The 243704-nt window shown below is 46.6% G+C and overlaps 5 protein-coding genes and 1 long non-coding RNA gene across 13 annotated transcripts; 5 read left to right on the plus strand and 1 right to left on the minus strand.

Annotated features, from left to right (window-relative positions):
* The first annotated feature begins 13568 nt into the window (after window positions 1-13568).
* LOC144734690 (uncharacterized) lies at window positions 13569-59146 on the plus strand. Of its 3 annotated transcripts, none has more exons than XM_078616995.1 (6): window positions 13569-14566; window positions 24391-24936; window positions 42149-42268; window positions 48530-48565; window positions 50852-50919; window positions 54473-59146. In XM_078616995.1, exons 1-6 carry the CDS (start codon window positions 13745-13747, stop codon window positions 54558-54560), a joined length of 1680 nt encoding a protein of 559 aa, XP_078473121.1. In that variant the 5' UTR covers window positions 13569-13744; the 3' UTR covers window positions 54561-59146. The 3 variants fall into 3 exon arrangements, with proteins under 3 accessions (XP_078473121.1, XP_078473120.1, XP_078473119.1); XM_078616994.1 differs by having other exon boundaries at window positions 13574-14557; window positions 48429-48565; XM_078616993.1 differs by having other exon boundaries at window positions 13575-14566; window positions 48429-48565.
* On the minus strand, window positions 20000-32888 carry LOC144734691 (uncharacterized). The gene is made up of 2 exons (XR_013588536.1): window positions 32483-32888; window positions 20000-24858 (listed from the first exon to the last, which is right to left on the minus strand). It is a non-coding gene; the product is annotated as an uncharacterized LOC144734691 (long non-coding RNA).
* A 1925-nt stretch (window positions 59147-61071) lies between the features above and the next one.
* Window positions 61072-75904, plus strand: LOC144734614 (uncharacterized). Of its 2 annotated transcripts, none has more exons than XM_078616882.1 (11): window positions 61072-61238; window positions 64929-65159; window positions 66701-66772; window positions 67509-67544; window positions 68042-68074; window positions 69022-69075; window positions 70284-70313; window positions 71288-71356; window positions 72194-72289; window positions 74191-74355; window positions 74705-75904. In XM_078616882.1, exons 2-11 carry the CDS (start codon window positions 64934-64936, stop codon window positions 74815-74817), a joined length of 894 nt encoding a protein of 297 aa, XP_078473008.1. In that variant the 5' UTR covers window positions 61072-61238; window positions 64929-64933; the 3' UTR covers window positions 74818-75904. The 2 variants fall into 2 exon arrangements, with proteins under 2 accessions (XP_078473008.1, XP_078473009.1); XM_078616883.1 differs by lacking the exon at window positions 61072-61238 and adding an exon at window positions 62147-62339.
* A 3377-nt stretch (window positions 75905-79281) lies between these two features.
* On the plus strand, window positions 79282-96663 carry LOC144734593 (protein phosphatase 1 regulatory subunit 14C-like). Its single transcript, XM_078616849.1, has 4 exons — window positions 79282-80295; window positions 87677-87760; window positions 92844-92876; window positions 94843-96663. The coding sequence occupies exons 1-4, from the start codon at window positions 80098-80100 to the stop codon at window positions 94909-94911; spliced, it is 384 nt and encodes a 127-aa protein (XP_078472975.1). The 5' UTR covers window positions 79282-80097; the 3' UTR covers window positions 94912-96663.
* An 18082-nt stretch (window positions 96664-114745) lies between these two features.
* Window positions 114746-177627, plus strand: ERO1B (endoplasmic reticulum oxidoreductase 1 beta). Of its 5 annotated transcripts, none has more exons than XM_078616952.1 (16): window positions 114746-115553; window positions 132912-133031; window positions 134147-134230; window positions 135035-135076; window positions 148724-148809; window positions 150177-150250; window positions 151582-151702; window positions 152707-152756; window positions 154230-154262; window positions 160409-160435; window positions 163371-163463; window positions 164904-165150; window positions 165834-165903; window positions 167489-167575; window positions 168018-168151; window positions 170281-177627. In XM_078616952.1, the coding sequence occupies exons 1-16, from the start codon at window positions 115377-115379 to the stop codon at window positions 170339-170341; spliced, it is 1506 nt and encodes a 501-aa protein (XP_078473078.1). In that variant the 5' UTR covers window positions 114746-115376; the 3' UTR covers window positions 170342-177627. The 5 variants fall into 5 exon arrangements, with proteins under 5 accessions (XP_078473078.1, XP_078473079.1, XP_078473080.1 ...); XM_078616953.1 differs by having other exon boundaries at window positions 154230-154241; XM_078616956.1 differs by lacking the exon at window positions 114746-115553 and adding an exon at window positions 125391-125792.
* A 2464-nt stretch (window positions 177628-180091) lies between these two features.
* LOC144734687 (uncharacterized) lies at window positions 180092-239753 on the plus strand. The gene is made up of 26 exons (XM_078616990.1): window positions 180092-180608; window positions 184543-184643; window positions 190482-190596; window positions 209156-209225; window positions 212958-213016; window positions 214009-214092; window positions 214360-214497; window positions 214991-215190; window positions 217420-217501; window positions 218977-219135; window positions 220037-220183; window positions 221081-221222; window positions 223632-223744; window positions 224655-224912; window positions 226290-226481; window positions 227693-227809; window positions 229130-229311; window positions 230089-230206; window positions 231257-231403; window positions 232186-232484; window positions 233433-233561; window positions 234970-235038; window positions 236600-236793; window positions 237802-237879; window positions 238839-239024; window positions 239267-239753. The coding sequence occupies exons 1-26, from the start codon at window positions 180543-180545 to the stop codon at window positions 239671-239673; spliced, it is 3852 nt and encodes a 1283-aa protein (XP_078473116.1). The 5' UTR covers window positions 180092-180542; the 3' UTR covers window positions 239674-239753.
* Window positions 239754-243704: the final 3951 nt, after the last annotated feature.

A 243704-nucleotide genomic window follows, 5' to 3' on the forward strand; every position in this document is an offset into this window, starting at 1 on the left:
CATGAACATCTCGGAATTAAGTGACCACAGCACAACGTCGCATATCCGACCCGATGGGGATTGAGGTATGCGCTGGTATTTTATTAAAAGGTCGCAAATGTGAGCATGTATTTAAAGCGACCGCTTACACCACATACAATAACTAGGTGACTAGATAGAGCGTACACGTCTTTAAACGACGTGGGGACATATTGCACTGTGCTTTAGATGTCGGTGAATGTACGTGATACTACGAGGACAATGCTGCGTGTGAAAATTTAAAGCTTTCGTGACTGCAGGAATTCATCTTCTTGGTTCTTTCGGTAAAGTCACGTAGAAGGGAAATAATATTATTTTATTTTATTATGTTTTATTTTTATTACTTTATTATTTCCCTTCTACGTGACTTTACCGAAAGAACCAAGAAGAAGGTCATATTTGTGAACGTATTTCGAATGACGGGTCTGTGAACGTCTCAACACAGCGGCAGGTACCTCATGCACAGATTCTGTTTTGGGTGTTGGTCGCTAATTGGTCAAGGCGCGTATATGATGGTCAGATATGTGACGTACTGCCTAAGGATTTGGGTGATAATACACCCATTACTATTCAGTTCCACTGCTAAGGAGAATCTGGGTTTGAGTCCTGATCAGCCACTTAATGGTAAATACAACCGCACCTCAATGCACTGGACACAAACAGTGGGTAAGATTTATTTTATGGAGAGAGAGGGGCAAATCGCCTGATGAAGCTGGTTATAATCACTAGCGAAACGGCGTACTCAAAGTGTAAATGATGTGGGTTAACTATCCAACACTACGGTGCTATACTCGTAACTAATTGACAAGTTTTGTTCACGTGACAAACCTTACTTATTGGCTGGGTCAGGTAATGGCGGGTTAACGACACATTTATATTTACCAGATCTAACCCAAAAAAACCCATTTATTATGGAGAGAGGGACAGTCAGTCATGGGCAGAGGAGAAGGGAAAGTTATTGGGACCAAACTTGAATCCTAACGACCTCGCCTTCTAGAAAGGAGGTTGTGGGCTCGATCCCGACCCTGACACCTGTATATTTGGAGTTTGCATGTCTTCTCCGTGGTCTATTGGATTTTTCTCCGGGTCCTCCGGTTTTTCCATCCACATTGAGAGACATGCATTTAGAGTATTTGGCTGTTATACATATCCACGTAATAAGCTAATTCGTTGACCTATCATTTGTGGCCATGTCGCTTCTGAAAAAGAGCTATATAGCTCAGTGGGCCTTACCTGGTAAAATAAAATAGAATACGGGGATTTGAAAGCACAGATTACTGGGGAAGGAGAGAATGTACCTGGTAGTACCTGTGGCTTTCTAGGGATTGAACAGCACAGATGACTGGGGAAGGAGAGAATTCACCTGGTAGCACCTATGGCTTTCTAGGGAATGAACAGCACAGATTACTGGGAAAGGAGAGAATGTACCTGGTAGTACCTATGGCTTTCTAGGGAATGAACAGCACAGATTACTGGGGAAGGAGAGAATGTACCTGGTAGCACCTATGGCTTTCTCGGGATTGGACAGCACAGATTACTGGGAAAGGAGAGAATGTACCTGGTAGTACCTATGACTTTCTAGGGAATGGACAGCACAGATTACTGGGGAAGGAGAGAATGAACCTGGTAGTACCTATGGCTTTCTAGGGATTGAACAGCACAGATTACTGGGGAAGGAGAGAATGCACCTGGTAGCACCTATGGCTTTCTAGGGATTGAACAGCACAGATTACTGGGGAAGGAGAGAATGTGCCTGGTAGTACCTATGGCTTTCTAGGGATTGAACAGCACAGAATACTGGGGAAGGAGATAATGTACCTGGTAGCACCTATGGCTTTCTAGGGATTGAACAGCACAGATTACTGGGGAAGGAGAGAATGTGCCTGGTAGTACCTATGGCTTTTTAGTGATTGGACAGCACAGATTACTGGGGAAGGAGAGAATGTACCTGGTAGTACCTATGCCTTTCTAGAGATTGGACAGCACAGATTACTGGGGAAGAAGAGAATGTGCCTGGTAGCACCTATGGCTTTCTAGGGATTGGACAGTACATATTGCTGGGGAAGGAGAGATTGTGCCTGGTAGTACCTATGGCTTTCTATGGAATGGAAAGCACAGACTACTGGTGAAGGAGAGAATGTACCTGGTAGTACCTATGACTTTCTAGGGAATGGACAGCACAGATTACTGGTGAAGGAGAGAATGTACCTGGTAGTACCTATGGCTTTCTACCTACGATGGCACATCGGCTTCGTCGCTTCAGCCCGAAAGACGCGACTTGCCACGTGGCACGATGAGCAAACAGCACCGAGGGCCTTCGTGCTGTGACACCATCGTGGAGTGTCGGGCCCACCTCAAAGGAGCGGCCACCGTGGAGGCCAGAGGGTGGAGGGAGGGGAGGGAGGTGATGACGGCAGCCGAGCGCTTGACAAGCGCCAAAGAGCAGAAGCGATAGCGGGGCAGAGAGCGAGCGTGACTCGTTTCGTGAGATTTTCCAAAAGGGACACTAATTGCCATCGCTTTGCTGACGCCGCCCTCCGCTAAAAAAAACCCTGCACTTTGGAGATAAGTTGGAGATAAGAATCCTGGCTTCGTGGGTGCATCGGAAGCTTCAAAGGCAAAAACAACAAAATCTCTTTCTGCGAATCTCCTTGCTTCCCTCTGCCAAAGCGCGCTCGTCTGCCGTAAAGATGGCCTTTGCGTGTGAACTGAGTGGCTGAGAGGGATGGCGTTCGCGTGGTTGCTTTTATTTTGTGTGTTTTTCGACGGCGAAATTTCGCGGCCTCGTTATATTTTGGGCATAAAACGGCGAGTTTAAAAAAAGCGTCCATGGCTTACATCGGACGCTTCGATTGCCAGCTTTTTGGACGAGCCCGATCAGCTTATCGAAGCGAGGCGAGTAGGTAACTGTTGAAAACACAGCAATGTATTTTACACAGTCTCATAATAACGATGAATGGAGAAATATTCACGACTTACTCTTTGGTTCTTTCGGTAAAGTCACTATTATTTTATTTATTTTATTTATTTTATTTCTACGTGACTTTACCGAAAGAACCAAAGAGTAATTCCTGCAGTCACGAAAGCTTCAAATTAAGTTTATTCACGACTTATTTTACCGCAAATCCGATGTGTATTTTTTTTCTCTTTTCATTTCATGCGACAGTTCGACATATACAACCGCACATTAAAACAAAAAAAGTTGTCCCCTCCTCCCTTTATTTTTCTTTTACAAGGGTATCAGAGCTTAGAAATACACCGTGGTTATAGAGTTTATTGAAACATGCGGTTTAGACAGGGTCTCCATTGCACCGTTTATCCTCTGTGCTGTGTCGCTGAATCGTCTTGTTCATAAAATACTTTCGAAAAATGAGTTTTGTTCGTGAGTTACCCTGCAGAGATTGTGATCACCCACGCAACATTTTGATCGCCCACTTTAGCCGGCTTTTGTTGACGGCATGAAGGCAAAGTGGACCAAACGAGTGAGTGATCGAGTTTCATGGTGCGCCCATCTGTGGAGAGATGATGTGAGTGTAAAGAGAAATCAAATGAAACTTGCGCGGGGTTTATCTTAAAACCAAAAAATTAAGTTCCGCATATGCGTGTCGCTAAGCAATTAGCACGGTTGGCTACGTACGGTGCGAAAGAAGGCGGCCTGATTTGATGGTTTGGATCTGAGCCAATAAACGATGTCGTGCTGCTGCGTTGGCAGTGGTACAAAGGTAACAAGTAAACCCGTAAAAACTAAGTTTTTCACTATAAATCCTTTATATGCGTGGCGGCTAGAGTCCTCTCGTCCTCTGGCTTGAGATGGCTGCCACCTATGGGTCAGATGATTGCATGGCACCATTAAGCAACTGGTAATTAAATATAATATTTTTGTCCTAAACAGTGTAACATTTTGGGGAAAAATTTCACGAACATTAATTGTCACGCACAACGAGTCTGTGTGCAAAATGTCAGCTCGATTGGATCACGGGAAGTGGGTTAAAAAACGACCAAAAGATTTGCACGGTCGTAAGCAAGCAAGCAAGCAAGTGAACTTAATATAAAGGATTAAAAAATAACAACAACAAAACACCAACTCAACACACTATGTGGCCTTAAAAAGAAAAAGTATATCAATTATTTGACGTGTTGGAGCAATGGCCCTTCTTCTAACCACGATATGTTACAGACGAATGCCTGAAGGGAATATATTTTGTCTTGATTTTGCTGAATATTTATTGTGTTACTTATATAAATTGTGTTACTTATATTTTCCACAGTGTTCACTTAATGATTGCAGTATCATGTTGTCACGTGCTCACGGCAATCACCTTGGATTAGCTGTACAACGCGCGCTTTACAACGAACCCAAGGTGATCACGCACATCATTGCCTCGGGTAAAACTTTTATGAATGTGCCATCACCACATAAGCTGGCATTTGATTTTTCGCTAACCAGAGAGAGAGAGAGCGCGTCTAGCAATCGAAAGGTTGCGAGTTCAACTCCTGGTTGGGAGTTGACTCAGCCCATCATTCCTCTGGGGTAGATTAAAACAAAAATGGGAATCACTTTTTGGCGGAAGTCGAAAGTGCCTCTCATATGAATTGACACGTCATCTGAATGTAGAATTTCCACAACTGGCTCTGGGCTGTAAATGGGAGGTGCAGTTCGCCTAAACTTCTGATGAACTGTTTTATTTCCAACACGCATTAAGCTTCCCCTCGAGTGCTGATGGTTAGAGAACAGCCCGCTGAAGGAGATATTACTGAACTTATTTCTGAAATCCCTTCAAGTTGACTCTCGTCTATCCACACACGACGGACAGTATTCTCACACACGCCCGACTCCGCAGAAAATGTCCATCACGTGGCGATCGGACTGATGTGTCTTTTTTTTTCATTGTCAGGGCTGGAATTTCGACAAATAAAGTGAAAAACAAACAGCATATGTTGTATGTGTGTGTAGCCATTGGTGACCGGGCTGAGATAATCAACTGTCTATACCTGAGAACCCACTTTAACCATTCGGTAGCGGGAACCTGGATTCGAACCCAGGTCCTCAGCACCCGAGTCATCTGACCGCTGTATAGCTGCCTTCCTTTATGTAAAAAATTCCATAATTGTAAAAAAAAAACACTTTCATGTTTTATGTAAATAGAGATGTACGAACGGCACTTCTAAAAATGTTTGATGTTCAACAAATACGAATTGGCGAAAACATTTGATGATATATTAATATTTATTTACACGAACTTATCAGAGTTTTCAGAACTTACTCGATATATTCAGCAGAAGCACCGTGATGTGTGGGTGATGTGGCACTTCACTGTGAGAGTACAAAGCGAGCTCAAAGGTGACACGATGCTTATTGTATGTTCATGAAAGGCATTCAGATAGCATCATATCAGAAATGTCTCCACCACGACTTGATAACAACATCAACAAAAACAGAAATACGCATTGAGGAAATTACCACAAGAGATATTTGAAACCAAGAGAAGCAGGTATTTTTTAGGTGAGTATTTTTTTTTACAAGGAGTTATTGACAGATTGGACAGGGCACAGAGAAAACCCATGACAAAGGCTTAAGGGAGATAAACGCATCTAACACTTATTCATGTCACGATTTTTCATATTTTACTTTAATTCTGTTTCATTTACTTCACTCCAGATCCACAGTGAATTCAACTCTAACAATTCCCACGCACGATGAGGCGGCTGAGTGACGCGGAGATCAGAGAATTGGGCCCAACAATGCAGAGAACCTGAGATCGAATACAGATTTCAACCACCCATGGGTTAATTTGATTATCAAGTGTAGTGGATTGTAACTAAACTAAACAATTTTTTTTAATTTTATTTGACCAGGTAAGGCCCACTGAGCTATATCGCTATTTTTTTCAGAAGCGACCTGGCCACAAATGATAATACGACCAAGTGTCTAATCACATGTAAATTTAAAGCAGCCAAATACTCTAAACGCGTGTTTATAAATGTGGAGGGAAAAATCGCATCATCCAGAGAAAAATCCACGCGACCACGGGGAGAACATGCAAACTCCAAATACGCAGGCGTCAGGGTCGGGATGGAACCCACAGCCTCCTCCACACCAGGCACGTGGAGAGCGAGTGGGACAGTGCTGCCCTCTGCCGTGTGTGGAGGGCAATAACAACCTCCCCCGCGGCCCTTCCTGGCTCCTCCCCCCTTAACCAGTATATAAGGTCCCGTACCTCTTGGGACTTCTCTTCACTTGATACAGATATTTTGCTGTGACAGTTTCACCTGAAGACGGAAGCTTGTGTTGCTTCCGAAACGTGGTGATTTTTTTTTATTAATTTTAATTGCATTTTTTACCTACGTGACTTTACCGAAAGAACTAAGAGTATGAACCTCTGGAGCGGTTAGTGTTGCTTGCCTTGAGACAATGCTGCTGCTGAAATGATGCAACTCGTCCTGAAGGCCTTGCGGCTGATACGGGTTTACGTGAACAACGTGTCTATTCAATTGGAACCTCATTTTCCAGTAAAAAATATGATAATTGTTTTTTTACCCTTCTATCTGGCAACAAAACTGACACCTTTTGGCGTCATCTGGTCCAACTCATGTGAAACTAGGCTCTAAGGAAAGCTGTCTCGGGTGTGGACCAATCAACTTCAAGGACAGTGCATATATTATCAGAGTTATGTTTTTTGTTTGCATTATGACTGCAAGTATTGTGGTCTATGCAAACATGACACCTTGTAACAAAGGTGTCAGTTTTGTTGCCAGATAGAAGGGTAAAAAAAACAATTATCAACGCGTCTATTGTTGGTTCTTTCGGTAAAGTCACGTAGAAGGTAAATAATAAATAAATAATAAACCAATAAAATTATCACGACGTTTCGATTGCAACACAAGCAATCATCATCAGGTGTGAAAACCACAGCAAAAAAAGTGTCCACTTTGCTTCTGTCGAAACGTCATGAGAATTTTACTATGTTTTATTTGTATTATTTTATTGTTTCCCTTCTACGCGACTTTACCGAACGAACCAAGAAAATTAATCCCTGCAATCACGAAAGCTTTAAATCGAAATTTAACCGCTACTATGGACTCGTTTTTAAAGATTCTGGGGAACTTTTGATTTAAATCTTTCGTGACTGCAGGGATTCATATGCCTGGTTGGTTCCCTTATACGCGACTTTACCGAAAGAACCAAGAAAATGAATCCCTGCAGTCACGAAAGCTTTAAATCGAAAGATAATTATTTTATTATGTTTTATTTTTATTATTTATTATTTCCCTTCTACGTGACTTAACCGAAAGAACCAAGAAGATGAATCACTGCAGTCACGAAAGAAGCTTTAAATCGAAAGAGAATTATTTTATTATGTTTTATTTTTATTATTTTATTATTTCCCTTCTACGTGACTTAACCGAAAGAAGCTTTAAATCGAAACGCGTCGATTGTTTACGCGGAGGGACGGGTATGCGAGGGATGCATTAGCACGGTTGGCTACGTACGGCGCGAAGGAAGTTCAACATATGGTGCATACATCGCAGTCTGCTTCCTGTTTTGTTACTGACCTTCTCCACAAACGACGCCAGTGACTATTCTCAGTTGTCTGCTCGTCCGAGGTTGCCAGCCATGGAGTAAATGTTGTTCACAGTTGTTCACAGATGTCCCGCACACACTTTCGCTGAGCACACGCTTTCGCTCAGTTGTCCCCACCTGAAGAAGGACGCTTGTGTTGCGCCCGAAACGTCGTGGTTTTAATTTATTTTAATTTTTAATTTTTTGCCTACGTGACTTTACCGAAAAAAACAAAGAATATGAATCCTTGCAGTCATGAAAATTTCACATCTAAATGCCTAAATTTCGATTTAAAGCTTTCGTGACTGCAGGGATTCATCTTCTTGGTTCTTTCGGTAAAGTCACGTAGAATGGAAATAATAAAAGAATAAAATAAAACAATAAAGTAATTCTCACGACGTTTCGGCCACAACGCAAGCAGCCGTCCTCAGGTGAAGACCAGGTCTGTCGGGGAGACAGCGTCTGAAATAGCCAGTGCCTCCCCAGCCATTGAACTCACCGCACCTCACTGATACACATAGAGATACGTACAGCGGTATATTGTGTGTGTACTGCATAGAGCGAGGGAAACCTGTACACCATACCACACATACAGTGATCCAGAGGTGTGGACTCGAGTCATGTGACTTGGACTCGAGTCAGACTCGAGTCATGAATTTGATGACTTGCGACTCGACTTGGACTTGCATAACAATGACTTTGTCCCACCTCTGAGATGTGGACTCGAGTCATGTGACTTGGACTCGAGTCAGACTCGAGTCATGAATTTGATGACTTGCGACTCGACTTGGACTTGCATAACAATGACTTTGTCCCACCTCTGCAGTGATCACATTGGACTACACGGCTTGATTTAAGTCATGCAAATACTCCTACAGGGGGCGGAATTGCATTACTGTGGTGAAATCCTTGCAGATTTCATAAAGAAAATACAGATTTGATTCTGAAAGCAACGTTAACTACACACCTCTCTATATGATGTCTACGTTGATGGATGTGCATTACACTTTTAATTATGTTATCTGGCCATTTTGCCAATCTACTGCTGGATGAAGGCCTGGCAAATTATTCAGAAGTACTAGTTTGGCATGCATGCAATAATACAGTACTTTATCTGTGATCTTATACCGTTACATGTATCGATTAATTACATTGTAAGCTATTAATTGGATGCCAAACACATTCCTGCGGAGGGAGCTGGTAGGAACGTTGGGTTGCTCGGTCAATGGCCAGGGTCAACGGCGGCGTGGTGTATTCCGCAAATATGCCCCACTGTGAGGGTGGGCACAAGCCGGCGTGAGTAGGTTACACGTTGAGTTTTATAAGGGCACCACGGGGTGACCAGCCCCACCCCTCCCACCCCCCACCCAGCCCCACTATCTCCACCCAGCCCCTCCCCACCCAGCCCCTCCCCACCCAGCCCCACCCCTCCCACCCCCCACCCAGCCCCACTCTCCCCACCCAGCCCCTCCCCACCCTCCACACCCAGCCCCTCCCCACCCTCCCCTCTCCACCCAGCCCCACCCCTCCCATTTTTTGATGCACGACGGACGGACACAATAATCCCTTGTGGGATGGTGGATCCAGGTGGTTCCTACCAGTATCATTGCTTTGTAATGTCTGCAAAATTAAGTACGCGAATGGGCATCTTGGAGTTAGATGGGGCCACGGTGGTGAGATGTTAACTACCTCGCCTGGTATACAGGAGGTCGTGGGTTCGATCAACGACCCTTACGCCTGTTGTATATTTGGAGTTTGCGTGTCTCTCTCCCCGTGGTCGCGTGGATTTTTATCCGAGTCCTCCGGTTTTTCCTTCCACATTTCGAATGAACATCACGCGTTTAGAGTGTTTGTCTGCTTTAAATGTTTCACGCGATGATGAGCCACTTCGTTGCGCTGACGTTTGTGGCGAGGTCGCTTCTGAAAAAATTAACCCGTAAAAACAAAGTTTTTCACTATATTATATGCGTGGCATCGGTTTTATTTTATTATTCATTTCTGTTTTTCTTGAGTAAGAGTTTCATTTTTATCACATTGGTATTGTAAATGAAATATAAGGAAAGTCGTATATAAGGATTATAAGGTTTTCAGTTTTTTGTATGATTGTTTATATTGTACATTTTTGTTGTTTTCTTGAATAATTTTCTGTGTTTAGGAAAAACATATTTTCCTAAAAAGTGGAAAATTTAGGAACACACAACGAGTCTGTGTGCAAAATGTCAGCTCGATTGGATCACGGGAAGTGGGTTAAAAAACGACCGAAAGATTTGCACGGTGGTAAGCGTGCAAGCGCGCAAGCAAGTGAACTTAATATAAAGGATTTAAAAAGAGCCGTATTGCTCAGTGGGACTTCACCTGGTAATTTTTAAAAATTGGTTTAGTTTTAGATGGATTATGAAATCACATGACCGTGAGTCATAGACGACTTGGTAGAGAGTTCCATCTAGCAGTGGAGAGGTCATGGCTGTTGCTGCTGCTGATGATGATAGAATAGAATCAATGGCTCCCATCACGTTTATTTATTCCTGTTTTTTTTAAGGGTTTGACTGCTACCCCACATCTACCACCCGAAACTGTACTTGGCAAGTGTTGCTTGTTTACTTGCTAGAACAATAGTCACCCCATATCTGTTTAATGTTTCTGTCACTTAACTTTGGAATTGTATTACGATCGGTCTAAAAAAAAAAGTATCTGCCCGAGCCAACTTAACGCGACAGGGAGTTCGCTACTTAACGTTGATTCGTGTTTGTGCAATATTTTCGGTGATTTTTGTTTAGATTTTTCCTTGCTGCAGTGCTGTATTATATCTTAATTGCCTTTTGCTTCTGTCAATTTTGGTCTTCTTGTACTTTTTCTCGCCGAGTTCATGAATGGACCTAGAAACTCAATTTCTCTGGACAAGAATACGGGGGGGAAACCGTATGGGTTGACAGGGATGGTATAGTAGTGCAGTGTATAGTGTAGTGTATAGTGTAGTGTATAGTAGTGTAGTGTATAGTAGTGTATAGTAGTGGAGTGTATAGTAGTGTATAGTAGTGTAGTGTATAATAGTGTATGGTATAGTAGTGCAGTGTATAGTGTAGTGTATAGTGTAGTGTATAGTAGTGTAGTGTATAGTAGTGTATAGTGTATAGTAGTGTATAGTAGTGTAGTGTATAATAGTGTATGGTATAGTAGTGCAGTGTATAGTGTAGTGTATAGTAGTGTAGTGTATAGTGTAGTGTATAGTGTAGTGTATAGTAGTGTATAGTAGTGTGGTGTATAGCATACCTGTCAACCCTTTATCAGTGCAAACCTTAGGGGCCGTCCATAAATGACGTCACGCACCTAGGAGGGGAGGGATCAGACATTTGTGACGATGTGTGACGAGGGGAGGGGGGGGTTCGAGAAATGTGACGTCACTTCAAAATGCGCAACTTTAAATAAATATAGACAACACGTTCTATTTCATTAAATAGACTTTTTAATAAATGTTTCTCCTACAACATCAGAGTGCAGCGCCACATTAAATACGCACTACAATGACAATAGTTTAAAGCGATTTTAAGCATGTTTTATTTTTTGGGGGGCGGGGCAGAGCTTTGTGACGTCATATTTGAGGGGGGTCTGACTTTTTGTGACGCCATGTGACTAGGGGGGGGAGAGTAAAAATCGTCCAAAATCGCGTGACGTCATTTATGGACGGCCCCAAAGTCCCATCCCAAGCGAGAAACACAATTTTTTTTGCCCAACTTGAAACGGCCGTACGCCGTATGGACATGAAAACTACATTTCCCCGTACATGACCACGAGGTAAACCGTCTGGGTTGACAGCTATTGTTTGTATCAAGGCCGTAATTATAATATATATTGGGGGTGATCCCCCCCAATATTCAAATATGTTCAAAATGTTCCCCCCAATATATTGCTATAAACAATATTTTTAAAAAAAATTATATGCTATGTAAATAAAAACAAAAATTTGCTAAACCTTGGCCACAATATCTGGACTTGTCTTCATATAACAATGCATATATTTCTGTTCATATGATTGTGGTTATGGTTGTACTTTATAAATCCCTAATCTCTGTCCTTACATACAATGAAACAAGAAAAGGTAAAAAAAAAGAAAAAAACAGAGCAATGTAATACAATACACTATTAGACATTATTGTAAAAAAATTGCAGGACTTTTTTTTCAAATTTCAATTTTTCTTTCTGGGGGGGGGGGTGGGGGCCCTAGACCCCCTTGAAGATTTGGTCCCCCCCCCCCAATGTTGACTCCATGGCTACGGCTTTGGTTTGTAAAACAGTGCCTTGTTGCAACCCCCACCGCTAACTCTAATAAAATAAAAGACTCAAAGGACGTCTCGACTACAACGACGTTTTGTCAAACGTCGTGGGAATCGATCGCTGTGACCGATTACTCGAAATCGTTAAAATCGGCGGAATCGATTTTCGCGCCGCCATCGCGCGCCTTGTTTATGTCACGTGCGCGCGCGCGCGCCCCGCCCCGCCCCCCACTCTCTCTTGCCCCCCTACGGGAGCTCGCGCGGGACTAAATCCGTCCTCTGCGGGGGCCAAAGTGAAAGGGCGGCGGTTGGCGGTGCGGGGAAAACGCGATTTAAAAATAGTTGCCCGCACGCTCGAACCCCCCCAACCCACTAACAACCCCTGTTGTGTTTACGTTGTACCAAAGCAGCGGATGCAAGAGACATGAACTCGTGCAAAGGTAATTTGGACGCCGGCCGCCCGAGTAAGGTTCAAATGGGCGCTTATTTATTCGTAAAGTAAAAACTTTAGTTTTTAACCACGAACAATGCGGCGTTGAATCGGCGAGTTCGCGAAACGACCGCCTGGGTTTGCTCACCGAGGCTCCCCCATGTGTTTTGGTGGGAGTGGGAGAGAGGGTTGTCTCCATGAATCGATTGATCGATTCCCGTGCCATGGAGTCGAATCGTTGAATCAATATTTATTTACATTGAAGATGTTAACTACCTCGTCTGGTGTACAGGAGGTCGTGGGTTCGATCCTGACTTTGTCGCCTGCTGCTGTATATTCAGAGTTAGTGATGTCTCTTTTCTCGGGATCATCCGGGTTTTCTTCCCTCCACATTTAGAATGAACGTTTGCGTACATAATTTGGCTGCTGTTATACATTTCCGCCTGATTATGATAAGCCACACTCTTTGGTTCTTTCGGTAAAGTCACGTAGGTATAACATAAAATAAAACACCTACGTGACTTTACCGAAAGAACCAAAAAGTATGGATTCCTGCAGTCACGAAAGCTTCAAATCAAAATATGAGAAGCCACTTCGTCGGGTTATCGTTTGTGATTGACAGGTCGCTTCTAAAAAAAAAAAGCTATACAGCAGCTCGGTGGGAATTCACCTGCTAAAATAAAAAAAATTAAAACAAATTCCTGCGGAGGGAGCTGGTAGGAACGTTGGGTTGCTCGGTCAATGGCCAGGGTCAACGGCGGCGTGGTGTATTCCGCAAATATGCCCGACTGTGAGGGCGGGCACAAGCCGGCGTGAGTAGGTTAAACGTTGAGTTTTATAAGGGCACCACGGGGTGACCAGCCCCTCCCCACCCAGCCCCACCCCTCCCCACCCTCCCCACCCAGCCCCACGCTCCCCACCCAGCCCCACCCCTCCCCACCCTCCCCACCCAGCCCCACCCTCCCCACCCAGCCCCACCCCTCCCCACCCAGCCCCACCCTCCCCACCCAGCCCCTCCCCACCCAGCCCCACCCCTCCCACCCCTCACCCAGCCCCTCCTCTCCCACCCCCACCTCCCCACCCAGCCCCTCCCCACCCAGCCCCTCCATCCCCACCCAGCCCGTCCCTGCACGGCGGACGGACACAATAATCCCCTGTGGGCTGGTGGAACCAGAGGGTTTCTACCAGTATTAAATACATCAACCAATGCGTGCGAATCGCGTCAATCAGAATCGACGCGCGATCTCCGTCGTCAGAATCGATTCCCTCCGAGGCGCGGCTTTTTAACGAATCTGCGCCGCGCGCGATGTGGATCCGCGTCCTCCTTGGAGAGGAGGAGGTTGGTAGTGGTGGTGGTCGCGGTGGTGGAACAACAGCAGCAGCGTGCACGCTCTTCGCCTTCTTTACAACAACAATAACAACAAGAACAGCAACAACAACAACACGAACTCGACGACGACGCGGATGGAGAGTAACTGGGATCTCGGGCAGCAGCAGTCGAGCTGCGAACTGTGCGGCGCCATGGAGAACCTGCTGCGTTGCGGGAGGTGCAAGAGCTCCTTCTACTGCTCCCGTGAGCACCAAGTCTCGCATTGGAAGTCTCACCGACGCCGATGCCGACTGCCGCCCGACCCGACGCCCACCTCGGCGGGCAGACTGCCCGGGCCCGTAGCGGCAGCGGCGGCAGCGGCGGCATCGGCGGCATCACCGTCAGACTCTGCAGTATCGTCGGTATCGGCCATAGCCGCCTCGGCTGTGTCAACCACAGCCACTGCTGCTGTTGTTGTTGCTGCTGCTGCTGTTGTTGATGTGTTACCATCGGCTACAGCTACTGCTGCTGCTGTATCAGCTGCAGCTGCTGCTGTGTCAGCCCCGGTTGTGTCTGCCACACCGCGGCTGAATGGCAGGCTCAAGCAAGACGACGACGATGAAGACGACGACGATGATGTTGGTGATGATGATGACGACGTTGTGGTGGTGGTGGTGGACAAAGTTAGCAGGACTGACGAGGTGGAGGCCAGGGGACGCGGCAGGGGCAAGACGAAGAGGAAAGGAGGTGGAGGAAGAGGTGCTGCTGGTGGTGGTATTGCTGGTGGTGCTGCTACTGGTGATGGTGGAGGTGCTGGTGGTGCTGTTGGTGGTGGAGGTGGTGGTGGTGGTGCTGTTGGTGGTGGAGGTGGTGCTGGTGGTGGAGGAGGAGGAGCGAAAGGAGACGATCTGACGCAGACTGGACGGCATCAGTCGCAGTCGCACGGCGGCCACCACGCAGAGACGCAGGTGGTGGTGGTGAGGATTTTTATCTCTTGATGTGTAAACGATTCATTATGTTTGTGTGTGTACGTGTGTATGTGTGTGTGGACGTTGCCTCAACCGGTGGGAGGTTCTCACACCTTGGCGATCGGTGGGGCCTTTCGGGTGATGTCGGTCGGCTCTGTAAGCGCGATGTTGATCGGTAAAAATAAATAATAATAAAAATAGAAATAATAATAGAAATAAAATCTATTTTTTTATAAATAATATATAATTGTATTTCTATTCTATTATTATTTCTATTATTTTTATTATTTATTTTTTCCTACGTGACTTTACCGAAAAAAAAGTGTGAATCCTTGCAGTCACGAAAGCTTCAAATCTAGAATTGATCGTTTCTCTCTCTGCCTCTTCATTGCTCGGCGGGCATGGGGTCACAATCACCGTGTCTGTGTGCGCTGCCGTGTCTGTGTGCGTTGCCGTGTCTGTGTGCGCTGCCGTGTCTGTGTGCGCTGCCGTGTCTGTGTGCGCTGCCGTGTCTGTGTGCGCTGCCGTGTCTGTGTGCGTTGCCGTGTCTGTGTGTGTGTTGCCGTGTCTGTGTGTGTGTTGCCGTGTCTGTGTGTGCTGCCGTGTCTGTGTGTGTGTTGCCGTGTCTGTGTCTGTGTGTGCTGCCGTGTCTGTGTGCGCTGCCGTGTCTGTGTGCGTTGCCGTGTCTGTGTGCGTTGCCGTGTCTGTGTGCGTTGCCGTGGCTGTGTGCGTTGCCGTGTCTGTGTGCGTTGCCGTGTCTGTGTGTGCTGCCGTGTCTGTGTGTGTTTCCGTGTCTGTGTGTGCTGCCTTGTCTGTGTGCTGCCGTGTCTGTGTGTGCTGTCGTGTCTCGGCGTTTTATCTCAGAGTTGTCCTTATTCCCAGATCGCTCCGATCGGTGTACAGAGATGACACCTATGCATCTTGCTATTGAAATTGACCCTCGGCTGCTTTTGAAGATAAGATTCGTGTTAGTCTTCGCGTGGCTACTGAGCGCAAGGGTGTGAAGTGGTGAACTGTTTTGCCCAGAATGTCGCCTTTTTAGAGATAGTGGAGGTTTGCTGAAGACGATCACAGCTTCAAGATTACTTCTTATTGGTTCTTTCGGTAAAGTCACGTAGAAGGGAAATAATAAAAATAAAACATAATAAAATACAATGATCTGTTGATATGCAAATTTCTTTGTCAAGGCGCCCTTCCTCTAACCCGGCTTAAATATACGCTGCCAAGCTTGGTGGTGTTCATTCAGACGCTGTCTTTCTGACAGACCTGTTCTTCACCTGAGGACGGCTGCTTACGTTGTGGCCGAAACATCGTGAGAATAGTATTTTATTTTTATTATTTTATTATTTCCCTTCTACGTGACTTTACCAAAAGAACCAAGAAGATGAATCCCTGCAGTCACGAAAGCTTTAAATCGAAATTCAAGATTACTTGTATCTGTCCGGTCCCATGGCTCTTTTGTCGCTTGCCAATAGATGTTTTGTTCAACCTCTTTAACCCCGTCTGAATACATCCATCGTATAACCATTCTGAATACATATTTTACATTATATAGCTTCTAAATACCATTCAACCTCCTGAGAATTCATCCTGTCACGTCCTTCAATATCTCATATGAGTTACACACCTCTGTTATCTCTTCACTCTGTCGTCACTTTTGAATTAATCTCTTGCCTGTTATTGTCTTTCAATATATAGCACGTCTGTGCCCTAGTCGTGTGTCTGTGTGTCCTGTCACTTTTAAACACAGGACATGTATATATTTATGTCTATCCCTTACGTATAAACAACGTCTCTGGTCATCATCTGGATGCATCTACTATCTATCATCTGTCCTTTGAATACCCGTATCTCTTGTGCATCTCCTATCACGTCTATTTATCTCTTATTAATACAATACATCTCTTCTGTCTCATCTGTTATGACTACATATATCTGTTATCGCAAATTTATGAATTTCCTGCATGTCTTTTATGAATAGAGTTAATCTCTATCAACTTCTTCCTTTATATTCCGTACATAAACCCTAATTTCCTGTCGCATCCGAATACACCTCAAAATATTAAATGTCGCTTAAAATCAGTTGTTGTAACTCTATCTTGTACCTTTTCATATCTACCTTTGTCCGATGTTTAACTATTGTCAAATATTCCAGGAACATGTGTGTTCACTATGTAATAAATATTACAATTGTGTGTCTGGTCGGCTTTAGGGTGCAGGTCAGTCTGTGTCCCTGAACTTTTATTTTAACTTGCCTGACTGCTGATAAGACCCTAAAGGTCTTAACCGGTCCAGAGTTCGACCTGCTTAATTAAATGCTGCGTGATATTATTGGTGTGGAATAGCCAACGCACTGACAAAATACAGAAACATTATTACGTGTGGAGTCTCAAAACAGAGCTCTGCTTATTTGTCTTGAGCAGTAACCTTGTCAACATGCAACGTTAAGGCCTATGTTGATGTGTGGTTGGAATTGTTGGACCCAACATTGGTGGTCCAACGTTCAATGGTTCCTGGGAATGTCCCACAGCATTGCATGATGAGTTGGGTATTTCTTTTTGCATTGCATGGGGCCCCATATATTTATACGGAGTGCTCTTGCCAAAAGTGTCTGGTAATCCAACAGCATTTGTGTAATGGGTCTGCATCTGCTGATGTACCCTGAAGGTCACAACCGATCCAGAATTTTGCATGCTTTTTAACAAATACTGCTTTATGATACTGGCGTGGAAAGCCAATATTTGCTGTATGGACTAAGACATATTTTACACGTGGAGACACACCATCGAGTTTTGCTGATGTTTTTACTTTGTCTCTCAATTCAGTCGACTTAGACTTGCCCATTGGCAGTATCTCTGGTGTCTTTAGTTTCTTGCGTTGTCTTCAGTTTCTGCGGTGTCTGCAGTTAACAAATTTGGTTGTCTTGCCACGTGGCAGTTCAGCCTATCGCATCCATCGCACCACACCGTAGGGGACTCTGCAAGGTTACTTACACAATGTTCTGCTGCCAAATTCGCTTTTGGCAGCACTCGCCAGGCTGACATCTATCCAAGTCGTGGCAGCTTTTGCTGGATGGAGACTTGCTGGTAAATAGATGCACGGTACTGCATTGTAGGGTTTTTTTTACTTATATAAACACAAAAGAAAATCACTTTTGCATCTATGCAGAATGTTCCAGTCGTATGTGATTAGCTCAGGCACTCCTCTACTTACGGACGAGTTAGGTTTCCGTGGTCTATTCGTAAGTCGATTTGTTCGTAAGTCCAACTTTTCTCCTGTCAATTCCAAACATGTTGTACGGCATGTACACTAAAGACAGGGAATGGCTTGAAAATGTGTATGATATTCTTCAGATATAGATGCCACCGGTTCTTAATGTTCTACAGATGTAGATGCCACTGGTTTTCCATGTTCTGCAAATGTGGATGCCACTGATTTTTCGTGTTCTGCAGATGTAGATGCCACCGCCGCCATCTATTACGCGGCGGTTGAACTTACGACTCTCGGTCCGAACAGGAAAATGGACATAACGGACCGGTTTGTTTGTATCTCTGAAAGTTCGTGGGTCGAAATATTCATAAGTAGAGGAGTCCCTGTATTGAATTGTGATTATATTCATTATTGAGCATTTTTTTTATATGCGTTGCACCCATCCATTCTACCTTGTTTCTTCCAGATTGATAATCCCCTTATCTGAAGCATTTTGAGATGCCATTGCATTTAGCTGCTTACATCATTACTGTCATAAGCCATGGTCAATCCACTGCTGGATGAAGGCTTCCCAATGCTGTTGATGCAACGATCCACCCAGTACTTGTTCTGCACACGAACTAACCTCATCGCTCCTTCTTGCCCGGGGGACATCCTCTCGGATGAGTTCCATTCCTCGGCTGCCACTCGGCAAGATGTTAACTACCTCGCTTGGTATACGGATCGTGGGTTCCATCCCACGCCTGACGCCTGTATATTTGGAGTTTGCATGTTCTCCCCGTGATCACGTGGATTTTTTGCCCGGGTTTTTCTCTCCACATTTATAAACAACATGCGTTTGGCTGCTGTAAAATTACACATTTGAAGCCACTTCGTTGAGCTGTCATTTGTGATAGCCAGGTCGCTTCTGAAAAAGAGCTACATAGTTAGTTGCTGCAGCTCCATACTATTACTATTCCTTCCCTTTATTAATGCTAACCCTACTCCCTCCCTTTGATGCTGCTAATCCTGCATAATGCACGGGCATAATATGACTTTGAAACCCCCCGCCCACCTCCTACGCATTCCACAAGTAGTGACTAATCCCATATCTGCATTTCCCATAAATATGTTAAATTCCTCTTGATATGCAAATTATTTTGTCAAGGCGCTCTTCCCCCTCCAACCCAGCTTAAATATACGCTGCCAAGCCTGGTGGTGTTCATTCAGACGCTGTCTTTCCGACAGACCTGTTTTTCACCTGAGGACGGCTGCTTGCGTTGTGGCCGAAACGTCGTGAAAATTATTTTATTATGTTTTATTTTTATTATTTTATTATTTCCCTTCTACGTGACTTTACCGAAAGAACCAAGAAGAAGAGCTACATAGCTCAGTGGGCCTTACCTGGTAAAATTAAACATTGTTTGATCCTTTTTGTTTATTATTCATGACCATCGGTCCATGATCCTTTCTCGCGATACGTCCTGCCCCAAGCCTGTTTGCACTTGAAGTTAAGTTGTTGTTGCTGGACTTCTTCACACCAAAGCCTGAAGAGTTTTAAGTCAAGTTCAAACGGAGAAATGTAAAACCGTGACGGTGGTCGATGGAGTCGAATTATTTATTTGTGGTTCATTCACTTTTGGCCCTTTAAATATGCGATGCCTTACCCCCCAAACTGTGCCTCCTTGTCTAACTCCTCTCCTTATGTGTGTTTTGCTACTGTTAATGAAATCTCCGTGTAGCTGTTCTATTTTTGTGGGTCTGTCAACCTAGCAGTATTTGTTTCATATGCCTGACTGCCATCAAAGCCATAAGTACAAAACCAATCCACAAGAGTTTGCTCATTTAAACAAATACTGCAAGGTAATCATCATCATCTTCCATGATCAATCCGCTGCTAGGTGAAGACCTCCCAAATCGGTCACAATATCATGATCCTGCAATGCAAAAATGCACCGGCACACGAGCTGATTTCATCTCTCCATCTTCGCGGGAGACGTGCTCTCTTGAGGTTCATCCCCTCATTTGTTGAGGAATGATAATCGGCCATCGTTTCTTCGAGCAATGTGCCTGCCCAAGGCCACATAACTCTTCTTAGCCGTTTAAATAATGTCATTAATCTGTATTGTTGTGATCCATATGCAACTCTTTCGCCGGTGGTTATCAAAGTGCTATCCTCAGACCACCAGGTGGTTCGTGACGCTCCTCCAGGTGGTCCGCGGGGTTGTGATGCAAATGCAGGTTGATCCGGACAATAATGATGACGTTTATTCCTCTTCTTTCAGACGAAAAAATATATACATTTTACTTCTAATATTTAATTACAGCAGAACCCCTCTTAACGACCACCCCTGTTAACGACGAAACACTTAACGACAGGCCTCTACAGAGCCCACTGTGTAGTGTATAGTGTAATGTATAGTAGTGTAGAGTGACAAGTAGTGTAGTGTCTAGTGGTGTAGAGTAAAACCCCTCTTAACGACCACCCCTGTTAACGACTAATCGCTTAACGACAGGCCTCTATAAAGCCCAATGTGTAGTGTAGTGCCTCCATAGAGCCCAATGTGTTCGCTTACCGACCATTCTGTTAACGATGGGCTGTTGGAGGTACTGTAAATATGAATTGATACATTTGTAGTGACTGGGAATGTCACTGTGTGGTGCCGGGCCTGCGAAACCACGGCGGATAATATGTTGTCAATATGTGCAGCCCGGTTACTTGGCGTAGTACCAGCCCTAGCGGGGCTTGGGTGAGCGCCGGTTAGCGCGGGGACACCATGTACAGTGTGCGGTGCGGGCTCCCTGTGAGGCAGCGTGAAAGGGTGTCAGCCAGCCAGGGTTACGTTGAGGCATGAACGCTGGTTGACCTGCCGACACGTAACCGGATGATATTGGAGGGGGGCCACCGGTGGAAGGGGGCCGTGGGGTGGTCACGTGGTATAGAAGAGCTCTCGGGAGCCTTCGGGGAAGAGCCAGAGAGATCTAGAAGGTGGGCGGGGCGAGAGGCGGAGCCAGACGCAGCCCGGGCCGATATAACGGTGGGAGGCCCCGTGTGGGGCTCGGAGTTCTTGTCTGTTGGTGAGAGAAGATCCACGTCAGGTTGAAGAAGTCTTTAGCCACGCGGTCCGGGACTCGGCTCGTGGTCCGGACCGGGATAGCGGGACCGTGTCTAGTTCTGCCGTAGCGTGGTGTGATGGGCGTTCAACATCCGAGTGTAGGTCACGTGATGTTGTGTTGCTGTGAATAAAAGTGTTGCTCCCAAGGCAACGTCTGTGACTCGGTTGGACTCGCTACACATTTGTTAACCATGTTTCTTTTAATATTGTTTATAATGTTAGTAAGTGAATGTATTCATATACATTAATATACATTGTTTAAATATTAATATCTATTTCCTATACTCGCTTAACGACCAAATCACTTAACGACCGGTTTCCTGGAACCAATTGCCGTCGTTAAGAGGGGTTCTTCCATATTTTACTTATGATATTAAGTTGGGTAAACTACCCGACTGAAACTACCCTAATCGTCATATATAAATGCCCCCACTCCCCCCCCCCCCTCCTTGAAAAAAACAGAAAGCTGAAGAAATTATGTTCTGGTAATATAAATCATTTTCTATCAGGGGTATTTAGAGAGAGAATGTTCTAGATTTGAAGTTTTAGTGACTGCAAGGATCCATACTCTTTGGTTCTTTCGGTAAAGTCACGTAGGAGGAAAATAAATAAATACATATATATATAAGAATTCCCATCACGGCATTGCGCCCATAACGTCGTTATTAAAAACAAATGTATTTTATTTTTTACCTACGTGACTTTACCGAAAGAACCAAAGAGTAGAGAGAATGTTTGTATCTCCTTGAGTGGTCAAAAGTTTAAGGAACAATGTCTCGGACTCTCTTCGCGTATCCCCGTCGAGCACCTGTGCACAAACTCATTTGATCACTCCATCTCCTCGGTGGACGCTCCCTTGGATGCATTCAGTTCCAAAAAGATGATGACACCGCTCGTAATATGTTATACGACTGTTAGCTCAAGTGTCTTTAGTTGCCTCTGCATTTTGGCGAGACTGAATATGTAGAACTAGTATATAACAATACTGTAATAATGATATTTAAATGCCTGTTAGTTAACCGAGGGAAATGCCAGTGATTGTAAAAACAATTCATCAGGACGGTCCTGCATTGAGATGTTTGGCCAATTGCATCAAGGAGTGTTTGGCATGTAAAACCTTGCCTCTTACTGCATTTAGCCTTAATTACAACCCTTTCTGATAATTTGCCTGTACAGTCCAAACGTAATTAAGATAATGGCATGCGTGCAAAGCTTTGGTGACACTAGCTATTGTTGATGTTATTATGCACTAGTATTGTAACTGTCGTTGCAATGGTTAGATTGCTGGGCAATAAACCTTGAAACCTGAGTTCAATTCCAGGCCATGGCTAACACGGGAGGCGAGTGATATCTGAACCGGCCCTGGGGTCGTCTCTCTCCTTCACTAACTCGTACGGGACGAGCGTGGGTGAAGTCGGGTCAAACAACCCCCACGACCAACGCGCCGTGGGGTGGCCTTCATCCAGCAGTGGAATGACAAAGGTCTGCAAAAGTGTTAACGTTGCGCGACAATTGAAACTGTGAAGAAAAAAAGTTAGTGAGCTCGGGCAGGGGTGTGTCCTGAGAAGAGGGCATGGCCGATGGGTCAGGGAATATTTGGCAGCCAAGCAATGGAACACGACAGAGGGCGTCCACCGAAGGAGATGGAGCGATTAAACTGGGTCCGTGTGAGGAATGCTCGGTGGATTATTTAATCGCAGGACCGTGAGAAACGGTGGCAGCTTTGGGCGGCCTTTCTCGAGCAGTGGATTGATCATGGCCGATGATGCAATGGTGTCTATTCTTGCCGCTAGAACCTTAATACGGGGTGATTCGTGCACAGCAGGCCATGACTTTGAGCGCTGTGCTAATTCTAACCTTTGGACGGGTGGCCTCGGCGGGGGTGCATGTGAACGAAACCAGATGTGGGTAAAATGAAAGCCCACCGATGCCAGATAACCCACGTCTGCCTTGTCCAGCAGCGCTGATTGAGTTACAGACGGCTTGCGAAAAAAACGCCTTCCACGCTCACCTGATGTGACCTCGCTCGGAGCCAGAGAGAGGAGAATTTCACTTCGCTGTGTTTTGGCGAATTATTTGTCAAAAAAATTTATAAGGTGATATTTTTGCTGAAATGAGCGTTGAAGTGGTGCTCATCTATTGTTTATAGCCGAGCCAGTGATGGAAATTCTACATTTCGATGGTTTGTGGCGAGTCGATCCATAGGACAACCTTTGTTGATTTTCCTACAAAGTGCAACTCATTTTTTTTATCAACTACTCAGGGATGATGCGCTGAGTCATCCCCCAGCCAGGGCTTGAACTGTTGACCTTCAATTTGCAAGCCACTCGCACTACTGCTGAGCCATCTGGCCGGATATTATGAAATAATTATTAAAAACAATAGTTTGTGATAATTATTTATCGCTCACATTGTGTTTAAATTGCATATACTGTGTAATATTATATTATACTGTGTAAAAGTCGAGCCTCATTTCTTTACTTTAACCGGTTGGTTTATTGCGGTGCCAACGTTCTTGAAAGAACAGAACTCATAGTGGGAAAGTAGATACATTTAAATTTTAAATGCCACGTTGAGCTAAATAAACACGTGGGCCCCAGTGGCCATTGCAAACCATCTGACATGTAACAATAATAGTCCACCCCTCCCCCGTGCCACCGCACACACCAGTGGGCTGATGAATTGTTACGCTTTGGCGATTGTGGTTTCATTTAATAATGCATTATTTTTTTGGTTTATTTATATTGCTTGTTTTTGTTCTGTGTCCCGTGTGTTCAGTTTTTTTCACTCCATTGAGCCTCCTAATTTATAAAAATGGTGTAATACAATGCCATATGATCCAGATATAACGAGCATAGAGGTTTAGCTATTTTTGCGTGTGTTCGGGTTTGTGCAATTTGGCGTAGTTGCGGCGAACATTTCTACCCAAAATTCGCTCCGCGTGGTTTGAATTCACTCATACGCGGCTGTGCAGTCAAACATGCAACAACATTGTGTGTATACTGTGTGCACTACTCGGCAGGCATCTGTCTCGTGCGATTTTACTTTGTGCATCTTTTATTTTTTGGAGCGCATCTACCCCATTCAGCGAGGGAAATGCTACGTACTTTGTACAGGGAGGCGGTCAGTCGTAGGAAAATTAAGGTCTTGAACCCGGATATGAGCATGGTTGGGGAGTTGACACCACGGATAGCTGGGTGGGAATTCAAGTTGTTAATCATTTGCATACAAATTTACAATAATTATAGGAAATAATAATTTTGCCCATTTTTAATTAGGGTTGGTAGTGGTGTTTTTTTTTTTACCATACTTCACCGCTCTGGTTGGTACGGGTTGGTAATGGGGACGGGGGAAGGAGAGGTCCGGTTCTGATATCACTTGCCACTCATGTTAGCCGTGGACAGCAACATAACTCGGGTCTCTGGGTTTAGTCATCAACTTTACAATCGATATTCATGAGTGATTCGATACGTTGCCGCATGCCTCATTAACTCGCCGCTCTTGCCACCGTCTGTGTCACCTACCCAGGCAACGGCGCCACTGACGCTGGCGTCAGCGACAGATAAGGGGGCGACACCAGAACCTCTGAGCAACAGCAACGGACGTGGCCCCAACGGGCAACCGGCACGGCCCAGCATGGCTCAGCGCGCCACCTCCTACGTGGTGCCGTGCATGGAGAAACTCGGCATCTGCATGGTGGAGGACTTCCTGGGCGAGGAGACCGGCAGCGCCATCCTCGCCGAGGTCAAGCGGCTCCACGGCAGCGGCAAGTTCTGCGACGGGCAGCTCGTGGGTCAGCTGCGAGCCAAGGGCGGCTCGGAAACGTCGCCCGCTTCTGCTGCCTCCTCGACCTCCTCGTCCTCCAGCTCATCGTCGTCCTCCTCCTCCTCGTCGTCGGTCATCGCCGGGGCGGCGCTTTCGCCGCCGTCTGCGATCCGCGGCGATAAGATCGCGTGGATCAGCGGGAGCGAGCCGGGCTGCGAGAAGATCGCCTACCTGATGTCGCAGATGGACGAGCTGATCAGACATTGCGCCGGACGCCTGGGGATCTACAACATCAACGGACGCACCAAGGTGAGACGGCGGTTGTTGATAGGAAAGTTTCCTGCATACTGCATAATGCACGGGCATAATATGACTTTGAAAACCCCCCGCCCACCTCTTACGCATTTCACAAGTAGTGCTAATCCCATATCTGCATTTCCCATAAATATGCTAAATTCCTCTTGATATGCAAATTATTTTGTCAAGGCGCTCTTCCCCGTCCAACCCAGCTTAAATAGTCGCTCCAAGCCTGGTGGTGTTTCATTCAGACGCTGTCTTCCCGACAGACCTGTTCTTCACCTGAGGGACGGCTGCTTGCGTTGTGGCCGAAACGTCGTGAGAATCATTTTATTTTGTTTTATTTTTATAAATGTATTATTTCCCTTCTACGTGACTTTACCGAAAGAACTAAGAAGATGTCAACTGAGAGTCGCTCGCGGCTCTGAGAGAGAGTGCTGAGCAGACATCGCTGAGAATCCTGTGTTTTGAAATACAATCTACAGCCGCCTGTGATCAAACTGGGTTGTTGAGCTTAGGAAATTGGTGTTCCGGCATCCGGTGACTGGGCAAAGAAACACGTCACTTTAGAAATTTGGTTTTGCGCTGAAATTGCATAAATTGCAGCTCCGAGGATCAACATTTTCTTCCTCCAGATACATTTCGGCAAGAAAGTAATACTCGTTGGCAAAAAAGTCCCGTGATTTTCGAGGCATCTAACTTTTACTGTGACGTCTCAGGGTTTCTCTTTGTCACATCAAATCTACCTTGGTATGGGACATTAAAAAAATACACTTAAGTGTAAAACATAATCATTTGGATTACTATCACGTTTATGCTGCATCACTGTTGGGGAAAATTGGATTGGAAACTTGGACGTTGACGAAAAAGATATAAGGAAGTCTTTTAAGTGTGCAAAGAAGCTTCAGAATTACCATAAGAGGAGGTACACGTGCATTAGAGAATATTTATTTAAAGGTTAGAGACATTCTGAATATGTAGCCTTGGGCACACGTTGCAAGAAGAAGTGATAGTTTGTAGCCGAGACTAACGTCTTGTGTGGCAGCCAAAGGAGGGAATGCTGCCGGGAGGATATTCGTTGCTGATGTGGAGCAATGAGATGAACTCCTGTGCAGGCACCAGATGGATTGCTATGCATCGCAGCTCCACGGGACTTAGGGATGATCATCCAGCAGTCGATTTGATCGTGGCTGACGACGACGATGATGGTGAACACTTAAATGTTAGGATACACACGCATTGCATCTGGCTGCGCTTAGCCAGTCAGACGGCATTATTTATAATTGTGCTTAATCTACATCGAGGGTAAACACGGGCGAGGTGACGCACTGGCCGTGCAATGCTGGGGCACAGTGGCTCACACTTGGGAGAAGAACCTTAGGCCGCATTGATCGGTGCTTAACAAAGCCACCACATAGTAAACGCATAACTTAATGGGGCACTTAGTGACCACGGCGAATGTGCTGGTGTTGGAAGGGAGAGCTATTGCCACTCGTCTTTGTCTTAGGGGAGATGCAAGACAAGCAAGTGGCACCCACGTATAATTTAGAGGGTGTCACCTGCTTTAAGTAATTGTTGTTTCCTGAATATCGCTGTGCATCGATGGTATGTTGAGGAGTGCATTTGGCCATTGACCCTAAAATCTCATTTTTTGTATGTAACATTTAACTGCAGTGTGAATCGTCCAATTAAGGCAATTTATTTTTTGGTGTGGCCACAAATGAGCGTATTATTCACTTATTTTAACAGTCATCAAAACATGTCGGAAATTCTTTGGCTTGCCTGGATAAAAGGGAAAGAACTGTGAATTCCTGTCCCTTTGTCATGGTCACGGATGGTTACGACAGGCCAAAGGCCCCAATACACCAAGTAGCCAGCAACAAACATCACGAGCGAAGGTGTAGTAGATAGGAGTTGAGATCACCATTGGAACCTCCTTTGCCAGTAGCAAAATATGATAATTGTTTTTTTACCCTTTTATCTGGCAACAAAACTGACACCTTTTTTACAAGGAGTCATGTTTGCATTGACCACACAATACCTGCGGTCGGAATGCAATCAAAAAACACAACTCTGATAATGTATGTACTGTCCTTGAAATTGAGTTAAATTGATTGGTCCACACCCGAGACAGCTTTTGACGTCATCTGGTCCAACACCATGTGAGACTAGGCTCTAAGAAAAGCTGTCTCGGGTGTGGACCAATCAATTTCAAGGACAGTGCATACATTATCAGAGTTGTGTTTTTTGTTTGCATTCCGACCGCAGGTATTGTGGTCAATGCAAACATGACTCCTTGTAAAAAAAGGTGTCAGTTTTGTTGCCAGATTAAAGGGTAAAGAACCAATTATCAATTATCAGGAGTTAAGATGTTTCTAGAATTGAATAAAGATATAAGAACTTGGGGGTAGAGACTGATGGGAGGGAATTTGAAAAATCGAGCAGTACCAAAAAAAGAAGTGAAATGGGACGTGGTTAATTAGATTTTTCTGAGCCAAGGATAATGGAAAAGATGAGTACAGCTTATTGTCACGCAATTTAGCGTCCGATTTAGCTCTACTTATGAAATACATAGCTGGTGTATGTTTAAATGCTTTGGCAATTAATGGATTAAGAGCAAAGATATGTTTACATCGCCTCCATTCATGGTGATGGTGGCTGCTAGAATATTAGGAATTTATAATGAATTGTAGGGTTTTTGGAAGGATCTTAAGTTCTATATTTTGATATCCCCTTTCATGTGAAAGAATATTAGCTTGTTCAACGCTACAATTTCCCTGCCATCTTCTACATTGCAATTATAAGTAAGTCTATAAACTATTTTAATTTCACCAACTAAAGCCCACTGAGCTATACAGCTTTTTTCCAGAAGCAATCTGGCCACAAATGATAGCTCAACGAAGTGGCTTATCACGTGGTGGAAATTTCACGCAGCCAAAAACTGGGAACGTGTTTCCAAATGCGGAGGGGAAAAACCGGAGGATACAGAGAAAAATCCACGCGACCACGGGGGGGGGGAGAACATGCAAACTCCAAACATACAGGCTTCAGGGTCGAGATTGACCCCACAACCTCCTGTATACCAGGCAAGGGAGTTAACAGCTTGCCACCGTGGCACCCCAAAAAGTCAGTCGCACGAGTCGCAGCACTCGAGTAAATTTCATCGTCCAGAGTCCAGTAATGGCTCATTCTCACAGGACGGAACCATAGCCCTGTTGTGTTAATGATGGGTTACGTTGAACCTTTGACCTTGGTAAAAAAAACAAGGCTATAGTTCACGCTAATTGTACTAGGCTGCAAGAATTGTGAAACTCTCTTCTCAACCCTTGTATCTTTTTAGTTATCTAAAAATAAATAGATTAATCTGTGTAGCGTGCGGGGGACAAATGGACTTGTTGGGGAAGAGAAGCTGGAAAGGACACTTGAGAGGAATTATGGAGTTAATTTATAAAGTGAATCGTGTGCACTGTGGTGGACTGCTGTAAAATTGTATGAAACGTTTTCAACACGTATGAAGGTTCTTTTGAATACTAAAATAGCATTACACCAGTTATATATATATAATGTATGCATGAGAGGACGTCACTCGAAGGGACGATAGCCAGTGGTCAAGAATAACAATGAGGTAGCAGCTGAGAGAGGACGTCCAGCGAGGGAGATGGAGTGATCAAATAAATTTTTGCACGGGCGCTCGGTGGATTATTACATCGCAGGAACTTTAGAGGTGTAGTGGTGGTTTTTTGGAGGCCTTTGATCAGCATTGGATTGACCGTGGCTTATGATGATGATGATGATACATGAGACGGTTAAACTTTGACGTTAGGTTAAATAGGCCGCCAATTCTGGGCTCCAACATTTTAGGTGAATGGAATTTGTTCTCGCATATGTGGCACCTTTAAACGACGAGAACACATTCCATCTCTCTGTGGCCCCCGTCCCTGATTCACTTCAGCTCTGCTCAACTGTGTGGATCACTCCGCCTCTTGTGATTACGGGCGCATGGTGTAACGTATTTATCTTTAATCGTCCATCGACGCGTTCCTCGACTTTTGGAACATGTGCCCGGCCTCCACTCAACACCAGAGATCTCCGCCAAACACAAAACACTCGCGCCTCCCTGGGGGTATCGGGCACCTTCACAACAGCGCGCCCCTTTACATCGCGTCTGCACACGCTGATGTCGGATAAAGGTGCAGCCCCTGCGATTTCTTGTTCATGCCGCTGCCGGCAGAAGGGCTTCCACGAGAGGGAGCTCTAGAGAGCCCCTCCAGGGGATCAATTGGCCTTCTCTTCCATGCTTTTCAGGCGTCTTGGAGGAGGTCAGAGTAACCGCACTTTACTCAGCTGCACGCGACTTGCCGATTGACCGACCGTAGTCTACTGGTACTGATGGTGGGTTTGACAGAGGTGGGGAGATTTAAGAAACCAATCCGGGAGATGGAATCAAACTGGCGCCCTCTGGATTGGAATCCCAGTGCGGCGGCGCTAACCATTACATCATGGCAGCATTCCTGACGGTGGGGGGGGGTGTTCAAAACAACGAAAGTTCGGTGTGTGATTGACTGAGCCACATTTCGTTTTCTGCTGTGGCCTGGTATATTGCATAGAGCTGGTAAAGTGTGCTGTTTGCTGTGAAGCGGGTGGTAAAGAACGCCTGATATTAATCATGTTTCTCAAAGAGCAGGGAGTCAGGGGCTCTGTATGTATTGGCACAGTTGCGTCATGCACTGCGCTATGAACCCAGCGACCTGAGATATATTCTAGTCACGGGTCACATCAGTGGCGAATGATATCTGAACTGGCCCTGGATGCCTTTCCACCCCCCGAAACCCTGACTATAACCCACCTTTACCAACCATCATGACCAGCATAGTGAAATATTCATCCAGCAATGTATTGACAAAGTTCTGTCATTTATTTTTGTTACTATGTATTTTTCAAAGCAGGTAAATGGGTGGGTCAACATTTTTTTATTCTACTCACTTACTGATGTTTTGCTTGTGTAAAATTAGTTTCTTGTATCGAATTGTGAAGAACGCTCGCAACAAAGACTTGAATTTTGTAAAACACCTCTCTATTACATTCATTTATATATTTAAAAAGATAAGGACACATCGGGAAAAACCATGCAGACTGAAGGATTCTGTCACGCTTCCCAGCTTGTGTGTGACTTCGGAGGTATTGGATTCCAAGCGTGGAAGCCTGCGGATTATCAGGGCCAGCGGAAAGCCGTTGAGGCAAAATGCATCTCCATATTTTCCAAATCTTGCCCTTTTGTGCTCGTTTGTGTCTACAAGTTGTGGGCACCGCTTTGGTTTGTTGTTGATAGGGTGGCTCCCGAATAGCAATGCGATGCCGTACGACTCATATTGGACCATCTTCTTCTTCATTCGTACGGCATTTTTGTGGATTGCAACAGATTACAAATTGATGTCGAGATTTGATATCCCATTCGACTGCTTCAGGAATAGCCGTGTGTATTTGTTTCCGATTGGCGTTTGCCCAGGCTTTCTCTCCGTCGTGCTTTGGTGGTCTTGTCACACCAACCCATCTGTACGTGTGGGGTATTGTGCGCGCCGTCACAGTTTGATGGCGGGCGGATGAAGTTAACGCATAAACGCTTTCATCCTTGATGAAAAAATAAGAATAGGTTTTACCCTTTCTGGCAATACAAAAAACCACATAGGTGACACAAAGTCTTGAAGAATTCTCTCTGGTGTAGGCCAATCAGTTTCACACGCAATGCATATATTATTGGAACACGTTTGTTTACATGTTTTGCCACAAGTACGTGCGATTAATGCAGTCTCCATGCCTTGCAATGGTTATCTGTTTGGTGTTTGAACATCTTCACACCTGTTTTATTGCCAGAAAGGGTAAAGCCTGTTTTTTTTGTCCATCATTTTGATACTGGCAAAAAGGTTCCATGAATATATCTCTCATCCTTCGGTGGAAATAGTAAAAAAAATGTATGTTATGAATAAACACAGCGCGATATGTGTGTGCGCGCACATGCATATTTCGCTAATTTGAACCCAAGCGAGGATATTACAACGGCCACTGCACCACCCACACAGCCCGCGCCAACCCCATAATGACACCAAACGTAAATCACATCTGTATTTTCCACTAAGTCACGCGGTCAATTTTTATTAATGCATTTAGGGCCGTCTGTGTAGATGGTTAACTGCCCCGGCTGCATGAGTGCAATGAAAGTGAACGCCACGCAATGGAACTGCCCAGATCGACATTGGTTTGTGCTGCAGTGCGGTGTGAAGTATGGGCTAACAAGCATGTGACCATGTCGCCCTGGTTGCACCCGATCACGTCGCAGCTTTTGATAGCCAAGCAGCGTCGAGTCTGGTTAGTACGTGGATGGGGGACTACCTGGGAATGTTAGGTGTATTCTAGTTTTTGGGAAGTGAAGGGTCCAGGAGATGGTAGAACAGCCATGGCTTCTTGAATGCATGTGTGTGGAGTTTTGAGCGCTTTATTCCTTCGTACCTGTGGGTATTAGCCGGGTACTCCTCCAGTTTCCTGTTACGTAAGGCCAGGCACTTGTGAATATGGAATTGGCCAATTATCCCAATGCTGAACCTGCCTGGAATATAGGCCGAATTACTCGCACATTGATGGATAATAAAAAATAAAAATACATTGTCTGTATTCGAGGTTTTTGGTTTAGTTCACGTAAATATAAATGTGTTGTGATTTTAAAGCTTTCGTGGCTGCAGGGATTCATATTCTTGGTTCTTTCGGTAAAGTCACGTAGAAGGGAAACAATAAAATAATAAAAATATAAAACAATAAAATTCGCACGACGTTTCGACTGGAACACAAGCAATCGTCGTCAGGTGTGAAAAACACAGCAAGAAACCCACAATTTTTTTCCCATTCGCGTACCGTGATGTTTCGCCGGTAATTACAACCAGCCTCATCAGGCGACAGCCAGAGTTGTGGAGGCCTCACTTTGCCGTGCCAGTCATGGAGGTTGTGTGACCATAGTTGACCACACTGAGCAGTGTGGGTTGATGAAGAAGGCTACCCCAGGACCGGTTCAGCTACCAACTCTCTCTGGCCATTGGCAGAAGTCAAACTCAGCTTTGCAGGGTTTGTGACGCAGTGCGCTAACCACATAAAGCACTAAGTGCTCGCTTTTTTTGCAATCATCTTTGCGCTCCTCGTATGTGCAGTAACATTGTCATCAACACCGTCAGAAACAATGGCGTCACGAGCGGAGCGAATGAAAGCTGCTGGTGGAATGGCCACCAGCAGCAGCAGCACACGCGCTCCTTACGGCTCGTGTCGGATACTGTCGCAGATTTGGGTGACAAGCGAACAATGGCCGGGAGAGCGTGGCGCGCGCGTGTATGTGTGCGCGCGTGTGTGCATGCGCGTGTGCGTGCTACGATTTTGTCGTTTCGCGTTTGGCTAAAAATGGGTGGAAGGAAAAAAAAACAACCCGAAAGCTCGAGTCCACACCACCACCTGGAGGTGGCGGCCGTTTATCACGGCGATGGCAGCCACGCTCGTGACGCCCGCCTTTTGTGTTTCTGACCTTGGTGCGCCGGGGGAATGGGGTCGCGGGGGGGAAACTGGGTCCGCGTTGTAAACTCGCGGGAGTTTCCTGCGGAAAGCGGCGCGTTTCATCCCAGCGCGCGCGCACGCACGAAGAGCAGGAGGAGAGACGACGTGGCTGGTATACGAGGGGGCCCACTGCCGCTCTTTCTTTTGGCTCGAGAGAAAATGCCGAGCGGCGGGGGGGGGGCGCTGCGTGACGGTTATTTGCAGCGTTGTGAAATTCTTCTGTGTGAAGTCGGCTCCACGCTAGATTGTCCAGGGTATTGTCGGGGAGGAACGGCGGCCCCGGATAAAATGCGAACGCGCACGACGCGGAACGTTCCACCACGAAGGTTCTCGCGGTTGTGGCCTGCACGGCCCTCCGGTACGTTGTCTGGCAACGAGCGCGTGTTTGTTCGGCCCTACGTCCGACGTTTTTATCTCCCGTGTTGCTGGGAGCTCATTGAGCGCGTGGAGCGGGAACGTCGGGACGTCATGCCGAACAGCGCACGGGCACAACCCGAGAACACATCGGAGAGCTACAATCCAACACATTTGTAAATTTGGCTATACAAATGTACTGTTTATAGTTTACCTTCATAGAAAGCAGAATGGAGACTTGTGATGTCGTTTGATTTTTATTACTTAAATTATTTCATTCGCGGTCATGTGGGCCACTGAGCCGGTGACCCACGATGAGTGAGGAGCTCTGCTAATTATAGAACTGGAACAAGTCCTACAAGATATTTACTTTCCAAGCACACTGTTAATCCCACTGTTAGACCTGGCACATGTAATGCATCCTAGTTGTGCTCTACTGCACTGATCCATGTTGTTTCGGGGGGTCTTCATGTCCTCAACTGCTGCGTATTAGAAATGTGACTGTGTACATCCTTTTGGTTATATCGATAATAAGCTTACAGTACAAGCATAATGGAAGTTTAGTTGGGTTAGATCGCACAAATATAAATGTGTTGTTAAACCCACCACCACCCGACACAGCCAATTAGTAAATCCACGCGACCACAGGGGGAGAGAGACATGGCAAACTCCCAAGTATACAGCAGGTGTCAGGGTTGAGATTGAACCCACAACCTCCTGTATATCAGGAGAGGTGGTTAACATCTCGCCACCGCGACGCCCACATACGAGCCAGGGGAGGAGAACGCAGCCTATAATAATTGCACAGTTTAACGTGTAGTAGGCTTTCGCGACCAATATTATCCATCATAGGTTTTTGGGTTAGATCGCGTAAATATAAATGTGTCATTAAACCCGCGACCACCCGACAATTAGCAAGGTTTGTCACGTAAACAACACGTGCCAATTTGTTACAAGTTCAGCACACCGGTTGTGTGTTGGAGAGTAAATACACAACATTTACTATTTGAGTACGACGTTTCGCCAGTAATTACAACCAGCATCACTAGGCGACAACCATAGTTGTTGAGAAATCCACGAAAAAAAACTCTTATGGATAATCTTGGTCGCGAAAACCTACGCGTTCTTCTTGGTTCTTTCGGTAAAGTTACGTAGAAGGGAAATAATAAAATAATAACACTAAAACATAATAAAACAATTATCACAATGTTTCGGCCACAACGCAAGCAGCTGTCCTCAGGTGAAGAACAGGTCTGTCGGAAAGACATTCAGACGCTGTCTTTCCAACAGACCGGTTCTTCACCTGAGGACGGCTGCTTGCGTTGTGGCCGAAACGTCGTGAGAATTATTTTATTATGTTTTATTTTTTTTATTTTATTATTTCTCTTCTACGTGACTTTACCGAAAGAACCAAGAAGATGAATCCCTGCAGTCACGAAAGCTTTAAATCGAAACCTACGTGTTAAACTACAATACATGCGTTGAACGTGTAGTTTGAGGATTGATGTTTTCAATCCATATTTTTAGTGGTGTAGGGGGAGCAGCAATGGCGGCAGTGGTAAGCGCACTGCGCTACGAATCTGACAACCCGAGTTTGATTCCCAGCCATGGCTAACATCGGTGGTGACCGATATCCGAACCGGTCCTGGCCATTCACCATCCCCAACTCACCAGCGTGGTAAAGTACCGAGCAGTTGTGTGTGAGACGAGGTTCGTAAAACGAATTTGGGTGCGTCTTACTTTCCGCAGCATCTTAATCGTCCGGATAATATTGCAGTGATCCTGGTAATGTAGTTACGATTCACTTGCAATTGCTCTTGATTTATTTCCTGTCTGTTTACATATTAATACAAGAGTCACCCTATATCTGTTTATTATTTCTTTCACCTATTTTGCAATTGTTTTATGATCAGTCTAAAATGAATATGCCTGGGCCGACTTGCATCGTTTCTGCGATATTTGCAATTTCTCACATGACGCAATTCGTTTTTGTCCTGATTTAAATTTGCTTCATTGTTGTAGTTTATTTACTTTGCTTGTTGTCATTTTGTTCACCCAGGCTACTCCTGCAAAGGAGACATTGTCCTCCTATTTTGAGCTATCGGCCAAGTTAAATAAAATAACTTGATTATGATGCTGGTAATTGTGACATGAGAAAAGCAATATGATCTTCTAGTTAGCCGATGATATCCGCAGAGGGAAATACGTAGCTTCCACTGAGTGTCCTACGAGCCACCAACCAGCAAACCACGACACTAACTCTGTTGATGAAGATTTTGTTTTTATCTTGCTAGCACAGACAGCACCAGTATCAACAAGTTCTTGTGCAGACCACTCAAGTAAATACGGCTTGTGGTGGCTTTAAAGCAATGGGCTAATGGACCCAATCTCCCCAGCTACGGATTCAGGGGTTGAGCAATGGTAAGATTGCCCATCTCAAGGAAAATCAAGAGAAGGAGATATGAAAGGAAGTTACTAAATTAAACAGTGAGGGCCAAACAAAGATAGGGCACTGAAATTCCGGGCTTCAGGGAAACATGACGAAACTTTTTTTTTGGATGTGCTCTATGATAGACGTTTGCACCGTTTGGTGGCGTGGGGGCGAAAGGTTGGGCAAGCACCGAGCACACAGCGAAGATCCTCATTGGCTGTAAAGATTTGAGGTTTCATGCCAGTGGATGAGAACATGATTTTGCTCGTGAGGATCGCGGTTCAGATATTGTGATGTGACAATTAATTATTGAAACCCTACGCGGCACAGGAGGAATGCTGTTCACCAGCAGTTTGAATAAGAATTAAGTGGCAGCCAATGGGGACGCATTCGAGAGGACGTCCAGCGAAGAGATGGAGTGAGGAAATATATTTTTGCTCGGTGGATTCTTAACATCGCAGGAAATTGAGAAGTGTAGCGGTGGTTTTTGGAGGCCTTCAATCAGCATTGGATTCACTGTGGCTGATGATGATGATGCATGAGAGGTTTAAACTAGCTCTCGATTTTAGGTCAAATAAGCCGCCCATTCTGGGACCAACATTTTAGGCGAGTGGAATTTCTGCTCGCATGTATGGCAGTTTTAAACGATGGCACATTCCTCCACGCTTTTCAAGAGCAGTTTGGCATTTTATCCCACTGTGGCCAGGATACACCGTGTGTTTATTTGTACAACCGCTTTTGTAATCGCGCTGCTAGGTGAGGGCCTCCTGACGTCGTACAAATCGTGGGGGTTATTTGACCGTAATTCCCCACGTTGGTCAGTGCGGTTTGGTGAATGGTAGGAGGAAAGGTTAGTCGTGGCACCACAGGAGTACAGTACAACAGCGGATTTTGCTGCACCTCACTCTGCTGCCCACCACGTTGCACGGCAGCAGCTTCTAGCGCCCTGACTTGTGGGGTGGTTAATCTTGGAAGCAGTATCCAGGCTCCGCCCTGCTCGGCTTCGTAGGTCCGACAAGATCAGGTGCATCCTGGGTGATTGGTCAGAGTCATCCTCTCCGTTTTCCCTTTACTCTGCGGAGTTTTTTCGAGCAATGCGCGATGTCGAGACGTTTTGCAGTCGTGACGTTAACTGGCCCCGCTGGTGTGATGACACGCACGGTGCCAGAGTATCAAGTCAAGTTTATCTTATAAGAATAGGGGTTTTTCCCCCTTTTTTCTGGCAACAAAACTTAAACCTTTTTACAAGAAATCATGTCTGCAGTAACCACAATACTTGTGGTCAGAATGCAAATAAATAACATACTCTGATAATATATGCATTGTCCTTGAAACTGATTGGTCCACACCAGAGACGGCTTTCTTTTGAGCCTCGTCTCAAACGGTGGAAGACCAGAGGACGCCAAAAAGCGTTCAGCTGAATGCCTTTTGCAGGCATGATTCCTTGTAAAAAGGTTTCAGTTTTGTTGCCAGAAAAAATGGTAAAAAACCTATTCTTATATTTTAGTACTGGCAAAGGAGGTCCCATGATGTACAAGTTCATCTTGTTTAACCAGGTGAGATCACGCAAAACTTCCGTCATTCTCGCAGCAGCAGCTTTTGGCTAACCATCAAACAGACGGTCACTGCATCGCGCGCTTTCAGAGGCGCTTCTGCGGCCGTCTGGAATGCTCTTTCCGCTATTAGGAAGCCACTGGAGCTATGCACTTTTTAAATTTAGATAGAAAACTAATTTATTTAGAACTGCTTTTTGTGTTCAGTTTGTCCTTCCCCTGCACGGTTGGCTACGTACGGTGCGAAAGAAGTTCAACATACATACAGATCAGGAATGTACTCTTTGGTTCTTTCGGTAAAGTCACGTAGATGAAAAATAAAAGTAATACAAATTATAAAATGAAAATAACTTAATTAAATCACGACGTTTCGTGATTTAATTTAGTTCATTAATAATAAAAATAATAAAATGGAAATAACTAAATTAAATCACGACGTTTGGTGATTTAATTTAGTTATTTTCATTTTAGAATTTGTATTATTATTAATTTGAATTTTTCACCTACGTGGCTTTACTGAAAGAACCAAAGAGTATGGATCCTTGCAGTCACGAAAACTTCAAATCTAGATCAGGAATGGTCTCATTTGCAAGAGTGACCTGGGTCATGGGAATGACGAAAGCAAAACAAAGAAAATAAAGGGCAGCAATGAAGAAAATAGCAATAGGAGCAAAAGCAGCAGTCACTTTGAGAAATCAAAAATATTATCATTTGCATTGGTACCTGGATGCCAGTAATACGTTGATGGAATCTTAAGGAGATATTTGTAGTTATTATATCTATTGAAAATAGTTTTACCAGATAAGGCCCACTAAGCTGCCTAGCTCTTTTTCACAAGCGACCTGGCCACAAATGAAAGCTCAACAAAGCGACTTTATGTGGAAATTTAAACAAGTTACCTGCTGTAAAGGGATGCCTCAAAATATAGAGGGAAAAAACGGGAGGACTCGGAGAAAAATCCAAGCAACCACGGGGAGAACATGTAAACTCCAAATATACAGGTATCATCAGTCGGGATTGAACCCACGACTTCCTGTATACCAGGCAAAGGAGTTAACGTCTCGCCATAAGACATCATCATTGGCAAACTACGGAGACATTCCACTTCAGCTGCGATATTTTTTTATGCAACCGGCCATCAGACTTATCAGCGTTCGCCGATGAGATCTCAGCGCCGAGGAATTTCTTGCCACTGGGAGGAGAGAGATAAGCGGGTACCCTTAGCCCGAGAAGAGGTGCTCGCGTTCACGTAGGCACTTTGAGGCCATGCGATTCGCCACGACTATTTTCGGGTGACGGAATTTGGCATGACGATTGCACGCCTGCGAATACTCGTATGATGGGGGAGGGGGAGGGCAGGTTGGGAGTGTGGTGAAGTTATTTCATTGCCTTATAAAGGTCTAGCGGCCTGGGTTTGATTCCTCTTCCGAGACGTCTGCCCAGCATGGAAGAGTAGGCCATGTACCCGCATGAGTGGCCCTCTCGTGCTCGCTCTCGTCGGCGGGTGCCCTTCCGCCAGCAGTGGTGTGGAGCAAGCAATTGCAGGGCTGCACCTTTACCGTCACCAACTCTGCTACCACGATGGGGGGGGGTCCCACAAACGTAAAGCAGAGCCTTTCCTTGGCTTCCACTTTGAGACGACTCCTGTTGCGCTTTCGGCCTGTCCTGGGGAGACGAGGAATTTGGAATTGCTTATATGTACAGCAATCGCGCGCTTTCAGATGCGCTTCTGTGGCCATCTGGAACGCTCTTCCTTCCGATATTGCTTAGCGACTGGAGCTGTGCACTTCTAAATGATCTAGATTGAAAACTAATTTCTTTAAAACTGATTTTCATGGTGTAGTTGTCCTTCCACCCTTACCTCCGATTAGCACGGTTGGCTACGTGCACTGCGGGAAAAAAGCTTCTCCATACTCCATACGTGGAGCAAAAACATCAGGGGGGAAATTAAGCTCTCTGAGCACGTGGAGCAAAACAGAATCGGAATATTTATTTATACCGGAAAAATCCAATGAACTATGAAGCTCTTTTTCACAGATTTGAACAACATTACAACAACAAACAATACAAAAAACATGGCAGGAGTGCAAAGGACAAGAAAGGTAAACAAATCACATGCGCACATACAAATAAAACTAAGCCATCCCCATCCTATCAGACGTCGTGCCGAGCATACATCGAAAAGCTTCTTGGCACGACCACGAAACCCTACACAGCAAAGAGGGACTCAATTGAGAGTCACCCATTTTTGCAGTTAATTGGAGGTTATTAAGGACATCAAGATATGAAATATCTTGGGGAAGGGCAGGGCGGGCAGGGCTAGAGGTGGAGTCGGAGATGAGGGGGCAGGGCGGATGCCACAGTGAGCTCGTCGGAGTCTTCTGGATGTGTGGTACCTTAAAAACAACATCAGCTTCACCAAAAAAAATAGCAGTTTCCGCTCAAAACAAGCACGAGGCAGTGCTCATCTCCTGTTTACAACCCAGAACCAGTGGTGTAAAAACTCCACATTCCTATGCCAAGGGTGAGAATATCCATAGGAAAGCCACTGATGACGTTCCCCAAATTGGCATTTATTTTATCGTGATCAAGTGTGGTTGGCCGACTGCACAGTTGAAAATGATTAGTTTGTCATAAAGAGATTTTTTAATGTGACATAATTGCAACAGTGCTGTAATCTATTATCTGGGGATGAATCCATGGCAAGTGCGTGGTACGTTCGATCGCCAACAGGATTTTTACATATTGCGTAATAGAATAAACCACCTACGTACTGATGGAAGGACATGTATTCTGCCCCGTTCATAACATTCACATTCCTTACCAAATCACCCCGAATATACCTGATCTCATCACAGCTATGAAGCTAAGCAGAGTTGATCCTGGATAGTGGTTCGATCGGTGACCACCTTGCATGCCAGGTTGTCATTGGCTGCCGGGCGAACTTAGCGGGCAGCAAAGGGCAGTTCAGCAGAGTCCATCATTGTGCTGTGTTTTCTGTGCTCCCCACCTGCACCTGTTTGTATTGACCAGCATAGTCAAGTACAGGGACTCGTCTACTTACGAACTTTCAGAGGTAAGGACAAACCTGTCCGTATGTCCAGTTGATTGTTTGGACCGAGAGTCGTAAGTTCAACCACCGTGCAATAGATGGCGGTGGTGGCATCTATATCTGCAGAACGTGAAGAATCAGTGGCATCTACATCTACAGAACGTGAAGAGTCAGTGGCATCTACAGGATATTACATAACTTTTAGAGCCATTCCCTGTGTTTAGTGTACATGCCGTACAACATGTTTGGAATCGACAGGGGTAAAGTTGTACTAGGAACAAATCGACTTACGAACAGACCTCTGGAACCTAACTCGTTTGTAAGCAGAGGAGTTCCTGTACGGTCTAACAACCCCCACGACCCTCACAGTGTGGAGAGGTCAATTTCCAGCAGTGGACTGACGGGACGGGCCTTGTACGTAAAAAAACTAAAGTTAACGTCGGAGCGATCGCACGCTAAATTGAGCGTTGACACGGTGCTCGTATGTTTACAGCCCTTAGCCATTGGTGGTAATTCCACATTTCTAGGACGGGGCAGAGTCTACCTAAAGGCACACCACTGTTGACTTATTTTTATAGACCCCAACTGAGAATTGAACTTACGGACCTTCCGATTGCAAAAGCGGCTAACCTTAACGGCTGAGCCACTTGGCCAGATCAAAAACAATAACATGTAAATATTTATGTGCCTTGAAAAAAAAGTCTATTTTTAAAGGGCCTTACATTCACCATGTGTTCATAAGCAATGCTATGGTCGCTTAACTAACCTCTGGCACTCACTCTGCAGCCTTGGGGAGAAAGAAAGAGTACATTCTAACCTCCAGTTCTCTGCATGGCCAACTTGTAAAACTTGTAAAACGTTCTTTTTCAAGCGAGGGCTGGACATTTGTAAACAAAAACGCACGCGGCTCGGTAACAATGTCAATAAACAATTGATTCGTAATCTTTTATTTCACTCACTGTAGACACATGCACCGCTGTCGTGTGCATTCAAACAATTTATGGTCAACTTGTGTAGGTTATAGGATCGTAATATGTAACCGTTACGTGGTGCCAATTGAGTGGATGAGATTGGTAAAAAGCTGTTGAAAAAGTCATCGCATTTCATTAGGTTTTTTTACTCAATGAAGTTGTGAAAATTAAAAAATTTTGCCCTGATGGTCACATAATGGCACATCTTCTGCAGGTGTGGGTGGGGAAAATGCGCCAACTCACTGGGTCATTGGAGGTTCAGAAGTAGTTCTGGGATGTTCCCTTCCACGGGGCTGTTCTCCGGTCCACAGGCTGATGATGCACTGCTCTGGGAGAGTTCCGAATAGACACGTCACCTCATGACACCGAATTACGACAAGTGGAATAAAACGGGGGGAAAACATGTTTGAACCGAACAAGAGACTGAAATATTATTGTCCTCTATGCATTTCACTCATGCCCAGCAGGATGTCGCATGAGGCATTAGGCTTTGACGCAGACCACGATGATACTGGCACACCGTTGTTGATTTTTTATTTTTCTGCTCGTTGTTTTCTATTTCGTAGCGCTGAGGGTGCACGCCTCATTTAGCCGGCTGAATATCACCCGCACGCTTGCCCGATAGGCAGAGCGGGTGGGAGCTTCACGACACACTGACTCTTTGGCATTTTCACCTGATATGGCCTCCTGCACAAACACCAGAGTGGCCCTGATGTAGGTCGCAGCGTAGTAGTAGCTCTTTTACTAGGCCAGCTGCCGCCTCTTTTTCCACTGCAACTGAACCACGCCGAGGCCATTAGCCAGCCTAGGGCCCAGCTTGGTTTTTTGTTCAACTGCAGAAGCCAGGCTGTGCTGCCTACGTCACACGCAATGAATGACGCGTGTACGCGACGCAGTGATGATTGTGTACGCCACACGCTGTGAAGGAGTAGAAACGTGTGTAGTCACATGCTGACGGACGTAACTCCCAATGAACTAGCCGAGATCCTGTAGACATGATGCGTTGACCGCACCTCCAATGAGTACGGTTGGCTACGTACAGTGCGAAATAAGTTCAACATACATGCGTACGCACATACGTTGACACCGTGACCTCTCGGCGTTCCAAGATTAAACGTAGGACGGTTAAAGACGGCGTATTTGAATGCCGTCTTCCGTAACAATCGTAACACTTGCACGTAAGTCGCGCGGTTGTTTCCGTGACCGTGAACATTGGCGGTCGGTGATGGAATGCTGCAGTTGCCGTGTGTGTGTGTGTGTGTCCCCTTGTCGCCAGGCCATGGTGGCCTGTTACCCAGGGAAAGGTGCCGGCTACGTTCGCCACGTGGACAACCCCAACGGGGACGGCCGCTGCGTCACGTGCATCTACTACCTCAACAAGAACTGGGACAGCAAGGTGGGTCGCCCCCCCACCGCACCTGTTGTTATCTCCACTCTCCCAGTGAGGGCGGGTCGCATGCGTAATAACAACAACATCAACAACAATGACAAATAACAACAATAACAACGGGCCGTGTCCTTGCTTCGTCCAGGAAAGCCTCGCTGAGAGCCCGAGACTCCTTTCTAGCAGACCTGGCCATAGGGATGCATGGCCAATTGCATTAACTCGTGTTTGGCACGTGTTCATAAACTTGAGCACATGTGCATACGTAGCCCCCTTTGTCTATCCGCTGCTGGATGATGACCTCCCAACGCTATGCGGCTCATGGGGGTTATTTTACCGTACTTTACCACTCTGATCAGTGGAGCTTAGCATAGTGAAGAAATTAATTTCGTGGCACTGTCCTCGGCTGCACACGATTAGCCCCACCGCCTATAGCACCTGTAATGCGTGGTATTCCCCTAAGCGCTGGCCAAACCCCTAACCCTGCTTGACTGCTGAGATGTCATGATGTCATATGCGTTTTGGGTGGATATGAATTGACCCCAACACGAGCCCAATACTTGGTGTGGCAGACCTGGTGTATGCAGACCCCCTATCAAAATCACTGATCCTCAACCCACTCCCCTTACCCTACCCGACCCCCGTTGACGTTCTTTGCGCACATTCTAAATGTATCCTGCACGGTATTCGTGTCGCTCAGGCATGGGTGGTGGGCATGCACCTACCCACGGTTTAAGAGCCTCTGTGTTAGGATGTGGCGGAGGAGGCTGACTCGCACAGTTGTGCGTGCAAGTCTCCACAATGCATATAGTGGGTGGGAGTTAGGGGGGAGGGGCGAGTGGGGAAAATCTTATACCCGGATTTTTTTTCCTTGATTTCTTTAAACATTTATTTATTTTCAAATGGGGGGTGGGGGTGGTCTGGCATATTCTGCCAAAGGAAAACAACAATTTGGTGAGAATGTAAATATACATTGGCAAGCCGTAACCACCACAAATGTCAAAGGGATTCGGTGCAATTTTCAGTTTGGTGCATTAATCTGTTACAAAAAAAACACCACGTGGTAATCCATTTATAAATAGCCCACTCGAAGAACAACAACAACAAGAATAATTTTAACAACAACTCAATAGATTTGTCTATAATGCTGCGGCCTTCAATGCAAAAATACATCATAGGTGACTTTTCAGGAAATGGCCCTTGTGCTATGAAGAAGGTCCATTGCCTGAAACGTCGCCTGCTACACATTTATTTCCATTGAAGGCCGCAGCGTTATTGATAAATGTGAGTGAATTATTGTTGCTGTTGTTTGTTGTTGTTTGTATATTTGTACACCACTACCCAAAGCAGCAGCAGAAAAAACAAATAATTTGTTGACAAAAAAAATCGCCTCCATCAATCTCATACCTGTCAACTCATACGCTTTACCCATATTCTTGTACAGGGAAATTGAATTTTAAGGTCCATACGGCATACAGCCGTTTCAATACGGGCACAAAAAAAGTCAATTTGTTTATGTTTCTCCCTTGTGATGGGACTTTGTAGGATGAACGTTGAGATTTTATAAGGGCCACGGGGTGACCAATAAGGTCTGAATTGGTCTGTAAATAGGTAGGGCACTGGTAAGGGGGTTGACAGGTATGCAATCTCAATACACGTGTTAAATATTTTAGCACCATCCTCTGTAAATAAATATTTAGCCGTCGATCACAGCATATTCAATCAGCTGTGGAGAAATAAAGTAAGGGAGTCATTAAATATCAGTGGGCAGTGGGGTATCTGTGAATGGATCAGCCTCGATGTACATGTAAATTGTGTTATTGTTTTCAATGCCAGCCCTATATTTGACATCTTTATAAATTCACTTTGGGAGAGGCCTTCCTTCAGAAGTGGATTCAACAAAGGGCCGTAAATTATTATAATTTTTGTTTTTGCACCAACGTCAGACGACAATGTGCAACTGGTTGGCATTGTTCGGAACGATAATAGCTCCGCCTTTCTATAATGCCTCTGCGAGCACACACCACCGCCTTCACTCACCCACACTGACAAGCATGGTGAAGCATGGTCAAACAACCCCCATGACCCATCACGGCGTGGGGAGGCCCTCATCCAACGGTGGCTTGACAAAAGGGTTCGACACGTGCATTTGGTAACGTGTGTAGCATTTTCACGCCGCCACCACCACCACCATAACGTTGTTTGATGCTCAATAGCACAAAAAAATCCCTTCATTTCTGGAAAAACTCCTGCTGACGGGGTCCCAGTGTTGAGCGCCAAATCTCTCACATTTGTCAAAAGCACAACCATCTAAAGGTTCCAGTTAACACAAATGTGCATTATCAGGTCCGAGGGGTTATTTGTCCACTGCTGAATGAAGGACTCTCAAACTCTGTGCGGCTCGTGGGGGTTATGATACCGTACTGTTACCACGCTGGTCCATGCAGGGTTTGGTTGAGGTGGGGAATATAGACATTCGAGCATAGTACAGCACACCCTTTATTTCCCCGCACCTCCAAATAGCACGGTTGGCTACATCATACAACAACGTAGTCCCGCAGCAGCCTACAGCACCCATCCAAGCGCGGTCCAGGCTCAAACCGGATTGGCTTTCCGAGATGTGACGTAATCGGACGGATGCATTCCGGGTGATTTGGTCATAGAGCCCGGGGAAATATCGTACGCAAATTTTTCGCAAATTCATCGCCGCAAGTATGGATTTCGCGAGTTGTTTTGCCCCCGGTGAAAAGCCAATCTGTGCCACCCCTTATCTGCGAGCGATTGAAGGAAAAACAATGAATTTAGCTCCTTATCCATTAAGAAACAGGAAGGCCGTGCGCTGTTTACGCTATCTGTTCCGCCATCAGCTGCGATGTTGATCGCATCTCGCGTAGTGTATGAAAAACGCTGGGAATTTGCATGCACGGTGCAGAAACCGCCGACTGTAAACCGTCGCATCGGTTGTAAGAATTGTGCAAAACATTTTATTTTTCAATGCCAGCCAAGAATTTATGAGCAAGGGCTCACCTTGAAGTCACTCTGGTTTAAAAATGCGTACGATCCTCCCAAGTATGTTTGTGTTGTTCCGCATGATGTGTCATTTCTCTCCATGTGCTGGGAGCGTCTTGAGGCATATGAATTTAATGATAATTACTATTTGATACATTCTTGCCATTCTTGTAGTGCAAAGCTCTCGCGAAGGTGCTATGTTTGACAGATGGGTATGGTCTGCCCGTAGGTGCCATTGATGCTATCTGGCCTTATTCTAACCACTAACCTCCGCTGTTTTGGTCGCATCTCAGCCCTGCACGGCAGCAACCTTGAGTAGCCGTGCGTGGAATTTTGGGACGTACGTGCGCGAAGGTTTTCTCTCAAGTTTGGGGCCGTCCAATAAGCCGTCACGGCAGTGGGAGATGATTGATGGCACATTTCCTCCCGTGCCTCTGGCAGCCGTGGGTGGGGTGCCCCCGTTGGGAAGGTGGAAGTTACGATGTTAGCTGCACTTGCCCAGCCTCTCCTCCGCACCCCCCTTCCACCCCCCTCCACCCCCCTCGAGTGCGCAAAGTAAAAGGCTTTCTAACGAGTCACCCTCTAACGTCACAACCCCAACCGGCGATTGGGGTTGTGACGATTTGAAGCGTTGGGATCGTGAGCGCAAGAAGCAATTTTAACAGGTGAATCGATGCATTTTTTTTATGGCTTGATAATATGAGTAGTAGGTTTTTACCCTTATAAACTGGTACAAAACTGACACCTTTATTCAGGGCATCATGTTTGCAATAACCACAATACAAGTAGTCAAAAAAGCAAACAAAAAGAAGCAACTCTGATAATGATAATAATATGCACTGTCCTTGAAGTTGATTGGTCCACACCCGAGACGGCTTTCTTTAGAGCCTAGTCCCCATTGGTGTTGGACCAGATGACACCAGAAGGCGTACAACTCAAACACAGTGCAATATCAGAGTCTTGAGAGCTCGGGGTGTCAGTTTTGTACCAGTTTAAAAGGGTAAAAACCTACTACTATATTTTGCCACTGGTAAAAGAGATCTCATAGTGTTGATAATATGAATCGACCCAAACTACGGTGATACCGTAATGCATGCTTGTAGGATTCACCGCAAAAAAAAAAAATTTGCATTTGACTGCAAGTATTGTGGTTAATGTAATCATGATTCCTTGCAAAAGGTGTCAGTTTTGTTGCCAGAAAAAAGGGGGAAAACCCTATTAGTATAAGAAGAATTGCATCGTGTAACGCGCCAGACAGCATTTGCCCGGAGGCGTGAGGAGGGATCGCAGCCTAGTGGGAAGGCAGTCACACGAAGAGCCGGTGCCAACAATTGCCCAAGCTCTGCGGTTCTCTACATATGTAGATTTTTTTAAAGTCAGTTATTGAGCACATGCCAGTGGAAACACGCACCTTCGATTAGTATGGTTGGCTATGTACTGTGCGAAAGAAGTTCAGCATAACAGCAACTGCCATTCGCCACTAAGTGGCGGTGATGTCACCACGGGGCTTGTGCCAGGCTATGTAAGACCACTTTAAGACCACGTGAAGTGTCGAACGCCCACTGGCAGGAGGGCATGGGACAGAACCAGGTACCATCGGTTGATCGATCTGAGATGACTGACTTAAATGCGTACAAAGCGTCGGTCCCCGTGCTGAAGAACGCGCTGCGCGACCCGAAAACACATCGGAGAACTGCGTGGCACTTAAAACTCCCCAGGGTACACGCGCACACACAAGCACGAGGCATAGGTTGAACCACTCGTGCGCCGCCACGACGTCCGGCCTCGCACAAAAAGAGGAAGAGAGAGAGGGGGGTGGGGGGAACTGCTAATGTGAAAAAGAATGTCCAAGCAAAACAAATAATTGGGTGCGAGGAGGCTCTGAGCGGGAGCTGCGTGTGCCCGGCTTACGTGCGGGACCGGCTCGTACCCACGTCACCGATGGAAAGATTGCGCGACCGAGAGATGGGATCCTAAGGTCAGCGAGGACATGGATCCCCGCTCCCACGCCCCCCCCACCTCCCAGGGCCCCGTGCCGCTGCCCACTCCGCATTGTCTTCCTGTCCCGGCGATAGGAGCTATTACACCAATTGGCGACTCTAATTGGTGTAATAGCGAAGAATCCGAGTGGCCCTGGCGATAATAATTCTTTCGAACTGCTTTTTGTGTAAAATTTGTTGTCCTTCCCCCGCACCTCCGATTAGCGCGGTTGGCGATGTATGGTGCGAGCGAAGTTTAGCGTACGTACATACGTCTGAGCGACTGGAGCGAGCGATATCGTTAGCACTGTGTGGATATTCGTAGCTTCTGCTGGATAGCCTTGCAGTGTGTGTGTGTGTGTGGTCCACACTTCACTCCGCGTTCCAGGAGGGAATGGATGAATGAGTGAAGAAGCTCCCGGAACGCAGAGCGAAACGTCGGGCATCGTGATGAACGCGCGGTACAACAAGAAAACACGCCGGGGAGCTGTGGTTGTGCCCGTGTGGTCACGCGAGACGAACATTCATCCAGCTGTGGTTTAAAATAAAATAGGCAATGACAAGTGGTGACAATTTTGTTTAGGTGTGTGTGTTTTTGTCTTTGTTAACTCAAATGAGTACCTGGTGCGGTGTGTCAACATCAACACGAGGGAGACAAAGGCGGCCGGGAGTGGTGCTGGCCACTCACACCCTCGTGTGCCGTGCTGACCTTCATAGGCGCTTGATAACAGCACTTGCCCCAACAGTCTGTGAAGCACTATGAGACATCTCCTTTACCAGTGGCAAAATATAGTAGTAGGTTTTTACCCTTTCAACTGGTACAAAAACTGACACCTTTATACAATGCCAGTGCATATCATTATCATCATCAGAGTTGTTTCTTTTTGTTTGCATTTTGACTGCTTGTGTTGTGGTTATTGCAAACATGATGCCTTGTATGAAGGTGTCAGTTTTTGTACCAGTTGAAAGGGTAAAAACCTACTACTATAGTCTGTGAAGCCTTTACAGGATATCTCTGCCTTTGTTTGTGTGTATATATAAGGTGGCCAGGTGCGGTGCTGGCCACCCACCCCTCGTGTGCCATGCCGGCCTTCATAGGTGCTCACTAACAGCACTTGCTCCTACAGTCTCTTGAGGCTATATGTGGTATCCTTGTCTTTGTGTGTGTTTGGAAACGGTGGCAGGTCCACGGTGGTGTGCTGCGGATTTTCCCCGAGGGAAAGCCACAGTTTGCGGACATCGAGCCCATATTTGACCGTCTACTCCTGTTCTGGTCGGACCGTAGGAACCCGCACGAGGTGCAGGCTTCGTACTCGACGCGGTGAGTGTTGAGTGTGCGTGTGCAACATGCAAAGGCGCGGTGCTGGAGCATTGCATCTGGGAGAAAGAAACAAGTATAACCCATAAAAACAAAGTTTTTCACTATAAATCCTTTATATACGTGGCGGCTAGAGTCCTCTCGTCCTCTGGCTTGAGATGGCTGCCACCTATGGGTCAGATGATTGCTTTGCACCATTAAGCAATTGGTAATTAAATATAATATTTTTGTCCTAAAAAGTGTACAATTTTGGAAAAAAAAATTCACGAACATTAATTGTCACGCACACCGAGTCTGTGTGGAAAATGTCAGCTCGATTGGATCACGGGAAGTGGGTTAAAAAACGACCGAAAGATTTGCATGGTCCTAAGCAAGCAAGCAAACTTAATATAAAGGATTTAAAAAAACCCAACATCTCAGAATCTCGCCCTGCTGGCAGACTAATGCCCACTCGTGGGCCGGCTCTGAGTGACCTTGTGCCAGAACAGGGACGGCTACTGTTGGGGGGGGGGTCCCCTGGCTCCAAAAACAAACAAAATCTGTTTTGGCAAATTAGGGTGCGATGTCAGTATTATTATAATGACTGCTGCCCTCAAGGACTCCACTGGAGGGAGCTCACGAGAGCGCCCTCTAGAGGGTATATTGATTGGCCCACTCTTCCACACTGATCCGATGTCTTGGAAGAGCATGAAAAAAAAGTAATATTTGAAAAAACTTTTTAAAAAACACACTTTTATTAAATGTACTAGTAATGTAAAAACTCCACGACTCCAGGAAGTGGCCCCGAAGCTTGCCATAACGTAAGGGACCGTGACCAATTACAGCCAATGTCAGTTGACCGTGGCCAATTAGACTCAAGCCGAAACATAACATGTAAAAAAGAATGTTTAAATGTTTTTTTTATATTTTATGATAGAATATAGTATTGTCATCAGTATGACATAAGTATACCAAGTTTGCAGTCGATACCACATTGGGAAGTGGGTTAAAATTGAGTTACAAGATTTGAGGATACGACAACAACGACAACAACAGACAGAGTGAGTTAAATGAAAGCGTGTAATAAGAATAGGTTTTACCCTTTAAAACTGATTGGCCTACACCAGAGATAGCCCTCTGTGTGGCCTCGTCTCACCAGTGTAAGATAGGAGAACACCAAAAGGCGAACAGCACAAAGATGATGCAACTATCAGAGCATTTATATCTCGGGGTGAGAAGCAATATCACAGGAGCCTTTTGCCAGTATGAAAGACAATGCATATATTATCCGAGCATGTTTGCATGGTCACCAAAAGTGATTTAATGCAGACTTGATTTCTTGCAAAAGGTATTCCTTGGGCGTTTGAACATCTTAATCCCTGCTGTATTGCCAGAAAGGGTAAATCGTATTCTTGTATTGGAAGAGAAACTAAACTGTAAACTATTTTTATTCTACCAGGTAAGACCGTGATTGAACTATATCGCTTTTTTTTCAGAAGTGACCTGGCGAACAAATGAAAGCTCAACAAAGTTTAGATTCAAAGCTTTCGTGACTGCAGGGATTCATATTCTTGGTTCATTCACGTAGAAGGGAAATAATAAAATAATAAAAATAAAACATTATAAATGTTCTAACGACGTTTCAACGAAGTTGCTTTATCAATGTGGAAATTGATAGCAGCCAAATACTCTATAGGCATGTTTCTAAATCTGAAGGGAAAACCCACAGGACCCGGATACATTTCCATGCAACCACGGAGAGAACATGCAAACTCCAAATATACAGGTGTCAGGGTCGGGATCGAACCCACAACTACCTCCTGTATACTAGGCGAGGTAGTTAACATCTCACCACCGTGGTGCCCCACCATGCAAGATAGGAGTACCCACACTATATCCAACCACACATGCGACCTGCCGATTGACCGTAGTAGTTTCCTATTTATACTGCTGGGTGGACAGGGGTGGGGTGGGGGGGACATTAATAAAATTGCCCAATGCCTAAACTCCCGCAGCAGGAGTTCAAACCGTTGAACTCTGGATCGCACGTCCAGTGTGCTGACCATCACACTACGGACCCAGATTACACCTCGCGCGGTTACCGGCTATTCCCTAAGATCCGTACAACGGACAGTCGGGCTTGGCAGTCGGGCGCCATCCCCACGAGGCTCGATCCGTACGCAGTTGACGGCTCGATTCTTGCAGCCTCCTGGTGTTTTCAGAACAGAGTCACGTGACCCACGGGGGGGGGGGATGCTCATGATTATGCCAACACTCGTTTTGTTAACAAAATGAACACTCTTTTCGCAGGTATGCGATTACGGTGTGGTACTTCGACAAAGAGGAACGTGCTCAAGCCATCAAGAGACACTCATTGGGTGAGTGTGTGAACCCCCCCACTCCTGGGCCAATGTTGAACGCTGTGGCTGCTGCTGCTGCTGCTGCTGCTGCAACAAATGCATGATTCCTGTTGTGCAGAATCGATGCAGTTGCTGCTATGAGTATGATTAACTATTCTCGACTTGAAGTTTTCGTGACTGCAAGGATCCATACTCTTGGTTCTTTCGGTAAAGTCTACGTGACTTTACCGAAAGAACCAAGAGTATGATGAACTAATTATGAGTAGGTGGCACGATGGTACCGCTCGTGCCTCGCAGGAAGAAGGGTCTGCATTCGATTCTCAACTCCCCCTGTTCTGCGTGGGTTTCCTCCAGGTTTTCCGGTTTCCTCCCATAGATTAAAAAAAACACACACAATCTAACAGCAGTAACATCTACCCCCTCTTGTGAAAACCTGGCAGGACCCTCCTGCAAAAGAACTATTTTTTTTTTATTTTACCAGGTAATGCCCACTGAGCTTTTTAGCTCTTTTTTAGAATCTGAATATGTATTTATACTGGAGGATAGCTCATAGAAGTGACTTATCACGTGGACATTTATTGCAGCCAAATAGCCTAAAATCACGTGTCTAAATGTGGAGGGAAAAACCGGAGGAGCTGGAGGAAAATCCACGTGACCACAGGGAGAGAGACATCGCAAACTCCAAATAAACAGCAGGCGACAGGTCAGGATGAAAGCCACGACCTCCTGCATACCAGGCGGGGTAGTTTACATCTCGCCCCCGCGGGCACCCTGCTCACTGAGCCTTGAGACTCGGTGAGGCTTTCCTGGGTAAATATGCAAAATAATAATATGAATGAGGTTACCGTTTCACAATTAACAGTTCAGTTAGGCCATGCAATTATCTGGCCAAGTTTGTGTTTAATGACCCTCCACCACCCCACGTAGCCAAACAAATAAAAATGGTTGGTGCTGTCCCAGGCGTTGGAACGCCACAACAATTATTTTTTTCAGCCCACCGCTAAGTTGAAGGACAACTCTCGCAACCAATTTTTGTTTGCCTATGCCAGGCGTTGAAGGGTATTTCGACACATTACGAGGCCTACCCAAAAAAATTCTAGTCATGAATCATGTTAACTGAGATTTAAAGCTCCGTGCTAAGTTGATTAGGTTTGTTGCGGCTTGTTACTGTTGCTGAGCTTGATGACGTTGATGGCAATGGCGTTGATGGGACTTAGCAGCCGTACAGCTGTTTACAGTCCGCAATAGATTAGAGCCTCGTCCACAGTTATAATCACCGGCGGGTAATTTTTTAATCATTCCCCCTTAATTGACTTAACCAGCACTGACCGTCGTAGTGAAGTATGGTCAAACAACCCACACGACCTTCACGGCGTGGAGAGGCCTTCATCAAGTCGTGGATTATCGAATGGTGATTAAAGTAAAATAAAAAATAGTGATGGTGGCGGTGTTGCTACTGCTGCGGTTTAAGGAGTGTGGGATTTTCCATGATGCATTTCACAGCTGGGTAACTGCCGTAAGTTGGCTGCAATCCATCCTGCGTTCGCCAACATTCTACGTTTGCTCACAAACACAATAACCCGTTCATGCGTTGAAGTGCGTTTGTAATTATGCTTATCTGGAGAACCAGAACTATTACTGCAATCATGAGCAACAGAAAATTTGTAAAAAAATGCTTTTAAAAATTTCCGTTTTCAAAATGTTAATTTGTGTTTTGAGAGAGGTTATTTTTTAATTACGGGCACTGAGCACAGGCCCAAAGGCCCAAAACATCAAGCAATAGGCAACAAAAAACACGATTGAAGTCGTAGTAGTTACGAGTTTTCATGTTTATCGACACACATCTACTCGAGTAGGGGTCGGCAAACCAAAACAACAACAAGAGCCGTTTTTTTTCGAATTCGGTAAAAAACAAAAGACCTCAATATTTCAAGAGTTGCAATGGATGTGAATACGAGACGGTGTGGTCCTTTAATCAACGTCACGAAACCGTCCTTGATGAGCCGCGTGTGGATCCGGAGCCACAGGTTGCTGACCCCTGTCCATGGTGAACTGGACTTCCATTTTCTTGGTTCTTTCGGCAAAGTCACGTAGAATGGAAATAATAAAATAATAAAAATAAAACATAATAAAATAATTCTCACAACGTTTCGGCCACAACGCAAGCAGCCGTCCTCAGGTGAAGACCAGGTCTGTCGGGGAGACAGCGTCTGAATGACGCTGTCTCCCCGACAGACCTGGTCTTTTATTTTTATTATTTTATTATTTCCATTCTACGTGACTTTACCGAAAGAACCAAGAAGATGAATCCCTGCAGTCACGAAAGCTTTAAATCGAAATTTGGACTTCCATTGTAAGTAAAAAAGAGAAAAATTACAAAATTACTGAGGCGTGTGAGATTTTGCTGGAGCAGTCAACACCTGATAACGGTTGCTTGTGTTGCTTCCGAAACGTCGTGATTTAATTTATTTTCTTTTTTTCACCTACGTGACTTTACCGAAAAAAACAAAGAGTATGGACCCTTGCAGTCACGAAAACTTCAAATCTAGAATTCCATTGTAAGCTCGACTCCCATGGTGAACTGGACTTCCATGGTCAGAGACATTTTTTATTTTATTTCAAGAGCCACCACTGCAGTCCTTAAAGAGCTGCATGCGCCTCCAGAGCCGTGGGTTGCCGCCCCCTGAACTAGAGGGTGTGATTTTTACCTGCAGAGGGGAATTTTTAACAATTAAATTGGCAAAGAGGAATTGTCAGTGGCTTAGATTTATCCATTGGTCTCCGCTTAGGTTCACTCGGGTCCCGCGAGTGGTTCGGTTTACGTGAGAAGAGCCAAAGGTATAGAACAAGGACGGTATTTGAGGCAAAGAGTGAGCTTCAGAAGCTCCCAGCACGTGGGGGAGAAACGTCGGACATCGCGTGGTACGACCCCAAGACTGCGTCGAAGAGCTACACAGCACAACCGCATAGTTTCCTCCGTTAATCGCCATCAATCGATAGCTTGGTAACGATGAAAAAATATTTGGCGTGCGTGGAGAGATGGGCTGCATTGGGTCAGCAGCAGAGGTCGCAAACAGGTTTTGATTCCTTACCCGTACCCGTACCCGGCCGCACCAGGGTCGCAAACGGGTACCCGTACCCGGCCGTACCTGTACCCTACCCGTACCCGGCCGGGTACGGGTAGGGTACGGGTATCGAGTACCTGATTGCGACCTCTGCGATGAAGCCATGTTGCAGGCGTGGGTGGGTTGATTCTAGGAACTTGAATTGTGAGAAGAGACAAGACGTTGGGAAATGAGTGACAAACAGTTACTCACCAGTGACTCACGGCCTACCCGTACCCGGCCGCACCAGGGTCGCAAACGTGTACCCGTACCCGTACCTGGCCGGGTACGGGTAGCCGGGTATCGGGTAGGGTACGGGTATCGGGTACCTGGTTGCGACCTCTGGTCAGCAGGGCCGGCGTTACTTGTGTGGCTACGTACGGTGCGAAAGAAGTTCAGCAAACATGTACGTTCAATAGCGTGCTTTGCGTATGTCTCTTAAGGGCCTGTTTTCTTTCTGTCGGCAGCTGCAGGAGAGAAGGACATGAAGGTGTCACTGAGCCAGGCGGAGGCGGGGAACCAGCACACCACGCGGCCACCACAGAACGGCGCTAGTGACACTCGTGCGAGACACTGACCCAACGTCCCCAGCACTGTGTGATTAGCGACGTGACCATTTTTCCTTTCTGGTTTCTTCGTGTTCTTAGAAAAGGTGCAATTTTTATTTTCTGTCCGTGTGTCTAATTGTACAATTTTTTCATCCAGATTTTTACGTAATTATTATACATCCCAGTTTTAAAGTCAGATTATTATTGCTGCCATATTTTATGTTAAATGGCCAACATTGCAGGTAAAAAAAATGAATATTTGTAAATAGACTATAGCATAATAATAATACTTTGTATGCTGCTCATTTAATTTTAACTGATTCCAAACGATTCTTATTGGTTCCAATAGCTGTATTTGATAACGTTTTAAGAAGGAAATTGGTATACATTCCAGATAATTCTAATGTATGGCATTTCCGCATGAATTCTGAATAATTATATGTTATTCAAGCGACAGTTTTGAGCGACTGTCGCCGTGTCTAGAGATAGCGTTTTTATTTTGGACTTGAAAAAATCTATTAGACTTAGTGTTACGTGCGTACAATGCCTCTTTTCCACCATACTAAACCCGCGCCGTGCCTATGCCGAGCCTAGCCCGGCGCGGCTGAAGAGGAGGCGCCGCATTTTTCCCACGGCAGAAGTTGAGCCGTGCCGCTGACGTCTCGCGCAATGAATGTGTCCTGTGAGGGGCCCTGCACTGGCTCAGCTCGTATGTGCCAATGGAAAAGGGGTAGTGTATATATTTTCAAACGTTGGCCTTACAATGCCATTGAATTTATATGGAAATCCTCGAAATGAATAATACATCATCACATAGGTCAGCTGCAAAAGAACTGCCTTAAAAAACACAACAGTTCGCTTTGGGATAAATGCAGTGTGTGAACAACACAATTTATGTCCGTGAAAGATGACGCACACGTTAAGCCAGGACTGATAGCAGCTGTGGGATGCTGCCGATATGTAATGGTTAGCACATTGAACTTGCTACCTAGTGAACGTTGGGTCGATCTCCTAGCGCGGCAGTTGAAACAACGCTGCAGATTTCTTAAATCCCCCGGCCTCTGTCCACCCAGCAGTGTTAAATGGGTTTACCACAATCGATTTTCCAGTACGTCTGGTCACTATGTACGTATGTTGAACTTCTTCCACGCAGTACGTAGCCAACGGTGCTAATCTGAGGTGCGGCGGAAGGACAACAAACTAAACAAAAAAAGTAGTTCTCAAGAAACAAGTTTTCAATCTAGATTTAAAAGTGCATAGCGGCAGTGACTTCATGATATCGTAAGGAAGAGCTTTCCAGACGGCCGCATAAGCTCATCTAAAAGCACGTGATGCAGTAACCGTCTTTGTTCGATGGCTAGACAAAAGTTACTGCGAGGATGTGTGGAAGAGTAGGCCAAATACCTTCTAGTAGATGAGCTCTCTAGAGCTCCCTCAATTCGAGGCCTTTTCACCAGCAGTGTCTTGGGCAAGAAATTTCAGGGCTGCACCAAACGGTGACTGTCACATTATCTTATCTTGAGATTTGAAGAAAGATTTTGAGGAAATTTTTTTACGGAAACATTTTTTGGAGCTAACTTTTTTTTTTTTACAATATGTAAATTTATATAAGAGATGATACATCTTTAAAGTTCGCATTTGAGGGAAATCGTCCGCATTGCAACCCCATGTTTGTTGTGGAATGTCCATATTCATCAGATGGGGGGAGGTTTGTGCATAGAACATCTGCTGGCAGACTAATGCCCATTTGCAGACCAGTGCTGCATTTGTCTTTTTCGCACACAGAGACAGCTGCCACTGGGGGGGGATCCCCTTGGCTAGACTGAAGCAGGTCATCGAAATAGTTGCTACGTGGTGCTTTGAGTGACGGAGGCAATTAAGCGGCATGGAAATGCGCAAATCCCTATCCTTAAAAAATGTACAATAATGTAAATACGTTGTATAAGAATGCAATGGATTCTTTAAAAAAAAAACCATGCAAAACAATAACGCAGGAAATAAAAACAAAAAAATGATGTACATTTTTTTAATTGTGAAAATCTGTTTACAATAACAATGCTGTCGATATTTTAAACGTAATTGATGTGGCCGCATGAGTAGTATAATGAAACTGCAGCTGCATGTCCACACTACCGTATAGCATTATGACTGGGCACCCAGTCTGCTGTGCAAGATATATTCAACCATTCCGAGATTTACGCACGGTACAACGTTGCACATCTGACGCAGAAATGCTAAATAGGCAGAGATATATCGCAAACTGCTTTAAACAAGGGTCAAAAGCTTCACTGTGCTCTAGAAGTGAGCGAATGTACGCAAGATTAAGAATACATTTCTGTTTGTCAAAAGATTGTGTAATTGAACATCTGTAAAAACCACAGTTGCATCATGCTTCAAGTGCTGCATTGGGTGTGGGTGGTTAGGCGGCCAGGGCAAGATATACGATGTGACTACGTTCGGGATTTGTGACGTATCACCTGGAATCATTTTTAAATGCTGGTATTGATTTAGGGACCCAATCTTTGGGTACCGCCTGCAAATCCGGTCATTCTGGCGCCCTACGCTTAAACACCGGGAAGAGCGAGCGGAGTTTCGGTCGATATATCGGGAGCAGAAATAAGGCAAGGGCTAACGTGGTTTTGTTAGAATGCATTAGGTTGCAGCATCATTTGGATTGAAGCACACCCCTTGGGAGCAAGGCCATGTGAGCTTATATCAGAAGTCGTGTGCTTGTATCCAAAAAATGCCCATTGCCTTCCCCCCACCACCGGTGTAAAATGTAAGGACGTGTTGCTTATAATACAACTGTGCTTGTATTACGTGTGCTTTAAAAAAACGACTTCTCATTGTAAAATATCTACGGTCGTGAGATGCGTTACCGAGTAGCGTGTCATCCAATCTTAATATTATGACTTTTGTACTCTGATGGGGGCTCGTGGATGAAGTGCACGTGACGAGAGCAGGAGTAAGTTAACTCGGTTAACTGCGATCGAGGAACGGCAGTCGGCCCGATTAAGATGTTTACATCAAAGAAAGTGCCATTATTGTGAAGTTGGCAGTGACCTTTGCTTCCAGGAATGAGAATACCCAACTACTTTGGTCCACTGCCTGCTGTGTGTGAGATATCGTCGCGGTCGTGTTGTTTTTGGCTTTGTGGCAGATGTTTTTTTTTAAAATCTTCATGATATATGAAACAAGAAAAAACACGTGTTGTGCGCGTTAACGCAAGCATAAATATGCGTAAATAAATTGTGAGTCTGGTTTAGCGGAGACACGTTCATGGCTCCTCACGATTGGCTGGGGAAATAACTTTGCCTAACCTAAGCGTTGTATATTTGTTTTGTTTAAAATCCAGTGGTGGTTGGTCGGTGTGAGCTTACTGGAGCAGCATCCCACTTTAAATGTTACTTTAAAGAGAAAGCGTTTGAAATATATCTTAATTTTTAAGTAAAAAAAAGTTAAAACCCCCATTTTAAAAGTAAAAAAGGGCGAATTTAAAGAATTTATTTTGTTTCGGAGTTGAAACCATCCGGACAAGAATTGAAGAATGGGGTGCCAGATTCCACAACCCCAGTAAGGTCCACATTGTGGCTTCTCAATGGCTGATTAACCATAAATACCATATCAGCCCAAGCTAATATCGTGGGTGTATTAACCATAAATACTATACATCGTCTGCTTCGCCGTGGACATTAGAAGTTCTTCGAAAAGAGTAGGGCATGGATTCCAGCGTCGCGGTCCACATTTGACAAATTTGCTGCAGACTAACTCAATTTGCAGATTAGAAGAGCAATCGACGCCACTTACTACAAAACTACTGCATACTTTGTGAGAACCTTGGTGATAGCCCTTTCGCTCCAAGAATGCCAAGAATGTATTAAGTGTACCAACGATTTCGTTTGAACGGCACCACCCCACCAAATGTGATCCAACAGCCGCCAATCTTACAAATATCAGTGATGAAGTCATCTTCTTAAGTGATGAAGCTTTCGGTATAGGGTGTTTTGTCAATTCTGTGTGTGCTTTGAGACGGCTTTCCAGCTGGCGAGTTAAAACTACTAAGCAACATCGCTGTCGCCTTAGTGTCTTTGTATTGCTGATTAACTTGACATCTGTTTCACTTAGCGTAACGTTGGAATCTTGCCTGTTTGACGACCGTGTTTATGAATTGATCGAACTCAAGTTTTCATGCGGAGAAGGGAAAAAAAACAAGTATTTTGTAAAAAAAAAAAAGATGTACAGTTTTGGCACTCGTAATTTCACGTACATTAATGTCAGTATTGATCTATATTTTTGTTGCAGTAACCAATAAATTAGTCACTTTAGCGCCTTACAGGTGATCAAAAGAGAAACTCAACACGGAGTGATGAAGTGTTAGTGTGATTTCCGTCGTTGAAAGGCTCAATGCTATTTCTGTCGGCAGTTCCATGTAGATTGAATAGACGTGTAGCGAAATTAATCCAAGGTCGGTTCAGAAAATATACTACGTAACTATTTGATTATGAATATTTTATGAGAAAACGAAGTGATTTGATCCATGTACCTTTCTACCTGTAAATTATATATTGTACATTAAATACAATTTCAAGTCAACTTTCATGTTTTATCTGTTTGTGTAAATATATTTGTATTTTTTTCCCTTTCGATTGCATCCTTAAAGCCCATGTTTACCTTGCCCTTATCAACCATGGTCGTTTTATACAGCTGGGCGATCCGATTATTCCGGTAATCGGTTATTCTGCCGGTTATCGGGTCGAACAAACGACTAATCGGATAACACGGACACACTTGGGGGGGGGGGGAGGAAAATAAAAACACATTCCTGCGGAGGGAGCTGGTAGGAACGTTGGGTTGCTCGGTCAATGGCCAGGGTCAACGGCGGCGTGGTGTATTCCGCAAATATGGCCGACTGTGAGGGCGGGCACAAGCCGGCGTGAGTAGGTGAAACGTTGAGTTTTATAAGGGCACCACGGGGTGATCAGCCCCTCCCCACCCAGCCCCACCCCTCCCCACCCTCCCCACACAGCCCCTCCCCACCCATCCCCACCCAGCCCCTCCCCACCCTCCCCTCTCCACCCAGCCCCACCCCTCCCATTTTTGGATTCACGACGGACGGACGGACACAATAATCCCCTGTGGGCTGGTGGAACCAGGTGGTTCCTACCAGTAAGATTTTTTACTATCACCGTGACGCTGGATGAGAGATGATGGGCAGGACTTGATAAGCCACGTCACGTGGTTTTTATGGGGTTTCATGCCTTCAGGAGGCCCTATGTTTGGGATTTTTTTCCAAGAATAATTTGAAAATCGGGAGCACGTCCCTACTCGACAGCAAGAACGTCTCTTGTGCCATGCTTACTCCGAGCTGTGCCGTGCACGCACGCAGAGTGATTGATCATCGCTTTACAATGCCCCAACAGTCTGTTCAGGCTAAAGAGGGGATCTTTGTGCGTTGAACTTCGTTCCTTCTGTACGTTGCCGAGCGTGCGAATCGGAGGTGCCGGTACCCAACATCGATTAAAAGCCGGCAAGGTGTTGGCTTGCTCGGCACCACGCCCGGCCGCCTTTGTCTGTGTGTCCACCACTAACCCGTACATGATACAGACGCTGCGTCTGTGTCTACCACTAACCCGTACATTATACTGGTAGCAACCACCTGGTTCCATCAGTCCACAGGGGATGATTGTGTCCGTCGTGCATCAAAAAATAGGAGGGGTGGGGCTGGGTGGAGAGGGGCTGGGTGGAGAGGGGTTGGGTGGGGAGGGTCTGTGTGGGGAGGGGAGGGTGGGGCTGGGTGGAGAGGGGCTGGGTGGAGAGGGGTTGGGTGGGGAGGGTCTGTGTGGGGAGGGGAGGGTGGGGCTGGGTGGAGATGGGCTGGGTGGAGAGGGGTTGGTTGGGGAGGGTCTGTGTGGGGAGGGGAGGGTGGGGCTGGGTGGAGAGGGACTGGGTGGAGAGGGGTTGGGTGGGGAGGGTCTGTGTGGGGAGGGGAGGGTGGGGCTGGGTGGAGAGGGGCTGGGTGGAGAGGGGTTGGGTGGGGAGGGTCTGTGTGGGGGAGGGGAGGGTGGGGCTGGGTGGAGATGGGCTGGGTGGAGAGGGGTTGGGTGGGGAGGGTCTGTGTGGGGAGGGGAGGGTGGGGCTGGGTGGAGAGGGGCTGGGTGGAGAGGGGTTGGGTGGGGAGGGTCTGTGTGGGGAGGGGAGGGTGGGGCTGGGTGGGGAGGGGCTGGTCACTCCGTGGTACCCTTATAAAACTCAACGTTTAACCTACTCACGCCGGCTTGTGCCCGCCCTCAGTCGGCCATATTTGCGGAATACACCACGCCGCCGTTGACCCTGGCCATTGACCGAGCAACCCAACGTTCCTACCAGCTCCCTCCGCAGGACAATGTGTTATAGACACTCTGTGTCTATGTGTGCACTCACTGCACTGTGTGATGCAGCAACACGCATAGCCACAGTGTGGAGTCACGTGACACGTGTGGTCACAGTGGTGACGTCACCGCCTACGTAATCACCGGAAGTGGTACCATCGGCCCACAATGCAGTGGTGTTTGGCACGCGTCGGTAGCGCTCCTCGACCACGAGTTCGTTAAACTTCTACTGACATCGTTGACAACAAGTCGTCAACATCGTTAGCGATTCGTTGTGAACATCTACAACTTGGGTTGTCTTTCTGAACCGTCAAAACGTGAGTACAGCTGACATCCCCCCACCTGCTTTGGTGCGACACCACGTGGTAGACACAAGGTGTCTGTGTGCTGCACATACACACAGTGTCAACCACTAACCTGCACATGGCAGACACGTGGTGTCTGTGTGCTGCACATACACATGCAGTGTCTACCACTAACCTGTACATGGTAGACACGTGGTGTCTGTGCTGCACATACACACACAGTGTCTACCACTAACCTGTACATGTCAGTCACGTAGTGTCTGCGTGCTGCACATACACACGCAGTGTCAACCACTAACCTGCACATGGTAGACACGTGGTGTCTGTGCTGCACATACACACACAGTGTCAACCACTAACCTGCACATGGTAGACACGTGGTGTCTGTGTGCTGCACATACACACGCAGTGTCAACCACTAACCTGCACATGGTAGACACGTGGTGTCTGTGCTGCACATACACACACAGTGTCAACCACTAACCTGCACATGGTAGACACGTGGTGTCTGTGTGCTGCACATACACACGCAGTGTCAACCACTAACCTGCACATGGTAGACACGTGGTGTCTGTGCTGCACATACACACACACTGTCAACCACTAACCTGCACATGGTAGACACGTGGTGTCTGTGTGCTGCACATACACACAGTATCTACCACTAACCTCTTAGGTGGTCCCCACCTGATGAAGGACGCTTGTGTTGCGCTCGAAACGTCGTGATTTAATGTAGTTGTTTTTCACTTTTTTATTTTAATATTATTTTCACCTACGTGGCTTTACCGAAATAACCAAAGAGTATGGATCCTTGCAGTCACGAAAACTTAAAATCTAGAATTTACCACTAACCTGTACATGATAGGAGTCACGTGACGTGTAGAAAGGATAGTTACGTCACTGTAACGTCATCTCAGGAAGTGGTGACGTCAGCCCACAATGCAGTGGCGTTTAGCACGCGTCAGGTTGCGCTCCAATCTTCGCATCTTCGACCACATTTGCTTAAACTTCTAATAATATAGTCGACTAACATAGACGAAGTTAACACCAGTCGTAAACATCGACAATAATTTGTCGTTAAAATTTACAACTTTTTTTTTCAAACGTCAAAACGTGAGTACCCCGCCTCCCCGCAGACCTCCGTGTCAGCTTGAAAACAAAGACACACAGAGACAAATTTCCCACCTAAATGGCCCTAAGGGCTGTTAGTGAGCGCCTATTTTTGCCTACACGGTTAGGGGCCGTCCATAAATGACGTCACGCGATTGTGGACGATTTTTGACCCCCCCTCGTCACACGGCGTCACAAAGTCAGACCACCCCCCTAAAATATGACGCCACAAAGCTCTGCCCCCCCCCCCCCCAAAAAAATAAAACATGCTTAAAATCGCTTTAAACTATTGTCATTGTAGTGCGTATTTAATGTGGCGCTGCACTCTGATGTTGCAGGAGAAAACATTTATTAAAAAGTCTATCTAGTTAAGTAGAACGTGTTGTCTATATTTATTTCAAGTTGCGCATTTTTATGTGACGTCACATTTCTCACCCCCCCCCCCTCGTCACACATCGTCACAAATGTCTGACCCCCACTAGGTGCGTGACGTCATTTATGGACGGCCCCTTAGCACCACCTTTGTATTACCCAGTAATGTTTATTTCCCCCATTTGCGGTTCGGTATAAAACACTTTTTAAAAATGCAACAGCCACACCGTTCTGTGAGATTGATAAAAAAAAATAATGGAAATTGGCTTCAGAAGATATGTTCAATAGTGCCACTTATATTTTGATTTAAAGCTTTCGTGACTGCAGGGATTCATATTCTTGGTTCTTTCGGTAAAGTCACGTAGAAGGGAAATAACAAAATAATATAATATAAAACAATGTTTGTATTATTTTATTATTTCCCTTCTACGTGACTTTACTGAAAGAACCAAGAATATAGTGCCACTTGTATTTGGTTCTAGAGATGTTTTCTAATGTTGGTTGTGTACGTATGCAATACACACACAGTGTCTACCACTAGCGCGTGCACACATAGTGTCTATGCAGTATACACACACGCAGTGACCCGTATACACACACACGCTCTGTATATCTATATTCTTAGGTTTTTTCGGTAAAGTCAAACCTAAAAAAAAAACCTAATAATATGAATCCTTGCAGTCACGAAAGCTTCAAATCTAGAAAGACTATATCTGCTGCGAGATGTGAGTGGTAGAGTCACGTGACAACACGCCCGGTAATGATAGTGACGTCACCGTCACGTCACCTCAGGACGTGGTGACGTCGGCCCACAATGCAGTGGTGTAGCAGGGGCCGGATTAAGATTTTGTATGCCCCTGGACTACAGGTACTGTGAAGCCCCCCAATAATTATTAAAAAGGAAAACAAATTTAGATTTACAGCTTTCGTGACTGCAGGGATTCATATTCTTGGTCTTTTCGGTAAAGTCACGTAGAAGGGAAATAATAAAATAAATATAAAACAATTAAAAGTATCACGACGTTTCGACTGCAACACAAGCAATCATCATCAGGTGTGAAATCCACAGCAAGAAAATTTGAAAAAAAAAATATTGCTGTGGATTTCACACCTGATGATGATTGCTTGTGTTGCAGTCGAAACGTCGTGAGAATTTTTTTGTTTTATATTTATTTTATTATTTTTATTATTTCCCTTCTATGTGACTTTACCGAAAGAACCAAGAAGAATGTTGCAGGCGCGGGTGGGTTGATTCTAGGAACTTGAATTGTGAGAAGAGACAAGACGTTGGGAAATGAGTGACAAACGGTTACTCACCAGTGACTCACGGTCTACCCGTACCCGGCCGCACCAGGGTCGCAAACGGGTACCCGTACCCGGCCGGGTACGGGTAGCTGGGTATCGGGTAGGGTACGGGTATCGGGTACCCGGTTGTGACCTCTGGCTCTAAGCATCAGATCCTCAATAACACTTGGTTAAACTTCTACAAATATCGTCGAATAACATCGACAAAGTGAGCAATAGTTAAGGTATTTAGCAAAACGTCATTAACATCTACAACTCATTTTGTTTAAAATGTCAAAACGTGAGTACAGTACCTCGCCTGCCTGCTTTGGTCGCGACTCGGTCCACACGAAACACAGACCCCCCGTGTAAGCTTCACAACAAAGACACAGACAGATGTCCCCCTGAAGGACGGCTGGGCCAAGGGTTGTTTGTGAGCGTCGATGTTGGCCCACACGATCAGCACCACACCCGTCCGATTTGATATATATAAAATTTACGCAGGAAAATGCAACAGCCACACTGTTCTGTGCAATTGATACAACATTGTTGATGGCAATTGGCTTTACCAGTTAGGTTCAATAGTGCTGTTTATATTGAGTATTTTGTAATGTTGGTTGTGTATGTATGCAGTATGCACACACTGTCTACCACCAACTCTTACATGATAGACACCGTGTGTGTATGCAATACACACATACAGTGTCTGTGCAGTACCTGATGCGGTATGGATATATTCCCACTAGGGAGACAAAGGCGGCTGGACGTGGTGCTGGCCACCCACCCCCTCGTATGCCTTCATAGGTCCTTGCTAACAGCACTTGCTTCTACAGTCTGTTTAGGCTATGCGGGGGATCTTTGTATTGGTCTTGTATGTATATTGAACTTCTTTGGCACCGTACGTAGCCAACCGTGCTAATTGGAGGTCTTGTTTAGGAGCGATGGATGCTTCTCGCGCCACGATGTCTCTCCGGGCCCTGCTACTGGTGCTTCTACTGCTGCTACTGGGTCCCATGAGCCCTGCGCTCTGCTGCCTGCGTTGCTCTCCGATCTTCAATGACGTGCGGAATCAGCTTAAGGAGTCCATACCAGGGGTGAGCGTGGACCACAAGAAGGAGATGTACAAGATCATCACAGAGATTGGCAATAAAGAGGCCCCCATTCTATGTAAGTGGCGCTATCAAATTCCTGTCCTCTATTCACATATTTCAATCCCAGCTCTCAATCCCCACTCTCAATCCCAGTTCTCAAACCTCTCTTTTCCCAGCTCTTTTTCTACACTCCCTTTGATGTTATTCTGCTCCTGTTTTAGGGCGGTGGTATGGCATTGCTGGTAGTATGTTTGCAGTTTGTTGCAGAGGGTTTCACGGTTCGAATCCAGCGGCTACCCTGGCGATTGCTGCGCTGTGCAATAACCGTAATAAACTACGCACTGTCCGCTTCGCTTAGAGTGGACATTAAAGATCCCCCGATGTCATTCTAAGAGTAGGCCATTGTGTGCTTACGTCAGGGTCCAAATGTGTCAAATTCGAAAGTGATCCACAAATGACTACATTTGGATTATACACATCATTGTCCCTTTGCTGGCAGATTAATGCCACCCTAAGTCACTCTTGGTCTCTTAATATCTCACCGGGTTAAACAAAACAATCATCAAAACTTGAAGTATCATTGAAAATTTTATTTTTTCTGTTTTTTCTTGTAAATGTCAGGAGGGTCTTGCCAAATGTTGCATTCATGGACTATGCGGCTGTGTGTAATTCCAAATGAGTTATTTGCGGGTACATTTTCAGCGTTGGGATGTTTTTGCCCAATTCCACAACAAATTGTATAGTTTAGTTTGACTTTGGGAGGAAACTGGACAACCTGGAGGAATCCCATGCAGAACAGCGACAAAACATACAAACTCCACGCAGAAAGGCACTCAAGTCGAGAATCAAACCCAATAACTTATTTTTGTGAGGCACGAGTGTTTCCACTGTGTCGCCCTGTCACTTATAAAAATTTAATAACCCTTATTGCCATTGATGTTAATCGTTAGCTATTATTAATATTGGTAGGAACCTCCTGATTATACCAGCCCACAGGTGATTATTGTGTTCGTTCGTCGTGCAGAGAGGGGCTGGGTGGGGAGGGGAGGGTGGGGAGGGGCTGGGCGGGGAGGGGAGGGTGGGGAGGGGCTGGGTGGGGAGGGTGGGGCTGGGTGGGGAGGAGAGGGTGGGGAGGGGCTGGGTCGGGAGGGTGGGGAGGGGCTGGGTGGGGGGTGGGAGGGGTGGGGCTGGGTGGGGAGGGGCTGGTCACCCCGTGGTGCCCTTATAAAACTCAACGTTTAACCTACTCACGCCGGCTTGTGCCCGCCCTCACAGTCGAGCATTTTTGCGGAATACACCACGCCGCCGTTGACCCTGGCCATTGACCGAGCAACCCAACGTTCCTACCAGCTCCCTCCGCAGGAATCTGTTATAATCCTACATACCCTAGGTCCTAAACTTAACCCTAACAACACCTATTGTAACGCATAAAACACGTTGAATTGAATGAACCCAAGCCAAAACAATTAACTGAAATCAATAACACGTAGAATTAATTCTAAGCGAATATTGCTCAGAAGTTAAAGGTCGTGTTGCTGATGCTTCAATGGTACTGTCAGGGAAGGTTGACAGTGGTGATAGTTGATGGTACTATCGATGATGTTCATGTCTTCGCAGTTGATTTTGTGGACGTGGCTCCCGTGTTCCTGAAGAGGATTCTCGACATTATTGACTCCATGAGGCCAATGGGTGAGCATTACGCTCTTCACACACTCGCCACCACACTCAACACCACCAACATACCATCCACAGCGCACTCAACACCACATCAACAAATCATCACACATAACCACCCTCATCAAACTCACAATCGCACCAACACACGTAACCCCGCACTCGCCAACACCCCAACAAACCATCACACTTGCCACCGCACAACTACGCTCACCACCACACACCGTGCTCACCGCCGCAATGAGCAAACATGAGTTAAATTAAACAATGGGCGTCGCAGTCTTTCCTCATTGACGCAAATTATTTTCTGATGTTGCTGTATTGGCAGTTGTGCACGAGTACTCAATCATAAACTCAACACATTTGTCAATAAGACTGTGGCCTTAACAAGAAAATGAAATAAATAGGTGTTGTTTCGTGCAATGGCAGAATGTACGACGAACGATCGCAGATCGAGTCATACACATTGTGTTTATTGTTTCACGTAAATTTAAAGTTTGTGAAGTGGTAACTGTGTCGTGACCCACCCCCCCGCCCCCACTCTTAAATAAGGTAACGCTGCAGGGTGGCCGCTCCACTCTTTCACATCCCTCCCCGCCTGCCTCACGCCACTGCTAGTCAATCTCACGCCACGCCACTGGGCGAACTCGCGCAGTGCACGGTCTAAGGGTCGCGCTGCGAATGGAATTAGAATTGGAGTCGGTGTACATTGCCTAATCCGTCGTTGTGGTGTCTGTCTCTATCTCTACAGTACTATTAGGTGGCATCCGGATGGCCAATAATCCAGGTAACACTTTTATTTTTTATTAGTAGTATTATTGACAATGTGGTGGGTTTAGTCCCTTTGCCAATATGAAGGCGGAGTGGCAACCAGGTTAGTTCTCTCTGCAGAAGGGGACGGCATGTGTATCGCTGGAAACACCTAAGCAGTCGAATCGAGGAATCTGGCGTGTGGGCTCACACGGCTGGAGAAACATTTTCTTGATGCCCAAATGTGTTTTGATATTGTGCTTACCTGTTGAATTATTCGTTTAAAGTTTGCTCAGCGTCGAGTTTGGTGTGTGCCACCTTGAAATAAGGTCACGCTACAGGGTTGCCCCTCCACCAGTTAACCCTTTCACCTCTCTCCCCTCCTGTTTTCACGCGACTGCTAGTCTATCTCACGCCACATCACTGGGAGAACTCGCGCATTGCGTGCTCTGAGATTTGCGCTCCAAGTTGAAGTAGCATTTGAGCTGGTGTACATTGACTCATCAGTTGTTGTTGTTGTCTCTCTCTGTGCAGAAAAATCAGGTCCGAAGAGCGTCGATGTTCCAGGTAACACTTGAACTTGTTTAAGTAGCGTTGACAGGAATACTGTTACATATTTGTCCATGCAGTCAGATTCTGGAAGTAACGGATGAATTCCAATCACCATTGCGCCCCCGCCGCTGTAGATGATGAAAATGAATTTGTCTGATGGGTGGAAACTGATGCAGACATATGAGCTGTCACAAACCGAGGCCTAAATAAAACATAATTTAGAAATAGTAAAAACTATTTTACAAACACATCAACCACACTCGGGTTGTGTGAAGAAAATTCCAAAGTGCCAACGAAAAGGGGGAGTCAGACAAGGTGGCACGCTTTTACCAACATTATTCACAGCGACATCAGGGGGGTTTGGCCAGTTTCATGTAAAGGCGCGTTTCACCGGGAGCGGGAAGGAATCCGTACCCAGAGAAAACGCTATACGTCTGAGGGCATAGCACCCAAAGGCCAACACAGACAGATTCAAGAATCCACTTGATGTACTGCCAGACAGTTTGGGTGAAAAGTCTACGTGATCCATCAACCCTTGCCTCCAAATTCTGGTTTGTAGACATGCGGCACCGAATGTGGTTGATAACTAGAGAAATTGTATAAATTGTAAAATGAGAAACTATTCAGGAAGTGCTCCATAATAACTCATCATTACATAATTTTTCATGGTAATACTGGTGAATGTCTTCTTGGTTCTTTCGGTAAAGTCACGTAGAATGGAAATAATAAAATAATAAATTAAATAAAAATAAAAAACGTAATAAAAATATATTATTTTATTACTTTTTTATTTTTTTATTATTTCCATTCTAGGTGACTTTACCGAAAGAACCAAGAAGATGAATCCCCGCAGTCACGAAAGCTTTAAATCGAAACTGGTGAATGTGTTGATGTTTTTAGCGATCGCGATTGTGGTGATGGTGTAGATGGTACAGATATTGACGGTGTTCTTGTTTCTACAGATGTTCTATCAAGATTAATCGCTGTCGGAACAGAATACGAAGAAAAGATGGAAGGTGTGAGAATGAAACTGGAATGGAGAGGCTGAGACAAAACGCGTGTTTCCCATGTCCAGTGTTTAGCCGCAGGGCTGGCCCTGGATCGGCATCGTAGAAGCGCTTTATTTTTTTTCCTTTTGTCATGTTGGTGACCCAGGTCACTCGTGCAAATAAGACTCCTAGATTTGAAGCTTTCGTGACTGCAAGGATTCATACTCTTTGTTTTTTTCGGTAAAGTCACGTAGGTAAAAAATAAAATAAGTGAAAGCAACTAAATTAAATCACGACGTTTCGGGCGAAAACACAAGCGTCCTTCTTCAGGTGGGGACAACGTAGCGAAAGCACAGCCGCTTAAGTGTGAGTTGCGCCCAAAACGTCGTGATTTAATGTAGTTTTCATTTATTTTGTTGAATTTTTTACCTACGTGACTTTACCGAAAAAACCAAAGAGTACAAATAAGACTCATTTCGGTCTCTGGAGTTCCCACCCGGTGACACAAAATCAACTTGAAACTGGAGGCTTGGTCAGCGTGACCCAACAATATTCTACCCAATCCTTCCCCCACCTGTGTTTTCTGAAACAAGTTAACTGGGACTGCGATTGATCAAGACGGGAAATCAGGGGAATGAGACGCTATAGAAGTTACAACGTTAAAACCTTAAGTTAAAAAGCATTTTCAAACTTGGATAATTCAGGTGTCTAATACCACAGCAGAGGTGTGAGTGAGCACGGTCGAGACCTGCGTTTGATTCCCGCCAGAGAATTAAATGATGATCCTGCTGAGGTGCTCCACGAATGGATATTAAGCAGCCAAAGATTTAATAACGAAAAATAACACGTTCCTTCGGAGTGGGCAGGTAGGAACTTGGTTGGACAGCGCATTCGTGCACGACAGAAAGCTCGCGGTCACGTGACGCACTTCAACCAATCCGGGAGCGTACTACATGTTTGGGAGGGGCTATGCACGACAGACAAATAATCCCTGGTGGGCAGTGTGGAACTGTTGTTCCTACCTGTATCAGGTTAGACATTCATCATTAGCAGCAGCATTAGCCATGTTCAATCCACTGCTGAAGGCTTCCCCAAGCAGTTACCGTCTGCCACGGTCCTGCCATGTAACATTCAAACCTAGCGCCTGCACACGAGCTCAATTAATCAGGTGCCATGACCATTGCATGCTTGTTCATTTGTGATTGTGATCATCGCTCTTGTTCTTTTCTCTACAGAGATTACACAGGCGCCGTGCGAAACCTGTGGTAAGTGATCGCACATCCCAATCGACACCCAGGGGCTATGCACACACACACGGCGCATTCATTCATTCCACACCCGATTTGTTGTGAACAAACCCTTAACAGAGCTGGTGATGCCACATTGTCACGTGCTGGGTAATAATTAGTTACAAACTGTTACTCATCCTGCCCATCACCAGAGACTCTTCTGCGAGAGTCAACACCTTCCCACATTGCATGTTATCGTCATATTTGTCACAGACAGCCAGTCCCATGACTGCTAGGTAATGGCCTTGCCTTCTTGGTGCCAATTGAAAGTCTCATCCTTCTGTAATCATCTCCCTTCCACGAGTGGATTCCTTCTCTCTCTCACTCCCAGTTACCATTTCTGGTGCAACATTAACTTTATTTTCGAACACAAGAAGGAAAAATTTTCTTAATAAAAACTCACAATGCCGCACATGTAACCACAATGGCGACATATCAAAGAATCGGAATATCTATTCATACTGGAGGAATCCCGTTAGCTATAAAGCTATTTTATGCAGACCTCCAGTAGGGGCGGATCAGAACATTACAACAACAAACAATACAAAAACACGAAAGTATAGGAAAGGTAAACAAATCACCACACCACCCACAAGGACCCCCGTATAGCCTTTAACAGACTGTTGTAGCAAGTTCTGTTAGCGAGCACCTATGAAGGCCGGCACAGCACACTAGAGGGTGGCTGGCCAACACCACACCCGGCCTTTGTCTCCCCGATGCTTATGTTTACATCCTGCACCAGGTACTCATTTAATGCCAAGCCGACCTAGGGAAGGAACAGGACCAGTTAATATATTTATTACCGATGTTAGCTGCGAGCAGGAATCCAACTCGGGTCACCGGGTTTGTATAGCAGTGCGATAACATTTCACTACCACTCATATAGGTACGCACACATACATGTTCCTCTGCTAATGATGCTCATTGTGATGTTGTTTTTGTTGATGCAGCTCGGAAATCAGTGCCGGCAATGAAATGTGGCACATGTGAACGGGTGGTCATCACTTGCTCCTCATGTGGTAAGAATACATCGCACTACCAAACTACACTGCGCTGACACACCTCATATATGCCCCCACCACACTCATACACTACCACCATGCACACCACATCCCATCATGCGTTTGCGCACCAACTGCTCACACTGCATTGTACATACCAACCTTTTCCACGTGTAATACCACAGGCAGCCACACCACACACACGCATTCTATGTAACACACAAACCACATATTACACGCAAACAACGTCACACACCTAATCACAAACACTGAATCGCCACATTAACTCCCTTCACATATTTGCACACAAACACTGGCGGCCATGTTGTTTTTCACACACACACACACACTGGAGGCCATCATGTTTTTCAATGGCGATTTTAGTTTTTCTATTTAATAACAGTCGAACAATGGTCAAATACATTTAACGGACTCTATACACATTATAGATGTGAAAGACCAGTGCATATACAGTTCCATGGCACAAATTTGCCCAATAAAAACCAATTACCCTGCAAGTGATTCAATTGTAATTAGACGTAGCAACCATCACCCACTCCTGCGAAAACTTGGCAGGACCTTCCTGAAAATTATTCACGAGACTCAGCGAGGTTAATTTTGGTAAAAAAGTGTCATAAATAATCATCTGAACATTTCTTTACAGAAAACGTACGTTAAAATGTCGTGATTCAGTCGAGCACAGAATAGCCTGCTTTCACAAACTACAGGATATAAATTTTAATTCACTCTACAAGCGTAATATGCATAGTGTGGCATGCTACGACATGTTGCGGTATGTTGTCATACTATGATGCAGTGTGGTATAGCATGAAATGACGTGCGGTGTGTTTTTAGTTTCAATCAAGAAGATGCTTGCCAACCCCGACATCATGCGGATAGGAGGAGGAATTATGCTGTCATGCATCCTCCTTTTCATCATCGGCATTCTAGGTAAGAGGGAGGGCTGTAGGTTTACACGTTTGTATGAATGTTTAACTTCTTTCCCACCGTACGTAGCCAACCGTACTAATCGGAGGTGTGGGTCACTGGGCCATGGAACCCAGACCTGCACCCTGCCTAATGCCTCGGAACCTTGATGTTTCAATGCTTTGTTGAATTTGTTTTATATCGCTGGCCGGTACTGAGACATTTGATCAGTTTGTGGTGTCCCAAACAAGACACTTGTAGAACATCCAACATAGGAACTTCCAGAATTCTTATCCTGAAATTACACACGGGACTGCATGGGTCTCTATGCAAGTCTATACTTCTGAATCTTGATTTGAAGCTTTCGTGACTGCAGGAATCCATACTCTTTGGTTTTTTCGGTAAAGTAACGTAGGTATAAAATAAAATAAATCACGACGTTTCGGGCGCAACACAAGCATCTGTCATCAGGTAGGAAAGCATGGTCTGCTGCTGAGGCAGGCTGTTTTAAAAGGTTTGAAATAGGTGTAGCCCAAGGGTCATTTTACGTGAGTCTATGCTTCTCTGTGTGAGTCTATGGGTCTCTATGTGAGTCTATAATTCTCTGTGCGAGTCTGTGGGTCTCTATGCAAGTCTGTGGGTGTCTGAGTCTATGCCTCTCCATGTGAGCCCATGGGTCTCTATGTGAGTCTATAATTCTCTGTGCGAGTCTGTGGGTCTCTATGCAAGTCTGTGGGTGTCTGAGTCTATGCCTCTCCATGTGAGCCCATGGGTCTCTATGTGAGTCTATGCTTCTCTGTGTGAGTCCATGGGTCTCTATGTGAGTCTATAATTCTCTGTGCGAGTCTGTGGGTCTCTATGCAAGTCTGTGGGTGTCTGAGTCTATGCCTCTCCATGTGAGCCCATGGGTCTCTATGTGAGTCTATAATTCTCTGTGTGAGTCTGTGGGTCTCTATGTGAGTCTATAATTCTCTGTGTGAGTCTGTGGGTCTCTATGAGTCTATAATTCTCTGTGCGAGTCTGTGGGTCTCTATGTGAGTCTATAATTCTCTGTGTGAGTCTGTGGGTCTCTATGTGAGTCTATAATTCTCTGTGTGAGTCTGTGGGTCTCTATGTGAGTCTATAATTCTCTGTGTGAGTCTGTGGGTCTCTATGAGTCTATAATTCTCTGTGCGAGTCTGTGGGTCTCTATGTGAGTCTATAATTCTCTGTGTGAGTCTGTGGGTCTCTATGTGAGTCTATAATTCTCTGTGTGAGTCTGTGGGTCTCTATGTGAGTCTATAATTCTCTGTGTGAGTCTGTGGGTCTTTGTGGGAGTCAGTTGGTCTCAATGTTAGTAATTTACATCTCCAAACGAATAATCTCCCGGAGCTGACCCGCGTTACAATTAAGTTATTATTTATCATTGCTTTATATTTGTGCAATATTTTCGATTTCCTGTGTTACACATTTTTTAATTCCGATTTTTATTCACTCCCATTACCGTACTTTTTAAAATGTATTTTGCTTTTATCATGTTGGTGATCCAGGTCACTTGCATATGAGAGTCATGCTGTTCTCTTGAATTCTCACCTGGTTAAGCAAAATCAACTTGACTTTACTATGGCCTCTATATGGATCCATGCGAGTCTGATTTTCGATTGTGGTGAAGTGTAGTCCATCGCATCGCCGCTCATTGTCACATGCACGCTTCCTTCAGGAGGTACAAATGTAATCCATTGGCTACTTCAGGTGCCATTAAATGACATTACTAACCCAACAAGCGCAGTTATGAACTCGCTTTCTATACTCGTACAATGCCGTAGGAAAGACGATGCATGTGGTGCTTTAGTGACACGATGTGTGTAATGATGCCTCGTGCTGTGAAGAGGTACAAGTTGTGACATGGAGTGCATGACGATGTGGTGTGTGTTTGTGTGTTACAGTAACATCATACAAGAAGGACGATGGGAAAGATCATCAGGGTGGTATGCTGACGGAGGTTGTGCCTCACAAGGAGGAGCTGAAACCGGCTGTTCATTCTGAGAAGACAAAGAAGAGTGAAAAATCTGGCTCCATTCACCACTCTCAACACAAAACTCCCAAAGCTGGTAATTCCACAGTCAGTCTGTCCCCAATGTTAGAATATGCATCTCTAAGCAAATAATCTGCCCGAGATCACTTATGCTGCAGGGAATTATTTTAACATTGTTTTATCGTTGTACAATATATTCGAAGTCTCACGTGATAGTTGTTTTTATTCCGATTTTTACGTGCTCCATTACTGTACTGTTTTACATTGTTTTTTTAACACGTAGGCTTTCGCGACCAATATCACTTTTTTACTGATTAGCCGTGTCGGGAGGTGGAGGGTTACGACACATTTATAAATAACGCGATCTAAACCCAAAAACGTTGATTATGAATTTTGTCTTTTGTTTGTCATGTTGGTGAAATCAGTTACGCCTCATTCCAAGAAGAAAAACAGCAGTGGACATACAGATTCTGCCTCCAAGCACCACTCTAAAAGTAAAACTGACAAAGCTGGCAATGCCAAACACACTCAGAAGTGAAGGAAACTCCACAACAGCACGGATGGGTGACATGGAGCAGCGCGGACTGCCAGAGTGAAGCAGCACGGACGGACAGAGCGGAGCAGCACGAACATTCAGGATGAACGCCTTGTTCGGGGACCGGGCGTCGCGCCTTCGGACTTTGGCATTCCTCGGCCAACTGGCGTGCCGTCTGCCACATCAGGTCATCGCATCGCGGTGGTCTGCGCTTCTTCGCCGAAGGAGTGGCTGGGCTGCACGGACTCTCTCTTGGCGCCCTCTCCTGGGGCAGGAAGACATCGCTGTTGGCATTGCAATGCCCAAGGCTGCTCGGCTGTCGAATTGGAAAACGCATCCCATGCGCTAAACACACACAGGCACTAGCCTTGGCAAATACCTAGGAAACTTAAGAGTGTTAGCCCCGGTATCAGATCCCCTCCGTTGAGTTTTTCACCCCTAGCCTGCCTAGCGAGCAAAAATGGTCTGGGTTTTCTTGGGAGGAGGGAAATTGACAAAGATTTGATATGCAGGAAATGGAATGGACTGGCGATTGTGGGAGATTAAAGGACGATGTTACTAAAGAACTTTAATTCTCTTGCAGAAGTGCTGCTACTGTTCAAACCATTGTCGGGGTTTTCTCTTTTGCATTCGGTTTATTCAATAAGATGAAATAAAAAGTGATCAGCATCATATTGATATTGGCTGTTAAGATTAATTATGCTCTGATAACATATGCATTGTCTTTGAAACTGATTTGTCCACATCAGACTAATCCAGACAGGACTCCTTGATTGGTGTTTTAACATCTTAACGCCTGTTTTATTGCCAGAAAGGGTAAAACCTTGATTTGAAGCTTTCGTGACTGCAGGAATGCATACTCTTTGGTTCTTTCGGTAAAGTCACGTAGGTAGAAAATAAAATAAATCACGACGTTTCGGGCGCAACACAAGCGTCCATTATCAACCAATAATCTGAGAATCGGAGGGTGGCAGAAAAAAAACGCTTTGTGGGACTGCTATGGAGAGGCGAGAGACTGTTTTTTGCTTATATTTACATATGTTTAAATATTGTTTCAGAAAAAGTTTGTACTAAACTCAAGCGACTCCTGTCTTTCTGGTCATGGATGTTATTACACCACTCACGCTACCAGCTGGATCTTAGAAGTTTGTTTTTCACGAACACGCAGTTGCGCAGTACAGTACTCAAGCTCTTATAATTATCATTCTGTCGGGGGTGGGGGGGGGATGTTTGGTCCTTGTAACTTCTAAACATCCGTAATTCACGGGGTTAAAATCCTGTGTTGCTGTGTTCAAGAGCCATCATGGGTGCAGGGGCTTCAGGTGTTGGAGAGTTTAATGTTTGGATCAAGTACGGTAGAGGGTTTAATGGTTTAAATATGTGTAGGGTGTCAATTCAGAGACACTAATAGTAGGAGGCATACACGTTTATTCTACACTTTCCACAGTATAGGGTCAGGACAGCCGACACGCTGCCTGACCCAATACCGACGAGAAGGTGAAGACGGGGACGAAGACTTGTGAAGACGATGGGTTCCATTCCCAAACCACAGCAGCCCCGACCCAGCGTCGGGGCCTCCCTTTTATCCTCCCCAGCATGGCCTGGCTCCGCCCTCGGCCACGCCCCCTTCTGGAACCCACCAGAAGGCTCTGGCTCAGCCCCACGTGTTCCTTCTGACGCCTTTACCCTACATCAGAGGTCGCAAACGGGTTTTGATTCCTTACCCATACCCGGCCGCAACAGGGTCGCAAACGGGTACCCTACCTGTACCCGGCCAGGTACAGGTAGGGTACGGGTATCGGATACCTGATAGCGACCTCTGGGATGAAGCCATGTTGCAGGTGCGGGTGGGTTGATTCTAGGAACTTGAATTGTGAGAAGAGACAAGACGTTGGGAAATGAGTGACAGTTACTCACCAGTGACTCATGGCCTACCCGTACCCGGCCACACCAGGGTCACAAACTGGTACCCATACCCAGCTGGGTATGGGTAGCCGGGTATCGGGTAGGGTACGGGTATCGGGTACCCGGTTGCGACCTTTGCCCTACATCCCTGCCTATCACCTGCCCTGCTGGTAGACCGGGATATTACACCCACTATCCCTCTCTACCAGTAACCAGCGCTCCGCGCCGTAGTGACCCATTCTATGTCACTACATATGTACTGAACATACAAGCCATGATCTTGTGTTTCTCCATAATGCCAGAAGGGTTGTCCATCGGGGCAAATCCCATTGTGTGGGCACCCCTGACACCTTCAAACTCAACCGGAAGTATTACATTTGGCACGGTGACGTGAAAGCGCCGGTAGCCCCAAAGTGTGGGGCCCGGGGCATTCGCCCCGAATCGCCGTACCCGGGGGACGGCTCTGACAGCCAGGTGCTGTATTGTTAGGGGTTAAACGGGACAGTAACATGTAGAAGTACAGTACAGCAGGTTTCTTGCATCGTAATTCACCTCGCAGGAACAGTCTCTAAGGGTACAATTCCCCACCAGAAATGCAACTATTGGTGTCTCGCGTTGGTTATATCCCAGCACCACCAGGAGCAGGGCCCGTTTCTATCAGACCCACAGCACCAAGTCCCCCACCTCTGCGCAGGAACCTCTAGAGCCCCTGTAAGCACATTCCCCTTCGGTCCCACTCTCCTAGTAGAGTTCCTTCACCCGAGGCCAGTAAGTTCGACCAATCTGAAGGGGTGGTCCAGATGTCTCATAATTGAGTCGGCAACTGCTGCGCATTGCTTTTTTTTTCCATCCAAAATTGCTCCTGTGGAAAATAGCTTGCTGTTTCCATCTCAGTATTGCCCATTTTGGTGGAGCTTCTTTGTTAAATCTTTCACATGAATCATCTCGTATGCCTTTCATGGTTTTTCTGGTTTGTGATCTTTCCTGATCTCATACTCTTCACTACAAGCCGTTCTTCAATATTGTAAGAACTCGTATGACGTATCTGAAACAAATAAGGTTAATTTTTAAACAGATGAACATGCAAAGGAAAACAACGTTAGGGGTCAATTGGGGGTCACGTGACATCTTTACAACCCAGGTGTGTCGGTGCGCACACGATGAAAAGCAATCACCCATCCAATCAACGAGCTTATTCATCAATGTATTGTTTCATGCAGCTTTTCGTTCATCAAGTCATTGAGTCAAGACGAGATCTCTGAACTCGCCCCTAACTCTAAACGGCCATTGCCCCCTCCTTGATGGATATACGACTCCAATCGCTTCATTGAGCAACTGGCATCAGCATAATAAAAAAAATACACGCGACAACTCGAGTGTTTTGGTCGATTTATAAAGTAACTTTCAAATCGGTAGTTTATTTTCACAATCAGAACTAAACGCACGTGGACAGTCGCCACGCACTGTGTTTTCTCATTACACGGGACACCGTAAGTCGTTTCCTATGGCATCATCCTGCACCGTTATGTGGAATCGATAAAGTTACAATTCTTAAAGGTAGAGATATCCTCCCATCACAAGATTCTAGAATCCTTGCCAATAGGAAATACCACTGGGAAATTGTTATATAACTAATTTATTCATAAACACATTGTCCTGCGGAAGGAGCTGGTAAGAACGTTGGGTTGCTCGGTCAATGGCCAGGGTCAACGGCAGCGTGGTGTATTCCGCAAATATGCCCAACTGTGAGGGCGGGCACAAGCCGGCGTGAGTAGGTGAAACGCTGAGTTTTATAAGGGCACCACGGGGTGACCAGCCCCTCCCCACCCAGCCCCACCTCCCACCCAGCCCCTCCCCCACCTTCCCCTACCCACCCAGCCCATCCCCACCCAGCCCCACCCCTCCCATTTTTGGATGCACGACGGACGGACGGACACAATAATCCCCTGTGGGCTGGTGTAACCAGGAGGTTCCTACCAGTATAACTATTTTATTCTCAGAACCGACTATAATTTAAGTTTGCACTTGACACACATTTAAATCTATTTGCCCACATTATTTCTGACACGTAATATTATTCATTCGACGTGAGTGAAAAAAGATCCTCATAGCTCATTGGATTTCTCCCACAGTCTACATAATTAAAGCCGATTCTGATTTTGTCTTTTACGTTGTTTTTTTGGGAGCGAAAAAGAATATGGGTGGATGTGTGTGTGAGTCGATTTGGTCCTGAATGGGTCGAGTATGGGTTTCATCACACGATGAAGTCCTTTGTCCAGCCTGAACATCAGAGCTGTTGTGTAGGGAAGACTGTACCATGTGAAACCAACCATAAGGGGGGTGCAATAAGATTTAACTCCACACCTCCAAAGCACTTCTAATGCAGCTAAATGTGGATTGCCTCTGCCTAAAGGGTATTTTACAATAAGTAATTTATAATAGCTGACATGTAATGTCCTCGGGAGAGTGGTTTAGCGATTAAATAATAGCTTTAACATCATCACCAACACACCCTCCCCCTCCCCGTGGGAACTGGCGTGGATGGTTGTGCCCACGCTTCGTGGAGTCGTGGCAGGAGCAGTAACACGTGGGCGAACAGCTGTTCACAGGGCAGGCTGTGTCTCCGTGTCTGCCTGTCTCTCTGTGTCTCTCTGTGCCTCTGTTTGTCCATCTCTTCGTGTGTGTGTGTGTGTCTGTCTGTCGGTGTGGATTGATGTCTGTGCGCTGATCTCTTTGTCTCAGTTTGTTTTTTGTGTCTCTCTCGGTCTATGTCTGCCTGTCCATCTGTCATTGACGGTCTCTCTGCCTCTCTATTTGTTGGGCTGTCTGCCCGTCCGACCCTACATCCGTCCGTCCGTCTGCCTGTCTTCCTGCCTTCCTAATAGCCCAGTATCTGTCCGTCTGCCTGCCTTCCTGCCTGCCTATCTGTCCACGCGTCTGTCTGTACTTCCCATTCATCCATCCGCCCATCCCTCTGCCAACCCATCCATCTGCCTCTCTATCTGCATATCTGACCGCCTATCCCGAAAACCCACCCACCCAACCCAACCAACCCCCATTCATCCCATCTCACTGCGTCTGCCGTTCTCTCCAGATATCTTGCCAGACAGACAACTCATCCGGACATCATCCTCCCGTCTGCCTATCCGTTCACCCATTCTGTTGTCCATCTCGTGTCCTCTCGCCTCCCATTCACCTAAAGTTCACCCAATCTCCACGTGCGTCCACCCGCCCGCCCGCCTCTCGCCACGTGAATCTCGCGGTGTAACGGTGACCACCCCACCACCACACCACGCAGCTCCGAGCGGCCGCAGTCAAAGCCTCTGAAACGTCGGCAGAGACGGACGGGGAAGGAGACGAGAGGCAGGAGGAAGGGAAATGGCTTCGGGCGGGACGGACACGGACACGGGGCCGGGCCGTGTTCTGTTCGAGGCGGCCGGGTCCCACCAGGAGGCCCACCCCGAGCAGCGAAGACCGTGGAAGGTGACAGTCAAGTACGACCGCAAGGAGCTGCAGAAGCGCCTCGAACTCGAGGAGTGGATGGAGACGCAGCTCGGGCAACTCTTCCCCGGCGGCGTGAGTGGTGGTGGAGTGTGATGGTGGTGGTGGGGTGGTGGTGGTGGGGTGGGGTGTGTGGTGGTGGTGTGTGATGGTGGGGTGGGGTGGTGGGTGGTGAGTGGTGGTGGGGTGTGATGGTGGTGGTCGGGTGGTGGTGGTGGGGTGTGGTGGTGGGGTGGTGAGTGGTGGTGGGGTGTGGTGGTGGGTGGTGAGTGGTGGTGGGGTGGGGTGTGGTGGTGGGTGGTGAGTGGTGGTGGGTGGTGGTGGTGGGAGCGCTTGGTGGTGGTGGTGGTGTGTGATGGAGTGTGATGGTGGGTGATGGTGGTGGTGGGGTGTGAGGGAGTGGTGATTGGAGCGGTTGGTGGTGATGGGTGGTGGTGTGTGATGGTGGTGATGGTGGTGGTGGTGTGTGATGGGTGGTGTGTGATGGGTGGTGTGTGATGGGTGGTGTGTGATGGGTGGTGTGTGATGGGTGGTGTGTGATGGGTGGTGTGTGATGGGTGGTGTGTGATGGTGGTGGTGGGGTGTGAGGGAGTGGTGATGGGAGCGGTTGGTGGTGATGGGTGGTGGTGGTGTGTGATGGTGGTGATGGTGGTGGTGGGTGGTGGGGGGTGGTGGGTGGTGGGGGGTGATGGTGGTGGGGGGTGATGGTGGTGTGTGGTGGGGGGTGATGGTGGTGGTGGGTGGTGGTGGTGTGTGATGGTGGAGCGAGGGAGTGGTGATGAGAGCGGTTGGTGGTGGTGTGTGATGGTTGGGTGAGGGTGATGGTGGTGGAGTGTGATGGTGGTGGTGGTGGTGAGGGAGTGGTGATGGTGGTGGTGAGGGAGTGGTGGTGGTGGTGTGTGGTGGTGGTGGTGTGTGATGGTGGGGCGAGGGTGTGGTGATGGGAGCGGTTGGTGGTGGTGGGTAGTGGAGTGTGATGGTGGGTGGTGATGGTGTGTGATGATGATGGTGATGGTGGGTGGTGATGGAGGTGTGTGATGGTGGTGGTGATGGAGTGTGATGGGGGTGGTGACGGTGGGGTCGAGGGGTGGTGATGGTGGGGCGAGGGGGTGGTGATGATGGTGGTGGTGGTGGGTGGTGATGGTGGGGCGAGGGGGTGGTGGGTGGTGGTGTGTGATGGTGGTGGTGAGGGGGTGATGATGGTGGTGCGGCGTTTGTGTGATGGGGCGAGCGGATGGTGATGTGAGGTTAGTGATTGGCCGAGGGGGTGATGTGGGTGATGGAGCGAGTCCATAGTGATGATGATCTTGTATAGAGTGAAGTCATTATGATGGGGAGTTGTGTGGTGATGGGGCTAGAGGTGGTGATGTTGGTGATTGTGGTGGTGATTGTCACGGATGTGGGAGAGTTTGTGGCCGATGGTATTGTGATGATGTCTGTAGTGATGGTGTCGTAATGGCGTTGCGATGGTCAATTGTGCTGGCGGTGATGGTGCGAGCTTGTGTTCATGGCACATTCGTTGATGGCGATGGGTGGTGGTTATCGTTCTACCGATGACGGAGTTGGTAATTGTGACAGCGATTGTGCCATCTGTTGGCGATTTTTTTTCTTCTTGTTGAATTTTATCCGCCCTTCGCTCTGCTCGTTGTTGTGAGCTTCGCCTCCTCCCCGGTCTCTCACCCCAATGTTGAGGACGAGCGGTCAGCTGCCAATCCCACTCGTTACAATGAATAATACTGGTCAACAAAAAAATCATTTTTTTCTGGCCTGGACTTTTGCAGCTGTTTTAGACTAATTTCAGGGTGCTGATTCCAAATCTGATCTCAGATTTGCTCTATCACATCTCATTCTTATGCTACCGGCATACCCCATTTTCATTGATTTTTCCCGAAATTAATATCTATCACTTATTATTGCAAGTTGTTGCGAGTCAGTGACTGCTTTAGTGTTAAAATACGGTGCTGTATTTTTAGGATAGTGTGTTTATAATATAATTTTATGTAGATATCCACATTTATTTAATATTTTTCTTCTGCAAGTTTTTCTTGAAAATGCAATATTTGATATCTCAAAAACCTGATGCCAGATTTGGAATCGGCACCCCAAAATTACCTTAAACCCGTTGGAATACCTTATGCAAGAAAAAGTGTGTTGACCAGTGTAATCTTTAAAGCCTCACCCAGTGAGCAATACAAACGTGTAGGGCTCTACGTTGCAACCACATGCCACAAAGGACAACGTTTGCTGGTCGACCGGAACAATTCCCCTGATGGCTTTTTAAACTCCGAAATTTTACGAGACGCACCCCACCCCCATGCCCCGGCCACTCTATCCCCAGTATCACATTGGAGATGTCACTGTGATGTTGGTGGTGGTGGTTGTTGCAGTGTGTGCTACGAAAACGATGTGAAAACTTAATTCTGTATAAAAAAACTGCCTTTCGTGTTTCACTTTGTTGTGACCTCCCCGTGAAAGAAGTTGAGCGCATACATACGTAACAATGGCCATTGCCCGAAACGTCGTCCTGTTATGTATTTGCATGTTTAAGGCCCGCGGTGTTATTGACCGAAGTGTTTTGAGTTTTCAGCGATGGGAGAGGACACGGCGCTCGATCGCTTCGTCGGCAAATGTTCCAGCCTTGGTTCGATCCACTGCTGGATGAGAACCTGCTCCACACCACGTGGTTGCACTGTCGCGGCAGAGTGGTTCATCACCTGGGGGTGCGAGACGTGGCCAGATATGTTCTTCTTGTAAGGGGCCGTCCATATATGACGTCACGCACCTTGGGGGGTGGGGGGGGTCAGACATTTGTGACGATGTGTGACGAGGGGAGGGGCGGTTGAGAAATGTGACTTCACATCAAAATGCGCAACTTTTAATAAATATAGACAACACGTTCTACTTAATTAAATAGACTTTTTACTAAATGTTTTCTCCTACAACATCAGAGTGCAGCGGCACATTAAATACGCACTACAATGACAATAGTTTAAAGCGATTTGAAGCATGTTTTATTTTAGGGGGGGCATAGCTTTGTGACGTCATATTTGAGGGCGGGGGGGGGGGGTCTGACTTTTTGTGACGCCGTGTGACGAAGGGGGGGGGCGGTCAAAAATCGTCCAAAATCGCGTGACGTCATTTTAATGGACGGCCCCTAAATAATCGAAAACACAAATTGAGCACGTGCAAGGGGGAGTACAGTACAACTTTAATTTTGTGGGCCAACGCTGTCACGCGTCGCATATTTTGAGTAAAGGTTCAGGAACCGCTTCGTGTAGCCTGTACCGCCTGTCTGCACACAAGTGGCCGCTTGCACTCGGGCTGAACGATTAATCGAATTCAAATCGATTAATCGCAATTTGAAACAATGCGATTAGCAAATTGCAAAGGCTGCGATTTTTAGCGATTTTAAAAAGTCCTATGACTTTCTTATTGGAATTGTTTTATTTTTGTTATTATAATAACTCTATTTATTTAACTTAACAATTGTTCTATGTTTGCTTGTTCTAGTTAAATTAAAACATTTTAATAAATACACGTTGGAAGATATTAATATATTTTAGGTTCTCATCGTTGCATTAGAATATATAAGGCAGTTCATATTTTGACGGTATCATGTGGCAATGCTCCATCACATGTTTTAAATCTATTACACAGTGAATATTGAACTGAAGCTTGACTTTTAAAAAAATATCGCAAATCAAACCTCAATCGCAATATCTGTCAGAAAAATCGCAATTAGACATTTTCCCCAAATCGTTCAGCCCTGACTTGCACTAATCGAGGCTCCCACCTTGCGAAACTTCCGAGAGCTGACGACATCGCTTGCGTTCAAGTCGATTTCTTTTTCAAAGGCCATTGTGTTTTGTGTGCGCGTTAATTCGATCATTGGTGTTGTCTCGCAGTTTATTTAACATCCCGTCAAAATACCTTCACGTTAAAAGAAAGAATGCGTTTACATCCAAACATGAACCCCTGGGATGTAATCACCAGCGAAACGTCGTACTCAAATTGTAAATGTTGGGGATTTACTCTCCAACGTTTTGTTCACGTGACAAATCCCTTACTAATTGGCTGTGTCGGGTGGTGGAGGGTTACGACACACTCATACTTACGCGATCTAACCCAAAAACCTTTATTATGAATAATATTGGTCGCGAAAGCCTGCTACGTGTTAAATTATCCAATAGCCACGTCACACAAGCTCAAAAAGGGTATCTGCATCTAAGGCATATCATAAACAAGAGGAAGTATCAATACTGTACAGTACCAGGATATGCTCAGTTTCATTTATTTGGTATAGCCTTGTGAGCCATTCGTCCCTTGAATCGGGTGCAACCGCAACAAATAAAAAACTAAAACATGAACAAGAAAACATCTTAAAGTGACTATACGCAAACAGAAAAATCCAGGAAAAAAGTGCAAAGTCTTCCAGAAAAAAAAGTGCTGATAAATACGAAGTACTATCATCTTCAGTCGTCATCCACTGCCGGTTCAAGGGCTCCCCAAGCCTCCACCATCTCGCGATGTTAAAATCCACCCAGCACCTGCACACGAGATGACTTCATCGCTTCCATCTCCTCCGTTCCACGTCAGTCTCGGACGCGTTCCAAACCTTGGCTGCCACTCCGTTGTTACTCTTGACCATCGGCCACTGTGCGCAATCACGCCATCACGCGTCCTGCCCAAGCCCATTTAGTTTCATTAAAAGAGGAACGGGTAAAAAAATATATATATTCCAGCTAATGTCATGACTCGCAACGTTTCGGTTAGCATCCTTTCAGATGTGTTCCATCCCTTCACCTGCCACTCCATTATGCTTGACCTTCAGTTATCAACCTTCCATCCACCCCACGTGTTCCTGGCCAAGCCTGGTTACTTTAACTACCATATTAAGGGGGAAATTATAATCGCGATCAATAATGCAAGTCAATACTGCGTACCACGCCGTGCAAGCAATTTCATTACGGAGTTTAAGTCGGGAGAAATCCCAGCTGACGATGGCAAATTGGATAATCCCGACGCGCGCACGCACGCATGCCGAGCCGTGCTATCGCGAAGAGTGGGAGGCCGGAGGTCAGTATCAAGTTCTCGTGCGTACGACTTGAGAGTGCCTCTCGGGGTGATGCTTTCGATCACCGTAGCTGTTGAGAAATGTGCTCGCCAATCGATTGTCACGCTTTGTGAAAATAAAAAAAACGGAATAAAAACTCAAGCGCGCCGAAATAATTCACGGAGAGATGTTACTGTATTGAGGTTCCACTGAGAAACGGAAAGTGGAACACATGGAATTGTATGTTGAACTTCTTTTGCACCGTACCTATCCAACCGTGCTAATCGGAGGTACAAGCTAGAGACGTCTTATGGACTGTTATGAAAAAGTAAGGGGCCTTGGTCAGGACACACCACGGCTCGGAGGGAGGATGATGGCCAAAGTTCAAAAATAACAATGGGAGTGGCAGCCGAGTAATGAAAGGCGTCCAAGAATAATACGTCCGCCCAGGAGATGAAGCAATGAAATCTGTTATTGTGCACGGTGGATTATGACATCGCAGGATCGCGTGAAGTGGCGGTTAGCGCCGGCTTGTGCGGAGGCCTTGATCATCCAGCAGCGGATCGACCATGGCTGCCGTCGATGACGATGTTGATGATGGCGATGACTGACTTTCAGCGGTGCTAAATTTGACGATTCGAACCGGACCACCAGATGTGTGCCACTTGCAATAAGCGTTGTGTGTGTGAAAATAGAACGCGCTCAAGCAGGAAGGGCATGCGGTTTGACTCGTAGATTTTGCTGCTTTGCCTTGCAGCTGATAACAACGCCGTGCCCAGCTGTGGTTTGGCGTATATGTTCTGCTTTCCTTTTTAATAAGCTAATGGCAGGAGTTCACCCTCAATTGCATTATTGGTCCTCGTTAGCATTGCAAAGAAGGTCAATTTGACTTATTCTAATGTGTTCAAGATTGCTTTAGGAGAGGCCGCTAATTATATTATCACATGAAGAGCGAATTAAATTCATAGACATACACAGAAAGCCGCGTATGTTTTTTGTGTTGCCTTTGCATCAGGGTCGATGATCCGTAAAACGTAAATCACGTGGAAATCTGCGCCGTGTCTGGAAAAAATGGAAGCAACTGGAAATGTACGCCAAGTGTGTTGTTCGGAAAAATGTAACGAATAGTAACAGAGAGGAAGACCTAACATAGGATTACAGGTAGTCCCCGACTTACGATGGTCCGACTTACGATATTTCGATCTTACGATGGCGATAGTGATACGACAAAATTGTAAAATATTTAACATTTCGCGCGGCAGGCAAACGCAGCAGCGTGCGAGATACGATACTGTACGTTGGGACGCTGCCGGGATGTACTGTACGCATATAGTTTATACAGTACGGTACTGTAAATTGCTCTGTTTTGCTAAATTATCACCATTCTTTAAGACTCCTGGGTAGGCTAGGCCATTTTCGACTTACGATATTTTCGACTTACGATGGGGTCGTCGTAACGCATCTCCATCGTAAGTCGGTGACTACCTGCACTTGACGACATCATAAGAGATTGGTGCCAGAAAGATGTGTCCACGACTTGATCATAGTGGCACAAGACAGAGAAGAAAGTGGAAACAACAAATGACAAAATGCGCAGTAGACATCTATGGGCTATCTGCCCACGGATTGTGATGATAATGATGATAATATGGCTCTATAATGGACCGTTAATCGCAGATGAGTGCAAAATCTTAACCTTAATAATAATAATTTCAAGTTGTAACAGTCGAGCTGGAAGGCAGCCAGGCCAGGTGAGCTGGCATCACGAAAAATTGTCTAAGCTCTGCGATTCTCTCTATGTATTTAAGATGCAGTAAGTTCAATAATGAGCACTTAATTTAAACAAGTCGGAGGAAACCAGAGCAGCAGAGGAAAACCCAAGCGTGTGAGAGGACAACACACGATCCCATACAGATGGAACAGATGCAGATCAGTTCCCACTTGAGCTGTGCCCCATTCACCTGGCGATCCAGGGTGTGGCACCCCCTTAACGCCCAACAGGATGGGAGTTTCTCAACATTTGTGCGGTGGAACCGTCACAGCACGATAGCTGTATCTTACTTGATACAGCTATCGTGCTGTGACGGTTCCACCTGAAGACGGAAGCTTGTGTTGCCTCCGAAACGTCGTGAGAATTATTTTATTGTTTTATTTTTATTATTTTATTATTTCCCTTCTACGTGACTTTACCGAAAGAACCAAGAAGATGAATCCCTGCAGTCACGAAAGCTTTAAATCGAAATTTGTGCGGCGATTCACCAAACCCTCCCTGCTGCTGCTGCCCCCACGGTGCCGGATAACAGGCAGCAACGTGCATCAGCATAGCCACCACCACCGCCACCACCGACACCGCCTGGCTGCTAATGGGAGATCTGTGTGGTGTGTGTGTGTGTGGTGTCCTAGGAGGCGGACGTCCCTGATCTGGAGATCGATGTGGAGGAGCTACTGGAACTGGACGAGGATGAGGACAAGGCGAAAAAATTGCGGGTATGATACCGCCACCACCGGTCGTGTAAATTACCGACGTGTCTCCTGCGTGCGTGTGCGTGTGCGTGCGCGTGCGTGCGTGTGCGCGTGTGTGCACGCGTGCGTGTGCGCGTGCGTGTGCGCCACTGATGTTAGCCGTGCTCGGAAATAAAGCCCAGGTCGCCGAGTTCGCGGTGTGCTAATCACTACGCCAGCGACCCCCACATAGTTGCTTGCTATTAGTACTTGCCCCAATATCCCGTGTGGAATATGCAGGAGACCCGTGTGTTTTGTGGCGATGCCGTGGTGGAGTGGTTAGAGCACTGCGCTATGAACACCGCGACCTAAGTTCGATTGCCGGCCATGGATAACATAACACTATGTAACACGATTTTTGTTCGTCGGTAGTAAGTGTTATGTTCTAATTGCTTATGCCTCAAAAGTATATAAAATGGCTATTATTCCCCACAAACTTTGCTTTTGTGACCAGGACTTTTTGTGAAGGAATTACACAAATGCACACCACGTTTTCTCATTGAAAATAGGTACATTTCAAATATCACGATGGTTAGACAATTTGCTTACATATCGAAAATGTAATAATAGGGTTTTTCCCCTTTTTTCTGGCAACAAAACTGAAACCTTTTTACAAGGATTCATGTCTGCATTAACCACAATACTTACAGTGAAATGCAAACAAAAACACACACTATGATAATATATGATGCATTGTCCTTGAAACTCATTGGTCCACACCAAGGGACGGCTTTCTTTTGAGCCTCGACCCAATTGGTGCTCGACCAGAGGACGCCAAAAGGCGTACACAGCTCAAAGACAGCGGCACTATCAAAGTAATGAGGGCTCGGGGTGAGCATCTACATCATTAGACATCCTTTGCCAGTACCAAAATATAATAATAGGGGGTTTACCCTTTTTATTTTTGTTAAAAGGGTTCAGTTTTTTTGCCATAAAAAAGGGGGAAAACCCTATTATTATATTTTGGTACTGGCAAAGGAGGTCTAATGATGATATCCAAGATGATTACCCGCAATCATCGCCCGCTCCTGCGAACACACGGCAGGCACCGTCCTGAAAATAGAATGGGTGAAACTCGGTGAGGCTTTCCAGGGTAAATAGGCAGAGTAATAATAACGGCCCTTTGCGATGGTGTAGGGAGACCCCAGGGAATCGTAGCATTAGCAAGGGCGCAGCAGATGCCATTAGAGAAGCAACCATTAAATGTCGTCTAGTTAATAACGCCGGCCAGAGCCCATTTGAGGGCTCAAACCACACCCATCTCTTTTCCGAGTGGGATTCAAAGGGGGACCTGGGTGACCCAAGCGATACAGCGCACACGCGATGCACGGGCAAAACTACGATGCTCGGCGACAGGAAGACAACGATAGTGATTTAAAGCTTTCGTGACTGCAGAGATTCATCCTCTTGGTTCTTTCGGTAAAGTCACGTAGAAGGGAAATAATAAAATAATAAAAATAAAACATCATAAAATAATTCTCACGACGCAAGCAGCCGTCCTCAGGTGAAGACCAGGTCTGTCGGGGAGACAGGTCTTCACCTGAGGATGGCTGCTTGCGTTGTGGCCGAAATGTCGTGAGAATTATTTTATTATGTTTTATTTTTATTATTGTATTATTTCCCTTCTACGTGACTTTACCGAAAGAACCAAGAAGATGAATCTCTGCAGTCACGAAAGCTTTAAATCGAAATTTAACGACAGTGATGTCAAAGCAATTTGTAACGGGCACAATAATTCGCGGACATAAATGACCGTGACTGGGGTGCGGAGGCAAAGTTCAGCGTCGCTTGAAAGCCAGGCGGGAGAGGTGAGGCCTTTATTCAAGAGGTGGCTCTTGAAAGTCGACGCAGACTGAACTCTGCTGTGAAGTTGCATGGGGGGTGATGGGACGCCTTCCAGACGGTGTTGGTCGCCACGGAGAAACCACGGCAGTGACAACGAGCCCCGGTCCTCGGTGTTGAGAGGAGGTCGTGAGTCGTGCCGCTTCTGCTGTGGAGCGTTTCACCGTGAGCTGTCGTGCAGGAGGGGTGACGGGAGTGGAGAAATGACGCCTGGCAGCGATCACAGTCCTAGTTCTTGGTGTAGGGAGGAGGTTGTAAGTCACGCTGCTGTAGAGCATTCCACCGCTAGATATACAAGGTGGTCCAGTAGGTCTTGTGACCCCCCCCCCCCTCGGCGTCAATTCATTGGGAGGAAGGGGGGGGTGTCACAAGACACCCGGACCATCCTGTAGTGCAGGGTGTTGGGAACTGGAGTCCCATCGGCCCTTCTAGCGACGCGTCATGCCCAAGCTCCGCTCGCTCTTCACTTCACCTCCAAATCCGCTCTTCGTGTTGTCGTACGAAAGACAAAGTGCGAGGTTCCACTCTAGCTTGCGGAATCCCGGTTGGATTACGGGTGAATTAAAACGGGGAAGCGGCTTAGCCGGCCTGAAATAACGCACCGACCCAACACGTGTAGTGTGCGTAACCCTCGCCCCAAACAGAGAAAAACGCACGCACGAGTCTCCACGAATGCCCGTGATTTACGACCACGTACCTCATTGCCCATTCTAAACATTGCGGTCAGCGAGGGAGGGGGGGGGCGGGGGGTGATGTCGCAGTTAGAGCCGGCTGCCCGACGTTGCGTCGGCCAGAGAGTTTGTGGCCTTGCCCTAAGAAGGCAAGTGCTCGTGCTGTTTTCACTTAATGGGTTACAGACTGCAAGGGCAAGTGCTGTCAATGGCATCTTTGTCTTGGGTTTTCTGATGCTTTCCGAACGGAGGTCGAAAGCGTTGATGCAGCGGTTCTCAACCGGCGGGTCGCGCGGTTTCCGTCTTAACAGGAGGGGCTGTCTGGGGGCGGGGTCGGAGGGAAGTTGGGGGTAGGCTACGGCATGGATACCGTGCAGGGTTAGGATCATAATACCGTTAGGTATCCATTTGTCTAGCCGTCTGTAGCTAGGGTTCACGGTAACTCAAGCAATGATATTGAGCGAAGTTTTTTTACGTTCCGTTACTGTTCGGGACTTGCCCTTTAGAAAGAACAGATATTGAGTCAAGGTTTGCCCTAAACTTGGTTTTAAGAAACCAGCGATAACGGGTAGTCTCTTGCAGCCAAGGGGATGACATCACTCGCCATGTGATTGCCTGGCTCGCGACTGAAAGGTCACATGATGCAATCGCGGTCAGGGGGTCGACTGTCAAGCCCGTCTTCCCTCTGGCATTGATAAACAACAACAACAATAACAAAAAATGAGCACCGGTTTTGTGGGGGAAGTTAACCGTCGTTGTCCTATGGGACGACTCTGTCCTGAAGGGCTCTTGTTGCTCGCAGACCTGGCCACGTTACCATAGGGCCGAATAGAATAATGATGATTGATAGTTAGCAGCTGAGGAAGTCTCAACAATGCGGTCCGTTGTTATGAATCTCGAGCCTTGGGAGCTCAGTCTCGAGCCCATGGTGGGAGATGTGTGGCTCCCAGCCGTCGCCAAACAAGAGGCGGCTTATACACAACGCACGTGTTAACGCGTGACGCCGCGCGCTACGGTCCACCGATTGACGAACGCCTCTTAGTTGCGTTGTCATCTTGTTGGCAGAAAGCGAGACGTTTTAACGCGCAAGCTCTCACAGCTGCTCGTAACCTGGAGTAGTGCGCCTCACCTCCCCGGCCTCACCCGGGTAGCATCGCCTTCGGCACGCACTACTGCGGGCATGTTCAGGAAAAATGAGACATCTCTCTGCATGCCTTACAACTACTTGCATCATCATCATCATCAGCAGCAGAAGCCGTGATGTATCTACTTGCCAGAATAGACCCACAATAATTTGCTGATCTCGTCAAGGGACATAAACTATCACATGAACTCCGGTCACAGCAGCAGCAGATTTTGGCTGCTGGCCATCGAACAAACACGGTCACCGCATCGCGCGCTTTCAGGTGCGCTTCTGCGACCGTCTGGAACGCTCTTCCCTCCAATATTAGGAGGCCATTGGACCTATGCACTTTTAAAACTAGATTGAAAACTAATTTCTTTGGAACTGCTTTTTGCTTTTAGTTTGGTGTCCTTCGCCCGCACCTCCGATTAGCATGGTTGACTACGTACTGTGCGAAAGAAGTTCAACGTACTTACATATATACATACATAGCGCACGTATTTTGTTTTAAGGGTAAATCTTGTAGAATTCACTTTCCACACGAAGCTGAAGGGTATCATCAAGAGTTATTTGTCATTACACTCGGGGATGAAGGCCTCCCCATGCCGTGCCGGTTAAGGGCATTGACCATCCTGGACAGTGCAGGTCGTTGAAGGGGAAACCCAAAATTTTGATTCATCCATAAGAGGGTTTTTTTTTTTTTTGGGGTTAGATCGCGTAAATATATAAATGTGTTGTTAAACCCGCCACCACCCGACACAGCCAATTAGTAAGGGTTGTCACTTAAACAGGACGTGCCAATTTGTTACTAGTACAGCAACACCGGTGTGTTGTACTAGTGACGATTTTACTGGTAGGAACCACCTGGTTCCACTAGCCCACAGGGGATTATTGTGTCCGTCCGTCCGTCGTGCATCCAAAAATGGGAGGGGTGGGGCTGGGTGGGGTGGGGAGGGGAGGGTGGGGAGGGGCTGGGTTGGGAGGGTGGGGAGGGGCTGGGTGGGGAGGGGCTGGGTGGGGAGGGTGGGGAGTGGGAGGGGTGGGGCTGGGTGGGGAGGGGCTGGTCACCCCGTGGTGCCCTTATAAAACTCAACGTTTCACCTACTCACGCCGGCTTGTGCCCGCCCTCACAGTCGGGCATATTTGCGGAATACACCACGCCGCCGTTGACCCTGGCCATTGACCGAGCAACCCAACGTTCCTACCAGCTCCCTCCGCAGCAGGAATGTGTTATGCGATCTAACCCAAAAAAAACCTCTCATGGATGACATTACTCGCGAAAGCCCACGTGTTAAATTTGGATATCACTCGACCGAGTTGATAGCACAGTGTGCTAACCACTGCCCCACCACTCTCCCATAATAATCTAGCGCTTAACGTGGGCTACTTTCTAACAGTGATTGATGTCCATCTCTCTTTTTCTCACTTTCAGGCGATCCTGCAGGGCTGCAGTAAAAACCCGGAGGTGAATGTTTACCTTTACTCTTGGGATTGCTCGTTGTACTTATGGTGTAGTGAATGCCCGCGTAGTGAATGTATATTGAATTGCTGCGCAGTGAGTGTATATTTAATGCCTGCGTAGTAGTCAATGTATAGTGAAAGTCTGTGTATTGATTGTCTGTGTAGTGACTGTATGGTGAATGTCTGTGTATTGATTTCCTGCGTAGTGAATATATCGTGAATGTCTGTGTATTGATGATATATTGAATTCTAGATTTGAAGCTTTCGTGACTGCAAGGATTCATACTCTTCAGTTTTTTCGGTAAAGTCACGTAGGTAAAAATAAATAATAAAAATTTACAATAGTATTATTTCTATCTTTTTATTATTTATTTTTACCTAAGTGACTTTACCGAAAAAACCTAAGTGTATGTATATTGAATGTCTGTAGTGAATGTCTGTGTAGTATATGCATCGTGATTGTGTCCGTATATTGATGGGACGTGTAAAAACTACGCCTCTTCTTTTTTTTTCACGCGGAGAGACGGACGCGTGAGGGAGGCGTTGTCCGCTTTAGTTTCCACAACGAGCCTCGCGAAAACCACGTGCAAGGCTCGGGATCCGAAGGATTTTTGCGAACGACTCGGGTGACATGACCCGAATCAGCCCCACCTCTAAGCCAGTTAAAATTCCTCCGGCTCACCGATTATTGACACCTGCTTGCCGCCTATCATTCACAGCTGCTGAAGTTGTTTTTTTTGGGGGGGTCAGCGTAGGTCATGGGGCAGCAACGAGCGTGGAAACTACCCTCCTAGGTTGACGTTCAGCCCACGCTTTGCAGACCGCTGTCGCTTGCCCGCTCGTGTCGGCTGCGACAGCCGCGTGAACGGCACGGGCGGTTGAAACAGCACAGCGAGTTTTTAAATCCTTTATATTAAGTTCACTTGCTTGCTTGCTTGCGCGCTTACAACCGTGCAAATCTTTCGGTCGTTTTTTAACCCACTTCCCGTGATCCAATCGAGCTGACATTTTGCACACAGACTCGTTGTGCGTGACAATTTATTTTCGTGAAAAAAATGTTCCAAAATTTTCCACTTTTTAGGAATTTTTTTTTTCATATTTAATTTAAATTACCAATGTGATAAAAATGAAACTCTTACTCAAGATAAACAGAAATGAATAATAAAATAAAACCGATGCCACGTTATAGTGAAAAACTTTGTTTTTACGGGTTAATTTTTATTGAATCCCCCTTTAGCCGAGCAGAATGAATGTGTGCACCGAAGCCGATCGATCGTTAGGCCGCGTGCGGTGGGGCAAAGCGTGGGCTACTCCAAGCCCTTCCGAGACATCTGGCGAGCACGGAAGAGCGGGTCAAAAAAAAAATATTCATAATAGAATAAAATAAATCGGTAAAAAAAAATTCCCGTTTAAAATCGCGGAGCGAAAAGCTAGAACCCAAATACCATTAAATTTCGATTTAAAGCTTCCGTGACTGCAGGGATTCATCTTCTTGGTTCTTTCGGTAAAGTCACGTAGAAGGGAAATAATAAAATAATAAAAACATCGCTGTTCTTCACCTGAGGACGGCTGCTCGCGTTGTGGCCGAAACGTCGTGAGAATTGTATTTTATTATGTTTTAGTTTTATCATTTTATTATTTCCCTTCTACGTGACTTTACCGAATACCATTGTAGAGGAGGAGTTCTGTAGTGGAGGCCCCGTCTGCTAGCGGTTGCGTGAGCGGGCAGTTGCAGGGCCGCGCCTTTGCCGTTTAACATCGTGCCCTTCAAGTGTAAAAGCGTAAGGGGCGGCCTTTTGCGCGAATGCCGCTCCAGGTCTCGGTGTTCGTCGTGTCCCCCCGACCTTTCGCGTCGCCCCTTTGCGGTGGCTGGGGGCGGCGGGTGGGGGGAGCGTTATCGGCGTTGTCCAGGGAGGCCGCGCCAGTGACCGCCGGCGTTGTGCGCTGCGTTTCTTCTCCGTTGCGTCCAGGGCTTCATCCGTGAGTTGCTGCAGAGGCTGAAGAGTGTTCGCAAGCTGAGCACGCCGCAGAAGAAGTGAATCTTCGTGTGGGGCGCGCGGTGATTAACGACGCGCTGAGCGGCTTCTTCCGTGTCCCCTTGCCGTAGCCGCATAGGCAGCGTCTTTAAAAGGAAGAGATCAAACGCAACGGACAAAAAGTCAATCAAAGTTACTTTAATCAAACGTATTGCTCTGGCCATAATTCTCACTCTGCATTGAAGTTTTTTTATTAAGCAACTTCTACAGGAGCTCTCTCTCCAGAGCTCTTGGTCATGGAGAGGCCATTCCGTCAACAGTGGCGAGAGCAAGAAATTGCAGGGCTGCACCTTTACCTTTTTAAAAAAAGATCGAGGCACCAGGCCCCGGTGCGTTGTGAATTTACGACTGACGGTAGCAGTCACGGCAATCGCCAAGTCTTTCCAAAATTCTTCCGTCACCTTCCACACTTGCGCGCACTTTTAAGTCATCTAGATTTAAAACGAATATTTTTAGAACTGATTTTTGTTTTTAGTTTGTTGTCCTTCCCCCCCCTCCCGCACCTCCCAATGAGCATGTTCGGCTACGTACGGTGCGAAAGAAGTTCAACATACACACACACACGCTCGCATTCCGCTCTGTTGAGACGGTCCTACAGGCGTTCAACGCGGCCACAGAGGGAAGAAGAAACGTGAATCAACGTTTATTCTGGCAGATCTCTTCGTGTGTATGTACGTGCTCCTTGATGACGATCGCGCTCGACATCGCAGCCTCGACGTCATCCACGTTTTCCAACCAAGGTCGACAGCTTGTAACACGTAGCCTTCCGCGAGCGATATTATCCACGATTTGTTTTGGGGTTGGATCGCGTCGTCAGGCGCGAGCTCTGTCCATCTGTCTCCAGCATGGCGACACGCCGACTCCCGTAAACATGATCCAATATGAACGAAACCTGTACTGCGATAGTCCTCGGTCTTGTTGTTGGCGTGAAGATCCCCTCCCGCAGGTTACCAAGGCCACAATGCACAGAGGGATCACATGTCCCTACACCACGAGTCGATGTGGTTGTTAGTGTAAGGCTATTTGTTTCACGATGTGTCCAAGTGAGTCATGCTTGCTGTGTGTGGAATATCTGTTGGAACTTCTTTCGCACCGTACGTAGCCAACCGTGCTAATTGAAGGTTGCGTATCGGTGACAACGTTAGGTCGGTACCACTTCATAAAAATTTTAATACCGGGACTGGATTCAGTTTTGATTGGGGGGGGGGGGGGGGTGCCTGTCCATGGCTGTTATAGTTTGTTTTCGTAGTGGGAGGGAGGGAGGCATTGTCTGTTGGTAAATGTGAATTTTCAAGCCAAATCTAAAGTTTTAACGAACAAAAAACAAGGTTGAGTTTGGGACACAGGTGGCAGTGTGATACGCAGAGTGACGCTGTGGCATTACTTACCAGACTACACTGTATGGGGGATGCATTATCGTGCTGGAGTATTGCGTTTCAACCATTATCAAGCAGTCTTTTAACATGTCTAAAATTATATTTATATTTGGGGTTCCTCAACATGCCATGTCGCGGGTTCTCGTTAATCCGGCCCTGGTTGATACAAAAACTAATAATTGTATTTAATACGGCGCCGATCATGCAAATCGGATCTCAGAATCATAATATTTCTACTGGAGGAGGAATCCGATGAGCTATGAAGCTCTTTGTTACAGGCGTCCAGTTGGGGTGGGGGGAGAACATGACGACGACAAGCAACACAGAAGCACGATAGGAGTGCAAAGTGTAGGAAGGATAAATAAATCACTTAATAAAACATCAAAATAAAACGAAACTTTTTTAAAATTTATTTTAACCAGGTAGAGCCCACTGAGCCATTAGCTTCTTTTTCAGAAGCGACCTGGCCACAAATGATTATAAGCTCAGCGACGTAGCTTACATTTCGATGTAAAGCTTTCGTGACTGCAGGGATTCATCTTCTTGGTTCTTTCCTGTTCTTCACCTGAGGACGGCTGCTTGCGTTGTGGCCGAAACGTCGTGAGAATTATTTTATTATGTTTTATTTTTATTATTTTATTACTTCCCTTCTACGTGACTTTACCTAAAGAACCAAGAAGACGTAGCTTACCTCATGTCGCTGAACATTGCGAACCACATTTTAACAGTTTAACACGTAGTATTATTCATAATAGAGGTTTTGGGTTCGATCGCGTTATTATAAACGTGTCGCATTTACAACAACAACAGAGATACTACTTTGACGTGAACGGCGCAGAGACTCGACACAAGAAGACAACTGGTTCGTGTGGGGCGTTATGGGGGGGGGGGGGGGGGCAGCTGGGGGGTGGGACAAGTGTAACGCAACTTGTGTGCCAGGTTTCGCCTTGTCCAGGGCAAATGCCGACTTGCAGCTGTGGTTTTCCCCGAACTCGTCGCTCAAAGGTGCCGCTCATGTGCCTAAATGCGTCTCGCTCACCCTGTTCGCAGAGTAATCGTAATGACAGAATAGCAGGAGTAATAATAGCACCGACATCACTGGCGCGAGATAAATAAGGGGGCTTCCTGCTGTTAAAATCTCAGTGCTGGTTTTTAATCAAAGCCTTGGGGGGGGGGGGGGGTGGGGGGGCTTTTCCGTCTGCATATCTTTGGTACGATCCCACCGGCGCGGGCAGTTTGAAACAACGGTGGAGAGATTTCGATTTAAAGCTTTCGTGACTGCAGGGATTCATATTCTTGATTCTTTCGGTAAAGTCACGTAGAAGGGAAATAATAAAATAATAATACATTTACTTTACAATTAAAAAAAAAACTATAAAATAGTTTTTCTTTTTATTATTTCCCTTATACGTGACTTTAACAAAAGAACCAAGGATATAACGGTGGAGAGGTTTCTTAAATTCCACGAGATGCCTCGTACCCGTGGATTAACACCATGCCGGTGGCACAATTATCCATAAAAAAAAAAGTGGGAAAAGACAAAAAAAACCTCGCATTTTTATTATTGACCGTGTGGTTGTGGAAATATAATCCAATTTGTGGTTGGGCCCACTGTGGTGTTAAGTTGTATGACCTTTAGCTGTTCCGACTCCGTCTTTTTGGTGCTACGTCAACCGGATAACTAATCGTGTTCTCCGTGGTAAACCTGCACGTTGGTGAATTCCTTGTTGAATACAAGTTGAGCGATGAGGTTTACGACAAACCACTCGGGACGCCGCGATATGGTGACGCTGCGTTATGCAGCGCGATTTAATTTTCACTCGAATTGTATCATCCCTGTATTGCCAATATACAGGACGTTTAAAAAAAGATGGACCCGTTTTGAAATCGCTATATCTCTGCAACCACGAACCGCCCATGAATGAAACTCTTACCACTTGAAAGGGCGGGGCATAGAGAGAGGGCGGGGCATAGAGAGAGGGCGGGGCATAGAGAGAGGGCGGGGCATAGAGAGAGGGCGGGGCATAGAGAGAGGGCGGGGCATAGAGAGGGCGGGGCATAGAGAGAGGGCGGGGCATAGAGAGAGGGCGGGGCATAGAGAGAGGGCGGGGCATAGAGAGAGGGCGGGGCATAGAGAGAGGGCGGGGCATAGAGAGAGGGCGGGGCATAGAGAGGGCGGGGCATAGAGTTTCAAATGAGTACCATTGGATGCCTCTCCCAGCGCACAAACAGCCCCCAGCCTCAGTCATTCGCAAGACGGTGACCCCGCAACACACAAGGGGCGTTTTGCGTTCTGCAGTTCAGCAAGATCCACCAATGTGAAAGAGCATTCATCGTTGGTACCGACAATTAGAGGAAACAGGCTGCTGTTTATGTAAGGGGAAGAGCACAGGGCAACCACGCACCTCAGAGGACAGCGTGAGAAGAGAGGCGTTTGGGACGAATTCAACTATCGTCTCGACGTTGTCTGTACAGCAGGTGGAGGGCACATAGAGCATTTATAAAATGGTTAGTAAAACTTGATAACTCATTAAACCGTTTGTAACTTTTCGTGTAATTGTAGCATGTTGCCATCGTGAAATATACTGCTTTGAAATTGGGTCCATCATCTTCAAACACCCTGGATATTTTATTGTGTGATTGGCGTTGCTCGGTTCACTTTTCTAAACACATTTTTAAACGATATCATGTCATTTGTTTTTACTAATAACTCTCCACATCACACAACAGAGCCAATCAAATCAAGCTGCCACGTGGGCAAATATCCCAAGAGATTTGGTTTTTCATCAATGGCCCGGGTGAGGCTGGATGTAACGTCCAGTGACAAACGCTCTCTGTTCCGTTCGCGTATGCACGCGCGCTCAAAACACCACGGGGTCGTGAACTTTTGAAGCAAAGTCCGAACAAAACGTAGTCCCTTTTTGCGGCGGGAAACTTTTCAAACTGTTTTCTATTTATGTATTGCTTTATTTATGAGTGACACTGTTTTATAAATAACTGCACTCCTGTTTATATTTGAGCCTGCTTTAAGTTACAAAGCGTGGCTATTGTGAACACTGTTTTTTTTAATATAGTAACCTAGCTGCCTTTTAGTGTACGTTATGGTTTGATGTTTCACAATGAAGGGGGTTCAGTTTTCCAGGAAAGCCATAACAAACGTTGCTGTGACGGTGGTGACAGTGAGCAGCTTTGAGGTCGCGTTATCGACCGGGCAAGTCGCGGTTCCTCACCACCCCTCAGCTGATCTCTTGTCACGATTACGGCTCACGATTTTGGTTGGATAATTTCTTTTTTAACTTGTCTCGTTCATGCTATCCCCCCCCACTCCCCCGTCTCGTTTGTATCGTTTGTATTCCATGCCACGTTTGTATTTTGACTTGCTCATTTCACCCGTCTTGCTTTGTACCATCTGTTTACGTAACGTGCATCTCATTTGTGGCGTCACTTAACAACAACAATAATAAGATACATTTATAGCTCGCCAGATTTTGCACGCAAGTCAACAACTCGGAGGCACGGAGCCAAGCTCAGGGCTAATCGGAAGCCCTGGGACCCAACACAGATTGATGCCTTTTGATGGTTCTTGAAAGTCTGAGTGCGTTTGATGTTGCGGATGCCCCAAAGGGATTAAGAGAGCTCCACACCGAGGCGGCGATTGCTGAGAATGCGACGTGAGACTGTAACGTTTCGAGACCTTCGGTGGCTGTCGCAGATATTTTTTTTGAGTGAACGCTTCGTAGTGTTCTACCGTGAGCCTTTGGCGCAAGGCGAAAATATTGAGGCGAGGTGGTTGGTGTTTGGTGGGAAACCGGTGGCGAAGACGCGATAAGAGAGGCAGGCGCGATTTTATCATTTGTCCTGCCGGGGAAAGTAAGCCGATGAAGGGTTACGCGTTTGTGTACCCGTCCGTCTTGTCGGCAGTGTCTCCACGATGTTTGGGATCGTTTGCATCATCAGCATTGTCTCCTCTGTTGTCGTGGGTCTCGCTCATCCCGTCTGGTTCGTATCTCTCTCTCTCTTGGGGGCCGTCCATAAATGACGTCACGCGATTTTTTACCCACCCCCCCCCCCCTCGTCACACGGCGTCACAAAAAGTCAGACCCTAACTCAAATATGACGTCACAAAGCTCTGCCCCCCCCCCCCCAAAAAAAAAATAAAACATGCTTCAAATCTCTTTAAACTATTGTCAATGTAGTGCGTATTTAATGTGCCGCTGCACTCTGATGTAAGAGAAAACATTTATCAAAAAGTATCTAATTAAGTAGAACGTGTTTATTTCAAGTTGCGCATTTTGATGTGACGTCACATTTCTCAACACCCCCCCCCCCTCGTCACACATCGTCACAAATGTCTGACCCCCCCCACCCTCCAGATGCGTGACGTCATTTATGGACGGCCCCTTGTGCAGAATGCGACGCACATCTCGTCTCGTTTCACTTGTTTCTGTCGTCTTCCTCGGAAGGTCTCGGCGACGTTGTCCATCTGGTTTGTGTTGTGCTCTCTTGTGTTTGCGTGTCACCTTTGAGTTGTTGTTCTTTGTTTGTTCTTGTCGTCCCCGTTTGTAGCCATGCCTGTCAACCCCTTACCCCAGTGCCCTAGCTTACTACAGACAAATTCAGACCTCTTTGGTCACCACGTTGCCCTTATAAATCTCAACGTTCATCCTACAAAGTTCCATCAAAAGGGGAGAAACACAGGCAAATAGACACTTATAATAATAGGGGGGTTTTCCCCCTTTATTCTGGCAACAAAACTGAAACCTTTTTACGAGGAATCATGTCTGCATTAACCACAATACTTGTGGTCAAAATGCAAACAAAAAACATACTCTGATAATATATGCATTGTCTTTGAAACTGATTGGTCCACACCAGAGACGGATTTCTTTTGAGCCTCGTCTCAATTGTTGCCAGAAAAAAGGGGGAAAACCCCTATTATTATATTTTGGTACTGCCAAAGGAGGTCTAATGATGAAATAGACACTTGTTTTTGCTGGTATTGAAACGGCTGTACGACCGCATGCATGGTCCTGAGAACTCATTTTCCCTGCTGTACAAGAATATACGTGGTAAACCGTGTGGGTTGACAGGCATGTGCACAGCGCGACTCGTTTGTACGTTGTTATTGTTTCGTTAATTTTGCTTGTTGCCTCAATTGGTGCCATTTCCCAAAACGAACAGCCGCGTATAATTCTACGACAATTAGCACCTGCAATTAATCGATCCTCGCGCGCGTGATTCCGATGCAGTGTTCTCGCGAGCGCAACAATCCGTGTTTGGTTCTCTAAATCGATGCGTCGTCTACGTGCCTCCCGTAATCGGTAGAATTCCTCGTATCCGTCACGATTAAACATTCAATGTATTTTTCCGCTGGCAAATGGCAATAAAATATAAAAAGTACCAAATTTCAGGGTCTCGAAGATCCTCCACTGCCAGTCGAGGCTCTCTTGGTGGTGTTTGTGAGTTGTGATGTCCTTTAGACCGGTGTGTGTGTGTGTGTGCGCGCGTACTGAAGAAGGGTCAGTGCCCGAAACGTCGCCTATTATATGACTGACAAAAGTGTTTTGTGAACTGTGCTTGTCCACGACTGCAGTGGCAGCATCACCAAATAGTTACAGGGACTCATCTTCTTACAAACGAGTTAGGTTCCAGAGGTTTGTTCTTAAGTCCAACTTTACTCCTGTCGATTCCAGACAAGTTGTACGGCATGGACACTCAACATGGGAAATGTCTTTAAAAGTTGTATCATCTCTTGTAGATGCCACTGGTTCTTCATGTTCGGCAGGTGTAGATGCCATTGGTTCTTCACGTTCTGCAGATGGAGATGCCACTGGTTCTTCACGTTCTGCAGATGTAGATGCCACTAGTTCTTCACGTTCTGCAGATGTAGATGCCACTGGTATTTCACGTTCTGTAGATGTAGATGCCACTGGTTCTTCATGTTCTGCAGATGTAGATGCCACTGGTTCTTCATGTTCTATAGATGTAGATGTCACCACCACCATCTATTGCGCGGCGATTGAACTTACGACTCTCGGTCCGAATGTTCGTAAGTAGAGGAGTCCCTGTTATACAGGACTGTACTCTTTTCAAACACGTCGCTCATAACTTCTACAATCCTCAAGCCTGACCCGCGGGGTCACGGAGATGTGATTTTATCAATGTTCCCATTGATAGTCGTAGGGGTTGCTGCAGTATGTACCTGTGTATGTATGTTGAACTTATTTTGCACCGTACGTAGCCAACCGTGCTAATCGGAGGTGCGGAGAAAGAACCAACAAATTAAACACAAAAAAATATGTTTCAAAGAAGTGAGTTTTCAATCTAGATGATTTAAAAGTGCATAGCTCCTAGTGGCTTCCTGATATCGGAAGGAAGAGCGTTCCAGACGGCCGCAGAAGCGCATCCGAAAGCGCGCGATGCGAGTGATGGATGGCTACAGAGGGATTTTCTGCGTCCTGAGCGACAACCCACGACCACCACTTGTACACGCAATCGACTGCTGCTACCAGTGATCAACACGCACATACAAGATCCCCCGTAATGTATTGCCTTTAGCAATTGTTGGTTCGGGTGCTGTTAGCGAGCACCTATAAAGGCTGGTACGGCACACGAGGGAGTGGGTGGACTACACCCCGCCCGGTCGCCTTTATCTCCCCAGTACTCGTGTTTACACATCTCACCAGGTATTAATTCGAGGCTGAGTCGACCTAGGCCAGGCCCGTGACCGGTTCAAATATTCTCCACAAAGACATTAACAAAGACGAAGATCCCCCCCCCCCTTCGGCTTAACAGACTGTAGGGGCAAGTGCTGTGAGCAAGTAGCACCTATGAAGGCCGGCACGGCACACGAGGGGGGGGGGGCGGGGGTAGCCAACACCACGCCCGACCGCCTTTGTCTCCCTAGTCGCCCTAAGGGAAGAGGCCCCAGGACCCGTTCAGATAATCGTCACTTGGGTTTGCCATGAGCAGGAATCAAACTCGGGTTGCCAGGTTCGTAGCGCAGCGCGCTAACCGCTGCACTACCACTCACCACTATTGACAAACACAAAATAAAGACAAAGATCCCCCGTATAGCCTTAGCAGCTTGAAATCGTTTAGCGTGGGGCCCGTAGCATATGTAACTACTTTTATACACACACACACACAAAGTTTCAAAGTTTTCAAAGTTTATTTATTAGGTATAGCCCTGTGAGCCATTCGCCTCTTGAATCGGGTGCAACCGCAACAAACAAAAAACAAAAACATGAACAAAAAAACATCTTAAAGTGACTATGTGCAAACAGAAAATCCAAGAAAAGACAGCAAAATATTGCAGAAAAAATCACCGTACAACAACCCTGTGCAAAAATCCCAGTGGGATGCAAGTCAAACAACAACAACAACCACAAGACAACTTAGATTAAGGCCATCAGTCTAACTCTGTACTACAACGAACAAACATGGCCAAACCAAAAAACTTTTCGAAAATCACCAAAATAAAGCCATAAAAGCAATGAAACGGTGGTCACACGACTCTCCACATCGTTAATCAGTCAATAATTTTCCGTTTGTGGTGGCGGACACCCACATTTCTCCTGCAATAGAAGCCGCGTGTGTGGGTGAGTGAGTGAGAGAGCGAGAGAGAAATCGACTAAATCTCTTTTCCGTGCCACCAATTCCGTTCCTCCGGACAGCGATGCAGAAGCCCTCGCTCGCGCAACATTCAATCGCCCATTGACGACGGAAGTAATGGGTCATGAGCAATCACTCGGTGGTTATTAATAAACGGGTGGCCCCGTCGCGAGGGAGGGGTGATAATGACTGTGATTTGTCGCGTGGCCCGTGTTTAGTCGCGGTGTTTATAAACGCGGTGATGCCTGCGTGTCACGCCTCGTGTCCTTGACGCGGTGATTAGAGGGCCACTCGAGGCGAACTTGACACGGATATTTGTGCGATCGTTTTTAGACCAATATCATCTCGAGGGTACTCTCCGCCCTCTTCCCCTACCCACGTAAACTGAACACGAAACTACATTTTATTTTTTTAACCAGGTAAGGTCCACTGAGCTATGTAGCTCTTTCAGAAGCGACCTGGCCACAAATGATAATATAATCAAGGGACGTATCATGTGGAAATTTAAAGCAATTTCCACAAATTTAAAGCAACGGGGAGAGAGAGACGCAAACTCCAAATGTACAACAGACTTGAGGGTCGGGATCGAATCCGCGATCTCCTGCATACCAGGCGAGGTAGTTAACATCTCACCTCCGTGGCACCCATGTCCTCGTGAATCAGAGGAGTTACATTATGTAAGCGCTCATCTGGCTGATAACATGGGGAGGGGCTGGGTGGGGAGGGTGGGGCTGGGTGGGGAGGGGAGGGTGGGGAGGGGCTGGGTGGGGAGAGTGGGGAGGGGCTGGGTGGGGAGGGTGAGGCTGGGTGAGGGGCTGGTCACCCCGTGGTGCCCTTATAAAACTCAACGTTTAACCTACTCACGCCGGCTTGTGCCCGCCCTCACAGTCGGGCATATTTGCGGAATACACCACGCCGCCGTTGACCCTGGCCATTGACCGAGCAACTCAACGTTCCTACCAGCTCCCTCCGCAGGAATGTGTTTTCAGACGCGATCTGGCCACAAATGATATCTCAATGAAGTGGCTTGTCACAGGGACATTACCAGCAACCAAATACTCAAAACGCACGTCGTGTTGGTAATTCAAACCAGCCCATGCAGTGAAATCAGCCCTGGAAATGCGGGCCTCAGCCCGAATTGGCAGCCCCACTTGAGTTGACTAAACACAGGGGCACGTAGGGGCAGTGCATTCTCGAATTCCATGGTTCGTGGCACGTGGTATTTGTCACCTCCATTGATAAGTGTGTCAGCTACTGTAAACGTACCGCTTATACAGGGTGCTTAAAATTATTTTTTTACACTTATATGGGATTATCGTTTTTAATGGAATAACAACGGATAGGCACTGTATCATGATAACACGTGTATGTTAATAGCTTCAAAAAGTCAAAGAGTCTTCACTTGTTCACCATCATAGTCAACGCGTGCCTGGAATCTTCTCCAGGTGGTCTCCAGAGCACGGAGGCGGCACATTTCACGTGGTATCGTTGCAAATTCTCAGAAGTGTCAACATTTTTTTAAGCATCCTGTATATCCCAGACTAAAGACTTTGTAATCGTCCCCTGATGTATTACTGCGCAGCGGTTTTGTGGTTGTGGGGCTGCGTAAGCTCTCCGATGTGTGTTCCGTTTGCACCGCGCGTTGTTTGGCACGATGTCCGACGTTTCGCTGCACGTGCCGGGAGCTTCTTCAGGAACTACTGAAGAAGCTCCCGAGCAAGTGAAACATCCGACATTGTGTCGAAGAACATGGCAGGAAGGACAGGAGAGCCTGCTATTGTGTTGACGTGTTTGTATACATAAAGCATATCCAGATATATATTACACGACTGTCATCAAACACTGTGGAGGCAAGTGGATCGTATAAATGTCGTGAAACTCCCTTCCTCCCATGGGGGTTGAGGAGGAACCATACACCCTGGCAGCACAGCCAGTGGGCACCATGTGTGTGCATGGGATAGACCGTTGCCTCCTCGAAATGCCGTGGGTTTTCTCCAGGCACCCCGGTTTTCTCCCACATGTTAAGGGGTCGTTAATTCGCCGATGGCACCTTTGATATATAGAGGATAGCAGAACTTGGGGTGGAATTTGGCGCAGGTTCACCGCCTGGCTCCTTACTGCCTGCCCAGCGTCTCTGGGGTTCCTCCTCGCGCCTCTGAGTCGTGTTTCCTCTCTCTCCGCGAGCGAGCGAATGCTGTGCGTGACTGCGTTACAAGTTTAATTTATGATTGTCACGATGATGATGATGATTATAATAATACGGGTGGTGGAGCACGTTTTGACCGGAGTACACCAGGTTGGGCACAGCTTTCAGCAAAAAGAATAATTGCTGGTGGTGTTACAGGCTGTGTTATTTAATAAAATAAAACGATGTGGGCGAAGAAACCGGGGCCGGCCCAGGACATGCTCGTGGGACGATGTCGCTCGGCTGGCCTGGGAACGCCTGGGAATTCCCCAGAAAGAGCTCGGGTCTGTGTATAGTGTAGTGTATAGTGTAGTGTATAGTGTGGCATTACATAGTGTAGTAGTGTATAGTGTAGTGTATAGTGTGGCATTACATAGTGTAGTAGTGTATAGTGTAGTGTATAGTGTGGCATTGCATAGTGTAGTAGTGTATAGTGTAGTGTATAGTGTGGTATTACATAGTGTAGTAGTGTATAGTGTGGCATTACATAGTTTAGTAGTGTATAGTGTAGTGTATAGTGTGGCATTACATAGTGTAGTAGTGTATAGTGTGGTATTACATAGTGTAGTAGTGTATAGTGTAGTGTATAGTGTGGCATTACATAGTGTAGTAGTGTATAGTGTGGTATTACATAGTGTAGTAGTGTATAGTGTAGTGTATAGTGTAGTGTATAGTGTGGCATTACATAGTATAGTAGTGTATAGTGTAGTGTATAGTGTAGCATATAGTGTAGTGTGTAGTGTATAGTGTAGTGTATAGTGTGGTATTACATAGTGTAGTAGTGTATAGTGTAGTGTATAGTGTGGCATTACATAGTGTAGTAGTGTATAGTGTGGTATTACATAGTGTAGTAGTGTATAGTGTGGCATTACATAGTGTAGTAGTGTATAGTGTGGTATTACATAGTGTAGTAGTGTATAGTGTGGTATTACATAGGGTAGTAGTGTATAATAGTGTGTAGTGTAGTGTATAGTGTGGTATTACATAGGGTAGTAGTGTATAGTGTAGTATTACATAGTGTAGTAGTGTATAGTGTAGTGTATAGTGTAGTGTATAGTGTGGCATTACATAGTGTAGTAGTGTATAGTGTGGTATTACATAGTGTAGTAGTGTATAGTGTAGCGTATAGTTTGGTATTACATAGTGTAGTAGTGTATAGTGCAGTGTATAGTGTAGTGTATAGTGTGGTATTGCATAGGGTAGTAGTGTATAGTGTAGTATTGCATAGTGTAGTAGTGTATAATAGTATATAGTGTGGCATTACATAGTCTAGTAGTGTATAGTGTGGTATTACATAGTGTAGTAGTGTATAATAGTGTATAGTGTGGTATTACATAGTGTAGTAGTGTATAGTGTAGTGTATAGTGTAGTGTATATAGTAGTGTATAGTGTAGTGTATAGTGTAGTGTATAGTAGTATATAGTGTAGTATAGTGTCGTAGTGTATAGTAGTATATAGTGTAGTGTATAGTGTAGTGTATAGTGTATTAGTGCTAGAGTCTGTCGCCAGGGAACAGGAGGTGTGGACCGCCACTACTCACCACGCTGCTGTCACGACCCTCACCAGGACAAGCGGACTGAGAAACGAACGAAAAATGTGTGCACAGGTGCATTGTGGGATGTTGCGGTTCGGTTGGCAGTGTGTAACTTGATGCCTTTTCTTACATTCTGCTTTTGTGTTGTTTAAAAATTGGCTTTTCTAGACTGCACCATTGGAACCTCATTTGCCAGTAAAAATATGATAATGGTTTTTTTACCCTTTTATCTGGCAACAAAACTGACACTTTTTTTTACGAGGAATCATGTTTGTATAGACCACAATACATGCAGTCATAATGCAAACAAAAAACATAACTCTGATAATGTATGTATAATGTATTACCAATCACCAACTTCAAGGACAGTGCATACATTATCAGAGATATGTTTTTTGTTTGCATTATGACTGCAGGTATTGTGGTCAATGCAAACATGACTCCTCGTAAAAAAGGTGTCAGTTTTGTTGCCAGATAAAAGGGTAAAAAACAAATTATCATATTTTCTAGACTGCTCAAGGAAAATAGATCGATCTCACTTTTAGCGAAAGCATTTTTAATAAAATGGCGTTTCGTAAGAGGGTTTTCCTCTCGAAAATGTGTTTATCCAAACTCTGTCCAATGTTAGCAATAAATGGATGATGTCTCTGGAAAACAAAAATATCTCACGCGAGTACAACGTGAAATAAAAATGGCCATGTTTATTTCGGGTGCCGTGTTATGTAACTTCACTAAAATATCACTTCACTAAAACTTGAATCGTTTATACAGCGTCAATCTCACGAGGAAATCGCAGCACATTACAGACATAACCCAACCCTTAACAAACACAGCAACCAAATACTCTAAACGCGTGATGTTGATTCGAAATGTGGAGGGAGAAACCGGAGGACCCGGAGAAAAATCCACACGACCACGGGTAGAGAGAGACGCGCAAACTCCAAATATACAGCAGCAGGCGTCAGGGTCGGGATCGAACCCACGACCTCCTGCTTACCAGGCGAGGTAGTTAACATCTCACCATCTCACCCTTGCTGTTTGCTGAGGGCTCTATCACCCATTTATCACAGATTCAGTCCGAGGCACAGTCATGTACCGCGTGGTCCAGATATATTATGACCCCCAATTTACAATTAATTGACCCCCTAACACTTTCCCCTTTGCATATTCATTTCTGTTTTAAATAACCCTTATTAAACAAAAACATTAAGTTTTAGAGAATTAAATGGGGCGGAGGGGGGGGGTCACGGGACATTTTGACCACCATGTACACTTTTATAATGGCTACTAGGATAATCCGCCACTGCACGGACGCAGGGTTAATCGTTGCTGTATTAGATTTCGGAGGAATTGTCGCCTATTTGACGATATCCATCGCGCGCGTGCTGCTCCCAGTGACGAGGTCCTAGAGCGCTCTCTGGTGGAGGCTGCCGAGCGAGGTTGAGCCCAGAGGTCGCAACCGGGTACCCGATACCCGTACACTACCCGATACCCGGCTACCCGTACCCGGCCAGGTACGGGTACGGTTACCCGTTTGCGACCCTGGTGCGGCCGGGTACGGGTAGGCCGTGAGTCACTGGTGAGTCACCGTTTGTCACTCATTTCGGGTAGGGTACGGGTAGGGAACGGGTACCCATTTGCGACCCTGGTGCGGCCGGGTACGGGTAAGGAATCAAAACCCGTTTGCGACCTCTGGTTGAGTCGCTCGACCACCAGGGTGCGCGTGTTGAGCGGTAGTGTAGCGGTCAGCGCGCTGCGCTACGAACCTGGCCCACCCGGGTTCGATTCCCGCTCCCGGCGAACACCGGTGACGATTATCTGAACCGGTTCTGGGCCCGCCCCTAGGTCGACTCGGCCTCAAATGAGTAGTTGGTGCGATGTGTGAATATCGCTGCTAGGGAGACAAAGGCGGGCGGGCGTGGTGTTGGCCACCCCACCCCCCTCGTGTGCCGTGCCGACCTTTATAGCTACGCATTTTGATGTGACGTCACATTTCTCAAACCCCCCCCCTCGTCACACATCGTCACAAATGTCTAACCCCCCCCCCCCTAGGTGCGTGACGTCATTTATGGACGGCCCCAAAGTGGCGCGGCAGACTGCAGAGGGTTTGCTTACGTGGTCCACAGTTTGGGTCGCATGGCCACAATCGCACTGCTGTGGCTTGTCTTGTGGTCCAGATGTCTTGTGACCCACAATTAATTGACCCCGAAATTTTTCTCCCTTTGGATATTCAATTTTGTGTTAGTTTTAGATAATTAAATGGTGGTAACAAGACATTTGGACCACCCGGTACAGGATGTATCTCTATGTATCTCTATGGGTTTCTATGTCTCTCTATGGGTCTCTATGGGTCTCTATGCATCTCTATGGGTCTCTATGTATCTCTATGTATCTCTATGTATCTTTATGGGTCTCTATTTATCTATATGTATCTCTATAGGTCTCTATGTATCTCTATGTGTCTCTTATGGGTTCACTATTTGGTCCAAAGTGTGGGTTGCATGGATTGTCTTTGATGTAGAGCATGGTCCAGATGTCTTGTGACCCCCAATAAATTTACCCCGAACATTATTTGTCCCATCATCATGAGGCCTCCTTTGCCAGTAGCAAAATATAATAATAGTGCGTTGTCTTTGAGTTGTGCGCCTTTTGGCGTCCTCTGGTCGAACACCACATGAGACGAGGCTCTAAGGAAAGCTGTCTCTGGGGTGGATCAATCAATTTCAAGGACAATGCATACCTTATTAGAGTGCTGTTTTTGCATTCTGACCGCAGGTATTGTGGTTAATGTAAACATGATTCCTTGTAAAAAGGTTTCAGTTTTGTTGCCAGAAAAAAGGGGAAAAAACGATGATTATTTTTTTTCTTTGCATATTCATTTATACTTTAACATTTTAAAAAATATTACGTTTTAGAGAATTAAATGGGAGTCACAAGACACCTAGACCAGCCTGTACAGCATGCATCTCTATGGGTATCTACGTATCTCTATGAGTATATATCCAATTGATTCTCATTGCATCTTTACGTGTCTCTTATGGGTTTACTATTTGGTCCAAAGTTTGGGATGCATAGCCACAATTGCACGACTGTGGCTTGTCTTTCATGTACAGTGGGCATCTCTGTGGGTCTTTAAATATCTCCATGGGTATATATCTCAATAAGTGTCATTGTATCTCTGTGTGTCTCTTATGGGTTTATTACGTGGCCCAGAATGTGAGATGCATAGCCACAATCGCACTACTGTGGCTTGTCTATAATTTTCCATTCATGAAGGAGATGTGCACAATATTTTCCATTAACACTGGTCAACAAAAAAAACATTTTTTTTCTGGCCTGGACTTTTGCAGCTGTTTTAGACTAATTTCAGGATGCTAATTCCAAATCTGATCTCAGATTTGCTCTATCACATCATTTTTATGCTATCGGCATACCCCATTTTCATTGATTTTACCCGAAATTAACTCTGTCACTTATGATTGCAAGTTGTTGCGAGTCAGTGATTGCTTTAGTGTTAAAATACGGTGCTGTATTTTTAGTATAGTGTGTTTATAATATAATTTTATGTAGATATCCACATTTATTTAATATTTTTCTTCTGCAGTTTTTATTGGAAATGCAATATTTGATATCTCAAAAACCTAATGTGATAGACAAAAACCCCAAAATTACCTTAAAACCGTTGGAATACCTTATGCCAGAAAAAGTGTGTTGACTAGTGTAATAAATACCTGACTAGAATTCTAGGGAGACGCTATCGGGACGACCAATATTTAATGTCAAAGCCTCTACAGACCTCCTCGCCGATGTCTGTAAATATTCTCTATAATCTCTAACGTATCGAGCCAGTACTTCCACGCTACTCAATCAGGTGTTAAGAAAGCTTTAATTAGAAATTTAGACATGCATAATAATAATAAGTCCAGCGACGGTGATGTCATCTTGACATGCAAAGCGTGCTGATATTCCCGTCATGGTTTGTTGTTGAAGGCGAGTTTGTATAACATGTATGTTTACCCCAACACATTGGTCATTAACACGGCCTTCAAATGGGGAAAAAATGTTGTTCATGTGCTATAATGAAGGGCAAATGCCTGAATAATTGCCAATTATATAATTGTGCCTGTTTAAGGCAGTGCTGTCGACGATTGTGCCGAATTTTTTTGAATAATTTAGCGACGTTTCGGGCGATGGACCCTTCTCCGCAGCACGTAAAAATAATTGATTTGTTTTCTTTTGAGGCCACAGAGGTATTATTGACGAACGAGTTGTGTTTTGAATTGATTAACTGTGCTTGTGCATCACTTGCCAATCAGCGTAGCATCACCAAACAATTTGTTTACACAATACAGTCGTTTAACGGCTAGTTTGCACCTTGTTATGGGACATTTAAATCGTGCACCCATTTAAACACCATCATCATCATCACGCTGTTGCCAGTGGTGCAGTGTATGCTAATTGAATGAGTCAGTGGACTTAAATTCCACGCACGCAACGTAATGCGTGGGTGATTTCCATCTACAGTGACAGGACACCACTTCGCTTAATTAAATATATAACACGAACTCCGTTCATTCCCCCCAAAAAAACATATATTTGTTTTCTTGAGTACACATTGGTCGAATCCACTCCTCCAGATCAATATTATAAAGCTATTGCTTGCGCGCGGTTGTTTTCTGCTCTGATTTCCAATTGCTTCATTGTTTTTACGTTCGTGCATTTGATCGTTTTTTTGTGTCCCGGGGGTCACTCTTGCGAATTAAACGTATCCTCGTCGATTGAATTATTCTCACCCGTTTAAACAAACTACATCTTTTGAACCGTCCGAGTAGCAATTCCCGTCCACGGCGAACATCAGTGGCGAGTGATGCCTGAAGTGGTTCTTGCATAGGATCCTCCACAACAACCAAGTTTGCTTTTGTGACCAGAACTTTACGTGAAGGAATGATACAAATGCACACGTTTTCTCATTGAAAATCGGTACATTTCAAAATATCACTGTCCTGGTCACAAAAGCAAGGTTTGTGTGGAATAATAGCCATTTTCTGTACTTTTGAGGCATAACCAATTATAAAATAACACTTACTACCCAGGAACAAAAACAAATTCGGTTACACTGTAATCGTCATGTCGTGAAAATTGGGAAGCATCGCGGAATATTTCGCTGTCACAGATGATATATTGTGGGTGAAACTCCCACCCACCCACACACCACGTCCCCCCCATACACACACCACCTCTCCCCCACACACACACACACGTCCCCCCCCCCACACACACCACCTCTCCCCCCCACACACACCTCCCCCCCACACACACACACCTCCCCCCCCACACACACACCTCTCCCCCACACACACCCCCCCACACACACCACGTCCCCCCCCCCCACACACACACCACGTCCCCCACACACACCACCTCCCCCCCCACACACACCTCCCCCTCCCACACACCTCCCCCCCCCACACACACACCACCTTTCCCCCACACACACCACCCCCACACACACCACGTCCCCCCCACACACACCCCCCCACACCCCCCACACACACACCTCCCCCCCACACACACCACCTCCCCCCCACACACACCTCCCCCCCCACACACTCCCCCCCACACACACCACCCCCCCCCCCCCACACACCCCCCCACACCTCCCCCCCACACACTCCCCCCCACACACCCCCCCATACACACCCCCCCCCCACACACCCCCACCCCCCTTGGCAGCACACGAACAAGTGTCGTTCAGTACCAACAGGCACACAAACCACCCCCCCCCACACACACACCCCCCACCCACACACACACCCCCCCCACACAACCCCCCCACACACACCTCCCCCCCACACACACCTCCCCCCACACACACCCCCCCCCCCCACACACCCCCCCCCACACACACCCCCCCCACACACACACCCCCACACACACCCCCCACCCACACACACACCCCCCCCCACACACACCCACCCCCCCCACACACCCCCCCCACACACCCCCCCCACACACCCCCCCCCACACACTCCCCCCCACACACCCCCCCACACACACACCCCCCTTGGCAGCACACGAACAAGTGTCGTTCAGTACCAACAGGCACACACAACACATCCGCTTGCGCTCACTCCACCCCCATCGATCGCTCCCCCGTCTTCGGCAGCTGAAAGGGTCACAGCGGCCATCGGCTCGCACGAAATCCCCCTTTTGTTTAAACGCACAAATCGAAATAAAAAAACACCACCACCACTAGGGGCCATCCATTTAGTAGGTACGCAGAAAATCTGTGAAAACTTGAGCCCTTCCCCTCATCCCATCTGCGTACGTACGCCTGACGCACCCCCCCCCCCCAAATCCTATAGAACGGCCGATATTCAATCCACGCAAAAACGATCAAGGATGAATAATAATAACGTGTTTAAGCAAACGGATAGTCCACCGCCGGACCATCTAACTCATTTGAAGGCCAATGTAGACAAACTATTAACTTGGCATCCCCCCCCACCCCCGTTTCCTATGTGTACGTACATTGTCAGTAGACCCCCCCCCCCCATACGCAAGCAAACGCGTTTGGGTTAACCCCCCCACCCCCCTCCATGCGTACCTACTGAATGGGTGACCCCATACCACCCCCTTAGTTCAGTGGTGATCGCCCCCCCCCCCCACGTCTTCAATAAAAAATGTGGTCCAACTCTTGGTTGCAGTTCAGGTGGTGGCGCTTGGCACGGGCAGACGCAAGCACGCTGTCGTTTTGACTTAAAACTTTCGTGACTGTGCAGGAATTCATATTCTTGGTTCTTTCGGTAAAGCCACGTAGATAAAAAAAAAATAATAACATTTATTGTTTTCTATTTTTATTTTTTTATGATTTTAAATTTTTTTATGATTTAATTTTTACTTTTCAATTTTTAATTTTATTTTTGGTTTTCTATCTACTTTACCTAAAGAACCAAGAACACGCTATCGTCGGCGTGTCTATTGCTTAGTCGGATTGGCCCTACCCATCGACTCGCGCGACCCGGAGTGGGTTCACTCACTCAGCCTCACGTAGCCACCCCCCCCCCCAAGTCAACCACTCCCCGAGCCTATAAATAGCACTGCTGGCATGCGCATAAGTTGTGTTTCAACTCCGCAGCAGGGCGACGGCGGTTGATTGCTGTGTTGGTGGTGAGCTTAGTAGTAGTTAGTGGTGGTGGTAGTAGCAGTGATAGGCGTCATATCTGTGTGGCTCCATCCGATACTCTGTGTGTGTGTGCAGTTTCATGCGGCATCTACACCCATTGCAAGCAGGCCAGATACAAGGACAGACAGTGGATAATACGGGGCAGAGTCACAGGACAGACACCAAAGTCTACAGGACACTCAGAGTACGGGACAGGCACACGGTAGATCATCACGCAGTGTATAGAATAGTGCATTTCGCTCAGCCACATTCCAGACACGAGCATAGGTGCACATGCCAAACACGGCTCGGACACTTTGGCCTGGCATAGACAGACACACAGGTGAGGCATACGGTGGTGCTGCTGGACACGGATAGAGGACAGAGACATCGTCTGTAGGACGTTGACACTGCGCATGTGACAGGTACACAACGCAAGACACTTGCCACGCGCAGCCCTGACACCTGCCCACAGATATATCGGTCAGCGGACGCAGCAAGGCACTGACACATGCGACGCAGTGCCTGCCGCATGCGCCACCACCAATCACTGCCTCCTCCATCTCTATCTCCTCCACACGCAACGAGCCGAGAATGTCCGTCGGTGTCCTCATGCCGCTTCGCGTGACCTCATCGCTCGCCCTGGTCGTGCTGCTCGTGATGGCTTGTGGCGTCTCGGCCTCCTTCCACGGCTGGGGAGGATTCTCCAACAGGGCCGACACGGACAACATATTCCTCGTGGCAGGTGCCGGTGACGGCTGCTTCTGCCAGGTAAGGGCATTGTTTGGTCACTCAACGTGAGATGTTAACTACCTCGCTCGGTATACAGGAGGTTGGTGGTGGGTTCGATTCCGACGCCTGCTGTATATTTGGAGTTTGCGATGTTGTTTTCTCTCTCTCCCCGTGGCCGCGTGGATTTTTTTTTTCCCTTCGCATTTAGAAACAAACATGCGTTTAGAGTATTCGGCTGCAACTAGACATTTTCACGTGATAAGCCACTTTGGTGAGCTATCATTTGTGGCAAGGTAGCATCTGAAAAAGTGCTACACGGCTCAGTGGGCCTTACCTGGTGAAATAAATAAGAAATATTTTTAAAAACTTTTTTAAAAACACGCTTTAATGAAATGTATCCTACTCGTAATGGCATAACTCCACGACTCCAGGAAGTGGCCCTGAAGCTTGCCATAACGTAAGGGGCTGTGGTAAATTAAAGCCAATGTCAGTTGATCGTGGACAATTAGACCCAAGCCGAAACATAACATGTAAAAAATAATGTTTAAAAATATTTCATTTATATTTTTTATGATAGAATATAGTATTGTCGTCAGTATGACATAAGTATACCAAGTTTGCAGTCGATACCACATTGGGAAGTGGGTTAAAATAGAGTTATAAGATTTGAGGATACAACAACGACAACAACAACAGACAGATTGAGCTAATAAAAAGTGTGTAATAAAAAAAATAAAGTGTTTATACTTGATTTGAATCTTTCGTGACTGCAGGAATTACTCTTTGGTTCTTTCGGTAAAGTCACAAGTCAGGTATTTTCTTTCTACGTGACTTTACAGAAAGAACCAAAGAGTAAAGTGTTTATAGTTTAAATATGCAAGGTCGAGGTGCATCCCTGCAGTTGATGGCTTCACGCCAACTGCTGGGTCAGGGCCTCTTCTCCAGGGAGCTCTGGACGGTAGTTGGTCTGCTCTTCCACGCTGACGACGTGTTGGCAGGCAGGAGGCTGCATTGTTTTCTGGTTCCTCTTTAACGCAGTTGTTTTATGTTCTTGCCTTTGTTATTTTGGTGACCCAGGTGACAGTTGTACATTAGATTAGTCTGGTATCTTTAATTTTCACCCGGTTAAATGAAATAAACTTAAAACTAAACTTGAATTTGCGGCAAACGAATGGCTCTTGATAGATATCCGATGTGTGTCGACTGGAAATCTGTGAAAAAGAGTTTCATAGCTAATCGGATTTCTGCAGGATAAATAAATAGTTTTATTCTCTGCTCGGATCGTGCTGTGTGTCGTTCGGCACGATGTCCGACGTTTTTCTGCATGGGATTCTGTATTTCTGAAAATCTCCCAGCATGTGGGCCGAAACGTCGGACGTAGTGCCCAACAATACACAATATCAACTGAAAATACATCGGAGGGCCTTAAAGCACAACCGCAAAACCCCACAACATTTGACCTTTTGCGTAACCTCTTCAGTTATGAAAGAGTGCCAGGTTTGATGCATACATCATCTATGCTTTGCAATGACTATGCGACTTAAATGTGATCCAAAATTATGTTGAAGTCTAATGTATGTTATGACTATTGGAACCTCTTAAATGCTTACCCCGAGCTCTCATACTCTGATGGTGCATTGTCTTTGAGTTCTGCGCCTTTTGGCGTCATCTGGTCCAACCCATGTGAGGAAGGCTTTCTCGTGTGTGGACCAATCAACTTCAAGGACAGTGTATATATTATCAGAGTTATGTTTTTTGTTTGCATTATGGCTGCAGGTATTGTGGTCTATGCAAACATGACTCCTTGTAAAAAAAGATGTCAGTTTTGTTGCCAGATAGAAGGGTAAAAAAACAATTATCATGTTATGACCGTCGTGGTGTGGTGGTTACCACACTGGACTTTCAATCCAGAGTATGGTATCATGAATAATAATATCTTAGATTGAATGGGGTCCCCGAATCACAACCATTCATAGCATCACAAGCGTTAGAGGGGCTGGGAATAAACGTATTGCAGGCTTAATCCCAACACACTCTCCTGATTAACTGCCACACAATTGTAACGAGCCAACATTATTTATTTAGGTTGGCTTCAGTTATGTGGTCTCGTGAAACGCGTCCGGCCCTTCATTGATCTAAACAGCAGTGAGCGATATCACATTGAATTCATTCAGATGGCCAGAAAATGTAATGCATTCAGATGGGCTTTTCCTTGCAAGTGGATGCTGGCCACGGCTGCTGAATTCAATTAGACAATCAGGAATTTGCAGGGTCTATTGTGGATGAGATATTTCTGTCCAAATTTAATTTGGCCATTTGAGAGTCAACCCCGAATGAGTTCGTGCCAGTTCAACAGGGATTGAGGGTGTACGCCTGTAATACAGCACTGTGGAGACGAGCATTGGTGGACTGCAGAAATGCTTTTAACTCCCTTCCCTTGGGTCGAGGATATACCATAACCCTGGCTTGCCCAACCTCCTTTTTCAAGAGTGTCCTGCTAAATGTTCTCAGTAAGGATCAATTGCTACGCGTCTTTCAACTGAATAATTTAGTATCTTCGGCCCATTCCTTTAGAGTGACATCACAGGATCTTTAACGACCACTGTGAATGTATGGTTAACACACCCGTAGTATTTACCAGGGCAGCCGTGGGCTTGAACCGCGAACTCCTGCAACAAGCGGCAAAACGCTCCACCTACCGCTTGGTCATGTCACCAACCCAAACGATTGTATTTCGATCCTTGAGTCCCCACAATGACACGCAATCAACGAAATTGTTCATAATAGAGGTTTTTTTGGGGTTAGATCGAGTAAATATTTACGCAAACATTTACGTGATCTAACCAATACGCGATCTAACCCATATTTACGCGTAAATATTTACGATTTCATTTCGATCCTTGAGTCCCCACAATAACACGTAATCAACGAAATTATTAATATTTACGTAAATATTTACGCGACCCAACCCCTCCCTCCCCCTCCCCAAAAAAACCCTCGATAATGGACGATATTGGTCGCGAAAGTCTCCGTGTTAAACTAATGATGACGTCACTCTGCTGCTGCTCTATATAAGAACGGGAGACAGCGCAGAGCCTCACCATTCTGGCGAATTGCCCGATGATGCTGGATGCAATTACCAGCGAAACGTCGTACTCAACAATTGTAAATGTTGTGGTTTCACGCTTCAACACACCGGTGGGCTAAAGCAGTGAACTATTTGTCTTCTGTCAACGTGACGCTTTTTTACTGATTGGCCGTGTCGGGTGGTGGAGGGTTACGACACATTTATAAATAACGCGATCTAAACCCAAAAACGTTGATTATGAATAATATTGGTCGCGAAAGCCTGCGTGTTAAACTAACGAACTTATTGTCGAATATCTGCAATTCGTAGAATTGCCGGGAGATGGCGGTGTTCGTGAATCGCTCAGACTGCTCGGCATTTTAGTGGCGATCGTCCACGTGAACAACAAACTCGCCAAAAACCTCTATTATGGAAGAAAAAAAAACTAGCTTGCCACGCGTTATTATCTGGCCAAATAAATAAATAAAATCACACACGCTGGGTGACGTTTCGGACAATGACCCTTCTTCATGGCACATACAACTCAAACGGTATTTCTCATTTCGTTAGAACTGCTGTTTTGTGTTTAGTCTGTTGTTACCCTGTCGTTGTTTTTACTTCCCCCTGCACGTCCGCTTTGCACTGTTAGCGACGTACGGCGCGAAAGAAGTTCAACGTGTACGTGCGCTTGCATGCGTACGTACCGACACGACTGTTGTTGAGCCTTTAAACGCGCGGCAGGTCACCTGGCTACGTGCCAGGCCAATCGCCGTGTCCCACGCGCCGTGCGGGTTTGTAATTGAGGTGGGGAAGGGTGGGTGGTGAATTTCTGCTGGGTTGGGTGCTTCGTGTTGTACGTGAGACACGTGGGCTCCTGTTGTGCGTGTGTGTGACAGTGTGAGAGACGCACACACACAGACACAACAGGCGCGTTCCACGTGTTTCACGGGTGAGACACACACACACGTGCGCTTTGGCACGTACGCCTTTTGACTGTCTTTCTGAGCACACAAACCACACGCTGGGTTGGAGACGCTTAAATCATTAATTTCCAGCATGGTTTTTGGAACTATTGCCCCATTTACCGCCGGTCACATGGCTCATATATTTCCACGTGAGAAAGCCACTTCGTTGAGCTATCGTTTGTGACCAGGTCGCTTCTGGAAAAAAAGAAGCTCACAGCTCAGTGGGTTTTATCTGGTAAAATAAAGAATGGAATAAAAGCAAGTGATGTGTTTACCTTTCCTACACGTAGCACTCCTATCGTATTCTTGGTTCTTTCGGTAAAGTCACGTAGAAGGGAAACAATAAAATAATTTTTTTAATAAAACAATAAAATGTTCTTGTTTCCCTTCTACGTGACTTTACCGAAAGATTTCGATTTAAAGCTTTCGTGACTGCAGGGATTCATCTTCTTGGTTCTTTCGGTAAAGTCACGTAGAAGGGAAGTAATAAAATAATAAAAATAAAACATAATAAAACAATTCTCACGACGTTTCGGCCACAACGCAAGCAGCCATCCTCAGGCGAAGAATGAAACACCCCAAGCTTGGAGCGTATATTTAAGCTGGGTTAGAGGGGGGGAGGTGGGAAGAAGAGCGCCTAAACAAAATAATTTGCATATCAAGAGGAATTCAGCATATGGAAAATGCGTAGGAGGTGGGCGGGGGGGGTTCCAAATCAATACTATGCCCGTGCATTATGCAGGATTAGCAGCATCAAAGGGGGGGGGGGGAAGGGGGGGGGAGCATTAACAAAGGAAAGGAATGTTAATAGTATGTAGCTGTAGTTACTAAACAACCACGTAAAAAACTACAGTATAAACTGCATGACAAACTAAAGTATAAACTACATAGCATCATCAGTAAACTTACTATACTCTACAATAAGCTGAGTTACTAACAGTAAGTAATACATGAAAAATTCTACGTTGTAAAAAATTATATAATATGCTTCCATCTAAACTTTATTCTCTTACATCACACGCGCCTATACCGTACTATATACTTCCATAGGCAAAACCAACATTAAATTACATACTGTATTGCTATAAACCACCCTATACCTTATACATTTTTAATATAACACTATGTATTATTCTACCCACCCTAATGTGTATCAAAATGGTTTATTACGTCCTTCCAGTGATTGCTAAGCCAGAATCCATCTTCTCGGTTAAAATTGTCTCTGTGTTTGTAAATGTGGATCGCCTCATGTACGAATCTCTCATGATAGCCAGATGGCTTGCAGAGAACCTCTGTCTTGGAGAAGTCAATGTCATGTGAGCCCACTGAGTTGTAACAGTGATCTGCCACGGCTGAGGTGTTTGTCCTACAGTGTTTCAGGTCAGCTTTATGTTCACGGATGCGGTCCGAGACATGTCGTTTGGTTTCCCCAATGTAACTGCTACCACAGAGGCAACTTAGTTTGTAGACACCAGGGTACTGTATGTCTGGAACCACATCTTTTACAGACGGTACCAGATCACGGATTTTATGTACTGTGTTGAATCGGACCTGGATCTTGTGTTTAATCAGGATTTTGGAGATCTTTTTTGTGACCCCAGCAATGTAGGGTAAGGTGATGGTCTTGAAAGGCTCCTCAACAGGATCTTTCTTGGTGGTTGGAGTGATGGCTTTGCGGATTGTGTAGTCGGAGTAACCATTAGCCTTAAGAGCTTGGCGTACATGTTTGAGTTCACTGGAAATGTGTTCATGGTCGGAGATGCATTGGGCTCTATGATATAGAGTCTTGATGAGAGAATTCTTCTGGGATGGATGGTGGTGGGAATCCGGTTTTAGATAAGCATCCGTGTGGGTGGCTTTCCTGTAGACAGAGTGGCTCATTGAACCATCAGGTCTCCTTTTGATTAGGACATCCAAAAAGGGTAGCTTGCCATCATTTTCGACTTCCATGGTGAATCTGATGGCTGGGTGTATGGAATTGATATGGTCGAGAAATTGGTCTAGAGCAGGCCGGCCATGTGGCCAGATGACAAAACCTGGAATGGAACCTTCTACAAGCAAATTGAGGGCACCCCAATGGGCTCCCCCTTATCTCCGGTTGTAGCCAACATCTTCATGGAGAAATTTGAGACGGACGCCATCCAGACTGCGACTCTACGCCCGACCTTATGGAAGAGGTACGTAGACGACACTTTTGTCATCTGGCCACATGGCCGGCCTGCTCTAGACCAATTTCTCGACCATATCAATTCCATACACCCAGCCATCAGATTCACCATGGAAGTCGAAAATGATGGCAAGCTACCCTTTTTGGATGTCCTAATCAAAAGGAGACCTGATGGTTCAATGAGCCACTCTGTCTACAGGAAAGCCACCCACACGGATGCTTATCTAAAACCGGATTCCCACCACCATCCATCCCAGAAGAATTCTCTCATCAAGACTCTATATCATAGAGCCCAATGCATCTCCGACCATGAACACATTTCCAGTGAACTCAAACATGTACGCCAAGCTCTTAAGGCTAATGGTTACTCCGACTACACAATCCGCAAAGCCATCACTCCAACCACCAAGAAAGATCCTGTTGAGGAGCCTTTCAAGACCATCACCTTACCCTACATTGCTGGGGTCACAAAAAAGATCTCCAAAATCCTGATTAAACACAAGATCCAGGTCCGATTCAACACAGTACATAAAATCCGTGATCTGGTACCGTCTGTAAAAGATGTGGTTCCAGACATACAGTACCCTGGTGTCTACAAACTAAGTTGCCTCTGTGGTAGCAGTTACATTGGGGAAACCAAACGACATGTCTCGGACCGCATCCGTGAACATAAAGCTGACCTGAAACACTGTAGGACAAACACCTCAGCCGTGGCAGATCACTGTTACAACTCAGTGGGCTCACATGACATTGACTTCTCCAAGACAGAGGTTCTCTGCAAGCCATCTGGCTATCATGAGAGATTCGTACATGAGGCGATCCACATTTACAAACACAGAGACAATTTCAACCGAGAAGATGGATTCTGGCTTAGCAATCACTGGAAGGACGTAATAAACCATTTTGATACACATTAGGGTGGGTAGAATAATACATAGTGTTATATTAAAAATGTATAAGGTATAGGGTGGTTTATAGCAATACAGTATGTAATTTAATGTTGGTTTTGCCTATGGAAGTATATAGTACGGTATAGGCGCGTGTGATGTAAGAGAATAAAGTTTAGATGGAAGCATATTATATAATTTTTTACAACGTAGAATTTTTCATGTATTACTTACTGTTAGTAACTCAGCTTATTGTAGAGTATAGTAAGTTTACTGATGATGCTATGTAGTTTATACTTTAGTTTGTCATGCAGTTTATACTGTAGTTTTTTACGTGGTTGTTTAGTAACTACAGCTACATACTATTAACATTCCTTTCCTTTGTTAATGCTCCCCCCCCTTCCCCCCCCCCCTTTGATGCTGCTAATCCTGCATAATGCACGGGCATAGTATTGATTTGGAACCCCCCCCCGCCCACCTCCTACGCATTTTCCATATGCTGAATTCCTCTTGATATGCAAATTATTTTGTTTAGGCGCTCTTCTTCCCACCTCCCCCCCCTCTAACCCAGCTTAAATATACGCTCCAAGCTTGGGGTGTTTCATTCTTCGCCTGAGGATGGCTGCTTGCGTTGTGGCCGAAACGTCGTGAGAATTGTTTTATTATGTTTTATTTTTATTATTTTATTACTTCCCTTCTACGTGACTTTACCGAAAGAACCAAGAAGATTTACCGAAAGAACCAAGAATATGAATCCCTGCAGTCACGAAAGCTTTAAATGAAAATTTCACTCCTATCGTGTTTGTGTGTTGTTGTTCTTGTAACGTTCTGACCCGCCCTTACTGTACATCTATTAAAAAGAGCTTCATAGCTTATCGGATTCCTCCAGGGTTAATAAAGATTCTGACTTTAAATGTATTCTGAATTACGGTTGCCGAGAAATTCATGAATTGGCTCCTTCGCCCGTGTTGAGGTTTCGGTCAGCCAGACGAAAGTGCAACACAAGCTTCCGTCTTCAGGTGGAACCGTCACAGCACGATAGCTGTATCAAGTGAGAGAAATTCCAAGAAAACACTATTTGTATATATACTGGTTGAGGGTGGGAGGAGCCAAGGTAGTCTCTGAATATTATTTTTGTGAGGTTCGGTGCGGCTGAAGCACGCTGTTAGTGTGTTGCCTCCGAAACGTCGTGATTTTTATTTTATTTTTTATTCATTTTAATTTTTTACCTACGTGACTTTACCGAAAAAAACCTAAGAATATGAATCCTTGCAGTCACGAAAGCTTCAAATCTAGAATTAAGACGAAAGTGCGTCACCCACACTGCGTTGAGCCAACACACTGCAGATCACAAGCAACGAAGTCACCCACTTCACCCACTAACAACTCCCCCAACGCCTTATAACATTGATCGATTCAAGAAGCGTATTAACTCTTTATCTATATTCTTGGTTCTTTCGGTAAAGTCACGTAGAAGGGAAATAATACAATAATATAAATATAAAACATAATAAAAATTCTCACGACGTTTCGACTGCAACACAAGCAATCATCATCAGGTGTGAAATCCACAGCAAGAATATTTTAAAACTAACTTCAAATTTTCTTGCTGTGGATTTCACACCTGATGATGATTGCTTGTGTTGCAGTCGCAATGTCGTGAGAATTTGTTTAATTTTCTTTATTTATTATTGTATTATTTCCCTTCTACGTGACTTTACCGAAAGAACCAAGAATATGAATCCCTGCAGTCACGAAAGCTTTAAATCAAAATTTTACTCTTTATCTGTTATACCTTCAATAGTGCTGACCGTTGCTAGCCGATTGGCGTTTTAGGCCTGTGCTCAGCAACCGTAAGTTCTTAAAAAGCACAAATATACAAGTGTTACTTTGTGCCAGATAATATATTGAACTCTGTATAGGTTAGATGGTCCAACTTATATGGGATATCCAGCCTTTTCTTACAAAGTGACTTTCCCGATGGGCGTACAATACAATACTTATGAGGCGTGTGTCACAGAGATAGAGATGTAATGATGATGATGACGACCTTACAAGTTGTAGTTACGGAACGCATTGTTTTGAGATGCATTTTCCAACGTGGTGACGATGATTCACTTATAAACTATTGTCTCAAGATGCTGTTCCACAATGGAGACATCTATTCTGTATTCAACAATGGGACATCTATTGTGAAGACTCTTAGAGTATAGGCCAGAGGGAAACAGGTAGTCAGTCATAGACAGGAGAAATCAAATTTTACCATGGTAAGTCAAGTTTTACCATGTAAGCACAGTTTTACCATGGGAGTCAAGTTTTACCATGGGTGTCAAGTTTTACCATGGTAAGTCCAATTTTACCATGGGAGTCGAATTTTACCATGGTAAGTCAAGTTTACCATGGAAGTCCAGTTTACCATGGTTCGCCCAGTTTTACCATGGGAGTCCAGATTTACCATAATTCAAATTTTACCATGGGAGTCCAGTTTTACCATGGGAAGTCCAGTTTTACCATGGGGAGTCAAGTCTTACCATGGTAAGTCCAGTTTTACCATGGGAATCCAGTTTTACCATGAGAGTCCAGTTTTACCATGGGAGTCAAGTCCAGTCTAACCCCCCCTCCATGTATTCAAAGCCAACCCTGAGCAAGATGGTCGCGCCCTTCCTCGCCGCGTCACGTTCGGGGTGGGTGCGTGGGTGGGGGTGAGATGAGCGGGGTGGGAGGAGCTGCCAGGTGGGCTCCGCTGATTGGTGGAGACGGTGGAGAAGGGGGCAGGGTCTCGTTGCTTCCACGGGGAGAGAGGAAAGAGAGAGGGGGGAGCGCGCGAGAGGGGAGAGCAAAAAGGGAGAGCGAAGAGAGAGCGCAGTGAGAGCGAGGGAGAGAGAGGGGAGAGCGAAGAGAGAGCTCAGAGAGAGCGGAGGGAGAGAGGGGAGAGCGAAGAGAGAGCGCAGAGAGAGCGGAGGGAGGGAGAGAGCGAGGGAGCGAGAGGGGAGAGCGAAGAGAGAGCTAAGGGAGAGCGAAGGGAGAGCTAAAAGAGAGAGCGAGGTGGAGCAAGGAAGGAGTCGTGAAGTGAGAAGGAGCAAGATGGTAGGAGGAGGAGGTGGACGCGTGGTGAGGGGCTTGCTGGGCTGTCTGTGCGTGTGGCCGGCACTTCTCGCCTGCGCGCATTTGACCTGCGACATCAGCTGCAAGGTAAACACGTTACAGTATCATTATGTCACTTGTTGTTGTTGGTGCTGCTGTTGTTGTTGTGTCCGCGTACTGTGAGAGGGGAGGGGGGATGTGTTTGTGTTTTTATTTTTTATTTTCGGCGAGCATTTAAACATTCGCTGTGTGTATAATGTTATTACCAAACCTGTAACCGGCGCCGGCATTGTTGTTGCTGGGCTGTAATGTTTAAAAAATATATATATTAAATCCACAAAACCATTCGGCCTCGGTTCACCCAAGAAATGCGTAACACCGTGGTAATTAAACATTGTAGTTTGTGTTGGTGAGGTAAAGAGTGGCTACTCACCCCTTGCTACAGCTACAGTGGTGGTGAGGTGAAGGGTGGCAACCCCCCTCACCCCTTGCTACAGCTACAGTGGTGGTGAGGTGAAGAGTGGCACCCCCCACTCACCCCTTGCTACAGCTACAGTGGTGGTGAGGTGAAGGGTGGCAACCCCCCTCACCCCTTGCTACAGCTACAGTGGTGGTGAGGTGAAGGGTGGCAACCCCCCTCACCCCTTGCTACAGCACAGTGGTGGTGAGGTGAAGAGTGGCACCCCCCACTCACCCCTTGCTACAGCTACAGTGGTGGTGAGGTGAAGGGTGGCAACCCCCCTCACCCCTTGCTACAGCTACAGTGGTGGTGAGGTGAAGGGTGGCAACCCCCCTCACCCCTTGCTACAGCACAGTGGTGGTGAGGTGAAGAGTGGCACCCCCCACTCACCCCTTGCTACAGCTACAGTGGTGGTGAGGTGAAGGGTGGCAACCCCCCTCACCCCTTGCTACAGCTACAGTGGTGGTGAGGTGAAGGGTGGCAACCCCCCTCACCCCTTGCTACAGCTACAGTGGTGGTGAGGTAAAGAGTGACCACCCACCACTCACCCCTTGCTACAGCTACAGTGGTGGTGAGGTGAAGGGTGGCAACCCCCCTCACCCCTTGCTACAGCTACAGTGGTGGTGAGGTGAAGGGTGGCAACCCCCCTCACCCCTTGCTACAGCTACAGTGGTGGTGAGGTGAAGAGTGACCACCCCCACTCACCCCTTGCTACAGCTACAGTGGTGGTGAGGTGAAGGGTGGCAACCCCCCTCACCCCTTGCTACAGCTACAGTGGTGGTGAGGTGAAGAGTGGCCACTCACTCACCCCTTGCTTCAGCTACAGTGGTGGTGAGGTGAAGAGTGGGTACCCCCACTCACCCCTTGCTACAGCTACAGTAGTGGTGAGGTGAAGGGTGGCAACCCCCCACTCACCCCTTGCTACAGCTACAGTGGTGGTGAGGTGAAGAGTGGCAACCCCCCACTCACCCCTTGCTACAGCTACAGTGGTGGTGAGGTAAAGAGTGGCAACCCCCACTCACCCCTTGCTACAGCTACAGTGGTGATGAGGTGAAGGGTGGCAACCCCCCACTCACCCCTTGCTACAGCTACAATGGTGGTGAGGTGAAGGGTGGCAACCCCCACTCACCCCTTGCTACAGCTACAGTGGTGGTGAGGTAAAGAGTGGCCACTCACCCCTTGCTACAGCTACAATGGTGGTGAGGTGAAGGGTGGCAACCCCCACTCACCCCTTGCTACAGCTACAATGGTGGTGAGGTGAAGGGTGGCAACCCCCACTCACCTCTTGCTAAAGCTACAGTGGTGGTGAGGTGAAGGGTGACCACCCCCCCACTCACCCCTTGCTACAGTGGTAGTGAGGTGAAGGGTGGCAACCCCCACTCACCCCTTGCTACAGCTACAGTGGTGGTGAGGTGAAGGGTGACCACCCCCCCACTCACCCCTTGCTACAGTGGTAGTGAGGTGAAGGGTGGCAACCCCCACTCACCCCTTGCTACAGCTACAGTGGTGGTGAGGTGAAGAGTGGCAACCCCCACTCACCCCTTGCTACAGCTACAGTGGTGGTGAGGTGAAGAGTGGGCACCCCCCCCCCCACTCACCCCTTGCTTCAGCTACAGTGGTGGTGAGGTGAAGAGTGGGCACCCCCCCCACTCACCCCTTGCTACAGCTACAGTGGTGGTGAGGTGAAGAGTGGCAACCCCCACTCACCCCTTGCTACAGCTACAGTGGTGGTGAGGTGAAGAGTGACCACCCCCCCACTCACCCCTTGCTGCAGCTACAGTGGTGGTGAGGTGAAGAGTGGGCACCCCCCCCACTCACCCCTTGCTACAGCTACAGTGGTGGTGAGGTGAAGAGTGGCAACCCCCACTCACCCCTTGCTACAGCTACAGTGGTGGTGAGGTGAAGAGTGACCACCCCCCCACTCACCCCTTGCTGCAGCTACAGTGGTGGTGAGGTGAAGAGTGGGCACCTCCCCCCGCTTATTTGAAAATGGGGGGGTTTTGGGGGGCCCTCATCCAGCAGTGGAGTGGTCATGGCTGATTATGGATAAACATACACAGTATATAATAGGTTGGTGATTTTGGGCAATGGTACCTTGTTATTAACTTAATGCGCAGCCTTTCGTAATCATTACTACTAAATGGACGTCGTGTGATTTGTTCGACCATACTTCACCACGCTTGGTCAGTGCTGGTTGCGGGGCTTCGGGTAGGCCAGGGCCGGTTGAAATTTATCCGTGGCCCTGAATTGAACTCTGGATGCCCGTGCTGATTAATCACTGCGCCACTGCCTTTGCGAACCCTTTCCACTGCTCCTGTCATGAGGAAATGTTGCTATAGAGTACTGTATAATTGTGGCGTGGTTTTTGGTATTTGTGCACTACTGCCAATGCAGTTACCCTACCCGCCTGTTACATCAGCCTTGAGCTTGCCAAATGTTTGCCTGAGTTCCACGACCAAAATGCAGATGTTAGCAAAAATAATCGATGACCTCGCTGTAAAGTGGGGACTGAGAAAATTTCTCAGACCGAAAGGTGACCAATTGTGAATTGGCATCATCGAACATATTCAGATGTTTGGTAAAATTACCAACTTCTCTCTCTATGAGGTAGACTTTAAAAGCAAAAGTGTTCAACTAGTGGGGGTTGGGGGTTGAAAAAGCCTTTAAGGAAGGGTGCAGACTGGCGTGGATACCGTGCAGGATAAGTTTCCAATGTGTTTACACCACAAAGCACCAATGCACAACATGAAACAAATGCTTTTTTTTTTACCCAGGATTGATGACTAGGGGCATGGACGGGCATGGACGGACATGTGAGCTCTCAGTGCATTCTGGCCTTAGTAAGCTTTGTTGTGTTTTTTTTTTTGGGGGTGGGGGGGCTGCAAATTTGAGAACCCCCAGTGGTCTTGATTGGGGGGGTTGCTGTCATTCCAAAAATATTGAGAACCACTGCTTTCAAATATAATTTGTAACCAAGTTGGGCAATGGTATTTTGGTTCCATGATCCAAAACTGAATCCGGATCGTGGGCCAAAGCGGATCCTTTAAAGGATCATCAGACCAATGTCTGGGGGGGGGGGGGGGCTTCATCAGAAACTTTGGAAACTGGGGGAAGCTCCCCAGCACGTGTAGCGAAATGTCGGACATCGCGTCGAAACGGTACACGGCACAACCTGAGAAACACGCCGGCGAGATGTACAGCAACAAGGTTTCAAACACATGCCTGCGGAGGGAGCTGGTAGGAACGTTGGGTTGCTCGGTCAATGGCCAGGGTCAACGGCGGTGTGGTGTATTCCGCAAATATGCCTGCCTGTGAGGGCGGGCACAAGCCGGCGTGAGTAGGTTAAACGTTGAGTTTTATAAGGGCACCACGGGGTGACCAGCCCCTCCCCACCCAGAACAACCCTCCCCACCCAGCCCCTCCCCACCCTCCCCTCTCCACCCAGCCCCACCCCTCCCATTTTTGGATGCACGACGGACGGACACAATAATCCCCTGTGGGCTGGTGTAACCAGGAGGTTCCTACCAGTAAAAACCTCTTCAGTAAAATACTGGTAGTGCTTAGCGTTCGAAAAATACTGTGGAACTTTCCAGTGGTTTGGCAGTGTATATTGCAAGTGCCCATGTTGTTAATGTTTAACATTTGCTTTCATAAAAAAATATATACTGGGCACAAAATAAACAAATATTAACTTTGTATTTTTCCCACTGACTGGAATATTAACGCAAATTTTTTTTTTGCCAAATACATATTTGTTTTATCAGTCATCTCATTTATTAATTTCTCCTGGTCAGAAGAACACTTTTTGACCTTCCCATATGTTGAAAATGAAATATATTTTTTTAATGTTGTGTAACATGTACATTTATAGATATAATTGAAAATATGAACTCTTCTGTTTATTCGGTAAGATCAATAACGTGCTTATTGATCGTAAACTTGTGTTTATATCCAGTAAAGGTTTTACTTTACTTTGTACGGCACGCATATTAAGAAGCAAAATTCTTGTTTTATGAAAACTCTAATTCTACAACAGCTTGCTTGATATGTCTTAACTCTTGCAATAATGGTGTGTTTACTGTGGGTATTTGTGCACTAAATTCATTTATACCAGTCTCGTCTTAGCAATATTACCTCGATCATCATTATCATCATTAACCTCTGTGTCCAGGCACCACATCAGCCATCGACCAGAGCAGAAATTTATACCACCCGAGGTAGCAAAACTTTAGTAACATCAATGTAATTATACAGCTAATGAAAGTTCATTACTTGATAATTCCACTCATTTCAAATGCTTCTCACATATAACTCACTATTATTGGTCACATAAAGAAATTTGAGCCACTGCGCTGAAATCACCTCAGTGGTACCTACTCGTAAATTATCTGGTTTGGGCTCATCGACGAACATGATGATGTATTGGTCAGAAGAAAGCTTACCTACTCTCTTTGCCTTCATTTCTCCACAGTCCTTTCCCCTCTTTTCCAAAGTAAACCCATCTTCGACGAGGTGAAATGTCGGAATGAGATTTACGGACTGTATGCCACGTCAAAATAATTAGGCTTTGCCTCAGCCTCCAGAACTGTACCGTTGTCTTTTTACACCTTCATGTGTAAGGAAATTGACGCGAGTTGGATATGCCTTGAGTGTTTATATCTTTGTACTACGTATGGATTGTCTTTGTGAACTTCGCCATATGTTGTATTGCATGTCTGACGAACACGTCACCGTTAATATTCATGTTACGACTTCATTTGGGCATGACTGCGTGTGTGAATATATACGTGAATAAAAATGAAATATTAATTTTAGTTAAAAGCTTGATTTTGTTTAACCAGGTTGGTGAACTCAAGGAGACCAGGATAGTCTAATTTACAAGAGTAACCTGGGTCATAAAAAAAAATCAAATACATTCAAGGCTGCTGAAACCTGAAATTAAAGATCACCACTCATAATTATGTTACATTATTGTTTGAAACAGAAATATTCTGTAATCTTTCTCCTTCGTGTAATTTTGTTGTTGCAATGAAATTTGTGTTGTGAAATTTAGAGACTGTAGGAGGAACATGGATTAGAGAACTTCCACATGTCAAATTACACCATTAAAACTGTAAAGAAAAATAATCGCGCTTTGGGGGGGTGGGAGGACACTTTACTAAAAGGGTTGGTGGCCAATAGGCAAGAAAAACTACTTAGAAGGGGAAAGTGCCAGAGAGGATGTCCACTCATCCTAATCTGCGTCCCTACCCTTTCCCCCCGGTGTGTATGTGTCCACAATTTGTATTGTGCCAGTGATCTCCTGTGACATGCCACAGCTTCGGTCGTGGTGGGGTAAAGGGTGGGCACTCCCGCGTCTTCGAAGACATCTAGCCCAGCGTGGAATCCTGTCAACGTGACACATGGGGGCGGCTTTGGGAGGCCCTCATCCAGCAGTGGAGTGACCGTTGCTGATGATAGGAATATATTTATAATAGGTTTATGTTTCGATTTAAAGCTTTCGTGACTGCAGGGATTCATCTTCTTGGTTCTTTCGGTAAAGTCACGTAGAAGGGAAATAATAAAATAATAAAGACGCTGTCTTCCCCACAGACCTGTTCTTCACCTGAGGACGGCTGCTTGCGTTGTGGCCGAAACGTCGTGAGAATTATTTTATGATGTTTTATTATTTTATTATTTCCCTTCTACGTGACTTTACCGAAAGAGCCAAGAAGATGAATAGGTTTATGATTTGGGCGATGGTCCTTTGTTATTAACTTCATTTACATAACTTGTCATTCTTATTACTAAATGGAGGTTGATGGTCGATAGGCAAGAAAAACTACTGGGGAAAGGGAAAGCTTCAGAGAGGTTTTGAAACCTCATTTGCCAGTAAAAAATATGATAATTGTTTTTTTAGCCTTCTATCTGGCAACAAAACTGACACCTTTTTTACAAGGAGTCATGTTTGCATAGACCACAATACCTGCATCCATAATGCAAACAAAAAACATAACTCTGATAATATATGCACTGTCCTTGAAGTTGATTGGTCCACCCCCGAGACAGCTTTCCTTAGAGCCTAGTCTCACATGGGTTGGACCAGATGACGCCAAAAGGCGCACTTTTTTTGGTCCAACCCATGTGAGACTAGGCTCTAAGGAAAACTGTCTCGGGTGTGGACCAATCAACTTCAAGAACAGTGCATATATTATCAGAGTTATGTTTTTTGTTTGCATTATGGCTGCAGGTATTGTGGTCTATGCACACATGCCTCCTTGTAAAAAAGGTGTCAGTTTTGTTGCCAGATAGAAGGGTAAAAAAACAATTATCACTTCAGAGAGGTTGTCCACGAGTCCAAATCTTCATCCCTACCCTCTTCCCCTGGTGTGTGTGTTCTCATTTTCTATTGTGGCAGTGATCTCCTGTGGCATACTAGTCACTACCAATGAGGAACCTTTCAATGGTTCCTGCATGTGAAACATTATGCAACTGACCAATTTTGTGATTTGTGTTTTTTTTATTTGTAGCATTTCTCTAAATAACTAGTTTTTATGTTTACGTGAATTGCCCTGTTAGGCAGATGTCTTCCAAGGGAGATGGAGCGATGAAATCAACTCGTGCGCAGGTGGATTGTTACATTGCAGGGTCACGGGAGATGGTGGCCACTCCGGGGAGCCGTCATCCAGGAGTGGATTAACCATTACTGATGATTATGACACATACATACGTGGCTGATGATTGTGATCCTGATTATAAGTTAAATTATCCGTTTTTTTCACCACCAGCTGAGCGGAGTGCTTGACGACTGCTCCTGCGACATTGAAAGCATCGACGAATTCAACAACTACAAGCTCTTCCCCAAACTGTGGAACCTACTGGAGAAGGACTACTTCCGCTACTACAGGGTCATTTTTTTTATCATCTCCGCACAGCAATATTACACATTGTCCCCTTGTGTTTTCTTTCACTTTGAATATATATGCTGGTTCTCCATTACATAAAGGTTTGCGCATTTCTCTTTTCGTGCGTTGGGCTATGTACGGCGTGCCCTTGAAATAACGTCAACAGATGTACCGTGTCCCACATGTAACGCACGTGTTTTTTCGAGGACCGCAAATGAATGGAAAAATCTAGAAACTTGTCAAGTTTGCATTCTGCGTGCCGACTTGTTGTCACAGTGCTCTGGGTTGTATAGTAACAGGTGTAGCTTTGTCTTCTGCGTTCCAGAATTGTCTTGTAGCTTCATAACGTAAATATATCGCCTACATTTGTTTTGTATGATAACAAAAATGTGTATAAATGAACATTACCAAGCTGTAAATTTGGCTACATTTGGTCTTCGTGGAAATAAGGTTTTTGTTAAGAAGACTGATCTGCCGGGGCACCTTACCCCCTCCCCTCCAGTATTTCCAAGGACATGATGAAGAAGTTGACTTAGCACGTGCGAGAGTGCCCACGTATTCCCCCATCTCATCGTGTGGAAGGCTTTTCAACGCTGGCTTCAGAGTAAACAATGCCGGTGCTTGTTAACGCAAAGTCATTCAGCGTTGTTGTGGAGAGTGTTAATTAGCAAAGTAAATAATGCCTTCCTTCCCGTGCTCCTCCCCACACGTAAAGAATTGTTTACGTATTGTTTACACATCCACAATGACGCTTAATGATACATCTCTTTGGTATTTAATATATAGTTACCCGTCAAACGAGACCCATTTCTCACAGAAAAGGGTCATTGCCTGGAAGCATCTGGCAGCTCGTCAGCCTTAGTTTAAGTGAGCCCATATCTGCTGATGAGACGCTGAATGTCGGAACCGGTCCAGAGTTTACATGTATTGAAGCAATGCTGCTGCTAAGATGTTGCCGATGGGATATCTCAAAGAGAAATACTTTTGTTGTGGGCCCTTGCGAACGCTTGCACTGCGCGAACTGCCAATTTGTAAAGCCGTGGGGGCGGAAATCATCGCACTCTGACGCACTCGACATGGAGTTGATGGTGAAAATGTTTGTCCTCCTGTTTGTCCAGGTCAACCTCAAGAGGCCGTGCCCATTCTGGCACGATGACAGCCACTGTTCGATCCAGGATTGCCACGTGAAGTCGTGCAAGCCGGTACATTTATTAGTTTTTTTATTACAACGCAACACAATTTGCATTCAAAGAGCTTCCAGTAAATGCGACGGCATCTCAAGAGGTTGCAGTGGTCATGTTTTTTATTTTCGAGAGCGCAGTAGTCGGTCAAAGGCAGTTTGGGGAAAAGAAGGTTTTAGCGTGGATTTGAACGGAAGTAGGGAGTCAACAGCATGGGTGGATGGGGGAATAGAGTTCCAGACTGAGTGCAGCGGTGGAGAATGAGCGACTTTCCACTGAGTAAAGGTTAACTGCGGCGTAGAGTAAGATGAGAAGGGAAAGAGGTAAGAGAGTATGTGGGGGAGAGGTAGGAGAGTGCATTGAATTTAGCCTTGCCGCATGAGTTGATCACACAGTGGGAATTGTTCCAGGCTGTTTTCCAAGCCAGATGGCTTGACGCACAGTCACTCAATCGGTACCCGGTGATCTGAGTTCCGCTTCCCGACCATGGCTCACATCGATAGCAAGTAAATAATCTGAACCAGTTTTGGGTTACCCTTTCATGAATACTCATTGACCATTGTGGCAAAGTATTGTCAAACACAAACCTCAACACGGGGAGGCTTTCATCCAGCAGTGGATTGACAAAATGCTGTCAATAGTTTTTTTTCTATATCCGATTTGGAAAACAATCTCTTAAATGCACAACTTTGCTCTATGCAATATGAAAACGTTGCTAAAATATAACGTTTTTTTTTCTTTTCTACATCTGTGTCAAGGGGTGGCTACGTGTTTGCATGTAGTGTTTCTGGCACTTAACGTGATTTCGTTTTGTTTAAAATGCAGAGCGAGGTTCCGTCCGGAATTAAGGGAGGAGAGCACAACAAGGTGAGCGGGGTCCTACTTTTATGTCTGACAAGTTATTGTGCAAAGGCGATCGTCACTACGTATGTATCTTCATTTGGAGCAAATTTATCAAAACGTTGGCCAAACTTCGGCGATTATCCAACGTTAAATACGTGTAGGGTCCTTCGTTCCGATGATGTTACCCAACCATGTGTGCGGGCCGCATGCCGTCATCTTGTGCCTCTGATTAAGAGTGGTTATTCATTTTCACCCAGTGGACGCAGAATGGCTCGTCTATTTGCATGTATGTCGAACGTCTTTCGCACAGTACGTCGCCAACTGTGATAAATATAATTGGAGGTGTGGGGGAGGGGAAGTACAAACCAAATCAGCTGGCATATTTTCTCACATGACAGCTCCATTTGATTGGCTTCGTCGGATGGTAGAGGGTTATAGTTCATTATACCGACACGGTCTAACTCCAACCCAAAATACACCAATTATGAATCATAATATTGGTCGGGAAAGCCTGTGTGTAAAATTAACAGGTGTGTAAAGTTTAAATGTAGGAATTTTCAGCTTTTCCTCAAAGCCCATTAACTAACCACGTTTCTGGAAATATCCCACTTACACCGTATTACCAGTGGATTGTTTTCCTGACATAAGCAGAACAATTTAATGGCATCTCATCTTGGACGCTCGTGAGTCGGCATGCGGATTTAAACGTCCAGTTTATGTGCGTCATACTTTGGCAGCTTAAACAACATTTTTTTTTTAAACACATTGCATCCCATGATGTTCATTTACTATCCTTGCTTTTATGTCTTTTTTTTTATTTTTACGTTGAACAAGGTGCTTCATTTCAGCCAGAACAATTATCTTGGCACGCCACATTCTTCTGTCACTGCGGCAGTGTGTGTGCGAGTGTGCAAAAAAATTGTGAATAGTTCTCATGGGGTAATAGGAATATAGAGTTTACTAATATAGGATTATGGACATGGATAATGCCTACTCCAAGCCAGCTCCAATATCGCGTGAAATTTGTATGTCCTAAGTTGTACATTTGTTGTTTTTCCATTGACTAACGTAAAAAAATAAACAGTGAGCTGAGAAATAATTAATTAAGTCGAAATTATATCTACATCCATTGTGGAGAGTTGAGGCAACCACTCAAGGGAAAAGATGGTACCACACAAGCTCTAGCTCACATGCATGCATTTTCACGCTCGGGCACTTATACCCACACGCACTTGTTTACACTAACTGTGGTGATACACAGCACGTCATCGTCATCATCCATGATCAAATCAGTGCTTGTTGAAGGCCTCCGTGTCAAAGTTGTCGCCATCTCCCCCAGTTTTGTGTACTGGAGTTGAGAAACACCGTCCATACATCACCTTTGGGCACTTGTAATCTGAGTCCATACCATGGAAGATGCGTCGCACTGACCAGCCCCTTCCAATTTGCAGAGACACAATGTGTGACTAGCCGATGGTTACGAGACCTCCTTTACCAGTGGCAAAATATAGTAGTAGTTTTTTACCCTTTCAACTGGTACAAAAACTGACACCTTTATACTACTATATTTTGCCACTGGTAAAGGAGGTCTCATAGTGTAAATGCTTACCCCGAGCTCTCAATACTCTGATAATGCGCTGTCTTTGAGTTGTACGCCTTTTGGCGTCATCTGGTCCAACACCAATGGAGACTAGGCTCTAAGGAAAGCTGTCTCGGGTGTGGACCAATCAACTTCAAGGACAGTGCATATCATTATCATCATCAGAGTTGTTTCTTTTTGTTTGCATTTTGACTGCTTGTGTTGTGGTTATTGCAAACATGATGCCTTGTATAAAGGTCGATTTAAAGCTTTCGTGACTGCAGGGATTCATCTTCTTGGTTCTTTCGGTAAAGTCACGTAGAAGGGAAGTAATAAAATAATAAAAATAAAACATAATAAAACAATTCTCACGACGTTTCGGCCACAACGCAAGCAGCCATCCTCAGGCGAAGAATGAAACACCCCAAGCTTGGAGCGTATATTTAAGCTGGGTTAGAGGGGGGGGAGGTGGGAAGAAGAGCGCCTAAACAAAATAATTTGCATATCAAGAGGAATTCAGCATATGGAAAATGCGTAGGAGGTGGGCGGGGGGGGTTCCAAATCAATACTATGCCCGTGCATTATGCAGGATTAGCAGCATCAAGGGGGGGGGGGGAAGGGGGGGAGCATTAACAAAGGAAAGGAATGTTAATAGTATGTAGCTGTAGTTACTAAACAACCACGTAAAAAACTACAGTATAAACTGCATGACAAACTAAAGTATAAACTACATAGCATCATCAGTAAACTTACTATACTCTACAATAAGCTGAGTTACTAACAGTAAGTAATACATGAAAAATTCTACGTTGTAAAAAATTATATAATATGCTTCCATCTAAACTTTATTCTCTTACATCACACGCGTCTATACCGTACTATATACTTCCATAGGCAAAACCAACATTAAATTACATACTGTATTGCTATAAACCACCCTATACCTTATACATTTTTAATATAACACTATGTATTATTCTACCCACCCTAATGTGTATCAAAATGGTTTATTACGTCCTTCCAGTGATTGCTAAGCCAGAATCCATCTTCTCGGTTAAAATTGTCTCTGTGTTTGTAAATGTGGATCGCCTCATGTACGAATCTCTCATGATAGCCAGATGGCTTGCAGAGAACCTCTGTCTTGGAGAAGTCAATGTCATGTGAGCCCACTGAGTTGTAACAGTGATCTGCCACGGCTGAGGTGTTTGTCCTACAGTGTTTCAGGTCAGCTTTATGTTCACGGATGCGGTCCGAGACATGTCGTTTGGTTTCCCCAATGTAACTGCTACCACAGAGGCAACTTAGTTTGTAGACACCAGGGTACTGTATGTCTGGAACCACATCTTTTACAGACGGTACCAGATCACGGATTTTATGTACTGTGTTGAATCGGACCTGGATCTTGTGTTTAATCAGGATTTTGGAGATCTTTTTTGTGACCCCAGCAATGTAGGGTAAGGTGATGGTCTTGAAAGGCTCCTCAACAGGATCCTTCTTGGTGGTTGGAGTGATGGCTTTGCGGATTGTGTAGTCGGAGTAACCATTAACCTTAAGAGCTTGGCGTACGTGTTTGAGTTCACTGGAAATGTGTTCATGGTCGGAGATGCATAGGGCTCTATGATATAGAGTCTTGATGAGGGAATTCTTCTGGGATGGATGGTGGTGGGAATCCGGTTTTAGATAAGCATCCGTGTGGGTGGCTTTCCTGTAGACAGAGTGGCTCATTGAACCATCAGGTCTCCTTTTGATTAGGACATCCAAAAAGGGTAGCTTGCCATCATTTTCGACTTCCATGGTGAATCTGATGGCTGGGTGTATGGAATTGATATGGTCGAGAAATTGGTCTAGAGCAGGCCGGCCATGTGGCCAGATGACAAAAGTGTCGTCTACGTACCTCTTCCATAAGGTCGGGCGTAGAGTGGCAGTCTGGATGGCGTCCGTCTCAAATTTCTCCATGAAGATGTTGGCTACAACCGGAGATAAGGGGGAGCCCATTGGGGTGCCCTCAATTTGCTTGTAGAAGGTTCCATTCCAGGTGAAGTATGTATTGGTTAAGCAGTGTCTCACCAGGGGGGGTACCCCAGCATTCAGTCCTTGATGAACCAAGTCTTCAATGATTGCGATGGTGTCAGGCACAGGCACCTTGGTGAACAAGGAAACCACATCAAAACTGACAAGCAGGTCGTCTGGGGACAGGGCAATCCCCTTGATTGTTGATACCAGGTCAGTAGAGTTTAGTACTGCAGAGGTGGTTTTTCCAGTGAAAGGCCGTAGGATTTCGGACAAAAAACGAGCCAGTTTGTAAGTCGGGGAGTTGATAGTAGAGACAATGGGACGAAGAGGTGTATCTTCTTTATGTATCTTTGGCAAGCCGTACAATCTTGGTGGCCTGGCTGCAGAAGGTTTCAACGAGAACTGTTTGGTCTGATCAATTAATGCGGTTGAAGCAGAAATGATGTTGTTGGTTTTGGAGACGAGGCTGTTGGTGGGGTCTCTTTTTATTTTTGTATAGCTGCCATCGGTGAGTAGTTCTTGAATTTTGTTGTTGTATTCTATTTTGTCCATGATGACAGTGGCATTGCCTTTGTCGGCTGAGAGGATGACAATGTCATCCCTCTTTTTTAATTGAGCTAATTCAAAACGCTCATCTTTGCTGATGTTGCTAGCTGGCATCTTAGCGTTTTTGAGGGTTACAGAGATTTCCGATCTTGCTACGTCTGCAGCGATGTGACTCAAGCCCTTGAGAGCTACATCTACTCGAGCAATTATATCATTAACTGGTATGTGTCTAGGTGTGACTGCAAAGTTTAGTCCTTTAGCTAAAACGGATTTCAAACCTTCAGAAATAGGACTGTTACTGCGATTAATTACGACTTTGTTAACATCTAGCTTTTCAATGTGTGGGTCCGGTTTCTTGTTTGAGAGGCGGTTGAATTTGGAAATCAAGTTGTCCTTACATTTAGTCGACATAGCGGCAGCTGAAGAGGCAGTCATTTTTTCCACATGTTCCCAATCCGATGTGGACATTGTTGCACTCAAGGATAAGTGTGATTTGTAGAGTGTCTTGTCTAACTGATCTAGTTCGGTGCGCGTAAGTCTGATTTTCTCTGAGATAAGAGCTAAGCTAGTTCTAGACAGAATTCGTTTCGCATTAGAAGAAGTTACAGCAGCAGATGTTAGTGTAAATGCGTTCGGTATTACCTTAGAGTCGCGGCATCTCTTCAGAAAGGTGAGAGACTCGATTAGCTGAGCCTTCTTGTCCCGGAGCTTGTTGAAGGATCTCAAAGTTATGTGGAAACCCTCCCCGTAGAGGCGGTTAAATTTCGATTTAAAGCTTTCGTGACTGCAGGGATTCATCTTCTTGGTTCTTTCGGTAAAGTCACGTAGAAGGGAAGTAATAAAATAATAAAAATAAAACATAATAAAACAATTCTCACGACGTTTCGGCCACAACGCAAGCAGCCATCCTCAGGCGAAGAATGAAACACCCCAAGCTTGGAGCGTATATTTAAGCTGGGTTAGAGGGGGGGGAGGTGGGAAGAAGAGCGCCTAAACAAAATAATTTGCATATCAAGAGGAATTCAGCATATGGAAAATGCGTAGGAGGTGGGCGGGGGGGGTTCCAAATCAATACTATGCCCGTGCATTATGCAGGATTAGCAGCATCAAGGGGGGGGGGGAAGGGGGGGAGCATTAACAAAGGAAAGGAATGTTAATAGTATGTAGCTGTAGTTACTAAACAACCACGTAAAAAACTACAGTATAAACTGCATGACAAACTAAAGTATAAACTACATAGCATCATCAGTAAACTTACTATACTCTACAATAAGCTGAGTTACTAACAGTAAGTAATACATGAAAAATTCTACGTTGTAAAAAATTATATAATATGCTTCCATCTAAACTTTATTCTCTTACATCACACGCGTCTATACCGTACTATATACTTCCATAGGCAAAACCAACATTAAATTACATACTGTATTGCTATAAACCACCCTATACCTTATACATTTTTAATATAACACTATGTATTATTCTACCCACCCTAATGTGTATCAAAATGGTTTATTACGTCCTTCCAGTGATTGCTAAGCCAGAATCCATCTTCTCGGTTAAAATTGTCTCTGTGTTTGTAAATGTGGATCGCCTCATGTACGAATCTCTCATGATAGCCAGATGGCTTGCAGAGAACCTCTGTCTTGGAGAAGTCAATGTCATGTGAGCCCACTGAGTTGTAACAGTGATCTGCCACGGCTGAGGTGTTTGTCCTACAGTGTTTCAGGTCAGCTTTATGTTCACGGATGCGGTCCGAGACATGTCGTTTGGTTTCCCCAATGTAACTGCTACCACAGAGGCAACTTAGTTTGTAGACACCAGGGTACTGTATGTCTGGAACCACATCTTTTACAGACGGTACCAGATCACGGATTTTATGTACTGTGTTGAATCGGACCTGGATCTTGTGTTTAATCAGGATTTTGGAGATCTTTTTTGTGACCCCAGCAATGTAGGGTAAGGTGATGGTCTTGAAAGGCTCCTCAACAGGATCCTTCTTGGTGGTTGGAGTGATGGCTTTGCGGATTGTGTAGTCGGAGTAACCATTAACCTTAAGAGCTTGGCGTACGTGTTTGAGTTCACTGGAAATGTGTTCATGGTCGGAGATGCATTGGGCTCTATGATATAGAGTCTTGATGAGGGAATTCTTCTGGGATGGATGGTGGTGGGAATCCGGTTTTAGATAAGCATCCGTGTGGGTGGCTTTCCTGTAGACAGAGTGGCTCATTGAACCATCAGGTCTCCTTTTGATTAGGACATCCAAAAAGGGTAGCTTGCCATCATTTTCGACTTCCATGGTGAATCTGATGGCTGGGTGTATGGAATTGATATGGTCGAGAAATTGGTCTAGAGCAGGCCGGCCATGTGGCCAGATGACAAAAGTGTCGTCTACGTACCTCTTCCATAAGGTCGGGCGTAGAGTGGCAGTCTGGATGGCGTCCGTCTCAAATTTCTCCATGAAGATGTTGGCTACAACCGGAGATAAGGGGGAGCCCATTGGGGTGCCCTCAATTTGCTTGTAGAAGGTTCCATTCCAGGTGAAGTATGTATTGGTTAAGCAGTGTCTCACCAGGGGGGGTACCCCAGCATTCAGTCCTTGATGAACCAAGTCTTCAATGATTGCGATGGTGTCAGGCACAGGCACCTTGGTGAACAAGGAAACCACATCAAAACTGACAAGCAGGTCGTCTGGGGACAGGGCAATCCCCTTGATTGTTGATACCAGGTCAGTAGAGTTTAGTACTGCAGAGGTGGTTTTTCCAGTGAAAGGCCGTAGGATTTCGGACAAAAAACGAGCCAGTTTGTAAGTCGGGGAGTTGATAGTAGAGACAATGGGACGAAGAGGTGTATCTTCTTTATGTATCTTTGGCAAGCCGTACAATCTTGGTGGCCTGGCTGCAGAAGGTTTCAACGAGAACTGTTTGGTCTGATCAATTAATGCGGTTGAAGCAGAAATGATGTTGTTGGTTTTGGAGACGAGGCTGTTGGTGGGGTCTCTTTTTATTTTTGTATAGCTGCCATCGGTGAGTAGTTCTTGAATTTTGTTGTTGTATTCTATTTTGTCCATGATGACAGTGGCATTGCCTTTGTCGGCTGAGAGGATGACAATGTCATCCCTCTTTTTTAATTGAGCTAATTCAAAACGCTCATCTTTGCTGATGTTGCTAGCTGGCATCTTAGCGTTTTTGAGGGTTACAGAGATTTCCGATCTTGCTACGTCTGCAGCGATGTGACTCAAGCCCTTGAGAGCTACATCTACTCGAGCAATTATATCATTAACTGGTATGTGTCTAGGTGTGACTGCAAAGTTTAGTCCTTTAGCTAAAACGGATTTCAAACCTTCAGAAATAGGACTGTTACTGCGATTAATTACGACTTTGTTAACATCTAGCTTTTCAATGTGTGGGTCCGGTTTCTTGTTTGAGAGGCGGTTGAATTTGGAAATCAAGTTGTCCTTACATTTAGTCGACATAGCGGCAGCTGAAGAGGCAGTCATTTTTTCCACATGTTCCCAATCCGATGTGGACATTGTTGCACTCAAGGATAAGTGTGATTTGTAGAGTGTCTTGTCTAACTGATCTAGTTCGGTGCGCGTAAGTCTGATTTTCTCTGAGATAAGAGCTAAGCTAGTTCTAGACAGAATTCGTTTCGCATTAGAAGAAGTTACAGCAGCAGATGTTAGTGTAAATGCGTTCGGTATTACCTTAGAGTCGCGGCATCTCTTCAGAAAGGTGAGAGACTCGATTAGCTGAGCCTTCTTGTCCCGGAGCTTGTTGAAGGATCTCAAAGTTATGTGGAAACCCTCCCCGTAGAGGCGGTTAAATTTCGATTTAAAGCTTTCGTGACTGCAGGGATTCATCTTCTTGGTTCTTTCGGTAAAGTCACGTAGAAGGGAAGTAATAAAATAATAAAAATAAAACATAATAAAACAATTCTCACGACGTTTCGGCCACAACGCAAGCAGCCATCCTCAGGCGAAGAATGAAACACCCCAAGCTTGGAGCGTATATTTAAGCTGGGTTAGAGGGGGGGGGAGGTGGGAAGAAGAGCGCCTAAACAAAATAATTTGCATATCAAGAGGAATTCAGCATATGGAAAATGCGTAGGAGGTGGGCGGGGGGGGGTTCCAAATCAATACTATGCCCGTGCATTATGCAGGATTAGCAGCATCAAGGGGGGGGGGGGAAGGGGGGGAGCATTAACAAAGGAAAGGAATGTTAATAGTATGTAGCTGTAGTTACTAAACAACCACGTAAAAAACTACAGTATAAACTGCATGACAAACTAAAGTATAAACTACATAGCATCATCAGTAAACTTACTATACTCTACAATAAGCTGAGTTACTAACAGTAAGTAATACATGAAAAATTCTACGTTTTTTGTCCGAAATCCTACGGCCTTTCACTGGAAAAACCACCTCTGCAGTACTAAACTCTACTGACCTGGTATCAACAATCAAGGGGATTGCCCTGTCCCCAGACGACCTGCTTGTCAGTTTTGATGTGGTTTCCTTGTTCACCAAGGTGCCTGTGCCTGACACCATCGCAATCATTGAAGACTTGGTTCATCAAGGACTGAATGCTGGGGTACCCCCCCTGGTGAGACACTGCTTAACCAATACATACTTCACCTGGAATGGAACCTTCTACAAGCAAATTGAGGGCACCCCAATGGGCTCCCCCTTATCTCCGGTTGTAGCCAACATCTTCATGGAGAAATTTGAGACGGACGCCATCCAGACTGCCACTCTACGCCCGACCTTATGGAAGAGGTACGTAGACGACACTTTTGTCATCTGGCCACATGGCCGGCCTGCTCTAGACCAATTTCTCGACCATATCAATTCCATACACCCAGCCATCAGATTCACCATGGAAGTCGAAAATGATGGCAAGCTACCCTTTTTGGATGTCCTAATCAAAAGGAGACCTGATGGTTCAATGAGCCACTCTGTCTACAGGAAAGCCACCCACACGGATGCTTATCTAAAACCGGATTCCCACCACCATCCATCCCAGAAGAATTCCCTCATCAAGACTCTATATCATAGAGCCCAATGCATCTCCGACCATGAACACATTTCCAGTGAACTCAAACACGTACGCCAAGCTCTTAAGGTTAATGGTTACTCCGACTACACAATCCGCAAAGCCATCACTCCAACCACCAAGAAGGATCCTGTTGAGGAGCCTTTCAAGACCATCACCTTACCCTACATTGCTGGGGTCACAAAAAAGATCTCCAAAATCCTGATTAAACACAAGATCCAGGTCCGATTCAACACAGTACATAAAATCCGTGATCTGGTACCGTCTGTAAAAGATGTGGTTCCAGACATACAGTACCCTGGTGTCTACAAACTAAGTTGCCTCTGTGGTAGCAGTTACATTGGGGAAACCAAACGACATGTCTCGGACCGCATCCGTGAACATAAAGCTGACCTGAAACACTGTAGGACAAACACCTCAGCCGTGGCAGATCACTGTTACAACTCAGTGGGCTCACATGACATTGACTTCTCCAAGACAGAGGTTCTCTGCAAGCCATCTGGCTATCATGAGAGATTCGTACATGAGGCGATCCACATTTACAAACACAGAGACAATTTTAACCGAGAAGATGGATTCTGGCTTAGCAATCACTGGAAGGACGTAATAAACCATTTTGATACACATTAGGGTGGGTAGAATAATACATAGTGTTATATTAAAAATGTATAAGGTATAGGGTGGTTTATAGCAATACAGTATGTAATTTAATGTTGGTTTTGCCTATGGAAGTATATAGTACGGTATAGACGCGTGTGATGTAAGAGAATAAAGTTTAGATGGAAGCATATTATATAATTTTTTACAACGTAGAATTTTTCATGTATTACTTACTGTTAGTAACTCAGCTTATTGTAGAGTATAGTAAGTTTACTGATGATGCTATGTAGTTTATACTTTAGTTTGTCATGCAGTTTATACTGTAGTTTTTTACGTGGTTGTTTAGTAACTACAGCTACATACTATTAACATTCCTTTCCTTTGTTAATGCTCCCCCCCTTCCCCCCCCCCCCTTGATGCTGCTAATCCTGCATAATGCACGGGCATAGTATTGATTTGGAACCCCCCCCGCCCACCTCCTACGCATTTTCCATATGCTGAATTCCTCTTGATATGCAAATTATTTTGTTTAGGCGCTCTTCTTCCCACCTCCCCCCCCTCTAACCCAGCTTAAATATACGCTCCAAGCTTGGGGTGTTTCATTCTTCGCCTGAGGATGGCTGCTTGCGTTGTGGCCGAAACGTCGTGAGAATTGTTTTATTATGTTTTATTTTTATTATTTTATTACTTCCCTTCTACGTGACTTTACCGAAAGAACCAAGAAGATGAATCCCTGCAGTCACGAAAGCTTTAAATCGAAATTTAACCGCCTCTACGGGGAGGGTTTCCACATAACTTTGAGATCCTTCAACAAGCTCCGGGACAAGAAGGCTCAGCTAATCGAGTCTCTCACCTTTCTGAAGAGATGCCGCGACTCTAAGGTAATACCGAACGCATTTACACTAACATCTGCTGCTGTAACTTCTTCTAATGCGAAACGAATTCTGTCTAGAACTAGCTTAGCTCTTATCTCAGAGAAAATCAGACTTACGCGCACCGAACTAGATCAGTTAGACAAGACACTCTACAAATCACACTTATCCTTGAGTGCAACAATGTCCACATCGGATTGGGAACATGTGGAAAAAATGACTGCCTCTTCAGCTGCCGCTATGTCGACTAAATGTAAGGACAACTTGATTTCCAAATTCAACCGCCTCTCAAACAAGAAACCGGACCCACACATTGAAAAGCTAGATGTTAACAAAGTCGTAATTAATCGCAGTAACAGTCCTATTTCTGAAGGTTTGAAATCCGTTTTAGCTAAAGGACTAAACTTTGCAGTCACACCTAGACACATACCAGTTAATGATATAATTGCTCGAGTAGATGTAGCTCTCAAGGGCTTGAGTCACATCGCTGCAGACGTAGCAAGATCGGAAATCTCTGTAACCCTCAAAAACGCTAAGATGCCAGCTAGCAACATCAGCAAAGATGAGCGTTTTGAATTAGCTCAATTAAAAAAGAGGGATGACATTGTCATCCTCTCAGCCGACAAAGGCAATGCCACTGTCATCATGGACAAAATAGAATACAACAACAAAATTCAAGAACTACTCACCGATGGCAGCTATACAAAAATAAAAAGAGACCCCACCAACAGCCTCGTCTCCAAAACCAACAACATCATTTCTGCTTCAACCGCATTAATTGATCAGACCAAACAGTTCTCGTTGAAACCTTCTGCAGCCAGGCCACCAAGATTGTACGGCTTGCCAAAGATACATAAAGAAGATACACCTCTTCGTCCCATTGTCTCTACTATCAACTCCCCGACTTACAAACTGGCTCGTTTTTTGTCCGAAATCCTACGGCCTTTCACTGGAAAAACCACCTCTGCAGTACTAAACTCTACTGACCTGGTATCAACAATCAAGGGGATTGCCCTGTCCCCAGACGACCTGCTTGTCAGTTTTGATGTGGTTTCCTTGTTCACCAAGGTGCCTGTGCCTGACACCATCGCAATCATTGAAGACTTGGTTCATCAAGGACTGAATGCTGGGGTACCCCCCCTGGTGAGACACTGCTTAACCAATACATACTTCACCTGGAATGGAACCTTCTACAAGCAAATTGAGGGCACCCCAATGGGCTCCCCCTTATCTCCGGTTGTAGCCAACATCTTCATGGAGAAATTTGAGACGGACGCCATCCAGACTGCCACTCTACGCCCGACCTTATGGAAGAGGTACGTAGACGACACTTTTGTCATCTGGCCACATGGCCGGCCTGCTCTAGACCAATTTCTCGACCATATCAATTCCATACACCCAGCCATCAGATTCACCATGGAAGTCGAAAATGATGGCAAGCTACCCTTTTTGGATGTCCTAATCAAAAGGAGACCTGATGGTTCAATGAGCCACTCTGTCTACAGGAAAGCCACCCACACGGATGCTTATCTAAAACCGGATTCCCACCACCATCCATCCCAGAAGAATTCCCTCATCAAGACTCTATATCATAGAGCCCAATGCATCTCCGACCATGAACACATTTCCAGTGAACTCAAACACGTACGCCAAGCTCTTAAGGTTAATGGTTACTCCGACTACACAATCCGCAAAGCCATCACTCCAACCACCAAGAAGGATCCTGTTGAGGAGCCTTTCAAGACCATCACCTTACCCTACATTGCTGGGGTCACAAAAAAGATCTCCAAAATCCTGATTAAACACAAGATCCAGGTCCGATTCAACACAGTACATAAAATCCGTGATCTGGTACCGTCTGTAAAAGATGTGGTTCCAGACATACAGTACCCTGGTGTCTACAAACTAAGTTGCCTCTGTGGTAGCAGTTACATTGGGGAAACCAAACGACATGTCTCGGACCGCATCCGTGAACATAAAGCTGACCTGAAACACTGTAGGACAAACACCTCAGCCGTGGCAGATCACTGTTACAACTCAGTGGGCTCACATGACATTGACTTCTCCAAGACAGAGGTTCTCTGCAAGCCATCTGGCTATCATGAGAGATTCGTACATGAGGCGATCCACATTTACAAACACAGAGACAATTTTAACCGAGAAGATGGATTCTGGCTTAGCAATCACTGGAAGGACGTAATAAACCATTTTGATACACATTAGGGTGGGTAGAATAATACATAGTGTTATATTAAAAATGTATAAGGTATAGGGTGGTTTATAGCAATACAGTATGTAATTTAATGTTGGTTTTGCCTATGGAAGTATATAGTACGGTATAGACGCGTGTGATGTAAGAGAATAAAGTTTAGATGGAAGCATATTATATAATTTTTTACAACGTAGAATTTTTCATGTATTACTTACTGTTAGTAACTCAGCTTATTGTAGAGTATAGTAAGTTTACTGATGATGCTATGTAGTTTATACTTTAGTTTGTCATGCAGTTTATACTGTAGTTTTTTACGTGGTTGTTTAGTAACTACAGCTACATACTATTAACATTCCTTTCCTTTGTTAATGCTCCCCCCCTTCCCCCCCCCCCCTTGATGCTGCTAATCCTGCATAATGCACGGGCATAGTATTGATTTGGAACCCCCCCCGCCCACCTCCTACGCATTTTCCATATGCTGAATTCCTCTTGATATGCAAATTATTTTGTTTAGGCGCTCTTCTTCCCACCTCCCCCCCCTCTAACCCAGCTTAAATATACGCTCCAAGCTTGGGGTGTTTCATTCTTCGCCTGAGGATGGCTGCTTGCGTTGTGGCCGAAACGTCGTGAGAATTGTTTTATTATGTTTTATTTTTATTATTTTATTACTTCCCTTCTACGTGACTTTACCGAAAGAACCAAGAAGTTGTATAAAGGTGTCAGTTTTTGTACCAGTTGAAACGGTAAAAAACTACTACTACTTGCCGATGGTTGTCACCCTATCGCTGTGTGCAGTACCTGGAGGACATTAACGTTTGGGCTAAGGAGCAGCAGGAGTGCGAAGAGGCGAGAAAACTGGGAGCCATCGACAACACCATCAGGCACGCTCCACTCGCGTTGTTTAGGCAACGGGGTCGCATTTTGGGCGTTGATGGCTTGGTAGCTCGCTGCGGTGTTCTCGGGTTGTTCCATCATCCCCATCAGGGATCTCTCGAGGTCGAGTTTTTGATGGTCAGGGTGTGTGAGTACGCAGGTGGCTGATAAGGTCAATCCTGGAACCACGAATCTTGTTCGTGACAGTTTGGGTTGTTACAATGTGTCGTTTGGCACAATGTCCAACGTTTTGCTCGACGTGTTGGGAGCTTCTTTCAGGAACTGCATGGGGCAGTTCGCATTCTTCCTCGGTTATGTAAAGTTGCCAGATGATGCTGGTGTTCCTGAAAAGGCTCCTAGCACTTGGAGCAAAACGTCGGGCATCGCACCGAACAACATGTTGCAACGCGAAAATGCATCGGAAAGTCTTACAACACTACCGCAAAAAAAACCTACATCGTAGTGTTAATGGCTTGGTTTAAAATATATATATACATTTGGGGGTAAAGTCTTTTTTTGTCCATGCAAGAGATAATTTAATGATTCGTATGCTCAGAGATTCGATGAATCGTCACGATAAAATGTTGAGAGTATTCTGTCTCGTTTTTGCCATCCTGTTTTTGTTTCACGTCTGCCCAATTTGTACAGTTTCGTTCTCTCCCATTCCTGTGACACGAACGTTGGCTTAGAACTAATTTGCGTGCAATTTGCATGCATTGTAAACAATGTCACCTAATTTTTATGCGTTACACTCGATGAGCGTGTCAAGCGAACAAGTCTTGATTAATGGTTGTTGATTTGGTCCGTTACACGCCTGTTAATTGAGTGTTTATTTGAATGTGTGGACAAGGTGTCATTTGTAACTGTATGAGAGCTTATTTATTGTACTTTATATATAAAAAAAAATTACGGGACACTGATAAATAGCGAACCTACAGGTGAGATATGTTTGTACGTGACGTATCTGTGAGACTTTCACCACTTGTGCAAACCGTACATTAGCATCAAGGCCTCTCCGTAATAAAAGCCTATTTGCTAAGCAAATACAATTTTAACTTTTAACTGAAACCGTGTCGTTGTTAAATGGATTACCTTTTTAACCATGTTAAGACCCTACTGAGATGACAGGTATGATGGGTATTAGTATTTATATTAAAGCAAGTAAAGTTCAGTTTGTTAACAAAACAATTGGCTTGAATTTTGTTGTTCTGCCACGAATCTAATCCATTATTTTCCATAGCAGTGAGCATGATATTTCCTTATTATATATTTTTTTCTCTCCCATATCTGTGCTCTGCTCGTGTATTGGAGTTGTTTTTAAATAATGTCGATTTTAATTTTTTTTGTGATATTCCACCCCTTTTGATTTCCACAGTGACCAAAGCAAAGTGGCCTTCATCGACTGGGCAAGATATGATGATTCTCTGGATAACTTTTGTGAGATTGATGGCAAGTGGATCACACCACACGCTCTCACACAATACAACAAACTCATACAAATATAACATTCTACTTATGTTACTTCCTCCGTAATTTTCAGCTAATGCCGACCCCAACTTAGAGCTTCCTAGCCCATCGGTTTCTTCAATCTCCAATTAAATGTTTGTGTCCAAGTCCATTTACGTCAGTACGTTTGTTGTTGTACCTAGTCTGGTACAAGCGCCGTGGTGACATCACTGCCACTTAGTGACGAAAGGGCAGATGCTATTGTTGTTGTTGTGCTGGCAATGCAGCTGGTTATGGCCTGCATTTCATCATGGTGTTTTGGCTTTGACCAATGTCCTTGTAGTCAAGGATAACGGTCAAGTGGGAGTTGTTTGACTGTACTTCCCCATGCTGCTTGCGTGCAGGTTGGTGAAGTATTGGGGGGTGGGGAAGGTTTATTTATCATTCGCCCCTCGGATGGTGACGTGGCCTCACGGTGGCGCGTTCCGTCGCTCGTTCAGAGGTTCACGGTTCCAATCCAGCGGCCGCCCTGGTTATCACTGACGGTGTAATAACTGTAAAAATGCTTCAAAGTGGACGTTAGCTTTCCTTGACTTACTGCACTATAGTTGGGCCATCGTGTACCTGCTTAACGGTCTAAAATTTGCCAAATTTGCAAAATTACCCATAAATGACACAATTTGGAATTATACACAGCAATTACCCCCACCCCCCCCTGTCAGACATGTCCTAAGTCGCTCTTACAAATGGTACTATCCTGATCTCTTTGAGTTCTCACCAGGTAAGATTAAATGTATCTTGATAATGTGTCACGTGGTAATTAACACTTATGATTTGTTAAGGACTTGGGATAATATACTGATGATGTATATCATCATACTACCTTTTTCCCTACTCTAAAACAATTCTAAATTTAAAAAACTCCTTAAGTTCAAACTTTAAATGCACGTGGTTATTTGTCCATTTGTACCACGTCTTCAGATGTGGTTGCCTTTGGATTGCATATAAAATATTGAAATATGCTTTAATAATTTTTTCATGATATATGAAAGTAAAGTAACAGGGGCTGGGCAGGACACATCGCTGGAAGGGGCGATGACTGATAGTCAAGACTAACTATGCAATGGTAGCTAAAGGAGAAGACGTGTCCTTTAGAATACATCAACCGCAGGAGACGGAGCATCGAAATCGGATCGTGCGCATGAGCCAGACGGATTGTTCCGTCGCGAGACCGTGACAGATGGTGACGGCTTGAGGGGGGTGGAGGGATGTCTTCATCCAGCAGTGGATAGAAAATAACTGATGACGAGGTGATGTGCTGGGACCTTTTTTAGACGAGACTTCGCCCGACATGGAGTACGTTGACCTGCGGTTGAACCCTGAGCGCTACACTGGCTACAAGGGCCCGTCTGCGTGGCGCATCTGGAACTGCATCTACGAGGAAAACTGCTTCAAGTGAGAACGAGCACTGGTGCCACCTCGTGCCGTGCCATCCAAGAGCCCCCTCGTGGCTCCACGTTTTAGAGCTTTGACGATGGTTGGCTCCAGGTTCTGTTTTATTCTTGCGTACGGTAGCAATATGTCAGCGTCAAGGTCTGCTAGCCACGACGAGACGGCTGCAAGGAGAGAGTTCGTAAAGTTTTTCTGTTCCTCCTCCTCCGTCGTTCAAGGAGCGCAGGCGACAGTGGTTTACGATATGGTCCACAGTTTGGATTGCATGGGTCACAGCCGCACACTGCCTGTGGTCAGTGCCTTTAATAATAAAAATTACTAAGGAGATGCGCGCATCGGCCTGTTGATGTTCTGATGGTACACCATCAGCCGCATCATGATTCAAGGTTAACCTGTCCTTTAAATCTGAAACGATGATCCAATATAAACAAATAGGACCCATTTCTTATGGAATGAGATATTTAGATATCCGTTTTGTTCGCCTTCAACAGACATAAAATGACGTCGCAAAGCAGTTTATGTGAGAACCTGGGGGCTTATGGGACCCTGGGGTCCCGCCATAAGGTTCAATTACGATTTTAGCATTTGGTACAATATTCTAGATTTGCCTCCAAAACGTCGTGATTTTTGTTTTTTTATTTTATTTTCATTAATTTTGATATTTTACCTACGTGACTTTACCGAAAAAACCTAAGAATATGGTACAATATTAACACAATTTTAGGAGAAAGTTGTGTTTATATTTGGCACTCGCCCTGTTTAAAACCAGACAATTTGATCAAAGGGTTATTGCCCAAAAACTCGGGAGACTAATCGTAGCAAAAGTGCTTAACGGCAACTACGCAAACGTGTTTTGCCCTGACCGCCACCTTCCGGCATCCACACAGACAATTCAATACTTCCGAAGACAAACGCATGTTGCAACGCCTGACATATTCCAGTCTGCAATGTACAAATGTCTGCCAATATCCGAATGTTGCAAATGTGTTTTTTTTGTGTTTGTACAGGCCTCGCTCGGTGTACAGGCCACTGAATCCACTGATGCCACCCAATCGCGGTGAGTCCTTTTTTTTCACTTGATGGATATTACCCGTTTTGCGAAAACATATAAATATATGCGAATGTCAGGGAATGTTATTGCGTCCCGCAGAAAATTCATTAACACTACCACCTCCATCACATGTCGGTGGACAGCTCGCACAACTATTTGGCAACTGCAAAACGTGAATAATTTAAAGAAAATATTCATGTTGGCCACTATTCAGCTGCTGCGAATGATTAAACAAAATAACTTTATTTTTACAAAATACAGCTGGTTTATTATTGTTATCATCATCATCTCAGCTTGCTTGTTTAAATATTTAGCCGTATAATGTTTTAAACATTTGTATTGTCTCGTGTGATAATAAAAATAAGAATGACATTTATTTATCCAGGAAAGCCTCAATGAGTCTCAAGACTCGCGAGAGGGAGGAGGGTCTTGCATTAGGTTATTTGACCAGATCCTTTCTTTTTCAAGAAGGAATGTTTTGCATGCTGATTTAACCGGATTACCCAGAGAAACCCCACACCAAACGAGAGTATGACACTCAAAGGTGCACACAGATGGGTTCATGAACCCACTTTCCTCTCCTGCCACCTTTTGACCCTGTGGGTTTAGCAGTTGTAAAGCTCCAAGCTCCAAAGCACTGGATTACAGGAGTGGCATGCACCATCACATCTGACCCAATATTTTATATCAGATATTTGTTTAGATATTTTTTTTTTGTGTTAATTGCATTTATTTTTTTACATTGTTTGTTGTTTCCACTGAATGTTTTGTGTTGTTCTTTTCAATTATTTTGTTGGTTGCTTTTGTGTTTGGTCCGAGGTCTTTTTCAAAATAGACTTTGGTCTCAGTGGGGCTCTCAACCCATGCAAAAAGTCAATCGACAGTTAATCGTAGCACAGAAGGCGATGATCACACTTCCAAATACCTCTGTAATGTGTAGTGTAAACCGTTGGCGAGCCATCAATAAAAATTATGATGCCATGATCAAATGCTGTTGCCTGAAACGGCGACTGTTACCATATTCTCCAGATAATAAAACCCACTTTTTGCCACCGTGTGAAAGAAAAGTTGAGGTTGCATCGCATCATCCAGTAGGAGTGTGTATGTGTGGCTAGATTTGTCTAACTTTATTGAGTGAACCGGTCCTGGGACTTCCCTACATCGACTCGTCCTCAACTTATTACCTGGTGCGGTGTGTTAACATCGCCACGAGGGAGACAAAGGCGGTCGGGCGTGGTGCTGGCCACCAACCCCCTCATGTACCGTGCTGGCCTTCATAGGTGCTCGCTAACAGCACTTGCCCCAACAGTCTGTTAAGGGTATATGGGGGATCTTTGTTGTTTGGCCATTTTGTTATTACTTTATTGACGAAGAATTAAGGTATATTTTTTTCTTTTGGGACAGTGTTATTGCCAAATGCATTGACTTATCGTTTTCATACAAAGTTGTTAAATGCCTGCTGCCTGTTTATTTCCCCAGGTGAAGATGACGGTAAGGGTCTAACTGTGGGTGGTAAATATTGCATGTCCAAGGCAAAAAAAACTAACACTTGTGGCATCTGCATGCGCTCGCTGTAGCTGACTTGGCTTCCGTGCAATGAATTCCCCGTTGTATAAAAAACGTTCACATTTACCGTCTTAACATTGTGCCACTTTGTAAACTTGATGGGTAATATCCCTGAACGCCGATGGAATAGTTGCCCGATTTGTTTGAACATACCAGTATTAGCACAATAAATCGAGCAAATTGTTTCCTAAAAAAAAATATGGGCCATCCAGGAATCCAATTTGTCGGTTAAAGCTACAAAATCTATGCGAGGCTCGACCGGGGGGGGGGACACGTGGAGATCCCACGGGCCCTCCCCGTCAGCCCCGTCTACTTCTGCATTGCCACGCGCACTCCAACTGATAGCTCAGCCCACAGTGGATTTGCTGTTTGTGACGTCGGCCCAGCCTATTGCTCACAGTCCCCGCCCACACCTCTGCCAGCCCTGGCCCTTTCGGCGTATCACGAGTTGAGCGTGAGGCTGGAAAAATTTCAGACCGGCGCAGAATTCTGAAATTCACAAAGGCTTAAGGGGACACCGAGGAAAACCTTTTAACAACCTGGGACAGTCCGGGCCAATCCGGGACATCTGGTAGCTTTGCTTGATGCGAGCCCCTCCCTGCAATCATTGACTTAAGCACGAACCGAACTTTGTCAGCTGCTGCTTTTGCGTTGCCCCCTTGAATTGTTCGTCGTCGGTGTTTGTGCGTGTTGTACGTTAACCACTAATGCTCTAGTTCAGCCCTAGAAAAAAATGCTTCGTGGTGAGACGTAGGCGCACAGTCGGTGCATTAGCCCTGTCGGTAACCCAACTCTGCAGTGTGACTTTCCTCTGCTTTCGAGATCAGGTGAGATTGGAGTGCGCTCCTGGTGATTTGGCTCGGGCAGCGTAGATGGATGTAATTGCAGAAGGAGCCATCGTTCATCTTCTTAACGTATTGTGGGAGTTTTAAGCGGAAACGGATTACGCTTTTTTCCCCCCTGGAAATGTGTGAAGTTTAGTTTTTAAGCAGAAAACGTTTAAAATGTATTCAAGGTGAGAAGGTTTTTAACGTAAAATATTTTTTCCGAGGGCTGTACTAGGCTTATTGCTTCGATCAGTGAGATGACTAATGCATGTGCTTACTACCCTGCTCTGTCGGATCTGTTTCTGTATTTGTATTTTTGTACCTTTGCACTCCCTTGGCACCCCTTCGTACATTACGGGATAACACAACGGCCAGCAGTAGGCTCCGTTAAAAGCCAGCAGCACAGCTATTTTGTCACTCATCGTGAGAAAAGTGTGTCCACCAACCGCTCTGTGTCGCTTTGCACGCTGGAGTAATAAACTCGATGTCAGGGGTGGGGGAACCTACAGCCCATAGGCCAGACACGGCCCACAACTTAATTTGATACGACCCATAATTCCGTGGGACGTACTGCTATGAAACTGCCTGCAAGCTATGTTTATCTGTCACTGCAAACATCTCAGTCACACTAATACTAGAGATATATATTTTATACCTTGAAACACTTTATAATATTAGCACGTTCATTCTCACCTGTGCTCAACCTCAGGCACGGCAGTTAAAACAATGGTGCAAGTTTCTAAAATCCCTCCCCGACCCCCACCACTTCTGTTCGCCCAGAAGTATATAAATGTGTTCACTGCAGCAAATCAATCGGCAGGTCACGTCTGGCAGGGTAAAGTGTGGATACTCTCACCTCTAACAAGATATAGGGCCAGCGTGGAAGCAGGGGTCCAAAATTCTACTCCACAGCAGCTTTCTACAATTCCTTCTCGTGGGAGGCCCTTCTTGCCAGGAGTGGCATGGAGCAAGCACATGGCAGGGTTGCACCTTTTTACCACCTTACCAGTGAACGGTTGTCTTTCAAGTAGTTCTGAGCACACACGGGGTTAACACGTGCAGTCCTAGCCCGGCCGTAGTTTATTAACAGCCACGGTGTGGTTGCCTGCCCTAGCTACCGTAGAACCCAAGAGGGCCCTAGGTAAGGAAAGGGTTCCCCCTACCCCTCCTGCTCTTTGTGCCAGAGCTTGGTGGCACGCAAGGGACACGTTTGGTCGTGGAACCAAGGCTGGTGGATATCTCTGCTGAGCATTGGCGGAGCCCAGTGTGGCCCTTAAACGCCAGGCCCACACCCGAGCGATCGGCCTCGCAATCGGGCCACTCGCGAAATCGCACAACTCGCGAAATCGCGCAACTCACGAAATCGCGCAACTCGATCATCGCCTGCAACTGCTTTGTCCACATCTTGTTGAGCGAGTGGTTGCGCAACAAGGACATTCATAATCATAATATTTGTTTTTACTGGAGAAATCCGATGAGCTATGAAGCTCTTTATTTTTTTACAGATGTCTAACGCATTTAGAATTGTAACAGCTAATCATAAATCGCAAATCGCTATCTCTGCTGTAAGAAACCGGTTGCAATACTGCTCGCAACTGGTTGCACAAACAATTCAGTTGCTTGCAACGAAGTTACGAAAATGATCGCACAGGCGTGGGCCCGGCATCACACACGTCTATTCACATTTATGACGTTTGTTTTGTTTTATCCAATGTTCTTATCCTTGATTGTTTCACATCTTTGATTCACAACTCGTTCTTTGATTTGCAAGTGTTCTGATGAAAGTGGATGTGACATTACAATGGGAATTAGTGATATCATGCACAGGACCTGCGTTGTCATAAAATTATCAATTCGTATGAGCTGTTTTGTTCATGGAGCCTTAAACCTGAGCAGTTGACATCCACAATTTGGTATTTATAGTTTAGGTAATCATTGTGAATTAATATATTATGATTAACTATTAGGTCACATTAAACCCTGTGTAGATTGTTTTTCCATATCTTAACACCATAGTGGCAGAATTGTATCATTTTAAATAATACATTACACAACCTATCTTGAAATTCAAACACCAAATGAGCATACGCTACAGATTAGTGTTCATTTAATATTACATGAGCTTCATGTAATACATGTGCAAAGTCACTATACACAGATATACATTCCCACACACACATTTCATAACCTACATAACACTTGCATATGTACTGCGTACATACGTACACGTGCAACCTTTCAACAATCCACTGCTGGAAAGAGGACATTCCCATGTGCAGTTTGCGGTAATTACTTTTTGGTTCTTTCGGTAAAGTCACGTAGGTATGAAATAAAATAAATTAAATCACGACGTTTCGAGCGCAACACCGTCATCAGGTGTGACAACCAGAGCAAGAAACAATCTAGATCGTGGTAATTACTTGACCATTCTTCACCACACTGGTCAGTGTGGCTTGGTGAAGGTCGGATGCATGAATCTGGGAGCGTAGAAAGTACAGTACAACAATGGATGTTTCTGCACTGCCCTTTGTTGCCCATCACTTAAACCCCACACCGTATAGCAACCGGCTTTGCATAGTGGTGGTTCATCCCGAGAACGGTGCAGGCTCGGCCCTGCTGAATTTCTGACCTCTGACCTCTGACGAGATCGGGTTCACTTCAACTGCTTTGCTCGTCAGCACAAATCTGGCTGTCGCCTGACGAAGCTGGTTGTACTTACTGGCGAAACGTCGTACTCAGATTGTAAATGTTGTGGCTTGGCTCTCCAACACACAACCGGTGTGCTGTACTAGTGACGAATTGGCGACGTTCTGTTTACGCGACTACCCTTACTAGTTTGCTGTGTCAGGTGGTGGCGGGTTTAACGACACATTTATATATTTACGCGACCTAACCCAAAAACCCCTCTTATAGATTATATTATGAATTCCCTAATTATCGATAATGCATACGCAACAGCCGATTCCAACATTTTGTGCGGTTATTTTTCACGTTGTGCATGCAAAGATATCTGGCACGTTAATTGTATTCAGCATCGCTGTTAAATTATACAAAGTGATAGTTATTAAGTAGTGCAACAACAATGAAGTTTACACTTGCATCATTAATTCCCATGTGATTGTCACTGCCGCTGAAAAATGTGATGCTCCTACCACATTACAATTGTTTGACTGTACGCATGCTTGGTGTTGAATATCACTTTAACAAAAAATCTTTTTAATACGCACAATATAGATTTCTTTGTCGACGTTTTTTAAAATTCTCTTCATGTCACGACTGAATTTGCAACTTATCACCGCGTCGACTTGGTTTTACAGAAATATTTGTACCTAAATGACTGATTATATTTCTGTTTTAATCTGACGAACAGAGGACGTTTTAATTCGCCACGTAATACGCTGTTAAATTTAAATATGTAATTTAAATGATGTGCTCGTAGGCAGTGTGGCACTTAGAATGTAACAGTTTCTACAGGGTCATCAATTATTGTGATTACTTGGTAATTTTCTACAGGCTGTCAGTAGAAACCAGACATTACATTCTGTCGGTAAAAAGCCAGAAATTGCATTCTTTAATGAGATGATGTAGTTACATTGCAAATCGTTAGTACTTAGAATATGCATTAATTGATGGGACGTTTATAGTTCAACAAAATTAAATAGATAGGAGGCAGCGTTAATTAAATATGCTTTTATTTTTGCACTGACTTAAGGTTCTTCCAGGCAGCACAGCTGCAAGGACACGTCTCAGTTCTGGTTCCAGTGATGGTTGAAAGTCATGTGACATTCACGCAGTTGACCATACTTCACCACGCCGGTCCGTGTGGGTTGGTGAATGTTGCAGCGATTTCACTCGCCGCTGATGTTAGCTGTGGCCGTGAATTAAACTCTGGTCACCGGATTCATAGTGTAGCGCCAAAACCACTGCACCGCCACTCTCCACCCCAATTGACACTCATACCAAACGATTATTATTATTATATATAAACCTTATTGCATATGGCAGCATCATTAAGACATGGGTAAATACGTGTTAAGTTATTCTCACTGGTTGAGTAGTACACAATATGGAATTGTTGAAACACGGAAGTGTTGAACATCAAGAGGGGCTTGTCAGCAGCTTAGAGTGTATGCCATTGTATGCCACTACGTGCGTGGATGTGCGTAGCTGCCGGTAAATAAATACTACAGACATTGATTGGACAGCCCTTTCCACCGATTAGAAATACTTCTTTTGTCCAGTGCAAACAAATGCATGTTGGAATATAGACTCTCTAGATAAATACATTGTAATGTCCCATTTTAGTTTTGGGTTGATGGGCAGTTTGTGTATTTGTTATTGCGCGTTAGCCAAAGTTTTGGAATCGCAATGCGTATTTATACGGCATCTAAATGCAACGGCATCCCAAAGAGGCTGTACAGAATCGGTGGGCGTGTTCATTCCACAGAGAATTAGGCATTCCGACATCATCATCATCGTTGTCCATCTCATTTTATGATATTCTGCTCCATCTTTGTTGGCCAGTTTGTCGGGGTGCTCCTGTTCATGGCCGAGCGGCCCAGTCCTCCCAACGGCCAGATCTTCCCACAAGTCGGGGACTTGTGCCTCACCGTAGGGGACTTCTCAGTCGATGCTGGCTGGAGTTGCTAGTCGGTCGTAGGCAGAGGAGAAAAAGAGTCGAGCCTGGACTTGAACAGGGCCAGGGAGTTGATTCACAGGTATTAGGTTTGATTACTTATCGTGGCAGCTGACGCATCGGCGCATCTATCTCAACAGCTCGCAAATGTTAAGATATGCCTGGCTTGAAATGAAGTGAAGTGTTATATCCATAGCTCCTCACACTCGTGTAGGAGCAGAGATGAAACGTGTACAATTTACACGAGGTATTGACCATTATTTTCCTAAACCGCACAGTGTTAAATTTGGTGGCCCTGTCAAAGTTCTTACTATCGTGATTTTTTTTATTTTTCGGCAACATTTTCAATTAAAGCATCGACCCAAGCGAGTGCCATTTTTAACACGGCACCCCGACGTTGCATTTTTGGGAATCTACGCTTGACTGGTGACGATGGACGGTAGAGACAAGCGTGTGAAACGACTCGCCTGGTCGTCTTCCCTTTCCAATCGGTTTTCCACTGCTTGCGTGAGAAGCCGATGATGTTGGCGGTGGCCAAGCAAGCGGTAATGAAACCGGCTCCTGTATTATAGGAGCCAAATTTCCGCGTCATCCCTCGTGACCCGTGTGCGTGTGTGTTGCCGTTGCAGGAGAGGGGTTTTACACGTGGCTCGAAGGTAATGACGGGGCTGTAAGCGCGCCACCAGGGCAGGATAGGCTGGGCGAGCCTCCTCTCGGACAAATAATATAAACCAGATTGATTAGGGGTCAGCCGGATGGTTTTTGTGGGCAGTTAGATGGCTTCGTGGGTAGATGGCTTTAGTGACCGCTAGCCAAGTCTCTCCAAGTGCATTGTTTCATGGTTCAGATCTAACTTCATTCATGGCATGAATTTCAAACAAGTGCACCTTCTCGATTTAAATCTTTCGTGACTGCAGGGATTCATCTTCTTGGTTCTTTCGGTAAAGTCACGTAGAAGGGAAATAATAAAATAATAAAAATAAAACATAATAAAATAATTCTCACGACGTTTCGGCCACAACGCAAGCAGCCGTCCTCAGGTGAGGGGAGACAGCAAGCAGCCGTCTTCACCTGAGGACGGCTGCTTGCGTTGTGGCCGAAACGTCGTGAGAATTATTTTATTATGTTTCATTTGTATTATTTTATTATTTCCCTTCTACGTGACTTTACCGAAAGAACCAAGAAGAAGTGCACCTTCTGTTGTGCCTAGGCATGACATTTTTTTATGCATTTCTCTATCGTAGAGAATTATTGCGTGCCAGTTTGTAGACCAGGAATTACAATATTTATTTGTGTGGCTACGTGGTTGTTGGCAGGAAGCAGCGCAACAGAAACCCATTGTTGTGCAGCACTTCTCTGTTCCCACGTCTTTGCTGCCTGCCATCGCCCATCCTGCGCTGACCAGCGTGGTGAAGTATGGTCAGTTAACCCCCACAATGCTCCGTTGACACGTGACGTGAAAGTGCACATCGCACTTATAACTACATTCAATCGGAGTCCTGGTTTTCAGACAAAATAGAATATTTAAAAAAATTTTACCATCTCAATACAGCAGTAGTTTCAGTGTAGCACTGTAGGATTGTTGTCCTTCCACCGCACCTCCGATTATCACGGGCTACGAACGGTGCGAAAGAAGTTCAGCGTACACTAATTTCTCTAATCTAGCCTCGTTCACGATGTTCACCGTAATTCGCAGCGACCGGTGTGCCCGTGAGAGAGGGGGGAGGAGGAGGCTAGGCCCAGTGCTGTGTCCTGTGCTGGTGCGCGCTTACGCCCTGCGATTCATTTACAAACCCGTGCCACACAATCCCCCCCTTCTTGCTCACCCCCCCCCCCCCTCTTCGCGCGTGCCTCACCTTGACAAGCGAGCGGCTGGACCGTGGGGACTGGCGATACGGCCCAGCTTTTCGCGTGGTTTTGCCGCTTGCTGCAAAGGTTTCGCGGTTCGAACCCTGCGGCCTCCCCTTGATAATGTTGCCGTGTTGTCGACCCGACGCATACAACGCCGTCTGCTTCGCATTTGATGTTACGTTTCCCGTTGTGTTGTTTGAACAAAAAAAATAGGCTGTGTCTGCCACTGTCATCATTCAGATCTGACATTTGAAAACGTACCTTTCACAGGACTTGTTGCTCTGTTATAGGTGTGTATTTGGTGTTTTGACATCTGAACACCTGTATTATGCCGTAAAGGGTAAAGCCTGTTTTGATCATCTTAATACTGACAAAAGGGTCCCGGAGATAAGATTAAAAAAAATTACTCGGTTGGAGCAAGACGGCAACGTCGCCCTCTACTGCGAGACCACTGCAGACGTGAACTCGGCACCTTCGCGATCGCCTTCATGGTATAATAAGATTCGTAGGGCTTGTGGGGTCCACCGCATTGGTCACCGCTGCGTGAAGCCACAGCCATGTCTGCTCACGAGTGCCACAGGTCACCGCAGACCGACAATTCTGGTCGACGTGACGAAACACTTGAGATGAAATGACCGAACGTCTTCCGAGAGCTCAACTGGACTCATGTTGCTTTAAAAGGCTGACCTTGTGGAACAATGCAAGATGCCGGTTTCAGTTTTTATTATTTTTGAGCTTATCTACCCAACGTCTTATCACTCTTACACAGGAGGGTCCGGCCAATTTTTCACGGAAGGGGTCGATGATTTCCCGTGTAGATTCCAGTTGGGCAGCGTGCGTGACTTGCTACTTGCAATCTCGAGTGGTGGTTTTATACAAGGTCCACGCTGTTGGCAGGAGCAGTGTGGGTTGATGGCGCAAGCAACTTGTTTGATCACCTGGCCGGTAAATGGAAGTCATTGGAGACAATCCCCTGTGTAAAGAGCAGCTGTTGCCACAACCCCCCACCCCCACGCCTTCTGTGCTCATATGCAATGGCTATTGGCCTAGAGGATATTTACACTTTGAGGGTTCCTTATGGCAAGATGTAATCACAACATATGGCAAATTATACCCGAGTGTGTGGGCAGCCCATTGATAGGTCCAATAAGCCTACCCTTTACGGAGTACATTTTATGAACATGAATTGGTTCCCACCATCTGGTGGCTTATAATGAAAGTTGATCATCATCATGAGACATTCTTAATCCACTGCTGGATGAAGGCATTCTGAAGGCGTTGCGACTTCTCCCGGTTCTGAGAAGTAATCGCCTAGCACCTGTGCATGAGCTGATGTTATTGATCCATCTCGGTGTAAGTCCTGTTGGACGAGTTCTGCTCTTTGGCTGCAACTCCGTCATTGTTTCCGGAGGCTTGGGATCGTATGACAACAGTTGCAAGCGTAGGCGTTTGTGTTGCGATTATTTTTGTATCCAAATGCAAAATGGAACCGTTTTGGAATATCGTTTGCTCCTTGTTAATGTTGACATTTGTTTCAGCTAATTGCTAAAGTCGAAGTCGGGAGGGCGGAAATTAGGCAAAGCTTTTATTGGTACGATCGTCTATGACCCGACGAAAAATTCGAATCTGCGTGTTAAGTTTGCAGACCTCTGCCCAACTTCCTGCGTTTTCCAATCTGCTTTCTGCTGCTGCTGAACGACCTCCGTTGCACGCTCATGATGGATTTGCTGTGGTTCATAGGTCTGTGTCTAGAGAAGAGGGTGTTCTACCGTCTCATCTCGGGTCTCCATTCAAGTATCAACATTCACTTGTCTGCCCAGTACCTCGTGGAAGGTACTTTATTTTCACCGTCGTTATCACCATACGCTTTAGTCAGCTACAAATATAAATGATCAATAACTTAGACTTGTCACGCGCCGCACACAGTGTTCGCTCGCTCTCGAAGGGTGAGAACAACTCGGGAATCGCACGCAAGTGGGTAAGGCAGTAGCCACGTGTTAAGCCGGTGCCAAGTTCCACCCCAAGCTCTGTGATCCTCTATACGTGAAGTAGGTTATCGGCCAGTGAATGAGTGTTTACACATGGGAGGAAACCGGAGGACCCGGCGAAAATCCATGCGTGCGAGGGGACAACACTCCATGTCCTACAGATGTAACGGATGGAATTCCTACTTGCTGTACTGGCTTGGCCTGGCCAGCCAGGGTATGGCCCCCCGACGCCCACGGGAAAGGAGCTTCACAACATTGGTGCGATCCATCAACCCTCGCTGCCGCTCCCACAGGCAGCAGCGAGGGTTGACCAACCGTGCTAATCGCACCTTCGATTGGCTCGCTTGGCTACGTTATGGTGTGAAAGAAGTTCTACATGAATACAAAGTGCCGGATGACAGGCCACCTGCAGCAGCATAGCCACCACCACCACCCAGATGACAGAGCTGGCATCGTTCATTACAAAACACATTCCATTTGATGCCTATGGCACGGTGTTAATTTAGTGAACGAAATCAGTCAAAAAAATGTTTTAGTCAACAATGAAAGAGTGGGGACTGCCAGCTAGAGACCGACGTGTGACTACGACGAGACGTGAGTAACGAGCCTGACTGAAGGCGCAGACCGATACAAGCACGGTAATTGTCTATACGTGCTCGTACAAAGATGGAGTGAATTCACCGATTGGCCGACCTGATCGCATTGGGGAGAGAAGGTGAAAATAGGGCGCTCCTCGCACCAACACAGAGAGAGAGAGCATCACCACTTTGAAACTAGAAAAATGACATCTGCACCCCTCCCACCTTCCCTCTCCTCTCCCCTAAAAATACCACGTTTCCAAACGTTTCCCACTATGCGAGTAGGGGGGCAGTGAGCCCCAATCGCTCTTCCCTGTGCTCACACCGTGGGCACCTGGCCGCGGGCTTGTCCATGAAATAATTGCACCCCTTTCCCCTAGCGCTCGTGCTTTGTAATGGGCTCTTGCTTCAGCATATATAGTTACAAAAATAACAACCTGTTTTTAGTCCACGTGCCACAGCAGAAATCGGTACCAGCTAGTGTAGCAAAATCTTAGTGGTGGCCACGTGTTTATGCGGTCTGTAGGAGTAAAAGATTTGATCGCGCGCTCATTTCAAACGGTCATCGCGCACACATCGCTGTTATCATCCACATTTACAAAATGGGAAGCCGCGAAAGCTCCCGCATTGGTGGCCCCACCGGTGAAACGTCCGTCCCTACCGGGGGCTCGCAGACCATAATTTTGTCTTGAATCCTCTCCCGGCAGACGGCTACAGCAAGGCCCACTGGGCGCCCAACGTCAATGAGTTCCGCAAGCGCTTCGACCCGTCGACGACAAGGGGCCAGGGCACGCGCTGGCTGCGCAACCTCTACTTCCTCTACCTCATCGAGCTGCGCGCCATCTCCAAGGTGGCACCCTTCTTCCTGCGACCCAGCAGCAACCTGTACACGGGCAACGCTAAAGAGGACCACCAGACCAAGGAGCTGCTGCTGCAGATCCTACAGCTCGCCAAGTGAGTACGGAGGCTTCCAAATTATTCTGGGTTTTTTTTCCCCGCTTGCGCTATCCGCGGCCGTGTCGCGGTCCGTGTCAGCGTGGCTCGCGGAAGCACGGGTTCCTATTTTTTACACGCTTCTTATTAACTCACTCTGTCTGTTGTTTTCGTTGTTGTATCCTCAAATCTTGTAACTCAATTTTTACCCACTTACCAATGTGGTATCGACTGCAAACTTGGGAAACGTATGTCATACCGATGACAATACTATATTCTATCATAAAAAATGTTTTTAAACGTTCTTTTTTATATGTTATGTTTCGGCTTGGCTCTAATTGTCCACGGTAAACTGACGTTGGCTGTAAATCACCACGGTCCCTTACGTCATGGCAAGCTTCGGGGTCACTTTCTGGAGTCGTGGAGTTCTACCATTACTAGTAGGGTACATTTCATTAAAGCGTGTTTAAATTTTTTTTTTTAATATTACTTTTTTACTCCCATTCTTTCATCCCTGCACTGGCTCCCTGTAAAGTACAGCAGTGGACTTCAAGATTCTGCCTCTCACGTTTAAGCCCTTGAATGGGCTGGCTCCCGAAGTATCTCGCCAATCTGCTCAAGTTTTATATACCACTGCGAGAACATATATTGGCTGATTTCTGGTCTTACTCATCATTCAATTCCAATGTTTCTGTTTTAACCAGGGAGTTCCCGATGCATTTTGACGAGACCGCGATGTTTTCCGGTAACGAGAAGGAGGCGCAATTACTCAAGGTGAGGCGTTGACGTTCATCTTTCCGCATTTGCGGTTTTGGAGCGATATTTTCCGTGATTAAATTCGAGATCGTAATGCATGATCCTGCACAAAACAAAGACAAAATTCCCCCGTATAGCCTACACGGACGGTTTGGGCAAGTGCTGTTATCGATCACCGGGACGGCACACGGAGGGGGTGGGTGGCCGACACCACTGTGGTGATGAATTTTGATTTAAAGCTTTCGTGACTGCAGGGATTCATATTCTTGGTTCTTTCGGTAAAGTCACGTAGAAGGGAAATAATAAAATAATAAAAATATCAAACAATAAAAACTCTCACGACGTTTCGACTGCAACACAAGCAATCATCATCAGGTGTGAAATCTTGCTGTGGATTTCACACCTGATGATGATTTTTATTATTTCCCTTCTACGTGATTTTACCGAAAGAACCAAGAACACTGGTGATGTTTACATACCACAAGAGGTACTCATTTGAGACTGAGTCTACCTAGGGGAAGCCCAGCACTAGTTCAGATAATCGTCACTGGTGTTGGTCATGAGCAGGAATCGAACCCAGGCCGCCGGCTTCGTAGCGCAGCGTTCTAACCACTCTACCGCTCCCCCCTACACACACACACATACCCTTCAATATATGGATTCAGTTCGTGTACAGCTCTTATGTAGGTTGCCTGCCAAAGTCAATGCACTGGTCATAGGAATCGGGGAGCCTCGATGGCCTTGCCTAAAGTGAGGTTAGTATTGTGAGCGCCTCCACCGTACGGTACGGGGGAACAGATGGGTTAGTTGGCAGGCGTGCCATTTTCAACGTGAGCGTGTTACGAGTCTGTGATGTGGATGGAAAGTTACCCAGGTCGGACCCCATTGCAGCATAGGGCCACCTACTGGCAGCAGGCGTGGCTTGCCTTCATCCAGCAGTGCGTAGATCATGGCTGATGATGAAAATACTGTGTGGTGGCAGCAGGGGGGGTTGTGCTGGAAAGACACGAAGGGAGGTGGAGCGAAATATTAAACATCTATGTCGTGGCTCATGGTGATGATGATCGTGATACCAGATGGAGAGAAAGAGGGAGTGGGTGGGGAGCAGTCAGCATGATGTTTTAGACAGAGTCTTCGCACTCATTACACGCACAAAGTGCTTGCCACAAACGAACCACAATACCTTGCTGATCTCGTTAAGGAGCATAAACCATCACTGGAACTCTGGTCATCCTCGCAGCGGCTTTTGGCTGGCCATCGAACAAGACGTTCACCGCATCGTGCGCTTTCAGATGCGCTTCTGCCCCCGTCTGGAATGCTCTTCCGATATTAGCAAACCACTGGAGCTATGCACAGTCAAATCTAGCTTGAAAACTCATTTATTTCGAACTGCTTTTTGTGTTTAGTTTATTGTCCTTCCCCCCCCAGTCTTCCGATTAGCACGGTTGGCCACGTACGGCCGCGAAAGAAGTGCAACATGCATACGTACACGTGGATGGCAATTGAAGTGGACACGTTGCCACGCACACTTCCGCGACAGTGTGGCAGCGGCTGCCGCTTGCTCGCGGTGGTGAAGTTTTTGTTGTCTCTGCCCCGTCTGTAGGAGGAGTTCCGGTTGCACTTTAAGAACATCTCGCGGATCATGGACTGCGTCGGCTGCGACAAGTGTCGCTTATGGGGAAAGCTGCAGGTAAATCTTCTTAGTTGGGTGGTTTGTACGATCCTCCAACCTTGATATGTGCTTGCTTAGCAGCGCTTTTATCCTGTAGACCTTGAAACAGAACGAGGAGTGTTGCCGTACAGACAGAGCATGTCAAGCATGCACAATAGGTTTGTTATAATACCTTTATCGAGCTGTGCATTTGACAGAATGGCTATAAATAATAATAGAAGTTGCTCAAATGGAATCTGCATCGCGGTTATCGCCCCCGAGAGCGAAAACATGCAGGTCCCTCCTTAACAAGAGTCGTGAGGCTGTGTGTAGCAGTCTTGGTAAGCAAGCCTAATCGCACCTCCGATTAGCACGGTTGGTTGCGTACGGTGGGAAAAAAGTTCACACGTGCACACGCGTAATTATAACACTAAAAAAAATATAAATGTAATTGCTTTGTTCTTTCTCGGCTGTCCGACAGACGCAAGGGTTGGGCACGGCGCTGAAGATCCTGTTCTCGGAGAGGGAGATACGGAAGCTGCCGAAGCAGGGGCCCTACCCTCCCTTCCAGCTGACTCGACAAGAGATCGTCGCTCTCATCAACGCGTTTGGGCGGTGAGGCCTCCACTTCCAGCTTCCTCCCAGCCTGATCCTAGCCCTGCAGCAGGAGAGAAGGGGAGCCTACAGCCTATGGGCCAGACATGGCCCGCTGCTTAAATTTGTATGGGCCGTCGGCTAGCTCGTAGCTGCTTTCATCAAAGGCCCAGAAAAATAATATTTATCCATCGCTGCAAAGCATCTTTCAGCCGCACCAAGCAAATACTGGAGGGGAGCATTTTTGACCCGGTAATACCGGTTTTCTTTTATCACATTCAGTCACTTGTATTACTGCAAGGAGGCCCTTATAGTGACAAACTAAGTGAAAAATAAAAGTTGAATGTGATGTTTTCTTGTCCTCTCCATGGCGGCTAAGCTGGGATTGTCAGCTCTCTACATTTCAGTGCCCAGTTAATAATAATTCACATTTGTAAGTAGACCTGTCAACCCCTTATCAATGCCTATCTTATTACAGACCAATTCAGACCTTATTGGTCACCCCTTGTAATTCTCAACGTTCATCCTACAAAGTCCCATCACAAGGGAGAAACACAAAGAAATAGACAAATCACGTTTTTTGCCCGTATTGAAACGGCTCTATGCCGTATGGAACTGAACTCAATTTCCCTTTTAACCGTGTAGGTTGTCAGATGTGTATGTGTAAAGGCGCATTCATCCGTAGATCTCAATGCGCACCCCGTGTATGGAAAGCAGGAAATTAACAGAACCTGCAGGGTTAACGGCCAGAACTAGGGGGGTAAGGGCCAGTTTAACGAGGTGAGTTTTCAAGATAGCTTAAATATATCTAACGGCTCCGATTGTCTTATCAGCATAGACAAAGCCTTCCAAAGCTTGAGAGCTGCACTGGCAAAAAGCCCGATCACCCCAGGAAAAACGAGCCTTGACCTCGGAGCACTTAGAAGGCGGCGATCCGAAAATCTCAAATTAATCTGTAATCTACACTCGAGTGCTATTTTAATTTTCAAAAAATTGCATGGAACATTACCGCTAAACATGTACGAAATTGGCGCGGGGCCTTTGATCACCTGCACTTCAGAATAGAGTTGTGAAGTTGATGTTTTCAGCCTGGTTACAAATTACTGCATCAAAACACCCATCCTACTGAATTAGATTTCTCACTTTATGCGGCTAATTCCAGCTCTGAGGATTACCTCTTTGGTTTTTGTTGCTGTGTGATCAACACTATGCAGGGCATATAGACCCTGCTGGCCTAGTATAGGTAAAAGAAAGGATAATGGGGTGACTTCAGAAGTAGTTCTATGACATCTTCTTCTGGGGGGGGGGGGGTGGGTGCGGGTTGTGGTCTCTGACACAATGTGGTACACTTCACACTACCAGAGTTCCAAATGGAAAAAAAAAACAATCTCGTGTCGTGACGTCAACATTTATGAATAATTAATTTGATGCCCCTGTAGCATCACAAGAGGGATAAGGCTGAGGGGCAGATGTGCCTTTGCTGGAGCCAAATAAATTTCGATTTAAAGCTTTCGTGACTGCAGGTATTCATATTCTTGGTTTTTTCTTATACGTGACTTGACCGAAAGAACCAAGAATATGGGGCCAAATATTTGCGTGATATCTCCTGTGTTTCAATTTTGCATGCAAGTATGCCTCTGCGACAATTCGCATGCCTACACATGCAGCAGGCCCGCACATTTAGCGCAGCAACGTCAAATGGCCAAGGGCCATTTGGATAATTATAACATCATTCGCGGGCCATACAAAATTATCAAATTAAAAATTAGCCTGTTATATTTGGTCAAACATTTAATTAACTCACCCCTAATGTGATGGCTGGAACCGCTTCTCTTTGGTGAGGCGTGTGATGTTAGCTGGTATTGATGATGTTGCTGCTACTCGCAACTGCTTTTCCAGGTTTGCTCCTAGATTTATTGAATTTCGAGTCCTGCCTACGGTTGCCTTGGCAGGGCCAAATGATTTCGCGGGCCTTATACGACCCGCGGGCCGGACGTTCCCCACTCCCACCCCTGCCGTAGCCGATAACAGCATTGTGGTTTTTCGATTTTGACGCGTAATTGCTGCTGCTGTGTCCCGCCTAATGACTCGCTTGAAACCGCTCGCTTTGTTGCCGTGTGTTTTGTGTTGTTTTTTTGCGCGATGAACAGAGTGTCGACCAGCATCAAGGAGTTGCAGAACTTCAAGGAGGTCTTGAAGGATTCCATGTGATCTCTGCCTCCACCACAGTTGTGATTTTCAGGACTACTCACCGCACTATTTATTCTGGTCAGAAACTGAGAATGTTCTTGTCCCTCGCCGTCGTCAATTTAAAACAAAATACGAGAACCACTCGGCAGGGATTGTGAGATTCCCATTAAAAGGGGGATGGACCGGTGAGGCATGTCTGATAAAAAAAAACAAAAGGAAGAAATAATAAATGGTTGATACAGGTGTACAAAGTTACTTTCCGAAGATGTTTAACCCTTTTGACGCTGTGTTGTGCAGGGGTTATAGTTTACATTGTGCTTACTGTGCTTGTTATATGTGACTGGGAGCAATGAGAAAGGAAAAAAAATGCAAAACAATAATTGTAAATGTAAGTTTCTACTATATATATACTGTAATTGAATGGCCTTATGAATATTAATGCTTCAGGAGCATTCTGTCTCGGAGTGACGATGTCTTGGGACTTTTTTTGACGAATGACAATGAAGTGAAATGTATTCTCCAAAATATCGCAAAATGTTTGAACGTTGATGGTTGTTTGAGAGCGGTTTCTTTTCTGGTTGTCACGCCGCGTGCCCTCGCCTTGCGTTGTGTTTGCCACCTTTTGAGACCTTTTTGGCATGCCTGGCAGTTCTGTGTTGTACAAATGACCTCTCTAAAATCGTGAAAGATTGCGCTCCACGTCGCGACCTGCTGATAGAATATTCTTATTGTCAAAAACGTAGGAAGGCGTTTCACGGTTAACTATTAAGGACCAAACCCCAATTACATAAAACATCTTACTGGATTACTTATCCCCCAAGATGCAATGTTTCTGCCGCTGGGAACTGAAAACATGGACACATTTTTCACGGTGATCTCAGAGCGTCTCGTTTGATGCGCGACATTTTGCGGGTATCTTATTTATTGTGCTGGGGAGGTGGTGAAGAAATGCCAAATTGTGAATCGATGGCTCAAATATTCCAGAATCCTTATCGCGTAATTCCTGTTCTGTCACTTTGATTTAAATTCCGCAGTTTGGCCAATTGGTGGACAAATTGAACGCGAGTGTACGTACAGGCCGTTTGTCGATGCACAGCAGATGAGTGCCTCCTTACACCATGCAGCCTGTGGGGGAGGGTTGTGTTTGAACTTCACCATCCTGGTCTGCGCAAGTCGGTGAAGACAGGGAGCATATCTGTCAAAAAAAAAGTCTCCTCAACGACCAAGATGAAAATGTTAATTATGTATTTAGAATTAGATACATTTCATTAAATCAGAAGATTGAGCTACGCATGACATTCCATCCGATCACAGATCAGGAAATCCACTGTGAAAACAATGGATAGATTGCCCCACACAGGCATTAGGCAGCTCCCAGTCTTACCTGGAACATTGGACCAACATTGGTGGAACTCTTCCAACCGCATGTTCAACGTTGGCCCAACGTTGGCCCAACGTTGGCCCAACGTTGCGTGCTTAACTGGGTTAAGGAAAAAAACATTCTGTTTTGGAAAATGGAAATGCTATTTGACATCATCATCAGCCCTGCTCCAAGCAGCTGCTGAATGAAGGCCTTTCCAAGCCGTCACCATCCCACGGTTACATTTTTGATTCGTACTAAATTGACGTCAACCCTGTGAGTGTCCAACCACTGCTGGCAAACGAAGGCTTTTGAAAAATAAAATCGGGCATTTGATAACTGTGTCATCATAAAATTTTATATTTCGGGCCGGTCAGACACAGACTCTGGTGTGTAGGTTTCACTCCTGCGTAGGCTTTCGCAGTTGTGCCTTGTGGCCCTGCGATGTGTTTTTGGGTCTGCTGCCCTCTGATGTCCAACTTATCTCTCCGCGTGCGGGGGGAGCGAAATGTCGGACATCGTGGCGAATAACACGCGGGTTTCACTTCATTTAACACTTTTGGCAATACAAATCGCAGTGCGTGATGCTTGTGGAATGTGCGGCACACGCGACGTCGAGTTGAGGGGTCAGTGGTGGAGAAAACTGGTAGTAATCAGGGGTGTGAGCAATGAATGCGTTGACTTGTCTGACATTGCTTCCTACAACATACGGAGTCGTAGTACGGGCATGTTGTAGTCCGCTGCCTCGCGAGATTCTTTCGTTAAATCTCGGTTTCGTCTGCACGTGGAAATTGCTGAGGCTTTTGGAACCATGTACCGGCTGTCACGTAATGATTAAGATTGAGGCCATATGCATGTTGTGAATCCGACCGTGTGTGCCGTGCATACCTGGACAGGTATGTTTTGCATCCGTTGATATTCATGTTTGTGTTTTAAACAATAGCAGCAGAAAAAAATCAAGGCCAACTCGTAAAAAAAAAATTCATAATAGGCTTTCAATGGAAATTTTCTGAATTTAACAAGCAGCAATTGACAGTTTAGGAACATTTGCCAAATTTTAAAACCCTTCATGTGATCCTAAAGTACGCCCATCAAAGATGTGTCAAGGAATATTATTTTCGTTTATGTAGTGCTTAAAATACATTGTTCAAAAGCGCTTTGATATTAGAGGTTGTTTGGTTAAAGATTTAAAGCTATATGTTATAAATAAACATACTTTGAATAACCAAAGCATGTGGAATTATAAAATTACTTTTAATCTTTGAATAGCCAAGGTTATGTGATGACTACAATATAGCATACATTTATACCACCCATATGCTCATTAACTTTAATTTGTCATTCCTGCATGACATTTTGAATGCTTGCGGCATTGGTTCTTACGGTCGTTGGATTTCGGTGAAAGCATCTGAGACTGAATGAGCCGACAATGGAGAAACGTCCCACACCAGCCTGAATGGGCTGCCTTGTTACCATTTAACAGTCTTGGACACATGCAATGACGCGCCACCATCGATACTGTAAACGCCTAATACTGCACATCTTCCGTTTTGGAACCTTTGGTTAATACATTGTTCACATCCTCACTGTTTTAGCTTTGTGGTAATTAATGTCAAAAAGTGATTGAAAAAAAAGTTTCTTGTTTAAACCTAAAAATATGAAAATGTAAAAAAAATATGCATCGTGGGTGAATGCAATAGCATGTTTGTACTTTATTTCATTGATGTTTTGTAATTTTGTGGGGGGTTTTTTCTCATGTACGTAAAGCCAAAGGTGGACAGAAAATTATCAAAAGCAGGACATGACAATTTTCTTCCAAATCTACGATCCAGTCCCGGTGAGAGGCAGTGGGAGTGCTCTCCACGAATCTCAACGACCAACGGGAAGAGAAGAGCCAAGAGCCGATGACGGGATAATGTCAGGGCAGACCTTGGGAGGTCACCTCGCAGCAGCTACGGGATCTGGCCGAGGGTACAAAGCACTGGCAATGAGCTGCTGCGGTGGTGGTGGTGGTGGCATCTTGATCCGTCTCAAAATTTGTTTTGTTAATACGAACCTTCACGCGGCATGGTGCAAGTTAGGACTCGTTTGATGCGAGCTCCTTACAAATCCTGATCCGTTTTATTGGCATGTGTTACTCTTAAGAAATGCAGTATGCTGAAACAATTTTGCTAAGTGGAACCTTTTAAATTGTTTATTTGATGAAGGAATTCTAAAAGGTATTGCCAACCTAATGCTAGGTTTATTTCGGAGCGCTGTCTGAATCGTAGGGGTTTATATGGCACGATTAATAGCTGCAACATTTAAAAATGTACATAAGGAGCGTGCACTTTTTTTTATTTCATATTTTTTAACTTGGATGCTATTACTTTGTTTTGACAAACTCTACCCTCCTATAAAACCCTTAGTTTGTAGCCATCATTGGTTTATATTTTATAACGGTAGTTGCTTAGTCTACGCTTGTGGTGACGAAAATTACCAATCGATGTATAATTGGTTATTTACAGCAAATATTTTTTTTCCCCAAAAGAATGTTTAAAAAAAAATTCACTAACAGCGCATCACAGACCAGTCTCGCAAGATTACATTGCCCAAATTATTCTGAAGTTTGTTTCAGTAGGCCTTATCTACAACAAGGGCACACCACCAATTCCTTTGCAACGAGTGTGCATCTCGTGTCAAACCGATATGTTCATTCCGAAGCGATGGATGAAGCTCAATTTAATTTAGTAAAAAAAATTCAGACTGTGGTTGTTATTAGGAAACTCGGGTGAGACCACGAATCCGCTGCACTTCAGGAATTTTCTTTAACCATGGGTAGCTGAAACTGGGATTCCTAACCTTGGATCTCAATGGTGTCAGCCCAGTGCCCTGAATCACCCCCCTCATATGGGCAATCTGGCCACTTTATGGTGTAGCGAAGATTCGTGCTAATTCACGGTTCCACATTGTCATACATTCTTTTATCTTGAGAGTAAAATACATGAGCAGCAACTTGTTAGATCGTCGATTGATAAACTCGACGATAATAATTAATTTGTGTTGCAAGTCCAGATGGCTGTTGTTGCACCACTACACTATAGTGTAATACTCTTAGAACATGCCTGAAGGGAATCGTCAATGCATACAGATTTGTAATTTATGCGCAAATGACACCTTGATTTGAGCAACAATTATTTGGTATTTTTCTCTCCACCATTGGTTTCTTTATTATTTCAGTCACTTGGGTTATATACTTTGTACAGAAATGATATCAAAAGGTTTTAATTGATGTTCTTCAATGTGTGAATTCCTTAATAATTACAAGACCGAGTTGCTCCATTTCATTTTGCTTGAGTTTGCTTTCTGTCTCTGCTGTTCGCTTTGTTTCCCCCAACCTACCACTGACGTGTCGCACCGTGTGGTAAAACACTGCCTTTCCATCTTTGGCACGTGACCTGTATCGTGCATCTTATTCGCACACGTGGTGCATGTGTTTTTTTTTCTTCCACCCACCTGTGTTTTTGGAACGGGTTGCATACTGATTTGCCCAGGTGTTCAGTCCTCGACTCGTGTTCGTAACTTGATTTGTTATCACGCTCGACTTTTCATCCAGAGCTCATCGGTTCACTCTACCGACGAGGCAGCTGAAGCAACGGTGCCATTTTAAATCCTTTATATTAAGTTCGCTTGCTTGCTTAGGACCGTGCAAATCTTTCGGTCGTTTTTTAACCCACTTCCCGTGATCCAATCGAGCTGACATTTTCCACACAGACTCGTTGTGCGTGACAATTAATGTTCGTGAACATTTTTTCAAACTTTTACACTTTTTAGGACAAAAATATTATATTTAATTACCAATTGCTTAATGGTGCAATGCAATCATCTGACCCATAGGTGGCAGCCATCTCAAGCCAGAGGACGAGAGGACTCTAGCCGCCACGCATATAAAGGATTTATAGTGAAAAAGTTTGTTATTACGGGTTAATTTTTTATTTTTTAAATCGCCACCACCGTTGTCCACCGAGTCAGTATAAATGGGTCCACAGCACTCGGTCCGATCAGCAGGTCACGCGTGGTGGGGTAGAGTGTGGGTCTTACTCCCCACCACTTCCAAGCCGTCTGGCGAGCATGGGAGGCTCGGCAAAATATTACACTGGTCAACACACTTTTTGGCATGAGGTATTCCAACGGTTGTAAGGTAATTTTGGGGTGCTGATTCCAAATCTGGCATCAGTTTTTGTCTATCACATTAGGTTTTTGAGATATCAAATATTGATTTTTTTTATAAAAACTGCAGAAGAGAAATATTAAATAAATGTGGATATCTACATAAAATGATATTATAAACACACTATCCTAAAAATACAGCACCATATTTTAACACTAAAGCAGTCACTGACTCGCAACAACTTGCAATCATAAGTGACAGAGTTAATTTCTAGTAAAATCAATAAAAATGGGGTGTGACAGAGCAAATCTGAGATCAGATTTGGAATCAGCACCATGAAATTAGTCTAAAATAGCTGCAAAATTCCAGGCCAGAAAAAAACATGCTTTTTGTTTGTTGACCAGTGTAATCGGAGGGCTTTAGAGCCCCAGTAGGGGAGAGCCACCGGTAGTGTGGTGTTGACCAAACACTTGCAGGGCTGCACCTTTACCTCTTTTTTTTTTACTTTAGCTATTGAAACGAGTTTGTGGTTGTGGCAAGCCACGTGTAATGTGACTGCATGTAAACCATGCAAAAGCGTCACGGGTGTAACACCGTCCATTTACTCAATACAATTGGCCTGGCTCAACGGTTTGCAACAGCTGTGCAATTAAAAAAACCGTGCAGTGAATATAATTATTGCAAAGGCTTGTCAACTGTCCCGGATTTCCCAGGATCGTCCACTTTCATCTTGATTTGAAGCTTTCGTGACTGCAGGAATCCATACCCTTTGGTTCTTTCGGTAAATTCACGTGGGTAGAAATAAAATAAAACAAATCACGACGTTTCGATCGCAACACAAGTGACCTTCATCAGGTGGCACCGATACAGCAGGACAACCGCTTGTGTTGCGATCGAAACGTCGTGTTTTATTTTATTTCGAACTACGTGACTTTACCGAAAGAACCAACGAGGTATGATCGTCCACTTGTCGAGCTGGCTGGCTATCCTGCGAAAGTGGGACATTCAAAGTTCTGATGTCAGTTGAGTCCTGTAACAATAATGCACCAAATTTTGATTTAAAGCTTTCGTGACTGCAGGGATTCATATTCTTGGTTCCTTCGGTAAAGTCACGTAGAAGGGAAATAATAAAATAAAAATATAAAAACAAAATTCTCACGACGTTTCGACTGCAACACAAGTAATCATCATTATTGTTTTTATTTTTCTATTATTTCCCTTCTACGTGACTTTACCGAAACAACCAAGAATAATAATGCACCACTCAAGACGATGCATTTACATGGAGGAGTTCTCCCCTCTGCCGGTATTTTGAGATCAAATCAAATCACGAGTGCACTTTGCACCGTTAGTATAGCGGAAGGCTATCACGGATGCACTGTGTTGCATAGATTGGTATAGTCTGCAGTAGTTCCATATAGTGGGGTACGATAGAGAAATGTAGCCATGTGATAGTTGCTCTCTCAAGAGATCTTTCTGCTTCCTGTCATGATTTGTCCCGGTTCTTGTACCTCTAAAGGTGGCAATCCTGCTCATGGGTGAAACCCAGATCTATTTCGGTGAGGCTGGAGTCTCGGATAAGTTAATTCCCACTAACATCGCTTGGTGTCTCGGGCGTCAGTTCAAGTTTCAATTAAACTCCAATGTGGTGTTCTTTAACATTTCATCCCCAGGATTTGCTGCCTCTTAAGTTGTTGATATTTACTATTCTTGTTTGCAGCAGCAGCCTCTTGTGCTTGAATATTGTACTTTATGTGAGCGGGATTATTGTTCATTAAATACATTTTCCTCAAACCAGCTAGTAGTGCTATTAACTTCATTGTGTGGGAGAGACACATTACCGCCATTCTACCATTTTTATTTTTTTTATTACTTTATTACTTCCCTTCTACGTGACTTTACCGAAAAAACCAAGAAGATGAAGAGGCCTTTCTACCAATTTATTTGAAACAAAAATGTGACATTTGTGGCTTTAGAGGTCAAAAGGCCTGCTTTCCTCCTATTTTGGTGAACTAAGGGAGGAACCATATACTAATATAGAACTTTGAGAACCTCTAGACCAGCATCGGGCTCATAGACTAACATGGAACCCGTAGACTAACGTGAATCGTTAGACAAGTATCAGATCCATAGACTCACATGGAACCTTAGACGAGCATTACAACTATAAACTAGTACGGTACAGGACTTTAGACGAACATAACCTAAAGACTAGCATATAACTCATTGACTAGCATAGGGAGATATAGGCGAATACAACACGTATGTTTCACACCTCCGATTATCACGGTTGGCTACGTACGGTGCGAAAGAAGTTCTACATACAGTATTAGCATAGGACTTATAGGCTAACACAGAACCCATATATGTGTAGTAACATCAACATGCAGTGCCGGCCCTCGAGAGGCACGGCGTGCGATGTAGCGTCATCGCGGATACCACGAGGGTGTGAGTGTAGTACCGGATCGCGTAATTATGAATGTGTCGTTAAACACGCTACCATCCGACAGCCAATAAAGTAAGGGTTGTCACGTCGGATGGTGGCGGGTTTACCGAGATATGTACGCGATCTAACACTAAAAAAACATCTTCGTTATAGATATTGGTCGCGAAAGCCTTCGTGTTAAACTGACAGTGTATATAATCGCCGACGTTTCGGGAAATGGCCCTTTTAATGTTCGTGGGAAATATCTCCAATTTGTAAAAAAAAAAAAACACCTCTCGACGAATAAAAATCATCTCAATTAATTTTAGTCCGTCAGCCAGCTCTGTATGGTCACTTTATTTAAACAGGGGGCGGATTGGTGCGCTTATAAAAAAAAAAACACCACCACAATGTTAAATTCTAGATTTGAAGCTTTCGTGACTGCAAGGATTCATATTGTTAGGTTTTTTCGGTAAAGTCACGTAGGTAAAATTTTTTAAAAAAGTTAAATAAAAATAAAATAAAAATCACGACGTTTCGGAGGCAACACAAGCTTCCGTCTTCAGGTGGAACCGTCACAGCACGATAGCTGTATCACTTGATACAGCTATCACAACACTTGATACAGCTATCGTGACGGTTCCACCTGAAGACGGAAGCTTGTGTTGCCTCCGAAACGTCGTGATTTTTATTTTATTTGTATTTTACTTTTATTAATTAAAATTATTTAACCTACGTGACTTTACCGAAAAAAACCTAAGAACACAATGTTAAACTTTAAGCGCACGATAATGTTAATAATTTACCAGAGTGTGGGCCGAATCTTCAGACAAACTGCCCCAAATTTGGGGGGGGGGGGGGTGGGGGAGACTTTGAAGACCAATAACATCCAGAAAGCCCCTCTACAACAAACAACGGCTAAGAGTGGGGGGCACAATGAGTTGATATCTGCACGGCTGGACGCCACCAACCCCTTGCAGCCACTAGAGGCCGCTAACGTTCGAAATAAAATCAATGGCAGTTGAGATCAACCCTCACCACCCACCCCCCCCCGATAGATAAAGAACAGGGGCAAGGGGGCGTCCATAAATGACGTCACGCGATTTTGGACGATTTTTGACACCTCCCCCCCCTTCGTCACTAGGCGTCACAAAAAGTCAGACCCCCCCCCCTCAAATATGACGTCACAAAGCTCTGCCCCCCCCCCCCAAAAAAAAATAAAACACGCTTCAAATCGCTTTAAACTATTGTCATTGTAGTGCGTATTTAATGTGGCGCTGCACTCTGATGTTGTAGGAGAAAATATTTATTAAAAAGTCGATTTAATTAAGTGGAACGTGTTGTCTATATTTATTTAAAATTGCGCATTTTTATGTGACGTCACATTTCTCAACCCCCCCCTCCTAGGTGCGTGACGTCATTTATGGACGTGACGTCATTTATGGACGGCCCCAAGTGCTGTTAGCGAGTAGCACCCATAAAGGCCGGCACTGTGGCACACGAGGGGTGGGTGGCCAGCACCACGCCCGGCCGCCTTTGTCTCCCCCAGTGGCGATGTTTACACACCGCACCGGGTGCTCATTTGAGGCCGAGTCTACCTAGGGGAGGAGGCCCAGGAACCGGTCCAGAGATTATCATCACTGCTGTTGAGCCGTGAGCGGTAATCGAACTCGGTTCGCTGAGTTCGTAGTGCAGCGCTGCGTTAACCGCTGCACAACCGCTCCATCATCATCATCATCACCACCTCCTCCCCCCAACTCGCTGCGTGTGAGAAAAAAACAAAAGTCAACTCTTGAAGGGGAAATGGGCGGAGATCCTTAACTCCCCCCTTCCTCCTCCTCCTCCTCGTAGCTGCCTCCCTCCCTCCCTCCCACTCTCTCTCAGCCACACACAAAAGCTGCCACCACCACCACCTCCATCACCACCGCTGCTGCTGCTGCTTCCACCACCTCCACCATCACCACCACGGCCGTCACCCGCTTGGTGGCGAGGCCGTGCCGGCTTCAGCAAAGCTCTCTGTCCGCTGTGCTGAGAAAGACGACCGCGGGCGAGAGAGGTCGAGAGAGTGGAGAGATCGAGAGATCGAGAGAGAGGAGGAGGAGAGAGACACGCGCACACGAAACGCACACAATGTGCTGCTGTAGCTTAACGGGCAAAGTGGATCGGCCATAAAGCGTGGCGAGGTGGGGGGGCCCCATCGGCCTAGCGACCTCTTGCCTCGCTTTGCCTCGCACCCCCCCCAACTCCACTCATCGTCGTCGTCGTCCGGAGGAGTCGAGACGAGGCAATGGACGAAATGTTGCGGCACGGCCAGCCGGCACGCGTCTTCATGGACGGCGCTCTCGTGGCGTGGGTACGTTGCTGATGATGATGATGCTGCTGATGCTTCTACTGCTGCTGATGATGCTGTTCCTGCTGCTCCTGCTTCTACTGCTGCTGCTTCTACTGCTGCTGATAATGCTTTTACTGCTGCTTCTACTGCTGCTGCTGATGCTGCTTTTACTGATACTGATGATGCTGATGATGCTGTTCCTGCTGCTCCTGCTTCTACTGCTGCCGCTGCTTCTACTGCTGCTGCTGATGATGCTGCTGCTGCTTCTACTGCTGCTGCTGCTTCTACTGCTGCTGATAATGCTTCTACTGCTGCTTCTACTGCTGCTACTGCTGCTGATGCTGCTTTTACTGATGCTGATGATGCTGCTGCTCCTCGCTGCTACTCCCTGCTGCTCCCTGTTGCTGCTGTCCCCGTTGCTGCTGCTCCCTGTTGCTGCTGCTCCCTGCTCCTGCTGCCGCAGCTGCTGCAGCTGCTCCCTGCTGCTGCTGCCCCCTCCTGATGCTCCTGCTGCTGCTGCTCCCTCCTGCTGCTGCCCCTGCTCCTGCTGCTCCTGCTGCTGCTTTGTTCCACTCTGTGCAGTTCCAACGTCCTCCGTCCATTGTGTCACCTGAGGCTGGCTCTGGGTGGCGTGGAGGGCGCGGAGCGGGGGGTGCTGAGTGTTTCAACTTTAAAGAGTCGCTTGTTGCTGAAGCTGCTTCGCTTCTTCTTGCTGTTGCGGACCCACGAGGGGGTGGCCCAGAGTTGTCCTCGAATTCATATTCTGAGGTTTTTTTCGGCAAAGTCACGTAGGTAAAAAAAATTAAATTAATAAAAGTAAAATAAAAATAAAATAAAAATCACGACGTTTCGGAGGCAACACAAGCTTCCGTCTTCAGGTGGAACCGTCACAGCACGATAGCTGTATCAAGTGTTGTGATAGCTGTATCAAGTGTTGTGATAGCTGTATCAAGTGTTGTGATTGCTGTATCAAGTGTTGTGATAGCTGTATCAAGTGATGTGATAGCTGTATCAAGTGTTGTGATAGCTGTATCAAGTGTTGTGATTGCTGTATCAAGTGTTGTGATAGCTGTATCAAGTGATGTGATAGCTGTATCAAGTGTTGTGATAGCTGTATCAAGTGTTGTGATAGCTGTATCAAGTGTTGTGATTGCTGTATCAAGTGTTGTGATAGCTGTATCAAGTGATGTGATAGCTGTATCAAGTGTTGTGATAGCTGTATCAAGTGTTGTGATAGCTGTATCAAGTGATGTGATAGCTGTATCAAGTGTTGTGATAGCTGTATCAAGTGATGTGATAGCTGTATCAAGTGTTGTGATAGCTGTATCAAGTGTTGTGATAGCTGTATCAAGTGTTGTGATCGCTGTATCAAGTGTTGTGATCGCTGTATCAAGTGTTGTGATCGCTGTATCAAGTGTTGTGATCGCTGTATCAAGTGATGTGATTGCTGTATCAAGTGTTGTGATTGCTGTATCAAGTGATGTGATTGCTGTATCAAGTGTTGTGATTGCTGTATCAAGTGATGTGATCGCTGTATCAAGTGTTGTGATTGCTGTATCAAGTGTTGTGATTGCTGTATCAAGTGTTGTGATAGCTGTATCAAGTGATGTGATAGCTGTATCAAGTGTTGTGATAGCTGTATCAATTGTTGTGATAGCTGTATCAAGTGTTGTGATAGCTATATCAAGTGATACAGCTATCGTGCTGTGACGGTTGCACCTGAAGACGGAAGCTTGTGTTGCCTCCGAAACGTCGTGATTTTTATTTGATTTAATTTTTTATTTTATTTTTACTTTTATTAATTTAAATGTTTTACCTATGTGACTTTACCGAAAAAAACCTAAGAATATAGCAACTAATATGTATGTCTGGACCATAGCTAGCTAGGGAACAGCTCCAAGTGCTGTGGACTGTTGCTGTGTGGACCCGCATAGAGACCCATAAACTCAATGATAATAATAATAAACACCATTGTGTGGTGATAATTGGTTTTTTACCCTTCTATCTGGCAACAAAACTGACACCTTTTTACAAGGAGTCACGTTTGCATAGACAGCAATACCTGCAGTCATAATACAAACAAAAGAACATAACTCTGATAATGTGCACTGTCCTTGAAGTTGATTGGCCCACACCCGAGACAGCTTTCCTTAGAGCCTAGTCTCACATGGTGTTGGACCAGATGACGCCAAAAGGCGCACAACTCAAAGACAATGCACCATCAGAGTATGAGAGCTCGGGGCAAGCATCTACACTATGGGAACCTCATTTGCCAGTAAAAATATGATAATTGGTTTTTTACCCTTCTATCTGGCAACAAAACTGACACCTTTTTACAAGGAGTCACGTTTGCATAGACAGCAATACCTGCAGTCATAATACAAACAAAATAACATAACTCCACTGTGTGGTCTTAGAAAGAAAGTAATGGACAATAGGTGACGTTTCGAGCAACGGTCCTTCGGAGCACAAACATTGAGACGCCAGAGAGAGATGATAAGAAGTGGAGAATACGAGTTGGAGGCTGAACTTGTACACACCATGGATTTTGATAAGAATTACAACTTTTGTTTTACGTTTCCTGATGGGACAGTGCTTCAATTAAATACTGCACCCCAGTAAACGTTGAACGTTAGACCAACGTTGATCCCACGATTCCAACCACATGCCCAACCATCGCCTCAACGTTAGCATGTGGTTTTGGAATCGTTGGACCAGAGGCATTGATGATTTAACAATTCTATTTTTTTATTGTACAAAATTAAAAAATGTTCGCGTTACAACGTACTTATTACTCCGATGTATATTTGCTTCATTCATCTGTGTCATTTATCTGTTTGGCTTTTGTCATTTCGGTGAGCCAGTGTCAACCATGGCAACATGAGACTCGCTTGGTCACCTGGTGAACCAGGTATTAGCTTGACACTTCAAAGTGTCATCTTGTCCCACTGCTCGCTTGACCAGCATGGTGCAGTACGGCCGAATCGGGGCCCCCTCCCCATTACTCTCACGGCGTGTTGAAGCCTTCATCCAGCCGTGCATTAAGTTTGCTCGTTTTTTTCGCTGCCTTGTCCACGCTTGAGAATTTGTGCACTTGTGCAATTTGAACTGATATACTTTACCTATTTTAGATATTTTTAGTGACTTGCTTTTTCTCTATTTTGTATCGTTGCAACGTTATGAGTGGATATCTGTTAACAAAGAGCTTCATAGCTCATGGGATTTCTCCTGCAGTCTAAATAAAGATTATGATTCATGCGGACCGGGGAAGCCGTTATGCAGCGGAACATTAAGTGAATGTATTGTTTTATCCGTAATAGAGGTTTTTTTGGGGTTAGATCGCGTCAATATAAATGTGTCGTTAAACCCGACACCACCCGACACAGCCAATTGGTAATGTTTGTCACGTAAACAGAACGTGCCAATTCGTTACTAAACTTGATTTGAAGCTTTCGTGACTGCAGGAATCCATACTCTTCGGTTCTTTCGGTAAAGTCACGTGGGTAGAAGAAAAAATAATAATAGATCACGACGTTTCTGTAGTAGGCCTACTTCAGCAGTTTTCTTGCTGTAGTTTCACCTGATGACGATTGCTTGTGTTGCAATCGAAACGTCGTGAACATTTATTTTTTTCTAAATCCGTTACTAGTTCAGCACACCGGTGTGTTGGAGAGTAAACCCACAACATTTACAATTGGAATACGACGCATCGCCGGTAATTGCAACCAGCATCATCAGGCGACGGCTAGTCCCAAACGCACCGGTGTGCTGTACTAGTAACGAATTGGCCACGTTCCGTTTACGTGACAAACCTTGACTAATTGGCTGCGTCGGGTGGTGGCGGGTTTAACGACACATTTATATATTTACGCGATCCAACCCAAAAAAAAAACCCTCGTGGATAATATTGGTGGCAAAAGCCTCCGTGTAAAGCGTTGATCGTTTTGTGTCGCAGGTAAAGACGCTGTGCACTGCAGAGGGGAAAGGAGGGGACGGGGATATCGAATACAATGACCTTGCTGACGGTGCCCTTTTGCTGGACATCATGCGGAAAATGTAAGTCGCCTTCCATCATCATCATCACGTTTGTAAACAATGGTGGAGCCAGTGGGGAGGGGGTGGCACGTGCCCCTCCCAATCATCCGATCAAAATCCCTAATTTCAATCGGATCATTGGGGTTTATTAGTAATAAATCGGCATTTTGCGACCCCCACTGCCACTGTGTAGCGTATTATTACGTGCCGGGGACTCTATGAGATGATAGGACAAAAGTCTGAGTCCATAATTGGCAATAAGTAACGGCAAATCAGTTATAAGTGACTCACAGAATTGTGCGCAGTTGCGTATACAGTACACGACTTCCCTGAAGGCAAACACCTTCAGCGAGCGCGTTGCCGATCACACAACGCGGTTCGAATTCGACCCTCGGTCGATGGCTGCGCCATCGCCGCACACGCGTCGAATAAAAAGCAAGGGACAAGTCCTTACTCACTAACAACTCCTCTATAATTTTTCATTGCTGGAGGGGTTGCCCCCCCCCCCACCTGAAAATCCTGTCTCCGCCATTGCTTGTAAAGGTGCAACTTACCTCCCATTCGCATCGACTCTCACGCTCGCGGCACGCGCGTTGTGGGGTCGTGCATGTTAGATTTGATGATTTTCGAGTCGCGTATATCCCGCATGTGCACGGGGTTCAAGTAACCCCATGCCTGCCATTCGCTGCAGTGTTAAAAAAATGAATCAGCAGGCGTGGGGGTGAATTGTTCCAATATCTGACCATCGTTATCCTAATCCTCTCCAGCTCTAGTTTGTGTATTCATCAACGGTCAGATTGGTACTGCTTAAGGAAGCAACATCTGTAGTTGTCCTGATCCTTTTATACGGCCAATGACAGTGCACTGCTCCATAACCCCACTCAATTCAAATGGCTCCATGGTTCGCTGTTGTTGGTCACACAAACAAAAATTTGAACCACTCCCGTTATGTCACCTTGAGCGGTACCGACAGCTGAAATGTCTGCTCTGAGCCAGTGGACTATGAGCTCCTTCCCATGGTCACCAACCTCTCTGTGCCACTGCAATGCTTGGTAGGCTTTTGCTCCTCTATCTTGCAGACGTCTCGCATCCACGGCAAGCTCCTCCTGATTATGTCAGTAATGTCACCCCACGGGCCATGAAATTCCTGGGATCCGTGCGTGTGCCACCAACACTCGTATGGCAGAAACTTAATTGCACAGTCGATTTTGTTGAATTCGTAGCTCGCCGATCCAGATAATAACACGGACATTGTTGCTCTTGCCCAAGCAACACATTTACTAACGCTCACGTTGACCTCTGTAACTCTTCTAGAGCAGCTTGTGTAGCCAGTCAAAAACTTGCCTTGCAGTAAATACGACCTTTGACCTGCTCCTAACCACACCTGCGTTATTCACATGACTCATTGAATAACTAAAGTCCCCTTTCAGCCTTCTGAATCCTTACTTGCCACTGACATCGCAGCGAAGATGCGTGGAACCCTTTCCCAACCACTGATGTCATCTTAATGAAAGGAAAGTCCATCAGTATCCAGCCCCAGTGCCGAAAAAACGTCAAAAGCTGCGAAGTGCCAGCTAAGGTCCGAGCGAACAAACGTGCGGCGTTTGGAAACAAATGAAAGTTCCGTGATGCCACGTTGGCATTGGGTGCACAACACAAACAACACAAACCTTCCGTTTCGGGCAATGGGCCCGTCAATCTCTCTGCCGTGATGAAGAGCCATTGCCAGAAACGTCACCCGTTATGTAACCGTTACTCCCATTTGTGGGGCAGTGTTATTGATGAATGTGCCGAGTTTTTGTGTCGTTCAGAGGTGGTGGTGGGGAGGGGGGGGCCTGAGGATTCGGAGAACTGAGCCAGCATCTTCTTCTTGGTTCTTTCGGTAAAGTCACGTAGAAGGGAAATAATAAAATAATAAAAAATCAAACGTAATAAGAAGAACAGGTCTGTCGGAAAGACAGCGTCTGAATGACGCTGTCTTTCCGACAGACCTGTTCTTCACCTGAGGACGGCTGCTTGCGTTGTGGCCGAAACGTCGTGAGAATTATTTTATTATGTTTTATTTTTATTATTGTATTATTTCCCTTCTATGTGACTTTACCGAAAGAACCAAGAAGATGAATCCCTGCAGTCACGAAAGAAGCTTTAAATCGAAATTTGAGCCAGCAGCGCCAAGATCCTGGGTTCAATTCTGTGCAATCTTGAAATTCAAGTTTGGTGTCCACTTCAATTGGTTGTTTCACTGAAATTGCCTCAATTCCAGCTGTAAGAATCTATAAATATCATATTCTTAGGTTTTTTTCGGTAAAGTCACGTAAGGTAAAAAATAAAAATTAATAAAAGTAAAATAAAAATAAAATAAAAATCACGACGTTTCGGAAGCAACACAAGCCTCCGTCTTCAGGTGGAACGGTCACAGTTGCTTCCGAAACGTCGTGATTTTTATTTTATTTGTATTTTACTTTTATTAATTTAAATTTTTTACCTACGTGACTTTACCGAAAAAACCTAAGAATATGGATCCTTGCAGTCACGAAAGCTTCAAATCTAGAAATATAAATATCAGTTTGCACCAGCATGTGATGAACATTCTCTGTGTAGCGAGGCGTGTGGGAAAGTGTCCCGTGTGTGTGTGTGTGGATTAAAACAAGGTCACTTCGTCGCAGTTCTGTGATATCCACTTCCACGGGCCGTTCTCTAACACACGTGGCGATGCACCGCCCTGCCGAAATTTCTGAAAGGACATTTTATTTGCACGGCATGACCCACCAGTAACAGAGTCCCAACTGTATCCCAGTTGATTTCTGCCAATTCTGCTTTCAATTCAACGAGGTTTGGTTAGCCAGACAGAGTGTGTGTGTTGTACGTAGCGACGTTCAAATCTACACAATGTCCACTTCGTGCCCATTGAGTCTTGGTGTCCCCCCCGTTCTCTCCATCCCTTATGCATTGCGCCAGCCTGCGCTGTAGGGAAATGTACACATGATACAAGCCCGAGGGATGCTTATGGGACATTTTTTTGACTCTCTCGTTCTGTGCTATAATTTCGGCACCACAGATTTATAAACTAGAAGGAATAGATAAACTATGAGACATCTCCTTTACCAGTGGCAAAATATAGTAATAGGTTTTTACCCTTTCAACTGGTACAAAAACTGACACCTTTATACAAGGCATCATGTTTGCAATAACCACAACACAAGCAGTCAAAATGCAAACAAAAAGAAACAAATCTGATAATGATCTGGTCCAACAGCAATGGAGACTAGGCTCTAAGAAAAGCTGTCTCGGGTGTGGACCAATCAACTTCAAGCACAGTGCATATCATTATCAGAGTTGTTTCTTTTTGTTTGCATTTTGACTGCTTGTGTTGTGGTTAGTGCAAACATGATGCCTTGTATAAAGGTGTCAGTTTTTGTACCAGTTGAAAGGGTAAAAACCTATTACTATATTGGAATAGATATAGTTAACGTGCTTGTGCCAGCTGTGCTTATATTCGTAGTGTGCTTATATCAGAAGTTGCCCTGCACCTTGTTGCCACCAGTGTGTGACGTCAGCATGCGTTAACGTATATCAGAGCTGTCTTTAGAAACAGCATCCGCTATTATTTTATTTAAAACGTTTTAACGTTATACCTTTTTTTATTGATTTGTATAACATTTTTAGTTACCATCCCTTTTTCATTAAACACGTCAGCCGGGGAGATGGAGCAATTACATCTGTTCCATTTCAGGTGCTAGGTGGATTGATACATCGCAAGATCTTGAGAAGTGGCAGCGGTGGCAGCTTGCGGAGGCATTCGTCCAGCAGTGGGTTGCACATGACAGATTATGAGCCTTTCGTGTTTAAGCCCTTGTTTTTACACGGTGGATTTTTTTTGCACAATTTGCTTTGCTGTCCCCCCGGGAACCCACCTCTCTCCCCCCCTTGTAAAACGAGGCATTACCTCTCCCTAAAGAGCATTCCTGGATAAGAGACAAAGATCCCCCGTATAGCCTGCAACAGACGTTTGTGGCAAATGTTGTTTGCAAGTAGCAACTAATGAAGGCCGGCATGGTACAACAACATGGCTGATGAGAAGATGGCCAGCACCACGCCCCGACTGCTTTTGCCCCCCCCCCACAGTGCTTACACTACCTACTCTGTTAGGGCTGAGTCGACCTAGGGGAGACCCAGGACCAATTCAATTGTTCACCACTGGCTATGGTCGTGGGAGCAGGGTTTTTGAACTCGGGTCGCCAGGTTCGTAGCACAGTGCGCTAACCACTGTGCCACCGCTCCCATTCGCACGTGTGCACACGCCTGCCCCAACACCTACATCCCACACGCCTGCCCCCACCTTTCGGCGTGATCGGTGGGCAGCACAATGAGTAGGAGTGGTAGCTTAAAAGGGGCCTTTAGGTTTATGGGTTGCAAATGGCCTTTATGGCTCTCGGAAGGCTTTACGTTTCAAACTTGGAACCTAGGGTGTTACAGCCTGTACTATTATTCTGTTATAATGGGGGCGGGGGGATTTCTCATCATGTACAGATTCGATCATCATAATAAGGCTGCGTGCAGAATGTCGGCAAATGGTTACGTCATCTTCACATGCAAGGAAGTATGCTGGAATGGCTGTTGTGTTTTGATGCTTTGGGGTAACGGTTGGCACATCGGACTTGCAATTCGGAGGGCACCAGTTCAATTCCCATCTTCCGGCTCCCCCGGCCTGCAGTATTCGAAGCGGACACTACAATCACTCGGCAGGTTGCCTGTGGGGGGATAAAGTGTGGGTACCCCCACCTCTTCCAAGGCTATCCCTTTATTTTATTTCTTTTACTAGCTTTACTACCCGGTTTCGCCCGAGACTTGGATTCTTGTCTTGGATTAACACCAGAGGTCGCAAACGGGTTTTGATTCCTTATCCGTACCCGTACCCGGCCGCACCAGGGTCGCAAATGGGTACCCGTACCCGTACCCGGCCGCACCAGGGTCGCAAATGGGTACCCGTACCCGTACCCGGCCGGGTACGGGTACGGGTACCCTACCCGTACCCTACCCGGAATGAGTGACAAACGGTTACTCACCAGTGACTCACGGCCTACCCGTACCCGTACCCGGCCGCACCAGGGTCGCAAACGGCTACCCGTACCCGGCCGGGTATGGGTAGCCGGGTATCGGGTAGGGTACGGGTATCGGGTACCCGGTTGCGACCTTTGATTAACACACGGCCTACGCGGAGGGTGGGGGAGGGGGATGCGTGACGTCAGCAGGCGCACTGCGTGACGCTGCCGCATGCGGGTGACATCACAGATATGACGTCACGGTCACTTGCCGTGCAAAATATACCCATTATTGCGCTCCCCTCCCCCAAAATACACAAGTCTATTTTTATACTTTTTGCATTGTGTACATTCTGAAGCTACCCACATGCCACATTTCAAGTTTGTTGCATGTCGGGAAGTATGATAAACATTTCGAACAGACACACATATTCACAAATTTCCCTTTTTTATATACTGTATATATATTTAAGACGTCTGGTCAGCATGGAAGAATCTACAAAATGCAATCCAGCTGGGCTCTCTCGGAGCCCCCCCTTTAGCAGAGGAGGCCCTTCTGCCAGCAATGGCATGAGCAAGCAATTTCACAGCTGCACCTTTACCTTTAATTGTGTGTGTTTAGTATTTTTATCTCTTTTTTCCTGTCTGCACACACCTTTCTGTTCCGACGACTTAGTTTCTCATCGTTTTGATAACAACGGCAAGCGTTACATGTGGCGCGTGTTGTGTGCGTGTACTCGCTCCCTAACAGCACTTGCCCCAACAGTCTGTTAAGGCTACACGGGGGAATCTTTGTCTTTGTGCTCCCGATTTCCAGCGAACCCAGGAAGATAGAGAGCAAGAGGCAACGCGTCGCAGGTGGCGGGCACAGCTGGAGCAAGAGGCTCGTGATTCTATCCTCCGTGCTGGAACACATCTGTGCGTGTTACCAGGTGAGTGCTGCCCCCTTACCTTGATCACCACCACCCCCTCCTCCCTCCTCCTCCCCGTCCACTCCAAGCCAGGCAAGAGTACCCTTAGCAGCAGCCACAGATGCTCCCACGAGAAGAATACATTACAAGGTTGTGCCTGTTGTCATGGGGACGACGTCATCATCGTCGTCGTCGGTAAGTTACCGTAGATAAATTAAGCGTCATATTTTCCGCACATTTTTTTTTGGGTGTGTGTGTGTGTACGTGTAATATCATCATCGACATTGTAAGCCATGGTCGTTCCACTGCTGGATGGGAGCTTCCCCAAGCCGGCACCACCTCTCGCAATCCTGCGATGTAACGATGCATGCAGCCCCTGCACCACGCGAAGTGGTTTTCGTTCCATCTCCCCCGTTGGACGTCCACTCCGGATGCGTTCCATTCCTTGGCCGCCCCACTACATTGTAATTATCAGTGACGTCACCCAAACTATTAACGTACTTATGTACACCATTGGAACCTCATTTGGCAGTAAAAAATATTATAATTGTTTTTTTACCCTTCTATTTGGCAACAAAACTGACACCTTTTTTACAAGGAGTCATGTTTGCATAGACCACAATACCTGCAGCCATAATGCAAACAAAAAACATAACTCTGATGATATATGCACTGTCCTTGAAGTTGATTGGTCCACACCCGAGACAGCTTTCCTTAGAGCCTAGTCTCACATGGGTTGGACCAGATGACGCCAAAAGGCGCACAACTCAAAGACAATGCACCATACTTATGTACGTTTAACTTCTTTCGCGCCGTACGTAGCCAACCGTGCTGATCGGAGGTTGCGATAAAAGTTAAGTGGGATTGGGCACAATGCGTCGCTAGGAGGAGGGATGATGAACGATGGTCAGGGGTGACGCTGTTATTTACACGTTTGAACAAATCATTTGGTGACGACGCCGCTGCTGTGTTAGCAGTGAGTACTCAAGCACAATTCACGAATTAAAAAAAAAAACCCGCCACACATTGGACAACACAGCTGTCAACCCATTCGGTTAACCCGTATTCTTGTCAGGGATATAGAGTTTTCAGGTCCATACGGCGTACAGCCGTTTCATATACGGGCAAACATGTTTTGGCCTATTTGTCTGTTTCTCCCTTGTGATGGGACTTTTCAGGATGAACGTTGAGATTTATAGGGGCACGGGGTGACCAATAAGGTCTGAATTGGTCTGTTTTAAGGTAGGGCACTGATAAGGGGTTGACAGATATGCATCTTTAACACGGCGCACTTAAAGGAAATCTAACAGGCGATATTTTTCGCCAATGGCACTTCTTCACATGTATAATTATTCACATTTAATATGGTGCATCGTGTATGCAGGGTGATCCGATCATAGAAACCCCACTAACCAAATCAGGAGTAATAATCGAGAAAGTTCTGCACGTCTCCCTCCCACACACATGGCAGTGGCGGGGGCAGTAACCTACAGAACCCCCCCCAGATGGTATTTGGCCTACTCTTCCACAACCGGCGACCTAGAGAGCTGCCCCTTCTAGGGGAAGGGCATGTGGCCCACTTTTCAACACTGCCTGTGCTGAATTTGCACAAATCAATACGGTGGTGGTGGTGGTAGTGGGGGAGGAGAGAACGGTGCTCGTGATGAGATGTTTTTCAGCAGAGCCGGGTCAATCCATGCGCATTCCCGGAACGGCCCGAATTTCAATGAACTAATTCCGCAGCTGTGCCGTCCGTTAAAATACCTCCGCGTATCTGGGCCGGCGGCGGCGGCGGGGGGGGTGCCGTAATTTTGGAGGAGCCGGCTGCCATCGTTCTTGAGCCACCTGTCAAAGCACAGAGTACCCCTAATCCCCGTGGCCACCAGCCGCTACCCCCCCCTCCGCTCCATCGCTCCCCCCCCCCCCCTAACCAGCTCCATCTCTGCTCCGCGCCCATAAATAGAACGCTCTGGGGGTTGGGGGGGGGGGTCCTCTTGGCTCCCACCGAATTCTAGATTTGAAGCTTTCGTGACTGCAAGGATTCATATTCTTAGGTTTTTTCGGTAAAGTCACGTAGGTAAAAAATTAGAATTAATAAAAGTAAAATAAAACATAAAAAAATTAAAAAAATTTATTCATTTAAATTTTTTTACCTAAAAATTTGTAATTAATAAAGTAAAAAAATTAATTTATTTTATTTTACTTTTATTAATTTTTATTTTTTACCTACGTGACTTTACCGAAAAAACCTAGGAATATGAATATCCCACCAAATTGTTTGAGCCGCACGCACGCACGCACCGGTGTTGATTGTGGCTGCGAGTGGCGAGCCTCGGTGAGTGCCGGGAGTAAAGTTCGATGGAGTGTCGCGTGCGTGTGTGTGCGCCCTCGTTTGTCGCCAAGGCAATGCTGATAGCTCTCTGGCTTTAACCACTGCCGCCGCCAGAGTTGCTCAAGCGAGGTTTTCAGTTTCTTCCAACAGGGTTATGACTGGGGTACTGTACTTTATTCGGTCTGTTTGTGTGCGCGTCTATGTGCTCGCGGTTGCGTAGCGGTGAGCGCTGCGATTGTGGCGACCCAGGTTCGATTCCTGCTCATGCTGACCTGGTCCTGGGCCTCCCCTAGGTCGACTCGGCCTCAAATGAGTACTTGGTGCGATGTGGAAACATCGTCGCTGGGGAGACAAAGGTGGCCGGGCGTGGTGCTGGCCACCCACCCACCCCCTCGTGTGTCGTGCCGGCCTTCATAGTTGCTGGTCGATAACAGCACTTGCCCCGACAGTCTGTGAAGACTATATGGGGGATCTTTGTATTTGTCATTACGACTGGGATCAAAACCTGACACGGTGACCCACAATGATCCACAGTGGCCAACATTAGGCCACTGCGACCCACATTAGCTCACTCTGACACAGCAATTCAACATTAGGCCAATGACCAACATTAGGGCACAGTGACGCACAGGCCACATTAGGCCACAGTTAGACCACAGTTAGACCACACATTAGACTCATCCTCAAATGAGTTCGCGGTGCAGTGTCTAAACATCGCCACTGGGGAGACAAAGGCGGCTAGGCGTGGTGTTGGCCACCCACCCCCTCGTGTGCCGTGCCAGCCTTCGTAAGTGCTACTCGATAACATCACTTGCCCCAACAGTCGGTTAAGGCTATACGGGGGGTCTTTGTCTTTGTGCTCGCTAACAGCACTTGTTCAAACAGCCTGAAAAGGCTATGCAGTACTGAGGATCCTCCGTATGTGTTTATGGTGTAGGAGGGCTATTTCACAGAAGGGCCTCCTCGAGGGAGTTCTAGAGAGCCCCTCTAGAGCACATTTGTCATCTCCTACTATCCTGGCTCAACATTTTTAGTCGTGGTTGGTAGTATCCACGCTTTACCCAACCGCACGTGATCTTCTGATTAACTGTGGGGTCCACCCATCGGCGGTGCCCACACGGACAGAGGTGATCAGTGGGGTGTTTGGGGGGGAATAATTTAATAAAAACTGTCATCGTTATTTCAGCTGCCATTCTGGGAAATCGAATCGAACGGGCGACCTCTGCGGTTATTAGTCCAGTGGGCCAACCACTGCACCACAGCGGGATCCTGTATCCGCACCACCGTATTGAACAACGCCACTGTGGCGAGATGTTAACTACCTCGCCTGATATACAGGAGGTCGTGGGTTCGATCCCGACTCTGACGCCTGCTGCTGTATATTTGAAGTTTGCATGTTCTCTGCGTGATCGCGTGGATTTTTCTCCGGGTCCTCCGGTTTTCCCCTCCACGTTTAGAAACGTGCGTTTAGAGTATTTTGCTGCTTTAAATATGCACGTGATAAGCCACGTTTTTGAGCTATCATTTGTGGCCAGGCCGCTTCTGAAAAATAGCTACGTAGCTCTGTGGGCCTTACCTGGTAAAATAAAAATAGTTTAGTTCGGTTTAACAGGGCAATGCGTGCGTGTTACACACAGCGATGAATTTGGGCAATTTTGTCATGCATCGCACTCACCTGCCGTGCGTGAACATATATGTGTGGTAAAAGCCCCAGTCCCACCTGATGACGGAGACTTGTGTTGCCTCCGAAACGTCGTGAATTTTATTTTTATTTTTGTTTTGTTTTATTTTACTTTCATTACTTTTAATGTTTTACCTACGTGACTTTACCGAAAAAACCTGAGAATATGAATCATTGCAGTCACGAAAGCTTCAAATCTAGAATTAAAAGCCCCAGTGTTGCTTAGGGTATTTTTTTTAGCGATTTTGTGATGCTCGCGATCAGCGTCCCATGCTGGAATTCTGTCACCACAGACTTGGCCATATATGAACCAGACGGAGGAAGCCCGTTGAGGTTTAGTGCCACTTGGGCATCTTCTCACATCCCCCTTCCCCCACCACCCTCCACCACCCTCCCCCCCCAGTGAGTGCTCCTCCAAAGACAAAGACCCCCGTATAGCCTGAGCAGACTGTAGGGGCAAGTGCTGTTAGCGAACACCTATGAAGGCCGACACGGCGCACGAAGGGGTGGGTAGCCAACATCGCGCCCGGCCGCCTTTGTCTCCCCAGTGGTGACGTTTACACACTGCACGAGGTACTCGTTTGAGGCCGGGTCGACCTAGGGGAGGCCCAGGACCGGTTCAGATAATCGTCACTGGTGTTGGCCGTGAGCTGGAATCAAACTCGGGTTGCCAGGTTCATAGCGCGACCTCGCTAACCGCTACACCACCGCTCCCACACACCCCCACACAACCCTCTCAAATGGAACACACACACACACACACCTATGCGTTGTGTGATTTTTATTTTAACCGAGTGCCCGACATGTGCCATGCTGTTGTAAACAGTAGAGCGGATAAGCAGTGTACCGCTGCTGCTAAGCCAATTCTTCTGGTCAAAGGTCATCTGTGTTTTGTTGTTGTAGTAATGTCGACCTTGTTCACGTGAACTATAACATCGTAAACTTTCAAATGACTCCCCCTCTATCGAAATTGCTTGCAGTGGTTTAGGAGGAGAGCGGTCTCTAGGAGGACGTTAAAAACTCATTTCTATAGAACTTATTTTTGCGTTTAGTTTGTTGTCCTTCCCCCCCGCCCCGCACATCCCCATGAGCACGATTGGCTACGTACGGTGCGAAAAGAAGTTCAACACACACACACACATACACTGAGTATATTAGCCAATTATAACCAATCACTCTGCACGTTAACGAGCGCTTTTGGATCGGCGGAGTAGCGGTTACCGCGCTGCGCTACGAAACAGGGCTGTCCAAATTCGAAATTCCATTCCCTGCCGTGGCTAACATCGGTCGGTGATTATCAACGTGGCCTTAAACGAGAGCCTTGGTGCGGTGCGTGCGTACGATGAACTTCTTTCGCACCGTACGTAGCCAGCCGCGCTAATGGGAGGTGTACCACCGGCGCTGGGGATGCAAAGTTGGCTCTGCACGCGTACTGCTTGCTTCGACCCCCTCGTGCGCCATGCCGGCCTTCGTAGGTGTTGCTAACAACAGCACATGTCCCCAGCAGTCTCTGTGTGTAAGCTCCCCCACAGCCAGAAGGCCCACAGCTGTTTCCTTTGCCTCCCAAATGAATTGTAGGCACTTGCTAATTGTAATTTACACACTTTCGAATGGCTCGCCACCGTTAAAAGGTGAAACGTTTTCCAAGGCAATCCGTTAGCGATTCAAAGCACGGGCGTCGAAATGTGACTTAGTTTTATTGTTTTGCGCTCCTTAGGCTGCGATGTACCTTGTTCATGTATGGGAGTGGCCCTTCTTCTGCCTCTGCAGGGATGCATTCCTCGCTTCACATTACAATAGTGCTGGCACGCATAACCGCCCACTTACGGGCCACGCCACTCGGCAGCGATGTTCGCTGCTTGTCGAACACCCGCGGCGGACCAAGCCATCGCACGGCCACGCTACGCTAAGCATCAGTGGGGGGTTGAGGGGGGGCACGGGGAGACACGAGCGAAACTAACCCTGCGTTAGCCGTGCAACGTTGGGGCCGACGTTTTGTGTTTGTTGGGGAACGAAAAAGCTTAGGGCACCCCAAGCAGCTCAAGTGGCACGGATTCATGTGATTCATATGGGTTAGATCACGTAAATGTAAATGTGTCGTTAAGCCCGCCATTACCCGACATAGCCAATTAGTAAGGTTTGTCACGTAAATAAAACGTGTGAATTACTAGTACAGCACACCGGTGTGGTGAAGAGTAAGCCTACAGTATTTACAATTAGAGTATGATGTCTCGCTGGTAATTACAACCACCCTCATCAGGTGACGCCCAGAGTCGTGGAGAATTCGTCCTGCATCAATTAATTTCGAATGAACAAGCAAAGCTAATTTACATAATACAACCAATGAATATATCTTAACAATATATTGTCTGTACATCTCTTCACCCATCTTATTCCAAATTTGTCTCTTTATCAACATCTCATTTCACGACATCGTTCTCCTCTCTCATAATCAACGTTTTTGGGTTTAGATCGCGTTATTTATAAATGTGTCGTAACCCTCCACCACCCGACACGGCCAATCAGTAAAACAAAAAGTGTCACGTTGACAAAAGACAAATAGTTCACTGCTTTAGCCCACCGGTGTGTTGAAGCGTGAAACCACATTTACAATTTGAGTACGACGTTTCGCTGGTAATTTCATCCAGCATCATCGGGCAATTCGCCAGAATGGTGAGGCTCTGCTGTGTGTCCCGTTCTTATATAGAGAGGTTACGACCCATTTATAAATAACGCGATCTAAACCCAAAAACGTTGTTTATGAATAATATTGGTCGCGAAAGCCTACGTGTTCTCCTCTCTCTCTATTTTCTAATACCACGACATCTCGATCTGTTGTCCAGATGATTCTCCGTTGATCTCTTCACATTACATCTGTCGCCGCTCACCTACACCTCTTCCGTCATCTCGCAAGGAGATTGATCAATCACGAGGGTGGCAGGGAGCAAAGGTAACGTCTGCCAGGCCCCCAAATTCACGAGCGCTGCCACTGATCCCTATTCTACAATTATGGGCAAGGACATTTCATTCACGTAGTTTTTCCAAGATTAAACCGATTCCAACAATGCCCACAAGTGTAATAAAGCCCTGGGCATTTGGTGAATGGCACATATCAGCTGTATGGTAACGTGAGCATGGTCGTAATGGGTCTGTAACCCGTCTCCTCTCCCAGCTTGTGAAGTTGTTCACTAACATCGACGTGATGTCAATCCACTGCTGGATAAGGTCCTGCACACGTCATCGCTGGGGTTCATTTGACCGTGCCTGTAATAACGGGAGCTTCCAATATCGTTCTTCATCGACAGCACTGCCGTACTTGATTTCAAACTTGCCCGTTGAGGAATTGCTTCGCTGGCCCTTTGAATGAACTCCGAGCATCCGGTCGACATTCAAAAGTAACAAATGTTCGACAGGTTTCAACGCGTATTATTTGCGGACTATTATTTCACTTGCCGTTGATCGCCACGCTCGGCAAGTAGAGTTCCACACCGCTGCCGTCTTGGAATGTGTCGCGAAGCCGGCTGGTTTCGGCTGTGACCAGTCCAACACGGCATGGCTGCATGATCATCATCATCATCATCACCCCCCCTCCTCATCCCACTCCGCCTTATCGCCGCCACACTGCACCGCGACCTAACTGAAGACACTTTGCGCGTCATCTCGGGCCGGGACCCGTCCGGTGATCGTTCAAGTCAATCGCTCGCTGTACCGATCGCCGGTTCATTTTGCTCGACTCGTCGGGATGACACGAGAACAGTTGGGGGTAAAACAAAACAAAAATTCTCACCTCCCTCTCTCTCGCTCTCTCTCTGTCTGTTCTTCCGTGGACGTGCGCCGCTGGTCTGCATCGGTGAGTTATGGTGAAACGGCCCACATGAGCCGCAAGCTGTGTTAGAGGCCAATCATCCAGCAGTGGATCGGCAAAAGGTCGTGCACGCGTGCACGGGTGTAAGTGGCAGGTGAATGTTCTGGAGCCCGCGGTGGGTAGTGTGGATTGGCGCGATGTGATCGACCGGTTACGATATCGGTTCCCTACGGACCAAGGCCGTAATGATAATAAATATTTGGGGGGGGACACACACATCCCCCCCAATATTCAAATATGCTCACAATGTCCCCCCCAATATATTGTTATAAAATCGATTTCTGTTTATACGATTGTGGTTATGGTTGTACTTTATTAATGCCTAATCTCTGCCATTACATACAATGAAACAAGAAAAGGTAAAAAAAAGAAAAAAACAGAGCAATGTAATACAATACACTATTAGACATTATTGTAAAAAATAACTAAAAAGTCCATTCTATGTGTTAGTGCATTTTTAAAATATATTAGGCAGGAAATGGCAGGAAATTCGTTTTCAAATTGAGATTTTTTTTTCAGGGGGGGGGGGACCCCCCAGACCACCTGGAAGATTTGGTCCCCCCCAATGTTGACTCCATGGCTACGGCCTTGCTACGGGACCACATTGGTGTGGCTAGTGTGATTGCGAGTGGCTGGCAGTGCTTATTTGGCATTTACCGATTCACTCCATCGGTGATCGGTCACCTCCTCACCTCTCTTCTCTTGCCACTCCCGTGTGGATACCGTTCCCACAAAACGTCACTTCTCTGATTCCTCCACCAATTTAGAGAACTCGGGTCTGCCAGAACCAACAGTTGCATTTTCACCCATACCGCGTGTGTTGAATCGGGACACTGCAGGTCACAACAACATACACTCTCAGCCACTCACTCGCCACGCCGAACATCACAACACTTCTCTTGCTGCCTCTCCCCTTGCCGTGCGCTCCTCTGGAATTCTGTCCCAATCGTCGTCTGTCTTCCCAAGCTCATAACAACATTGCTCAATATAATAATAGGGGTTTTCCCCCTTTTTCTGGCAACAAAACTGAAACCTTTTTACAAGGATTCATGTCTGCATTAACCACAATACTTGTGGTCAGAATGCAAACCAAAAACACACTCTGATAATATTTGCATTGTCCTTGAAACTGATTGGTCCACACCAAGGGACGGCTTTCTTTTGAGCCTCGACCCAATTGGTGCTCGACCAGAGGACGCCAAAAGGCGTCCACAGCTCAAAGACAATGCACCATCAAAGTAATGAGGGCAAGGGGTGAGCATCTACATCATTGGACCTCCTTTGCCAGTACCAAAATATAATAATAATGTTTCCCCCCTTTTCCTGGCAACAAAACTGAAACCTTTTACAAGGTTAATGCAGACATCAACCTTGCTCAAGTCAATACATTTATGAACCGTGTTATCCACCGACACCTTCAGTAGCAATCTTGATTTGAAGCTTTCGTGACTGCAGGAATCCATACTCTTTGGTTCTTTCGGTAAAGTCACGTAGGTATAAAATAAAATAGATCACGACGTTTCGGGCGCAACACAAGCGTCCGTCATCAGGTGTTAAAGCTTTCAGGAGCAATTGTTTGTTGCTGGCCACTTGGCATTTTGGGACCCCTTTGCTCATCATCTGTGAAAATAAAAAAAACAAACGGGGCGAGGGTGGTTAACGCGTTCTGCCGCGTGTGCTGCATCAGGGAGTTGGGTTTGGCGAGTGTTGGCTGGCATTGGCAACGGTGTCTGTATGTAGCTGGGTGTGTCCGTGAAGGCTCTATGGAGGGGTCTTTGTCTTTGCGTTGGCACGGCTGGTGTTATGCGTGTGGCAGGCCACGACTGTTAGAGGACTCTGGTGAATGAACGCCTCTTGTGGCGTGTGCGCTGTGGTTAGGTATCTGCTCGTATTGGGAGATTGTTGTTGGCCTGCGGTTGGCAATGGTGTCTGTATGTATGTGTAAGCTGGCTGTGTTGGGGAAGTGAAGAAATTAACGGGGGGGGAGGTGGGGGTGCGAGAGGAGAGGATTGTGTGGCCAGACTTGGGAGCGGCAGGCAGTGTCACTTTACATCCAAGCTCCTGAAAGGCCCCTTTTGTGTGGGTGTCTGAAAAAGTTTTACCAGGCCAGTAAAAGTAAACACTTCGCCGGGCGGTGTGTGAAGGGTAACCTACCCAATGAGGCCAGTGTGTGAAGGGTAACTTACCCAATGTGACCAGTGTGTGAAGGGTAACTTACCCAATGTGACCAGTGTGTGAAGGGTAACCTACCCAATGTGGCCAGTGTGTGAAGGGTAATCTACCCAATGTGGCCAGTGTGTGAAGGGTAACCTACACAATGTGACCAGTGTGTGAAGGTTAACCTACCCAATGTGGCCAGTGTGTGTAGGGTAACCTACCCAATGTGGCCAGTGTGTGAAGGGTAACCTACACAATGAGGCCAGTGTGTGAAGGGTAACTTACCCAATGTGACCAGTGTGTGAAGGGTAACCTACACACTAACCAGTGTGTGAAGGGTAACCGACCCAATGTGGCCAGTGTGTGAAGAGTAACCTACCCAATGTGACCAGTGTGTGTGGAGGGTAACTTACCCAATGTGGCCAGTGTGTGGAGGGTAACCTACACAATGTGACCAGTGTGTGGAGGGTAACCTACACAATGTGACCAGTGTGTGTGGAGGGTAACTTACCCAATGTGGCCAGTGTGTGGAGGGTAACCTACACAATGTGACCAGTGTGTGGAGGGTAACCTACACAATGTGACCAGTGTGTGGAGGGTAACCTACCCAATGTGACCAGTGTGTGGAGGGTAATCTACCCAATGTGGCCAGTGTGTGAAGGGTAATCTACCCAATGTGGCCAGTGTGTGAAGGGTAACCTACCCAATGTGACCAGTGTGTGAAGGGTAACCTACCCAATGTGGCCAGTGTGTGGAGGGTAACCTACCCAATGTGGCCAGTGTGTGAAGGGTAACCTACACAATGAGGCCAGTGTGTGAAGGGTAACTTACCCAATGTGACCAGTGTGTGAAGGGTAACCTACACACTAACCAGTGTGTGAAGGGTAACCTACCCAATGTGGCCAGTGTGTGAAGAGTAACCTACCCAATGTGACCAGTGTGTGTGGAGGGTAACTTACCCAATGTGGCCAGTGTGTGGAGGGTAACCTACACAATGTGACCAGTGTGTGGAGGGTAACCTACACAATGTGACCAGTGTGTGTGGAGGGTAACTTACCCAATGTGGCCAGTGTGTGGAGGGTAACCTACACAATGTGACCAGTGTGTGGAGAGTAACCTACACAATGTGGCTAGTGTGTGGAGAGTAACCTACACAATGTGGCTAGTGTGTGGAGGGTAACCTACCCAATGTGGCCAGTGTGTGAAGGGTAACCTACCCAATGTGACCAGTGTGTGAAGGGTAACCAGCCCAATGTGACCAGTGTGTGAAGGGTAACCTACACAATGTGGCCAGTGTGTGGAGGGTAACCTATAGTTGGACCGAATGAGGCCAGTGTGTGGAGGGTAACCTATCCAATGAGGCCAGTGTGTGGAGGATAACCTGAAGAAGGCATTGGCTCGGCAACTCGTCCAGAACGGGACACTTGTAGGATTTAAAATGTTAAGGCGCTGAGCAGACACCGCAGATAATCCCGCGTGTTTTGATTCGAGGTTTTGGCCGGGCGGCCTGTGATTTAAACCGAAGAAAATGTCATCACGTTAAAGTGGCTCAAGTCTATTTATGCGAAATAAAATGTTGTTGTGACCGTGATGCCCTGTGATAGCTTGCGAGACCGGTTTCAGCTGCTACTTGAGAATCGGTGGTGTTTATTTATTTATAGTGGAGGAATCCGATGAGCTATGGAGCTACTTTTCACAGATGTCCAGTAGAGGCACGGGGTAAGAAAGTTACAACAACAAACAACACAACAACAACACGACAGGAGGGCAAAGTGCAAGGCAAGGTAAACACATCACCCAAACGCATGCACAAATACAACTAAACCATCCCCATCCTACTCTTAGGTAAAGTCACGTGGGTAAAAAAATTAAATACAAATTTATAAAAGTAAAATAAAAATCACGACGTTTTGGAGGCAACACAAGCTTCTGTCTTCAGGTGGAACCGTCACAGCACGATTGCTGTATCAAGTAAAGAGAAATCCCAAGAAAACCGTCCTTGTATATATAAACTATTATTAACGCTACTGCCTCCTCTTCTTCTTGGTTCTTTCGGTAAAGTCACGTAGAAGGGAAATAATAAAATGATAAAAATAAAACATCATAAAATAATAAAAATACAACATTATAAAATAATTAAAATAAAACATGATAAAATAATAAAAATAAAACATACAATTCCGCTTTAAAGTGTCTTCAGGTGGAACCGTCACAGCACGCTTGCTGTATCAAGTAAATGAGAAATTCCAAGAGACCCGACCTTGTATATATACTGGTTGAGGGGGGAGGAGCCAGGGTAGGCCCCTGCATAGTAGTTTTTTTACTATGATAAGGTCGGTGCGGCTGAAGCTACGGCTAGTCTACATAACAAAGGAGCAATGATAGCAATGATCGGCAACGGAGTGTGAGAGATACAAATGCACGATGCCGACAGCACATTCGCCGATAACATTGCGCGAACACAGATTTTAATTAGCGTAGTGAGATGCGTGGAGCGCAAATTCGAATTCCCTAACCAGAAGCCAGGCATCTGTCATAGGCTTGGAACTTGCCTCTTGTCCGCCCCCCCCCTAAATCCCCCATTACCCCCTGCTGCTTGGATGGTCATGTGACTACTACACCACCACCACCACTTTGCTCACCCAACCATCCTCCCACACTCGGACGCTTGTGCCCATCAAACTCACTCCACGCAACTCGCTCGCTCGCTCGCAATCACTGACTCGCCATCACTCGCGGGCGGACGCTACAGTTCCAGCGGCACCGTGGCAGCGTTCGTGCCTCGCAGCTAGAAGGGCAGCCTGGGTTCGACTCCCGGCTCGGGTGTGACTTTGTGTATGGGGCAAATGCTCCGACACACCGGTGCGCTGTGCGGGTAACGAATCGCCACGTTTTGTTGACGCGGCAAACCTTAATAATTGGCTGTTTCGGGTGGTGGCGGGTTTAACGACACATATATCTACGCGATCTAACAAACCAAAAAAAACTTGTAGTACGGCTGATATTGAAAGCCTCCTACGCGTGAAACTTTCCGTATGGGGTTTGTGTGTTCTGCGTGGGTTTCCTCTGCGTTTTCTGGTTTCCTACTATTGTGTACAAAAAAAATCCCCTACAATTTAACTGGTGTTGGTCAAACATCCCAATGCTGAAAAATCATCTGCAAACTACTCAGTGAGGATTGCACGTATAAACATCGCCCCCCGGCCCCCTACTGTGAAAACTTTCAGAATCAGAATATTTATTCATACGGGAGGAATCGAATGAGCTATTATACAGTTTTTTTTACAGATGTCCAGTCGGGGCACAGGGTTAGAACGTCACAACAACAAACGGTACAATAACACGATAGTAATAGGTTTTTACCCTTTCAACTGGTACAAAAACTGACACCTTTATACAAGGGATCATGTTTGCAATAACCACAACACAAGCAGTCAAAATGCAAACAAAAAGAAACAACTCTGATAATGATAATTATATGCACTGTCCCTGAAGTTGATTGGTCCACACCCGAGACAGCTTTTCTTAGAGCCTAGTCTCCATTGGTGTTGGACCAGATGACGCCAAAAGGTTGTACGCCTTTGTATAAAGGTGTCAGTTTTTGTACCAGTTGAAAGGGTAAAAACCTATTGCTATATTTTGCCACTGGTAAAGGAGGTCTCATAGAATAACACGATAGCAGTGCAAAGTACAAGAAAGGTAAACAATCCACCCATGAACACGCAAAGAAAACTAAACCATCCCCATCCTAGCAGCCTACAGCGCTATTAACTTAATTTTTCAGAAGCGACCTGGCCACAAAAATGAATAGCTCAACAAAAGTGGTTTAGCACTTTTGTTGAGCAGAAACCTCTTGAAAGAAGAGGCTTTTGAGACTCGGTGAGACTTTTCGCCGGGAACGCTGCCATCAACACGAACTCTGGCCACGAGTTCCCCGACTCGCTCACAAAACACCGCCCACCGACAGCATGCATGTCCACCCACAACACGTACACCGCCTACTGCTGCCTGTGTAGACGCAGTCTGTGTAGGTTACGTGGTGGGGGTGGTAGTTTGCTTATTTGTGTGTGGGGGGGGGGGTCTCGACAGCTGACGAGAAGCTCCCACCGAGCATGTGCTGCGAAACGTCGGACAATCACGACGACGGAAGGTGCGCGCTACGACCAGAACACGTGCGTGACAGCTGTACAGAGTTGACTTGAAGCTTTCGTGACTGCAGGAATCCAAACTCTTTTTGTTCTTTCGGTATAGTCACATAGGTCGCTTTCCCACCTGATGATGGACGCTTGTGTTGCGCCCGAAACGTCGTGATATATTTTATGTTATACCTACGTGACTTTACCGAAAGAACCAAAGAGCCTGTACAGAATATACGCTCCAAGCCTGGGGTGTTTCATTCAGACGCTGTCTTCCCGACAGACCTGTTCTTCACCTGAGGACGGCTGCTTGCGTTGTGGCCGAAACGTCGTGAGAATTATTTTATAATGTTTTATTTTTATTATTTTATTATTTCCCTTCTACGTGACTTTACCGAAAGAACCAAGAAGATGAATCCCTGCGGTCACGAAAGCTTTAAATCGAAATTTAATGCACTAGCTGTATTATTATTTTCACAGATGTCCAGTAAGGGCGGGTCAGAACGTTTCAACAACAACACACAAACACGATAGGAGTGAAATTTGCATTTAAAGCTTTCGTGACTGCAGGGATTCATATTCTTGGTTCTTTCGGTAAAGTCACATAGGAGGGAAACAATACAATTGTATTGTTTTATATTTTTATTATTTTATTATTTCCCTTCTACGTGACTTTACCGAAAGAACCAAGAAGATGAATCCCTGCAGTCACGAAAGCTTTAAATCGAAACTGTACAGAGTTGTACAGCACCGTCGTGCTGTTGGGGCAAATTTAGTTGCCACACGTGGTGGGGGTTGCCAGCATCACACCCTTGGTCACCTTTGTCTCCCCAGTGCCGATGTTGACACTCTCTGACAGGTACCCAACAGAGGCGGATGTCGATGGGTAGGCAAACAGAGGCGTACTCGAATTGTGAATGTCGTGGGGTTACTCTCCAACACACCCGTGTGTGTGTGTGCTGGACTAGTAACGAGTTGGCACGTTTTGTTCACGTGGCAAACCTTGCCAATTGGCTGTGTCGGGTGGTGGCGGGTTTGACGACACATTCATATATTTACGTGATCTAACCCCCAAAAAAACTCGCATAAACAGAGGCATTTTTATTTATTTTCATACCAAATCAGAATTCGTGTTTTCTCTGGGGGGAGAGGGGTGTGCATGTAGCGTGGTGTGAACCACCAACATTCGGGCAAAATGGGACACGTCCACTACCATGCCCAGGGACTGTTTTCTATTTGGTCGTTTTTGTATGTATGTTGAACTTCTTTTGCACCGTACGTAGCCATCCGCGCTTGTTTTTTTGACGCTAGTTCTTTTGTCGTTTTGGTGACCCGCCCCGGGTCTCCCACTCTTAATCTATATCGCGAGGTCTCGCCCGGTCAAGCAAAATAAACTTGAAACTTGACTCCCCAAAACGTATTTTTCTCGTGGATAAACTCTGGAATTCCCTCCCATCGTCTCTCCTCCAAAGTTCTTACAGCCCGTGGTCCAATTCAAGAAAAAAAAACTGTTTAATCTCTTACCCCGTTACACCTTCCGATAGGGGCCGTTTGTTTCTGGCCTACGCCCAACAAACCGTGACAAAGAAGGGAGGATGGGGGTGACGGGGCGAAGCGCATTGGCACCAGAACTTATTTTGTTGTAGCGGCTGCGCTCCGTGCGTGCGTTTGTGTTTTGGCACGAGGGCAATATCCTGCGGCATCCACCCCTTTGCACTCACTGCACCCACCCACACTCACTGCACTGCACCCACACTGCACCCACCCACTCGCCTACCCACACTCACTGCATCCACCCACACTCACTGCATCCACCCACACTCACTGCACCCACCCACACTCACTGCACCCACCCACACTCACTGCACCCACCCACACTCACTGCACCCACCCACACTCACTGCACCCACCCACACTCACTGCACACACCCACACTCACTGCACCCACTCACTGCACCCACCCACACGCACTGCATCCACCCACTCATCCACCCACCCACTCATCCACCCACCCAATTAATCACCCACCCACTCACTCATCCACCCACTAACTCACCCACCCACACGCACTGCACCCACACGCACCCGCACTCACCCACCCACACTCACTTCCCCCCACCACTCCTTTCACCCTCGTCTGCTTCATTATCCACCCAGCCAGCCAGCCTTATCTCGCCTCCCCTTATTTATACAAGGAAGCCGGTTCTGTGAGTTGGTTACCTGCGACCGGATGCGTCGAACACCTTCCCCGATTCTCTTTGTCCCCCTCCCTCGAACCTCGACTGATTTGCATGATAAACTCATGGAACATTCCTCCTGGCCATTGTGTGTGTGTGTGGAGAGAGAGAGGGGGGTGGTGGTGAGACATTCATGACGGTCGATTAGACACGTGCAGTGTCGGATTATCGTAGTAGCAAAAGTAGCTCCATATGTTATCAATTCCGGTTCAGTGATTCTGCACTTGCTCTATTACTATAGTACTATACCGCCTTCAACTTTTATGAACGACTGGGTGTTTAAGGTTAGCGATTTGTCGTATTATATCTGGCTGTATAGCAAATGAAAAAATCCAATTACTTTACTATGCAAGTTAAACATTTATGTGTTTTCATATTTACGTGTTTTTTTAGGGCCCCTTTATAACATATGCTACAGGCCCCGTACTAGCTTAATCCGGCACTGGGCACGTGCACAGCATGTGACTACATTATTCGTGATAATTGTTTTTTTTACCCTTCCATCTGGCAACAAAGCTGACACCTTTTTTACAAGGAGTCATGTTTGCATAGACCACAATACCTGCAGTCATAATGCAAACAAAAAACGTAACTCTGATAATGTGCACTGTCCTTGAAGTTGATTGGTCCACACCCGACACAACTTTCCTTAGAGCCTAGTCTCACATGGGTTGGACCAGATGACGCCAAAAGGCGCACAACTCAAAGACAATGCACCATCAGAGTATGAGAGCTCGGGGCAAGCATTTACACCATTGGAACCTCATTTGCCAGTAAAAATTATGATAATTGTTTTTTTACCCTTCCATCTGGCAACAAAACTGACACCTTGTTTACATTATTCGTATTTTAGTCCACGAGCCCCAGACCACACACCACATTTGTCAGCCGCAGCGTAGTTGGTTCCAATGTCCTTATTGTGGCCAATAACGGTGAATTCTGTGATAGCCGTTTGGAGCCAGTGGGGCTGTCAAGTAATTCACGCGCACACGCCGGGTAACAAAACAGGCGGCGCCACGAGTGACGTTGCTTCCTTGGGTGGTAACCGAGTTAAGGCTGTGGCCCGCGGGCTATTTAAACGGAGAGGATTTGTCCGTGCGGAAAATGTTGGCCCCGTAGTGGGTGACACGGACCCGAGTTTGGCAGTCGATGAACGTGCCCGACTGGACATCTCTAGAACAAAATAGCTCCCTAGCTCATCGGATTTCTCCAGTACAAACAAAGGTTCTGATATTGTACCCTAACGAAGTCTCATACTATGAACTGGGTATGACACCGTGGGTGGTGAATGTAGCAGCCACGAGTGGATGTCGAGGACAATGTAGTCCCCATTAAACGATGCTGGTTTAGACCCTTGCGTGTGATTTTTATTGCGTGCGTGCGTGTGGGTGTCGCGAGATTTGGGCGGTGGTGGCTATGCATGTGGTCTGTAATTCAGTACCGCGGTTCCCTCGCTTTATGCGGTAGATGCCTTCTAAAAAAAAAAGGGGCTCGCAAAGCGAAACCGCTCGAGGCAGCTGCCTGCCGGGTGGCGCATCCAGCACGCAAACAGTGCCGTCCCACGTCTGACCGTCTAGCTTCGTACGAGTGAATTCAAATCGCGTAATATCGCCAATCTTGGGTAGATATAGGTGAGCCGCCACGTGCACGCCAAATCGCACAAAACCGAACCCGCGCAAAGCGGCGGGGGAAAACCTGCCTTGTGAAATTCCCTTCCTGTGGGCGTCGAGGAGCCCCATCATACCCATGGCTCACCTGGCGAAGGCAGTACAGCAAGTGTGCACTCTGCCTGTCCCATCTGTACGGGATAGCAGTGTGGTCCCCGCGCACGTGTGGGTCTTCTCCGAGTGCTCTGGATTCCTTCCCAACCACGTGTAACGACCCATTATTTGGGCCAAATAATTATTTGGCCGAAACACCTTCGCATATACGAGACCGTAGAACTTGGGCAAACTGTTGGTCGTGCCGGCTCGCCCGTGCGGCTGACCTCCAAGCTCGTCTGCGGCCCGTCGTTCTCTCTCTTCGAGGGCGCGCCGAAATACCGCGCCGGCACTTTCGCAAGTTGAAAATGAGCGTGTTATTGAGAGAGAAAAAAAAACAATCGACCAATTGGAACCTCTCGTCGTTACCGTACCCGTGTAACGTGCGCGCGCCCGCGTGTTTGCGTAACAGGAAAGCCTGCACCAGGTGATCGTCATGCCGCTTCCGGACGTTCTGGCGTTGGCCCGAGACCCCCACTCAGGTATGGGCGCCCCCGGCAGGGGTACGCAGGGCACACAGGACAGGTGTGCTGTTTGCGAGCACCGAAAAGGCCGGTGGCACATGAGGGGGTGGGTGGCCAGCACCACGCGCGGCCGTCTCCTTTGTCCGCCTGGTGCAGTTGTTTGCACACCGCACCAGGTACTTGTTCAAGGCTGAGTCGGCCTAGGGGAGGCCCCACGACCGGTTCAGGAATTCGTCACCGATGTTGGCCGTGCGCGGGAATCGAACACGGGGTTGCCGGGTTCATGATCGCCGCTCGCTAACCGCTAAACTACTGCTCCCCATACACACACGGCACACACAGGGCACACACACACAACCCGCACGCAGGGCACACACACGCACACACACGCACACGGCACACACGCACACGGCACACACACACACACGGCACACGCACACACGGCGCAAGCACACACACGGCGCAAGCACACACACGGCACAAGCACACGGCACACGCACACTTCACACGCACACTTCACACGCACACATACACACACGCACACATACACACACGCACACGGCACACACACACACATGGCACACACACACGGCACAAGCACACACACGGCACAAGCACGCACACGGCACACGCACACGGCACACGCACACTTCACGCGCACACTTCACACGCACACACGGCACACGCACACGGCACACGCACACGGCACACGCACACGGCACACGCACACGGCACACGCACACGGCACACGCACACGGCACACGCACACTTCACACGCACACTTCACACGCACACTTCACACGCACACATACACACGGCACACACACAGGGCATACACAGGGCACACGTACACATGGACACCCACGTACAGGCTCCTACTAGTGCATCATGACCTTTCGCACACAGACAATCGGTGGCTGAAAATGTTTGATCTTCAGAATCGGATACTCTAGGTGGTTTGTAGATATTGCCTTCAACACAGAATCCATCACTCAACCGCTGTCAGCGTTTATATCATCATAATCTTTCATTTTTCGATTTAAAGTTTTCGTGACTGCAGGGATTCATCTTCTTGGTTCTTTCGGTAAAGTCACGTAGAAGGGAAATAATGAAGTAATAAAAATAAAACATAATAATTATGTTTAATGTTTTATTTTTAGTCACGTGGAAGGGAAATAATAAAATTAAAAAAATCAAACATAATAATAATTTTTAATGTTTTATTTTTATAATTTCATTATTTCCCTTCTACGTGACTTTACCGAAAGAAAATAATAATAAAATAATCGTGTTTTATTTGTTTTATTTTATTATTTCCCTTCTACGTGACTTTACCGAAAGAACCAAGAAGATGAATCTCTTTCATGTTTTTTTTTCTGAAAATGTTTTTGCATTTGACAATTTTTCCACGATTGTTCATTTGGCGTCATGCCAGGAGACGAGGCCCCCCCCATTCGGTTCTCTCGCAGAGCAGTGGCAACCCTTCCGGCTTGGAGAACGGCCCACAGAAGTGGACGTCACAGAGCCCCCCACCTCCGTTGTCCCTTTTCAAGTGACCCTCTGGTCCACACGCAAAACTTTCCCACCCGCTCAGGATATGCGAGCAATGTACGTTGCATGACAGCGAAACCGATACTTGAATCCCAGAGATGCAAAAATCCAATTTAAAGTGATCATTATTCTTTGACGTCATGGTTGACCGGCTTCAGACCTTCAACTCACCGCCACTTGTGAAGCCAGTTTTAATTACTGGCAGCTACCTGAATGTAAACCCAGGATCTCAGCTGTACTAGCTGAGACCTGAGATCCTAGGTTCAAATTACTACAATCAGCACAATCGTCAGTCGTGATTATTATTATCTGTGTTTTCTTTGTAAATCTTTGATAGCCTTCAGCACGGCGTTGTTGTCTGGACTGGTCACCTGGCCCTTTCAATGTTCCCTGGCTGCAGAGGACACACGATAGCATAATTGTGTCTGGAGGGCACGGGGCATCACGGTTCAAAACGTGGCCCTGTTCCAATGAGAAATTAGATCGTGCGCAGCGTGCCGTCCGACTTTCTCCCTCCCTGTGGCTCGTGTGAAATGCCGGCACTGTTTGGCCAATGTAGGTATGTACGTTGAACTTCTTTCGCACTGTACGTAGCCAACGGTGCTAATCGGAGGTGCAGGTGGAGGACAACAAACTAAAGGCATAAACAAAAAATCACACGAAGGTCGGAGTTTAGGGGTGTTCACCCAGCTTCCACCGCAATGGGGGGAGCCACCACTGACAGAAACGGTCGCTGTGGTACATCCGAGCCGAGCCAGAACGGAGCGCTCACCGTACAGGTGAATTTCCACTGGACAGTTGCCGAGCCGAGCCGAGCCATAATGAAATCGAGGTACGCTGGCCTCGCGTGACATCTGAATCTGGCTTGGGGCCAAGCAGGGCCAGGGGCAGGGTTAATGATGCGTTCGTTTGCATGTGACGTTGGCAGCATGGCTCGGCTTGTGCAGTGGAAAAACAAACCTGGTGCCTCCTGAGCTGGCTCGGCACAGGCCCCGGCACGGCTTGGCTGTATGGTGGGAAAAAAAAGTCTTGGTGGCTGTGACATTGAGGCCGGGTGGATCAGAGGTCTGAGCGTTGCACTGGCACCGCTAAGATCCTGGGTTCTAATCGTGATTTCGGCTGTCCGTGATTAAACCGGGTGTAGTGAGTATATGGCCTCAGCCCAATCACAAATGACTGCACAATACAAAAAAAAAATCCATCGGTAAGTTTGTTTCTGCACCAAATTTGGCTAAAATTCCAGGTCTGAGTGTTAAACGGTGAGGTTTGACGCTTTGATCACGCCGCTCAAAGGGAGATCAGATCGGACGCCGCGTCACGCGATCCGACATCGCGATCGTGATAAAATTAGAATAACGTCATTGGAACCTCATTTGCCAGTAAAAAATATGATAATTGTTTTTTTACCCTTATATCTGGCAACAAAACTGACACCTTTTTTACAAGGAGTCATGTTTGCCTAGACGACAATACCTGCAGTCGTAATTCATCATCTGGTCCAACCCATGTGAGACTCTGCTCTAAGGAAAGCTGTCTCGGGTGTGGACCAATCAACTTCAAGGACAGTGCACTTTATCAGAGTTATGTTTTTTGTTTGCATTATGACTGCAGGTATTGTGGTCTATGCAAACATGACTCCTTGTAAAAAAAGGTGTCAGTTTTGTTGCCAGCTAGAAGGGTAAAAAAACAATTATCTTAGAATAACGTGTTTATATATATAAATATTCCTTTAAGTGGCCGCGACACCACAGCGACGCTCGCTCCGGGCTAGGTGGTGCATTGTTAGGCCACCCGTGGGGGAGTGGCAACAGCTCACCAGCAGAGATCGCAAACGGGTTTTGATTCCTTACCCGTACCCGTACCCGGCCGCACCAGGGTCGCAAATGGGTACCCGTACTCGGCCGGGTACGGGTACCCGTTCCCTACCCGTACCCTACCCGAAATGAGTGACAAACGGTTACTCACCAGTGACTCACGGCCTACCCATACCCGGCCGCACCAGGGTCGCAAACGTCTACCCGTACCCGTACCTGGCCGGGTACGGGTAGCCGGGTATCGGGTAGGGTACGGGTATCGGGTACCCGGTTGCGACCTCTGCTCACCAGGCAGGCTGTCGCAGGGACGCAACGCTCGGCAAGTGTCGCTCACCCAAGTCGCGTCGTCGTCGTCGTCGTCCGTGTCGTTGTGGGTGCCGAGCAGAGCGCAGCGTGCAGGAACTGAGGAGGGTGCTTCTGCTCATGCTGGGGTGTGCTGTGCAGGTGAGCCGCCCGCCCACCCACCCACCCACAACACGCCACCCTGAACTACACAATCCTTTGTTGCCATGAAGGGTAAAACCTATTGTTATTTTTCATCATTGTTGAAGCTTCAAATCAAGATTGTTGATACGGGCAGAAATGTCCCGTTGACATAAGGGGCCGTCCATAAATGACGTCACGCAACTAGGGGGTGGGGGGGGTCAGACATCTGTGACGATGTGTGACGGGGGGGGGAGAAATGTAACGTCATATCAGAATGCGCAACTTAAAATAAATATAGACAACACGTTCTACTTAATTAAATAGACTTTTTTATCAATGTTTTCTCCTACAACATCAGAGTGCAGCGCCACATTAAATACGCACTACGATGAATAGTTTAAAGCGATTTGAAGCATGTTTTATTTGGGGGGGGGGGGGGGCAGAGCTTTTTAACGTCATATTTGAGGGGGGGGGGGTCTGACTTTTTGTGACGCCTTGTGACAAAGGGGGGGTCAAAAATCATCCAAAATCGCGTGACGTCATTTATGGACGGCCCCTAACTTGCTCGACCCAAGCTTTAAGTGCTCTCGTGCTTGCATTGTCTTTGTTGCTGTCTTGTGGCGTCCTCTGGTCTAACACTGGTGGTGAGACTAGGCCCTAAAGGCCAATCGGTTTCAAAGACGACGCATCGATAATTATCAGAGCATGTTAGCTTGTTTGCATGTTCACCACAGGTACGCGTGGTTAATGCAGAATTGCTGCCTTGCAAAAGGTTTCTATTTGGTGTTTGAACATCTTGACTCATGTTGTATTGCCAGAAAGGGTAAAACCTATTCTTATTTTTCATTATTTTTGTGCCTGGCAAAAAGGGTCCCATAAGATATAAACATTTATTTTTATTTTTTACGAGGTAAGGCCCACTGAGCCATAATAGCTCTTTATCAGAAGCGTTGCACGTTCCGATCTGCCGCGTCCTTGTGCCCACCACGGTGTCGTTGTGCCCACCGCAGTGCGAGAAGAAGGAGGCATTCATTGAAAAAATAACTCAGCTGGACCTGGAGACCCAGGCGGCGATCGTTAACCATATCAAGGAGGTAAGAGTTTGACGTTTAACCCTCGCGCATCTCGCGTTTCCCCCTCTGTTCTGTCGGTACACGTATGTGTGTTGAACTTCTTTCGCATCATACATAGCCGACCGTACTAATTGGAGATGCGCGTGGGGGGGGGGAATGGACAACAAACTAAAATACAAAAAGCAGTTCTAAAAGACAAAAACGCTCTGTGTGAGAAAAAAAACCACGTGTGCGTGCACGAATTCACGACGTCACTGCGTGTCGTTCTCGTCTCCCACCTCTACGCAGGTCACCCACAACCCTGAGAATGTCCTTGATCTGCACTGGGCTGATTCCAATGCTGCAGAAAGCCCCGATCTGCCGAGTCACAGCAGCCTGGCCAATCGCTTGCGAGGCGTCGTGGAGGAGAGAGACTCGTTTTCCCAGGTGAGATGGGAGGGGGGGGGAATGAGAAATCTCTTCGATGCGCCGTGATTTTAAAAACCGCAACAGGCAGGCGGGAGGGCCCTCCACTCGTAGGTCTCTCTGGAGAGCCTCTCTAAGGAAGCTTCCTTGGTTTTATTCTTCCACGCTGGCTGCACGTCTTTGAAAAACAGTGGGAGCATCCCCCCCCATTACCCCCACCGTGCACGGCCTGCCCATCGACCAACCGCAGTTGTGCACCGATTTGCATACTGCACAAGGGGCGGCGGCGGCGGCGCGGTTTAAGAAAAACTTGCACCGATGCTTCGACGACTCCCGACGGGAGATCGAACGGGCAAAGTCGAGTGCGCCGACCGGTCCGCACGACGGTGGCAGCAGCGTCCACGTACCACGCGCGTACATCGGTTGCACGGTTGCACGGTTGCATGGTTGCACAGTTTTATGGTTGCACGGTTGCACGGTCGTTTCTCCCCCCCCCCTCCCTCCCTCCCCGTAGACGGTTGTGGATCTGACGCTGGAGGTGGAGCGTCTCCGTGCCGCGCCAGAGCCACCCGCGGCGTCGGTTGGCAACGGGGTGGCTGCCGATCCGCCCGGCTCCGCTGCGAACCACTGGGACAAGCACGGCAGCCCCGTAGACAAGGCCGCAGCGAGTCCCGCGGAGAGCAACGTCAAGCTGCGGCGGGCGCAGCAGGAGTTGTGAGCACATTTCTCAAACGTCCCAATGTTTAAAACCATCGTCGTCAACATCGGCCATGGCCAAATCCACTGCCAACCGCCGCCATTTCCCGCGCTCTGCTGCGATGTAATAATCCTCCAGGGCAACCTGTGCAATAGCTGATTTCGTCGCTCCATCTCCGTCCGGCAGTCGTGCTCTTGGACAAATACTATTTACCTCCTATTAGTATGAATCTTCACATCCTGTTATTTATAGCCGCGCACGCACTCGGCCCTCGTCATCCACCACCCACAGTTAGCTTGGCAGGGCTTAATATCCTCGCGAGTACGGCCCAGGTCGGTGGATTATGTTTTACAATGCCACCCACAGTGGAGCGCCACGGTGGCTAGAAGATGTTAACTTCCTCGCCAGGTACACAGGAGGTCGTGGGTTAGATGTTGAGATAGTAACTACCTCCAAAAGGTATACAGGAGGTCGTGGGTTCGATGTTGAGATGTTAACTACCTCGCCAGGTATACAGGAGGTCGTCGGTTCGATCCCGACCCTGACGCCTGCTGCTGTATATTTGGAGTTTGCGTGTCTCTCTCCCCGTGGTCGCTTGGATTTTTCTCCGGGTCTTCCATTTTTTTTCCTCCACATTTGGAATACGAAAAGGGGTGTGACCTGGAGGAGGTTGTAATTGTGATGCCATGGTGAAGATGGTTATGACCGCCGTGTAAGTTTTCGCAGTTGTTGCTGTACACACTCTCCGGCGTGTTTTCGGGTTGTACCGCGCGATGTTTGGCGCCACGTCCGACGTTTTCGCTCCGCATGCTGAGAGCTTCTTCAGGAACATTCAGTTACCTAAAGCATCGGGCATCGTGCGGAGCGGTCCTGCGGGAGAGCAACTCTGACCGCGCAATCGCAAATGTCGTTTTTATATTTGACCTTCGTTTCGACAGGATCTAATTTGTTTCGGCTGCCTTTGGCAACAGGATCTCACTCTGCCCGTTCACATCGGTCACATTTAGGTGTCACGCAAATACAAGTTTATTAATGTCTGTTTTTATTTTAGCCACTACCGTTTCACCTTCTATTACGGTTAACAAGCCTTTGCCAGACGCGTCTTGTGTGTATTTTTAGGGATCGCTCTCCACTTCATTGCAAATAAGACGTGTTCTACCCCTGTCGTGTTTTTTATATATTTGATTCTAAATCTTAATTCTGGTTAGATTTTATGTCGCTATTTCATTATACCTGATGATGATTGCTTGTGTTGCAATCGAAACGTCGTATTCTATTATTTAATTTAATTTATTATTTTATCTTTAGACGTGACTTAACCGAAAGAACCAAATAATAATTTGATTCTAAAACTATCAGTTCACCGATGACCAAAATACCATGGAATGGGTACGCTCTCAGCAGTTCTCGCAAACTAAGCGGGGTTTGAGCCTGGATAATTCGGCCGGATGTTACAGGCGCCATGCCGTGGGGTAATGAGCAGTAGAAAACAGTGTGTAGCGTACTGTACGTGTGTTGAACTTCTTTACCACCTTACGTAGCCAACCGCGCTAATCGGAGGTGTGCTGGAACGACAACAAACGGCAGTCATCCATAATTGTGCTGTACTTGTGTGCTTTCTCATCATCGCTCATGCGCGCTGATTACACTGGTCAAAAAAAAAAATTCTGGCCTGGACTTTTGCAGCTGTTTTAGACTAATTTCAGTGTGCTGATTCCAAATCTGATCTCAGATTTGCTCTATCACATCTCATTTTTATGCTATCGGCATACCCCATTTTCATTGATTTTACCCGAAATTAACTCTGTCACTTATGATTGCAAGTTGTTGCGAGTCAGTGACTGCTTTAGTGTTAAAATATGGTGCTGTATTTCTAGGATAGTGTGTTTATAATATAATTTTATGTAGATATCCACATTCATTCTTCTGCAGTTTTTATTGAAAATGCAATATTTGATATCTCAAAAACCTGATGTGATAGACAAAATCTGATGCCAGATTTGGAATCAGCACCCCAAAATTACATTCAAAACGTTGGAATACCTTATGCCAGAAAAAGTGTGACCCGCGTTATATATAGATTTCTATTCATCATGTGGGCCATGTGAAATGATGCAGTGGATCGTGTCTGGCCCGCGGGCTAAAGGTTCCCTTATAGGTTTCCCCACGCCTGTCGTCATGGTAAAACCCAGTGAGTGACACGTGACGGGTACCCCTTGCCACTCACTCCCACACCCCACGCGCAGGGATGAGAAGAAGGAGGAGCTCACGGACGTGAAGCAAGATGTGCAGCGGCTGCACTCCGAGGTTCAGCGACTCCGCCACGAGGTTAGAGAGTCCATGGGCACGCCGGGTACTTGCGGTCCCTCCCTCCCTCCCCGAGATTGATTGTGAGCGCACACGGTATAATTAGCCACCCAGCTCGAGGCCAAAGCTCCTCTTTGTGCTGCACAAAGCCGACCCAGTTTTGTGACGGCCAAGCTTGGGATCGTTTGTAACAACGTCAAGGTCACCCGTGGCGTGGCTATGGCCTCGATGCCGTGCTCGATGATCTAATGCAACGCATCTTAAAATAGTAACGTCAAGTTTCGTGTAAAGTTTCATGCCTCGTGTAAAAGGTTGATGAAGGTGCAGCCCTGTAATTGCTTGCTCACCTTACCGCTGGCGGAAGGGCCTCCGCTAGAGGATGCACTACATAGCCCTCCTCCCGAAGATGAACTTGGCCTACTCTTCCTCACCGGCCAGACAACTTGGAAGAGGTGGAAGTGCCCACGTTTTGCCCCACTATACGCTGATGGACTAACTGCGGTGTTCCGGTTTATACTTCTGGGTGGACAAACGAGGGGTGGATTTCATAAACTTGTCTCCGTTTGTTTTAAACGACCGTTCCTAGGCGTTCGAATCGAACCGGCGGCCTCTGCATCGTGAATCCCGTGCGCGAGCCGCTGCACGGCGGCATGTCGTTGTGATGAATTAAATCATCGTTGTTGCCACACCGCTTGAAACGCAATGCTAAGAAGAAGCACAAAGGATGAGCAATGTGACAAAATCGGCAAAAGCGTTCCCTCTTCCCTAAGTCCAGTGTGTGCTCACCGTTACTCTGCGGAACATAAACTCCAGGATTTACAAGACGTGACCTCCTGTCCTCTCGTAAACTCGGCGACGGCTGCCGATGGTCAAGCGTGTGAGTGCGTGCGCGCGTGTGTTTGCGTGTGTTTGTGTGTGTGTGTGTTTGTGTGTGTGTTTGTGTGTGTGTTTGTGTTTGTGTGTGTGTGGGCCAACTGAAGGAGCCAGTGGTGTCGCGGTTAGTGCTACGCTGCACTACAAACCCGGCGACCTGAGTTTGATTCCTGCTCACGGCCAACAACAGTGACGATTATCTGAACCGATCCTGGGCCTCCCCTAGGTCGATTCAGCCTCAAATGAGTACCTGGCGCGATGTGTTATCATCGCCACTGGGGAGACAAAGGTGGCTGGGTGTGGTGCTGGCCACCCCACCCCCTCGTGTGCCGTGCCGGCCTTCATAGGTGCTCGCTAACAGCACTTGCCCCAACAGTCCGTTCACGCTACACGGGGGATCTTTGACTTGGGGCCAACTGCCAGTCATCTGAGTCGGTCAACCCATGGCACCTGCGCCTGTTTTGGTGATGTCCAATCAGCGACGAGAGCCTTTGACACTGCTGCACGTGGCCTCAAAGTGTTCTTAGACTGGCGCGGCAAGCGCTGTAGTGATGTCACTGCCACATGGTGGCAAGCGGTGGCTGTTGTTCTCATTGTTGTTGTTGTGCGTGGGCGCTCCACAGAACTCTCAGCTCGTGTCGGAGGCATGCTCGGCGCGTGCGTACCGCGATGAGTTGGATGCGGCGCACGAGCGAGCCGAGCGAGCGGAGCGGCTCTACGGGGAGGTGGGGCGACTCCGGGAACGGCTGCGCGACGCCGACTTCTACAAGAGCCGGGTCGAGGTTGGCTCTCTCGCTCGCTCGCTCATCCGGGCATTCGTTCGTCGGCTCGGTCGTTGTGAATGATGACTTCTTTGGTAGCCTACGAGCCAATCCAGGTGTGATCCTCTGGGTTGGGCCGCGTGTCGAGCAATTCCATTCTCTAGCTTTCATTGCCGCGCTCTACTGCAGGCAGTGTGGCGCGCAACGACGGAAGCTTGAGGCAATTTATTTTCTTTCTTTCTTTCTCAAAACGTGGCCCAACGTGGAAAATCGCACTTGGATCACGAGTGGCGGCGAAAACTTGCGTGCTCTGCCTACGACCAAGTCACCCCTGAATGCGTCGAACTTCATCGGATCTCAGAAGCCAGGCAGCCTGGCTATCGAGTGCGTGCAGGCACGATGCAACTGCATCGGGATCCACGGGGCCAGAGACTCGGGAAAAATGTTCATCGTCGCTTGGAAATGAAACTGCAATTTTTTTTATTCTCACAGCTGCCAAATTAAGGTTAATCCCAAAGTTAATGCGATGATTCTAGATTTGAAGCTTTCGTGACTGCAAGGATTCATATTCTTAGGTTATTTCAGTAAAGTCACGTAGGTAAAAATTTTTTTTAATAAAAATCACGACGTTTTGGAGGCAGCACAAGCTTCCGTCTTCAGGTGGAACAGTCACAGCACGATAGCTGTATCAAGTGTTTTTATTTTACTTTTATTAATTTGAATTTTTTTACCTACGTGACTTTACCGAAAAAACCTAAGAATATTAATGCGATGAGTTTTTTTTTTTTCTGTGTGGCAAACGGGCTGAGACCTCAGCCATGCCAGCTCAGCGCTTTGACCTCCTTAGCCACCGACCCACCCCTCCCCCCACCCCAAATTCACTTGGTGATGTTTCCGCCTTTCGCTTGGGTGCTCGCCGCAGGAACTGCGGGAAGACAACGCTCTTCTGCTGGAGGCCAAGGCGCTCCTGGAGGAGAAGGTGGAGGCGGGGAAGGCGCTTGCGGTTCGCCAGCACGAACTGGAGCGCGACAACGCAGCTCTGAGCTCGCGTCTGCTGCACATGGAGACGGTACGCGTGCGTGCGTGCTGTATTGATACATCGACCCGAATGAGCAGCTGGTGTGGCGTGTAAAACCATCGCCACTGGGGAGACAAAGGCGGCCGTGCGGGGTGCCGTGCCGGCCTTCATAGGTGCTCGCCGACAGAAATTGCCCCAACAGTCTGTTCAGGATACAATGGGGGGTCTTTGTCTTTGCTGTATTGATATCCGTGTAATACATGTGATTATCGTACATATGATCATATCAGCCGATGAGGATGACTTTTATCTCTTCAAGGGAGACGTTTTTTGGCTGTCGAGGTGTGTGCGAGGGTAATTCAAGTCATTCCCAGACTCGTTCACACGAGAAGAGAGTTTTAATTCCAGGATTGTGACAGCTCTCACAAGGTCTTCAGCATGTCCATCTACAGTACAGTACTTCTTCTTGGTTCTTTCGGTAAAGTCACGTAGAAGGGAAGTAATAAAATGATAAAAATAAAACATAATAAAATAATTCTCACGACGTTTCGGCCGCAACGCAAGCAGCCGTCCTCAGGTGAAGAATGAAACACCACCAAGCACCTGATGACGGCTGCTTGCATTGTGGCCGAAACGTTGTGAGAATTATTTTATAATGTTTTATTTTTATTATTTTATTACTTCCCTTCTACCGAAAGAACCAAGAAGATGAATCCCTACAGTCACGAAAGCTTTAAATCGAAATAGTACAGTACTTGTGTACTATTGCGGTCCTGGGCCTCCCCTACGCTGCGGTGTGTAAACACATCAGCACTGGGGGAGACAAAGACAGACAGGCGGGGCGTGCTGCTGGCCACTCATCCCGGCCTTCACAGGCGCTCGCTAAACACCACTTGCCCCAACACTCTCATGAAGGCCACGTGGGGCACCTTTGCCTCTGTCCTACAGGAGCGCGAGGAGGAGCGACACCGGCTGGAGGAGCTGACGCAGGACCACCTGGCGCTCGAGTCTGCCCAGCGCCGGAGTCTCAACGAGACTGCGCACCTCGGGGCCGAGCTGGAACGGCTGACTCACGCCAGCGGCCTCACCTGTACGCCCCCCCCCCCCCCCCATTGACCGTTTGTAGCAGAGGGGTACGGGAACGTTTTTTTGTTGTGGCAAGTGGGCGAGTGACAGCGCGTTCGTAAAACAGTTGCACCGTGTGACTCGGCGGGAGAGAGAGTGGCTCTACGACGTTTCGATTGCAACACAAGCAATCATCATCAGGTATAAAAGGAATAGCAACAAAAATCTAACCAGAAAACTATAGGCAGACATATAAGCAGACAGACATCATAAAGATACACACAGAGAGAGAACACGTATCGGCACAAAGAGAGAGGTCGTCTCTGTGACGGGGCCTTAAATATAGAGAGGGGGGCGGGGGCGGAGAGAGGGAGGGGGCAGAGAAAAAATTAGCATGTCAATGAGTGGACAACGACGTGGTACGGTACCGAAAGAACCAAATAATAATTCCTGCAGTCACGAAAGCTCCAAAATTAAGAGAGAGTGGCTCGCAGTGGCTCGCAGTGGGAAGTTTTGCAAGTTGAAATTTCTGGGTGGGATCATTGACTCGGCCCATCATCTCTCCAGGGTCGATAAAGTCGAGTACCGTATTGCGGGGAAGTCGACAGTGTTTTTGTCTATGGATGGACGCACCCCTACCATGACTCGGGGCTGTTAACAGGAGATGACTGCCGACTCAATGCTCACTTGAACAGGAAATCACTTGGACTTTGTATTGTATCATTCAGCCAGTGTTACAGATATAGGCGAATGAAGCCGATAATCATGGACAAACTTAAACGGTGAATGAGAAACCTTTATTTGGCAGCTGGCAAGCGTACCGCAGCGCAGTTGAAGTATTTGCTGGAGTTGGTTCAAGGCCACGCGCAAAAGCAGTGGTAAACGGCTCTGCAAATTACTGATTACAAATGCCGGTGGTTATGAATTTACAATCATTTACCGTGCGACGTGCTGAGCTGCAGATTAAGGTTCGTGAGCCGCATTCTAATGCCTCATTATTTGTGTGGGGGCGTTGTGGTGGTGAGATGTTAGCTACCTCGCCTCGTATACAGGAGGTCGTGGGTTCGATCCCAACCCTGACGCCGGTATATTTGGAGTTTGCGCGTTTTCCCCATTGTTGCGTGGATTTTTCTCTGGGTCCTCCGGTTTTTCCCTTCACCATTAGAATCAACACACGTTTAGAGTATCTGGCTGCTATAACTTTCCACGCGATAAGCCACTTCGTTGAGCTATCATTTGTGATAGCCAGGTCGCTTCTTAAAAAGATCTACACAGCTCAGTGGGCCTTACCTTGTAAAATAAAAAGTATCTATAGCTTTTAAAAAGATACGGGCGGGCGCAGCGATGGCACGGCGCTTAGCGCACCTCGCTTTGAACCCGGTGCCCGGAGTTTCGACACTACTTGACCGCGTGTGCGGTGCAAAGCCAGCCCAGTTTACCACGGCCGAGCCAGGAATCGTTTTGTTCGTGTCAAAGGTCACTGTGGTGTGGCTGCGGCATCAATGCCGTGATCGGTGACGCGATGCCGGGCCAAATAGTAGCACGGCTTGTGTCTATTTAATATAAAGTCGGCTATACATCAGAATTAGAATATGTATTTAGACTGGAGGAATCCGATGAGCTACTAAGCTCTTTTTCTCATCTGGATTAGAACCCAGGATGTCAGCAGTGCTACTGCCACTAACATACCTATATACAGTGATACCTTGGATTGCGAGTAACTTGGTCTGCGAGTGTTTTGCAAGACGAGCAATTTTTTAAAATAAATATTAATTTGATAAACGAGCGAGGTCTTGCAATACGAGTACTGTAGTATGTACAGTATGCGCTTTGTCTGCCGAGCGCCACGTGATCACAACTGAGCCGATTGTTCTTCTCTCTCTCGCTGCGGGATTGTGGGTAATCGTCTCCCATGCTCGGTCTCAGTCGGCGTGCCTCACTCGTATAGACAACATCCGTGCGAGCGTAGACTGTTTACTCTAGTGTTGTGACCACGTGTGTGTGTGCGTAAAGCATTTTTTAAATTTTGTGTCCAAGTGTAATGACTATTCTTTAGTAACTGTACTGCAAGTGAAGGTCGTCCTACACAATAACCCTCCTCTCCTCTCTCTCGTCTCCCTCACACCAGCCACGATTAAATGTAATTAATAAATTTCATGACTTTATATTAAATTTAAATAATAAAAATATAAAAAGTGATTTTGTATTAATCATTTTTATTAGAATGCAGTATTTTTGGGTTGTGGAACGAATCATCTGAGTTTCCATGATTTCTTACGGGGAAATTCGCTTTGATATACGAGTGCTTTGGATTAAGAACACGTTTCCGGAACGAATTATGCTCGCAATGCAAGGTTTTGCTGTATACGTGTGGATGTGCTTTGGATATTCTACACGTGAGCGCGTCTGTCTCTGGGTGCGCGTGCACGCACAGCCACGCCGAACTCGCTGAGCGTGGAGGTGAACGAGTCGGCCTCGCGGCAGCTGCTGCGCATGGAGCGGGAGAACCTGGCCCTGCACCGCTCCGTGCAGGAGCTGAGCGCGCAAGTGAGTGGGGGGAGCCCATCTTTTTTTTACCTGCCCCCCCTCTCCCGTCTCGTCTTTTCCGCGGCGTGACGGTGAGCGCTTGGCAGAGGTCGCAAACGGGTTTTGATTCCTTACCCGTACCCGGCCGCACCAGGGTCGCAAACGGGTACCCGTACCCGTACCCGGCTGTACCCGTATCGGGTACCTGATTGCGACCTCTGGGATGAAGCCATGTTGCAGGCGCGGGTGGATTGATTCTAGGAACTTGAATTGTGAGAAGAGACAAGACGTTGGGAAATGAGTGACAAACGGTTACTCACCAGTGACTCACGGCCTACCCGTACCCGTACCCGGCCGCACCAGGGTCGCAAACGGCTACCCGTACCCGGCCGGGTACGGGTAGCCGGGTATCTGGTAGGGTACGGGTATCGGGTACCCGGTTGCGACCTCTGGCGCTGGGTGCATCGCCCCCGCGATCCAAGAGGTTGTGTTTCTGGCAAGGCCGTTGGTCGGTTGCAGTGGGGGGCGGTGACGTTTTTCCTCTTGGCAGCAGCTCTGTTCGCCAGTGAGGGTGACAACCTGAAGAGGACAAACCCCCCCTCCACATTCCCTTTGACTTACGATCACATTCTCACTCACGACATTTGTGGCCATGACTCGAATCGTAGCCTGCCGCATTTACGATAAATAATGATTCTCGTCTTGGCGGATTTTAATTTTCTCAGTATTTTTGGCAGAACAAGTCTCCTTTGCCCAACACATTGCCCATTATTGACGTCATCGTCGCCTCCGATGAGCACGGTTGGCTACGTACGGCGTGAAAGAAACTCGACGTGCGTGCACAATTGCCAAAAACAATGCGTTTCAAGCGTCTCTTCGAGATGGGACTCTGACCCCTAACCTCGACCCTGGCTTCGTTGAACAACCGCAGCTGCAGAGCGCTCAGGAAGAAGCGCAGAGGCAGCGGTCGGTGGCGACGCTTCACGGCGGTGGAGAGGAGGTGGCCGGCGTGACGGGGCGGCACAACGGCTACGACGATGGCGGTGGTGGCGGCGGTGACGTGACGGCCGCCCGCAGAGCTGCTCCCTCCTTCTCCATCCTGGACGAGAAGTTGGAGGAGCTGGAGCGCGAGAACGAGCGGCTCGCCGCCGAGAACGCACGGCTGAGCCGCGGGCAGGGCTGCGCGCAGGTGGGCACGTTGGCACCCTCGCGATCGCCGTCGTCGTTGTCGTCGTCAATGTCATCATCATCATCATCGTTGACGTCATCGGCATCATTGTTGTCGGCATTGTAGTCATCTCGTCTTTGTCGTCGTCGTCATCAACGTCATCATCGTTGACGTCATCATCGTTGACGTCATCAGCATCATTGTCGTCATTGTAGTCATCTCGTCTTTGTCGTCGTCGTCATCAACGTCATCATCATTGACGTCATCGGCATCATTGTTATTGTCGTCATTTTAGTCATCTCGTCTTTGTCGTCGTCGTCAACGTCATCATCGTTGACGTCATCGGCATCATTGTCGTCATTGTAGTCATCTCGTCTTTGTCGTCGTCGTCATAAACGTCATCATCATTGACGTCATCGGCATAATTGTTATTGTCGTCATTGTAGTCATCTCGTCTTTGTCGTCGTCGTCATCGTCATCATCGTTCACGTCATCGGCATCATAGTCGTCATTGTAGTCATCTCGTCTTTGTCATCGTCATCAACGTCATCATCATTGATGTCACTGGCGTCATTGTTATTGTCGTCATTGTAGTCATCTCGTCTTTGTCGTCGTCGTCATCAACGTCATCATCGTTGACGTCATCGGCATCATTGTTATTGTCATTGTAGTCATCTCGTCTTTGTCGTCGTCGTCAACGTCATCATCATTGACGTCACTGGCGTCATTGTTGTTGTCGTCATTGTAGTCATCTCGTCTTTGTCGTCGTCGTCAACGTCATCATCGTTGACGTCATCGGCATCATTGTCGTCATTGTAGTCATCTTGTCTTTGTCGTCATCGTCATCATCATTGACGTCACTGGCGTCATTGTCGTCATCTTAGTCATCTTTTATTTGTCATCGTCATCGACGTCATCATCATCATTGACGTCATCGGCATCATTGTTATTGTCGTCATCGTAGTAATCTCGTCTTTGTCATTGTCGTCATGGTCGTCATCGTCGTCATCGTCATCGTAGCGTTCATGGAAATGTGAATAAGATTCATGAAATTATTTCATGATGTGTTGCGTCAGGGTTTTTTCTGTTCATCATCCAGTTTCAATAATAAATTAGTCATTTTTAACTATTGTCCAGACTTGCTAACATCCTTTTTTTTTTGTAATGCGTTCATGAGTGTTGCTGCGTCAATTGTATACGATGCAGGAGTAGAATATGCTTGCTCGCCCAGTTGAAAGGATAAACACTCTTTGTGCAAAATATTGTGAGTTAATAAAACCTTTACTTTTTTTATGCAATATTATTTTACGTACTGCCAGGGGCCCGTTGTATACAGCAAATGCACTGCCACTCTGCAGCCCAGTGTACTTTCACAACGAAATGTCACCCCCTCCGCAGAAGCTGGAGTTTACGACAGAGATCCGCAGAGCGCAGCAGCAGCAGCAGCAGCAGCAGGAGGCGACACAGCTGGTGAGGAGCCAGCATGAGCAGCAGCAGCAGCTGAGGCTGAGGCTGCAGGAGGTGGAGACGCTGAGCGAGCGCTTGCGGCAAGAGAACGAGGAGCTGCAGCGCAGCTTCGGCCTCCTTCAGGTGAGCTCCTTCGCCGTTCTCTCGCCGTCTTGGCCCTCGGCTGCGCGAGTTCATGGCGGGCGATGCGAGGTTTGTTTTCAAGTCCCCATCGCCATCGTTCGCAAGAGGCTGCCATTGTGTGCCGGCGTCGGGGGTCCAAGGTCACTGGGTGGAATTTCTCAACACCCACCGCCCTCCCAGTGTGAAAAATTGTCGCGCTTCACTTTGTGCGAAGAAGTTTTTTGGAATCTTTATCGGGTATTTAATGCCTGAAATGATGCGGATAGTTTTTTTTATCTATGTCATCATCATCACCACCAGCTGTGTGGTCATTCTCCTGTTGGATGAAGACATCGCCACCCTAGCTGCTACCACAGAATAGAAACTGTTGAGATTTAGGATCTCAACTTTTTGGAAATTACGTGGAAAGTTTGTACCGTACCTGCTACCTGTGATCGTAACGAAAGGCGTTACAGCAACTCTGGTGCAAGTGGGTCAACGTTTTTCTCTTTTGATCGAAACCAAACACCCATCTGCTGCTCGGGTTGATGGGAGCGGCTAACAAGCAACAATTTGAACGATACTCAACGAACTAGACACCAAAACATGTTTTTGTTGAATTGCAATCCTAAATTGCAACATGTATAATTGATTTGAAGCTTTCGTGACTGCAGAAATCCATACTCTTTGGTTCTTTCGGTAAAGTCACGTAGGTAGAAAATAAAATAAATCACGACGTTTCGGGCGCTTGTGTTGTGCCCGAAACGTCGTGATTTATTTTATTTTAAACCTTTGTGACTTTACCGAAAGACCCAAAGAGTATGTATAATTGGGTGGAATTATTATTCTTAGGTTTTTTTCGGTAAAGTCACGTAGGTAAAAAATTTAAATAAATAAAATGAAAATCACGACGTTTCGGAGGCAACACAAGCTTCCGTCTTTAGGTGGAACCGTCAAGTTACTTGATACAGCTATCGTGCTGTGACGGTTCCACTTGAAGACGGAAGCTTGTGTTGCCTCCGAAACGTCGTGATTTTATAAAAAAAAATATTTTACTTTTATTAATTTATATGTTTTACCTACGTGACTTTACCGAAAAAACCTAAGAATATGAATCCTTGCAGTCGCGAAAGCTTCAAATCTGGAATTATTATTGTTATCACAAAGCTTACACCCCCCCCCCCCCTCCTGCGGGCACGTCCGACGCATCTCCCCTAATTTTTGCCGAGGAGGCGAGGGAAGACCGAGCGAAGGTGGACCTGCGGCGGCTCGACGAAGTGGAGAGCGAGAATGCGAGGCTCCTGCAGCGAGCGCTGTCCGACAAGCTGTCCCTGGCCATGCTGCAGGAGGTGAGGGGGGGGGGGGTGGTGGCACCCACACGGACGTCACGTGGGATCCAACCACGCCGCACCCTACACCGCTGTCCAGTTCACCTTCACGGCGCACGGCCCTTTGTCGATCGATCCACTCGCCAGTTAAACTAAAACCTAACTTTTTTGTAACTTTTTTTTACTTTTACTAGCAGGTAAGGCCCACGGAGCTATGGACAGCTCCTTTTTGTTCAGAAGCGACCTGGCCACGGATTACAGCTCGGCGAAAGTGGATTATCGCGCGGACGTTTACGGCAGCCAAATAATCTTAGACGCGTGTTGCTAAATGTGGAGGGGGAAAAACAGCGGAGGATCCGGAGAAAAATCCACGCGACCACGTGGAGAACGTGCAAACTCCAAATATACGGGCATTAGGGTCAGAATTGAACCCACGACCTTCTGCATACCGGGAAAGGGAGATAACATCTCGCCATCACGGCGTCCTGAATTGCAACAAAACCAGAAATACCTGGAGAAAACCCACCTCTAACCGTGGGCCATAGATGTAAAGATCATCATTAGAGCACAATAGCAGGAATTTAGCCTTAGTCTTCCATGCTGGCCAGTGGAATAGGTGGAGGGCCCACACTTTGCCCCACCACACGGGACCTGACGATCAAATAACTGCGGTGTACAATTTATACTGCTGGGTGGACGGCGGCGTCGGGACTTAAGAAACCTGCACCATTTTTAAATCCTTTATATTAAGTTCACTTGCTTGCTTGCTTAGGACCGTGCAAATCTTTCGGTCGTTTTTTAACCCACTTCCCGTGATCCAATCGAGCTGACATTTTCCACACAGACTCGTTGTGCGTGACAATTAATGTTCGTGAATTATTTTTTCCAAAATTTGACACTTTTTAGGACAAAAATATTATATTTAAGTACCAATTGCTTAATGCTGCCATGCAATCATCTGACCCATAGGTGGCAGCCATCTCAAGCCAGAGGACGAGAGGACTCTAGCCGCCACGCATATAAAGGATTTATAGTGAAAAACTTTGTTTTTACGGGTTATACTTGTTACAACTGCTGTACCGGGACATAGACTCAAAGCGAGGACCTCTGGATTGCATGAGTCCAATGCATTCGTGATTCACCACAGCAGCGTCCCACGATTCGAATGGCGCAACTAAATTTAGGTTTGATGGTGTCGCTCACCAATTTTCTAAGTGACTGTGTGCGAGCTGTGAGAATGGGTTTGGCATCCGAGTCGTCGCACTGCGATTCAGACTTCACCTTGCTTTGCGCTTCGTAACCACCACCACCACCGCTGCCGCTGTCGCCTCCGCTCCGCAGGAGCTGTCGCAGGAGCGGACGAGGGCCGGCCGCGTGAGGGAGGAGCTGGGCGAGCTGCGGCAGGAGATGGAGAACTCGACGACGATGGTCGGCTCCCTGGAGCCCGGTCGCGTCGACGGCCGCCTGGGCAACTCTCTCCACCACTCGCCCTCGCCAGGCAGCGGCGGCGGCGGTCACCCCACGTGAGTGTCCAGGGCGGTGGTCGCGGTGTGGTTGGCATCGCCCCTTTTACGACGGAGTAAATACCATCCCCCATTACGCATCGTGTCGTATTCCCCCTACTGCCTTTCGTAGCCTGGTGCCTGCGCCGCATCCAGGCTGTGATCTCCCCGGTGCACCGGCTGCCCACTGGATGCCTACGCAAGCTGTCCAAAGTGGCACGCTCACCGCAGTGTCCTGGCACAAGCAGCAGAAGCAGAATGATAATGAGTTATGAACGCTTTCCAAGTAAAGTTGGAAAGCGATAACGCATGATCCCTGTCCGTTTGTTACAAATGCAGGGGGCACGTTAGAGCACTCGTAAAGATGATCCAATATGAGCTTATCGTTTGTATAAAGTTGGGTTGCTGTTTATTGAATTTACCCATTATAAAATACTGGCCAATTTGAACAAAGGATTTGCCCAAAATTTGGAGACAAAAAAACACGGCTATAAAAAGGATTTGACTTGGCATTTCCACTTTACCAGCGAGGCGCACACACCTCTGCCCCCCTCCTCGCCTTCCGCGTCATCTCCAACACCGTGTCACATCCTCTGTTGGTGTGGCTTGAAACGTATCAATATGGTCGCAGCGGATAACCCTTGCGAAAGGCGTTGCCCTTGGGTCCTAACGTTCTCTTTGCTGCGAACAAAATTGTCGAGCGGTCGAAACGACGTTACTCAAACTAGACCGGCGGCAAATCACGTCCGCAAGGTGCCGATTGCGTATGGATGACGACGATTTACCCCGCGCTTGCAGCTCGCACGAGACATGCAGGAAGGCTCTGGAAGGCAAGGCGGAGCAGATTTCCATCCTAGAGACGCAGCTCGAGGAGTCGATGGTTCTCAACACCCTCCTGCAGGAGGAGCTGCAGAACGTGAGTCCAGCGACTCAGGCTCGTGGCGAGACGCAGACGCATTCCTCCGCGATTGTGCTATCGGTGCCGTTACCCTAGATCGGTGTTCGTCACTAATTTTCAGAGGGGGGGGGGGCACTTTTGCCGAGAAGACATCAGCGTTGTGAGGGCTGCCACACCGCCTGCAAGGGAGGTGTTTACACATTTGTCTATTGTCAGGGGCCGCACTAAAGGCCACCAGGGACCGCCAGTGGCCCGCGGGCCTTGCAATGATGAACGCTGCCCTGGCCAACGGGATCCATTCCAGAATTGAACAGCGACCCTGAATTTTGACGATTAATCGAATCGAATTATTACAGGCCCGAGGCACGTGAGCGGTCGTGTTATTTTATGTTCCTTCTTTAAATCACTGCTCTATTAAATTTCGATTCAAAGCTTTCGTGACTGCAGGGATTCATCTTCTTGGTTCTTTCGGTAAAGTCACGTAGAAGGGAAGTAATAAAATAATAAAAATAAAACATAATAAAATAATTCTCACGACGTTTCGGCCACAATGCAAGCAGCCGTCCTCAGGCGAAGAACAGGTCTGTCGAGCGTCTATTTAATCTGGGATGGAGGGGGAAGAGCGCCTTGACAAAATAATTTGCATATCAAGAGGAATTTAGCATATTTATGGGAAATGCAGATATGCGATTAGTACTACTACTAGTATTAATCGCATATTTGCATTTCCCCTCCATCCCAGCTTAAAAAAACTCAAACGTAAAAATTCCGCAAGATGTCGTCCACTAGACCAAGACTGAATAGACGAAAATCCTTAATACATTAACACTGTACAGAATTAGAATAATCTTGTTGTGTAAAGTGCCTTCCATATCGAAACATCTCAGAGCGCTGTACTTAAAAAGAAAACTACGCTCACAAGTATAGACACAATCTAATAGAAATACAGTAAAATCCAACAACACTAAAAACGACAATTAGCGCGTGCTGCAAGTCTCTACGATGAAACATGCGCAGCCCCTTGTGACGTGGCGTGTGCTCGTGGGCGCGTGCGTCTTTGCCCGTCAGGTGATGAGAAATCGCGAAGAATCGATCCAGCAGCCGATGGGCAGTTCTTTCACGACCCCGGAGAGGTCAAGTGGTGACCTCCTGGCCGAGGTCGCGACCCTGCGCGAGCGGACGGTCACCCTGGAGGCCGAGAACATGAAGCTGCAGGTGCCGTTTCCGTCCGACGCGGGTTATAATCGCCGTCATTAGCGTGGGCCGTGGTCTGTCCACTACTGGATGATGGTCTTGCCACGCTGCCGTTATCTCTGATGGTTCCGGGTGGTAATAATCTTTTGCAGTCCTTTGCTGGACTTATAATCGTACTCATAATCATGAGCCATGGGCTATGCCAGATCCTCTGTCCACCCAGCAGTATAAATGGGTAACATCAGAGGTAGTCAATCGGCAGGGTGCGTGTGCGATGGCGTAAGTTGTGGGCACTCGCCCGCCCCTCTTCCATCCGCACGTCTGGCCGACGTGGAAGGGTCGAAGGTACAACGCAAGCTACGTTTATCTCGCGTTGAAATGCAAACGCGCTTCCGGACGCTTTAACAGGGAACATCAAAAACAACTTGAGCTCTGTGCGCGTGAAAACAAATGGGTCGTAAGTGTTGGCTTGAACAATGGCTGAGTCTCAAACCGCACGAAGTTCAAAGGGAGAATAGAATTATGGCCAGCGGGAGCAGTAGCCAAGAAGGAGCAACCCCACCCCCCCCCCCCCCCATGGGAATGAATGTTGATGACTGGGATTTGTGAGAAGGAGGCCTTAATTGCTGCTCCTGCTGCTGCTGTAACATCAAACGAGCGAGGAGAGGCAGGCAGGGACAAGACCACGAACGATCTTGAAACACAGCCGCTGCGAATCACATACCCTCCAGCTCTTCCACCAGCAGTGAAGCGCGCGTGGCGATTGCAAGGCCGCACCTTCGCATTTCTTTCTTTTCTCCCAGGAGGAGAGCGGTCCCGCGTTGACGCGCGCGGCCATGCTGACGTCGGCGCTGCAGCGCTCGGGCCAGCGCTCGACGCAGCTGGAGCTGCGTGCCGAGCGCGCCGAGTTGGCGCTGGCGGAGGCACGGCGCGACGTCGAGGAGGCTCGGCGAGCGCGCGAAGCCGCGGAGACGGAGTCGCGGGCGCTCGCCGGGCTGGAGGCGCGCATGGAGGAGGAGTTCCGCGAGGTGCTCGCCGCGCGGCAGCAGCTGCAGGCGGCGTACCTCCGACTCGAGGAGCACAGCCACGGGCTGGAGCAGAGGTGGCCGATGACTCCCTCCTCGCTCCAACCTCCTCACTCCTCCTCCCTCCCTGTCTGTCTCCCTCCCTCCCTCCTTCCCCTCCCTCTCTGCCTCCCTGCCTACCTGCCTGCCTACCTCCCTCCTCCAGCTTCTGTGCTTGACTCCCCTGCCCCTGATAATTGTTTTTAAATCCTTTATATTAAGTTCACTTGCTTGCTTGCGCGCTTACGACCGTGCAAATCTTTCGGTCGTTTCTTAACCCACTTCCCGTGATCCAATCGAGCTGACATTTTGCACACAGACTCGTTGTGCGTGACAATTTATATTCGTGAAAAATTCTTTCCTAAATTTTCCACTTTTTAGGAAAACAAAAACTTCATATTTAATTTAAAATACCAATGTGATAAAAATGAAATTCTTACTCAAGAAAAACAGAAATGAATAATAAAATAAAACCGATGCCACCCATATAAAGGATTTATAGTGACAAACTTTGTTTTTACGGGTTAATTTTTTTTACCCTTTTATCTGGCAACAAAACTGACACCTTTTTTTACAAGGAGTCATGTTTGCATTGACCACAATACCTGCAGTCGGAATGCAAACAAAAAGTGCATACATTATCAGAGTTGTGTTTTTTGTGGCATTCCTACTGCAGGTATTGTGGTCAATGCAAACATGCCTCCTTGTTAAAAAAAGGTGTCAGTTTTGTTGCCAGATAAAAGGGTAAAAAAACAATGATCATATTTTGTTACTGGCAAATGAGGTTCCAATGGTGTAAATGCTTTCCCCTGCCCCTGTTCAAGTCCAGCCTAGGGACTCCTCGTCTGTAAGCTCAATATGTAGATCGTCTTGAGACGCAGTTTCATTCGGACGCTACATAGATGCCAATGTTGTTGTCGTTCTGCCGCTGCTCTTCCGCGTCGTAGTTCACATTGAACCTCCTTCTCCTGTGTTCACCGTCGCAGCTTGGCGAAGGTTTCCGCTTGGGACTGCAAGTTCGACGCCCAGACGCCCGATCACCATCGCAACAAGGGTCGAGACAACACGTCCTACCTCGATGGCAGCTCGATCGTCAATGACAACAACCTCCCCAGGTATTATTGACCCGCCTAGGTCTGGCAGCTCTCGCTCGCTCGCTCGCTCTCTGTAGCTTCTCTGTCCAGCGGTTGTCTGTTTTTTGTTCTGCGGAACTGGTGGGTACAATGTGGGAGAAAAAATAAATTCAACAGATTCATCAATAACACTGTGGTCTGCAAAGGAAAAGTTTAGAATGGGCAACGTTTCGGGTAACGGCCCTTCTGCAGAGCATAACACGAGCGAGGCCGGAGAGTTTGGAGTGAATGTTAAGAGTTGGTGACTCAGAATCGGCTTAATTATTGATGCTGGAGGAATCCGTTTTTACAGATGTACAGTATGAGCGGGTCAGAACGTTACACAACAACAAACACTACAAAATACGATAGGAGTGCAGAGTTTTGGGGAGATAAAAAAATTACTTAAAAATAAATAGACAAATAAAACTAAACCATTTTTCATCTTACCAGGTAAAGCCCACTGAGCTACTAGTTTAGTTTCCAGAAGCGACCTGGCCACAAATGATAGCTCCACAAATTGCCTCATAGTGTGGACTTTTATAGCAGCAAAATTATTGGCATAATCTAAATGCATGTTTACCATTGGACCTGATGAGAATTACATTATAAAAAATTTTCAATGAACAGGTTTTTTTTATTAGCATATGAATACTTACTAATTAGTAGCTATTGAGTAATAAAAAATGTGTGACTGCATTAACTCATTTGTGTTGAAAGTAAAAATGATAAAGTGTTGCTGGCACACCGGGGCACACCGAGATGGATGGCTTTGTGGTCTTGCCGCGTGCACGATTGGCGAAGGCCGAGAGCCGCGTCGTTTCCGCCCCATCCCCACGCCCGGTTCTCTTCGCTTGAGAACCTCGTGGGTAGAGGAGGAGCAGGCCGGGGGTGGCCCGAAAGGCCTCGCGGACAGTGGTTACATCCACTGCTTTGATGAATGGCCTCCCTAAGCCACCGGTATCGCCCCCGAACCTGCGATGCAATAATTAGTTTAGCGCCTGCAGGCTGGCCGATTGAATTTGTTCCATCTGCTTGGTGGACTTATCTCTCCGCCACGTTCCATCCATTGGCTGTGCCACTCCGTCGCTGTTCTTGACCAGGAGGTCCACGATCCTTTCAAGCGACGAGTTCTGCCCAAGCCCCACCTTAACTTTTCCTAGCAGTTTGAATTACGTCCGTAATCCGTTTCTTCTCGAGCACGGTTGGCTACGTGCGGTTGCAAAAGAAGTTCAACATATATACATACAACATACATGCAACATACATACATGTAAACGCATCTCTCCGTGCTGCTTCGAGCACTTTTCAGTCGTTCTAAAATCCATCGGTAACGACCGTGCCTCTGGGGACCGTATGACGTGGCAGGTCGACCGCGCTGATCGAAACTTTTCAAAAAATGTTCCTGCAGTGTGGACGGGCGTCTGGGCTGCGAGACGGCCGTCATGGACCAGTACACGTTCGTCGAGTCGGGCAGGAGGTGAGAATGATGGGCCAGATTTGGGGGGTGGGGGTGGAGGGTGGGGATGATTTTATACTGCGGGGTGGACGACCGAGGTGATCGATGACCTCTGGATTGCTAGTCCATCGTGCTGACCATTACACCAGACGCAGCTTCTCCTGGTTTAAACGAGGAACATCTTGACCTGGGGGTGGAGCGTTGGAGCGGTGAAGCTATTTGCCTCAAGGTGCCTGTCATCGTTGTCTGCAGTATCGATGTTTTTGTTGCTTCTGCTGTGCTCACGCACAGTGGGGCAACTGGCAAGATGGGATCGCCAGTGTGACAAATCAATTAAATCTTGATTTAATCGATTGACTTCCCACTTCTAGCCCCGTCCACCTCCCCCCCCCCCCCCAGCCTCACTTCTTCTCCCCCTAGCGCTCACGCAGCCCCCCTTCCCCTGCCCCACACACCCCCCCCCCCCTCTATCTCCCCCAGAGGTCGCAACCGGGTACCCGATACCCGTACCCTACCCGATACCCGGCTACCCGTACCCGGCTGGGTACGGGTAGCCGTTTGCGACCCTGGTGCGGCCGGGTACGGGTAGGCCGTGAGTCACTGGTGAGTCACCGTTTGTCACTCATTTCGGGTAGGGTACGGGTAGGGAACAGGTACCCGTACCCGGCCGGGTATGGGTACGGGTACCCATTTGCGACCCTGGTGCGGCCGGGTATGGGTAAGGAATCAAAACCCATTTGCGACCTCTGATCTTCCCCCTTGCCACCCCTTTTCTTACCTATATAACCTCTTGCCACGGCAGTTCTCTCGCCTACTTTGGCAGTTTTTTGCTGTGGTTGTTCCACCAGATGAAGATGCTTGTGTTGCGATCGAAACGTCGTGTTTTATTTTATTTCTACCTACGTGACTTTACCGAAAGAACCAAAGAGTATAAACCAATTAAACTCAAACGTTGTATCGTGATGAATTATCACATTCACAGGGTCTCTCTCTGTCATTCACCAAGAGGAGGTGTCAGGGTACAAATTGAGCCAAATTCTAAAATTACATCGCAAATTACTCAGCTGGTATTACATGTAGACAGAAAGCATCGCCCCCTAACGGCAGACTAATGCCCCACGTCACTGTCGCAAAACGTGGCTTCTCCCGGTTGTTTTTCTGTGTGCCGATGTGTGTGTCTCTCTCTGTATGTCTCTTTGTTATCTCTCTCTGCTTATGTGTCTGTCTATGTGTCTCCGTGTCTGTGTTTTGTCTCTCTCTCAAATCTTTGGAAGAACGTAATCAACCAGGTTAGGGTGTTGACTGTTACGTTAGCCGACTCTCTGCGTTGTATTGCATTATATTTCCAAGTTTACTATGTTTGTTTTCTCTTTCATTCGTACCTGATGATGATTGCTTGTGTTGCAATCGAAACGTCGTATGCTATTATTTAATTTCTTTTATTTCTACGAGACTTTACCGAAAGAACCAAAGAGTCATTCCTGCAGTCACGAAAGCTCCAAATCAAGTTTTCTCCCAGTCCGTCGAGTTCTCAGCCGGTTTAAAACCAAACGTAACGTGCGAAACAAACTCTCGTCCTCAGGAAAGGGGTTGGAGCCGGCGGGTGGCTCACGAGCACGGTCAAAAAACTCATCAAACCCAAGAAGGAGGCGGAGAGGGAGAGAGAGAAGGAGAGGTCTGGCGACCACGGTGCAGAGGGGACCACCACCAGGGACGCGGACGGAATGCGCCATGGAACCGCGTCGAACTCCTCCAGCCCAGGTTCCAGTGCCATGGGTTCGTAAACAATTTTTATTACACATAATTGCATGTTAAAGCTCTGTCTGTCTTTGTAACGGGACGGTGTGTTGCTGTTTGTGCGATTAACCCTGGAGAAAACCGGTGAAATTAGTCGTCATTTCAACTTGTGGTGCGCCGCACTGTCTTTGCCCGCTCTCTCGAAGAGAGCGAGAGAATGACTCGGAGGCCCGAGGAACCACGGGCAAGGCCGTGAGCCACCGCTGCCACCACCAATAATTGCCCAAGCTCTGCAGTCCTCTGTATGTTAAGATGTTATCGGTCAATTCATGAGCGTTTACTTGTGGGAGGAAACCGGACCACTTGGAAAAAAACTCCATACCAGTGTAATGTGAGGATATATCCGGGTCGCTGACGGATCACAACTCGTCACGATGATTGGCTCTACCGGTCCTGGTCCATAGCCAATGGGGGGAAGCCTAGGGGCGTGGCCCTGACGTAATGGGAAGGTGACAGCTGTAAGTAGAGGATTGGTTCTGCTGGCTTTAGCCACAGCCAATGGGGAGACGAGTCAGGGGCGTGGTCCCGGGAGCCTACGATGGAGTCTGGAAGATTCCATAGAGGCTAACCAGGATTGGTGGAAAGGTACCACGTGACCCGGGTATTAAATAGGGGTGGAGACGAACAACACGTGGTCAGAACTGGAACGAACGAAGGGGAGAGGCCACGCGAGAGCGGGGGTCCAGGCTGCCACGTGGCTGCGTGCGTCTCTCTCTCTCTATCCCTCTCCCGCTGTCTGTCAGCAGCGTGAAGGAGTGTTGTAAAGAAAGACAAATAAAGACCGGATTCCAGAAGTCGCTTCCACGACCTATATTACAGCAGTGAGGAGGGCAACACGACACCGTACAGATGGGACAGATGGAGCCCACATTTGCTGCGCCGCCTTCTCCTGGCGAGCCAGGGTGTGTGGCTCCTCTTCGACGCCCAGGGGAAGGGGGAGCTTGTGTCGTGTGACCGCGCATTCACCCTGTTTTTGATGTTTTGCAGTAACGAAGGCCAATAATTCCGGCAGCATCCAGAAACAGGAGAACAGGAGCTACGTCGGAGGATCGTTCACTCGCAAAGGTATGTGTAGTGTAGCAGCGCCGACTGGCGACCACAAGTGGCAACTGTGGATAACAATCAGTCTGCACGTAAGGGGCAGACAATATACACGGGAGCGTCAGCAGAGGGGCGGAACTGGGGCAAGGGTCATTGAGGGGATCCACCTGGGAGCCCCGAGAACCCGCCAGAGAGTTCCAGAAAGGGGGGCGTGGCCAGGGTGGAGCCGGGCCACGCAGGAAGGATAAAAGGGGGTGAGAATCTGGGCTCGGGGCTGTCCATGGGAATCGGGGTCGTCTCGCCGTGGAAATCGTCCTCGCTGCCATCCTCGTCATCGCCCGACGTCGCCACTGCTGGATAGTCGGCCAGCTCGCTGTCCAGTCAGCTAGCGCCGTCGAGATTGACGGTCAGCGTTACGTGATGTGCTCAGTGAGTCGAGTAGAATAAATGAAGGTGCCTCTATAGCAATTGTCTCCGCAGTCCTGTATGTATGTTGAGCTTATTTCGCACAGTACGTAGCCAACCGTGCTAATTGGAGCTGCGGCAGATCTCGTCAAGTATTCTAAGCCAGGGTTGAGGCAGGATAGTGCTTGGATGGGCAGCCAGATTACGTGTTGGGGAGCAGAGGGCAGTGCAGCGAAATAGATTGTTGTACCGTACTTCTGTGATACCTCGACTTTTCTGCTCCCGCCGTGGGCAAGCATGGTTATGTAACCTCCATGACCCACAGTATCGAAGCACCCTCATCCAGTAATTGCTTGCCAAAAAAGCTGTACATGTGCATTGGTGAAGACGGGGATCGTAGAAGTATAGTACAACAACGGATGTTTCTGCACTGACTTCTGCTGCCCACCCATGTATCCTCACATCACACTCCCTCCTATCCTTTATACATGTTATATTACGTGCAGACATGTATGTTAACGTGTCATTCTTCGTGGAATGCGTTGTGGAAACGTCGCCAACTCTCCGCGACAATTCAGACGACGCGCAGACGAGCGGCAAGTGGAGCGCGAGTGGGGACGATCGGGGGGCTCCGAGGAAGGGGGGGGGGTGGTGGTGGTCCGCCGCCCCCCCCCAACCCCACCGCCGATGCGGAGCGTCCCGCAGACCGCAACTCGGATCAGAGTCACCCCGTGAAGCGGAGCGCCTCCCTCTACATCCCCCGGGTGAGGAGGAGGAGGGGAAGGAGGTGGTGGTGGTGGAGGAGGGGGGAGGAGATCCTCCTCCTTGGGCAGGGGAGTTATCGACGATAACTCCCATGATGATGATCCAATGTGAGCGACTATTTAGTGTGGAGTTGTGTTGCTGTCAGGGCTAATACCCCTTAGAAAACAGGCCAAGGGTTTTCCACTCAAGCAGCCTAATTCCCTCTCTCCATCTTTGTTTTGTCCAATCTCTCGCCTTCTAGCAAAGATTTGCGTCGCGCGGACAACCGCTGACCGGCAGTTTCCGCCAACCCACCCAGCACAGGAGCGGCACCGCGACAACATCAACGCCAACGGACGACCACCTTCACCACCCATCCCATCCCTCCTCCGACGTCCCCGACACAGAAGTTGCCGGCGGCTCTCCCGGCAACCATGGCTCGCTGCGGAGGCCCGACGACTCCGTTGCCAGCGCCCACCGCAACGCTTTGCCGCACGCCGGCACCACCGGCAGCCTGGGCCGCCCCCCGTCGGGCCCGCGCGGAAAGGTTCAGCCGAGGACCGCGGCAGCCGCGGTAGTGTCGGCGGCGGGAGCGAGCGTGCGCTGGTCCGTGTCGGGCGACGGCAGCGGCTGGAACAGGGCGACGCAGACGCTGGACCGTCCCCGTAGTCCCAACGCGGCTCACAGGCACCGGCTGTCACTGTCTCTGGCTGCGCCGCAGCAGCAGCAGCAGCAGTCCAGGACCGGCTCCAACTCGTCGGCCTTCTTCTACGCGCCGACGGCCGTGCCGCCGCCGGAGGCGAAGTCTTCGGAGGCGCCGGACAGCGACCGCGCGAAGACGCCCCCCCCCAAAGGCGGCGGCAAATGCGCAGTCGACAAGCGGCAAGAGGGGAACCTGAGCGCGGAGGCGGCGGGGAACGGCGACGTTTCCCGCGCGGACGACAAAGTCGATTCGCCGCTGTCGTCGTCGGTCGAACAGACGGTGTGGTACGAGTACGGTTGCGCGTGACGGACGCCCGCGCCGTAGTTCGACGCGGACACGCCCGCTCGGGAAACACCCCCCCCCCCCTCCCGAGGCGTCTGGAAGCGGCGATGCGGTGTGCGGCCTGCCGCGAGGGTGGAGTGACTGTAGCCGCGCCGCCTTCGGAGACCTGTGTTGATGCAGCCACCGGAGGCAATATTCGTGAAGACGAGTGGCACTCGCAATGCAACGTGCAACTTCCACGCGGCCATCGCCTGGCCGAGCAAAGATTGTGGTATGAGCGTGGGTGCGCGCGACTTTTACCGTATTCTCCGTATTGTAAGGCTGTCCGGAAAGTAAGGTGCACCCCAAAACTTGTGCCTTGTTGTCAATCAAGTTATACAAATCTTGTCTTTATTATATATATAATCCGGAGAATGCGGTGACGTGAATGTGACTTCTTTAGAAAGCTGGCAATAATCGTGAAGATTCTTACTGACGATGCAATGTGCAGCTTTGGCGGAAGTTTGTAATTACATATCGCGGGTCTGCTGTTTTGTAGACACAATATTAGACGTTATTTTGTATGTTTTTAGTTTATGCAAAACAAAAATCTAAAACCCTTCCGAGTGTTGAAATGCAAATGTGATTTTTACCGAACGTGGCCTTGGTAAGTGTGTTTGTGGTATCTAATTCTATAGATTATTTTCTGATGCTGCTGCTGTTTAATGCCTATAGTTTTTACGTTGGAGAAATAATAAGCGAGGCGAGGTGACTCTAATTTGCAGTGGATTTATGTATTTTTTTTATTTAAAATATTTTAAAAATTATTGAAGAACTTCCAATTTCAATTAACCTTTTGCGGACGGTTCTAGAAGCTTGGCAATTGAAGGTGATGGGTTCGAAACAGCTCTGAAGTCATTTTTAGTCAATAGCCTTTCTTTTGCGTGGGTCTTTTGCAGTTGTGTTATTTTGGGTTGTGCCTGAAGAAGCTCCCAGGAAGTGGAAGTGAAACGTCAGACTTCGTGCCAAACAACATGCAGTACAACACGAAATCACACCGGGAGGATCCTTGCCTTTTCATAAAAAAGAGATAGAAATAAGATGGTATAAAACGAGGCAATAAATATATGTTTTCCTAAGTCAAATTATGAGCACAAAAATTAAAATTAATTGAGTTGAGAGTTGCTGGGACAGTGCATTGTTATGTTGTAACTACTTTAGTTCTGCTCAGCACGACTGGTGCAAATGTGTAAAATGTGATTTTGCATTGCAGCGTCTGGACACACGGCGATGATAAACCACGAGCTGGATATCGGATTACCGCTGGCTCGCTGAAGTTTGTAAGAATTGTGTTTCTCTGACAAAACATCAAGACGCTGCTGATTTTGTAGAGCTGGGCTGTGTGATCATCAAAGTAATCCCATTGCTTCAATAATTTCAGCCTATTGCCGGTTCGATTACTCGACTCGAATCGGATAACGCGGAAATGATCGCAAAGAATTGAGCCCTCCCCTCTGTTCCCACGTGTGCCGCTGGATCGGATGCATTGGGCGGGGCTTGGTGACATCATCGGCCTCGTCACGCTGGGCGTGGCTTGTAAGGGGTTTCCTGCCTTCAAGGAGGCAGGAGGATGTCGGACCGGGCACTGTTTTAAACGGGGCCATAATAATTCGCCACGAAAGATGATCACAATTTGTTTTGTATATCATGCAGCTTAATCGACTAATTTTCCCAGCTCTACTGATTTTCTTAGGTTTTTTCGGTAAAGTCACGTAGGTCAAAATTAATGAAAATAAAATAAAATAAAAAACAAAAAACACGACGTTTCGCTTCCACGCCGTCGCTCACCCCCCCCTCCCTCCCGATACGTTCCATTCATTGGCTACCATAGTCTGATGAGCTCCCCCCTCCCTCTCCTCCCCCCCTCAACTCGCTTTTAAGGGATTACATCTTGAATCGTTGCCTCACTTGATGCAGCTAATCTGGCTGTGACGGTCCCACCTGATGACGGAGACTTGTGTTGCCTCCGAAACGTCGTGTTTTTTGTATTTTATTTTATTTTCATTAATTTTGACCTACGTGACTTTACCGAAAAAACCTAAGAAGATGATTCCTTGCAGTCACGAAAGCTTCAAATCTAGAATCTCTACTGATCTGTCACCGTTCTTGATGATAACATGCATACTTTCTCCAGTTAATACCTTCCTTAAAATTGTATTTGTTAATCATGTCGAAAGTTTTCATTGCCATTTTCTCATCTGACAAGGGCTACCTTTTTATTGAGCTGGAATTAATTTAATAGAATTCCGGTCAACTGAATTAAGTTGACCGGAATTCAGTGCACATGTGAAGTAGTTAAACTGTTTGGCAAACAATGCACTGTGCAGAAACCTGAGCAATCTGCGTGCCAGCCAGTTTATTGCCACCAGCCTTGAGAAAGTTAATATTTACTGAGTTCAAAGTCATGGCAGTGAAACTTGGGACTTTTTCTTGATCGATATCAAAGGTGAAAACTCCTCCATAGGATTTTATGACAAAACGAACATTTTGCTCATTTGATTCTATCTCTGCCGTTACTGGCGTGGCATAAGACGATTTAAAAAGAAATATATATTTGTTCGAAACCCGCGCACAGCAGCGCCATCAGTCCGTGTGAGAGAGTGGCCCGCTGAAGGTGATATGGCAGAACTACGTTTGAGATTTCTTGAAGTGACCTTAGCCATGCTAAGGTTGCAGCACTTTCCACATACCCTGCTGCAGATGTTTGTCACATGGCGGTAAAACCCAACGTTTTTGACAGACCTGCCATAAGACAAATTAAGTGAAAACACAAATGTAATTGTGTGTTCTTTGCTAACACCATGAAGCCTACTCTGCACCTTGAGAATAAAGTTAAATCACGGCTGCCTGCCTGGGTTCAAACCCGGGATCTCAGCAGGGACGGCTCAGTCACTGACCTCTCAGTCACCGTCAGCTGCTTGTAACGATTTGATTCCTAAACATGTTATACGTTATGAGTTTTGTAACCGCAAAAAGAATCCCAGACTTTGTCTACATCATTTTGCTCCCCACTGTTCTGCTCTGACACATTCACAAAAAAGTGCAATGAATACCACGATAAGCAATATTTTCCAAAATGTCCTTTGCAGAAATTAAAGGGAAAATTGAATGCTGCCACTTTTCACTTTCTAATGTTGGTGGCTCGGCTGAGCTACTGCGGGTGGCTTCCTTTCCGGTTGAGGTGCGAGAGGTCAGACCTCGCTCAACGGCAGCCCATTCTGAAAACGCCGACTCAAGATTGTACAACATCATGCCGAGTGAAAATAGTTTTCATACGATCATAACTTTGACCTAAGTTTTAACTTTCCAGTTTCAGATTTTTTTCCACATACACTTTATCTGAGTGTGTATTTGTTGGCAGCAATGTTACTTTCGTTGGAACTTATGGCAACGCTAATAACACTACTCTCTGTTCCAGTCATCCCCGATCTCTCTGCACCCCACGGTCAGTTACTTGTCAACCCTCAAAACATTCTCGCGGAAGATCGTGCGCCAATAACATTTCAATGACATTTCACAATTAAAACTACTCTAAATCGTAATCCTGTATCCTGGAAGAGATTCCGCGGGACCACTTCCTTGCAGCCCCGCGGCCTTGTGGGACTCACCAGGTTGGGAACCAGCTCTCTCGCTAATGTGCACACGTCTTCTGCGTGTCATCTTCCCGAGGAGTGCT

Source organism: Lampetra planeri, chromosome 52 (genome assembly GCF_965212315.1).
Source record: "Lampetra planeri chromosome 52, kcLamPlan1.2.h2, whole genome shotgun sequence".
NCBI classification, from domain to species: Eukaryota; Metazoa; Chordata; class Hyperoartia; order Petromyzontiformes; family Petromyzontidae; genus Lampetra; species Lampetra planeri.

Excerpts from the sequence above, each read along its gene's own strand:
- ERO1B (XM_078616952.1), top strand. The coding sequence starts at position 115,377 with ATGTCCGTCGGTGTCCTCATGCCGCTTCGCGTGACCTCATCGCTCGCC. Across the intron at positions 135,077-148,723 it reads AGGGAGGAGAGCACAACAAG|TACCTGGAGGACATTAACGT; the intron begins GTGAGCGGGGTC and ends CGCTGTGTGCAG. Across the intron at positions 167,576-168,017 it reads GCTTATGGGGAAAGCTGCAG|ACGCAAGGGTTGGGCACGGC; the intron begins GTAAATCTTCTT and ends GCTGTCCGACAG.
- LOC144734687 (XM_078616990.1), top strand. The coding sequence starts at position 180,543 with ATGGACGAAATGTTGCGGCACGGCCAGCCGGCACGCGTCTTCATGGAC. Across the intron at positions 184,644-190,481 it reads CTGGACATCATGCGGAAAAT|CGAACCCAGGAAGATAGAGA; the intron begins GTAAGTCGCCTT and ends CCCGATTTCCAG. Across the intron at positions 235,039-236,599 it reads TTCGTCGAGTCGGGCAGGAG|GAAAGGGGTTGGAGCCGGCG; the intron begins GTGAGAATGATG and ends TCTCGTCCTCAG.
- LOC144734614 (XM_078616882.1), top strand. The coding sequence starts at position 64,934 with ATGGATGCTTCTCGCGCCACGATGTCTCTCCGGGCCCTGCTACTGGTG. Across the intron at positions 65,160-66,700 it reads TAAAGAGGCCCCCATTCTAT|TTGATTTTGTGGACGTGGCT; the intron begins GTAAGTGGCGCT and ends ATGTCTTCGCAG. Across the intron at positions 74,356-74,704 it reads ACACAAAACTCCCAAAGCTG|TTACGCCTCATTCCAAGAAG; the intron begins GTAATTCCACAG and ends TGGTGAAATCAG.
- LOC144734690 (XM_078616993.1), top strand. The coding sequence starts at position 13,745 with ATGGAGAGTAACTGGGATCTCGGGCAGCAGCAGTCGAGCTGCGAACTG. Across the intron at positions 14,567-24,390 it reads CAGAGACGCAGGTGGTGGTG|GCAACGGCGCCACTGACGCT; the intron begins GTGAGGATTTTT and ends TCACCTACCCAG. Across the intron at positions 50,920-54,472 it reads CATCAAGAGACACTCATTGG|CTGCAGGAGAGAAGGACATG; the intron begins GTGAGTGTGTGA and ends TTCTGTCGGCAG.
- LOC144734593 (XM_078616849.1), top strand. The coding sequence starts at position 80,098 with ATGGCTTCGGGCGGGACGGACACGGACACGGGGCCGGGCCGTGTTCTG. Across the intron at positions 80,296-87,676 it reads GGCAACTCTTCCCCGGCGGC|GAGGCGGACGTCCCTGATCT; the intron begins GTGAGTGGTGGT and ends GTGGTGTCCTAG. Across the intron at positions 92,877-94,842 it reads GCTGCAGTAAAAACCCGGAG|GGCTTCATCCGTGAGTTGCT; the intron begins GTGAATGTTTAC and ends CGTTGCGTCCAG.